Source organism: Rhipicephalus microplus, chromosome 7 (genome assembly GCF_043290135.1).
Source record: "Rhipicephalus microplus isolate Deutch F79 chromosome 7, USDA_Rmic, whole genome shotgun sequence".
Taxonomy (NCBI): Eukaryota; Metazoa; Arthropoda; class Arachnida; order Ixodida; family Ixodidae; genus Rhipicephalus; species Rhipicephalus microplus.
In genome coordinates this window covers 113,098,075-113,346,528 of record NC_134706.1, presented here as the reverse complement: position 1 = coordinate 113,346,528, position 248,454 = coordinate 113,098,075, and the positions used below count along the sequence as shown (strand labels likewise).

Genomic DNA, 248,454 nt, shown 5'->3' with positions numbered 1-248,454 from the left:
TTTAGTCGTCCCCCAAAACAGTACGAGAAGTCCGGTGTCTTTACCCGCTTTCCGTGTGGATACAGTTATCCTTACACCAACACACGGAAGATGCTGTCGCTTCACCTCGTCCTAGTGTGCGCAAAATGCTTGCGAGAAGCCACATAGTCGTGTGTAGATTCTTCGGTAGTGGTCTTGGCAAACCGTCTCTGCCTTTTTCTTAGTTATGCAAACCTTAGATAGCAAATGTGCATTGTGAAGTCATAAGAGTTTGCATTTCATTTTTTTAGTAATTTTTTGGTCAGCACTCGTGCTTTGATAGGGAATGTCACGGAGTGTTGAAAGAGGACGCATGTAGTAAGTCTCTCGACGAGATGGTTGACGACAAGGCTCGATTGCTTTAGTAGAATGATCAAGACGTGTTTGCCCCTGCTCCTTGTTACTCACATTCTCTCGAAAGAACAAGGAACGGAAAAATAAAGTAATCGAGGGAAGCACAAGTGAATGTCTTTCTTCTTACCGTGACCACCCAAATGTAAAAGCCGCCGTCACATATGCAAAGATTGACACAATGTTCGGCCAAATAGGGGTGTTGCATCTAAAACAGAAGCATTACATTATTGAACAAAATACCCACACAAAATGGTCGTCTCTTTAGAATGAAAGCCCTAGATGCCTCAGCTAACGTGAACTGAACAATGGGCACGCCGCGCGATTGGGGACGAGGTATGCAAAAAATCTTCCAGTGGCACACATAAATAGACATAAGTAAGGCACACATAAGTAATTCGATGGACCGTAGCGTCAATCAGGCTGCGCTGACAGTGCAACGCAATGCTGAAAAAGGCAAGTGTTTTCAACGCTTTGCTAAAACGATACGACAGTGGCACCTGCCCGTCCCTTTGCGTTCTACACCTTATTGCCTCCGAGACAGGCGCACATCCTTCTCTAGGGGTGCACACGCCTTTCTTCGTTTTCGAAGATAACTTCCAGATAGCGCTCGTGTCTAACGTGCCTGTGTGTGTGATTCTTAAAAGAGAGAAAACAAAATAAAAGTGAGCCCAGTAACTGTCTGCCTCATAGTGCGACACCTCAACAGTAGCTCACGAGGGATTGGGGTAAGGAGGGATTAAAAGGGATGGGGACAGAGATATATATGAGCAGAGACAGCGACACCAACATACAGAAGTAAGGAAAAGATAGGAAAGATTGACACGGTCGCAGGAGTCGGAGAACGGAGCCCCACTCAGCGAGAGCTTCACGGCGTCAGGAGGTGGCGGAGGGTGAGCCGGTCGGCCAGAGCTGCGCTGTGGTCGGAGATCACAGTGGCACAACTGGTCGGCACGGAATTCAACGAGCAAGTGTAACGTGCCTCGATGCGCTCGATCGCTTTCGCTGCATGGATCGAGACTCGCTAACGCAGCGCTTCCAGAATACAATTCACCAATTTTCACGAGCAGAACATCAAATAAACGTTCTGTTCACTCTCTCCACGCGCAAGACTATCGTCTTTCGACGACACTTGCAGAGAAACATGCGAATACGGGGCTAACGTTCTTATTGCGTGTACTGTAAGTTAGTGCACAAACTTAAGGGCGCAGGGAAGGCCTTATACCTCCCATGTATGATTATGTTTCTGTAGGACCCGTTTTCTCAGACACTACAATATCTAAATTGTTTGAAAATAAGTTCTGTGGAAACCAGCTAGGGTTCGGTAGAGTTAAAAAAGTGAAAGAGGATAACCATCCGTTTGTGGCGTGAAGGCACTTTTTTTTTGTAAATTGTTGAGCTCACTTCACTTTATTCCTCGGCGTCTATTCTTGCCATTGAAACAGAATTACACTAATATATAAAGTTTTGAAATTTTGGCAATTTGATAGCAAGGCAAGTCCAGTTTGTCAAGATTTGTCAAGCAGAACAGCAAAACAAAAAACTATCAGCATACTTACACCATTCCGCTTCAGTGCTTTTGAGTGAGGAAAAAGTTGGTTTCAAAATGTCGATGACGAAATAGGAGAGAACAGCTTATTTCATGCTTTGTTCTAAATTAAAATGTGTGGAACAATCAATATCAACGTGCCGTATGGTCATCGCGCAAATGAGCTTTTCGTTTCTTTTCTTGCTTTCTTGTTTTCCTGGCTTGTTCTGTCATTTCTTCTTTGTCTACATTGGCCAAACGCTGTCTATGGCAATCGATCTCACCCAACTATATCGCAGTGTTACCCCTCGATGATATGCCCAATGACGTTTAGATTGTTTACTTGGGTGAAATGGCTTTTTGAAAATTGAAACGGTACCCACTGGTCACGGGACGTAAGCGCAGCCGCGGCGGCCGCATTTTCGATGGAGGCGAAAACTCTGGAGGTCCATGTGCTTAACTTTAGGTGCACTCCAGATAGTGCAAATTGTTCGGTCCTTTCACTAAAGCGTTTATCATAATCTTGTATTGGTTCTCGGTTGTTAAACCAACAACAATATTATAATAGGACAGTTTAAAAATGGCGGTTCGGAGGATTTTAGTTCCAAGGAACACCCTCCGTCGTTTTCTCGATGGGTGCCATGATCTGTGCAAACGCAGTTACTCGTAATTACTGTCTGTGGAAGGTCCACCCAAGTCAAAGTGTAGCCACAGTCACTCGAGATAGCATTTGGACTTTGGGGCGACGCGCAAGGAGGACAAAGCTCACTTGCAGAAAGAATCGCACAAGTAATCTTGGTAGCGTTTGCGTTAGTAGCTGAAACGTGTCCATTTGCAATTATACTGCGCTTTCTAACAATGTCGTTGGTTTTTAAACACAAGATTACCTTTTTTCTGTCGCAATTAAACCAACGAAGGCGACCACCAAACTCGAAGTAATTGCACAGAAGCCGTCTATGTGCGGGTCTCACACGCACAAGGCAAGTGTACTTGGTGAAGGCCACGCATGTTTAGAAATACTACACTTTGTGCCTTTAAATAGTCATGATACTTCTTCATAAACCAGCCAAGCTTAGAGAAACTACTGCTATCAATTTTACAAAAAGTTTTCTTGAGGCAGAGAGATCAGGTAGCAAATGTAACATTACACGCAATGTCAGCTGCCTAGACAGCAGTGTGCGCCCGTTCTTCTTTGCGTGTCTCATTCTGGAGACTTAAAAATTGTCCGCGTGTCTGCGTGTTTCACTGCAAATGTCGCTGAATGATAATAGACTTCTGCACGATAGAGTTTTTTGCTAGACCAATGTATTACAGTTCTCGAGCTCGAAGAAACTAGCAGCAGCCATACAAGAGTGTTCGGAAGTAATTGCCTCTATGAACAGACTTTCCCGAGAATGAAGTTCGTTTGAACTAGGTGTTCATCGTGGGGTAGTTCGTCAGACTAACCTAGGAACAGCTCTAGCAACTTCAGTTTTAGTCCATCTTTTTTTTTTGCGTTAAGGGTTTCCCGAAGGAGACGTTATATCGGGGATGGGTTGATAATATTTCACGTGATTTATACAACAAAGAGTTTTACATTAACTATTTACACGCTGTTTTATTAAAGACGGGCAGGTAGTGGCGGCAATATTAACAGGAAGGCCAGTCCAGTCGTTCAGTCAGCGACATTGATGCAAATATTTGAAAGAGGGCTGAAAACTTGCTTTTTTGGGTTGAGCTTGTGGTGGTCTATGTTCGTAAATTGAAATTTTCTTAAATACGTGCTGAAAATATGTATGGCATATATTAGAGTTTTTTTTTACCTGTTATGAATTCACAGAGCATTTTCTGTATGTCCCCGAATCGCCTCCTTTTCCCGCCACTTTGACGTGCTGCCCTCGCCGTGTCTTTGTTTCATGGTACTTGGCTCTCCGCCTCAAGAGGTTGCCTGCGGCTCTCCTAGATAATGAAGGGCGGGTGATCTATTGGTGGGCTTAGATTGGATGAATTCTGGTGGGTGCAGCCAGACAGCTTGGTCAAAGCATGTTTAACCTACCGCTCATATTGCCAGATTGCCAGATTTGATACCCATGGGTGCATCATGTACGTATGTTGAATACAAGTTATTACATGGGGTGTACAGCTGCAAGGAATTCATTTCTACGACGAAAAGTGTACAACTGAGGACACCACCCCATGACACTGTAGTTTGCTAAAAAAATGTTACGAATAAAAACCTTTCCATTCAGACACAGAGTGCGTAACAGGACAAATGACTTTGTATTATGACCACTTCAACTCATGCACTCAAGTGTGAAAGTTTAAGAGGTGTCTCAGCACTCCAAGCTGTGATGTAGTATCGAAGTTATTTCCATGTCGACAAATGCCGAGAGAAAGAAGTGCGCGTAAAGAAATGCTTCATTATTTTGTGCTTCAATGTGTATCAGGTGATCAGTTTGGGCAGTTTGGGGCCAATCTGCTCAAAACGTGCACTGGGATAAGGGAACTACTTTGTTTCACGAAAGTTAGTACTCACCTATTTGTAGTCATTTTGAATGGTTCCACAGGCATGCGCCATTCGTCTGTTACTTCAAACAGAAGATGGGTCCTTACCGCGTTCCCAGACGGGCTTATTAATGGCCTCTTTCAACTTAAAGAGGCATCATACATTTAAACCATACTCCATTACGGAAATTTTTAAAGTTTTTTTTGGGCTTCAAAAACAGGTGCTTTGACATCCTAAGTAAGATACGGCAGACTCGCTGGCCTGCCAGAAAACGCTACAAAAAGTGAGACCTTGCTCTCAGTGGGCTTTAGATTTTCTTCGTATAGTGCGAGTGCACAGAAAGTGGACAATTAACAGTGTGATTTCTGTCTTATAAAAAATCTAAGACAGTGGTCGGCGACGTTGGACCCGACAGGCGTCATTATGAGGCTCCCGCAGTCCTCCTACTCCCATTGTCACTCTCTATAATTAGTGTATCTTTCCATCTCCTTAGCAAAGAAGCTCTTTCTGTATTTCAAATGTACGATTGCTCGTGTAGTGTAAATTTATGGAGTTTCTGTTTCAGTTATGTACATTATTTTCACATCACCGAATTTTCCTCCTTGCCTGCAAAGTTCTCACTACCTTTCCCGATCAACCCTAAGACCCTGCCATGTCTGCTGGATGCAACTATTAATGAGAACTCGTTATGACAATATGTACGAAGTAGACCGCCTTTTAACTCTTCTGGGCTTCATGCAACACTTGCCCCCCCCCCCCTCCCCCGCCCCCGGCTCTGAAAGTTGCCGACCTCTGCTCTAATAGGATTACGTTCATGTTTTAAAACATGATTGAAGCGCACCAAAAAGGCTTATCAGCCTCTTCTGTCCGTGTGCTTCCGATGCATTTCAACCACATTTTCAAACAAGTTCTAACACATTTATAATACCGATGGCTATAAACTATGCTATTACATATACACTGTAACAACACAAATGATTGCGCTGAGAAAGTGTACTACTCCATGTCAACTACTAGGTTATGAGAGCTGCCACAGACTGCCATTTTCGGACCCAGCATCATGCCAAGTTAACAGGCACCAAGCTTCTTACCCTGACCATGAGACCACTTGGACGTCGAAATAGTTTAATTTAAGCCACCAAGGCCTGGCGGGGGCGTTCGCCTCAGACGTCCACTGCCGAGGATTAACCTTTTTTGTGTTAGTGGCAATGAGAGGCAGCCGCCAAGTTCCCCGAACTAAAGTATGGGCCCCTGGATGCACCGGCTGCGAACCGAGGCACTAGCCCCTTCCCGCAGTAGAAGTAACATGCCGGTGAGATGTAAGTAATCACCTCACAACTTTGTCACCCTCACCCTGTGGAGAACATGTGCCACTTATGCAAAAGTGGCATGATAGTAATATTTTTGGCCGGAGTTTTAAACGATTTCACGCTGATTATTGGACCCATGTCGATGGTCCCCTTTTCTTCCAAGAAAAGAATGAGGGGCAGGAGGGAGATTTAAGCGCAGGATATTGCTCTGATGATCAGTCTAATTGCTTGTCAAACATGGGGTAGAACAAAATCATGGAGTATTTCTTCTATAGAAGTTGTCAGTTCGGCTTTGTATCGGCTGGCAGCCTGAACTTAACCGTTCGGATAGTTGAGATGCGTAATCAACTTGTGCCACGTAGACATCGAAAGTTGAACTCAGGTTGGCTCAACCAGCCTGCACACACCGTCAAGCCCCAGCTCCCGGAAACGTCAGCGTCGCAATGCCACCGACATCGCAGTCATGCAAGAACTCTCTGGGACTTTTAAAATGTTCCGAGGTTTCACAATAATTACAAATCTCAAATATTGCAATACAATCTACAAATGATTCTCAATAAATACAGTCACGTAAACAGTGTCTCATTAAAAGAACTACGATCTTTTCTTGTAAATATAGGCTAACTTTTGACGTTGTAAAATGTGCTGTCTGTACAATAGTACGATTTCATTTTTCTTTCAGTGTGTGCATCCATGGTGTACTGAATAGCTTATACGAAGTAAAATATATTGTGTCTGTATACATTGTGTCTGTATAATATAGTTTGTCTGACATGTGATTTACATTGTACGATGCCGGACATACACAAGAAGAAAATTTGTATATATATTACCTGCTATTTCATTATTATTCTTTATTTTTATTATTTAATTTTTGGCAATATTTGTGTCATGGTTATTGAATTTTTCTTTTTTTTTTGCTCGTGTTCATGTAATCTTCTGTGCTATGCTGATATCAGGATGTTTCGTAGAAATGTATATATATATTTTTCTTTCACTGTATCTGGTATTGTAATGTAGGCTTATGGCCCTTATTGTTATACACATTTTCGTCATTGTCCCACCTGCCTTGTATGAGATTCACTGGCCTCGTTAAGCTATCTATAAGCAGCTATTAGCAAGTGAACCTCTCTAGAACCTGTTTCTTTCTGGAAATAGATGATTTGATTTGATTTGATTCTGGCATCCAATCGTTGAGGACTCAACGCTGCCGATCATCGCACGTATGCCATCGCCTGTTAATACTTCTGAACCTTCCCATATTTAACCACTGCGTATTTGTTAAACTGTTTCTGTATTATTTAGTAGTTGTTAATATTTCTGGCTTGCAAGCTCATCTATTGTTTTTTACATGTATGTTTTAGTTATTTGAAGTATTCCATTTCTCTTGTCTCATAATAGTATATAAAATCCATTGTTCCGTTGTCCCGCATACGTCTCTGATCTCTTCACTGCTTTGCTTGTGTACGAAATGAGCTAACCTGCTGTCATTTTCGCCGCCGACTCACGCGCCGGCGACGCCAGAGTGGCAGCTTTTAACAACAGCCCTCTGTGCGCACTTCCCGATGTCGTCAGAGAGTACTCACTGGCGGCTGTCCAACCGTAATCTGCACGAATTTGCTCGATAAGAGGTAGTTTCAACACGCGTCAGCGTGGCACTCCGTTTGTCCCGTTCACGCGTCGTGCATGGCTTTACAATTTGGTGATGACGTTCACAGCTCTGCCTTCGACTCAAACAATGTGTGCTTTGACGGGAGCCGAAAGATGAGGTTGTTTCCGCACCCTCAACATACACAACATAGTTTATTGCAGCTAATTAAGGTTCTCATGAGAAAAAATTGCCAAGGAGAGTATGAAACCCTTGTATCTATAGAGTTCGAAGGGTGACCTAACATTTCTCTCGCACCTCATTGATGGAAGGTAGCACTCGCGTATTTTGTTTGTGACACAAACTCCAGCCTTGACGAGTGTAGGGCGAATCTATACGCGCGTTTTTGGAACCAGCAAATATGCTTGTCAAGCTCGTCGATGGCACTGGTATGATTCTTGTATTGCCCTGCATAGTCAGCTTCGTCTCAGTGCCCTTCCGTGCTTCTTTCTGGTAAATGACAGTGCATATGTCCTTGCACCGCGAAAATGGGGTTGGATTCGCTAGTGCAGGGAAAAAAAAAGTCCGTCGCAAAAATTGGCCAAATATAGAAAGATACATCAATTTTCAGACGTGGATCTTGATAGCGGCTTGCCTTGAAGCGATTTGTGAGATGAACTTTCTTGTGATAGAGTTATTTCAGCTATCCTAACACTCGCCGTTGATGCTCATAGGATCACAGTTGTGAGGTGAATCTGTCCTACACGGTTCGCTGCTTTCAGCAGGTTTCGATGGTGGCCTTGACGCTGCTCTCCGTCTGGACACAATTTTGAATGCCCAAACGCCCACGAAGAAAGCATTTAGAGCCGCCATTGAATGCAGCAGTCCACTGTAGTCACCACGTGAATCTCGGAAGTATCCTGAAAAGCAAAGAGAATATTCATTGCAAGACCACGCATGACACAAAAGGGCATAACAACTACAAAAAATTGGCAGATCCAACGTAGAGTCGGAATTGATTATGCGCGAAGCACCCATGAGAAAGGGTGATATGTCACTTTAAAATCAGCATAAAGTCGAAAGACGGAGGCAAATTATGCCATGCATGACTTCCATGTCATTATTATCATGTTTGCACGTTTCATTTACCTTCGTAATCTATTAACGTCACTTGATACCAACTTGGGTATATATGTAGCTAGCGAAACAGCCGCGCGCGTGCTACGAGAGTAGCATGCAGTCATGTTCTATATGAATTTTATAACATGATTGTCATATTTGAACGTGTCATTTACATTCATTGTCCCCTCTAACGTAATACCAAATTTGGTATATGTGGAACTAGTGAAACGGCCGCGAGAACGCTATGAGTGTAGCATGTAGTCACTTTTTACATGAAATGCGTATTATGAGTATCAAGATTGGACGTGTCATTTACCTTCGTCGTCTGTTCACTTCTCGTGATGCCAAATTTAGTGCATGTGGAACTAGCGTAACGGCGGCGAGCGCGTCATGAAGGGCCCAATATACTCCGACGCAACGTTGACGCACGCGTAGGCTGGGCGAAGCGACGCCACGCTAGAAAAACGCGAGCACTCTATAGTGTGACTCCAGGCGCGACCGGCGCGACCAGCGTCCGTCGGCGCGGCCCGTCGGCAACCGGCGCGAAAAGCGACATGCTGCATTTCGCGCTGATGACGTTACTTAGACAGCAACGCGTCTGCCTCTCTTCGTGACGGAGGGATGCCGTGTGCGCTCAAACGCGCATGCGTCAAAGCAACGCAGCGCGGCACGCGCCTGCGAGTATATGGCATGCAGATCCACAATGAAGGTCAGTGGGCAGATCCATTGATCTCTATTAGGGGGATACCGGCGCCTGGCGTGGCATTGACAGCCTGGCGCGATAAAACAAACGCCGGCGCGCCGGGCGCCGGCTCACGTCAAAGTGTATTGGTGCCTTGAGTGTGGTGTGAAATAATAGAAAGTTTTAGTATTGCGGAATGGTGCTACGTACTCATCACGCAAGCGTCTTGCGCTACGTGGCGTCGTTTGCCACTAATCGGCTTTTAGTACGCCGTAGTACCCGCGTACGTAACGAGCGTGAAGAGTGTTGCACCATCTGGTAGATCAAAATAGAAGTACCTGTTGTTGACTGCCGATGTGAGCCAATCCAAGTGTTGTAGCCAGATTATGGCCATATTTTAAGCCACAGAGCCGGTCGGTGCTTGCTTTCGATGCCGCCATTTCGCAAAACAAAGTCTCGCGCTGTCGCGAATTTGTTCGAGAGCGGCGCAATCACCTGATACGTACGCACGCACGCATCTCATGCGTGCGTACGTAGCAGCTGCGTACGTAACGCGATACGTGCGCGTTGCGGTCTGCGCATGCGCACTACGCAGAACGTGGCGTCCCTACGTACGCAACGCCGCCACGTACGCAGCGTACGCAGTACTAAAACTCTCTAACCTTCTTACATGACACGCATCTCATGATTATCATGTTCGACCCAGTCACCTATCTTCGTCATCCATTCACGTGACGTAATATCAAATTTTGGCATATGTGAAGGTAGAGAAACGGCCGCGAGCGCATCATGAGTCTGGGACGCAGTCATGTCGTTACATGGCACGCATTTCATGATTATCATGTTTGCACCAGTCACATACATTCGTCGTTCATTCACGTTCCGTAATACCGAATTTGGTAAATGCAAAGCTAGCTAAACGGTCCCGAGCGCCTCATGAGTGTGACATGCAGTCATCTTTTTACATGACACGCATGTCATAATTTCGATGTTAGGGCCGGTCGTTTGCGTTCACCATGCAGTCATGTCATACCATACCAGTATTGCAACATATCATGTGAATGAAACCACCGCAAGAGTAGCAAGACCATGACAAGTAAATAATGACATTTACGACATACATGTCATGATTTTCATGTTATGACTAATCAGTTATGTTCGTCATACAGTCATGGTATATCATACCAGGTTTGGGATCGATACCATTATCCAAACGACCAGGAGAGCTAAATGTCATAGGTGGCTAGATAGATGGATAAATAGATAGATAGATAGATAGATAGATAAATAGATAGATAGATAGATAGATAGATAGATACGCTCAAAGTCGCCGAAGTTCACCGAGAAATGCTTCGCATTTACTTGTATTAATGATAATATCGAATAATTACTTATTTAACGTGCCCAGGAACAGCCACGAAATCTTTGTGAACGCGCACGCGGAAATAGGTCCATAAAAATGATTGCAATACAGACAGTCTTCAGAAAAAGTAATCAAATGAAATTAGCGAATGCACACAGACAAAAAGATACCAACGGGAAATGGGAAGAATAAAAAAAGTCACAGCATATACACGGAAAGAATGATGATGAGTGGGGCGAATCATCCATCAGCCCGTCCGAGCTTCCGTACGTCCATTCGTTCTTGCTTCCGTGCGTCCGTGCAATTATCCATGCGTCCATCCATGCGTTCGTCCGTGAGTCCATCCATCCAACTGTCTGTCTGTCTGTCTCTCTGTCTGTCTGTTCGTGCGTCCATCTGTTCGTACGTTCACCCATCTATTCATCCATCCGTCCGTCTGCTAGTCTGCCTGCCCATCCGTACGTGCATGAGCTCATCTAGTGAACGCCCCAAGTACCTCCATCTCCCATCTCACATCCCCTGTGGCACATACTCACTCTAGAGCGGGTATTTGCCGCCGGTGGTTACGTACTGCTACATACATACAAGGAATGGACAGACCCACGCTTTAAGAAGCTTCGCCCCTAAAATACAAGACGAGAATAATAAAATGCGAGTAAAAAATTATGCGAAACGTGCACAGCTATGCGAAAGACTTCGTGAAAGACGTGAAAAGGAAGAATCTATACATTGTGAAAAACTACCTTAGGACAGTGCAAAGCTCAAATAAAAACAATGAATGTTGAACATGAAAAACATCAAGATAAAGAAAGTTAACAGTATAGAAACTCTAACTTGGGGAGGGTAAACTATTGGAGAAATTTGGCAGGTACAAGAAACAGTTGGCGCTCTCTGATTAGCTTACTTGGGATGGATGAATGGTTCGATGAAGTTTATTATGCCCTTCGGAACGCGCTTTAGCACGATGCGGGCCTCTCCGTCGTCAAAATTTGAAAATTAATACAACTGAGTAGTATAGACACAGACTTCATATGTTATAATGATAATAATAATAATAATAATAATAATAATAATAATAATAATAATAATAATAATAATAATATTAATAATAATAATAATAATAATAATAATAATAATAATAATAATAATAATAATAATAATAATAATAATAATAATAATAATAATAATAATAATAATAATAATAATAGGGATTTCAGGTGCTGGATCCACGGTATTTTTATAAGCCACGTCGCAGCGGTGAGATCGAGAATTTTCTACCAGTTGGCGTTTTTTAACGTGCGCCTTACCATGGCATTACCACGGTGATGAGGCACGTTGAGATCACTTCCCTGGTCGCCCTATCGGCATCTGTTGAGGGAATGAACGAAGTCTTCGAAGGCTGTTCAGAATGATTGTACGAGAACGGAGGGCCGGTGCAACACAGTGGTTTGCGCATGAAGGCACTGGTGGCTTCCGAAGGGTCGGTGATACCTATCGCATCGAGTCGCCACGTCTCTGTCGGGTCACTCATGAATGACGTAGATTAGCCGTGGCACTTACATAAAAGGAATAGAGCCGATGTGCTGTTTTCGAGATGCGAGCCGTTAGCAGTGTTTACTTAGTAAACGTCTTGCACCAGGCAACCAAAGATCGCTTCAACGGCGCACATGTACTCAGGCGTTTGATTCTCTCAGTCATTTTACGCCATTACAGCTTATAAGTAGCGTGAGAAAGACAGGGACAAGGAAGTGTACACCACAAGCGCTTACTCACGACTGGAATATTTAAAGCTTCAACCGAAAATATATAACACCTACACTTGGTGCTCGACTGCGCATGCGCATCGTGGCCGAAAGAAAAGGCAAAAAATCAAACCAAGAACACACCTCCTGCCGCCCCCTCCTCACCGGACTACTCCCTTTACTTGAGTAATGCGACTTCCTTGTCCAATAATGCCAAAGAAGGGTTGCTAACAAGCATATGAACCCTCGCGTTAATATAAAAAGCTTCGACATGTTCTGTAATGGATTAGTACCATCTCGCTCGCCTCTCTGTTTTGCTTCACTGTATGCCAATAGTTGTCTGATTATATAACAACTCTGATGATGTGAATTAGTCAATCTCTGAGTCACTGTTCATCGGCCACAGGCATCTTGCGTTCGAGCAACTTAATCAGCAGATCCTGCTGGAGTATTCACCGTGAAGAATTCTGGCACTTCCACAGCATCCACCGTGATTTCGCGTGCATCGAAATGACTCTGCAGCTCGAGTTGCACGGTTCGGTATCAGTAGGTGCAGGAACGTATAAAATCACCAAAGGTTAGCACAGCCAGGTTGGTGCCGAGGGAATGTACAGAGTCTCGTAAACAAGTCACGTTGTATAAATGTCCTTTGGCTGCCAGTGTCAAGCAGTGTACAAACGAGTACGGAATTGTGCCTTCCCGACGCCATTACTTTGGCCATTTGCATGAGAACCGCTGGCGATGGTGGCACAGAACTGCTTGCGGGTATACACTGGTGACCACTGGCACAGCGTCGGTTTTCGCTGCTGCTGGGATCCATGCGGTTTTCCAGTTTCCATACCTTGCAAAGAATAGAAAGGTGAGGCTTTGCGCAGTGCTTGCACTTAAGCCACGCTGCGTCGCGGCACTGTCGTGTGACATGTCGAGCGCCATAATTGTTTTTACCGGGAATTAAAAAGAGTATACTATGGTGTTCCCAAAGGAGATTTGGCAAAGGTATCTAACCTGCTCTGGTAATTGTTCTTCCTGTTTCTCCGTAGTCAGCAGTGACTCGGCTCAAGCCACACATTCCCCATCCTAGGCGTCTACCACATGCTGAGGCCCTTGACACGGAATCGCGCCTTCAGAGCGCTACAGCGAAAAAATATACCACCCCTACTTTGGGTATCTGAGTTCTTCTCGATTAGCTGCATCCGAATCTCGTTGGCCGTCGTGGTCGTCGGGCAGTCCTTTACAGTGTGCTCACGATGGCCGCATAGTACGCAGCAGGCATGGCCGTTCGTTGCAGATCCGGTGGCTCGCGCTATAGTGCTGAGGGTACCGGCGGTTGAAAGTGAAAATGACTTCGTTGGTGTCCAGCGGGGATGGATTTTCGTGGGCACCTTCAACGGGAGGCCTCTTTTCTGCTCTGAATATGGGTCTGAAGATTCTTCATCAGTTAACGTACCTTTTCTTGACGTGATTTTGGGGTATACCAGTCGTTCGCCTTGGTCTCCTTTATGCGTTGCCGGTACAGAACAGCGATGTCTTCGGGTAGCGATGGCATGAGCACACACTGAAGTAAAACCATGCGCTTCTATGCTCGAACTCCGACGCTATTTACACAGACGGAGCGAAAGCGTATTTCTTCGTAAAGTTCACACAGCCGCAATATGTTGGAGCAATGGCCCACTGTAGCAATGGCAAACAAGCCGTTGATGTGTTCGTTTACAAGGACTTTATCACGGTCAAATCTCTCTTGCCGCACCTTAACAGCTACCGCGTAGTTTGCTTGCTCGAGTAGAACACTCTCGATCACACGTTTAGCTGGTCCGGTTACATACGACCTCAAATAACTGAACTTCTCAATGTCCGAAAGTTCATGATTATTGGGAATCGTAACCTCAAATTGCTCCGAGAACCCCTGGTACTCGCGAGGTGCCCCAGAGAGAACGAGTACCTGTCACTTAGGTAGGGCAACTCGCAACGGTGATCGGGAACTTCCTTGAGCGCAGACTTCTTGGGGCTCGGTTGAGGTAATGACGACAGGTGCAGGGCTGTCAGCGGGCCTTGAAGCTGAGTTAAGAAGGTAGTGGATACGGCTCATAGTGTTCGTCATACTCGGCGTCATACTAATCGTCATACTCGTTGCCATACTCGTCGTCATACTCGGCGTCTTCAGTTGCGAGGACAGCAATCTTTTTGCTGAAACCTGCAAGTGTCGCGTATTTGTCATGCAGGTCATCCAACAGGACTTGCAGTTCGGCCAGAAAAGGATTCACCACTTGCAGAGCTTCGGTAGCGGACGTGATGAGCCTTGTAGCAGCGGCTCAAACTATTCCTCTGCTGCGTCGCTGGAGGTCCATCTTCAGGGAAGGACGTGAGTGTTCTCCCGGGTTTCATGACACCAAACTATGCAGAGAACATAGAGATTGACGTGTGTTCGGTAACTGCTTATTGATAGAACGCTACTTATTGCTTGTTCTCTTTTAGTGGCTCTGACTAAGCACGCGTCACACACGCCCTGCGCCACATAGTCCTATTAAGATTTTGGCACAAAATTTTCCCAACGTCTGCACGGCTTGGTGCCCTTTATAGTTTTGGCGTTCTTGGTTGCTACACCACGCTGCACCATATTGTATACCAAGGCTCCAGAACTAATAATTCCCTGGCTAGTTCGTAACTTGTTCCTCAATGACTTGGAGCAACCCACTGCAGCGGATTGGCTGTTATACGGGCGGTACCTCACTTTATGCAAAATATTGTTTAAATCCCAATATATTTAGCAATAAATTGTTCAAAAAGAAACGCTCTGACAGTTCAGGTTTTAAAAAATAAGCAATACAATAACAAGTAAGAAAATAACAAGCTAATAAGATGGAACAGTGAAATTGTCCCCACAGTTACCATTATATTCGTTTTGTCTCCCGAAAAAAAAAAAAAACGAACTCGGCTTCGGAACCATTCCTGTGGCTGAAAGACATTTCAGTTGCACCAAAGAGAAGCACCAACTCAAGGCATAAATTTAAGCCGCTTCTTCAAAGTGGGTAATCTAGCAATCGCTTACTTTGATTTGTGAACCGTCTGCCCGTTGGAAAGAGCTCATGCAGCGATTCGCTCTTTTTGAAGTGGAGGCATAAGAGTGCTGAAGCAGAATCGCGAGTTGGGCGAGTTGGTTGATGTTCATCGTAAAATATTTCACAGCGCAACGGGTTAGATACGGAAAGAGAAGGAACGCAACGCTGTGTCCCTTCTCTGTCCGTATCAAACCCGTCGCGCTGTAAAATATTCCACGATGGCCATAAGGGTGCCTGTACCATGCCACAACTGTGTAGGTAAATGTTTCGGGCGGGGAGGTGGGTGGGGGGTGAATTTAGCATCAGAGCATGATAATTATTTTTTCTGCCCTTCTAGTGGAGCGCCAACATTGTTTTTAACGGGAATTAAGAATAGGATACTCAGGTGTTCCCGAAGGAGATTTGGCAAAGGTATGCGACGTGCTCTGCTAATTGTTCTCCCTCTTTCTCCGTAGTCAGCAGTGACTCGGCACAAGCCACGCATTCCCCATCTTATAGGCCTTCGCCACTCGCTGAGGCACTTGACACGAAATCGCGCTACCAGAGCGCTACAGTGAAAAACTGTACTACCTGTAATACTTCACATAAAACCTGAACATATTACTATTTGCTCTCGAATACTGTGTCCGGGTGTCTAACATGCAGTTAGAGTCCTCTTTAGATAACTTAATAACTGAAGGCCGTGATTTATATACTGAATTTAGATTTTTCGTATTTCCAGCGCCATGAATTATTTCGAACATTTTTGCTCGATTTTATTTCGTTGTTATAATGTCGCCATAATAATCAGCTTTTGCTCCGTGGCGTCTTGGCATGTTTGGTGTCGCACTGTTTGGATTGAGAACGTGGGATTGGTTGCGCCCTATGAGGCCGCGTTTCGATAGGATGAAATTCAACAAGCACTCTCATGTATTTGTAGTAGCGCAATACAGAGCCCCAGACACGCAAACGCAATCAAGAGTACGTATTCAAGCCATATAGGTAGATCTTAGAGATGACCACAATAACGACAATTCACAAGCTGTCTGCGTAGCGCTATAATCAGGATTTATTTGGCCCAAAAATATTTCGTGCCTACTAGATGTGCCCATTATTTGACAACTACGCCAACTTACCGATAAGTGGTGGCTGAATCATCAGGGACACGCCGGTGCAGAATGAAAGTCCTCCCATCATCACAGGCAGAGTACTCATGCCGAAGTCCATGATCATGGCGGGTGCCTTCAGACACAATCTCGAACCGCTGGTGACGCCCAAGAAAACGGAAACGGCGATCATCGGTGCCAGTGTTCCGGCCCAAGCGAACCATTCAAAGGCCAGTCCTTGCAATGCAAAACCTATCAGCATCACAGACTCCAGGGACAAGGTGTGCGTATCGATGGCGAGGCCCACGACGGCTCTGCAAGCGATGTCCGCGATGGAAAAAGCCTGGAGCACAAACACAGAGTCCGAGGGTTTCATCCCCCTGTCTCTGGCCAGGTCGGCTGGTATCATACAGAACACGTTCGCCGTAAGGGTGACGGTTGCGAAAGAGAGTCCGTGAATGAGGAACGTTAACGTTAGAAACTGCCTCGCTGTAGAGCCACAGTAGACACGCCGGGGCACCCTACCGATTTCAAGCTTTTTGAGTGACCCGCTGGTTTTCTGATGAAGAGCAGTTGACTCATTTTGCTGGGATTGATATGCGGGCCCTGTCGGGTGATCACTGGTTGAAGAGCCATCATGTAGGTCAGATTCGTCATGCGCCAACCTCGCTGTTCTGACGTGCTCTTCAGCTTCACCAATCAGCACACATGTCGCTTTTGTTTGGTCCTTCTCGGCCCCATATGGTGCATTTGTCGTTTTTCTCATCGGTTTCAAAAGCCAAACCGGGCTCCTCAGGATGATGACGGAGGGTATGGCGTGTAGCATAACAGCACCGTACAGGAGAAACGCTGCCCGGATGCCGTACTCAGTACGAAAATATTCGACGAGAGGAGGAATGATGACCGTGTTGAGTCCGCACACCGTAAGAACAAGGCTAATGGCCGTCGCTCGTCGCTTCTCAAAATGCTGAGCCAACAATACGGTGGAGGCAACGTACAATCCGCAGAGAGCGCATCCTGAAAAAAAAAGGCGGTTGAGCGTCAGAAAAGCGTAATGTCACGGAAAGCATTTATTAAATGAACAACAGAGGACAATGCCTTTAATATCAACGTCATGTTTGCGCCTTGTTGTTATATTGGAGCTCGCTTATAGCAAAGGTCCTTTAAGATGCCATTACTCCCCTCTGTTATTTACTGTGAACGCACGCATATATCATTCACAGAGCGAATAGGAAATTCATTATCGTATTCTGAGAACTCCACTTATCCTGCTTGCTTATAGTCGCCCGTCAGTGATGTTAGCGATTCAACTGTATTGATAAGTTTTAATAAGATATACTAATGTATCAGGACTTGCCTAGTACACAAATAATTGCATTGCTGGGCTTGTCGGTTCATAACCTCAGAACTTCGAAGAGCACAATTGACGAGGACAGGAAAAAACACAGATACACAGGACAGAGTGCTCTGTCCTGCCTATTTGTGTCTTTCTGGTCCTGATCTATTTCACGCTTGCAGGTATAAAGTTGCCGAACACTTTAAACGTTATGCAGCTGGTCTAAGTTTTCGAAGCCCTCCACTACGGCACTTCTTGATGTTTTTGGGACGTTAAACCACACATACCAATCAATAGCTTTACACGCTGTCGTTTAGGACAGCGCTTTCTAAGTGTATGGAAGCGTCTTGGACGTGCAAAGTAACATACATCTGCCGTGCCGAGCTTTTGTGGGGTAGTAATTGTGCGTATTCCTCTGCATTTCACCATGCCAATTAACATGCACAAGTCTACACGCACGCTGGAAGTTCATTAGCCTTACATAAAATTATGATGTTGTTTTTCAAACTGCAGCATAAGCATGCATATTACGCCGGGGGCCTACAGTGAAACTTTGTAGGTCAACCGTTAGTGAGCAAAAAAAAAAAACTATCTCCACCATGAGCATTCGCAAGCGCCTTCGTCTCCATCTTTCTGTCAGTGTCCTGCTACACTCCCAGAATATTTGCGCCAATTGGTCTAGCGTGGGATGCAATAAATCTGACAAGCGAGAGAATGAGGCAGAGCGAGAGAGATATAAAGAGATAGAAAGAAAAGAGAAGAAAGAAGATAAGAAAGTAAAGAAAAGGCAGAGAGCCAAATAGACATAAAGAGAACAATATACGTAGGAACAGAGATAAAGAAAGAAATGAAAAAAAAATATCGAGCTCCGAAGGTAATTTTGGAGCTGGATATATCGGAGCCCAGGCGTGCCAAAAAAAAAAATTTCCAACTGAAACTGTGTACAAACACTACTGCCTATGGTTTTTTCCAATATAAACATGTGAACTCACCACAGCCAGTAAAAAGTTAATCATTAAATTTTAATTGATTGGGCTGCTGATACAGATAATTATAATATAGCTTTCTGTCCACCAGGCTGCATAACTTATTTGCACAAGTAGTTCTCACGTGCCTTCAAGCGTCTAATTTACAAAAAAATAATAAACTTAACTTTCATATAAAACACATGTGTCTCTGCAGCATGTATCTGTGTGCAGAACATTAATGCAGATCCAGCCCATGAAGAAACCAGTGTAGTTCCGATTCCTCTATCGAGGAATGATGCAGCAAGACAACTGTACCTGCTGGCTCGAGATCTCACACGCACGTTCTGGTCGTCTACCAGCTTCCAAAGGTGTCAATTTTATGAACTGGATCCTTCGCTCAAGCTAAAGCTACCATCACAACTTTCCCGCTCCGATGCGACACTGTTATGCCGCCTTTGGTTGGGTGTTGCATTTACAAAGGTGTACTCCTTTCGCATTGGTATGGCAGACACTCCTACATGCGACTACTGCGGAGCTGAAGCGACCATCGAACACGTCCTGTGCAGCTGCGCTTGCTACGACACACAGCGATGCCAGCTCCGGATGGCTTTGAATCGACTTGACCCCGGACCATTTTGTGTGCAGAAGATACTAGGACCTTGGGCATCTGCCTCAGTTGCGCAGAAAGCAACTAAAGCACTGCTACTTTACCTTAAGTCCACAAACCTGAGCGACCGCCTGTAGACTGTGTGTGCTCCCCGAGTGTGCTCGTGATTGTGTGTACCTTCTCATCTTTCTGCAACCTCTTTTCTCCCCTTTATCCCTTCCCCAGTGCAGGGTAGCAAACCGGATGTGCGTCTGGTTAACCTCCCTGCCTTTCCTTGCATCTTTATCTCTCTCTCTTTGACGTCTTTTTGTAAAGTTTTCTCAATTACCACACAGTCACCTTTCTTCAGCGCGCTTCACATAACGTCGATCTGCAATGTACATAAGATCTGCGGAATTTTTATTTTTAATTTATGCATACAGTTACAGCATGTGGTCAAAACCAAATGTTCGTAGACTTCATGCAATGACAAAACAGTGATGCGTATCATATGGAGAAAGCCTATTATGAACAGCATTGAATTGCAGTTATCTCAAGAGCACGACTGTCCGACGCATTGCAGTTGAAAGTGTCATGTAAAACTGATTAGAAAGTCACGTAATTTTTGTGGACACAGTCAGAAAACTAATGCCTGTTTCACAAAGCCGTCAAATGTCTCACTGTGAGACTGTCCCGGCACCATTTCGTTTCATGGGAACGAATTCAGTAATTTTCGGCTAAAAAAGAGGTTGTCGACGATGTAGAGCGGTGCTTTACGCTGTCGTCGCGGGTACAGTGATGGAGCTTCGTCTCTATTTAATGCTTCAATTGGATGTATTGACTCCGTACAATGCGGGCACATGTTCCACAATGACATTTGGTGCGAAGCACCTTAGGGGTTGGGCTTGTCGGTGTCTCCTGTCGTCAGGGTGTCTTGCAGTCATGGCGGGCCATAAAAACGGGTATGCCCAACGATGGGTAAATTGCACCACTCGCAGCGAGCTTACTAATTATGAAGAGGGCAATAGTTAGACAGCCAAATAACAGACGACGTTTGTGGAGCAGAAACAACTTTTCCTTTGTGCCGTAGGGGAACTTAAGGCGGCATGTAGGGAAGAAGAAGAAACACTTTAAAGTAACTTTTAGTCCAGCGCTGTTTTCTGAAGACTTTGGTGGAGCACAAGCATATTTCCCTACATTCCAAATTTCTGGCTTGGCACTAGTGGCCCACCAAGAAATTATTTTGTAACACTGCATTCTTCGCCACTCCCAAGGTTTCCTCTTAGTGGTGATGAAACATCCTCCCATACATGACTCGCCCATCTCGAGCTTTTTTTTTTCTTTGTTGCCGTCTTCATGAGGCTGTCACTCTCAAGATTGAAGGACATTGTAATCATCATAGACCGGTCAGCATTTTGAAAACAGACACGGGAGTTGTGATGACTAAAAAAACAACACCAATGTTCGAGCACGCGAAAGCGAGGTACAAGAGAAATACGAAAGGGAGTAGAACAGCCGACCCGTAGCAATTATTTTCTTTTTGTCTTATTCCTATAAAATGACGCAGTCTAGAGCCTGAGAACGATAAGTGCGTCTCCGTGGGTCTTCGCTGCCGTTGGCTTGAACTTCTAACGGAAGCTTCTTATGACACCGTGATCGTGGACCCGAATGACCCTCCTGCAGCCGCGCGCACCTATAATGCTACCATTCGAGGACGGCATCCAGGCATTCTCGATGACTCACGGCCTGGCTTTCCGCGGCCCCAGCAAGACAGTGCATTGCCCACCATTGTCCGCGAACGCTATTCACGCTACCTGCTGTGACAACGCCTCGCTCAGTACTCCATCGGTCCCTCAGTCGCTTAGGCGTGCTGTCCAAGCTCCCTCGGCCAATGATACCATAAGAGTGAATACGCCAACTGAGGACTACTCTTTGTCTTTGAACGTCATCACTGGCTATGCATGCGGATCGCCTGTAGGTGCCGCCAAGCTTTCCCGCATCATCGCGCGATTGCGCCTCATGGTAAACGCTTTGACAGCGTCGACCTCTACGCTCTTTCCTGCGGCATTGCCAGAACTTTAGATGATCCTTGCCGCAGTGGCCACGTCTGCTACCCAAGACTATGAACAAACCTTACCAGAGAGCCACAAAAAGTTTCAGTATACCCTCACAGAGCTTTCATACAAAGTCAGCTTGCTTGCGTCGACGTGCTCTGGCGTTGCAGCAGCCGTATCCTAATCACTCGCGGCCTTCGAACTCACACACTTTCGCTGATTGCAGGAAGACGCCGACAATTGGGTAGCTACTAGCAACGCTCTCGTAACTCTTAAGGCATGGAATTTTATAAAAAGCAAAAATGGTGCATGGCCTTACACCACCTCCGGAATGCTGCCGTGGCGTGGCGCGTGAATGAACGCGCGAAGCAGCAGTGCTGGGCAGACCGGAAAACTAAGGTCATCACTGCCTTTGGACAAATTGACACGACCCCACTGCCACCGTGTATTCTTCGCTGCTCCTGAAGACAGGGCTCTAGAGAAGCACCATCTCGAGGCTGTCACTGCATAGTGTAGCTTATTAACGAAAACCTTTTCAATCCTACGAACAGTGGGCTCGAGTAGTGCTTTGACACTGCTCTGATGTCCGACGTACGTCCAACAAGGCAAGAAGCCGGGGCTTTATTTACTTTACAGGAGTTGCTACTGCATGCTCCGAGCGCATCTTTTCTTGCTGACCTTGACGTGAACGCCGGCTCCCTTCATACTCGGCACGCTGTCCCTCTAGACGCCGGTCAAAGCCGTAACCACGCTTATAAGCGACAACCATGTGAAAGATGCTGGTACACACTTGTCTGTGTTAGTGAAAGCTGTTTTTATGAACGCAAAAGAACCACAGTACTTAACGGCTGACCATCAACGCTCTTCGGATGAACGAATGAACCAGAAAGGGTATTGTGTGTCTCACGCTCAGGAGTTCGGCGAAAAGGCTTTCTTGTACAAGGACAAGAGCCTTTTCGCTATTTCCTTTTCCTGGTGACTGAATAGCGATCGAAAGGAAAGTTGTGCTGGGATTTGCAACACCGGCTGTCCGAGAGTCAGATAGACCGCTTCGAGAACCATCAGGCTTCGAGAACCATCAGGCTTCGAAGAAAACGAAGGGAGTGAGCGCACCATTGATAGTGTGAGCTGGACTGCAGAAAAAAAATCAGTTTCCCCAAATCTGCGGAAGGCTCCTCATGAATGTGCTGACCGTCTTTTTGGTGCTGACAATCATATGGGTTAAATCGGAAAGAACAGAGAGCTTGCCGACCATGGTGACTTCTCGGATGCTGTTCCGGCATCCTCACTTGAGCGTGCAGCATCCGCTGTTGCCCACGCGACAAAGCCAAAGACGGCCGCCAGAACCATGTGTCGCAGCTCATCAGAAATCGCCGTGTGGCCGACACCGATCACTGCAATTTAGCCAGGGTCGCACTCACCCAGCAGATCCACTTACGGCAGGTTCATCAGCCAATTCGCAGCGTGGCCTAGAACGACCACCACGATGCAGAAAAAGCCGCCTACCAGAGAACTTAACGACGTGAAGTCATAACCAAATGTGACGGCTCCGGAAAACGCAGATGTTCGGGCTTGCGGGCAAGTAGAACGAGATGGAAGAAAAAGACGAAGCAGAATAGAACAGCCAGCCCACAGCAAGGGTGCTGCTTCTGTCTCTTTCGTTTACGGAGCCAACGTGAAAAGTATACTTAATTTTGGTCTGTCAGAATAAAAGCAACACTACGTTGATAACTGCACAGTTTATTCGTAGTTTACGCAAAAATTGCACAGAAAAGAAGTCATTCAACTTGTTTATTTCATAATACGGGTTTTGTATTTGTAGGTTATTTAGAACATGGGTGCGGTGAGTCAGCAGGGCAAAAACACGTGTAGCGGTCGTTGCTACTACCACTATCGCCTTTTCAATAATCCGTTCGTTGTTCATGCTATAAAATTTAAAGTCGAAGTTCCTCTTAGTCTAACCTTGTCATGCACGTAACCGAGAAAAGAAGAGGCAAGGAACAAAAGAATTATCTCCTGAACAGTATAACAGATGACGCTGTCTCATAGAAGTACATAGAAACTCCAGTTGGTGGGGATATTCTAGGTGGCGCTGTACTGCTACTCTACGTACATTGGCCGTTGCGCGGGCCGTGCCTGGGTACGTGGAGAACGAGTGCCTCTCTAAGTTTCTCAGATAGTTACTGTACGTGGCGGATCGTTGGTGGGGCATGGACAAACAAGGGTGGCAGGCGTATTGAAGACGCTTGCACTCGGCTTCCTTGGCTTGCATCTCGTCGGTGTTACCCACGCGCCGTCTGCATTCTCAAACGCGATCGCACACATGAACGCATGCACGGACGAACAGGCACATGGACGGATGGATAGATAATCGCTTCACCTCACTTGTCATGCACTCACTTCGTGGATAAAAGCAATTTTTTTGTTGTTTTTTTGACGTGGTGGTGTCGAGACAAAACATTTGCTGTCTGTGTGAATGAAGCTTTAGACAACGACTGCCATTCAGCATCTTCGCGTTGTTAAAATAGTTTGAACAGTCACAACACACTTGTTATTCATTCGAAACAAAACGTTGCATTGTGGCATAAGGGGGCAAAAAAAAAAAACAAGATGGCATATGAAGAATGTCCAAAGTACTGATTTAACATTCTGTGAACACAAAAGAGCAAATAATGAAAAAGGAAATGGTTGAGGCTAAACTTTTCTAAATAAAGACTTCAATTGTTAGACTGCGCAACTAGTTTCTGAATATTTTGTACAATTTCAAATCCGTACTATGAATTGTTAATGTTTACCTTGTACGACACCGAAGGAAATGGTTATGAAGATGAGGTCTCCCGCCAGGTAACACAAGCCGGCTCCTATTCCTGCCAGCGATGAGCAGGTTAGCAGAACGGCTCTGCAGGAATAACGGTCGCACAGCTTGCCAGCTATCGGACCTGTGTCACAAGAAAGAAAGGACGTGCTGTAAGTGTGCCGGTTGAATCATTGGGCCACTTTACCTTAGTTTGCTTAAGTTTTAGGTTTAATTGTGAATTAGTTGCGCACATACGCTGTAAGAAAAGATCGGGAGTATGGTGCTCGCTGTTTGCGAGCTGCAACGTTGCAACGAATGCGGATCCATGGCGTTGATGCTCAGGGTGTCGCATAGAGAGGTGTCCAGAAAGATGGAGCCATAACGCAGCGGCACAAGGTTGCAGCAGGCTAAATAAGTAATATGACAAGCCAAACGTGCCAGGCGCTCGAGCCTGTCCCACCGTAGCTGCTTCGTAAACATCGGCACGGATGCATTGAAGCAACGCAAGCGGCACCCATGGAGCTGACGTTTGTCTATGAGCTTCATTACCATGCCAGTCAAATGGACAGTGCCATCCTTTATGCAAGGGAACTCGCGAGCGCGTAGCCTTCATCTCCCTTTGGGAGACTGGAACGAGAGCGTAATATAGAAGCGCTTGTCCCACAGACATGGCTCATTACCCTGTTTACAAATGAATGATGCCAAAAGCAGGCATGGTTTGGTTCATGGCACTGTAAATAGACGCCGTGCAGCGCGGGCCGCGCGTTCCTGTGTTCTGTTCCGTAAAGCATGAAGAGGACATGAGTGGCCACCTGATATGGCGGGACCCGCATGCGTAGCGCTGCTTCAGCGGTGCCGTTTCTCGATATCACGGTTCGCGTTAGCAGACGACGCGTCCGTGAATTCTGCCACGCAGTCCTGTGGTCCCTGTAGTTTCGATCGCACCTACACATTCGCGTAAAGAGAGTATGTTGGAGTTTGTGACTACATTTGAAAAAATAAAAGGGCGCACATAGGGCATTTGTCCGCACCACCGCAATAACCGTCATCTATACCACATGCCTTCTTTGCGTTGTCTTGATCCTTCCCGTACTATCTCGTAAAGAATGGTGTTGACTCTATCGACGCCGCTTGACTATATTTGTACAAACTCTTTTTCAGTTCCTAAATAAATGCGGGCTATATACATGAAACCAGACAAAAAATGTCTGGTTTCCTGGATAGTACTCTAGGCGTGAAGGAATTAAGGGTGCAGGAAAGTAGCGACTGCATTTTATGGAAGGTATACAGGAAACTCAAGCACAGAGATGGTGATTACAGCTGCTTAACTGAAACACAACCGACGTCATGCAAACAGTTTCTGGAATGTAGATGGAGTACTCACCGTATAAGTAAAGCGCAATATAGTAACGATGACGGTTGAAGTTCAACGTCCCGAAACAACTATATGATAATGAGGGACGCTGTAGAGGAGGGTCACGAAAATTTAGACCTTTTGGGCTTCTCTAAAGTGCACGTAAATGTGTACACGGGCTTACAGCGTTTCCCTTCACTTTAAAATGCGCCGCGGCGACGGGTACCCAGTCTTGCAACATTCGGGTCTGCAGAGAATTCGTAGTTTTGTACATCGCGTAACGGTAACGCGAATGTTATGGATGTGAGGGTCTATATACACGTGCAGCTACCATTTTCAAGTACGCTATTGGTGAATAACCCGTAAACGAGTACAGAAAGCATAGGTCAATACTCACCTGCTAACGCCATTAACGTGGATGCCAGGGACACCGGCCACGAAGCTTCTTCTCTCGTGACCATGAAAGTCTCAACGATGCCATAGAAAAAGATTCCCGCCACGCGGGGCGTCGCCAGCGCTAGAAATAGTACGCAGCAGCAGGCGAAGGCGCTGATCCAGCTCCAACGGGAGTCGGCTCCAAAGCGTGGATCGTCCTTCAGAGTACGCGCACTTACCATGGCTATGGGCAAAACGACTAAGCACCGCTATTTTGAATAAAAAACTGTCTTCGAGTTTGACGTCTTTCAGTCAGCCCCACAGACAGTCCGAAGAGTACGGTGTCACTGTCCGACATCCACGTGGACACAGTCATCCTAACACGAAGTCGTCCTAACACGCTGCAGCTCCGCTGTGTCCAAGCGTGTGCAAAAACTTTGCGAAAGTGCACTCAGTTGTTCTTGCTGAGTTTATCACTTTTGTTGCGACCTGCGGACAATGCTCACAACCTTTTCCGCAGCCCTGCAAAACATAGATAGCCGGCTTGTATAGTGAGGTCATATATGTTTGTAGTTTACTTCTTGGGCTGCACTGAAGTGAGTGTAAGGACGGGGACGCACATGCAAAATCTGCTCGACCAGTCGGTGGACGATAAGGCGGGCACACTCTCACAAAATGTCGACGGGGATGTTACGCCCTCTTTTCGTTGGTTGCTTCTTTGAAAAAAAAAAGGATTATTCGGCACAATAATAATCAAGACAAAAGAAGTGAACGCCGATGACCTTACCGGGCCAAACGATTCAGGGAAGTCAATATTACGCATAAAAAAAAACTAGCGCATACTCATGCATCATCGTTTTGATATGTGGGGTTTAACGCCCCAAAACTACCATAAGATTGTGAGAGACGCCGTAGTGGAGGGTTCCGAAAATTCCGACTACCTGGGGCTCTTTAACGTGCACCGAAATCTGAACACACCACACGGGCCTACAGCATTTTCGCCTCCATCAAAAATGCAGTCGCCGTCGCCGGGATTCGATCCCGCGACGTGCTGGTTAGCATCCGAGTGACTTAGCCACTAGACCACTGTGACAGAGCCCGCATCATCGTTTGAATTGAAGGGACATCTATACTATTTATTACGGACTCTTGTATTAAGTTACAAACGCAAGACAAAAATTCTAAAACAATTGTCTTATTTGTAGTTGTATTTCTTGTAAGTTTTGGCGCATGATAGTGATATATATATATATATATATATATATATATATATATATATATATATATATATATATATATATATATATATATATATATATATATATGTTATAAGGGAAAGAAGTGTATATATATATATATATATATATATATATATATCAATATATATATATATATCAATATATATATATATATATATATATATATATATATATATATATATATATATATATATATATATATATATATATAATGAGACTGAGTTTAAGGCATTGATGTATGTTAACTAGATGAAAATTTCCGATTTGCTACCCTGCACTGGGGAAAGAGAAATGGGTATGCAAAGAATCATATTTTCCATTCTCCTAGGTACAGCGTAGACTATACCAGTTACTATAATTTAAACAACTGTCAACCAATACAGACAAGAGTGAAGGATTGCTTGTCACTACGCCCTGAAAAAATGATTCCGAACTGAGGCCGTGGAACAACGAGGCAAAGGGCAACCTCTAAATGAATCCAGTGTCTAGGTGGTTCGAACGCTTGCGCTCGACTTCTTATCTGACAACATCCTGAATGACTTTTGATCTGGAGTCCGAGCTCAGCTTTTTGGGCCTGAAATCTTCAGTCTCTCGCAGCTCGATGCATGCGCTCGTGAAACCTCCTTGACCAGGAAATATTCACGATGTGCGTTGTGTCGTATTCGGTCGCTTCGCTTTTACTACGTTTCGTTTACCCCATACCCTCGGGCACGTGGTGGCGACTACATGATTACCACATCCTTGAACGTTCATTTCACGTGACATGTAGCTCTGCATCGCTCACTTGTGGCTGTTTCTCCGAGCCACGCATGGAAATCGGTAATAAATTTTGGACGTGACGCACAATTACTTCCCGAAGGTATCACGTGCTGGGCACTATATCACCTTTACACGCACGCGACCTTGTTGTCCTGGCCATTGATGTGGCACGGCCGGCTTAAGGTGACACTCGACAATCTGTCTCACTTTATAACCCGTTCGATGGTATGATTGCCTCGAACATGTCTTCTCCTGAAATCCAGGACACACGTCTTTTGTTGGCGTCATACCACGATGTTTTCGATTGGACTTTGCCTCAGCTTGGCCAAACACTTCTGGTTAACCACGGTATCAATACGGGGATGCAAAACCAATTCGTCGACGTCCTTTCCGTGTCACAGCGACTGAGCAGAGTGTGGGTTAAATGGAAGTTGACAAGATGCGCGCTAAAGATATCACCAGTCATCTTTTAATCCTTGGGAAACGTTGTACTTCCCGTAAAGAAAAAAAAGACAACAAGTGATTTCACGGCGATTGTGAAGAATATCAGCAAAAAAGACGTTTAACCTTTGCTGCCATAAATGAAGCCATTGGTTATTTTCCAGGCGCACGGTACTTGTCTTTCATAGACTTTCGTATTGGTTATCAGTCCATTGCTGTCGATTAAAGCAATATCTTTATTGAGTCCATGTATTCACACAATTTTTTGACATGGATGTGGTAAAAAATGCCTTTAAGGCGAAAGAGACTGTCGAGCTTTACGCTGGCCACACAAAATAAATGTTTTCCAGTTCAAAAAACCTGCAGCTGTCATAACAACCCTTAAGCAGTAAACGTTTCCAAAAAGACTTTTTTTTTTCGAGAATGAAGTCTATGAAAGCAACCTCGTACTACGTGCACAGTTGTTGATCGGACCAAACAATAAACATCTGCACGAGCTTCAGAGTATGTGGGTGAACAGTACTGATGTAGATATTCACGAGTCGATCAAAAATGTTTAGCACTCAAAATCTTCATAATGGAGTTTGTTTTGTATTTCGATGTAACCTGGGCATTTCTAAATTGCCACCTCGTCACATGCGAGGCGGAAAACGGTTATAAAACAAATTCCAGGCTTGTTCATTGTTGCGAATTCACGGAACGTGCTCTGTTTAGCTGTGAAGAGAAAACAATTTCTCTCTAAATTCATTGCCTCCTGCTTTACTTTGCGGTCCCCGACATGTTGGCTTCATAAAATGTGGACCTCCGCCTTGAAATTTCACCGTACCTTGTTCTAGAGACTGAAGCACAAATGAGTTTTGGTCAGTTTAGGCTGAATACTTTCTTGTTTACTCACTTGAGCACCTTATTTAAAGCAAGCCAAACATACCACTCCCACAATGCTGGATTAGAAGAATTGAAACATATCTACACATAATACATATACCTATAATGGAAACTATTACGTGGTATACAAAGATGCAAGGAGTTCATTTTGATAATGAAAAAAGTAAAACTGCATGGGGAAACAACCCTAGGAGCAAATGTTTGGGACAAACCATTTCTCACTAGGACACAGAATGCGCTATTGGACCAATTACTTTCGAATATGGTCAACACACCACTCGTGCATATAAGCCTGAAACGCGTATGAGCAAGTACTTCAAAGTGCCATGTTACATAGCAGGCTCTTTCCATGTCAGAAAAATAACAACAGAAAAGACCACAAATGGAGAAATATATCACAAATTTGTGCTTCAATCAGACTTTGTGGCGTATTCGGGTCAACCACCAGAAATATGCTCTGATAGGGGGGAAGGGGTTTGCTTCTGTCAGGAAAGTGTGGCAGCCACCTGTTTATCAACTTTTTGAATATATTGCAGACACATAGTGTTTGCACTAACGCCTGTAACCTAAAACGGAACATGGGTTCTTGAACTCTGTCAGCATTGGTATAATGACGGCCTCTTTCTAAGCTGTGGAGATCTCACTTGGACGCGATATTGTCACATGCGTTTCTGATAGTCACTTTTGTTTCATCTGGCTTTCGCTTACAAAGCCTGTCAAAAATGCACCACGCAAGCTGCGCCTCATTGTTAGAGAAGGTTTGCAATTATTGTAGATCGCTCTGTTCAAATTCCGCGCAAGACGAGAACACTCAAGGTTACTCGAGAGCTGGCGCGGCAATCAGGTATAAGACTCGAATATTCCACGGCAGATGTATGAATGCCAACGCGCTTAGCCGCTCGTCAGTTGATCGACGACCGTTTCTGTTCGCCGCTATCAGTGCCGGTGTGTATCACTGTAATCTGACTTCCGGTTTTCTGGCCACATGTTCGGCGTAATAAACAGTTTTATCTAGGACACACAGCCCGCCGCCTTCGTCTACTACACGACCCCATGACATTTGGTGGGTGTGGAGGTGCTGCCCAGTTCATGTACCTTACGCCCCCTTCAAGCCTTGAGCCAAGCCCACATTGCGAAGACGATACATACATCCTGAATGACAGCCTAGCGAGTCGTGAACTAAAAGGAGTACCCTGCCCCGTTGCACCCCCCCCCCCCAATACGGACAGCAACCGGGCAACCTAAAGGTCACGGTGACCACAACAGGCACGATGACCAATGCTGAGTCCCTGGTAGCGATAGTAATGCAGCGGCCAACGGAGCCGCCGATATTTTTTGGTTCACCATGCAGAGATCCTGAAACATGGATTGAGACGTTTTAAACGGTCTTAACGGTTAGCAACTGGAACTTCGAGGACAAGCTACGTCACGTGTACTTCTAGCTTGGACAAGCAGTTAGGACGTGGATCAAGTATAGGGAGTCCACTCTTTAGCCTCGGGACCTCTTTCGAAGCAAATTCCTTTAGACGTTCGCAAGCGTCATCCGAAAGGAAAATGCAGTGACATTGCTAGTGAAGAGGGTACACCTCCCGAACAAAAATATGAACATTTTCGGGGAAGTAATGACACCACTGTGCCGCCATTCAGTCCCTGACATACCTAAGGAGAAGAAATCCCGCTCTTTTATGCAAGGGGTCAAGCAGGAACTCTTCGCTGGATTGATGCGAAACCCCCTAATGACCGTCCATGAATTCCTGTCGCAAGCAACAGCGATCGAGAAGACACTGCAAATTGGCGAAAGATGCAAGGCAGACTGGCTATTCATGCTCTCGGCTCCGAAGACCTGCGCAAAACGATTCGAGTGATCGTGCGGGAGGCGCTTCGTAAGCTGTTACCCTCATCACAGTCGCAAGTTGACTTGAGATTCGACATCATTCGCAAGAAAAAAATCTAGTAGTCGATCTGCACCCCTGAATATCCACAACCCCAGCTATAGCTGCAAGCAATGAGCTACGCTGCTGTTGGCCGACGCTGCGCTACCCCTCCATACCGACGTCAAGAGTCTGCACCATCGCAGTTCTGCCGCCAGACACTACCGGCGCCACCACCATACCGTCCACCCGTCCGCCAGCATAATGCTCGAACAAGTGACGTGTGGCGTACCCCCGGCCACCGACCTCTTTGCTACCACTGCAGAGAAGCTGGCCACACCTGCCGCCGCTGCCAGTACTGGCATATGGGGCTACGCGGTTTCGACATGAACGCGCCGTGTCCAAACGGGGTGAACAACATCAAGCTATCGCTGACTACCTCACAGGAACGCAGCAGATACTCCAACTAACTTACCGTTCACTGTCATCATGCCGCTAAATGTCACCGCAACACAAGTACACGGACCCTACTCGGGGCCGTTACCGAAACCCATGCAGATTCGGAAAACTAAGGGCAGCAACCGATGGAGGTGTGGTTGCTGTAGGACGAACTAGTGAAGATCTTTTGCCACCGACGACGATGACGCTGCAACGATATAAAAACCACCCGGTACAAGACGAAAGGGGTCTTGAAGTCCAAACTTCGCAACTCGAAGAAGACCTCACGACGCAACGTGGAAGCAATGAAATAAATCGACGTAGCCGTGATCCAACGCTACAACCCAACCTCAACTCACGACAAGGAATAAGGGACCTCGACGTAATATTTGACGGTAACCACGTCACTGCTCTCATTGACACCAGAGTCGTAAGTGGGCCTGTTGTGACGAAGTTGACGAAAGTGAAGATTTTATGGCAAGACCCCGAAATGCGGAACACTGAAGGTCATTTAATAACGCTGGCTGGAGTCTGTAGAGCAAGAGTCACCATCAATAACCGGGCTTATTCTGCGAGCATTGTATTCCTACTACATTGCTACAAGGATGTGATACTTGGAATGAACTTCCTAAGTCACCCGGAACTGTCTTCAATCTGAGATCTGAATCAATAGCACTAACGTCAGAAAACACGCTACCGAACCTCCCAATGCCAAGGAATTACGCACTCAATGTGCTGGAAGATGAAGTCACCACTCCGCCTCACTGAAGTGCCATCGTTTTCGTCGGCATTAAAACGCCCACAGTTTGTGCAGGCATCGTCGAAGGCAAGAAGCAGCTGTTTCTTAGCTGTCATATTTGTGTTGCAAAAGGCGTCGTAGGGCTGAGTCACTGGAAAGCGGAAAAAATAGTTACTAACTTCGGCCAAGAACTCAGGCACCTCAACATTAGTACTATGATCACCTGCACGAAAGAATTAGTTGACATCAGTGATTATTTTGCCCTCTCTGATACTTTCAAACCTCTCTCGGCGAAGAGACGTTCCCAACTCATTTTTGACGTAAACACGAAACTTCCTAAGCACAAGCAAGACCAGCTCAAGACTCTGCTCCAGAAATTCAAGAACTGCTTCTCGTCATCGTCAAGACTTCGACAGATACAAGTCGCGAAACATGTTATTTTAACAGAAGAAAGTGCCAGACCGATTTGCCAGCGTCATTATCGAGTTTCGACGCGAGAATGAGAAGCTGCAAAGAAACAAATTGACGAATTGCTACGCGACGCCATAATCCAGCCGAAGAAGAATCCTTGGGCGTCTTTCGTGGTGTTGGTGAAGAAGAAGGACGAAACCCTACGTTTCGGCGTCGGCTATCGATGCCTAAACAAAGACACGTAGAAAGCCACGTATTCTTTCTCACGGATAGATGACGCCCAGAACCGACTCAAGAACGTTAAATACTTTTCATCGATGGACGTCCAGGCAGGGTACTGGTAAATCGGGGTTGAAGAGAGAGCCTGAAAAAGACTCTTTATAACACCAGATGACCAATATAGTTCAAGGTCATGCCTTTCGGTCTTCGCTCGGCCTCCGAAAGCTTCGAACGCGTTAGTGATAGAGTGCTGGCCGGCTTGAAGTGACAGACTTACCATGTGCACCTGGACAACCTCGTTGTGTTTTCCTCAAACTTTGACCAACACCTCCAGTGCATTGGAGCGGCCCTAAAAGCAATTAAGATCTCCTCCCTCATCTTGAAGCCAGAGAAGTGCCGCTTCACACATGAGGAGCCCTTGCTCCTGGGCCATGTCATCAGGAAGTCCACAGCTTTCCTCGCCCAACATAAAAAGGTTCCGTAGCCATATTTCCGCCGCCCACCGACAATAAAGCCATATGTTGGTTTCTTGGTCTATGCCGTTCGTCGAAAAATTTGCCAACTTTACCGAGCCACTATCTTACCCTACTGACGTCGAGTTCATGTGAGAAACGCCATAGGAGGAAGTATTTCACAAACTATAACGACGCCTGCAGAAGTCTCCGCTCCTTGCGCATTTCTACGAATTCGCTGAGCCAGAAACACACACAGACGCAATCAGTATAGGACTTCGCGCCGTTCTTGTGCAGAGGACTAATGGATTGAAAACTGTCATCAGTTAGGCTAGCCGGTTGCTATTGATGGCACATGCCAACTATTTCACAACAGAAAAGGAGGCCTTGCCATCATCTGTGCGATATCAAAGTCCAGCCATACCTTTATGACGGCCTCTTAAAATTTGCGAGCGAGTGCGACGCTTTGTGTTAGCTAGCTAACTTGAAAGACCCTTCGGCTTCTCTAGCACAGTGGAGCCTGACACTTCAGTAATTTGACGATACTGTTGTTTACAAGTTTGGAAAAAAAACGCTGGTGCCCCCATCGAAGGACGACCCGACTGATAACTGCCTCTTGGGAACCATAAGTGCCGACGACTTCCCCGAGCTATACAACGAGCTGACACGGATATCAGGAATGCATCGAATACACGTGGAATACCTCGAGGGTAACAGCGCCACGGTCCGAAAGTATTCAAGAGAGGACAGGTATCGTTCTTCCTGCGAAATGAATTTCTTCTAAAGAACTTCTCGCCCCTTCGAGCCAAAAAATTATTCTGGTTTCCTAAGCTGTGAGACCAGAAGTCCTCAACGCCTTACACGACGACCTGATGGCTGGACACCTCGGTGTTTCCCGCACGCTTGTAAAAATATATGGAAAGTACTACTGGCCATGATTTGTCGCTAAGCTCATTCGCTACGTCGGGACATGACGATAATGTCAGTGACGAAACACACCCCCGACAAAAGCAGCCGGTTTTCTTCAGCCGATCGAACCACCTCACCAACCATTCCGTAATCGATATGGACCTTCTAGGACCATTTCTTACGTTGACTTGCCGAAATAAATGGACCGTTGTCACCACGAACTACCTCCCCCAATACGTCAAAACAAGGGCCCTACCCAGAAGGAGTGCCGCTGATGTAGCGAAGTTCTTCGTTGAAGACATTGTCCTGAGTCGTGGAGAGCCAGAGGTCCTCATCACTGACTGAGGTACGGCGTTCACTGCGGATTTAATTGAGGCTATCTTGGCATACAGCCAGGCAAGCTACTTCTGGAGGTCAGCATACCACTCACGACGAACGGCCTCACCGAGCAAATAAACAAGACAATCATCGACATGCCGGCCATGTGCGTCGGCGTTGAACGCAAAACGTGGGACGCCTCCCGTACGTGACCTTCGCATACAACACGGCCATGCGGGAGACGACGCAGATGTTGCCATACAAGTTGATCGCTCTATGGAAGGAGCCCATCCACAAAGCTTGATGCCATGCAGCCCAACGTCGCTGAGAAAAAAAGACCTCGACGTCAGCATCCAGCTTTTGCGCCCTCAAGAGGCTCAACTCGCCCACCTGCGCACGAAAAATCAGCAGACGGCTGACCGCCGCCGTCAAAATCTTCGACGAAGCTTCATCGAATACCACTCTGGCTGCCTCGTTTAAGAACGGACGCCAATACACCGACGTGGCCTCAGTGAAAAACTTTTGCAACGGTACTTCAGACCCTACAGGGTACTTTGACGTCTCGGCACGCTCGACTACGAAGTGGTTCCCGACAACATCACAAACTCTCAACGACGGCAAGCGTGACCTGAAGTCGTTCATGTCATGGTCTTCCATCCGTTCTATGCGCGTTAATAATCGTAGAGACTGCATTTTCGTGGCTGTTTCTTTACTATTGTACTTTATGACTGATATTTTTTTGACTTTGTTGTTTTTCCATTGTTCGTGCATTTGTATCCCGTGTTAAGTTTCAAGTATCGGGACGATGCTTTTCAGATAAGGGCAATGCCATGCGCGTTTCTTATTTTCACATTAATTTCATTCGGTTTTCGCCCATAAAGCTTGTCAGGAATGCTCAGCGGAAAGTTCGCCTCATTGTTCCAGAAGGTTTGCCGTTATCGTTGATCGCTCGTTGAAATTGCGCGCGAGACGTGAAAACTCGTGATGAAGGTCCAACGGAATCCACGATTGTCTTGCGACAGCGACACAGGGCAGTGACGAACAACAGGATTTGTTGTCGCCGAGGCCTATTTGTAGCCATTGCTTGTCGCGTCATGCATTTCCTAAATTGAGAAAATATCGCTTGCTACCCGGAGGCCAGCGTGATAAGTTCCGGCAACATAGCTGTGCTCCTGCTCGTCGCTACGGTTTCAGTCTGCTGTCAATGCTTCCTATCCACGCGCACCTCTAGGAATGTCAGGTAGAGACCACCTTTTTAGGGGCGAAGCTCTTTATGGCGTGGCTTGCGCGTCCCTGGTTGTATCGTTTAACCAGTGGTGGCACATACCCGAAAGAGCAGTCATTAAAGTGTCTGCTGGATGGCAGCACTTTTATATAATGAATACGTGAATAAAATATGTGAGATGGCTGTACTTGGAGTGTTCACTAGATAGATAGACAGATGGACGGATGGACTGACAGTCGGACAGACGGACAGAGGGGCTGATGCACGGATGGACGAAAGGACAGACAGAGGGACGGCCGCACGAACAGATGAACGGACAGACAGACGTACAGGCAAGCGAGCGGACAGGCGGAAGAATGGACGTACAGATGGACGCAAGGACAGACGCATGGATGGACGCCATGACGATCAAAAGCAAGAACGAATGAACAGACGGAAGCACGGATCGACTGAAGAACGTTTCGCCCCCAATCATAATTCGCTCTGTGGATATGCTGTATGTTTTTACATTCCCATCTCACGTGGGGAGGCAGAAGACGGCCGTATTTTCTCGTAAATCTTGTTATCAAAGAATTGTTTTGATGTTTTGATAGCAGCTTGTGACAATTGCGTTTGCTTGGTGCTACGTAGAATCATCATGCCAAGTGCGTAGTAGCCGTCGTATCATACGCTTTTGGGCACTTTGTCGTGGTTAAAACCAAGATGGCAAAAAAAAAGGTCGTGAAATAGTTCGGCGGATTCCTCATCACACACAAGACAGTAATGTATTTATCATGTTGTCAGTGACTTACTTTCACACTTCACCATTTACGGGTATGCACGCGATATTGTTCAATATATTAACATAAACACTTTGTTCTCGAAACGTGGTTGCCGGCGTCGCAACGCGATGGCGCGACGAAACAAGTTTGTAGCTGTCGCTCATCGCTATCGTTGAAAAATTGTGTGCATATGGTAGGGCCTTTTTTCCAGAGCTTGCGCGCTGACCTGTAATAAGGCTGGAGTATCTAATGGCACATGTATAAATGCTGACGCACTTCGCAACTTGTCAGTTGATCGACGGTCGAAGCTGTGTTCGCCGCTATCAGTGCCAGGGTATATCGCTGTAATCTGACTTTCCCTTACACGGCCACAAGATAAGCGCAATAAACAGTGTCATCTCGAACCTACAGTCTCCTTCTTTCGTCCCCATCACGATTCCGTGAAAATATTGCATTGTAGGAAAAAAAGCAGTTTTGTGGTGAGTCAGCGGGATAAGCGTTTTATTATCTGATGTAAGACATGGTCCAAGCCAGCAACAGAATTGCTTGTCTTTCAGAAAACACTTCACATGGCCAATCGTGACCCGCATTCAGCTTAGAAATTTCTTCCTATTGGGTTAGCGCGTGGAAAGTGGTCAAGGTACAGTGCTTTCACTTCTTAAAATTCTAAGATCTTGTCAAAAAACGCAACCTATGAACTAAGCTATTTAATGTACATTGTTGATTGATTGATGTGTAGGGTTTAACGTCCCGAAACCACCATATGATTATGAGAGACGCCGTAGTGAAGGGCGCCAGAAATTTCGACCACTTGGGGTTCTTTAACGTGCACCCAAATCTGAGCACACGGGCCTACAACATTTCCGTCTCCATCGGAAATGCAGCCGGCACAGCCGGGATTTGATCGCACGACCTGCGGGTCAGCAGCCAAGTACCTTAGCCACTAGACCACCACGGTGGGGCAAGCGCATCCTCTGTACTGATATGTTTCTAGCATTATCCTGCACAATCAGCTTTGCCTCAAAACTTTTCCGTGCTCTGGGTAGGTAGCAGTACATATTCCTTGGCACCGCGAAAGACAGGATGAATTAGGTAGTGCAGGATGGTGCGAAGAGAATGAAACGTGTTGTGAAATTGGCCAACTACGAAAAAAATACCAACTTCTATATCGATTCCCGATGACAGCGTGGCATAGAATTTGTTAACTTACACTAATGTGCGAGACTGGCTCACTTCTGCTTACTTTGTCCATGCGTGCTAACACTTTCCATTGCTGCTGATAGGATCACAATTGCGAGGTGAATCTGTCTTGCTTGGTTTGCTGCTCTGTGCAGATTTAGATGGTAGCCTTGACGCAGCTGTTCTCCTGGATACAACCTTGAACGCCCAGACGCAAACGAAGAAAGCATTGAGAGCCGCCATTGAATGCAGCAATCCGCTGTAGTCGCCACGGGAATCTCGGAAGTATCCTGAAAAGTAAAGGGGATATTCATTGAAAGAGCCCGCGTAGTACAGCATAGCGTAATAATGATACCTGGAGTTTAATCGGTTTATTCTGAGTTTATTCGAAGTTTAATGGAGTTTAATCGGAGTATAATCGAAGTTTAACATGCACCTAAACGTAAGCACATGGGCCTTGTGTATTTTCGCCTCCTTAGAATATGCGGCCACCATGGTCGGGATTCAACCCCACTACCTGTGGTTCAGCAGCCGAGTGCCTCAGCCACTGGACCGCCATGGAGGAAGGTTTCACATCATTAGGATGATGCGCAGGACGCGAATGGTCAAGTTTATTCGAAAGCTTATGCGCACACCAGTGATAACGTTATAGGTTCACTGACTTCATGAAAGACGCCGTTTTTCGCTTATGATTGCATTATCAATGGCCAACATGGTTGAACACTATCAGTGTACAGCGTGTGTTGCTTGTAGTTTAGCTTTCCGTAACCCTGGCACAAGATAGACCAAATAAAAAGTGTCGTCTCGAACCGGGCGACAGCAGCACTCCTCAACAGCATTGCGGTTTCGAAACTTAAAACCCCTACAACTATAGCTCCTTCAGACGCTATACATAATAAAATTTTATAACAAGTACTTGATTAAATTTTCTGAACTGCAATATAAGCCCTTTTTCAATAATATCAGAAAACCAATGCTGTGGTATATAAAGCCTAGTTATGCTCATGCATTTCCGATATCACGAGTGTGAACAAACATCCTTTCCAACTGTCATCCCAACCTTATCAAATGGCACGAAAACTCAGCCGTTGCCCTGTCGTATCTTGGAATTGATGGTGTCATCCTGCTTAGCTCAAACTTGCAGGTTTGATTACGGCCCACGAAGGCGCATACAATCCACGGAGGCGCAATCGGATCAAATACAAATACGAAAGCCTGTCGAGCACACTTATTTAGACGCAAGTTGAGAAGCTTCTGATGGTTCAAATGTATTGAAAAGTACTCAATGTTATTTCACATAGGTAGGTACTGATGATGACACTAATAGGCAAGATTTAGTTGAGTTGCCAAGCTGTGCCGACAGTGTTTCACGCGTACTCTATCACCCCTCTAGCACAACTACACCAGCTTACCAATAAGTGGTGGTAGGAGCAGCATGGAAACACCGGAGCAGAAAGAAAGTCCTCCCATCATCACAGGCAGAGTGCTTATGCCGAAGTCCATGATCAAGGCGGGTGCCTGCAAACACATTCTCGAGCCGCTCGTAGTGCCCAAGAAAACAGCAGCGGCGATCATCAACTCTAGCGTCCCCGCCCAGGCGAGCCATTCAAACGCCAGTCCTTGCAATACAAAGCCTATCAACATCACTGACTCCAGCGACAAGGTACGCGAATCGATAACGAGACCCACGACGGCCCTAAAAGCGACGTCGCCGATGGAAAACGCCTGCAGAACATACACCGAGTCAGAGGGGTCTATTCCCCGGTCTCTGGCCAAGTCGGCTGGTATCATAGAGAAGACGTTCGTTGTGAAGATGACAGTTGCGAAAGAAAGTCCGTGAATGAGGAACGTTAACGTTAGAAACTGCCTCGCTGTAGAGCTACAGTATGAATATCGCGTAATTTTATTTGTTTCAATTTCGTTCAGTGATGTGCTGGCTTGGAAATGAAGTGCAGTTGACCCGTTTTGGTGAGGTTTCAGTGGGTTTCTATCCGTGTGATAACAGATTGAAGACTCATGCTGTAGGCCAGATTCATCTTGAATATCCCTCGCTGCACTGACGTGTTCGTCAGTTTCACTAATAAGCACACACGTTGCATTTGCTCGGTCCTTCTCTGCCACATGTGTTGCCTCTTTCGTTGCCCTCTTTGGTTTTACCAGCCAAACCGGGCTCCTTAGGATAATAACGGAGGGTATGGCGTGTAACATAACAGCGCCATATAGGAGGAATGCTCCACGGATGCCGTACTCAGTACGGAAATATTCGATGAGAGGAGGAATGACGACAGTATTCAGTCCACACACTGTAAGCACTACGCTAATGGCCGTCGCTCGTCGCTTCTCAAAATGCTGAGCCAACAATACGGTGGAGGAAACGTACAGTCCGCAGAGAGCGCATCCTGCAGAAAAACGTTCAAACGTCACAAAAACTAGAAGTCGTTACAAGTAGAATCGCTGAACGGAAATTTGAAATTGTATTTCTAAGCTATGTCCAGCATGCTTTTTGTCGTTAAACCAATATGAGTCAAGGAAGTTTCAACGCATTACTGCTCCCTGTTCTTAATCGTACGCACCACATCACTCGTATTATTATATTCTGACTCATACAGTTCTTGAATAACTCAAGATGGTATCTCTACTACTCAATTAATCCAGCTGGGTTGTCACAAATAAGTCACAACATCAATATTAATGGTTAACAAAATATGGACCACAAATGGTGATTGCTTTGAAGTCAAATTTAATATTGTGGTAGATCAGCAGTGGTACTATGTGCTGAATACTTTTTTTTACAATTCTGATCATTTGCTAGCACGTTGAATAAAACCAAAATGGTTGTAACTAAATTTTTCTGGCTGTAAGGTAATGTGAATAATTGATAGCGAAATAGATACTGTAATATCAATAACTGATAAAATAGAAGTGTGTGCTTAAGAAATATAGGCTTTCAAGCGGCAACTATCCAGCGGGAATACTTACCTTGTATGACACCGAAGGAAATCGTGATGAAAATAAGATCTCCTGCCAGGTAACACAAGCTGGTGCCGATTCCGGCCAGAGATGAGGACGTTAGCAGAACGGCCCGTATAGAATAACGCTCGCATAGGTTGCCAACTATGGGGCCTGCGTGTACAGAGAAAAGAAGGTATTAGATGACTACAACACGCGAGGGCGAATGCGATAGTCGGTTCTGTTGAATACTGGGAAACACTGTTCTGGCAGAGAAGGCTGTTGACAGGACAATTATAATATTCGGGGTTTCACGTCCCCAAACCACGGGATGAATATGAGAGACGCGATAGTGGAGGGCTCCCGTTATTTCGACCATCTGGTGTTCTGAAACGTGCACTGACATATCTCACAGTAATCGGGCGTCTACAATTCGGCTTACATTATAATGGGACAACCGCAGCAGGGATCTAATCCGATGTTGACAGGAGAAGAAGACACATGCAACGCTAGCTGCATCGACGAAGAGACAGAGAGAGAGAGAACACAAGGAGACAGGCAGGGAGGTTAACCAGGGCTGAGCCCCGGTAGGCTACCGTGCACTGGGGAAGGGGAGGGGGGAAGGAAGGCTATTGAGCAGGAGAGAAAAGATCACTGACTGGGCCGACGCGTAGCAGTTTCACCATCACAAACGATGAAACAGGTCGGCGTCTTTGAGAAAATGCAACAGTGCTTTCGTTGCCTTTCGGAAATTGGATGGGCAGTGCCATGGTCCCAATACTTTCTCGATAGTGAAATCACTTATCTCCAGTTGATTTAAAACACTGCGCAGGTGAAGCCTTTCATTTGTGTATGCCAGGCAGTAACATAAGATCTGTTCAATAGTGTCATCGACGGCGCAGTCATTGCACTACGTGCTGTCGGCCATACCTATCTTAAACGAGTAGGCATTGGTGAAGGCTACACCCAGACTCAGACGGCACAACACTGTACCTTCATCTCTAGAAAGACCAGTGGGTAGCCGTAGTCGTAAAGATGGACCAAGAGAATACAGTCGATGATGTGCGAAGTGTGAATACTGCCACTTCTGGAGTACCATGTCCTGTGCCAGCTTACTTAGTTATCTAGCCGAGTCAATCCTAGATAAAGGTACGGACACAAGGTTTGTTTTTACGTGTGCATTTCCGGCTGCTTCATCAGCGAGGTCATTGCCGGAGAAACCGCAATGACTTGGTATCTATTGGAACTCAACGTCGTGTCCTTGTTCGCTCGCATAGTGCAGCATTTCTCTGATCTCCCACACCAGTTGTTCGTACGACCGGCGACAAAGTGCCGACGAAAGGCATTGTAGTGCCGCCTTGGAGTCACAGAATAATGCCCATCGACTAGCCGGTTGTTGCTTGTTATAATCGGTGGCACCTCGCAGGGCAACGATTTCCGAACCAGTCGATGTGCTCACGTGACAAAGGTTGTAAGTGATGTTGATGTGTCGCGATGGGAAGACGGTGGTGCCGGTGGAGCTAGTCTGGGTTGTAGATTCATCCGCGCATACGTGGATTCTGTCAGCGTAGAAAGTGTGTAAACAGTCCGGAGTCGCTTGCTTCAAGGCCAAGGCAGAAAGGATTTTTTTATTTCTTATTCCTGGGATGAATAGGCGCACGTAGGGTTGTCGTGGGCTCCACACGACAGACGGTGAACGCACCAAGGGTATGAAACCGGATGGTAGAAAAGCGCGGTGGGAGCTGATGACCATAGAGAACGGCGCCTGTGGTCGTTGTTCTGGCAGAAATGTCAAATGGCTCGATACCATACGTGAATTGTGCTGAATATGCGCTCTCAGCAAGTTGGTTGTGACGTAGGTCGTAACCGGATGATCCCGAGCCAATATAACTGTTCCAGCAGTTGAGGTAGTTCGTGGTAGGCCGAGACTAACACGTAGTGCCTGTGCTTGCACGCTATGAAGTGCTCGAATGTTTTTCTTGCAAGTTTTAGTAAGCAGAGGAGAACTGTAGTTCAGTACACCGATAAAATGTGCTTGTTAAAGCTGTAGCAAGGAACTCAATGACGGGCCCCATCTTGTTCCAGTGATCACTTTCAGGACGTAGGCAATAGATACCAGTTTCGCTTTCAAGCTAGTTACGTGAGGGCTCCAGGAGAGGTCACGGTCAACAATGACACCTAGACAACGATGGCTACGCTTGTAAGAGATGGGCTGGCCATTAATGCTTATCGGGTAACTTGTCAACACCTCGCGCATGAAGGCCATCAGTGCGCACCTTTCTGTTGATTGAGATTGTTACGCCTTGCGCGCGAAGATAGTGAGATGCTCGCGACGCTGCTCTCTGTATCCTTGCTCGAACTTGTTGGCATGTGAATGCAGATGACCGGACACAGGTGTCATCAGCGTATAATAAATCAACTGACTGTTTCAGAAAGTGCTTCTGCCAGGCCAAGCGAGGCAATATTGAAAAGAATTGGGCTTAAAACACCACCTTGCGGGACGCCCCGGCACGTGTAGTGGTCCGAGTGTGGGCCATCTTCAGTATATACAAAAAAAGATCTTCGTGTCAGGTAGCTTCAGATATATCGCAACATTCGCCCTCCCAGTTCAATTAACAGCAGTGTGTCTAGTACAGCTCGATGGGAAATGTTTTCATATGCCCCTTTCACATCAAGAAAGAGCGCAAGTGCTAGTCGTTTTATAACTTTCTGCTGTTCTGCTGATGACACTAAATTTATGACGTTGTCAATCAATGAACGGCCTCGTCGAAATACCGTCATGGAGTCGGGGTAAATGTTGTGTCGTTCGAGGAACCATTCCAGGTGCGTGAGAATCATGCGCTCCATGAGTTTCCCAACGCAGCTGGCGAGAGCTACAGGCCGGTATGATGTCAGCACCAGAGGAGAATTCCCTGCTTTTAGAAGTGGCACAAGACAGCTCCGTTGCCATTCTTGAGGTAAGATGTCATCTTCCAATGAGTGATTAAACAAATTTAATAGTTGCCGTCTAGCTGCTCGGCCTAAATGACACAGAGCCGTATACGTTATCCCATCGGGCCTTCGTGAAGAAGAATGCCTACACAGTGCCAGTGCAGCTTATAGCTCTTCTTTAGAAAATGAAGCATCCATACTTATATCTCGTGGACCGGGGATATCGCGTGAACGCACTTTAGAGAATATGACTGTACCGCCGGTGATCTTCGTGCAAAAATTCCCTGCAACGTCGATTTCACGGTGGTTGAGACGAAGAGCGGGAGCCTTGAAGGGATGACGTTGCATGGCGCCTGAGCGAAGACCCTGTAGAGTTCTCCATGCATGAGACAATGAATTGCGTGGGTCTGATGACTCACAAAAGCTTTTCCATATTTTATTCTGCAGCTTGTCTATTTAGGGTTGTATACTTTTCTGCATACCCCTTGCTACTTTGAGATCAAGAATCGACTTGGTACGCCTGTATCTTCTCTCAGCACGTCTACGTAACGCCCAAAGCCTTTCTAATTCGATTTGAAGCTTCGTGCGCTTCTGTGAGCGTGTGAAGCGGTGCGTACAATTTTTCATTGCATTTGCAATTACTTCTTCTAAGCCACACGAGGAATCATTTTTGCACGTGTCCTCCACTTGATTTTCATAAAGTGTCCAGTCTATATACCGATTGACAGGCGAGGATGCAGTCTCTTGGCCATCAATGCTGACATAAGTCGGAATGTTGTGGCTACCATGGGTTTCGATAACTCTAAACCACCGCATTTTTGAACTTGGGCAAGACGACACCAGTGTCAGGTCGAGGCAGCTGCTGTACGTCGTTCCTCGCAGGTATGTCGGGCTACCATCACTCAGAAGGCGCAGATTGTGGTCTGACAAAAACGATATTAGTGAGTGCCCCTTTGAGTTTGTCCTCAAGCTTCCCCATATCGGATGATGTGCATTGAAATCGCCTGTTATAATGCAAGGGCCTGGAATAGCTGCCATAATGTCTGTTAATCTCTTACAATCAAATGAACTTGCGGGGGATATATATACGCCAATAGGTCCAAAAACAACCGCTTCTTCTTCAGAGTAATGAACACATACTGGTTCTCGTCATCTGGCGGTATAGCATGGGCGAAATATGTAAGGTGCTTGCGAATGTAAACAATAACTTAGCTGCTACTTCCATTCGTGGTTGAGGCGAAAGACTGGTATCCTGATATTCTTAAAGTCGATGAGTTCGGCTCACAGATTACCATTATCGGGAAGCGGTTTTTAAATATGAACTGCCGGAAATTCGATATCCGGAACCTCAGGCCTCTCACATTCCGTTGAAATATGAAGGCGTTTCGAATATCATCTGCAAACGATAGCTGTTTCCGTCGATGAGCCATGGTTCTGCTGTTAATATTCTTAAGTAATCGACTTTTGAAGGCTTACTAAAATCGGGCTGATGGTATCCAGCAGCTGCAATGTGCTTAGTGCTATTGGTGTTTGCACCCTCTCTACGAACACACGAATGGTACTCACGAGGGAGCTGACCATGGCGACTATTTGTTTATCCTACTCTGTTGGTTTAGAGAATTCGGTCGAAGAGTGCTTCACTGCTGAAGTCTGATGCGGCTCTCTAGTGGCGTGTAGTCGAGGGAGTTCCGGCCAGGCGTCAGCTGTGTCTCTATTGGCGGCTTCTTTATCCTTCGACCCAACTGCGCTTGTTCTGGGAGACAGTGGTGGAGGCGACTTTAGTGCGGTTCACGAGACAACGGCGTCTTGGATGTCTTGGAGCACCGCCGATGACGCGATCATCGTCGTCTAATAGATGCGGCGGCTTGCCGGTCAGACGAGTGATCCCGAACCATTTTCTTCAGCACTGCCATTTCTCTTCAAATAATCGAACAGTCCTTCAAAGATGCATCGTGAGGCCCATCACAATTCGAACATTTCCGAGTATTGGATTGACATGTGCTAGTGGCGTGAGGTTCAGTGCATCGGGCACCAACGGTGGTATTCTTGCACATGCAGCTCACGTGACCCAATTTTGTACATTTTCTGCACTGAAGTGGCTTCGGTACGAAGGGACAAACAGTGTGCCGAAAGTGTCCCACCTTCACGTGTGATGAGTGGGTTTCACCCTTTAATAGAATCTTCACGCAACGTGTCGGACCGAGACGAAAAACACTTGTTATGATGGTGCCTTCTGTAGCGGGCTTGATCCGGATTGGCAAGTCTGTGTTGACAATGGTCTCGTCAACATAATAAATTACTCCAGTGATGACTTATTTGACGAGCAGTATGTGAGAGAGGACTGCCATGCTATTGAGCTCTGTGACCTTGCGCAATATACAGCACAGCCACGTAGTTTACGTCAATGGCTAGAACATTCTTGCGCGTGTTCACTCTGATGTCTTTGATTTCCTTTGGCACCAGTGCCTCCAGTTATGCAGACACGGCTCGCCTGTTGAGGCGCCTCATATTGTCCATGGCGAGAACTGGCATGAACAGGACTGTGAATGCCTCGATACTACGCGAAGGTCTTATGACGGATGCACTCGAATCAGATGGCGTGCTTAGAAACCGTCTCTTTGCCTTTCGGCTCCTCGCCAGCTCGAAGGTGTCGTCACCAGACTCTTCACTGCTGACATAATAATTCATGGTATCGTCACTGCCAGTGTCACTCTCGGCACCGTTGCACTTTCTGGAGGCGGGTTCCACGGGATTCGTGGAGTCTGGCGGACGCGTGTGCGACTCCATCTCCATCGCACGCCGGCAAGAACTCGCACTTGGCTGCTGAAAACAATGTTATTCACAAAAAAAATAGAAAAACTGAGGGACTCGGCGTTCTGTCAGAGATACACTTCATCTTCCTTCCCTGCATCGACGAGGCTTTCACATGCATACAAAGAAGATGTACATGCCCAAAATTACTAGAAAGTACGAAATAGGTTCCGTTGATGAAAAGACTGATATAAATTTGACTCTACTGAACCCGTTTTGCGCAGACTGGGCATTGAATATAGTACTCTTTTGTTACGCTGCACTTACATCCGAATCATTTGTAATTGCATTTAGGTATGGTCTGTGGAACAGGTCACCTCATTATTGCGAGTCTATTCCCTTTAATGATTATTTACTAGTGAAAAAGCAAGCTAAACAATTACATACGATAATGAGAAAGTTTAAATAAGTAAGCGGTATACAGCGTATAAATTAGCATGACAGCGCTTGTGCAATACTTTTAAGCTTTGAAAAAAGTGACATGTACATGGTCACGGGGTCGTGACGAGGGTAGGCAAAGAGAGGAGTCGACGTCTTCAAGATGAAACTGTTTATTTGGCCGAGCTTGTGACCGTTAGATGGTAAGTTAGATTGCCGCAATACGCACTGGCACTGATAGCGGTGAACAGAGCGTGGGCCGTCGAAAAAGGTGACCAACCGTGGAGCGCGTCACTATGTATACATGCACCGTCGAATATTCCAGCGTTGTCGCAAACAGCGACGCAAGTTCTAGAACAAACTGAAATATTCACACTGTGCGCGCAATTGCATCGGGAGGTTCTAAGATTACCTCAATAGTTTTTGGTCAACCGGCACGGTTAGTGCAAGGCCGCACTTACAATGAGACGGGGCCATAACAAAACTTTAAGGATGGAATGTGGCAATACAAAGCGTCTCTCTGAACCACAACTAAAATCGTAACAAATATGGCGTGCCTTTCTGACCGCTTTCGTTCTGTTTGCCAGATTTTCACGTCACCAGTGGCGAGTGCATTTTCCGTACCGCGTGACATTGCTGATAATAATGCAGTGATGCAGAATGCAGAAAAAAGAAACAAGATTACGTAAGGTAATGATAATAATTCTTAGGGTGTAACGTCACGACACAATAACGGGATATGATGAATGCCGTAACAAAGTAAATTTGGACCCCTCAAAATTTTTCAACGTACACCTGAGTCGAAGGGCAAGCGCTTGAAGAATATGCACGTATACCTAAGATGAGACCAACAAGTCCTCTGGTACTAGACTCGAGCCCCACAAACTCTAGACCGCATTCGGTGTCAGCTAAATATAACTCAGTTAATTATGATGCTCAATAACTTGTTGGCAAACGACCACAGCCGGGGTCAATACGCACCTGGTAACACCATCAGCGTGGCTGCCAGGGACACCGGCCACGAAGCGTCTTCTCTCGTGACCATGAAAGTCTCAATGATGCCATAGAAAAAGATTCCGACAATTCGCGGCGTTGCCAGTGCAAGGAAGAGCACACAGCAGCAGGCAAAGGCACTGATCCAGCTCCAACGGGAGTCGGCTCCAAAGCGTGGGTCGTCCTTCAGAGTACGCGCACTCGCCATGACTAAACAAACAATTGACTGACCACCTATAGGACTGCAATAAAGAGGCAGCCTTCACAGTCGATGTCCTTCAGTCAGCTCCGATACTGTCCTGCAAGTATGCTGTCGTTGCCTGTTGTCGAGGTTAACACATTCATCGTAACTCGAACAACACGGAAGATGCTGAAGCTTCGTTCTTCCCGAGTGTGCGAAAGAGCTCTGAGAAGGACGACCAAGTCGTGTTCTTTGAAGTACACACTGTTGCAAGCACCTTTCGACACTGTCGGTGCCTTTTCCTAAGCTCTGCGAAAACTTAGGTAGCCTGCGTCCACTATGAGGCCATATATTATTGTGTTTTATTTTTCTCGACACCGCTCTTGTGATGTAAGAAAAAGTCGGGGAGTGTTGAGAGGGGACGCACGTGCCAAGTTTACTAGACGGGATGGGGGACGATAAGCTATCCAGGCTTTAGCGAATTACCACGGGGCGATAGATGACTCTCCTTATCACTGACATTCGCTTGAATCATAGAAAAAATATAATGGAAGTAAAGAACGAAACGTCCATGATCTTACCGTGACTGATCACAGAGAAAAGTGAACGTTACATATTGAAAGAATTAGACATAATTTTAAAGAACGAGACGTCTTTGACCTTACCGTGACTGCTCGCACAGGACAGGCAACGTTACTTATCTAAAGAATGACATTATTCTCAAAAAGGGAAGGGACACTTATATGTAACTTTCATGCATTGAATTATAGAAGCGACCAGGGTATATATACAAAATAACCGTCTTATGTGTCGTAAGGTGTCACGCAGACATACTGACTAGTAGTTTCGAGCATCGTTTTCACCGCTCTCAAATGTATACAGCGTATACTATACCTGTTACTTCAATATAATAACACTTTTTACGTTTTTTAGTTTTACGTCTGAAAATTACAACAAGCTTACGAGAAACGCCGTGGTGGAGGGCTGCGGCCTATTACGAGCATCTGGTGTTCTTTAACGTGCGTATACATTACATAGTACACGAACCTGTAGCATTTAGGCTTTACCGAAATGTGACTGCAGCAGCCGGGATCGAACCCACAACCTCCGAGCCGGAAGCCAAGTACCGTAGCCACTGATCCACCGCGGCGGGCTGTTACATAGGTGCGTAGAAGGTGTGTCCTGCTGAAACTACTATGCCCTAAAGCCGTAGCACACCATGACAAGCGGAATCCTCAGAATCAATTCAGCGTATATGCGGTTTGGGTGCTTGCTCTTGGCTTCTAATGTGACAAGTTCCCGAGTAAATCTAGGCCTGATGCATCGCATCGGCTTTCGGTGCCTGAACTGCAGGGTATGGCGTACCTCAACACATGCACTGAGAAAAACATATCTGTCGAGAAATTATTTGATTGATTGATATGTGGGGTTTAACGTCCCAAAACAACCATGATTATGAGAGATGCCGTAGTGGAGGGCTCCGGAAATTTCGACCACCTGGGGTTCTTTAACGTGCACCCAAATCTGAGCACACGGGCCTACAACATTTCCGCTTCCATCGAAAATGCAGCCGCCGCCACCGGGATTCGATCCCGCGACCTGCGGGTCAGCAGCCGAGTACCTTAGCCACTAGACCACCGCGGCGGGGCTCTCGAGAAATTATCCACGATGTGCGTAGAAGCATGTCGATTCGCTTCGCTTCTTCTACTGCACTGGCAGTTTTCTCGCGCGTGTACAAGGATGCTTCCCCGTGCATGTGGTAATAAATGTACAAATTTTTTGAGATACTGGCCATGCGTTTGACTTGTCCGATTTTCACGATATTTTTCTTTTTCTGTTCAATGTCAGTTGTTGTTTCTCGTTTTCTGCTTTGTAGCTGCTCGCTGGCCGTATTGGGCTAAAGTGACGGGGGCTAAAGTATGACATTCATGACTGGCGGCAAACATCCGTGGTAGAAGAGCCAATCATTCGGAGTCGAAGTGAGCGTTTATTTTCGCTACACTCCTGCGTGTTTTCCGCGAATGTTCTACCATTACAAAAATGAACACATATTACTTCCTTACTTATTTACACCGTGTACACTGTATATGTTACAAATAAGGGCGCTTGCTCAGCAAGGAACAGTTGTATTGTGCTGTTTCTAATCCTTTGGTGTCAATCTCGCGTTTTTTTTCCGACTACAATCAATCGTTACATCAGCGAGTAGCAGCAGGCGCACATGGAACCTTTCAAGGGAGCATGAGTGACTGCTCCTACGCTTATCAGAATTCATCGAATGGGGGTTCAGAAGGCAGCGGTGTGTTGCGCAAGATTTCGTTGGCTCTATATATTCGCAAGAAGAGGAATTGTACGACATGCTAGCGATACCGCCAGTGCGAATGGGACTCTTATCTCGATAGCCCCCTTGAGGCAGGAGACCTGGCCATCTTGAGTGGTTCGACGAGCTTAAAAAAGGAACTGCCATTAGAAGCAGTGTGCCAAGGAAGCGTCCTGTTTTACAAACTGTGTTGCGTACATGATGGGTATCTCGGTTTGCTCAAAATCACTGACGCATTCACTTCGCATATGTTCCGCGTTCAGTATACCAACCAATGTGTCAGCGTCTACGGAGGATTAGAATATCTTTGAATACTTGAACACAAGGGTGTCACGGAAGGAACCGTTTCGACAACTGGTATTGTTACGAAAGTGAATCAGCAATCAGCCAGACTATGCAGTTCAAGACAGAAGACGTGGCCATCTGTGGAAGTGACGTTTCCAATGACACCCCTTGTTGGAGATTTCCTTCATCGCTTCAAAATTTAAGTTTTGTACAAGTAAAGTTATACTTTTTGCAGACCTCCCAGGGCAAAAAACATTAGGTTGTCCGCAGATAATTGCGTCATCTACCGCAATATTAAATCTACTGACGATCATTCCGCTCTCCAAAATGACTTTAATCTAACCTACAGGTGGTGCGAAGCATGGCAGATGTCCCTTAACGCCTCTAAATGCAAGTTAATCTCGTTCACTAGAAAGCGTAGTAACTCATGTTTTCTGCCCCGCCGCGGTGGTCTAGTGGCTAAGGTACTCGGCTACTGACCCGCAGGGCGTGGGTTCGAATCCCGGCTGTGGCGGCTGCATTTCCGATGGAGGCGGAAATGTTGTAGGCCCGTGTGCTCAGATTTGGGTGCACGTTAAAGAACCCCAGGTGGTCAAAATTTCCGGAGCCCTCCACTACGGCGTCTCTCATAATCATATAGTGGTTTTGGGACGTTAGAGCCCACATATCAATCATAACTCACGTTTTCTCTATACTGTTGATAATACCGTTGTTTCAGCCACACAATCATATAAATCATTTCATATAATCATTTCATCACACTTATCTTGGAACACGCACATAACTGCTGTCTCTTCAAAAGCCCCCCCCCCCCCAGTCTCTGGCTATCTGCGCAGAAAGTTACGCAACGCTTCTTCTAACGTACGTGCATTATATCTAACTTATGTTCGTCCACAATTAGAGTATGCATCATCCACATGGTCACCGCATCAAGATTACCTAGTCCGTACGTCGGAAGCCATCAAGAATAGGGCAGCGTGATTCAGCGCAGGTAACTACGACTATCATTAAAGCATCGCCCTAATAAAAGAAGACCTTGCTCTAGCGTCATTAGATAAACGCCGCCTGATCGCCCTTTTATATTTATTTTATAGGTATATATACAGTATTAAATGCCACTGTCTGTCACTTCATGTTCCTTTGACCATATTTCGATGCATTGACAACGCACGTTGTTTCATGCTCATTCATGGTCACACACTGGCAATTGAATCATCACCATTACCTTGAGCCATAGCACATTTAAACAGTCTTCCAGATCACATCGTATCCATCGCTAACCGTGAATATTTTCATAATAACCTGATTTTGTAGCATATTCTATTGTATAACTTTGTTCACCTTGCTGGTTTTCATTTGTTTGCTTCTTGTTTTTATCCTTGTTCTTTTTACCTTTTTGTCTATACAGGTTCGCAATGTATTTACTGATGCCCTCCTTACTTAATACCCTTTCAATGGCCTGTAAAAGATTTGGATAAATAAATAAATAAGAAATAAATAAATAAATAAATAAAGTGCAATATCGTAATTGGGTCTCACGCACATCATCCTCTTCGCTGCTAGCCCATTTCACTTGTCGGTGCATGGCTCAACCAAATCTTACAGAAACGAACGACTGTGTGCGTAACACTGGTCATTTTAAAGTATCATAGAATGCCTACAGGAAAAACAGAAGTGAAATATCCACTTCACGTTTATTATTCCTTTCGTGAATGAACAAAGGCACAGTGTCCGTACGGCAACACGCTAACCTACGCAGCTATTCACATTGTTAATGCTTCTCCTGCTGATGATGACAAATTATGCGACAGGGCTTTATAAGGGTTTGGCCTTTGAAACACCCACTCGTCGGGAAATTTACATGTTTTTCGAAGCACTTTAAAGAAATCGCGGGTCTCTGGGCTTCAACACCTGCTTGCCACGCAGACGTCCTGTGCGTAGTCCTTACTAAGGCTTGAAATTTTTTTTATTTATTTTATTCACCTTGTTAATATATTGCGATTATTAACGTTATTGTTTGTTTTATTTGCGAGCTTGGTTTGTTTACTTAGACATCATAAGTGTCTCCACAAGGCTTTCTTTAGTTTTCCGAAAAACATTACGACCCACCACAGGGGTGTAGTGTTGATGGTGTTTGACTGCTGACAATGAAAACTTAGGGATGAAGTCCCGGCTGTAGTAGCCAAATACTCGATAGAGGAAGAAATGCTTTGTTACTTTGACGAGGCCATGCTTCCGATTCGAAATACCACAGTTACAGATCCTCCAGTAGCGGCATTTTTTCTCCGCATTATTAGGGCAGGGTGAGATAAAATGCATCAAAAATCCTAAAAAGTGAGTACGCATTTTATTCCGTTCTTTACAAATAATCATCGCTGCAGAAACTTTCCTTTGGGCAGAAGGTATGCGCTACATAAATATTGCCATGGTGTGAAGGAAGACGAAGTGATTATCTTGTGGAACTCATATTGCGGTATGTGCTGTATTTTCTGTGTTCCACAGCACAACAGCGGGGTCTCCAGCCCCCTACATCACGGTCATGGATGTAACAATCCCCGGAGATCCCGCCTAGTACCGGTTCATCCGCGGGCATTGCTTCAAGAAAGCGTGGTAATCCATCTAGTGAGAGCGAGGACACCGAGCTCTACTCTGCATCAGACTACGAGTCCTCGGAAGACGGCTTCGAACCTGTGCTCTACCGCAAGGCCAAACGAAGAATCATGAACGCATCATCGGCGTCAAGTACAGCCACTTTGAGGACAGCTCCTCAGCGATGGCCTCACTCCATTCTGTTTGTGCCACAGACTACTACTGCCAATCTACGCTTCCTCAACAGGCAAGCACTGTCATGGTACCTTGAAAACATTGTGCCTAACGAGATTAAGGACATCAGGATAAACACGAGGTAGAATATTTTGGCAATCGACGTGAGGACCCCGAGTGCACTGAACACGCTACAGCATGTGTCGGAGCTGGGAAACATCAAAGTCCGATCCATCATACCAGCGAATGGTGACACTGTAACAGGAGTTATCTATGACATGGACACTGAAATCACCAATGAAGATTTTCCGGTACTGATAAAACCAGTGAGTGAAAACAACGTCATTGTGCATGCTGGTCGCCTAGGGAACTCTCGTTGTGTACGAATAACATTCAAAGATGTCTGTCTTCCCTCTTACGTGAAGGTTGGTCATTTCCGTCACCAGGTTAGCCCATTTATTCCGAAGCCTATGCAGTGTTTCAAGTGCCAGAAGATTGGCCACGTGAAGGGCGTTTGCAGAAATTCCGCAGTGTGCCCCCGATGCGCTAAACACCACTCAGAAGACGACTGTAATGCAACTACGTTGAAATGCCCTAACTGGCAAGGAGCTCACAGTGCTTCCTCCAAGGACTGTCCTCAGATTAAGAAAGAGATTTATATTCTGAGGCTAATGGTGCGAGACAACTCGACTCGCAGAGAAGCTGCGCAAAAAGTAAGGCGAAGGCGCCGCCATCGTCGAAGGTCCTCACGAAGGACAGTGCAAAATGTGACGAGAAAGTCAGAAACTCAAGTGAAATCGACAGGCGCGGCTCCTAGCACGGCAAACATCTGCGCTAAAAGAGAAGATGCTTGAAGATCTCTCTCTCTCTAAAGGAATGGCCACCCCTTCAGCCTAGACGATCTGTTGAGTCTCAACAAAAGTCGCCTACACGACCTGTTGAGCCTCAGCAGAAGCCGCCTCAAGAACAAGCACAAAATGCGGCAATGGGCGGGAAACCAGATCATCGCGTGATGGTGATGCTAATTTCATTAGTGGACACCATTCGCACGTTGTTAAGCGACATCAATACACCGTCAGCCAAAAGTGCCCTTCAAGTACTGGACGCGCTCAGTCCAGTGCTAGCAGCCCTAGAGTAGACCATGGCTAACCCACCACTGTCTTTCAGGGATGAGGTTCGTAAAGCAGCAATACTGCAGTGGAATGCCAGGGGACTGAGATCGCGCATTGGTGAATTTCGTCGATTTGTGTACCGTAATCGTTTCCCGTAATCGTCATCTGTGAGCCAAACTTATCGACAATACGACTCTCGGGATACAAACCTTTTATGTCGTCTACTGTTACTGAAAGCAGCAAGGTTCTGGTGTACATTCGCCGAGACCTCACTTAGATCCTTGAACCTGTACCACCTCATGACGGAAACCAATACGTATGCTTAAGAGCAAAAAAGAGGAGGCTGAACTTCACTGTGGTTGGCGCATGCCTATTACCATCAAGGCGTTTCGATCAAAAAAGACTACGAGACATCGTAGCGTTACCTCCTGACCCGTGTGTTATCATTGCGGATTTTAACGCTCATCATACATTATGGGGAAGTCAGAATACCAACATGAAGGGCAGAAGCTTGGTGTCTTTTTCCTCCGACAACCAACTTTGGTTACTGAACGATGGCAGTCCTACGTTTTTACGTGGCTCCACATACAGTAGCTGTCTCGACTTGGCTTTTGTTTCGCGAAGCCTAGTGAAACATACTAAATGGTTCACGAATATAGAAACGCACAGGAGTGATCACATTCCAACATACGTCAAGATCAGAGGATTGTCGCGTCCTAAAGTGCGCGACATGGTTAAAAGAGTGGACTGGAAAAAATTTCAGTCTCGTATGGAAGACCAATGCCAAGAATACATATCAGATTTACAAGAGGCCATCAAGAGCACTGTAAAAGAGACTGTGTGTACGATCCCATGCCCTGTATGAATCATGGACATCGACATAGAGCTGGAGCGGCTTCGAGCCTTGCGACGACGAGGTGAAGGAAGGTACCGGCGCACGAAGGACATAGAAGATTTACGGACTGCTAGACGTATGCAGAAGAAGATCAAACGTTGGTTGGACAAGCTAGAATTCCAACGCTGGATTACTTTCTGCGAGTCACTCAACCCTCTTAAGCCTTTATCGCAGATATAGAGGATGGTTAGAGGTTTGCGGTCATCGCCCATTCAGAAGTCACCATTCAAGGCCTTAGCCCTTCACCAAAATCGACCAGATGTGGAGGTTGCTGAAGAGTTCTGTGCCGGAGTATCAGGGCAAACTACAGCCATCAGCAGCTCACCACTTTTGAGCAGTTGTCCGCCACCACGTGATTCCTGTATGGACTTCCTGTTCACCATTCAGGAGCTCAAAGCAGCACTCGCTTCATGCAAACGTACCTCCACCCCAGGACCTGACGGAATCTCGTACAGAGCCCTGTGTCATCAGGGTGAGCGCGCGAGAATAGCTCTACTTCAGCTATATAAAGATTGTTGGCTAGAGGGCACTGTCCCCTGAGGTTGGAAAACTCGTCGTCTAGTACTATTACTTAAAACCTGGCAAATCACCATTGAAACTCTCCTCCTATCGCCCGATCGCATTGGCTAGTTGCGTGGGTAAAGTGATGGAGGGAATTATTCTCGGCCGACTCGAGTGGTACTTGGAGTATCATGAGATCTACGCAAATGCTATGGCTGGCTTTCGACGTGGTCGTTCATCGATCGATAGCGTCATCGACCTAATCACGTACGTTGAACACGAGAAAGGCCATAAGCGTCTTTGCGCCTCTCTGTTCATTGACGTCAAAGGAGCCTATGATAACGTTACACATGGAGCCGTCCTTACCGCACTAGAAGAGATTGGAGTGGGTGGCCGAATGTTTAAGTGGATACACAGTTATCTCCAAATGCGATCCTATTTTGTGAGTACAGAGACAGGGAACACGTCTACGCATTTCAGTTGTCGTAGCGTCCCTCAGGGTGGTGTACTGATCCCCGTGCTATTCAATATAACACTAATCGCTCTCCATACGCACCTACCAAACAATATTTATCTATCAACGTACGCTGATGACATCTGCATCTGGACATCTATGGTAACTAGCCTGCAGTTACGAGCGAGAATACAGAGAGCTGCTACTGCAACTGCTTTGTATCTACGCAATCGAGGCCTGAAAGTTCCTCCGGAAAGTGCGCTCTTCTGGCATTTACGCGCAAACCCATGTCGAATTACAGAGTGTCAATTAACGGTCGATATATACCATATCGTCGATCTCACAAATTTCTGGGTGTCATAGTCGACAAAGACGTATCATGGAGCCCTCATGTGTCGTATTTGAAAAAGCGATTGACAGGCATATGCCATTTTTTCAAGTTTCTCGCTGGAAAAACTTGGGGAACGCAGCCTAATGCTATGTCACGACTGTACAGGGTCCTTTTCCTTGGATTTTTACGATACAATCTGCCTGCATTATCAAACGCCAGCAAAACAAGTCGACGCATGATACAAAGCGTTCAGGCACAGGTGCTTCGAATATGTCTAGGTCTGCCTCAGGGTGCCTCAACAATGGCTACTATAGCTATAGCCAAAGACCACCTCGTGCAGACCCATATTGAAATTGAAGCTTTGAGGACACACATAAGGCATGTGGGCCGGACTCCCCATCACCACCTAGCCTCTCTACCAGTGGATAGACCTCATACTTCCTTTTGTCGAACAATAACTACACATGGTGACTCCCTACCAACTGGTTTTACGCCCGCGGCGAGACCTTCAATTTCTCCATGGAGCCTCAAACAGCCAGTAATCAACCTGACAATACCAGACATCCAGAAAAAACGAGATTTCTCAATACCGGCCCTCAAGCAGCTCGCCTTACTTCTGGTGTAAGAGAAGTACCAAGACTGCACCCACGTCTACACCGATGGCTCCGTCCTGCCAAACAGCTCAACTGCGGCGGTCGTTATTCCAATGCACGCCACAACCATCAAAGGACAGCTCATGCAACCACAACAACGGCAACAAAGCTTGCAGCGCTTTGCGCTGCGCTGCGTTTCATTAACGACCAAAACACGCAATGGTGGACGATTTTCTGCGACTGCAAGGCGGCACTGCAGTCACTTCTTTCAAATCTACGCCGTGGTCCACACGAGCAGTTGCTATTTGAAACAGCAGAAATGCTACACCATATAACAGAGAATGGGCACCACGTTATATTTCAGTGTTTGCCAAGCCACTGTGGAATTATCGGTAACGAACGAGCTGATCAAGCTGCCCGTTCAGCCCATACAGAAGACAACGACGAGTCAATACCTCTCTCTAGGACGGACGCTGCTAGGAGGCTCCGCATGCTTGCTTGCCAACGCTTCATGGCTCTTTAGAATGAGCCTCTCTTTACGTATGCAAGATTACGATCCCTTGATCCAACGTTAAGCATGCAGCTTCCAACGAAAATTCGACGAGGCGACGCTTCTGCTCTGTGCAGACTATGGTTGGGAGTCGCGTTTACGTTCCGCATAGGTATGGCCGACACCGCCGACTGTGCACACTGCGAAGATGAAGAAACGATTCGACATATCCTGTGTGACTGCCCGAAATACAACCTGGAAAGACAACACCTTTCTAATAAACTAAACAGGTTAGATGACCAGCCGCTGTCAGAAGAAAGTATACTGCGCCATCGTCATGACACATCGTCACAGAAGAAAGCCGTGCAAGCGCTACTGGGCTTCTTACGAACTACTGGCCTGTCGGAACGCCTCTGAGTGAACTGATTTTGTGTGTGCGTGTGTGTCGGTGTTTTTCTGTTATTTATTTTTTAACTCTCTCTTTTCTTTCAACCCCATATTCCCCAACCCCAGTGTAGGGTAGCATACCGGATACTAGCATCTGGTTAACCTCCCTGCCTTCCTTTTTTCTCGTTTCTCTCTATTTTGCCATGGTGTAACCATTCAAAACAGCATTTAAAAATAAATGAAAGAAATGCTCCAGCTCTTCTATTTTGACCAACCTGCGAGACAAAGTGAGGCGCCACGTGGGGCAATTTGAAACAGTGTGAAAAAAATCATTCCTTCAGTGTTTGCTGCCGAAATACTTGAAAATAGCTCTGCTGATTCATACGCAGTCTGAAAGAAGCCACTCCTTATACCCCACACATGGAATCTAGACTGAATGCGGTGTTGTATAGCTCCAAAACTCCTTGCCGATCAAAGAACGCTAGTCTTTCAATGGGCTGATATTGTTTCTTTGGGCTGATGAGGCAGGAGGACACAATCTCCCCAATGCTATTTACCGCGTGCTTACAGGAGGTTTTGAGAAGCCTAGAATGGGAACAGTTAGGGATAAAAGTTAATGGAGAATACCTTAGTAACCTGCGCTTCGCCGATGACATTGCATTGCTGAGTAACTCAAGGGACGAATTGCAACTCATGATTACGGAGTTACACAGGGAGAGCAGAAAGGTGGGTCTTAAAATTAATCTGCAGAAAACGAAAGTAATGTACAACAACCTCGGAAAGGAACAGCGCTTCGAGATAGGTAATAGTGCACTTGAAGTTGTAAAAGACTATGTCTACTTAGGGCAGGTAATAACCGCAGAGCCTAACCACGAGATTGAAGTAACTAGAAGAATAAGAATGGGGTGGAGCACATTTGGCAAGCACTCTCAAATTATGACAGGTAGATTGCCATTATGCCTGAAGAGGAAGGTATATAACAGCTGTATCTTGCCGGTACTTAGCTACGGAGCAGAAACCTGGAGACTCACAAAGAGGGTTCAGCTTAAATTGAGGACGATGCAGCAAGCAATAGAAAGAAAAATGATAGGTGTAGCCTTGAGAGACAAGAAGAGAGCGGAGTGGACTAGGGGACAAACGGGGGTTAAGGATATCATAGTTGAAATAAAGAAGAGGAAATGAACATGGGCCGGGCATGTAGCGCGTAGACAGGATAACCGCTGGTCATTAAGAGTAATTAACTGGATTTCTAGAGAAGGAAACCGGGTTAGGGGGAGACAGAAGGTTAGGTGGGCAGATGAAATTAAGAAGTTTGCGGGTATAAATTGGCAGCAGCAAGCACAGGACCGGGTTAACTGGCAGAACATGGGAGAGGCCTTTGTCCTGCAGTGGACGTAGCCAGGCTGATGATGATGATGTTTCGTTAAACGGCTGAACTTCATTAGATTACTGAAAAATTAAAATCGATTTGAAATGTGGGTTTAACATCCCAAAACCACCATATGATTATGAGAAACACCGAAGTGGAGGGCTCCGGAAATTTCGACCTCCGGGGGTTCGTTAACCTGTGCCCAAATCTGAGTACACGGGCCTACAACAGTTCTGCCTCCATCGGAAATGCAGCCGCCGCACCTGCGATTCGATCCCGCGACCTGCGGGTCAGAAGCCGAGTACCTTAGCCACTAGACCCCCGCGGCGGGGCGAAGAATTGGGAGGCTATAGATAGGTCGTCACGTATTTTCTTCACCTCTTTCTGCCGCTTTACTTCAGAACTACTCAAGCACTTGACGGCTTTTAACTTCGTCCACTGCGTTTTGCAGGGCGATGTATTTAAAACGGTGTAAGATTCAGATTTTCTAGCGCATGTTTTTTTTTTATTCAGAGTATGGAAGAATCGTCGTTAAATATCGTCCCAAGACGTGTTTGTGGATTTTTTGTTTGCGCCTCTTGACAACGCTCTTAGGGATACAGAAAAAAAATCTCTATGCAGCGAGAATATGGGAAGCCATGTCTTAAACGAAAAAGAGTGCTTTTTCAAGTCGTTTTCCTCCAAGGCAGCTTTATAATATATTATCTTGTATGTCAGAACCCTCATAACAAAGAAACATAATACATGAGTGTAATGTAATGGTTCAATAAATAAGACTCTCTCTAAAGCGATTGAATGCCTTTTTGTCGCTTTTTGGCTTTCTCATATGCTAGAATTTAATAAAAAAGCTCCGCTTTATATTCGGGGACCAGACAAACTAAACGTTTGTTGTTTAATAGCTAGTAGCCTAAAGTAACAAAATGTGTATTGACATTGCTGTGCTGACGCAGGAGTAGCTTTATGCACGGATTCAAAAATTTGGCAGAGCAGCATTTTGCCCTTTTGCCAAGTTGCCAGTTCTAAAGCGGGACGTAGTAGTCCCGATATTTTCTAGGCGAGGTGGGCAGCCACTCTGCGGAGCTCCAAACTCCCCTAACAACTCGGGGCAGTGCAGCAGGCCCGTCAAGCGGTGGAGAGGCAAGGCCCTGACGTCCCGACATGGGAGATTTTAGTCCGGGCCATTATTCTGCTGGGCCATTGAAAGTTTCTGGCACTACTTTTCTGGCGCTACATTTATCAGTAAATATCAATGTGAAGGATGACCCCCCTCGTTGACACGGGCCACAGGGGCCTATAAACGTAATCACTGCCCGTCAATAAATCCGCCATGATTTCGAAGGTGTGGAGCTTTCGTTAGGCTCTCGGATGTCGTTTTAAAAATGTCCAAATGTGATATCAGTAAGAATGGTAGTGGCAACGTTAAGCAGACGTATTCAAATGATCATGTCGCTTTTTTTTACACTGCTCCTCACACCATTGTCGAAACTACCTTGTTTATCGCCCGTTGAACATAACTAGTGATGAGTACATATATCGAATGCTATGCTCGAGTCACTAGTAGAGTAGCCATTATAAACGAAAAAAAAAGTGAGCTCGGAACACCAAATGATGTACTATCGACGTCATCTAATTAGCAAAAAGCGGCAAGCACTAGCAATGTTATAGTTAGCACCGCCCAATTATCACCCCGGACAGACACACGCACATTCTCAGCGCTGGCAAACCAAATGTGCATGCCTGACAATAGTAATGAGCGTTGTGCACAGCATCGTTAATGCTTTACGCTGTTCACTTTCCATATGACACTGATAGCACCTAGTTTAGCTATCTGTACATGTGCAACATGGTTACAAAATGCATGAAGAGAAGGAAAAGAAGCAAAAGAAGAACAGGGAGGTTTACAAAATACAGACACATGAAAAAATCATTTCCGGTCATACAAAATCAACGTGTCCAATGAAACAGTCAAAAACTGAAGTCATTGTCAATTGTACAGTAGCATGCCAATTGTACAATGGTACAATTATTTTGTTAATATATTGACTTGTTCAGGTGATGTTAGCGGCTGTACATGTCGCCAGCTACTCCTCGTCACAGATAATTGAAATCATTGAAGTCACGGCGAAGAAAAGGTAAAAGCCCTTCAAGTGAGTTTGCATGCAATACCTAGATATGTACAAAATATCAAAGAATAAAATGTACAAACAGGAAATGACAAAAAAAGCGCTCTTTCATGCAAGGTAATGCGAATATAAAGACCTCAGTTGGGCTACGTGTAGAACATAATGATAACGGCATAAGTAAGTTGCTGATCACATTCACGAGTCACCCATTTCTCCGCTATGGCACTAAGTACAAAGTCCTGTGAACGAACACGCACATAGTTGTCATCTAAGTGAAATAGAATGAAGCAAGTCCGCAAATGTGGCACTTTGTGACGTGTGTCCAGTTCATGCGAATGTGGTGATGCTGTCGTGAGTTAAGTCCGAGAGTATAATTTCACTCAGCTTGGAGCTCAAACTCACTAAATTGTGGGAACTAACGTCCCATGCCGAGTCTCTTCTAAGCAGTCCTTGTTATTGTTGGCACAAAAATGGTCAGTTGCTCAGTGCGCCGCTATAAGAAGTGACTTCCGCATTTCTATTCATGTTCTTTCGGCCAATCGCTCCTTCTGTGTCATTGATTCCAATCTCTTTCTCTTCAGCAGCTTCATAGTCCAGACAATCAACAAGAAACCATTGACGGCTGCTGTGCAGTGGAGGAGACCATTGTAGGATCCGTGCTTGTCTCGAAAGTAGCCTGTAAATAGGAAATACATGTAAGCATGTGGGAAGTGGAGCAGCAGGAAATGCTAAGTTTCTAAAAGTAGCGTTCTTTTGAGTTGAATGAAGTATATAAATATTAGGTACTACAGAAGGTACGTTTGCTGAGTTTAGTCGCAGTACACTCGAAAGTTGATTGCCGTTGAAAAGCATTCCTGTTTATTTTCCCTACCTCTATGGAATGTATCATAAAGCCATGCTGATTGTTGGGCAGACCTTGTGTGTAACAGAGAACAACCGCATAAAAGAACGCTAAATATCACAAAACAAATTTCTGTAAAAATAAACGTGCCGTTGGCCACATATAATAGAACAAAAATCGCAAATATAAATACTGGCTGGATGAGAACTGAGGGAAAACGTACGTCTATTTTGGGGACTCGGACGCAGAAAAAAAAGCCGTGAACACAGTTACACAAATCTGATGAAAGTTTGCTGAGGCCACTTCAATAAACAGTGCATCTAGGCCTGTTAATTGCAAATATGTCCTTACTATCTTCCAAATCAGAATCACGTGGTATTGCCACATGACAACACTTGGTCATGCGATCGCGGAATTTATTTTTTCCTGGCTACATATTTGTACCTGGTGTCGTAATCACCTTGTCATTCGCTTTAACTAGAAAAAGCAAGGACATCTTCCAATAAAAGGAGCCATGAGTAGCATGCGATGCAGCGCATGGGTCGACATAAAGTTCCGTTCATCACGGAAACCTTGCCCGATGTCAACGCGTCCTTGCAGGTGGAGCACACCAAGAGTTCACTTATTTTCTGTTGCTGCTAGTCGTCCGTAACTCTTGTTGGAGCAAGCCACGCGGGTTCATCGCCGCGCCACGCGAAAACACGTGGGTTAAGCGCGCGTCTGCAGAATCTCGTTCCCATGTGACTGATAAAGTGTAAAAGGGAGAGGCCATAGCCTCCTATACAGCCAATTACCGAGGCTCGAATGCACTAGCGCGTGCCAACGAGTGCTTACAACCTCATGGTTCTGACTATACCCTGTTCCACTACCGTGGTTCAGCACTACCAGACCTACGAAGTGTAAAAGTCGCCCGCTGGAGCAGCAAAACGTAGTCCCAGGTAAAGAAGGCATCTGTAAGCTATAGTATATGTATATGACCGCCTAGAAAGGTGGAGAATGGTCCAGTCATCAACATGTCCGAACTGCTCCCTACGGGAAACAAATCAGCATGTGTTAAGGCAATGTGTCGTTGTTTGTGTTTTCTGGAGGGCTGTGCATGCAGGATTTCGTGGCCTCGGAGTAAACCGCTTTGTTTCTTCTGGACATTGTTCTCGAGGCCGCTTTGCTTGCCTTCTTATTGTTGCTGGTGCCTACTGTCTTTGGCGTAACCGTTGTGAAGCTGTTGCAGCAGGTCGTCGCCGCCGTGCTCTCTTCCCGATTTTGGAGCGACTGTACAAAGAAATACTATCTGTGTTGTCGGAGGAACTCTTCTTTCTGCGTGAGGAGGAATTCCTTCGACACTGGTCCTGCCGTTTTGTGTTCGTCTGTGAGAGACGTGTAAGGCTTGTTTTCAGGCCTGCCTGGTATTGGTAGGTTAATCTTTGTTTAGTGCTCATACAAATACCTTGTATATACTATGTAAATATCTGACATATAGATCTCTACATTTTATTTGTGTGTTCTTCGTTTACCATGTATTGTGCATATGTAGACATTGTTTTTGTAACAATTCCTGTGTAGTTGGGTAAGTTGTGTATGTTGTGTTCCGTTTACATATGTACACATATCTTTTTGTTACAACTTTTGGTGTGTCTGTGGATGTTGTGTTCTGTCGCAATGTTCTGTTGGATTGTAATTGATGTTCACTGTCTATGAGAACAAATTTCTCTAAACACTGTATATGTAAGATATATCCGAAATTAAAATTCTTTTAAACGGGATATTAGAGCAATGATGTCTTTCTTTCAACGCAGTGACGTTTGTCGTGGTACATAGATATGCCGAAGTGTATGTGCCCATTACTGGAATGTTATAAAACTTTAGTTTTTTGTACATATTGTAAATAATCTTTTTATAAACAGGCATCGGATGCGCTTCAAATCACTCGAACACTGACTATGTAATATAGGCCCACGGGAAAGCTATATGCTCTCCTATAGTAGAGTATGAAGTACTCAAGTCGTTAACACCTCTTTCTAAACTGAGTTTCAATAAACTAACGTGATGGGACTCGGGCACTGCGATCGTTCCGCGAGTATGCGAATAATGCGTAGTACATGGATTTGTCTACACTCCATACTTACGAATGGTGAATCGTACTCGTGGCTTCGTTTATCGCTGTGTTTCGGTTTTGTTATGAAGAAGAAAGCGAATCCTTTTTGAACTTCTTGACTAGATTTGAAGCCTAAAATTGGTAAGCCTATAATGGGTAGATTGGTAAGCGTAATATAATAAGGTGGTGAAACGCAAGCACGGTACAATCACCAATTTTTGTATTGTGGCAGAACAGTTCCAAGCCACACGAACACACACGAATCCATATTTACAAAGATTAGACAAATCCGCGTACTACCCGTCATCCCCATGCTCGCTGAAGCACAGTGTGTTTCAGCTTCCATATACACTAGTTCTAGGGTTCGCTCTAGTGCATGTGTGGTAACTATGATAGAAGGGAACTCGGGCGGGAACTCAGGCTTGGTATGATTAAATGGCCGCGGGACTGCTTTATGGTACCCATAGCAGAGTACCTAGTGGTCTAAAGTGTTACCCATTTTTCTAAATACAGGTGCCTGGAGGGTCAGTTTTTTTCAGGCGGACAGCCTGGAGTGTCAGTTTCTTCGGGCGGACAGCCCAGAAGAAGCTTATTTGAACAACTCGCACTTTATACGACACGATGATCGTCTTGTAGCGTCGGCGCTGTATAGCCGAAGCACGCCGATGACCCCCAAGAAGCCGCATACCCAGCGTTACAAAATATTAGAATGGTCATGATTTCGTACCTCAGCGAACAGACAGAAACGCAGGGTGCAAAATCTTTCCTCAGAAGTTGGCATAAATACACGATCTCTTTTTCGAGTGTGGAATGGGAATATTGAATCTACTTTACTTCACCTTTAAAACTCACTGAAAAAGAGAGAAAAAAAATCTTCATTCTCGTCCCAAATAATATGTGATCCTGTTCTAACGTAGTACTTTTTGTGTTGCCTTTTCTTTTTGTTTCCTTCAGTTTCAGTGACTCGTAATCTGTGAAAGTATACCAGAGGTGTAAGTTGCATCGTGTCTATGTGGTCTTGTTTGTAATACGTGCCAGTGAAGCGATTTTGTTAAACCAGACGCGTGTACTCACCTGAAGTGCTGTTACTAGTATGAAATAAACTTTCCATTCCTTGAATTTCACGCTTCTAAAAAAATGTATCAGAAGGACGCACTTTGAGCACTATTTGACCAGAAAGAGTTGCCACGTTAAACTCGCTGAGCGTAACTTTCTTGTTTTAGCAGGGTTTAGTGAGGGTTTGGCCACAGTGCCATGAATATAGTTAACTAGAATATAGCCATGAACTGGAGGAGGTGAAAGGTGGGAAGTAGACACGAAGCGCTGGCCGCAAGAAAGTGCGCCAGTGCCACCTCTCGTTCAGCATTTGGAATGTCAACTGGATGGCGGGACTTCTATATGCTGAATATTACACATTGGTATGAGACTTTTGTTGAAGTGGAGGAGAGGAAAAAGAAGGGACTGTGTTCTGTGTCAGGCAACCATCGCAACCATCAATCATCCCTTCTGTACAATAAACATCTCTCACCGTAACATAATTGATGGAGAGTGCTGGGTAACACCTTGGAGCACCGGAAAAGTATGACGGAAAACACATGCCTGGTGTTCCGTTGGAGCCGCAGACTCGCAGGACTTCCGCAGCTACCAGTCGTCATGAACCCTGAGACGGCGAAATCCAACCAGCTGCGCCTAACACCTATCTATGGACACTATTACAGGGAACCGCACCCGTTCTCTGAGAAACCTGGAGAGCCTCGGACGTCGATAAATGGCACAAGCACTAATCTGTATAACGACTGCGACACTACCGTCCAGTGCAACTACGTGCCTCTTTTTCTTGAGGAAATCGCGTTGATGTGGTACGAGAACCACGAGGAGAATTTAACTACGTGGGCGAACTTCGAGGACGAAATCAAGAAGTGTTCTGGAGATCCGACCATGATAGAGAAGCGTGCTGAGCAGACCCTGAGCCGACGTGCTCAAGTACTTGGGAAGTCGTGTATGATGTATGTTGAAGAAGTTCTCAAGCTTTCCAAGAGTGTGGACGCACTGATGATTGATGAGGATAGGGTCGGACATCTCCTTAAGGGCATTGTGGAGAATATCTAAACCTAGCTTATAGCCAAGGATGACTTGCAGTCGGCGAATGACATCATCTCACATTGCCGAACATCTGAGGCCCTTAAAAATTGGCGCATTTCGGCAAAGTTTGGTAGACTCACCAACGTCAAAATGGTGCCCAGCATCGACGTGGTCTCTCCACCCAGCGATCTGGCGTCAACAATACGACAAATAGTACGAGAAGAGCTTGATCGGCAGGACGCTGCTATGCCGCAGATAGCACATGGCCACGGATATTTTACGCTATGCGGCCCCCCACCTGCGTTCATCAACGCTGCGGGCTTCGTCGACTCAAGGACGCCGATACAGTCACGTCGTCTTGCCTATATGTCTGATCCGTGAAACGACTCCATGCAAAGGTCACCCCCCGATATGGCAGTGTGGCAAGATTATTCCGCTAGCCATCTTCAACAGCTAGTGGGACGTGAACCACCTGTGTGCTTTTACTGCGGCGTTCGTGGACATATAGCCCGCTTCTGCACAGAGCGGCGGCGGTCACCTCTGCCGCAGTATCAACGACCCCCGGCATTTTCACATGGTGCGCAAGTACTCGGAGCGACTGTCACTGGCCACAGAACGACTACCGAATCAACTTCCAACAGAACTTCCGCAGCAATTAGCCGGCTTCTGCGCACAGTGTCATGCCGCCAGCCTCTTCCCGCCAGCGTCAGTCACCAGCACCAGGTCGTCAGCGTCTCACTTCTCCTCCTCCGCCGGGAAACTAGACGCCGCGGCCAATGGAGGTGATGTCTCTGGACATTTTTCACTGCGTACAGTAAGCCTCCGCCAGTTTGCATGCTGCAAAACAGGGTCAGTGTTCCTATAGATGGTGACCCACGTCAGCGTTAGCCGACACGGGAGCAACTGTCTCCGTGATGAGCAGCAATTTTAAGACTCGTCTTGGCAAGAAAGTGATGTTCTCTTGGAAAAGCCAGACAACGTTTCGTGCAATGAGTGGAGAAACGTTGCGCCCTATCGGAGTGTGTACTGCAACTGTTACTTTCGGCGCTAAACTGTTTAAGGCAGATTTTTCAGTTCTTCGGAATTCTACTCTTGCCGTTGTCCTGGGGATAGACTTTCTGAAAGAATGTGGAACCACTGTGGATGGCGCAGCTGGTGAAGTTATACTGTCTGGTGTTTGATAAGAGCTCACGCGATGCCAACAGACTATCGCAGTCGTTGATCACATAATTTTGCCGGCCCAGTCAATAGTTCAAGTGCCTGTTGATGTGTTTGTGGTATCACAGCAGATAACGCTGACGTCATAGTTCACCCAATCCAGCTGAGCTGTGCGAATGAGGATGTTGTTGTACCGGATCGCACGGCTTCTGCCATTAGTGGAAAGCTTTGGTGAGGGTGGTGAGCTCTTCTTTGTAGCCGATTGTACTGTCTGGCGGAATGAGTCTGGCTGTGCTTGAATTCGACGTCAGGAGCAACGTTAACGTTGCAGTCATTAGCAACGACAGGAAAAAATGAAAATGCGTCTGACGTGGCTCGTCCTAGTGATGACATACTCATGGGTATGGTGAATAAGACGCTATTACCAGAGAAGAGACAATTGTTAGTTCAGATCCTCTCCAACAACGCATCTGTTCTTAATTTCGCACTCTTTAGCCACAGAATTTTTGCACCACCTTTACGCACTTGTCATGCTATAGATACTGGTTTCACTCATCCCATTCGTCAGAGACCATACATAGTATCTCCGTCTGAAAGTAAAGTTATTGCTGAGCAGGTGCTGAACTGAAATACTTCCAAGAAAGTTATCAGGAGTCGTCTAGCCCCGGAGCAGCACCAGTTATACTTGTAAAGAAGGATGGGTCCTGGCGATTCTGTGTAGATTACCGGCGGCTCAACTCAGTTACAAAAAGAAAGACGCATATCCGCTTTCCCGCATCAACGGTGTTATCGATTGTTTACACTCTGCTTCGTACTTTTTTCCGTATACCTAAGATCTGGGTATTAGCAATCCCTATGCATTCTGCCGATAAAAAAAGGCATTTATAAATCCAGACGGTTTATTTGAATTTAGCGTCGTGTCGTTTGGTCTATGTAACACTCTAGCCACGTTTGAGCGCTTTATGGACACAGTTCTCCGCGGCTTAAGATGAAAATAATGTCTTCCCTATCTTGATGACGACGTAATCTTTTGCGCACGTTTCAAGAACACAATCGCCGACTTGATGTCGTTCTCACGTGCCTTGAGAAAGCAGCACTTAGCTTGAATTCCAAAAAGTGCCATTTTGGTGATCGTAAAACTATAGTTCTTGGCCATCTCGTAGACAAACACGGCGCTTGGCCCGATTCCCACAAAATCACCACAGTCAGCACTTTCTCTCGACCACGCCCGCTGGGAGAACTCCAAAGCTTCCTTCGCCAGTGTTCGTATTTCCAGCGTTTTGTTCCTAGCTTCGCCGATGTTGCTGAGCCTCTTACTCATCTACTCAACAAAGATGTACCCTTCATGTGGAAGAAAGAGTGCGAGTTATTTTCTCAGATGAAGCTTCTACTCACTTCTAGGCCTATTCTTCGTTATTACGACGCATCAGACCCAACCGAGGCGCACAGTGACGCCAGCGGAATTGGTATCAGTGCAGTATTAGTTGAGCGTCATGGTGCCGCCGAACATGTTATTGCCTACGCGAGACGTTCTTTGCGTAAAGCCGAGCACAATTACACTCTTACAGAGCAAGAATGTCTGGCAGCTGCCTTCGCCGTGCACAAGTTTTACCCGTACATCTATGGCCGCCGATTCTCCATCGTCACAGACCACCACACACTTTGTTGGCTCACTGATCTACGAGATACAGCCAGCCATCTTGCACGATGAGCGCTCCGTTTGCAAGATTATGACATTGATGTTTGCTTCAAGAGTGGTTGCCGTCTAGCGGACGCTGACTACTTATCGTGACTTCCCCTTCCCATGACTGAATGCTACGCTGACAATTTAGACGACTGTCTGGCCGCTCTTGACTCGCGGTTTTCATATATAAAAACGTTCCAAACAGAACAACGTCAAGACAGTAGTCTGACATCTTTTTTCTCATCTTCCGTCAAAAAGCTTCATCAGAGCTCATTCGTCAAGCAGAATGGCATTCTTTACAAGCGAAATTTTGCTGCGAATGGGGCCCGCCTACTTTTGGTTGTCCTCAAATCTTTGCGACCCAACGAGCTGCAAGCTCTATGCACAACGATCCAACATCTGGGTATATAGGGTTTGCCAAGACCTATCACCACACACTGAAACGTTTCTGCTGGCCCCGCATGCGTCAGGCTACAGCTAAATACGTGACCAGCTGTGAGCATTGTCAACAGCACAAGAGTCCAACAAGTGCGCCGCTAGGATTTCTCCATCCCATACCGCTTTCATGTTTTTCCTTTGAGGTCGTTGGTATTGACTTGATTGGCCCTTTTCCACGATATATCACTGGGAACCACTGGACTATAGTCTGTGTAGACCAGCTCACTCGGTATGCCGAAACCGCAGCAATCTCTGCCGCAACAGCCGATCACGTTTGTGACTTCCTGCTACGCTACATCATCCTGCGGCATGGGCACCTTCGTGCCATTATCAGTGACCGTTGCCGGCAGTTTATAGCCAACGTCGTGGAAGAGTTGCTTCGTCGGTATGCTTCCCAGTTTCGTCACGCCACTTTTTATTATCCTTGGACCAACGGTCTGACTTAGCGTGTAAACAGGACGCTCATTAACATGCTCACTAAGTATGTTGATTCCAAACATAAAAACTGGGACGAAGTTTTACCGTTTATGACCTGCGCCTACAACATTGTGCTACAAGATACCATCGGCTTTAGCCCGTTTTAACTTCTATACATCCGTGAACCACGTACTATTCTTGACAAATTCTTTCATTTTCAGAGTAATAAAACCCGTCCCTTGCAGTGAAACTCTGTCGCGCAGAGGAGGCACGACGCATCGCGCTTCTCCAGACTTTCGCCGCCCAAGACCGTTCAAAAGCTCGATACAATAAGCGACATCGACATGTGTCGTTCAGCGAAGGAGATATGATGAGGCTCTAGACTCCATACCGCAAGTGTTGCGTGGCTTGTATCAAATGTTTCTCGCCCACTATACAGGTGTTTTTGTCGTTTTGTCGCGCCATAGTGACGTTACATACGTGATATCACGCCTCAAATCTTGTGACCCTCGTTTCAGGAAAACTGACATTGTACATGGCTCCCGGTTTAAGCCATACCACGCGCGACACTGACTAATTCACCAAGAGGGGCATCGTCTGCATTGAGGGAAATGATACGGGACTTTTGTTGAAGAGGAGCAAAAGAAAAAGAACTGACTGTGTTCTGTCCAAGGCCTTCCATCTGCAAGCATCCATCATCCCTCCTGTAAAATAAACATCTGTCACCGTAACAATATGATGAAAAGATGGGAGATGGCGGTAATTGGAGTGTTCACTAGATGGACGGACGAATGGACGGATGCTTAGCTAGATGGACGGACGAATGGACGAATGCTTAGCTAGATGGACGGACGAATGGACTGATGCTTAGCTAGATGGACGGACGAATGGACGAATGCTTAGCTAGATGGACGGACGAATGGATGGATGCTTAGCTAGATGGACGGACGAATGGACGGACGAACAAAGACACAGACGTACAGATGGATGCAGGGACGTACGGACGAAAAGACGGACGAACAAAGAGACAGACGTACAGATGAATGCAGGTACAGACGGATGAATAGACGGAAAAACAAAGGGACAGACGCGCAGATGAATGCAGGTACAGACGGACGAATAGACGGACAAACAAAGGGACAAACGCGCAGATGAATGCAGGTACAGACGGACGAATAGATGGACGAACGAAGAGACAGACGCGCAGATGAATGCAGGTACAGACGGACGAATAGACGGACGAACGAAGAGACAGACGCGCAGATGGATGCAGGGACAGACGGACGAATAGACGGACGAACGAAGAGACAGACGCGCAGATGGATGCAGGGACAGACGGACGAATAGACGGACGAACGAAGAGACAGACGCGCCGATGGATGCAGGGACAAGACGGACGAATAGACGGACGAACGAAGAGACAGACGCGCAGATGAATGCAGGGACAGACGGACGAAGAGACGGACGAACGAAGAGACAGACGCGCAGATGGATGCAGGGACAGACGGACGAATAGACGGACGAACGAAGAGACAGACGCGCAGATGGATGCAGGGACAGACGGACGAATAGACGGACGAACGAAGAGACAGACGCGCAGATGGATGCAGGGACAGACGGACGAATGAAAGTACCTTTAATAAATAAATAAATAAATAGACGGACGAACGAAGAGACAGACGCGCCGATGGATGCTGGGACAGACGGACGAATAGACGGACGAACGAAGAGACAGACGCGCCGATGGATGCAGGGACAGACGGACGAATAGACGGACGAACGAAGAGGCAGACGCGCCGATGGATGCAGGGACAGACGGACGAATAGACGGACGAACGAAGAGACAGACGCGCCGATGGATGCAGGGACAGACGGACGAATAGACGGACGAACGAAGAGACAGACGCGCCGATGGATGCAGGGACAGACGGACGAATAGACGGACGAACAAAGAGACCGACGCGCCGATGGATGCAGGGACAGACGGACGAATAGACGGACGAACGAAGAGACAGACGCGCCGATGGATGCAGGGACAGACGGACGAATAGACGGACGAACGAAGAGACCGACGCGCCGATGGATGCAGGGACAGACGGACGAATAGACGGACGAACGAAGAGACCGACGCGCCGATGGATGCAGGGACAGACGGACGAATAGACGGACGAACGAAGAGACCGACGCGCCGATGGATGCAGGGACAGACGGACGAATAGACGGACGAACGAAGAGACCGACGCGCCGATGGATGCAGGGACAGACGGACGAATAGACGGACGAACGAAGAGACCGACGCGCCGATGGATGCAGGGACAGACGGACGAATAGACGGACGAACGAAGAGACCGACGCGCCGATGGATGCAGGGACAGACGGACGAAAGAAGAGACCGACGCGCCGATGGATGCAGGGACAGACGGACGAACGAAGAGACCGACGCGCCGATGGATGCAGGGATAGACGGACGAACGAAGAGACCGACGCGCCGATGGATGCAGGGACAGACGGACGAACGAAGAGACCGACGCGCCGATGGATGCAGGGACAGACGGACGAATAGACGGACGAACGAAGAGACCGACGCACAGATGGATGCAGGGACAGACGGATGAACAGACGGACGAACAAAGAGACCGACGCACAGATGGATGCAGGGACAGACGGACGAACAGACGGACGAACAAAGAGACAGACGCACAGATGGATGCAGCGACAGACGGACGAACAGACGGACGAACAAAGAGACAGACGCACAGATGGATGCAGCGACAGACGGACGAACAGACGGACGAACAAAGAGACAGACACACAGATGGATGCAATGACAGACGGACGAACAAAGAGACAGACGCACAGATGGATGCAGCGACAGACGGACGAACAGACGGACGAACAAAGAGACAGACGCACAGATGGATGCAGCGACAGACGGACGAACAGACGGACGAACAAAGAGACAGACGCACAGATGGATGCAGCGACAGACGGACGAACAGACGGACGAACAAAGAGACAGACGCACAGATGGATGCAGCGACAGACGGACGAACAGACGGACGAACAAAGAGACAGACGCACAGATGGATGCAGCGACAGACGGACGAACAGACGGACGAACAAAGAGACAGACGCACAGATGGATGCAGCGACAGACGGACGAACAAAGAGACAGACGCACAGATGGATGCAGCGACAGACGGACGAACAGACGGACGAACAAAGAGACAGACGCACAGATGGATGCAGCGACAGACGGACGAACAAAGAGACAGACGCACAGATGGATGCAGCGACATACGGACGAACAAAGAGACAGACGCACAGATGGATGCAGCGACATACGGACGAACAGACGGACGAACAAAGAGACAGACGCACAGATGAATGCAGCGACATACGGACGAACAGACGGACGAACAAAGAGACAGACGCAGAGATGAATGCAGCGACATACGGACGAACAGACGGACGAACAAAGAGACAGACGCAGAGATGAATGCAGCGACATACGGACGAACAGACGGACGAACAAAGAGACAGACGCAGAGGTGAATGCAGCGACATACGGACGAACAGACGGACGAACAAAGAGACAGACGCAGAGATGAATGCAGCGACATACGGACGAACAGACGGACGAACAAAGAGACAGACGCAGAGGTGAATGCAGCGACATACGGACGAACAGACGGACGAACAACGAGACAGACGCAGAGATGAATGCAGCGACATACGGACGAACAGACGGACGAACAAAGAGACAGACGCAGAGATGAATGCAGCGACATACGGACGAACAGACGGACGAACAAAGAGACAGACGCAGAGATGAATGCAGCGACATACGGACGAACAGACGGACGAGCAAAGAGACAGACGCAGAGATGAATGCAGCGACATACGGACGAACAGACGGACGAGCAAAGAGACAGACGCAGAGATGAATGCAGCGACATACGGACGAACAGACGGACGAACAAAGAGACAGACGCAGAGATGAGTGCAGCGACATACGGACGAACAGACGGACGAACAAAGAGACAGACGCAGAGATGAGTGCAGCGACATACGGACGAACAGACGGACGAACAAAGAGACAGACGCAGAGATGAATGCAGCGACATACGGACGAACAGACGGACGAACAACGAACAAAGAGACAGACGCAGAGATGAATGCAGCGACATACGGACGAACAGACGGACGAACAAAGAGACAGACGCAGAGATGAATGCAGCGACATACGGACGAACAGACGGACGAACAAAGAGACAGACGCAGAGATGAATGCAGCGACATACGGACGAACAGACGGACGAACAAAGAGACAGACGCAGAGATGAATGCAGCGACATACGGACGAACAGACGGACGAACAAAGAGACAGACGCAGAGATGAATGCAGCGACATACGGACGAACAGACGGACGAACAAAGAGACAGACGCAGAGATGAATGCAGCGACATACGGACGAACAGACGGACGAACAAAGAGACAGACGCAGAGATGAATGCAGCGACATACGGACGAATAGACGGACGAACAAAGAGACAGACGCAGAGATGAATGCAGCGACATACGGACGAATAGACGGACGAACAAGGAGACAGACGCAGAGATGAATGCAGCGACATACGGACGAATAGACGGACGAACAAGGAGACAGACGCAGAGATGAATGTAGCGATAGACGGATGCATGAATGGACGGATGCACGAATGGACGGACGGACGAATGGACGGACGGACGAATGAACGGACGGACGCACACGGGTGAACGGACGGACGCACACGGGTGAACGGACGGACGCACATGGGTGAACGGACGGACGCACACGGGTGAACGGATGGACGCACACGGGTGAACGGATGGACGCACACGGGTGAACGGATGGACGCACACGGGTGAACGGATGCAAGAACAAATCGACGGACAGACGCTTCACCCCACTCATCATCATGCACAGCCGGGATATGATCCCGTGACTGGCGGGTCAGCAGTCGAGTACCTTGGTGGGGCAAAAAGACCTCCTGTATGCATGTGGTAAATAGAAAGAGATTGTGTCTCATTGCTTTACATCCTTCTTGATCGGAATTCTGTTGCTTTCGTTATGAATCACTATGGTAGCAGTTGATCCCCAGTATATTTCTTCTAGGATGTTTATATATACTTGGTCGACGCCCTGATTCCACAGCGTCTGCATGAATGCTGATATATCTACTGAATGAAACACCTTCCCGTAATCTATGAAGGCTCTTGTATGGTGGTTGGCCGCATTCTGAGCATTTCTCTATTACATGAATAATAGTATGAATGTGGTCTATTGTTGAGTAGCCTGTTCAAAATCCTGCTTGTTCCTTTGGTTGATTGAAGTCTAATGTTTTCTTAGTTCTGTTAGTTATTAACTTTGTAAATAGCTTGTATACGACGGAGAGCAAGGTGATCGGCCTGTATATCTTCAAGTCCTTGTCATCTCCTTTATGTATTAGGATAATGTTAGCATTCTTCTAAGATTCTGGCTCTTTTCCCGTCAGGAGATACCTTGTATACAGGGTGGCTAGTTTTATTTCTTAGCAAACTTTGGCGACTTTGAGCGCGTCCATTCGTCCATTCGTTCACCCATCCATCCATCCATCCATCCATCCATCCATCCATCCATCCATCCATCCATCCATCCATCCATCCATCCATCCATATGCATTCATATTCATCCCTCCCGAAAGTTGGGGTGCACCAAAATTAGCGAAGGAGGGTAAGATTCTTTGACGAATACGAATGGCTAGTCGTGGTATGAAGTATATCACAATCTCGTTGGGTACGTCGTCACTTTTAGCGAAACAATGACAGATACCTGCGAATGAGTACTATGTGTGCCCCTGGGGTGCGAGTTTGTGCCACATGTGATTTACACTTCATATCTACGCAGAAACGATGAGAACGCACATGGGGAAGTTTAATGCGTGAGCGTCCAGAAAAAGCAGACATTCGGGGCGTTGACACGACGAATGCGAAGAAAAATTGGTTCCAGCAGAACTCGAACTCCGGAATTCAGCGGGGCAACCAAAAATTCTGCAACAGAGTCACGCCAGGTCTTGGGACTGCTTTTAAAGTACACGGTAATGTTTGTTTAGCATCAATTAGAATGCAGTGATGGCTCTTCAATTTTTCAAACATTACGTGTATTCTTACAATACAGCCAGCACGTAGGGTTGAGAACAACTGTAGTTGAGGGCATAGCACTGAATTTGATCGACAGTTTTTATCAACAAAGTAACGGCGTGAACAGACAGTGGTGATTTCAAATCAATAGCGTTGAGAAAATCAGTCCATCTCCATGAAGTGAATGACGATGAGAGGACAACGCTATAGGTGTTAAGGTCTCTAATGTCGACGTTGAAGTCGCCCACTGTTATAATGGTGAGACCGATATACTGAACGACGCACGGATGAATTCATGCACGGAAGGATGTATGCACAGACCAACGAACTTGTGGATGTACGAACCTACGAACGGACGCATGGATAGACAGACGAGCAGATGGATAGACACGCGGATGGATGAACGGACGGGCTGATGCATGAACGCATGGATAGACGGATGACGTGGGCGGTTATGCATGGTACGGTCGTATAGTTGATTACGCATAAAGTCAGTAAAGGGCCGCCATCCTCGCTGGCACAAGCTCTAATTATAAGCTTACCGCTTCTGTTGTTGCTAATATCCATGTTGCTGTGGACATCGTTACGCAACCCTAAACATGCGACTGTTTATGCATGTATGTGCTTAAAACTTTTGAACATATCTTTAGCTTCATTTAATGATGTTTTGCTTAATAAAAAATTACAACATGGTCATCTTTCCTCCTCATGCATTCGCAGAACATCGATTCCTACAGTACGTGGGATCTGCCGAGTTTTATGTTATTCGCCCCCCCTTGGTCTTCAGGGAAAAATCACAAGGAAGGGTCTTGCTTCTACCCCCGTATCTCGAGTTTGGCATTTTTACAACCAATATTTTCTGGTGGTTATGGTTCTACATTATGTCAAACGGATGGTTTTTATTCCACTAACACTATATGCACTGACGCCCATGTAAAGGGTGTTGCTTTTTCATATGCAGTTCGCACTGCGAGTACCACATGTTCAATTTGTCTATGTACACTCTTAAAAAAAATGGAGTGACGTTCTCTCCATTTAGGGAGAAACGGCGATGTCCCCAACGTTCGTCTTTAAATAGAGAAACGTTGCTTTCTTATCCACGGAGAAACACGTTCCTCCTTATGAAAATCAACATGGATGTCCCCCGGCGAAGCGAGTAGGCTTAGCAAATGCAACGATTCTCGACTGATAAGGAGTACACGGCACTGAAAGTTACAAAAAACGGTCCCGCTGAGCTTGATATTGCACGAAATGATTATAAAAACAAGCAGACGAACCTGTGGCGGTGAACACATCGCGAAAAAGAACGACGGAGCAAGTACGTTTCGTTCGGTCAGCGAAGCCACGTTCACTCCGATAGACACTGATATATACTGCAGAGCCCTCACCTGAAGAGTGCATGCTAGGCTTGCTGTATTTATTTCTCGCAGATTCACATTGTTTAGCGATGTTATCCATGCGTTTACGGGTCCACAGGTCACGAGATGTGCCTCCAAACCGTAGACTCGATCGCTGCGAAACCATTCCGACTCAGTATCGCAGCTTTGATAGACAGATTCAACGTTATACAAGTAGCTGGAGGTGTGAGAGCGTCATAACCGTGAAGTAAGTGGTAGCTGGCGCCATCTAGAAGGACTGAACAAAACCGAAAAAAAAAGTTGCCTGCCGTGACGTACATTGTCATACCCACTTTCGCGCTCCCTTGCAGATTGTTCACGCCTCAGCCCATTCATAATTATTTACGTCACAGCCCATTGAGGATTACTGTCACTGACACCGGAAGTCAAATATGCGCTGGTGCAATGCACATAACTACACATGCACACATGGGCACATAATGCACATGTTGTACGCAACAAGTGTACGCTAATATATACGCTAACAAGTACGCAACAAGAGCACAATCAACCACTCACAGCAACGAATCACACTACGACGTGTTTATTCACACCATACTATAAAAGTGCGCCAGCTTATATAGCGATGAATTTCGACTGACCATAGTGGCACAGGTTACAAGTAGGTTTTCTTACACTTTTTTTTACGTTTCGTATTAATACCACAACATGCGCACACGTAAATATATTGTATCTGATGCTAAGACAAACGCGAGTTTATCAATGGTCGCACAATAATGAACGGAATAATTACTAGAGCTTATCAGGTTTTCACGAAGGCGGATACCCCCAAGCCTTGCATAGTTGCCCACGGCATTCCGAACGCTCCTCCATCTGTTGACTACTGCCACAGTTTTTTTCTTGAAGCCTTCGAGAGTGCACACACTTGCCGCGCGTTAGCCATTTCAGAGGTCACGTTTCTTTTTCTTCTTGTTACTTTGAGAGGGCGCAGCATGCAGACCAAACTTTGTCTCCATCGTGGTAGGTGTTCTGTGGTCACGTCGACCTCGTTTAGTTGCTTCGTCTTAACGTTTGCTTATATTCTTTTTACATGCGTACCACAAGTGTGACCGTTAGCCATGGATACAGTACACCACTAGCCCTTCAATGATAAGGTTTTTGATGCGGTAACGACCGTCCTAGCAGTGTATACATACGTTACAACGGGGGTCTTGCGAGAGAAATAAGCGATGACCTCGCATGACGGTATTTTTTCGTGAGCTATGACAGTGGCTGTTGGCGCCACGGCAGCTCTAATACTTGAGTGGAGGAACTATCGCTGCAGTGCGCAAGCTTACTATAACTTTATATAATGTTGTGTCTGCGTACATTTCGGCTTCAGATGCCTCTCGCGATTCAACTCGTGAGTCAACTGGCAATCATAGTGCGTGCCACAATTTTGTTGTTAGCGCTGCGGCTGTGGTGGTTATTACTCTGGATTCGGAGTACTCTTTTCACAAAGGTGAGTGAGCTTTAGTACTTACTTGCTGTGCACAGCTGTTACTAGAAGTGTATTTTGTGTTGAGTTTCTCACGACAAAGGAGAATCATGGACGAGAAAGGCATACTACACGCGTGCATAATTCCTTCCTACTTCTCAGTGCTGGCATGGGCAATTCAAAACGAATGCGATTCAGAATTTGGTTTAACCTACAGAAGTCATTGGTTCACTTTCACAAAAGTTTAGTTATGATGATGTTTAAAAAGTTTCTGATGGTTGTAACCTAGCCTGGCGAATAAACACTCGGTGAAACTTCGCAGCCTGTTTTCCTTTGTGCTTTCACCTGCCGTGGTAGCGTAGCCTTATTGGGTGTCGTGTGACTATGCTGGAGGACGCAGGTTCGACTTCCGGCCACGGCGGCTGTATTCGAATGGGGGTAAACTGCAAAGAACATCCATATGCCGGTAGTGGCACGTATAACTCTATCAATTGTATATGATCGTACTTTCACGCATGGAGTGTACAGTGGTATCAGGTTTCCTAGAATGATGAAAAATTAAGTGTGATGCTTTTTTACGCGCCTCGTTGAATGCACGAGTGCTGTTGGTGCCGTGCGAAACTAAAAACGCGTGGGCTTCCCAAGTACGTCGACACCGAAAAAAATCATTATTTTTTTTACACTCTAAGGTAATTGATAAAGCAACACTGCTTGGGAAGCCGAGCTCCTTGTATTCGTGACGAATTGGTAGTATGATACAACACGAGACACACATGGAAGTGTGCGGAGCATCGTGCGAGTGGCTGACGATAAAAAAAGAGAAGATTTTACTCTACACTAATAAAACAAAAGAAAACGTCACTCCTGCATTGCTTACAACAATCTTAGGTAAAAGCAATCGCTCGCGACTGGCCGCGGCCGGCTATAGGCTTGGCGTGTGCATACGCGCGAGCAAGACCCCCGTGATTGAGGAGAAACTTGAACGCTGAAGGAGGAACGTTGCTCCTTTGGTCCTTGCCGTGAGAGGGCGCGACGGGTAAAGCGCCCGAAAGGGAGGAAGTCGCTGCGCCGAAGGAGGAACGGAGCCCGTTTCTCCATTTTCGCTCCCTTTTTTTTAGAGTGTATGCCAGCCTTCTGCAGTCATGAGTGTTTAGCCAAGTTCTTCATTTTAAAAGCCACATTGAGTTGGACACTTTAGCTCCCCCAAAGTTTACTCGGTCAGGGGGCTCGCGACACCCCCCCCCCCCCCCCCAGTTGATACGCCTATGAGCGTGATAAGCTACAAACTCTTCATTAAAAAAATTTAGGACTTTTCGTATTACACTAGCCAAACAATCGCGGAAATCAGGAGATGCTCACTTTCTGCAAACATTTTCGTCTTGCATGGGCGACTCAAATAAACTGTGGAACTGTTTATTTGATCTAAAAGTACTTTGGCTTGGGCGAGCAAGCTGGTACATAAGTGAATGGGCTTCAGAATGGGCTTCAGCACAATTTAGACGAAGACAATTGGAGACGCACAGAACACAGACGAGCGCTGTACGTCCTCTGTGTGTATCCAATTGTCTTCGTCTAAATTGCGCTGAAACCTATCCAATTCATTTGAGTCGGCCAATATTTGTGTCAACTAATATTTATGTCCACTGTAGAAAGAAAAAGACATTGCCCATTCATGTTCATTTACACAGCCTTGTGCATGATCTGTTCATGTCGTTCCACTAAAAGCTAAAACTTCATTGCAACATTTATCGTTTATACTCCCTTGGCTGTTTTTCTAATCGCTTTGTAAGCACTCTGCTAACGAAGCGATCTTTGTGACGATTAGCGGGCAATCAGTTTTAAAAATCTTATTTGGGAAACGCTGCTGAATGTGCAAACTTACCGACAATTGGTGGGCGGAGGAGCAACGCAACTCCAATGCAGAAGTACACCGCTCCCATAACGACAGGCAGCTGCTTGAGTCCAAAGTCTTTGGCGATCACTGGGGCTTGAAGGGCTATCCTAGCACCACACGTGAGACCCATGAGTGCCGAGGCAGTGAACATCATGTGGAAGGATCCGAACCACGCGAGTAGTTCGAACGCGGCGCCTTGCATGAGATATCCAAGAAGCATCACGGACTCGAGGGAAATAATTTTCGAGTCTATGATGATACCACTGAGAGCTCTGAAGATGATGTCACTGACGGAGAATGCTTGGAGGAGGTAAACAGCACTAGAAGGTTCGATTCCATGGTCACTGGCCAGATCTGTTGACAGGAGGACGTACAACGCCATTCCAAAGTTCACTGCCGTGAAGGACAAAGCGCTCACTAAAAAGCTCAGTGTCACGAATGGTGCCAGCTCGCTTTTCATACACCTAACAATGTTTCTTCCTTTTCGCTTTTCTGAAGGACGGAAGGTGGCGAACTCGACACTAGCACTAGCACTTGATTGAGTTTCTTGAACGTCATTTTTCTCCAAGAATACATGCGTTTCGTCGCTGCAATTGACACCATTTTGTTTGTGGAGTTCTTCAGATTCGGAATTCCAAAACGCAGGCTTGCATGAGCTGTTCGCGGCATCCAACGCTGTCCCATTTTTCTGACTGACTGGTTTCGGTTTGTTTATCCACGGAGGACTTCTCAGGGCAATACAGCACGGGAATGCGTTCATCAGTATGGCGCCGTAGAGCAAGAATGCTTCGTGGATACCGTAACGTGAATAGAAATATTCAATTAGTGGAGGGAAGACAACAGTGTTGAGTCCACCAGCTGTGAACATGAAGCTGCAAGCAGTCGTTCTTCGCTTCTCAAAATGCTGAGCCACGAGCACGTTCGAAGCAACGTAGAGCCCCGATAGTGTGGTTCCTGCGTGTGTAAGATTAACAAATAGCATTTTTTCAAACTCAGGAATTGTGTGCCGCTTGCACTAGTTGCGCAAGGCTAAAACCTACAGCAGAGCTCTTGTTCAATTCAGCTTCTAAATTTTTTGCTAGTAATGCCAAGCTTTTGCCAGAGAAGCGCATTTTTCCCAAGTAGTACTGAACATGAGTAGGCTTGGCCATTATTTTACCGATTTTGGTCAGTTACCTACACTATACGCACAATCTGTATGGTTGTAACGAATACATGTCAGGCACCTTGCTATTACGTGACATGATTTCAGTGACCGGAGCAGATGTTGATAAGTTTTTGGCGGGAACATGTCAATGTACTAGTTGCGCGAGTTTAGTCACATTGCTAGTTGTTAGTTGAAGTTGCGAATTCCAGTCATGTGACTAGATTTTACCGGATTTTACGTAAATTTGGTTCGTGACTAGATTTGTTCTTTTTGTCACGAGGTTTATAATCACCTTCCTAGACATTCTGTTGTTTTATAGTGTTAGTCGCATGACTAGTGATGTGATGCTAAATGGTGCTTAGTCACGTTACTTTATACGGGACGGTACATTCAGTCACTTCACTAGTTTCGTGATGTTACGTGGTTTTTGTCGAATAATTTGTTGTTACGGGATGTTACGCGATTCACAGTCGCCTGATTATATATGTAATTTTAGTCACACAATTAGAAGCTACGTGATTTTCAGTCATGCATGTGACAAGTTGTTACATGACATAACGTTGTTTCAGCCGTATGACTAGTTACGGGGTGATACCCAATTCTATTTACGGGACTAGATATTACGTGCTGTTACGAGACTTTAATGACCTGACTATACAGTACGTGATTTTCATCACCTGATTAGTTGTGTGTGTTACGAAGGCTTTTAGTCATGGGTTCTGATGTTGCGTGACGTTATGTGAACTTTAGTGACGTGACTAGACGGAACATGCTTTCAGGGACAAAAGAAGATGCGTGATGTTATGAGAATTTAGTCACGTGACTAGAGTTGAACGCCTAGGTGACCCTGATAATTATTGCGGCAGCGTGGACCACTGATTTGGCCGCAGTCCTTCAGAACTGCTTCGAGCACGCTAGGTTGCCTTGCTAGAGACGGAAGCAGGTGTTTCTCGCTGATCGCTGACCGGCTGCCACTTGCTAAAGCATAGCAGGCACTTCTTGGTGTTGGTTGAGCTATACCAGACATGTCGGAAGCTCAAGGCCTTTTGTGCACTCCGGCTGACCCCAACGGGCAAGAAGTGTATTCTTAGAATACGAAAAGGTGGAAAGCTACAAAAACTATGGCTTCCCATTTATGAGTGGAACAATGTAGCACTACCATGTCGCTAGTGCCTACTTAAACAACTTATTGCACACTTTGCATTGCATCATATTACTCGAGAACTTCACCTTGTGAATTAGTGCAACGTGTTGTCTATATTGGGTTGTGTCAGTACAGCTTTCGTATATGTCGGCATTCTGTGTAAAGTTCGGGTAGCATGATTTCAATCACGATCGGTTATGTGCGTGAAACGTTTATGAATTTGATATGCAGCCACTCCGTGGTCAAGGTATTGTGTGCAGTAACTTGCGTGCCTTTTGTAAGAGGCGGCAGGCTTTCAACCATGAAGCCGTTATGAGATATACATGTTCTAGGGCCCAATGACAACGCTAGCTTGTACCACGCAATATTACTGCGATAACACATGTTCTAGCGCCCAATGACAACGCGGGCTTGTACTACGCAATATTACTGTGATAATACATGTTCTACTGTGACACTTGTATAAAGGACGTGTGTGTTTGTGAGGCGCTGAAATTACTTTCTCTGAATTTCCAAGCAGAGGGAGTACATATTTGCGCATTGCAGACATTTTGGTCCGTCCGTCCATCCGTCCGTCTGCCGATCCTGATCACCCTCTTAGCTTTAGGTGAATGAAAATTAGTCTGGTAGGGTAAGATGGTGTGAATAATAACACATAGCCGCGGGCGGGTATATGTGCTATAGGTGACAGCGCCTTTATCTACCTCGGAATGGCGAGAACAGCCATCGAAAATCTTATCTCGTGAACTGCGAGCGAAAGCTGGCGCCGAGACGACCCCACGAATGCCCCCCCAAAAAAATGTCATGGCGCAAGCAGGAGTCGAACCCAAGACTTCCGCGCTGCAGTCAAGTATCCTATAACAGAGCCACGCCACATCTCGAAATTTCTTATCAAATAAACCCTCGTGTTCATGAAATCTCGTTTGTGGTTGTGGTGCTCGCTATCCAATTATAAAAACATTACATATGTACTCCTATGATACAGTCGTCACGTCTACTTAACGTCAATCGTAGTTAAGCGCTATCCGCATAAGTTTATTTACGTAGCAGTGTGCAGTGCTACCATACTCGCGAGCACAAGCCCTTTATACCAGCTGACCACTTTGATGCGTGTAATATGTGTTCGTTGGCGTCTGTGCGTGCATTTTACATATATTTAGCGTGACTTCATCACCTTTAACACAATAAGGAAATTACGACACTACCATCATTTATCCGAACGTGTCGCATAAGGTAAGGAAAAAGAGAGAGGAATGCGCATGAGCAATGGTGGTTTAAACGCCACTGGGAGGGACGCCTAGAGGAGAGAGAAGGGGAAGTGAGCGTTGGCCAGCAGACACTGCCCGCGTTGTCGTTGCGAAGCGAGAGGAGGGAGCGTATGAGAGGATAGAAAGGGAGGGGATGTGCATGCGTTATAAGGGTCGTGTTGCTGCACACCAAATAAACAAATAAAGTGAAACATCTTCGAGCACACATTAACAGTATTTATGCTACCATGGGGTTTTTCTGCTAGTAAAAACATAAAGTAGTGGTCATGCCCCCCTCTCCGATGTTACTTAAGACGATCCCCCTCCCCCCTAAAATGAGTGCTGGCATTAGCTCCTGGGCTGTGGCGGGATATACGTAGCGTGAGCTGGTTCAGCTGATAATTCTTAGCTTTGCTTGTTGTCTAGGATGAGCTTATGTTTACTGCTGGACGGATGCAGGGACGCACAATTAACAGGTGTTAAGTGCCTGCTGAGTGAACCTTTGCTTGGTCAGCTGTTGTGTTTCGTGTGGATTGTCTGGCCGTAGGAATATGTGTTCCGTAAACATTTGTGCTGGTTGACGATTTCATTCGTATCAAAGTACTGGGTCTGAGCGCGGGAGTGTTCATCCTGTTTGTACAGTTGGGCCACTTTACTCTACGAAAAAAGCCATAATTCAAGAAGAAGAGAGGAACTGGTGCCGCACATACACAAAAACCTTTCCAAGAAAGGTATTCAAAGTGATGTGAATAGCAAGATTGAGAAAAACGTAGCAGTGAAAATGTTAACACTTACGCAAGTGCATATTCGCAGAAAAATATTTTTTCAGTTTTCACAATAATCTAGGCTATTTTGAAAGTTCTGAAGTTATATAACGGTATACGATGAAACCATGGAAGTAGGCCTTTTTGTATCGCACCTTCTTAACATCTTATCTTAATCTTGTGTACGCCATGCTCGTAAGGAACTAGCCGGAACTGACGAATGAGCTGTCCCAAAAAGGCGTATCGCTTCCCGGAGAATAAGGTTCTTTGGGTAGAGGGGCTGAAAGAGGTGGGTAGGACATTTAAGTAGGAAGGCCTTCATGTATTACGCCAACCCTCTCTGGAGTTGGGTGTCTGCAGCATAAGGCTACAAGCTACCAGAACACTAACCTGATCTGGCCAGCACAGCATTTCGCTACAAAAGAATGAATTCTACGTTATTACCCGTTACTATACCAAATAAACACATTCAAGAGTATTATGAATAAATAAGAGTGAACAAATACTTAGGTTCGTTGAGGTATTCTCTGCGTTGAGAAACGGTGCGAAGGGTTTCCCGCAGGGTTGCTATATGGATAATAAGATTGCGCCACTCTATGCTTTCTCTTTTTATCTCGTTGCGACTATTCGACGGTCGCACATGGTTCTGCATTCGTAATGTGTCTTCGACCGTAGACCCGATCTACTTTATGCACGAATATATTGAAATAATACTGCGTCCTGCATTGCAACAGTTCTCATACACTCAGGCGTACGACCTTTTCTATGTTTATGCTTGCCACGTGACCAGTTTCAAGAAATACCTAAGTGATTGAATAAATGACTGAGCAGACATTTCTGAGACGCACCTCTGCACTGTGCTGACTGGCGGCGGACGGAAAGGGTGCACTAAAGATGAGAACCCATGCACAACTGAGAACAACCGCAAGTCACAGGATCGATTCCCCACCGTGACGGCAGCATTTTCGACGGGCGAGAAAAAATTCACGATAGTCTAGTACCCATTTCAGGTGCTCGATAAAGAGCACCCGGTGGTAAAGTTTCCTGAGCTCTCCACTGAGGTGTGTCTCAGATTCATATCGTGGTATGGGAGCATTGTGGGTGGGGGGTATGAACCCGATTTGTTAATATTTATTGTAAGAGAGCAGACCATTCGGGGTATTTCTGTAATAATTACATCAAAGATATGAGTGCCCAACTTCTTTAGGTGTTCATCCGAGTGCACCGTATTGAATGCGCTCCTTTGCGCCTCATGCCACCACCGCTGTAGTTTTTAAGCCAAATTTCATGGCGCCAAAGATGCACGTTTGCATAACTTCTATAGTCTCATCGTGGCGGCTGTTGTCATTGAGACTTGTCGCTTCGTGACCATACAGAGATTACACGTGCTGCCCTTGACGTGTTTTTGCAATCCCTCTTCTTTCCGACATGTGAGCCAGCAACAAAATTTTGTTCAGTATTTTCATCGGCAAAGTAGAGAGAAACAGCTTTACTAATAGCTGCACCTCTCTTATCCGTCCTCGCGTTTTGTTATCCGAAACTACGGAAACTGTGCGAAAAAAAAGAGACAAGAACAGAGAAAGCTCACGCACAAACGCTTGTGCATGTGCCTTCAGTGTTCTTGTCTTTTGTTTGTGCAGTTTCCGTAGTTATAGATTACCAACTATAGCCCAGCAGTCTTTTTTTTTTGTTCATGTGTGTGAGCGGCATGGCAGCAAGCGCGCTCTTTGCAGAGCTAATGCTAACAGAACTTCCCAACTAACTCTGCCGCACAAAACACCTAGTAGGACATGGTTGTGGCAGCTTACGAAAGGCTGTAATTTTTCAAAAATCAGTTGGTCTAGATCAGTGACATCAAACATGTGGCCCACTTTTGGCATGTGACCCATATCTCCTCAAACGAAGTTTCTTCTAAATATTAGCCACATTATATATACGCCTAATACGAGGAATAGCCCTATGGTTCGGCAAGTTACAGGGACACATATCTGCTGTCACGTTTTTTTCATTTATCATTTTTCGCCACACACCACAGAGGGTCACTACGAGTTTATGTTTGAAAATCGCACTAAAGAAAAAAGAAAGATTGAGTAAAAAGGGCGTCCTTTTGTCCCACAACAATAATCGTAATCTATTTTGAGAGGAGTGACGACCAACTCTTTCGCTAGTGGAGGGGGTCGGGGGCTACCTACCACACTGGTCAGCCGGTATATATATATATATATATATATATATATATATATATATATATATATATATATATATATTACGAGAGAGAGAGAGAGAGACAACTTCTTCAACGTGTTCACAGTTTCATGTAATTTTTTCATACACACAGGCCTTGTCCAATAGCGTAGAAAAAAGAGCGTCAGTTCAACCAGCATGCACTTGGACCACACGTATATGTTTGTCATGCATGATGCGTGCAATAATATTACACGCGACGCTCTTTATGCATTACCTCTCAACTTTCTGCATGAATATTATTACGTTAATGGCGGCCTCCTCAACAGTAGATATTTTACGATTGATTGAAATACATAGTGACTAAAACAGCTCACAAAGAATTCAGTTTTTAAATGTCAAGCACTTCTTGAAAAACAAAAGGTATCTTTAGCATTTCTATCCACTTATTTTAGCTTCCCACGGAGCTCGAGTCCACTGCTTTGTTCGTCGCCGCTTTGCGAGCTGCTTTTATTGCTCCAAGTTGCCTTAAGCGAGGCTAATCAGATATATCGAAGATTAACACGCAAACCTTTCTTGGCTCTTCCAGTTAGGCAAAACTAAAATATTTAAAGTGATTAGTCGCAATCATTTGCTGACAGCCGCTTCGACAAGGCAGCGGCGATGGTAATCATTTTCGACTACAGAATGATTTTTCTGAAGCAGCAAATGCTTTGACCGGTCCATAAAAAGTTCGCCCATTCCCATCTATACTTGCAACGGCCAGTCGCAGCAGAATAAAAACATGAACAAGTGATGTAATATATAGGGCCCCTGTTCAGCGTTAGCCTGCACTGCAGTGCTACTGCACAGGGCGGAAAGCATTCCTAAGAGCCTTCAAAGAAAATTGTCAATGCTGAAATGCAGGAAAAATACCTCTACATTGTAACTTTGCCTTGTAATATTTTCTTTTTCTCATAACAATATAATTAAGTATTTACAGTAACAAAAAGATTTTGCCTTAGTTGTTTTCCCCAGCATGCAGTCCACTATCGAAAGGGGGATGGGGGGCTCAACCTTTTCAACTTTTCTCAGGGGGGGGGGGGAGACTTGCGCTCCCTTTGCCCCCCCCCCCCCCCTGGCTGGTACGCGTATGTATCTTAGGTTTCTTTCCTTGCACTATCACCACGTGCACGAGAGTTACAGGTCACGAACGACTAGCGCATTCTCAGTGTCATCCAGCTCCTTGATAGAAGAGTGGCCTGCACCGAGTTTTCAAGAAAGGAAGCAGAAGCAAGCCGGATGAGGACTATTGTTGGGGGACAAAGAGACATCCTCTTTAGTAGATTTTCTTTTTCTGCGTCGAGATTTTGTTCATAGGGGAAATCAGAATTGACATGTTTTTCGAAACCTGGCACAAAGATGGATAGTATATGATCTTAGATGTGGGCCCATGGAAGGTGACGGAGGTTATGAACTCGTATCCCCCAGTTAATTTCTACGCAATCATATTGTTAAATTATCTTGTGAATAAAAGCAGCAGGGGGATCACAAATGTAAACGCTTGGAAGTATGATATCCGTATGTGTGTATGAGTAGTGTAAACTTTTTAATTCATTGTCTCTTGTGCGTTAGCATCTCTAAATAAACATGACACACTTGTTCAGACTATCACATAGTTTGTCATGGTCTGTACTGACATTAACATAGCGTAGCTGGTGAATGATTGGTGCACACGTACGGATGAAAATAATTGATAAACAAGACTTCTTCCATACTGCGTAGGGGACACCTCTTGTTTCCCAGCTATGCAAGTGCTTACAAGACAGGACGAACCGACGTTCTCGAGATTTAGCGTCTTGCTCTTGGTTGTTCTAGTGTAACTCGGTTTCTCACCGTGAACGATGCCGAAGAACACAACGATGAAATGTGTGCTCTCCGTGAAGTAACACAGGCTCACAGCGACACCCGTGAAGAAAGAACAAACGAGCAGCACTTTTCTGCACGAAAAGCGAGAGCATAGCACGCCCGTCAGGGGACCTGCATGAGAAGGGCGCACGTCATTGGGTATTAGTGAAGCGGGATTACCTGGCGGTTGCATAAAATGATGCCATAAATTGGCCCTGAATATCACGGCAGGTACCCAAAAACATACAAGCAAGCCGTCATCGCAACGTATACACTGTGAGACTACAGTCTCTGAAAATTGAGTTTCCGCAGTATTAGAGGTCGGACGACTCACTACCTGTCTCTTAGCAAGTCACAGCAGCACGAAGTTCTTATGATGTGTCGGTTCATGTCCGCACAGTGGTTTCAGCATGAATAAACTAGAAGATGATTCATTGGAATGTCAGCAGTACTTGCTGAATTTAAATAAACATAGCAGCCCATTTGCATAAACATATGATGAAAGATTACTGTTTCGTAAGTACCGAAAATATTTGGGAATCTAGCGTGCCACGTGCTAAGTATGAAAACATCATACCAGCTCTTTAAATAGGAAACATTTACTTTGTTTATCGCTCGAGCACCAAAAGAGTAAAATTGCAGTATATAGGATAGGGTGGGGTGAAATGTGACGATAGTTCAAAATAGTAAAATTTCATTTGTATTTCACCATACATAATTAAAAATCAATGTAGAAACTTTTCTTTTGGTACAAGGTATGTGTTACATTAATATTGCCATGTTAGTATCAATCTAAACAGTATTTTAAAAATAATTGAAGAATGCTTGAGACGCCTCGTTTTACCCCAACCTGCGGGGACAAACAAAACGCTGCGTGGAGAAAAGCGAGACAGAGTGATATATATTCATTCCTTTAGTTTTGTTTTCAGTAGAAAAACTTACAATTCACTCTGTGGGCCCTTACACAGTCTTTAGGAGCCCAATCCTTGAACTCCACGAATTGATTTTAGACAGAACTTGGAGGGTGCTGTGTTGCTCATAAACTCCATGCAGATCAAGCACCACCAGTCTTTCTTGTGCTGATGTTTTCTTTTGTTGAATCCTTTGACGTCATTGCATTGTTAGACAATTAGAGGCCATATATGTTTTGACGTATCATCTCCGGCTCTTTTTGTCGTTTTAATGCTGAACTGCTCAAGCTTTTTATGGCTGTTAACTTCGTCAGCCATTATTTGTGAGGCTATAAATTTAGAGCTGTGTGAGATTAAGATTTTTCTAGCGCTTGTTTTGCTTATTTAAAGTACTGGAGAAACGTCGTTAAAACGCAATCTCAAGACGTGTTTGTGAACAACTTCACTAGGAGATTCTGCCAATTTTATGCGTCTTTGAGGGCATTCTTGAGATTGGGGAAATACCTAAATACAGCATAAATATAGGGAATCATGTATTGAACGGCAATCAGTTTTTTATGTCGTTTTTCTCCCAGGAGGGCCCACAAGATCATCTCTTTTACGTACGAACCCTCCTAAAAAAGGTTATGGTATATATTAAAAGTAAGTTGACGATTCAAGACACTCTCTTAAGGCGACCGGATGCTTTTTTTGTAGCGTTTTTCTCTATCGCTTGCCAGAATGCAAAAACGTTTTCGCTTTGTCTCCAGGCACCAAACGAACTAAACTTTTATTGTTATGTAGCTCGTAGTCTACAATAACCAAATAAGTATTTACGTTGCTGTGCAAGCGCAGGAGTAGCTTCATGCGAAAATTGGGAAATTCGGCCGAGCGGAATTCTACCCATTTTTCACCCGTTCCGAACACATGGCCCCAGCCGCGTAATTTTTTTTTTGCGCGAACGCTATGAGCAATCATCAACTTTTGCACATAAAAAGGTAGACAAGGACAAGTACTTATTGAGCATTAGGACAAGCACCGAGTTTTTGTGTTAGCTACAGAGGCCAGCAAAGTCAAAATATCGCTTCTTGCTACTTACTCTATAAAAAGAAAACATGTAGTTTAGGAAATGTTAAAGAAACCTAAGCAATCAGTTGTGGCATATGAAAAAAGATTCACAACGAGCAAAGCATGCTACCAAAATGAAGCAAAAAAAAGGAAGAAATCAAACAGGATTGAAGAAGATATTAGCAGCTTAAACCAATTATCTCTAAACATATCATAACGCAGCGCCGAGGTGTCGTCGTACTGACAGGATTCTTTGCCTTTATTCTTAACGCGTAAAAAGTTGCACTATGTTAAAGATTAAGGACTGTAGAAGCGAAGGACACTAGCGCTGTGAACTAAAATTCTCTCGCAAGAAAAATAATAGAAAAATAATTGTAGGCACATGATAATTAGCTAGCGTAACCTTGAACCTTTGTCACGGAACGGAAATGTCTTCAGTGGTATTCTTTGTTTAATAGCGGGATCTAAATGCAAATATTGTTTAATCTCTGTGATAGGATTCAGAAATCATTATGGCACGCTGATCGACATGTCCGTACTTTTTTTGACAGATCGTTTCATTGAAACTAGACCCACAGAGATACAGGTTTGTGTGGACAGAATTTAATTCACAAATAATAAATATCAAACAAAAATGCCATTTCTGCTGTACAATAATATTGCAGGCTACCGAATAAAAATAGTCAGTAAGACAAGTGTCAAATGTAAAGTTTGAAGAATAAAAGTAAAGAAATGAAAAAGACATGTAGAGAGCACCATCCCATTGCCAACCACATCAATTGGAACGAGCGAAGACTCAGCTATATATTGTACAAAACTATCTGACCTAATACAAAGATGTTTAAACTGAGTCTTGACTTACAAATACTTGCCTAACAAGTAAATGTTTTTTGCTCGTTTTTTTTCTTTTATGCTCTTGGCTTCAATCTTTTACCTTTTATTCTGAATTCTCCGTATTCATTGTCCTTCCTTTTAATGTTCTTTTCTCCACTCTCTTGTGTATCACAGTTCGGGTCTGGCATCAATTGGCTTGGGCCTCCTGCTTTCTTGAGTTCACTATTGGTTCGTTTTTTTTTTCGTATATACGTTACCCTTCTCTCGTCTTCTTCCATACTGACCCCCGAGATTTTCACTATAAATGTATACACTTACAGAAAATACACATACACATATATACCTATATATGTTCTTATATGCGTGTCAACATGTACATAAGAATTCAAATACATTTTGTATGCCTACTTATACCTATTGTACCGTAACATTATTCCAAATTTCTTCTCTATTTCGCTTTTTTTTTGCAGAAGGACTTTTGTATTTATGTATGCTTTCTGCCTTTTACTCAGTTTTCATATTTTTTCACTTTTTTGTTCTTGTTTTATTTAGCTTCCTTTTCATTCACTCATATCTTTGTTTGTTCTGTTTTTTCGTCCTTCCTTCTTTTTGTTTCCGATTGTTCGCTCTTTTTGGTGTTTGTTATTCATTTTTTTCGCCAATGTTGATAAGTAAAATAGGTGCAATGATCGGACAAAGCAATCATGGCGCCAAGGTCATTAAGTAAATTTAGTGCATATAATGTCTGTTGCTTTTGTGCGCAAGATATGCTTATTCTATAATCTTTATATCAATCCAAGTCTTTCGTAAGTTACGACGCACAAACACGATCTGCAATGAGGGGCAAAACAAAGCAGAGGAAGACCTAAAAAAAGACAACTTACAGACATGTAGGCGTCCGTTTAGGCAACGCCCATTTTGCCCAGCGTATTTAGTGACGTAGTGAAATAAGGGCGTGTACCACGTCAACTTGGAAAGGTAAAGTTGATTGATAAGTGGGGTTTAACGTCCCAAAACCACCATATGATTATGAGAGACGCCGTAGTGGAGGGCTCTGGAAATTTCGACCCCCTGGGATTCTTTAACGTGCACGCAAATCTGAGCACATGGGTCTACAACATTTCCACCTCCATCGCAAATGCAGCCGCAGCAGCCGGGATTTGAACCCGTGACCTGCGGGTCAGCAGCCGAGTACCTTAGGCACTAGACCACCACGAAGGGGCTTGGAAAGGTAAAGTATCGTCAACAATTAGACGTAGCACAAGCACTTGTCTCGAGTACTTTCTTGGGTTTTTTTCACAGCAAAAGCTGTTATGAGATTACAACTCGGGTCACGCGCAGTTGTCGGCCGCTGCCGCTGCCCGTAACCACATTGTGCGAAATTAGAAAAAAAAACTATAGCATTAATGACACAGTGGTGCTCGAACCCAGGTCCGCTGAGTGCCAGCCCAGTATTCTACCACTGAGATGTGCCGGTTCTTGCGATTTGTTGGCAAACTTGCCTTAGGCACGCTTGATGTCGGGAAAGCAATCGTGTTAGTACAACTTATAAAGCGTTTTAAAACAGCGAAAGAACAACCAGTCGTCGCACATTGCAAATAGCGTAACGAGGGGGCCATCCAGTGCTCCAACACATTATGAAAGCTTGTTCTTGTTCCCCTATTAACTGTGGCGCACACCCAATTCAGCCATAATTCCTTATCGTCGTCAGCCACTGCATAAACAATTGGCACAAAATTCCTCGTGAGTGCTTAGCGGATACCAGGCTTCCAAGACGAATGACGAAAATTAGCATAGCGAATGGCAGCCTATACTACTCAAATAAATTTAATAATAACGACCCAGTGGGTATAAAGCAAGTGTGATTGCAGTAGTTACACAATGAGCGCTTTGAAGAGGCTCTGCTTTCGCTGTGACTACATGTAATGCGCCTTCCTCGCAGGCCTCACGTTTTTTTTTGTTCTTTTTTTTTGCGCTGGTTGTGATGCGCATGTTTCAACTAGCCGAGTTCTCTACTTCAGGGAAACTCCAGACGTGCGGCTTTTCTGTTCCTTTTCTGTCCTGGGCTTTGGCGCTGTTTTCCCGCAATACTATGTGTTCTAGATGCATACCTCAACGAACGAATGCTTGCGTAACACTGGCCGACTGAAACTATTCATTCCTAGCCACCTGTGTATAGGTGCTAACAGTCGTATTCTTTTTAACTTGGCGCAAACGAAAATTAGTGTGAAAAATAAATACGGCAAGTAAAGCAATGGCCGAAGTGAAAAGCCCTTGGCGCACGGCGTAGAACCCTCATGCGTCGTTTACCCCTGTGGCACATTGCCGTGTACCACGGACAACGATATGCGGGTAGGAAGACACCATATGTCATTGGCAGTTTATATAGACCCACACTTTTTAAAAAAGGTGGTAGAAAGGTAGAAACCCCAAGCAAATAGGTAGTAACTGCGGTGGTTACTACGACTACTTTTCTTGGGTCGTTACTACCCGTTTGCTACCTGTTTACTACCTATCTTATTAAACAATTACTAGCTTCAACCGTTACTAACTTTTTCAGACCTGAAAACTACCTACGCTAGTAAACAGTTAGTAACTGCAATGAAAATTGTAGTAACTGCAGCCGTTACTAAATTTCTTGCCCCGTTTTACCTTTTTGCTACCAATCTGTTCACTATCTAAGCCAAAATAATGTGCGATTCCGATTCTGATAATTTATGGGAGGAATCATCTCGATCTACCATCATTAAACAGAAAAATGACGCAGAAGATAATCGTACATCAAGAAAATACGATTTGTTTTAAATTACGCAACCACGATATGTAGCCGTCATTCTGATTTTGTCGAAACGGAGAAGTATAAGTTAACGAACCATAAGAAAGTGCTACACGCATTGTAATAGACATTACAACAATATTGGTAAAAACAGCCAATTAACAAGACCGGTAGATCAAAATAACCAGTCGGTCACAATTATTCCACTGCAGCGTGTCTCCAAATTTTATCATTGTTTTGATGCATCAAACTCCAAGAACGATTATTGCCTTTTCACCGCTGACGTACTATGCTTGTGAAGCGTTGAAATGCACTGAGAATGAGTTCGGTACCTTCTTTCGGCCACTGTACATATAATGTTTCATAACTAAGGCTGTTTGCAATATTGTGCTGCGTCCCCAATCACACCTAACCAGGTAGTATATTATAAAGCTATAGGTTCACATTTCTTATAATCCATCCTAAAACACAAGTGCTTCCTTGTGCCAGACATGCACCTGCAAAGTAAGGGCTATATATACCTCACGGTTGCTTCATAGCGTATGCGTTTTTCGCGATCATGACACACCACGCCACAAAATCCAAAGTTGTGTAGTAACGAAAAATTGACTGACTAGCACTAGCAATGGAGAAACACATGTTAAAATAAATGAACAGGGTAGTATCGCGATCATAGCACACCACGCTACATAACCCAAAGTTGTGTAGTAGCGAAACATGGATTGACCAGCATTATCATTAGAGAAATATATGCCAAAATGAATGAACAGGGTAGTATTGATCACTATTTCTTTTCTTTAAACCTTTAAATGTTACTACCTATAATAGATGGTAACGGCTACGGCAGTAACAGTTACTAAATCGTGGTAGTAACACCAAAAGTAGTAACTGTTACCGCCCTGAACGTTACTAACAGCGCTTACTACCTGAGTTGTAACCTATGTGACAAACCATTACTATCCCAAAGTTAGCAAGTACTACTACCTTTTTTTGTAAGAGTGAAGAAATGGTGACAAGAGACACTGATAACCTAATTTCAAGAGCGTTAACAAGAACCGACATCGGCTGTGTGGACTATGGGACGGCAAAGAATAATCATGATTTCAAATCGAACCTGAGCATTCTCTATGGCAATTATTTATTCTACCACAGAGCCCCGCCAGGTTTCCAAACTTCTGGGAAAAGACGCTATGCAGGTGTAATGGTTGTGAGACGTCAATCTAGGGTGCAGCGCTGATTATTCAATATAAAAACATCACGTATGTACTCCTATAATGGAATAGTCACGTTGGGTTAACGTCAATTATGTACTCAAGCGCCATTCACTGAAGTTTGTCTGCGTGTCTCTAGCCACCATCGCAAGCACAAGCGCTACATATCGGCTTACCGCTTTCGTAGTTAGTAAAATCAAGTGGCTGTTAGAATTTTTACGCAAGAGTAAAAAAACTCGGCATTTACTACATACGCAATTGTTTAACACCGGTCTGTGCGTACGGCTGGATAGCCTCCAACATTTTTATTATTATCGTGCGAGCGTCGACCCCACGCACTATCAGCGCCATACAACGGTGAGAATGCGTGGTAGCAGTACGCGCAGGCGTACGATGCTGCGCTAGCGCAACCGCCGTCTGCCAGACCGTTCCTTTCAGGACGAAATTCTCCCTTTGTTAAAAGCGCCCGGAGTACGCACAATTGCAGATAGAAACGTCACGAACGTCTTGCTTTTTTTTTTAATTCCACGTCTTCATTCAACATCATGCGCTCCTGCCACCTTTAGGTGGAATAAACTGACAAAGACCTTGCGGTAAAAATAATGTATCTTTGCGCATGGTTTCGTTCTATCGGCAAGCTGTGCGGATGAGTTCGTTCACACTACTTTTGTTTTCATTTTTTTTGCCTAAGGAGACATATTTATGCGGTAGGACGTGAATCATCCTTAAAGGAACAACGTGGCAGACACAGCTTGCACTAGCGCCGATTTGTGCGCCTGCGGGTACTGTTGCCGGTCTCGCACATTATCGCCGTTGTAGGGCGCTGATAGTGCGTGCGGTCGACGCTCACGTGATAATAAAGATGATGTAGGCTGTACATATATTTATCGTCATTCGATGATGTTTCGAAAAAAACTTACCACAGTCACCTTCCTTTCACACGTTCCGCATAGCCAAAATTGGCCCCGTATCTGCATCTTAAACTGCAAATGTCGTCGAAAGACGATACTCTTGCGTGTGGAGAGTGAACATTACGTTTATGTGATGTTCAGCGCAAGAAAATCAGTGAATGGTATTCTGGAGGCGCTGCGTTAGAATGCTTCGAGTAGCCCCGCCGCGGTGGTCTAGTGGCTAAGGTACACTAAAAAAATATCGAGTAAAAAGGGTGTCTTTTTGCCCCACAACAATAATCGTCATCAGGCTTCCGTGCGCTTCCTTTCTTGAAAACTCGGCGCTGGCCGCTTTCCTGTCGAGAATGCAATGTAACCCTGATAATGGGCATATCGATCGTGACCGGAATGTACCGGGCGCTGGGCGATAGCGCAAGGATGGAACGCAATATAGATGACGATTATTGTTGTGGGACAAAAAGACACCCTTATTACTCGCTCTTTTTTTAAACTGTACTCAGTTGCTGCCCCGCAGGTTGTGAGATCGAATCCCGGCTGCATTTCAGATGGAGGCTGGAATGTAACTTGTGTGCTAAGATTTGGGTGCACGTTGAAAAACCCAAGGTGGTCAAAATTTCCGGAGCCCTCCACTACGGCGTCTCTCGAAATCGTATGATGGTTTCGAGACGTTAAACAGCACATACTTATCTAGAGTGCCTCTAGGGTGCAACGGAGCCGAACGAGTGCATAACGTCACGTGTGACGTGAGACATAAATGCTATCTGGCAGTTATCTTGGAAAACGAAGTGCGCGCACCCTGCGCGCCATTCTCGTAGGTGATAAGGTGTAGAACACAACACGACGGGTAGGTGCCACCCCCGTGTCGTCTGAGCAAAACGTTGGAAACATTTGTCTTTTTTATTTTTGAGCATCGCGTTGCACTTTGAGCGAAACGTAATAAACGCTATGGTCCTCATAATTACTTTATTATTTAATTAATTTATTTATTTATTACAAGTACCTACATCGCCCATTGGGCATTGTTGTAGGGGGGTTACAGTAGAAAATAGAATACAAAACAGCAAAATTAAAAGCAAATAAATCGTGCATTACAGTACACAGGAGAAATCAACACTTGTAGTACAGCATTAGAACAAAAGTACAAAACACAGGATTATACAACGAAAGCAGTAATTATACATATAAAAAATCAACAACCAAGAGAAGTACAAAGCCAACGTTAAATATATGGGTTATTTCAGCAGCTCAAAATGCTGTTTCAATGGCTGTTAGGAAATTAGAATCAGAGAATATTGGTATTTTTAGCGCATTCCAGTCACTAATAGAATTTGGAAAGAAAGAGTATTTAAGGACATTCAATCGACAGGTATATTCTCTAACTTTATATAAGTGATCTTTCCGTTCGGACATATAACTAGGCGTCTTTAAATACCGCTCTTTGTTTAGCCCAGTCTTACCGTGATATATATTATAGAGAAATTTAAGTCTTTCCATCGTGCACAAAGGGGTTCCCATCCCAAGGCCTGAAGAATTCCAGAAGACCTTATTCTAAAATCGTAGTTTCCTGTAACAAATCTAGCAGCCCTTTTTTGCACCCTCTCCAACTTTTGTTTTAGTACATTCGTGAAAGGGTCCCAAGAAACACAAGCATACTCTAAAATTGGGCGCACGTTTGTAATATACAAGGTTTCCTTGAGTGTTTGCGGCGTGTCGCTGAAGTTTCTTTGAAAAAAATGAATTAAGCGCGAAGCCTTGGCTGTGATTAGATCTACGTGACTGGTCCAATCTAGTGTTGCCGTGAATGTAACGCCGAGATACTTAACTTGATCTACCTTTTGTAATGCGCAGGAATTTGAGTAATAATAAACAATTGTATCGGGCCAGTTGGCGAGGATCCATCTTGCTAGGAAGCGCAGCCACTATTACAAAGAACACACAACACAAGCGCTTAACTTCAACTAAACTTCAACTTTTTTGTTGTTTACCATTTTTTATGTTTTCCTTTTTTCACCTCCTTTATAAATTCTGACGTTTGCAATAAACGTTTAGTTGAAGTTAAGCGCTTGTGTTGTGTGTTCTTTGTAATAGTGGCTGCGCTTCCTAGCAAGATTGAGTAATAAGACCTGGATACTACCTTTTTGTTATTAAATTGCACATGAAAACATTTAGTTAGGTTCAAACTCATTTGCCACTCAGCACACCAAGACACAATCTTATCAAGGTCAGACTGAAGTACTGTGGTGTCATCAAAACACTTGACTGGGCAATACAAAACACAATCATCAGCATAAAGCCTCCCTGTTGATTTCAAACCCAGTGGAAAATCATTGATAAAAATCAAAAACAGAAGCGGCCTCAGGACCGACCCCTGTGGCACCCCGGACAGTACATCAGCTGTTGATGAAGACACACCATTTATCACAACACATTGCTTGCGGCCGCTGAGATAATCCTTAATCCAGTCTATGAGGGTTTTAGGAATACCAAGAAACGACAACTTATGAAGCAAAAGACTGTGGGGGACGACATGAAAAGCTTTTTTGAAGTACAAAAAAACAGCCTCCAATTGAATGCCCAGGTCGAATGATGAAGCGATGTCATGTACGAATTCGGTTAGCTGTGTAACACACGAAAGGCCTGCGCGAAAACCATGTTGAGACGGAGTGAAAAAATTATCTTGAAGGTGTTTTATAAGGCAAGAATAGATTATGTGTTCCAGTGTCTTGCAACAAAGGGGGGTTGCGATACAGGTCTATAGTTAGATGCATTATCACGGACGCCGGATTTGTGCAAAGGCGTGATATTGGCTAACTTCCACTCTCGTGGCAATTTTTCACACCTTATCGATACTTCATACAAAGCAGCTAGAAATGGAGCTATATGATCAGCACATCGTTTTAGTATGTGGTTTGAAATACCGTCGGGACCATGCGCAAACTAGGGATTCAGCCTATTCAAATGTTTTCTTATACCTGATTCAGTTATTATGATATCATTCATAGTTGGTAACAATCTGAGTGTCGTAACGGGAGATATCGGGCTTGGCGGAGAAAAAACGGATTGAAAATATGCATTGAAGCATTCTGCTCTACTCATATCATCTCTAAGTAGTTCGTCATTGTGCGTGATAAAGGGAAATCCACTGATGTCTTTTTTGTTACCTTTACGTAACGACAGACTTCCTTTAGATTTGTTTTGATTTTGCTATTAAGGGACGACCCCAGCCTTACGTATGCTTTTTCTAGTATGCTTTTTCTACTTACGTATGCATACGTAAGCATATGTAAGCATACGTAAGCATACGTGAGCATACGTAAGCATACTTACGTATGCTTTTTCTAGTAAGAGATACACCTAGAGGATATTGACGTATTATTATGGTGCCTCAGATATGCGCAATAATTGGTTTTTAATTGACAATCACACAACTATGAACGCTGAACCTTGAGCAATATTGGTGGGTGCGGCGGCTGGGGTCAGCCATTTGGAGTATCATTTGGTCACTTTGGTGCTGTTTAAGGTACCGTTAAGGGCGGACAAACAAACAAATGTACCAACAGACCAAAATTTCTGCGTCGAAGGTCCCAAAGAAAGACTATCGTCTTTAAAATAATAAGTGGCATTTTACGTGCCATAATCACGATATGGTTTAGGAGACGCCGTAGAGGAGGGCCCCGGAAATTTTCTCCGTATGATGTTCTTTATCGTGCACTGACATCACAAAGTACATGGGCCTCTACGATTTCGCCTCCATGTAATGTGACCGCCACAACTAGGATAGAGCCACCGAATTTCGGGTCACCAGTAGAGCCAGCCCCCCCGCGACTTGTGCACCGAAGCGGACGTCGCTCCGCATAATATCGAGTCACAAGGTACGCGGAATCTGCTAACTTTTTCAATAAGATTTCGCTTTCATATGTATCCTTTTTTCGGCCACGGACAGGATGACTTGTTCGCTCAGAACCAATGACGCCACCACCACTTATGCCGTCGCCTGAATTTCCGCTAAATAAGCTGTTTAACGCTATCCCGTTTAAACTTGCATGCGTGCTCGTTCCAGAGCACATTGCGAGGAGTACCTTTGTAGAGACGATGCTAAATGTGATATCATACGAAGCAGCGTCCATCAAACATATCATAACCTACTACGATCTCGAATTGGAAGACGTGTCATAGCTGCCTTACCTGCCAGAGGCAGCACGCTGCCGCTAAGCGTGACGGGCCAGGACGCCTGCTCCCTGTTCACTCCGAAGGCTTCGACGACGCCGTAGAAGAACACGCCGCTCACGCTTATGGTGGACAAGGCCAGGAACAGCAGAGCACCGCAGAACGATGCAGTGATCCAGCTTTGTCGGGAGTCCAGTCCGAACACGGGGTCTCTCTTGAGCTGCTCTTCAGTCGGCATCACTGGCGGCTATGTTGCCGCTCACCCGCAGCACGGAAAGCCGCAGCTGCGCTTGTTTGCACGTATATATAAAGCCCCTGTACGTGATATATATAGGCACGTGTTTGTCGACGACGGAGGGTTGGTCCCTCGGCGCCTATGTACAAATCTGTCGTTAGTGTCTTTAACGCTTGTTTGCCTGCCACAGTTTCACGAAAGAAGGTAAGCACTTCACTTTCGCGGAGCGATAACGTTGCTGTAAGATAAAGTAGTACACTGTCTCGTGTCTGGCGTTTAAGCGTACGCGTTGACACTCCTAAGGGGGCCATTTCTAAGGTTTGTTATGAAGGTGATATACAGATAATGCCAAGATATACCATAAAATGTTGAGAGGATGCATATAAACAATCGAGGGAACAACCATGACATGGACATGGACGTTGCTGGCTGGCGAAACGCAGTGGTGTTCACACTCCTGCCAGAGCCACTTCTTTAGTATTCGAACACGATGATATGTTACAACACAGAGATTGCAGAAGCCCTTCTGATAATAATAAAAAAGTGAGGCATGTGTCATACAAACTCCAATGAATGTGCTGCATAGCGATTGCAATTCCCTGTGACGTATCACGTGTCAGCTCAATTCTGTGACGTCACAGTTTATTGCTTTTTCAAGTGTCTTCGCAAGTGCGCGGACATGTGTACCAGTCTAACTGTGTTTTGACGCACTTTTTTGCAGTTAAGCCAGCGTGCAGCGTTCACATTTTCTATCCTGTTGATGTGCACATTCATCAGCGCTGTGTAGTTATTATATCATGCCTTACGAACTCACCCGAGGATCAACGGTTCTAGTATTCGCAGGTGCCCCGAAAGACCGATTAATTTCCAGCAAGCGCAACGTTCTCGGGCATTGTAAACAAACAATAATAATGTTACGTTTCCGCCAGCAATGTTGTGAATGTTTCGGTGAGCGCCCGCAGAAAACAAAATTTTATAAGCTGAAGAGCATTCAAAAATTCAATGTCTTTTGAGGTAAACGCATTCTATAGAGTTGTTTACGCTGGAGTTTTGCAACAGCCTTGAAATCGTCGACGGAAACTTGAAAGATGTACAGTTGATTGATAATCAAGACGTATTCTGGTAAGCTTCAAAACTAGCTTCATATATATCACTTAGAAGAAGTTAGATGTGATAATAAAAAAAAGAACACTCGGGTTGACTTTGGCAAGCATTCGTTCTTTGACAGATAAGAGCTATTTAGGCTACCGGTAAAGCATATAAATATTGAAAATATTCCTGAAGGCTGCTCATTGTCAGCGAGATTTCTTTCATACGTGGAGTTGAAACATTTGCGTGCTAACTAATTCAGGAAAGGGCAATCTATAAAACACAGGTATCACGTCCTAAATGAAGTCTCAAGGAAATGAATTTCACTATTGTATATTACCACAGACATGTCAGTTTTACATTTTTTCCCCCTTTTCTTGATATGAAATGGCTCTACAAATTGAGGTTCTGTTTTGTGACGGCTATAACAGATCTCGCTGAGTTAACCGTTGCACATAAGCAGCATATGATTGTGCCAGGTAGCATTTAGAACTATAAAAATAACTAGCAGCTTTCTTTTTTTCTTCGTAAAGAAATCACAATTGGACACAATAAAGCGACGTTTCGTTAGCCAGCCGTTGTCTTTGCCGCATGTAAGTGTGATCTCATATACGAAGTTCCTTTCACTTGACATGTCCGCCGCTTTCAGTACGCGCCGCAGAAGCCTTACGTTGACACTACGAGAGCTGAGGCACATTTTGTTCACTGAATGGACATATCATCGAATTTTGTGTAACACCTATAGGTTTTCAAAAAGTGTCCAACTCACGGTTTATTAATAATTCAGGGATGACACTGCGCCTCACGGCGCCGCCAGATCATGTTTGGCACTCTTAGTTTCCTCGTCCCAGCACTACCATCCTCCTTTCCATTTAGGTGCGGCCGCCTCACACGCGAGAAAAATGTATACATTGTGCGTTATCTCTGTGTATATTTCTGTAAACGGCCGCGTTGCACAATGGGCCAGCGATACCGCTATCTGCCGTGCTGCGTTCATACTTCTCATTGGGCCCGCCACGCAAGCTCAAATCGTAAAGTGACTTCATTTCTCATTGCCTTGACATCGATGCGACGAAAATTTTGAGCGCGTATGACCCCTGAGATACCTTCACTTTTGTGAATAGCGTCAGCTGCAAGGCTGACTGCGTGCTTTGCGGCGAAGCAGTCGTAGAAACAAATACAGAATGCGGCAGGAGGTCCCAATCATTTTCTTTCTTAAAACACAAAAATAATTGATTAAACTTTCTTCGTTGTTAGCAAGTCTTCCATGAAACATCGTAGCATAAATATTTCTTCTTGTACCACATCATTACGAGAAATAGGGTGGAACATGCGATGAATTGCATGTTTGTTCTGGTTTCACTATACTTGTTTTCGGAAAGATCTGAAGTATACTTCATTCGTAAACACTGGTCAACAAAAATGCACTTCTCATAAAACTACACTAACCTTAACATTGCCTCGGAAGAGGTCGAGTAAGCTTAAGGCTGGTTCCTAAGGGCTGATTCATGTCACCCCATCCATCGTCGCCGTGGTTTGATTGGAGTCCGCTATGAGTGCGGAGGTGCCAAACGCTCGCTCCCACCGCTCGCTCTTTCTTCTTTTGGCCGTGAATCGATAAAACCACACCCGCTTTGGAGGACCGAGAAAATAAGAGCATATTAACTACTCAAATACAAGCGAAGCTGAGGCCTCGTAAAGCTGCCGCGGTATGGCGACATAGGCAAGTGGACCTGGGGACGGCGATAGCACGGGAAGTGGCGGCAAAACGCGGGAAGTGTTCGCTACCTGCAGTCGGTGGCGCCGATGATCGGTTCAAGCGCGTTTTCCTTGACCGGAGTTTCGGGCACAGCTGCAAGTTACGTGATCACCTTTGTTTTCGCAAAAATTGGACGAAAATCACCAACATCTAAAGCGAACAGTCTCGGTCTAACGTCGTTGCTGTGCTGCAGCAAATCTTCCGGCGATGATGAACTTTGTTTGCTCACTGCATATGTATATATATATATATATATATATATATATATATATATATATATATATATATATATATATATATATATATATATATATGGGTTATTGGCAGAAGAGACAGCTTACGCGCGACTTCTTCTCGAACAAATTGCTTGACTTGGTCGAGAAATGCGTCGGAGGAGGCAGCGATCCGTTAGTCAGTGCTGAAAGCGTGCTTCACGATACGAGATCCCGCCACGTAGAGGCGTTGCTTCCGCGGTTCCCCATAGCTCTGGCAAAAAGTCGATGTTTTGTTCACCGTATGAGGGTTTTTCGCTAAAAGCATTTGGAAGGCATCAACCTCTATGGCTTTCATAATGTTCTTCATCTTTTCCTCTTCGGTCATATTGGTGTTAATGTGACTGCAAAAGTCAGCTACATTTTTAACGTACCTGATGAAGTTTTCACATCTCTGTGGAGCACTGGAGCGAAGCTGCTGCTCTGCCCGAAAATGAAGGACGGTAGAACATCCGAATATATCTCGGAGTCTAGTCTTGACTCTTGAGAAAACCTTAGGTAGAAAACACTGATTCATGAATGAGAAGTCAAGTATTGTTTACTCCGGAGAAGTACAAACCCGCGTAGCTGTGCTTTTCTGCGTCATTTCACCTATCGGCCGCGCTAACATTTTCGTACAATGATAATCGACTGCCGACGTCATAATCTTTGATTCGACTGAAAATCGGAGGGTTTTGCTGGTGGGGCGTAGCTGAGCACACGACCGCAGGTGATTGACTGATTTATATGTGGAGTTTAACGTCCCCAAACCACCATACGATTATGAAAGACATCGTAGTGGAGGGCTCCGGAAATTTCGACCACCTGGGGTTCGTTAACGTGCACCCAAATCTGAGCACACGCGCCTACATCATTTACGCCTCCATCAAAAATGCAGCCGCCACAGCCGAGATTCAATCCCGCGACCCGCGGGTCAGCAGCCGCGTACCTTAGCCACAAGACCACCACTGCAGGGCAGACCGCAGGTAATGCCTGGGGAGGGTGGGTTTCAACACCTACAAACTTTTCAGACAGCGGACCGGGAAATGCTTGATGAAACGAGCTTCGGGCCATTATTCTAAACAAATTTCGTTTTGCAAAAAAAAAAAAAACACGTACCGACAAAACAAGCACCCGAAGAATGCCTAACCTTAGTGTTCTAGGTAAATAAAGCGTTGTGGTAATATATATCTGCGTGCCCAATACACACTCACAAAAAAAAAAGATCCACTCGAAATGGGCGACTTTTTTGTCCCACAACAATGACCGTCATATGTGTTCTGTTCATTTCCTCTCGCTATTGCGGCAGGGCCGGCACTTTTAGGTCATGAACTCCATGCACTTTATCAGCGGGATACAGCTTTCTTGATAAGAAAGTAGCCAGCGTCGAGTTTTGAAGAGAGAAAGCGCGAGCAAGCCAGATGATGATTGTTGTTGTGTGACGAAAGGACGCCCTTTTTACTCGATCTTTTTTTTTTTTTTGGAGTGAATGCCCACTGTTATCAGGCTGCACAATCTATTTACAACCCACGTGGAGTTGTTTTCGGTGCTAAATACATCGATGTCACCGCCCACAAAAGCGATCAGTTTCGTGATAACGCTTATCATACGTCTTTGGTAGCAATTACAACACACTATGATCACAGCACTCAACTTTTTGTTTCACTTTAGGCCCACCATTACGCGTATGTTGAGCAAAATATAACGCAGTGACAGCGCGTAAAATTCGTGAGCCTGCTACATTGCTGACTGGCTTACTGATGCCGCTGCGCCTTCAGGCTACCGCCTCATTTTGTGGTGATTTGTAGCATGAGTTCCTGTACTAGCAGCAGCGGGAAAGAGAGGTTGCATACCTGGTGTAACAATCGTCAGATTGAGTGGGCGTTGTGTGCTTGTAGCGCAGAGGTGTTACGGGTCAGCTGTCTACGCTTACTGCTTCTTCGCGCTCGACTTACCATTGACGCAGTGTGTCTCGCATAACGTCGTCTTCGGCTCCTCACCGATATTGCCGCTATCCCCAGTGCGGAGAAAGTTGGCAACGCTTAAAAGCGACGACGAGAAAAAGACACACGAAGTACGTCAGGGTTTCAGAAGTAAGTCACGGCGAGCGCGATCAATCATTCACGTCGATTGTCTTCATTGTTCGTGGCTACGAACCTGCACACGCTCGTATGCGGAGGAGAGCCGCTGCAAATATCGCTGCAGCTGGAAACGCAACCAATATTTTGAGTATTTTGGGTTTCGAAATTGTTGGCGTATATTCACAACTTGCCCCGAAATTGTTCTTTGCGACCAGTGATTTAGCCTTTTCTATGAGCGAGCGTGTCTGCCCAGTCTGAGCTTCTTCACGCTTGACGAGCCTGCATCGATCATTGAATAACGTAGATGTCAGGGTTAGGTATACTAGTTCTTGAGTTTGTAAAAATATACATGGCTTGATCGCACATGACTTGCGAATGGGGGCTATGACATTGGACTAAATTTTCATCTGTCATTTGATTTCGATGACGAATCTTCTTTGCGAGTACGTTTGTGTTCGTGTGTTCTAAGACTTTTCTTTTCTAGGTTTAAAAAGCAGCGACTTGAACGCAGATAAACTGCCGTTTCTTGATTCTCAAGGATTTTCTGTGGCAGCAGAGGGAGGCAACTCTTCGCTTCCAAGCACCGTCACCCAAACCTTTCACACTAATTGCATGTTCATTTGCACAAATTATTCTATATTTCAGGATACTGTGAGCGGATGGCTTGGCTCCGAAGAAAGAAGAGCTACAACAATACATAATAGAATATAACACAATACATGATGACCATACAGACGACATATACAGAACGCGTCTATTTTAACGCATTATTTTCAAAGATTACAGGAGTTGTAGAGTGGAGAAGTATGACCCGAAATACACCTCTGAAGAAGACAGTCCAAAATTTTTTATATTCGGAAATATAGCACATGTAGACCTAAAGCTGATCAATTTTTTCAGACTGATTATTTTGTTTGAATAAATAATGAAGATAATAAAACAGCTCTAATGAACAAGTGGGTTCACTTTCCGGCGTTTAAAAATTAACTCGATTCCTTCTTCAGAGGGGGTGGGAAGACAATGGATGTGCCCAGGTGCTTCCGCACTCTCACATGTGACTGAAAAATGAGTAATAAGTAAAACTTGCAATTACATCATTTACACTGCTATTGACTACAGTACCCTTTGTAGCACGCCTTGATAATGGACAAATGCATGTCGAATCTGTCTTTGCATGTCATCCATAAACGACTTAAACACTGAAGGCGACCAAGAAAGTGCTCAGGTTTTTTCGGAAAATGGACCTGGACAAGCGGCTGCGATAGTCATGCCGCTTTGCATACCAGGTCGATGGACATTTACTGACTAGGTGATAGTGCACGTGCTGTGCGATGTGCTATTTTTCTGTTTTTCTCTCCTCTTCTTCTTACAATGTCCCCCATCCAGTTCACACGTGTAGGGTATCAAACCGGTTATCCCGAATTGGTGAACCTCCTTACCTTTCATTCTGTACCATTTGTTCGCTCAGAATTGTAACTGAGCGAGTCGGTACAAAAATGTAATGGCCTACTTTTGCATAACGTTCCTCAAAAATTTTGCATTGTCGTGGGACCTCATGAACAACTAGTGCTGGAAAGTAGAGAGCTGCTTCACCACCTCGTCGACGAAGGACATGAAATCACGTTTGAGTGGCTTCCAAGTCACTGCGGTATACTAGGCAACGAACATTCCGATGCAGCTGCCCGATCAGCACACGAAGATGGTGAAGAATCTAAACCATTTTCAAAGACTGGTGCTGCAAGGAAAATCTGCAAAAATCGCTAATGAAGAAGTAACATCCCTGTGGAACGCTGAGTACTCACAGTACACACGACTTCATAAGCTGGACACGTCGCGTCGACTTCAGCCTCCACTCGGACTCTCTCCACTTGAGACAACGGTGCTTTGCCGGCTGTGTCTTGGTGTCGCGTTCACCAAAGTTTTCGCCTTCCGAATCGGCATGGAAGACAGTGCTGCTTGTGGTCATAGCGGTAGCGGTGAAACGATAGAGCACGTTTTCTGTCACTGCCCTCGTTACAGCGTGCAAAGACTGCAGCTAGCTGCTGCGTTAGCTCGCCTGGACGACAGACCTCTGTCAGAACAATCAGTGCTTGAAAGGCGTCATGATCTGTCTTCACACAGAAAATCAGTGAAGGCCTTATTGAACTATTTGCGTGGTAGTGGCCTATTGTATAGGCTATAGCACCCCAGCTCACTTTTTTTCCTTTTCGCGCGTCTGTTTTGCTCTCCACTTTCTTTCCCATCCTTCTACCCCATTTTCTCTTCCTTTATGCCTAGTTCACACTGAAACATCCACTTTCTACAGCGACCGAAATTCCCCTGCCGCACAAACACAGCGTCGTTCGCACTGGACGCGCCCCGCGTCTCCGAATATGCCATTTACTACGGTACGAACGCGAGATGGATGCGCTGTCACCCAGTTGTTGTCGCGGCTCAAAAACGCTATTCCGCTATCGAGTGGTGTATACTTCGACGATTACCCTACGCAAGAAGCAAAAAAAGACAGTACTGCTTACTTTGCTGGCAAGTGGCTGTCTTGTAATGCACCAAGAGCAGAAAAACCACCGACACCAGCGGCGTTGGTTGGTTCGTTTTGCTTTGCAAGACCGCAACAAGCTTGGTCACCTCTTTCACGAAATACGGAGGCGAAGTAGGCACAGAGTAGGTTAAACTCCCGTTGGTTTCAACATTCAGTTACGTGCACTGCAGCATAACAAGTGAGTAGGGCTTGGCCGCCATTTTTCAAAATTCCTTGAGTAGCGCTCATATTGGTCCGCGGTGACCGATTTGGTGGCAGACGCCACAAAAATCGGCCCGAGAGCGATCAGCGCGGAGAGGGCGCTTTCGGCGGATCTCGCCGCCGCCGAACCGGATTTGGAGCACTTTCGGCGGCCGGAATGCTCAATGTGAACGCGGCTTTAGTGCTGGGTAGCGAACCGGATGCTCCAATTGCTGGTTAACCTTCCTGCCTTTTCGTCATTTTATTCTCTCTCTCTGTCTCTCTATTAGCATTGCCCCGCCGCGGTTGGCAAGTGGCTAAGGTACTCGGCTGCTGACCCGCAAGTCGCGAGATCGAATCTCGGCTGCGGCGGCTGCATTTCCGATGAAGGCGGAAATGTGGTAGGCTCATGTGCTCAGATGTGGGTGCAGGTTAAAGAACCTCAGGCGCTCGAAATTTCCGGAGTCTTACACTACGGCGTCTCTCATAATCTTATGGTGGTTTTAGGACATTAAATTTCACATATCAATCAAATCTGTTTCCATTGTCGTAATGGAATAAAGTAAGTTTACTAAAACTGTAACAACTACCGTGGTAGAGAGGAAGGCTGAAATTTGCCTGAAAGCTGGGAGGTTTACTGTGGGTACTTGTGATATAGTGTCACACTTTATTATTTCCACAGACGTCTTCCTTAATAAATCAAGAATACTATATATTATAAGAAAAGAATAAAAGTACAAAGAATATTTGAATCGATAGCCTTAGGTGGTTAGTGACTGCTCCAATACAATGTGCATGGAGAATCTGCAGCTCAGCTTTGAAGAGAGAAACAGAAACAGGCAGCACACGTATAGATTTTCTCTTGCGAACATTCGAACATATGAGATTACAACTAGGTTGCAACTGTACCAAGCACTTATTAGAAGAAAAAACACATTGAAATTCCAATCACAGACATACCTACAGGCGTACATATCTTGTCTCTATAAAACATGACTTGCGTGCTAGACCAAATTACGTGCAACTTTAATCTCAAGTGGAATTGCGTTCCATACGTTTCTTCCAATGAATCCTAACAGCCTTTTTCCATAATTGTTGCACCATATGGCCGATCGCAATCGCTATTAGGAGTATGTCGTGTATTGCGTTTAAGAATTGAGAAATTATCAGCAGACAAACGTAAATTTCTATTAAATCTAATATTTATCGAAACATCAATTTTGTAGTCACGCAATATGACAGCGGAGAGAAAGCGATGTGATTAGAAAATGTTGCGTGCTGGTAAACCTTAGTTTATGACTTTCAATGTACGCTTTTGAATTTGTTCAGGGGTTTCTCGATAACCCTTGTGCGTAACACCCAACGACTCCAAGCAGTAAGTCATATGCCAGAGGCACAATAAAAAGTAGAGTGTATGAAGTATGGCTTGCGGAAAATCTTACCGAGCTTTTATTGGAGTGTAGCAACCTTTGCGCACACACTCTGTACTTGCTCGTACCGATGTCAATTCTCATCGCATTGGTATGGCTGACTCCCCTAACTCCGATAACTACCATTTCGTAGAAACTCTCGACCATGTCCTGTGTTTTTAGAGACTATAGTTTCTTTTGCGGTAATTCAATGTCAATATTTGTGTCTGTCTTTCTGTTGGTCAGTCTAACATGATTAACCACCCGGTGAGAGTTATGCACTTCTTCAACGCTCAGCCACCTTCATCTGCTCCTTCGCCGCGGAGGTCTAGTGGCTAAGGCAGTCGGCTGCTGACCACCAGGTAGCGGGAACGAACCCCGGCTGCGGTGGCTGCATTTTTGGTGGAAGCAAACTGCTGTAGTCTCGTTTGCTCAGATTTGGGTGCACGTTGAAGAGCCTGCAGGTGGCCGTATTTCTGTAGTCCTTCGCTACTTTTTCGTAGGAAGCGCACAACTTTCCCACGGGAACATAATACAGAAGCGCTTATCTTGTTATAAGTGCTTGTGTCTTGTGTTACTGTGTAAGAGATGTGCGCTTCCTACCAAGATTGACTCATACCAGCTGGCCTAATATATTTGTTTATCCTCCACTACGGTGTCTTTCATAATCATGTGGTGCTTTGGAGATGTTAGACACAATGCATATGTCAATAATGTTGTCTTTTTATGTTTTTAGTCTCCCTTCAAAACCAATTGTCAAACCACCGATGTCACTTCCACCTTCAGCGACACCTCCTCTCTGCATGTGGTACGGTGAAGGGTAGTCTGTACTTTATTCTTATTAGACTGCGCCATTTTAGGCGTAGGGTAATATGTAGTGTAATAACGTTGTTAATAGTATAGGAAGATAATATACACCATGGGGGTATTTCTCAGACATTGGTTGGCAACACTGTGTCCTCTAATCTGTCTTGTTCATCTGCAGTTGAAGATCAGTAAGAGTGAGAATATGTAGCAGCAATTTCATGCTAAAATCACTCCCAGAAAGGTATTTCAAGGAAGGGAAATATGTATAATTTGTACTTTAACATTTAAAGAGCAACGTACCCTTTCAAAACATCAATGGGAATTCATCGGTAACTTCGTAACGAACAACACACGTAAGACAGAGATTGCCCTTGTGAATTGAGACCAACTTGTTCAGCGATTCCTTCAGAGAAGGATATCACAGTTTATTTTGGAGTTCTTCTAATGGTGTGTAGCCTAGGAGATGTTAACGCTTTTGTATAGCACTGGCTATAGCCCCTGCTACATCATTTCACAAATAATGTACTTTTTCAAAACCACAACAATCAAGATAAAAGGCCATCAAATGACTTTTGATAGAAGACCCGGAGGCCCTAAAATATCGATGAAAAAATACAAATAAAAACTTGTTGACTACAAATGGTGTTGTGTTACTTAGCATAAATACAATGATCTGGGCTGCACTACATGTAAAACTTAGCGAGAGACGTACTGTGCTGATTGCTTTCTTCAGCGACCATTTTTCACACGTTTCCAGTTGTGGTATTGCGCACCAACTTGCACAAACAAGCACGCACACAGGGGTTGTCAAAGTAAAATGTGACAAGATGCAAGTTCACAACTACCGGTACACTGAGCCGTGCGACCAGCTTTACGCAAACGGGGGACTGTTGAGGAGAATAAAGTTCACGAGGTGTTAATTTTGCTCAAGAGAGAGCTCGACTTCTCGTATGTTCACGCTCTGAAATATTAGATCGAGTCTTCTCTATGCAGCCCATTGAATTGTTGGCACAGCAATCATCATTTGCTCTGCCTACAAGTATAAGAAGCTCTTTCCTCCTTTCTCTTCATATTTTTTCTGATAATCGCTCCTTCTTTAATGCTGATTCCTGCCTTTTGCTCTTCATCAGCTTCATAGTCCAGACAAACAACAAAAAACCATTGACGGCTGCTGTGCAGTGAAGGAGACCGTTGTAGGATCCATGCCTGTCTCGGAAGTAGCCTGCATATAGAAAGCACACCTAAGTATATCTGCAGTAATCGAGTCAATGCATAGTTCTCGAAAAAAGCGATTATATTGAATTAACGCATGGAAACACATCATTAGAAACTTTCGGAATGCGCTCTGGCATGTAGGGGGCGCTTTCACGTGGAAGCAAAAAGACAACGTCTCTACTGGGTCGCGGGCCTGTTGAGCTGCCTCTATGTTGCTTTTCTTCGAGCCGGAGCTAATAGCAGCCTCTCACTTGGGCGGTGTGGTTGCTTTGCCGCCGTGAAGCGCGCAACATCACCAAAACACAAATCAAGAGTTGGCCTTATCCCGGCACAACGAAGATGCATCAGTTAGCTATCACTCCGGAGAAATCCTTAGTGACAGCGCCGAAATAACCTACGCCCCGACCTGAAGCAGCCTGAGTGTCAGAAGCTCTGGTCTTCTTAATTTCGATTTCCTGCGTGGCACAGGATATACTCACTGGGCCAGGCAAAATAGTTTTCAGAGTTACATAAGTCGGGGTAGCGGGTTCTCTAAAACAGCAGAAGATAATTTTGAATGAAACGAAATGCAAAAATATTAGATGCAAAACAGAGTACTGATTTCAGTAGAAACAAATTCGTATGCTGAAAGTCATGGGAGTCATGAAAGTCACGTTGTTTTGGTCAGGTTTTCATGAAACAGCTTCTAATTCAATGCTCATTGTTACGCAATGCTCATGTGTAACAAGTCCAGAACTTCTGATACAAAGGGATTATGGAGTAATAAAGGATGAAGATAGAGTTACTGCAACAAACAAGTGTAAAAAACGAGCAAAAAGGAGAAACAAAGAAGATTAACAAAAACAGTAACAAACAGTTCTTGTAGCAATCATTTACTGCAATAAACAGTCACGACACAGTTAAAGAGTAAGAAACAAGTTAATGCAAAAAAATATGCGACTGTTCACTGCAAAGGAAAAGGGCGAATCAGCAACTTCAGGCTAGGGAAAAGGCTATAGCGAGTGGGGGACCCCCTCCTCCCTCCCCCACACACAATTTGGCGCGTGGGTTTCTGACAGGCTAAGAGCAGTGACGCATAGACGTTTTGCACGTTTCGATGCCTGCAGCCTATATATTGTTTGTGCCAATGATGTTAACATTGTCTGAATAAGTGCAAGCGCTGAATAAGTGTTGAATAAGCGCTGAATATGCGCTGAATTAATGCAAGATCGTTTTTATATAAAGTTCAGATCGTGAAAGAATTTCATATACGACAATAATGCGCACAGTGCACATTGTGAAATGCTGAATTATTTGTCATCATCAACCTACACTTATGCTCATTGAAGGCAAATCGCTTTCTATAGGCAAGCTTGATTTACTCTGTTATAGAGATGTAATTCATGGTCATAGCTTTTGTTCAACTCAAATACATGTCCAGCTATTTTGTCACACAAATTGGCAATTCGCTATCCGTGGCTCTTTTTCCAATCGCTTCATAAACTCGTTTAATCAACTCATAGCTTTTCTTGGCAACGCTTTAGCTGACCACGGGTTGAAGCAACCTGAAGAAACTCCTAAGGAAGCTGACACTTACCGACAATCGGTGGGCGGAGAAGCAACGCAACGCCAATGCAGAAGTACACGGCTCCCATAATGACAGGAAGCTGCTTGAGTCCAAAGTCTTTGGCAATCAAGGGTGCTTGAAGGGCTATCCTGGCACCGCAGGTGAGACCCATCAGAGCCGAGGCAGTGAGCATCATGTGGAAGGACCCGAACCAGGCGAGTAGCTCGAACGCGGCGCCTTGCACAAGATAACCAAGGAGCATCACAGATTCTAGGGAGAGAATCTTGGAGTCTATGACAATGCCGCCGAGAGCTCTGAAGATGATGTCACTGACGGAGAAGGCTTGGAGAAAGTAAACAGCGCTGGAAGGTTCAATTCCATGGTCACTGGCAAGATCTGTTGACAGGAGGACGTACAACGCCATCCCAAAGTTCACGGCCGTGAAGGACAAAGCGCTCACTAAAAAGGTCAGTGTCATGAATGGTGCCAGCTCGTGTTTGATACACCTAACAATGCTGCTTCTTTCCGCCTTTCCTGGAGGACTGGGTGAGGCGAATTCGGCACTATTAGTGCCACCTGATGAAGTTTCTTGTACGTCATTTTTCTGCAGGAATACATGCGTTTCATCGGTGCATAGGTTACTATTTTGTTTGCGGAGTTTTTCAGAACCAGAATTACAAAACGCACGCCTGCTTGAGTTGCTGACTTCATTGAATGCTGTCCCCTTTTTCTGGCTGACTGATTTTGGCTTGTCGAACCATGGTGGACTTCTCAGAGCTATACAACATGGGAATGCGTTCATCAATATTGCCCCGTAGAGCAAGAATGCGGCGTGGATACCGAAACACGAGTAGAACCATTCAATGAGTGGAGGAAAGACAACAGTGTTTAGTCCACCAGCTGCGAACATAAAGCTGCAAGCTGTTGCTCTTCGTTTCTCAAAATGCTGAGCCACAAGGACGTTGGCAGCCATGAAGAGCCCCGAAAGTGTGGTTCCTGCAAGTGTAAAAAAAAAAACGAAAGGCACATTTATAACTCACAGTGTGGACAGTAGCCACAGCGATAGCTCAGTCGGTACAGAATTCGAAGGTCGCAGGTTTTGTCGCTCTCCATCACAAGTCATCTTTTCGCTCAATTTTCTTTCTGCGAAATTCATTACAATTACTGCTACTTATGTCCCCTACACTTTCATTGCCTTTGTTGTGAAAGAAAGAAGAAACGGCGTGATTTTAGATGTGGGTCTATGGCAGGTGACGGAGATTATGGACTCATAACCCTTCGTAATTTCTACGCAACATAAAAGCAGCATAGATATCGCGAAAGTAAATAGTTGTAAGTAGGGCTATACCATGCGTATGTATGAGTAGTTGTATCTATAAACGTTTTCGTCTATCGTCTCTTGTGCGTCGCCATGTCTCAATAAAGATCACCCATTTGTTCAGACTACCACATAGTTGATCATGGCCTCTGCTGCCGTTAACATAGCAAAGCTGGTAAAATATTGCTGCACACGTACGAGGGAAAATTAATTCCTATACAAGCCTTCTGCCTCGCTGCGTAGGTGTTACCTCTTGTTTCCTAGCTATGCAAGCGTTTTAAAGCCTGCACAAACCAACATTCTTGACAGTTGGAGTTTTTCTCGCTGATGTTTTTCTCTCCAACATTACTCTGTGGCTTACCGTGAATGATGCCAAAGAACACAACGATGAAGTGTGTGCTTTCAGCGAAGTAACACAGGCTCACAGCGATACCAGTGAAGAAGGAACAAACGAGCAGCACTTTTCTGCAGGAAAAGCGAGAGCATAGCATGCCAGTCAGGGGACCTGCGCGAGAACGGTGCACGTCCTTGGTGATTAGGGAAAGAGCAGCACTGTTTGGGGGCGTGAAATAACTTCCCCACATATAAACTGTCAATAAAGAAGTCACAGTTTCGGAACATGCCCACGAAGCAATAACTGCGATGGCAACACATCGGCCTGTTATACGCAGTAAAGCTAGGAGATTTAGGAACCAAACGAAACTTAGCGAACATGGTCAATTGTGTTTGAATTGACAGTAATACAGTAGCCATAATATCTAAACAGGTGTTGTTGTGAATAGTTGACTGCGTGAGGTCCGGCAAAAGGCCAAGTTTAAGTTCTGCAAACAAGCCACCTGTTTTGAGGTGGACGTACGTGCAATAATCTTAAAGACTCCGCTGACTATCATGAATAAATCCTGTTTGCACAATGCTTGGAAGTTGTGCAACAAGAAGTTCATGACGTCAGTCCGCAAGCTTTCTGATGAGATGTACATTGTCGCTACGGCGAAGCCACGTGATGTTTTAATGATACAATTGTCCCCATAATTCATCAGGGGCAGCGAGACTAGCTTTTCCGTATAAAAGGACAGTGGCCATGTGCCTTTTCATGAGAACCGAATTTACAGGCATAATAGGACCAGCCCCTTCCCGAATAGTCCTGCACTTACCACGAACAATTTTTCCTGTTGCTTCAGATTGAAAGTGGAGCGAGAGATATTTTGGAATGGCCCTTTGATCCAACTGTATGCGCTTCAGCGTACCCACCCCTCCATTCATCACAACACCGCACACGTCAATGTTTAGGGAAAACATGTATGGCTTGGTCAAAACAAAGTACATGCTTTGTTCAAGAATATTTCCGTTAAGCAATGGTGGCAGTAAGCCAGTGGAAAACGGTGCATATACATAGCTCGCCGTTAGTGCGATGAAGAGTGTATATAAGCGGCATGGCCTAGTTAGTTAATACAGCGCGCTGAGAAGCGAGGCGTCACTACTTCTAATATTCGGTGGGTGCCTTGAAGTTTTTTCTTCTCAACGATTTTTCTTTGTGCCTTTTTTAAATACGTACTTACATATACATATCCGGAACATGACGTTGACGGGTCTTTGCGGGCCATCGACTCTTCGGTGTCTCCGGTCTAGTTTTCCTGTTTCGGCTCAGAGCCATGGTCCAGTCGGGACAATTTGCTTCTTCGGTGTCGATCTCGGCTCCTTCCACCAGTTCAACTTTGGGCATTTCACCCCACCAGGACAAGCAGGCCTGCAGGCCTATCACGGCCACTGCGTCAACGAAGTCTAACAAATTGTCGAAAAGTGCACCTACCAAACAAAGTCTAATATTAGCTGGTTCCTTGCAACCAACGGCGTAGAATGGTGTGCAAGTTTCTAGTAATTAATCAAAGGTTCACCCAAATCAACTGAAGAAGCAGGAACCGATGTTAGCGTGTCCGCACTACTCGGTCCTTTTCGGCTCTTCGGCGTAACTGGCAATGTCGGATATCCGACTGTATTTACAGGCGCCAAGTGCGTAAGGAAGCATGGTGTCTAGTATGAATGATGGCTCACATCCGTATAAAAGAAACAACGGTGAGTATCCCGTGGTATCTCGGATTGCAGTGCTGTACACATATCTAACGAAAGGGAGGACGGAGTCCCAGTTTGCGTGGTCGAATGTGGTGTACACTGAGAGTACACTGAGAGTACGGTTAAATTGTTCGGTTCAGCTATTGATCTGCAGATGATATGTGGTCGTCTTGCAATGGACAATGTTTCACTGAAAGAGCAATGCTTCGATGGTTTCGGACAAAAAAACACGTCCTCTGGTGCTCAGAAGTTAGCGGGGGAAGCCATGACGCGGGATGACGTTGTGCAGTATGAAAAACACAACTTCTATCTATGTTGCTGCGGTCAAAGCAGCCGTTTCTGTATAACGCGTAAGGTGGTCTATGCGGTCGATGACCTAGAAGTGGTCATGTGAGAAGCAAGCCATATAAATCAATGCCGACGTGGCGAAGTGAACACACTGAACACGGGAGAGGTTGAATTGCACCGGCGGCTCATTGAGCGGGAACCCTTTTGTCACTGGCAGGAAAAACAAGCGCTGATATCTTTGCACGCATATGTATACATACTGCGCTGACAGAATATCTGACACAAGTGGTCATAGGTCTTGAGAACGCCAGCGTGATCGCTTTGCCAGACAGTGTGGAAAGCAGCACGCATTTGCGTGCGCATGTGGCGAAGTATCACAAGCAGCCACCTCCAGCCGTCAGATGCGTCATTCTGCTGATAGAAGAAACCATATCGAGTCACGAAATGACGTGCTTGATGGCGTAGTTCTGGAAGCGGAGTAAGTTGATGAATCCGCCAGAAAGTCGAGCAGGTGGCAAACTGACGTATCCTTGCGTTGCTTCACTTATATGTTAGTGACGTCGGTAGACGCTGTCAGGCCTGATCGGTCGACAACATGAACATCATACTTTTGCTGCCTGAGCACCCAGCGACCGGGTCGTCCCGATGGATCTTTAGCGACCCTACACCGGAGAAGGCGAATGGGGAGGAAAGAAATAGAGACGGTAAGAATGAGGGAGAGTTATAAATTAATACCATTGCACGCACACAACTTTTCATCAGTGTGGTGCATAGGGTCACCACGCTGATGAGCTTTTGTGCACTACGAACAAGGTGTGCCATAAAACGTTGCATTCGTGTTATCGCTGGGGTATCCCATTTTCCCACAAATGTCTATTAACTCATAGAGTACGACTTAAAAAGCCAGAAAAGCCCTCGTATACGCTGCCGAAGTCGATCGAAGTGCACGAACGTTCGTGAGCTAACGGCGTACGTGTGTTCTCTTTCCGCGTATTTGCACTAACTCTCTAGTTGTTATGTTTCCTACATTTTCTTTCCTTGTTTTCCACATGCATAAGTCACCTTTGTAGGAGCAAAGCTCTTTAGACTCGAGCAATGTCCACTGTTCGTTGGCGTGACACGCTTGGCACAAACCCGCTCTAGAGTGGGTATGTGCCAAAAGGTGCGAGATGACAAGAAATGCGAGATGACGATATCGACCTTTTTTACGGAGAGGAGGATTTCCTTCTTTCTGGGCTGTTGCACGAGAGTACGAACGCCAACGTCACAGCTTCGACAGTGCATTTCTGTGGGGGGGGGGGGGGGGGGTCACGCGCGTTAAAAACAGCCCAGAGAGGACTGTGGCGGCACCCAGAACGCCTTGAGTGAAAATGTCACTAGATGGACGCTCAGACAAACAGGCGGGTGGATGGCCAGACAGACTGGGAGACGGATGGACGGATGCGCGGACGGACGGATGGATAGAAGCATGAACGGACGGACAGACATATGGCCGTACGCACGGACGGACGGGTTTACGGACAGACGCTCGGATGGTCGCGTGGACGGACGGAAGCAAGAACGAACGGACAGACAGGCTGAAGGCCGCTTCGCCCCGCTCATCCTCATTCACTCCGTGGACGTTCTGTGATCCCCTCCTGGTGCAGGGTAGCTACCAAGAGTATCAGGTTGCATTTGATGGTCATGCATAACTGATCATGTGGCGCAGTAGTATGGCAAAGGTCAAGGAAAGGACGAAGACGGGCACTTGCTTCCGATAATGTTTATTTCAAAGAGCGTGCACACACTGACATACTGTTTTTCTTGAGAATGTAAGATTTTCGCGCATGGCAGTTGTGAGCTTCTTCGTCGATTTTTTTTCGCAATTCGAGAGTATGTGTGTACGCTCCTCGAAATAAATAGTGTTTGAAGAAAGCTATTTACTGTTACGTTATTGCGCACTGCTTAAAGGACCTCTGACAGTGAAACTTTTTTGTGCGAGTTTTTTACTGTTATTTGTGGCTTTGCGTCTGGTGATGCCGAAATTATAACGTAAGTGCTCCGACAAATCGTATAATTATTGTTAGTGGTGATTTTGCGTAAGAACGATTTTGCGTCAGTTCGAAATGCCTGCCTAAATACCATAAAAAACTAGCGCCCTACAGCGGAGCAGCACCTGAGACTGTTTCCAAATTGGGGGACACACATGTGGTAACGATTGAAACGATGTGGGTGCATTGAGCGTGTTTCCCTCAGAAAAAAAGAAAAGCATTCCTGGTGTAAGCAGCCTAAATCACCTTGAGAGCGTGTACTCTAAGGCAAAACTACCCGAAAAAGGATTAAGGAGCCCAAAAGGCTCGCGCGATGAACGAATAGACCGTTGAGGAGCAACCAGAGAGGGAAGCGTGCCGCGTGCAAACCACTTAGTCTCCAGACACGCTACAAAGGGATGAACCACCCGGGAATTGCGGGCAGCGCGAAAAGCGTTGCCAAGGTCACTAGCCATCCGCCTCCTCCCCTGGCTCAGTCTTTCCTGTATTTTGCTGGTGACGGTTCGCGTTGCGTCGCGCTCGGAGTGCTCGACCACTGCCACCTGTATTCGACGATCTAGGAATTACGACGTGGTGGTTGTGTGTACGCTTGGATGAGCGTGGGCTGCTGCTTTTACGTTTCGCTGCACCCATGAAGTCCGGAGCAAGTCTCGACACTTCACCACGCCACGCTGTATATCTCTGGCTTCAAGATAATCACGACCAACACACGACATCGATAGTTGGGAAGGCCAACATGGTGGCCGAGAAGACAGCAGGCCTATCGGATATATACTTCAGTCCGACTCAGGGCAGAGATCAGCGCTGCATTCTTTCGCAAGTAGGTTATCAGTCTTTATTCTACTCGTCGCGTGTGTGATACGGATCGCGCTTTCCGGCAACGGGCTCGGTCGTGTTGTATATCACACGCACGAAATGCACCGCGAAGGTCAGATTGGACGTCTGCAGTTCGTCTGTGCTTGGCGACCGCCTGGAAGAGGGCCGCCATTGCCATCGGCCTCCCGTACGCACGCTCATCGAGTGCTCACCTTTGTGCGCCGCCACGATGAGCTCCGGGCTGACGATATTGTGCTGAGACCTCGTATGTGTGTTGGAGTCGTCGAAAACACGTTGCGGGTTCTCGTAACGAGCTTGGTTGTAGCATGTCGCGCTTCAAGTGCACCAGCACGGGCTGGCGGGCCTTCCGTTAGCGTCAGAACTCGGTGAAAATTGGTCACCATTGCAGTTGGCTTTCCCGTCCGTCGATCACAAGCAGCTCGGCGCCGTTCGTTGGACACGGCGGCGGACTCGCGTTTGCGCGCTGCACTCGCGCTCGAGTTTGTGAAAAATGGCCGCATTGCGGTCGATTTCTTCGGCGCTACCTCCAAACAAGCTCGACGCTGTTCGTGGCGGTGGCCAAGCGTACGCTCGCTCTCCTGTTCAAAGTTCGCTGGCGGCAGACACTCCGTGTGCAGCGCCGTGTTTGGTCTCGCGTTCGCTTGTTCGAAATGAACGACGTCGCTCGCTTAGAACTCGCCGACTTGTTGGCGGCATGGTGGTTCGCGGAGTTGTGGCTGCGGCTGCCGCTCCTAAGCTGTTGCGCTACGGGGACCGAAATGAGTATTCAACGATGTGTGACATTACGGTGAAATTTTTAGCATGGCATATCTCACGTATATTTTTATTTCAACTTGCACGTATCTCTCATATGCATTCGTATTCATTTTCTGTCATTGCTGATTCACTATTTTACATACTTATTGTGCAGCCGTGGGCTCACACCGTGCTGAAGACTGTGCGCTGGCGTCTGCGATGCCCGTCATCCATCTCTTTCGTCAGATCAGCTTCAGAAAGACTGTGCGAGATGTGAAGGTAAAGTTATTTGCGTGTCATACCTTAATGCTTGTTGTTATATTAACGTGCACGTACTTGTCATATGCGTGCATCTTCATCTTCTGTGACGTGTGCCTAGCTATTTTCACTATATTATTGTACGTGCAGCCGTGGGAACACAACAGGCACAAGGCGGCGTGTGCTGGCGTCTGCAATGCCTGTCATCTATCACTTCCATCGGAAGAGCTCCTCAAAGAGTGAACAAGATTTGAAAACGAGACTGGACTTGTACACTTCACCATAAATTCCCTTAAAAGAAGGGGGAAACTTCATGTGTATGTAGAAAAATAAAAGATTTCTATGTCTCACTTTTGTCTTTCGTTGTTGCCGTGATTGTGAAATCAGCTACACATAGGTGGCTAACTACTTTTTTCGCGTGTTCTTTTCTGCCTTATTTGTAGCTCACTGCGCAGAAAAACAGGCGAAAAAGTGTTAGGCCTGGCGCAAAATAGATAAAAAACAATGTATGAACTGGGTATAAAAAGTTCATCCGATTGGAGTATTTGAGTGGATTGACCGTTCGTCCCGCGAGGTGCAACTGTGAGGACTGACAGTTGCCTGGTAAGGTGCAAGTTTGGGTGTTAACAGTTACCCTATAAAGCGCAAATGCGAGGACTAAATGTTAGTCGTTTGAGGTGAATTGTGGGACTAACGGTTACTCACTAAGGTGTAAATGTCAGGAATAAATGGTTATCCCTCGAGCTCGTCTATGCGGTCTAATTATTAAAACCGTTACCGTTAGTCCTTAAAGAGATTAATGGTAGCGGCTGCCCCATTAGTCCCCAAAAGGACGAACCACACACTTTTTTAACACCCTTTTGCCTTAGAGTGCAGCCCGACAACAAAGCTAGAGGGGTGTCGAACAAAAGCTCTCGCAGGGCATCAGTCGGGGTATTTTGCGCGTCCCACAAGTGTCGATCCTGCAACTTCACAAGGGGAGTCCCGGTCTACGTTAAACCACGAAAAATGTCGATTGCACTGGAATACTTGGAAGAGCATGCACCCTTACTTTAAAACAATATCGAAATATCTTCTAGGCTACGCTCACCACTAATAGTTGGTCAGAGCTGTCCCCGCATGCAAGACTATCGAACAACACAAGCATCTTCAGTTTCCTAATTTTTCAGGGGTCCTTTACAAAACGAACACGTGAGCTGAAGGACTGTGGCTGTCTAGTCCTTCATTTCAAGTGTTCGTCTTTTGAGCAGTGCGCAATAATCTAACAATGAATAGCTACGGACCCTTCCCATCAAGCATAACCTTGGAAATAAGCGTTGGACATCGTCCCTTCTCTTGTCTTTCGCCAAATTTTCGCGCTAGTTGATCACTTAGGTAACAGAGCACGCGCATAGTTAGCTGTGTTAATTACGCCCCCCGCTTCTCTTTGTTTGCTAAAGTAAGTGTAAACTTCATGAGTGCTTTGCGTTTCGCCTTTACGCGGCTGTACTGAGCCATTAAAACCATCGCTAAAGGCAAGCTAAACTAGGCGCGTCATCATCACAATTACTCCTCCGTCTTCTGTTTGTTCATTTACCAATGCCACTAAGCTATGGTGACTCAAACTGACCCGGTAATACAGAAGTGAAATAAGCAAGTAGCGTGGACGGAGAAATGAATAGGACAACCCGAGAACGGGCACTGGCTGAAAGAAACCGATTATATATATATATATATATATATATATATATATATATATATATATATATATATATATATATATATATATATACTTGCTTTGAGATCGGTAAGATCACCTGAGGTTAGGAACCTGAATACATATCACATATGATGGTGAATCGGCTGGGACTGGTCACTTTTTACTCAGTCGCTTTAGTGCGCACCTTCGTCGCTGTGGGGCACTTTGTGCTTGTCTGACGTCGCTTCACGTTCGGCACCTATCACGCGCTTGCGTGTAACTCACGCGGGCTCGTTCATTTTCTGCGCTATACAACTACTGAACTACCGTTGTTGTTTGCCATGCCATCACGCCATTTATGTCATAAGTACCTACCATTGATATGCAGTTTGAGTTCATCAACAGTGATGTCTCGCAATCTTTCCGCTCTCCTTGTCTAATTAGTTTTGCTTGTGAATCATTGTTTACGTCAACTCTTTCGAGTTCCTTCTGTACTCTGTCAAACTGTGCGCATCGCTGCATTCGTGCACTTCTGTAGTCACTTTTTTTGAGAGTATTAGCCACAGAATTACTCTTCTGAACTAGATAGAAAATATGTGTAAGTGCAGTACTGATAGTTTACTGGGCTTCAGCGTGTGAGAGGATTTTATGCAGGACTAGTAGGACTTAGCCGGAGGAATATAAACTTTGAGCAAACACTCCTTCACTTCATGACACCAGCACAGCCCTACGTAGACGTCATGCGTGCATATTGTTTTCTGAAGTTCGTTTCCCAGATTTTTATTATCTCCGTCACTGAGAAGAAGAAACGTAGGTTTCCTGGAAAAGGGGAATCGCTGGTTCAGATAAAGCGGCTATCGCCGCCGATAGCAAGTTTTTTGTGGAGGAGAGAAAACATTGTGACAATTAGTGACGGGAAGTTGTATCAAGGTTCCTACGCCACCACTTAGGCGAGAAAGGAGAGAAGAGTTGTACGTTGTGCCGGAATCTTTCTTGATGTCTGTGTCATCTTTTTTTTTGTTCATATGTGCCACACTAATACAATATAAGTACTAACCATGAACCTTTTTATCTTGAATGAATTATAAACTGAACCTAACTGAACGAATAGCCGACGATGTTAGTGGTGCTGAAACAACTTTCCAGTGTACCGTATAACTTGATTTGGACTTGTAGATAAGAGGAAGATGTAAAATACGTTCAGGTGAGCTGCACTCCCACGCAGATATCTTACGACGTTAGCGGAGTGGAAACACGCTTTTCTACATGCCCGTTATCAGACTGGGTACCACCACAGCGCCATAAAAGCAATCTGTCTCAAAACTTCCCGTGCTTCGAACATCCCCAGGTTTCATGTGAGGGGAGGTGAGACACAGTTCCGTACATGATTTTTTCCCCCTATTTTTTACCTTAAATGCGCCCCTCAGCATGCTGCTGGGCGCATATTCTGCAGCAGATGAATAACATAAAAACGTGTATACCCATATTAAAAGAACCTCGATTGTAACCGACATAATCTGCAGTATCCACAACGTGGAAAGCTTGATTGATTGATTTGTGGAGTTTAACGTCCCAAAACCACCATATGATTATGATAGACGCCGTAGTGGAGGGCTCCGGAAATTTCGACCACCTGGGGTTCTTTAACGTGCACCCAAATCTGAGCACATGGGCCTACGACATTTCCGCCTCCATCGGAAATGCAGCTGCCGCAGCCGGGATTTGAATCCGCGACCTGCGGGGTCAGAAGCCGAGTACCTTAGCCACTAGACCAACGCGGCGGGGACAACGTGGAAAGCTACAGAGGAGAAAGTGCTTTTTTACAGCCTCGTATAGTCAAGCGCCAGGCATCGTGTCATGTAAGCTGCGAGGTTTGTGGCAACTCTACAAATGTCGAACAATACGCGTTGTTATGGAACAACTCATCTTCTTCCATGTTATGAGCCATGGCAACAGGGGCTTTTTAATAAACTGGCGACATAGGTATAGACAAGCGTCAAGTTGCGTAACTATTCATTCATAGTGACGCCAGATCAACTCTCTTACCCGGGTGTATATTAGAGTGGCCCAATCACTAAGAACACTTATGTCGACTTAGGCTATAATCGTAGCAATAGCATCAACGACCGATACTCACTATCACCTGCGAAGTCACACATTCAAATATGTGTCTGAGTGGCAAATGCATTGAATAGCATGAAATGTCAAGCCATAGAAAAAAATCTAATTAAAAACGTTGTGTGCTCAAGCCAACGTTTCGAACTTCTTCAAGGCTAGAACCAAAAACAAAAAAAAAACATCTTGGTAAAAAGCGCTTGTGTTGTGTGTTCCGTGTAATAGTTGCTGCGCTTCCTACCAAGATGTATTCATACTAATTGGCCTGATACAATTTCTTACAAAACCAAAAATAACGGGGGACTAAGCTAGATTTGATTTTCTTAGCCCTAGCGTATATCTGTTTTGCAAAATTTTCTTTGCATTCACAGAGCACCTGCAGGTCAGGTCCATATTGATCACAATATTTTTTTTGGAAAGTTGCACACGTGTCTCCAGGATTGTAGCGGCACCTTCTTTGCGGACGAAGCTTCTTGAATGTGCGTAAAAGCGCCGTCTGAAAGGGGTGTCAGGTTTGCACTGCATATTCTAGGTTCTGGAAGCACGTATTCGCGGCGTTTCCTGAATAGAAGTAGACGTGGTGAAGTTTTTCCTCACAGTCAATGCTGTTGAACGCGGTGACTCGTTCGAACCTTTCAAGCAACTTTCCGGGTCTTCGATGGCGAACCACGACAAGTTCGCGGCTCCTAAGGTTGCTGGAGCAGGATCGGTGCACGTCGCACAGGCTCGCTCATTGTAGCCGTGGTCGACGTCAAGGTCTTGTCAGGTATAGAAACCCGTCCTCTGGTGGTAGACCTTTTTGTCTATGACTAACTCGCTACTCGTGGCTGGCGTCGGCATCTTCTATGCGAGGTGGGCTGGGTTGATGGCTTGACCAGGACATCCGGTGCATGAAAAAAGCAGCACCTCCACAAGATATCATGGGCTCGAGCTGCTAACATGGCAGTGACGGATTGTCCAAAACAAAACCGTTTATTTGACTGAATTCGTCGCCCGTGAACCTAAAGCCAGATTACAGCGATACCCACTGGTATTGGCGAAGAAGGCTTAGGGGAGTCGATCAGCTGGTTATCGTGGAGATAACCTTTTATACATCACGCGCTGATCTTTCCAGGCTTATTACTGGTGATAGCACAATCTCTGGAGTGATCTTGAGCGTTCGGGTCCCGTGCACGATCTTAACAAAATCATGTACAATGAACGCGAAGGTTTTTGAACACAAAGGTGTGATCTACGCCGATTATTGCTCCCAATTTTTCGTTTCAACCAAGCACATCAATATAACAGTCATTTCATTATGAATTCGTTTCACACATAGCACAAAAAACGTAGAAAGACCACAATATCTATTCAGACTTCACTGATGTTTGTATTAGCGCATTAAACGTCTTCTGGCGGAAATGATGTGGAGCCGACATTGAAGACTGTACAAATGAGTGAAATGTTTCCTTTGAGAAACTTTTGATGCCAAGCTAGCATTTTCGTAGGCCTCCTGAGGTGGCAATTCCATGTTTGTATTAACATGTGAGAGTGTTTACACTCTGGTGGACGTTTTGAGCCTTTCTTGCTTGGCGGCTATAACTTAGATTCTAACAACACTTCAAGGTCGGAATGCGCGGTTTAATGTCGACGTGGCCTCATCAAGTGTGAGGCTCACAGGACGGCTTTAAGCTCTCCTGTAGTAAAGTACAAAGTACTCAAAATTCTTATTCATTTTTTTCTAAACCCGCTCTACCAATGTTTATTACTTTATGTACCCAGATAAAATTGCGAACAAGTGAAGTCGGCCGTCTCACCTGCCAGAGGCAACATGCTCCCACTCAGTGTGACGGGCCAAGACGCCTGCTCTCTGTTCACGCCGAAGGTTTCCGCGATGCGGTAGAAAAACACTCCGCTCACCCTCGACGACGACAAGGCGAGAAAAAGGAGTGCCCCGCAGAAGGTGGCTGTAATCCAGCTTCGCCGGGAATCCACTCCGAAAATGGGATCGTTCTTAAAATGATCTTTAGACGACATCGTTTGCATTGTGTTGGTTGAGCCGAACTGACTGAACTTTACTGCGCTGCCAGTGGATGGTAGAAAGCTGCCAAAGTGTCCGTGTATAGGATGTACTTGGGCACAAATGCTGCCAGTTGGCTGAGCTCAGGAATTTGTGTCATTTTGGAAAGCGGCTGTCCCATTTTCTTTGTTCCCTTTTTTTTATTTCAGCTCTCTCATCACTCAAGGTCATAAACGCGATAACGCTAGCGGGAGATAAAGTAGTTCAGTGTCACGTATGGCATGTCGATGACAGGAAAGGGAAAGCATGGTGGCGTGTTTCTGCGGCAATCTTCTCGCAATTATTTCTGGGGGCGGGAACTCCTGTACCTCTCGTGAATTCGCTCTCGGCAGCGGCATGCAGCGACGCTTTTACCACTGGTAGTTGCCGAGCATCCACCTATAAATAAATTACGAACTATAAGGGGGTTTATTGAATAAAACCAACTGCCTGGTTCAAGTGGCGTCAGTCACTGTCACGAGCTCAGCTCTGCGTCGTAGTCGTCTTTCAGGTGCTCCAACTAGATACTGTCTCTCTCCCTCTTCCCCACTACATTTGCCACGGTGGTGAAGAGGGGCCATCCTGGCGACTCACGGTGAAGCAAGCACAAGGGGATCATAGTAAGGTTTTAAGCGGCTGATGTGGACGGTCTCATGACCACGGCATCGTCTGTCCTCGGCAGGTGTCACTGGTTCAACGACGTAGTTGACCGGTGACGTGCATTGAACGATGCGGTACAAACCATTGTACTTGGGTGCAAACTTTCGGGAGAGGCCGGGGGACTGGAATGGAACTGAAAGCCATACAAATGAGCCTATGGGGAAGCTGTGAGCAGGCTTGTCTTGGTCAAGTCGTTCTTTTTGGAGACCTTGTGCGACGGACGTAAATGAACGCGCTAATTGGCGGCACTCTTCGGCACACTGAACAAGTTCGGAGGCTGGGCGGTATTCTGAAGTATCTGGGCGGTAAGTAAGTATCGTGTCAAGCCTAGAAGAGGGCTCACGCACGTACAGTAGAGAAAAAAGTGAAAACCCAGTAGTTGCTTGCGTGGCCGCATTATACGCATACGTCACGAAAGGGAGCACCAAGTCCCAATTAGAAAGGTCGGAGGATATGTACATGGAAAGCATATCACCGAGCGTGCGGTTAAAGCGCTCTGTCAAACCGTTTGTCTGTGGGGGATAGCTTGTAGTGGTGCGATGAATAATATTGCACTCACTGAGAAGCTCCTGGACGACTTGCGATAGAAACGCACGCCCACGGTCGCTAAGCAGCTCACGTGGCGCGCCATGGCGAAGGACAAAGCTACGCAAGATGAACCAGACGACATCACGAGCAGCAGCGGCTGGCAAAGCGGCGGTTTCAGCGTAACGGGTTAGGTGGTCAACGGCCACCATAATCCAGCGATTTCCCGCAGGAGTACAAGGTAGTGGGCCGTAGAGGTCGATGCCGATTCTATCAAACGGCTGAGCTAGACACGGCAATGGTTGTAATTCGCCAGAGGCATGACAAGTTGTTTTCCGTCGCTGAGTGCAGGAGCGTATGTACTTGCGAACGTACGACTACATTCCACGCCAGAAAAATCGCTGACGAAGCCGGTCGTATGTTTTCAAAATGCCAGCGTGCGCGTTTTAAAGGTCTGCGTGGAAGTACGCGCGCATGTTGGAGCGCAAACGGCGAGGTATAACAAGAAGCCATTTCCTACCATGCAGCTGATAGTTGCGACGGTACAACATGGCATCCCGTATTGCATAATGGGGAATTCGCTGACGTAGTGCACGAGGTAGACGCTGGCTTCGAAGACGAGGAGAGAACGTCGATGAGCGAGGCTATCCAAGGGTCCTTGCGTTGTTCCGAAGGCATGTCAGCGATATCGATGCTGCCGATGGTAGCTTCGGCGAAGGAAACAGGTGCAATGGCTGAGGGAAGAGGTGAACGAAAAAGAGCATCTTCGTCGGTGTGCTTGTGGCCTGAGCGGTAAATGACGTGAATATCAAATTCCTATAAACGTAGTGCCCAACGTCCAAGCCGGCCCGAAGAATCCTTCAATGAAGCGAGCCAACAGAGTGAATGGTGATCATTAACTACATCTAATGGGCGTCCATATAAGTAAGAACGAAATTTTTGTAATGCCCAAACAGTGGCCAAACATTCCTTTTCGGAAACTGAGTATTTGTGCTCTGCCTTGGTTAGGGTGCGACTGGCATACGCAACTACATACTCCGAGAAGCCAGGTTTGCGTTGAGCAAGGACAGCGCCAAGTCCTATGCCACTGGCATCCGTGTGCACCTCGGTTGGAGCAGTAGGGTCGAAGTGCCGTAAAATAGGTGGGGAAGTAAGGAGATGGCGTAGTGTTGCAAAAGCATCATCGCATGCTGGCGACCAATCAGAGAGGTGTCCATCGGCAGAGATCAGCTGTGTCAGTGGTGCGATTATTGAAGCAAAGTTCTTCACAAAGCGGTGAAAGTAAGAGCATAGTCCGACAAAGCTGCGAAGCACTTTCACAGTCGTAGGCTTCGGGAACTCAGCGAGCACGAAGCTTCTCTGGGTCTGAGAGGATGCCCTGTTTCGAGACAACGTGACCAAGTATTGTGAGCTTCCGAGCTCCACAGTGGCAATTCTTGATGTTTAGTTGAAGGCCTGCGCTCGTGAGGCAGCTCAAGACTCCGCTGAGACGTTGCAGATGGCTGTCGAAATCACGGGAGAAAACAACGACATCATCCAAGTAGCATAGGCATGTCTTTCATTTTAGCCCACGCAAGACGCTATCCATCATCCTTTCGAATGTGGCTGGCGTATTACAAAGGCCGAAGGGCATTACATTAAATTCGTATAGCCCATCGGGCGCCACAAAAGCAGTTTTTGGACGATCTGATGGTGCCATGTGGACCTGCCAATAACCGGACCGTAGGTCTAGTGGTGAGAAGAATTCAGCGCCTTGCAAGCAGTCCAGGGCATTATCGATGCGCGGCAAAGGGTCTTTGATTGTGACTTTGTTTAAACGGCTGTAATTGACGCAAAAGCGAATCGAGCCGTCTTTTTTCCTCACAAGTACCACAGGTGAAGACCAGGGACTGCTGGACGGCCGAATGAAGCCATGTTGAAGCATGTAGGCCACTTGTTCGGTGATTACACGACGCTCCACAGGAGATACACGGTAGGAACGCTGTCGCAGAGGCACTTGGGAGCCGGTAGTAATGTGATGCACAACGGTGTGCGTTCGGCCTAAGGACGTCTGCTGGCTATCGAACGAGCCGCGAAACTGGTGAAGAAGTTCTAGAAGCTTTTCGCGGTGTGGTTCTTCAAGTTCGCCATCAATTGAGGGACCAAACAAATCATTATTTTCGTAGACAATTGAATGGGCAGATGGCGTCAATGCATTAAGCTGCAAATCACTTTCACCGTCAAGGTCGAAGATGGAGGAAACGTCTAAATCTTGGAATGTTCCAATACATTCTCCGCGATGCAAGGTTGTGGGAGACGGCAAGGTATTTGTGACAAACAAATTGGTAGCACCCGCCGAAATATCTAGCACTGCAAACGGCAACGCGAGGCTCTTGCGACTTTGGAATGTTCGGGAAGGCGTAAACAACACTGCAGGCTTAGACACATCGGCACAAGATACGGGAACAAAGGATGCGCTAGTCGGTGGTATGTCGATGTCATCAGCGACGAACAGCTTGTTCAACGGAAATTCCGGAGACAAGGCACACAACGCAGAGAAGGCCAGTTCAGCACGAGCACAGTCGATAACCGCTTGATTACGAGACAGAAAATCCCAGACAAGGAATCATGATTGAAAACATCATGAGAACACACCTGTAGCACAAGAAATTCAACGGTATACAAAACATCTTGGATGTTTTGTATACCTCAGCTGCCTGTACGCGGGCGGTACAGGCAGCTGATGGTCAAGTATGGTGAGCACTGGCAGTACGGAGAGACAACCCCTTTGGCATCATGGTAACCTTGCGAAGCAGGCGGCAAAGTTTTAAATCAATTACTGAAACGGCAGCACCAGTGTCCACAAGCGCAAGGGTACGGTAACCATCCACAAAAACGTCGATGAGGTTTGTCGGAGAAATGCGAGGACTTGATTCTTTCGACGACGACGCAGTTCGTGCCTCCGGGACTGCGTCATCTAGTTTTCCGCGTCTGAAAGGCAGGGTCGACGGCGCATAGGCGACAGGGAGCGACGTCGGGGAGATGGAGATCGGTGACTGACTGAGGGAGGGCGGTCGGGTGAAGAGGATCCTTGTTGACGTGCCGTGTTGTTAAAGCGCAGAGAGTCGTGCGATAATCTTTGCAAGTTGTTGCTCTGAACGAGAGGGCGGCGGCGGCAGAAGCGAGCCACATGTTCTGCGTAACCGCAAGAATAGCAAATCGGGCGGTTGTCTGTGGTGCGCCACGGATTCAGAAACGCTGCAATCGGCCGGCTGAACGGAACTGGTGATGGCCGAACAGGGATCGGTGAGGTAGCATAAGCGGGCTGTCGAGGTGCTCTGGCTGCAACGACTTGCGCATACGTCAAGGGTGCGGCCTCCAGAGGTGGTGAACGAGCGAAAGCCAAAGCGTCCGCTACCTCATCTTGTATAACGTGCCTTATGGCCGGGGCCAGATGATCTGTGGCCAAAGAATGCGTTTGCGCTGGCTCGGGCGCGCTCGATAAAAGGGAGAGCTGCCGAGCGGCCTCCTCACGCACGAAGTGCTTTATGCGAGCCAACATGTCGTTCTGGTCTCCGAGAGTCAAGGCCGCGATCGAATCACGTTGTTTCAGAGAGCGCCGTGTTTGGGCGCGTTGCTTGCGCAATTTGTCAAAACTCTGGCACAAGCTGACGAGTTCGGCAATGGTTTTTGGGTCCTTGACTAACAACATTTGAAATGCGTGATCGCATATGCCCTTGAGAATTTGTTCGATTTTGTCGGCTTCGAGCATCGCTGGGTTTACCCGCTTGCACAAGTCAACAACGTCTTCAATGTAGCTGGTAAAGGTCTCTCCTGGCTGTTGAGCGTGCTCACAAAGTCGTTGTTCTGCGCGGAGTTTTCGCACAGCAGGGCGGTCGAAGACTTGCGAAAAGGAGGCCTTGAATGAATCCCAGCTGGCAATGTCGGCTTCGTGATTGCGCAACCAGAGACTCGCGACGCCGGACAAGTAAAAGCTTACATAGGTCAGCTTAGCCGCATCGTCCCACTTGTTCGCTGCGCTCACCTTGTGGTAAGTAGCCAGCCACTCCTCAACGTCTTGGCCGTCTGGCCGTCAGTGCCGCTGAAGATTGGTGGGTGACGCAGTGGGCACACGCCGGGACATGTAGAGGCGGGAACTTGCGAGGTACCTTGGGTGGGGGGTTCTTCCGGCATTGCTGGCACTGCAGGTAAGGTGCGACTTCGTAGTTCCAGCTTCGAAGACTACCCAGCACCTCCACCAAATTATAAGGGGGTTTATTGAATAAAACCAACTGCCTGGTTCAAGAGGCGTCAGTCACTGTCACGAGCTCTGCTCTTCGTCGTAGTCGTCTTTCAGGTGCTCCAACTAGATACTGTCTCTCTCCTTCTTTCCCACTACAGAACAGAAGAAATCTTTCATGACGTTACTAGTGACGTCCAAAAAGAGAGCGAAAGTGCGAAAAACTCATAAGAGGGAGGTTGCCGAGGAAGCCCTTTCTTCCCCACTTTGCATGCAAGTGGAATGCGCTCGTGCCTTTTTGCTGCAGAAATAGGCGCCTTCTTCTTCTAACCACTCCCACTACCAGGTCCGCTGGCCGCTTGGCTGATGCGGCCATTCGTAAATTTTTGTTAATATTTTTCTTAACTTTGTTCGTGTTTTCTGAAGAAGCGGAAGTTAAGTTGACTGATTTCTCAGTAAGACGCAACTTGTTCGGCACAAACAAAAGTAATTTTTATTGCACGTTTTTTATAAAGAAGAGACATACACGATGTGTTAAAGTGTCATTCTATAAAAGCAGCTTTAACTTACAACTGACATATGCCCATAATGGACATATGTCTCACAAAGTTTCAAACCACGGCTACAATAATTTCATGAGCAGGAAGAAGCCTATAAAATACCTGACATCCTTTGAACGGCACGCTAAAAGTAAAGAAAACCAGAACTACGTAGCCGAGCAAACTCGAATTCAAACCTTTCAATGAACGCATTTTCCCGATAAGAATTTCTCTGCATTCTTCCCAAATTAGTCAAGCGACACTGCACTTTTTGCAGTCCAATCAGGCTTGCAGAGAACTGGGTTTACTCATGTATTCATGCAAAATCAATACCTGTTCAAATAATGGGTCCAAATTTTTCTGCTCCCACGTTGCTTTTAGAAAGCACTGAAGAACCTTCGCAGAACTATGAATCCTCAGGTTAGCACAGCGCAGAGCCACGGAAAAGGTATGTTGCCCGATTAAGCTATCTTCGATGAATCCATGGTTGACATGTTTGGCGTAGCTCACTGCGGCTTCCATTCTCTGCCCGCCACAACGTGCTGTCTTTATCTCCTCCGTAGCGAACACGCCAACCGAGCGAGATAGTTCTGCGCTATCTAAATTCTAATATTGCTCCGCGATGGGCGATAAGGAGTGGAGGCAAGCGACATACGAACGTGAGTTAATCACTTTGCGTGATTCTTTTGATTCGAAATTCACGAAATAAGGAATAAGAAAAGACATAAACAAACAAGAAACTGTTTACAGGGGTATCGAACTTTTTTTGTATGTAAACACTTGTGAAAGCCAATAAATGCGAACATTCACATCAACCTCACTCCATTCAACCGGGTCTTAGAATGCCCGGCAAGCACTACGAGTGTGCATGTTCCTCGAAACCGAAACTAGCGATGCGTTTTCGGGCCTGGTTATTTCTGCTAGACAGAATGAATGTCAAATGTTAATGGTTCTGTAGTGGAAGGCATAGAAGTAGTTCGCATGACAACAGTAAAACCTGAACGCAAACCCGGCCGTGGCGGCAGCGTTTCAAAAGATGGCGAAAATACTTGAGGTCCTCGTGCTGGCCTATAGGTGCACGTTAAAGTACCCCAGCTGTTCGCAATTTCCAAAGCCTTCCACTGCGGCGTCTCTCAAGTATATACTAAAGAGCATTTTCTTTTCATATCTTCATGCTGCAGTGTATTCTTCGCATGCCCCGTCGCGGTGGTCAAGTGGCTGAGGTACTCGGCTGCTGACCCGCAAGTCGCAAGAACAAATCCAGGCTGCAGCCGCCATAGGCGGGAGATGAAGGCGGGAATGCTGTAGGCCCATGTGCTGAGATTTGGGCACACTTTCAAGGACCTCATGTGGTTGAAACTTCCTGTGCCTTCCACTACGGCGTCTCTCATAATCATATGGTAATTTTGAAACGTTAAACATCACATATCAATCAACGATCAATCGTGTTATAGCATGACATAGGCCTACTTTAATTCTACTATTTGATTCTACTATCTGTTGATGATGAAGTTCACTAATTTACTTCCTTAATAGCTGTCTCGAACAACATCGTCCGCAAGCTTACGAGGTCAGTCGCTACAGGCCCCGCCGCGGTGTTCTAGTGGCTAAGGTAGTCGGCTGCTGACCCGCAGGTCGCGGGTTCAATTCCTGGCTGCGGCGGCTGCATTTCCGATGGAGGCGGAAATGTTGTAGGCCCGTGTGCCCAAATCTGGACGCACGTTAAAGAACCCCAGGTGGTCGAAATTTCCGGAGCCCTCCACAACGACGTCTCTCATAATCATATGGTGGTTTCGGGACGTCAAACCTCACAAATCAATCAATCAGTCGCTACAGGAAAATCACCTGTGATTACATTAAAAAAATCACGTTTCTCTTACTATCAAGTAATCTGGTCAAATTTTTTGGAATACACGGTATAAACTGATCAATATGTTTGTATTCTAAAATGCTTTTACGCTGTTGGCTATACTTTAATTGCCAGGAAAATAGAACTATCTCTTTTTACGAAGAGGGAGGTCTTCGCATTTGAGGGTGTCGTGTGCCCTATATATGCAATTCGTGCCCTTTCCACCTAGGCTATGTTGATCAGGTCGCGCACCGGTAATCCGGCTCTCCCAGTGCTCCTTGGCTTTATGTGCGTTGCGGGAATTTTGTATACACATGCACACTCCAACATATTATGGGAAACGTGACTCACAGATGCCACGTATTCCAAAGCTTCGCAAGAATTGGATTGAGAATCCCTAAATAAAGACGCAACGATCGTACAAAAGCTACTAGTTCTTTGTTGAAGGTAATTCCGCCATGCAGAGTGTTTGAAGAACTCTTTTTCAGAAAAACAGCGTTGGCGTAACGTGGCAAGCATGGGACTTGAATACGCCTAAACGCGACTACAGAGACAGTGTTGCGGGCATCGCCTGCTATAATTGTGAGTTGGGCAAAATTTTCTCACCAGCAACATAAAGGTGCGAAACGGTATGGTCGACCTACAATACAATTTAGTCACTTACGCACCAGGTGACAAGGTATGGGTCTGGATCCGAAGAAGTGGACGCGGACTTTCATAGACATTGCTAATACAATACTTCGGTCCCTACCGAGTGACCCGACGCAAAATTACGTCAACTACGAAGTCATTCCCGCCGGTGATTATGGTTCCAGCCACCAAAAGCATTCACCCGAAATCGCGAATGTCATCCGGATGGATCACTACCTGGAACTTAGTTGTTTGTCATTTGGCGGCCAGGTCATATGTGTACATTTTTATAGGTAGGTTAAAGGTAGGCTGCGCATCGATACGATGCCTTTTTCGGAGGGAGAAAAGTGCCACTGGCGTGCTGATAAAAGACGAAGACGATAGCTCGGACGCGCATCTGCACGCTGAATGCCGAATGCTGTGACTAAAAAGAAAAGGCGTGCTCTGGCCAGCGGAAAATTGAAGAAAGACTGAGCTGCTGCTGCTTTTTCTACATGTTCAATACGACTGCTGTCGTTACATCGCGATTATACATTTGGTAGCACACTACTTAAGAGGTTAAACACACCTATATACGCAACTTCTCGAGTTTGTAGGTGTACAACGGTGGAGGGTCTTAAGAGGTTCTCAGATAGTCAACTGGCGTCAGACAGACACGGGAGATCGAGGCGAAGTACCCTAGGAAAGCAACTTCCTATAGGACTATGTTTGTCTAAAGAAAGTCAAGGCCAAGTCTAAGCTCATGGGGGCAGCGGGCAAGGACGATAAAAAGGACAATGTTTCGACGGCTGGCCACGTGTAACGCGGGCAGTGAAATTTCTTATCATTTCAGCCGTACCGTCATCGGCAACATGTATTATCTGGGTCGTAGACGGTGTCATAAACTACTATGTATTATGGCGTAGACGGACGCTCATAATAAACTGCTACACGCCAGTATTATAGAGGGTGCGGTTATAAGCATGATTGACGTTTACTTCATGGAGGTTGTGGTGCGTGGGGTGTATCAGAAGCGGATGTGCAGGTGACGATTGTAATGCAGCTTTACCTCCATACAGTGCAATATCTAGTTTTCCGTTTCTGAGTGTCCATAGAAGTTCTCTTGGTGTAATACCATGGTTACACTGGCAAATTTAGTGTTATTTTAAAGAAGTGTACCTATGCTGCCATAGTGTCGTTTCAGCAACGCGACATGGGGAAGCGTACTTTGGAATTGATGGTAATTGCGATGGATAATTCATTAGCGTAGCCGATATTTCTAATTTAAAGCAACGTTACTTAAGTAATAACGGACCACAGCTGTAAGCGACCCTCAAAATAAACAATGCGTACAAACGCGGTGGCGGTGGTCATAGCAGGGTGTGTGATCGGCACACCCCTGGAGGTCATGGCTAAAAGCTGCCTGAGAGCAACAGTATACCAGACTCGTATTCCACTTTGTAATGGTTCAGAATATTCATAGTGACGACAACGATAGTTTAGGAAATTATAAAAAAACATTTTCGGATAGTAGCTCATTTACTCTTGAACCACTCTTATCAAGGTGAGACGCTGCGTCACAGCGAAGTGAGTTTGACGAACGCTGTGCATAGCCGTTGCGTGGTTCGAATCCCGGGGTGCGCCAGGCTGTGCAGCAAGTAAAAAAAGCTGCAACGGAGGTTCGAGGGGACGAACGGTTGGGCCCTGCCTGTAGACATGTCACAGCATACGAATCCTGTGGGTTCTGCTAACCATTGCAGCTTCAAGGCGCTGGTTGAAGACGTCAGTAGGCGCTTCCATTCCCCATCACTGCGTTGAGCCATCGTAAGTGTGGTGAAGTCCACACCGCTCGGCAGGCTGTCAGCATTCACTGAACCGCGCGAAAGAGCGTCGGCACCAGCATTATCCGTGCCACTAACATGGTGTACAGCAGTCGGTAATTCTGTGATGTATGACATTTGGCGGAGCTCCCGTGCCACGTGCGCACCCGAATCAGAGATGCACGCAATGAGTAAGTGAGTGGCTTGTAATCCGTGAGCACAAAAAGTTCTTGTCCTTCCACATAATCCCGGATAGTCGCTTATATGGCCAGGAGTTCCTTGCCAAAGGTGCTGTACCTTCGTTCGGACGGGCTCAATTTTCTGGAGAAGGAAATTGGTCGCCACACTCCACTCACCCTCTGCTTCAACACGGCTCCAATCGCTACAACGGAGGCGTCCACCATGACGCATTCAGGAACACCCAGCTGTGGGTACGTGAGCATGGTAGCATTTGCGAGAGCTTCCTTAATCAGCCGAAATGCTTGTGTGGATTGCTTGTTCCACTGAATGACAGTTGCCTTAGATGCAGATGCCGCAAGTAGGCTGTGGAGAGTTCGAAGGATGTTGGCGCATCTCGGGATAAATCTACGGTAAAAATTCACGAGTCCCAGGAACTCTTGAAGCTGGCGGAGGTTTTTCGGCTGTGGAAACTTCCGTGCTGCTTCCACCTTGTTCTTCTGGGGCTGTACTCCAGTACTTGAAATGATGTGGCCCAAAAAAGGATAGTGTTGGTACCCCAAGCGCGCACTTTGCCGTATTTATAACATGGCGTTCTCTGTCAGTCACTGAAGTACGCAGCGCAGATGCCACTCGTGCTCTTCAGGAGCACTCCTAGCAATCAGAAGATCATCGAGGTAAACCTAACAGAAGTCGAGGCCATGGACAACGCCATCCGCAAACCGTCGAAAAGTTTGGCCAGCGTTGCATAAGCCGAAAGGCATGCGTAGGAACTCGAACATTCCGAACGGCGTTGTTATTGCGGTCTTGGGAATATCCTCTGGTGCTACAGCTATCTGCTGATATGCTCGCACTAGATCAATTTTAGAGAAAATGGTAGCACCATGCAGGAAGAAGGTCATGTAAAGAATGTGCGGGACTCGGTCTGGTACGGTTACCCGGTTCAGCGCTCGATAGTCCCCGCAAGGGCACCAATCACTGTCGATTATGGGACCATGTGAAGTGGTGACGCATATGGGCTGGATGAAGGACGTACTATCCTGAGTTCCATCATGTGGGCAAACGCCTGTCGAGCCAACCACAGCTTCTCTGGTGACAGGCGCCGTGGGCACGCATAGACCGGTGAGCCTGCGGTTTCGATGTGATGCAGGACGCCATGATTTACTTATGAAACTGCCTGTGGCTCTCGCGTCAGCTCTGGGAACTCTTGCAGTGAAGTATTGCGGCAAAGTACGCTTCTCCAGCCGGACTAAGCAAGGCCGGGATAGGGAGGTGCCAACACCGCGTGCCTTGTACCGCTCCTTGAGAAACAGTATCTTGAAGCCGTTTGTTGCAGACGTTGACCAACAGACCGAAGAACTGGAGAACGTCTGCGCCTAGTATGGCGAATTCGCCATCAGCAGCTATGAACACCCAGCTAAACGTTCTGCCAAAACCGAAGTTCAGCGACAATGAACGATGACCATAGGTTGTTATCACCGTGTTATTGACAGCTTGCAAGGGCGATGCACCAGGTTTTTTTCTTTACAGATTGTGATGCCGGTATAACGCTCACCTTGGCGCCTGTGTCAACTAAGAAACGTATTCCGTTGTTGCGGACAGTAATAAAGAATACCTAAGGACAACCTGGAGGCAACGTAGTAGCACTGGCCACCCTCAGTGATTGCCGCGGATGTTTCCCGCGTGCACGCACGGTGGGACACATTAGGGAGTTTTAGAACACCGTTTGCAATCGCTGCGGGCGTGGCGGGTGTAGCGGGCGCCATTTAAGCTTTAGAATAGCGTTTGCCCTGCTGTTAATCGCAACGCACGATCACAGTGACACTGTAGCCTCGAAACCAGCGCTTGCGGGCCACATGCGGGCCGCCAATACCGCACGCTATTTCGGATTTTTTGCGTGCGGTCCGCGAACGCGAACGCCGACTCACGTTACGACGCATGCGCAGTGGCACGACCGCACCGCAAGGGCTCGCGGTCCGTTATTCTAAAGCTCCCTATTTACGCGCACTACATCCGAACCTTCGATGATACCAGCAGATATGCTCGTGCTGCTTTTGCGATAGCGGCGTGTTAGGTTCGGTTATCGTTTGCGCCCTCCTGCTTGTGTGCAAAGCTGATACTGTTTCGGCAAGTCGAGAAATCTCCCCACGCATCTCTTGAAGTTAGTTTCGAGGTTGTTGCGCTTGCACGGCAGCCGGGTGTGGGCGCAGTCATTGCTACCAGTTTGTCAGCAAGTTCGGCGGCTGCGGTTAAATCCTTGTGCTCTGAGGCCACGACGACCATGTGGACGCCTGAAGGGAACTTTTGCAAAAAAGTTCTCGGAGCAACGCTTCATCTGTCGTGGTTGATCTCTCGCCGAGCAACTGTTGCATGTGCCGCAAAAGCTGGCAAAAGCGGCGACCGTAGGTGTACGGTCGCCGAGTTCTGTGCCGAGAAGCAATTGCTGCAGTCATTGTGGTTCGTCGGGCGTAACTCGGTGAACAAGAGTTTTTTTTTCAAGCTTTGCATACGCGTTTTCGACAGGTGGTGCGAGCAACATATCCCTAATTTCACTGGCTATGGCGGGCAGCAGACTGACGACTACGTAGTGGTATTTCATGAGGTTTGCGAAGATTCGTCTGGCTGCGAACTGAGATACCACTTGTATGAACCAAAGTGCGGGGTCCACAGTCCAAAACGGGGGCAGCTTGCTATTGACTGAGGAGACTGTCGGAGGGGCGTCGGTCGTGGACGTTGAATCCATATTGCGGCTGGTTCGACATTCCGGTCGCTGTGCCTGTATTCCAGGTCACCAATGTTGAGACGCGGCGCTCGGCAGAGCTGCGCAAGTGAACAACTCGCGCCCCAAACAACAACTGACTTTTACTATTACCCTTCGTCTCGAAGATTTGCGTGTGCCGTTCTTGAGTATGTGTGTGTCATTTGGAACCCCTCAACAGTATGCGACCCAGAAAAACTTGAAAGGGTGCCAATTTGAAACAGTACCAATTTGATAATAGGCTAATGTACTACCATCATCTACGCAAAGATTCTAAGATTCACTTTGGCCCGTCTCAACAATGATCTCAGAACTTGCACTAGTATGAACATCAGCGTTAATAAATTTAATAACCAGCTTGATTACATTGTTCCCGTGTTATTTCTCAATGCTGGACCCCTTGTGGGCCCTCGTGTTTTTTAACAAGTGTTGCCCCACGTATGAATTGTGGTTGCTTCTGCTGGCGACTGGCCTAGTAGGTGGAGATGCGTGCCATGACGTAGCAAAACTGCAAGGTCTCTCCACGCAGCACTCCAATGTGTCAAACCAGCAATTCTTGTTCAAAGAAAAAAATGTGTGCAACGGAATTCAACGTGAAATCAGCAAACTGTCAACAAAGACTATCTGAGTTCGAGGTTTTCGCGGTTCATGACCTCTGAAAACTCTCTCGCGTTTAAAATTACTACCTGGTGTTGGACATGACATACTTCTACCACCACCTCTGAGGCACGTAGTAAAAGGATGTCAAAATCAAGTTTTACCTCGTGGGGAGCTTTCTATCATTTGATTTTTAACCTGCGTTTCAGAGTTTATTATAACATGACTGCTAGCTGCAGCTGCTTCGGCGGCTTTTTTTCCCATACCCCACTAGTGACGCTCTCAGTAAATCGTGAAGGTATGCGAGGACTACAGATTTTTTTTCAATGTTTGGTATTGCATCGTCACGCCTCATGACTTCCCTCGAGTCAACGCACTTTCGCTGGAACTGGGAGCAGCTTAAGCACAACGAGCGAGGAAAGAATTCTGTGAACAAAAAAAAGGCCTGCTCCACGAAAAAAAGATGCCAGCATATCGACGGAGTGAATGATGTAGAGTGGAGCGAATCATCCGCCCGTCCATTCGTTCTTGCTTCCGCCCGTCCATGCGTCCGTCTGTGTGACCGTCCGTGCATTCATTTGCCCGTCCGTACGTGCATCTGTTCGTGCGTCCGCACGTCCATCTGTGCGTTCGTCCATGCATCCGCCCATGCGTCCATCTATGCGTCCATCCGTCGGTGCAGCCACCCGTGAGTCCATCCATGCATCTGCCTGTGTGTCCGTTCTTCCATCTAGTCAACACTCAAAGTACCAATATCTTGCATCTTTTCATCATATTGTCGCAGTTCAACGCAAGCAGTGCACCGAGACGTTGAGTCCGAGAACCGACGGCGTGTGTTTTTTATGCAGGAGCCAAGAGCAGGCGAGCAAAAACAAAAGCACGTCGTCTTCTTCAGTCCCCCTTTTTACGAGGCTGTTGGCGCGCACATTGTCTTCGTTCTTTGTTTCGGGCGCGGCATTTGCCTCCCCTTAAAACAGCATCGCCCCGATGCTATAGCTGAGACAGTAATTTGCGCAAGAAGTCACTTTGTAGAAGCGACGGTGCCTCGCAGAGTCACTCGCTGACGTAGGGCTTAATGCGCACTACGTGCACAAGCTCGGGTCGGTGCTGGCGACGCCTTGAACAGTTTGGGCTATCCGGGACGACTTCATAGGTAACGTCACTTAGTCGTCGCAGAACTCGGTAAGGTCCGAAGTACCTTCTGAGCAATTTTTCGGATAGTCCCCGTCTTCGTACAGGCGTCCACACCCATACCCTGTCCCCGGTTTCGTACGTTACAGGCGTATGACGTTGGTTATAGCGGCCTCCGTCGTACTCTTGCTGTTTGTATATTCGCAGACGTGCGAGCTGTCTGGCTTCCTCTGCGCGTTGAGTAAACGCGTCAGCACTCGTTTCGTTGTCATCGCATTCGTGTGGCAGCATCGCGTCTAACACCGTTCTTACTTCTCGTCCGTAAACAAGGCTGAACGGGGTCATCCGTGTGGTTTCTTGTTTCGCAGTATTGTATGCGAACGTTATGTAAGGAAGAATCTCGTCCCAGTTTTTGTGTTCGAAGTCCACATACATTGAAAGCATGTCTTTCAGAGTTTTGTTAGGTCACTCGGTCAACCCGTTGGTTTGTGGATGGTAAGCGGTCGACTTGCGATGAATAGTACCGCTGAGCACCAACACAAGATCTAAAAGCGCGGCCGTGAATGCGGTTCCGCGATCTGTTATAACGATCGATGGCGCACCGTGTCTCAGCACAAAGTTCTCTATGAAGAACCGGGCTACCTCCTCTGCTGTGCCTCTCTGGATGGCTTTTGTCTCGGCGTAGCGAGTAAGGTAGTCGGTCGCCACTATAACCCAACGGTTACCAACACTAGAGGTGGGAAGTGGGCCCAAAAGGTCCATTCCGATCTGGTCAAACGGAGTTGTCGGGATCTGGACAGGGTTTAGCAAACCGGCTCGCTTCGTTGGAGGTGACTTTCCCCGCTGGCAATCGAGGCAGGTCCGAACATGATGCTTCACGGTAGCGGTGAGTCTAGGCCAGTAATATCTCCCTCGAACTCGGCTCAGTGTGCGCGTGTAGCCTAAATGTCCAGATGTTACCTCGTTGTGGCACGCTTGCAACACCTCAGATCGAAGAGTGGTAGGGACGACAAGCAGGTAGGTGGACCCGTCTGACGAGAAGTTCATTTTGTAAAGGACATTGTTTCGCAGACAGAACGACGATAGTCCTCTTGTAAAGGCTTTGGGTGCATTCTGGCTTCGTCCTTCTAAATAATTAATCAAGCCAAGTAGCTCAGGATCGTCATGCTGGTGATCTGCGATGATTGACGTGTCGAAAATTCCGACGAACGCTGTCTCTTCATCAAAAGCAGCAGCCGACTCTATTGGTGATCGAGATAGGCAGTCGGCGTCCGTGTGTCGTTTTCCCGACTTATACACCATCGTTATATCAAACTCCTGTAGTCTGAGACTCCAGCGTGCCAATCGCCCGGAAGGATCTTTTAGACTTGTTAACCAACACAACGAATGGTGGTCACTGATAACCTTGAATGGGCGGCCGTACAGGTATGGGCGAAATTTTATAATTGCCCACACCACGGCGAGGCATTCCTTTTCAGTGGTCGAGTAATTTGCTTCTGTGCGTGACAGAGTTCTGCTTGCGTAAGCGATCAATCTTTCCTCGTCATCCTGGCGCTGTACAGGCACAGCTCCGAGGCCAACATTGCTGGCGTCAGTATGGAGCACTGTAGGGGCTGTGTCATCAAAATGGGCAAGTACGGGGGTCGTCTGTAGACGTTGCCGCAAGTCATTGAAAGCATCCTCCTGTTCGTCGCCCCAAACAAATGCAGCGTCATCCCTCGTGAGACGAGTTAAAGGTGACGCAATGCGTGCAAAATCTGGAATTAATCGCCGATAATATGCACAGAGATCCAGAAAACGCCTCACTGCCTTTTTATCTGATGGTGTTGGAAACTGTGTGACGGCGGCAACTTTTTCGGGGTCTGGACGAACTCCTGCATAACTGACGACATGACCGAGAATCTGCAGTTCTTCAAAGCAGAAGTGACATTTTTCCGGCTTGAGCGTCAGGCCTGCGGCCCGTATGGCCTGCAAAACCATTTGCAATCGTTCAAGGTGTTCGTCAAATGTTGTAGAAAACACAATGACGTCGTCAAGGTATACTAGGCAGGTTCTCCATTTAAGGCCAGAGAGAACGGTATCCATGAGACGCTGGAAAGCAGCAGGAGTGAAGCACGAGCCAAATGGTAAAACCTTAAATTCGTAGAGTCCGTCTGGCGTCACGAAAGCGGTTTTTTCACGATTCCTGGGGTCTACTTAAATTTGCCAATATCCGCTCTTTAAGTCCATGGAAGAGAAGTAACGCGCGTTTCGAAGCCTGTCAATCGAATCATCTATGCGCGGAAGCGGGTACACGTCCTTTTTTGTAACCTGATTTAGCTTTCGATAGTCCACACAGAAACGCAGGCTGCCGTCCTTCTTTTTCACTAGAACAACAGGTGATGCCCAGGGGCTTTTCGACGGTTGAATGACGTCGTCTTCAAGCATTTTTGTTACCTGCTGTTCTATCGCTTCTCACTCTTTTGAAGCCACACGGTACGGATTTTGATGAATTGGTCTAGCCGTGTCCTCTGTGATGATTCGGTGCTTGGTCAAGGACGTCCGGCCAACTTTCGAGGTCGACGCAAAACAGTCGTGGAACTCGTCTAGCAGCACAAGCAGGCGTTCCCGCTGTTGCTGAGTTAAAGTAGGGCTGACGTCAAGGTTAGGTGCTAGGTCACGTGGGTCTTGTGCAGGTGTTGCTTCGAGTGCTGAAAAGCAGTCATGAACATCTGCGATCTCGTCGAAATGTGCCAAAGTTGTGCCTTTTGGAAGGTGCCGTCGCTCGGAGGTGAAATTGGTCAACAGCAAGTTCGTTCGGCCGTCGGTGACATTGACTATTCCTCGTGCTACGGAAATCCCGTGAGTGAAAAGCAGCGAGGTTAGTTGGTCGGCGACTCCTTCACCGTCGAACGGTACGTCACATGCTACTAAAACGAGGATACATGATCGAGGCGGCACGACTATATTGTGGTCTTTGAGACGAAAGGATTTGTGCTCTGGTGATGTAGGATCAGTCAGACGAGCACTCTCGTAAAATGAAACGACGCGGTCCGGGATGTTGATTATTGCGCCATGCTCCCTGAGAAAGTCCGTTCCTATAATTAAATCTTTGCAGCACTCTGGGAGAACAATGAAAGTCACGACGAAATAAGAGTCCCCTATGCTGATTCTTGCTGTGCATCTTTCAGTAGGGAGCAGCAATTGACCACCCGCTGTTCTTACATGTGGTCCTGTCCATGGCGTTTTTACTTTTCTAAGATGATCAGCCAGCTTGCGACTTATTATGGAAAAATCAGCACCCCTATCGACTAAGGCCGTCACTTGCTCTCCGTCAATATTTACATTGAGGTTGGCGCTGACCATTTCATCGTTGTTAATATTCATCGGCGTCAAGTAGTTCTGTCGCGGCAGTACTGGGGACTTTTTATCGTCTTGTGGTCGGGCTGCGACCTTACCCCAAGAGGTCGCCGCCTTTAGTTTCCCCGGTAAGGGCTGGGCGACCTTGTTCCCCGAAGGTCAGCAAAAGTAGGTCGATTCGGTGATGATGTCTGAGCAGGGGATGGAGAGCGTGACTTGTGGGCGGAATTGGGCTGGCGATGAGGAGGGGACTCGTGATAGGGAGACCACGTTGTTGAAGGTCCTCGAAAACCGAGGTCGTCATGGCGAACAATGTAGTCGTCATTGGCACGGCGACCGTCGCACCCTGGCCGAGACGGGCGAAGGGATGTGTCGCGGTACCAACAATAGCGAGCTATATGGCCGGCACCACCACAGTTGAAGCAGAGAGGGCGCCGATCGACGGTGCGCCAAGCGTCCGTTCTGCGAAATTGTGGGCGTCTTATGTCCTCTCGTGGTGGTGAGTAAGGCGCGGCAAGTGGTGGCTGGTGGCATGGAGACATCGGAGACATGGGCTGACGTCTGAAAGCCTCCTGCAATGGCTGCGACGAAGGTGCGGCTGTAGCTGGCTGGTAGTATGATGTAATGGGCGGGACGGGTGGTGGTCGGCGGACAGCGTCGGCGTAACTCAGTTGACGCTGATCGCGATCGAGATCAGCTGCTGAAAAGGCGTGCCTAAGTTTGTCACGAACGACCACGGCAACGGCGGTCACTGGTGTATCCACTGGAATAGTCCAGAGCTTCTGCATTTCTTCGCGCACAATATCTTTGATAAGGTCACGTAGGGAGCCCTGATTGTCCAGAGTCACTGAAGCGGCGTTGATTGGGGTGTTAGTGGACGAGCGATCATATTGCCTCGATCTTTGGTGCAGAGCACGCTCAATGGCAGTGGCTTCTCTTATAAAATCGGCCACGGTAGTTAGGGCATTGCGCACAAGTCCAGCGAACAGTTGTTCTTTCACGCCACGCATAAGGTAGCGCAACTTCTCCTCGGACATGTTGGGATCAACCCAACGACATAGGTGCGTCACGTCTTCAGCAAACATTGCCACAGTTTCGTTAGGTTTTTGAAGCCTTAACTCGAGCAACTGCTGAGCCCGCTCTCGATGGTCGACGCTAGCAAAGGTGTCAATCAGCTGCTGACGAAAGTCATCCCATGTGGATATACGGCCTTCTCGATTCTCAAGCCACGTGTGAGCGCCGTCATCGAGAGTGAAGTACGTGCGAGCGAGCTTTTGTTGAGCATTCCACTGGTTGATGTCGGCAACGCGTTCGTAATGCTCAAGCCAATCTTCAACATCTTCATGTGGAGCACCAGTGAAGCGATCAGGCACAAGTGGCTGAATAAGTGTTACCTGTGCTGGATTGGAAACGGGGCTGCCTTGTATCCCTTCGACCAACTGTGGGTGGCTAGCGGAGGTTATTGGTAGAGGTACGTAATGCCTCGTAGAATGTTCGTCGAAGGAGGTCAGCTCAGGAGATAGGCCTAGCAACCGCCGACTGAAGCGGTGCACTGGTGTCGTAACAGATGGCTGCGTGTCGGGACTTGATGAACGGCTCCCAGATGGGTAGTTGAGCATCGGCAGGCTTGTAACCCAGCGCCTCCACCAGTGTCGCAGTTCAACGTAAGCAGTGCATCGAGACGTTGAGCCCGCGAACCGATGGCGTGTGTTTTTTATGCAGGAGCCAAGAGCAGGCGAGCAAAAACAAAAGCACGTCGTCTTCTTCAGTCCCCCTTTTTACGAGGCTTGCTTGCTTGCTTGTTCCTTTCTTTTGTGGCTCTCACCCACTAAGGGGGATTGGCCAAGAAGCTGGTGGTTAATGCAAGTAAATACCTATAGATTTTCTAGATTAGGGGAATATGAATACTGTGTTTTGACTGTGAAATTAATTTGGCGCAATGTTTAAAAAAAAGGGGGGGGGGGGAATAATAGAATTTGTTAAATATCTGTGGTGGAATCGTTATATGAAATTCTCCTGAAAGTTGAATCATTGCAGTGTATCAGCTAAATAGTAAGTGGTAGTGTGACTAGTAAAATTCGAGAGCTGATGGCTGACTCAGCAAGGTAATCTTCTTGTGTTATATATGAAATCGCAGAGAGCCCCGCAGATGTTCCTGTCGCTATGTCCCAATGAAATGGCCCCAAAAGACAAAATATTGGGAGTATTAAGTGATATTCCTAAGTTTCCGAATAAAATTTCGAAGCAGTTTTTTCTTTGATTTTTGAATCGGTGACATGTGATAAGAAAATGGTCGATATGTTCAGGTTCGTTACAGCTTGAGCACAGAGGGGATGGCACCAGACCAGACCTGTTTAAGTAGAAATTAAGAGGTGGTACACGGCAACGTAATTTTGTTACCAAGACTTCCAATTTACGCGTGGGACACCATTTATTATTCCATGTGAAGTGCAGGTGCGAGAAATCTGGATTCGGTATCATGGTTTTTGATGAGTCTTCAAGAAGGGAAAGTTTTCTAAACCTCGCTGCTGTTACATAAGCTGTAGGAGGCATGATTGGCACAATCGGAAGATCAAGAGATGTTCGCGCAAGTTTGTCAGCCATCTCGTTTATCAATATACTACGATGGCCTGGCACCCATATCATTCGCACTAGACGGATGTTTGCTGGGATTAATGATTTAAAAGTCTCTAGTACTGCTGATGTCGACGACGATGATAAGAAAGAACACACAGAATACGAGTCAGTCACTATCACAGCTGTCGAATGAGTCACAGGAAGTTTACGAATAGCTAGTATAACGGCCGTTAATTCCGCTTCAAATATTGGTGTATAATCTGGGAGGCGTAATGAAAATGACCAGAATAATGAGAGACAAAAAATACCCACACCTGCCTTCTCGCCACTCATAGATGCATCTGTTGCAATTACTGTATTAGTACCTAATTGAGACAGGTGTTGTTCTAATAAACCAATCAAATATTTAGAGGGCAAGTGTTTAGCGTTCATGGGAAAGATATCGTCAAATTCTATTTGCACTTGGCAGATTGGTTTGACAGATGGTGTGATCTCGAATATATTAACATTTAAAGCATCTAGAAGTGTTTGAACAAATAGCACTTGGGGTTTATATAAACGGGACCAATGCTCATTGAAAAAGACACCAGGCTCGGCAAAGAATACAAATTGTCGCCTTCTTAAAGTGGATTCAGAAAATTTTAAATAGGTGTTTACTGTTAAAATACGAAATCTGCAAGCAAGGGTGGGTATCCGAGCTTCTTGATACAAAACATTGTTAGCTGTGAATTTTGGCACACCTAAACAACTACGTAGGGCTTCCCGCTCTAAGAGAATGAGGGGGTTTATTTTGTATGCTGGTCCACCAGAGAATAGTACACATCCAAATTCAAGAATCGGACGAACGTACATGCGATAAATCATGATCATCGTATCTCTGCGAAGACCGGAACGGAGGCGGCCAAGCCTACTTACCATTCCAACAGCGCGTGTAGCCTTAATTTTAATATATTCAATGTGGTCACGCCAGCTCAGTTTTTGATCGTACAGTACTCCCAGATATTTAATACAATTAACCTGGGGTATTATTTCTTGATGGTACTGAAGAGAAATAGTAACTGGTGCGTCCAACGGAAAAACTATTATAGCGCTTTTAGTTACGTTCAGGTTCATATGAATTTTCTGAAACCAGGTTTCTAATGTTGCCAAATAACACTGTAAAGTCGAATGTAGTGAATAAATATCGTTGTCAGATGCAAAGAACGCGATATCATCTGCATATACATATACGTGTACCTTATCACTCTGTGGTATTGAACTTAACAAAATGTTAAATAGCACAGGCGATAGAACAGAGCCTTGAGGAACACCTCTAGTTTGGCTATACTTCGGCGTGGAAATACCTCGTTGGAAGCAATAAAATTTTCTGTCTTTTAAAAATTCGTATATCCAATTTGTTATGTACTGCGGGAACGTAAGCTCTTTTAGGACATTGATAAGAATAGCATGTTCAACACTGTCATAAGCCTTGGCTAAATCAAGGGTAACTAGGGCCGCATATTGTCATCTGTGCCGAGCAAGCTTTATACGAGCCTCTAAATCAACATGCGCCCACCATATAGAGTAACCTGGTCTAAATCCAATCTGGCACGCACTGAGTATCGCATTATCTGTTATGAACTTCGTAACTCTAATGTAGAGTATTCTTTCTATTAACTTAACTACGTGTGATGTTAAAGCGATTGGCCTAATGTTATCTATCTGCATTCCTAGTCCCTGTTTTTTAAGAAGCGGTATTATTTTTGCAAGTCTCCAGTCAGGAGGTATCCAACTATTTTCAAGTGAATAGTTGACAACGTTAAGGAGGTCTTCAGGAGAGATGTCGAATAATATTTTTAACATTTCCGAAGTGACGCCATCTGGTCCAGGACCTGTGTTTGGCAGAATACGAACGACCTGCGCAAGTTCATCCCTACTTACTTCAATAAAATCATTTTCAAATGACGGTTTTGCACACTTTATTTTGATTTGTGATGTAAATCTCTTCTCCAATTCTATTGCAATTTCCGTTAATGTATTTTCCAAATCAGTTGGAGAAAAAGTAACTGAGTCAATATTTACGTGTGCTGTAATAGCTTTACGATTACGGAGAAATCTGAATAGAGCTTTCTTGTTGCCACTCTTGAATAAGTAGCTGTACCGTTTTTCTTCATAGTCGTCTTTCGCTAATGAAACTGTTCTCCTAAAGGTAGCTTTAGCAAATAAATAATTTCTCCAATTAGTCGGACATTGGTTGGTGAGGAGTTTTTTCCATGCAGCGTTGCGGCGTCTATAATCTCTGGCGCAATCCGCATTCCACCAGGCAGATATGAATTTTCCCTTTGTTGAAGATATAGTGAACTGTGATTTTTTAATTGTACACTTTAGGGTGGAACAAAGGCTCATAGCTTTCATATTTGTTTCCATATTGGGCAAGGAAGACAGCGTTGACTGTAAGTTCTTTTTAAATTTAGAGTAGTTTACAAAACTTTGCACCTGGCGATCCACCGTCACTAAAGGGATGCTGGCTTCAAATACCAGGGGGCAGTGATCACTACTTGTAGCAGTATCAAGAACAGTCCAAGACAATATTGTCACACTTGAGCTAGCAAATGTCAAGTCTAAGACGGACCTCGAATTACATCGAACGAATGTCGGAACTCTGGAGTTCCAACAAATAAGGTTATTCTGGTTAGTCCAGTCCCACAATCGTTTTCCTGATGAATCAGTGCGGAATCCCCATGAAACGTGATGGGAATTGAAGTCTCCCACAAATAGCATACTGTTTCTGCAAAAACTTGCAGTCACGTCAAGGGCTCTTTCATCTTGTATTCCAGCCGGAAAGTAGTTGTTGACTATAGATAGTGGCGCGCATCCGGGAAAGTGAATTTCCAGAACCAATACTTCGTAATCGTGTGATATTTGTTGGTAAACTAAGTGTGCTTTATGGCAAATTTTGGATGAAATGAAAAACATTAATCCTCCACCACGTGAGTCTCGGTCCAGTCGAAAGCACTGATAGTCTTTTAGATAGAAGTTTTGATCAGAAGACAGCCAAGTTTCTTGTAAAATTATGACGTCTGGAGATTGTTGAGAAATTAGATATAATAAGTCTGTAGTTGCAGAGAGAATTGAATGGCAGTTCCACTGAAGTACTCTAAGGTACCCTATGATGATAAGCAAGCAGTAGCAACTGCTTGATCTAAGATACTATCTTTTAAGAAGTCCGCTTTAGTCCTAGGTTCCTTCACACTCTTTTTTGTTTTCGGATGAGAAGAATTATTAAGTTTGCTAGTGGGTGATCTGGTGCGTTTCAAAAGGCGAGCATCCATATCTACATCTCGATTAATTACTGATTCTGAATCAGATATACCTTCCTGCTCAGTTGTGTTAGGACTGGAAAGCATTGCCTCATTATCGATAGAGACATCTGACTGATGTTCGGCAGGTTTACTAATTGAGGCACTAGGAGGTTGGATACGCTTAGTTATTCGATCAGATGTACCCGACATCTGTGAATCCATAATACTATTGAGTGAGTCGGACAGATTGAGTAAAAATTTTTCTAATACTTTTTCTACGGCCTTTTCTACCATAGCAGAAATGGACTGAGAAAGTGATGCATCCATAGAAAGAGGTGAACGAGCTGCTATACCGGCATAACCCTGACTCCTGCTTTGAATTTCTGCAATTGCTTCTCTACGAGAGCATCGTCTCCTTTCAATGATTTCAATCACCTGGAGTTCCTTTGATCTTGCAGGGCAGTTAGGATCGTCTGCAGCGTGATTTGCCTTGCACAAACAGCATGTCTTATTGTCTGATTGACACTCAGCAGTACTATGACCAGCCCCGTATATGGCTCCGCATATGCGGCATCGAGTCTCCGATCGGCAACCTTTAGTACTGTGTCCAAAGCGCCAACATTTAGCACATTGCAGCGGACGGGGAGCCAAAGCTTCGACCTTATAAATAAGCGGCCATGCCTTGATCTCCGAAGGGCGATCTGTTCCAGCGAATGTGGCAATTACAGTTTCAGTGGGAACTTTCTGTTGGTTTTCCTGTCTGGTACAGCGGTAAACAGAAATAACACCTGCTGGGGAAAAGATGTCCAAGACTTCTGCTGGGCTTAGACTTGCGTCTACCCCCCGAACCAATCCTTTGCAGCAAGCTAGATGAGGTGGGATAAAAGAGCTCACCGGATGTGATGCAAAAGTAGTGCACTTCAGAAGGTCTTGGATGCAGGCCTTGTCTGGTGAGCAGCATAGTATCCCCCCGCGTCCAAACTGACGAACCTCTGTTATCAGTAGAGAGTGGGGAGTGATCGCACGAAGTTCCGTTTGGATTGTCTTGGGGTTTTTCATGCGGATGAACCCACCGGTGGTCGGCACCAAAGCGACAGGAACGCTACGGGTTCCATTGCGGAGAAACAACTCCAGAGGAAGATCTTGAGGGGGAACAGAGGCTGACCAGAGGGCAGGCCTCTGGCCCGGAGAAGAAACAGACATGAAATAAGAAGTTACACTTATCAATGCACTAAAACAGTTGCGGAACAAGAGGTAGATCTAATAAAATAAAATAAAAGTAACCGCCGGCTACTTGACCGCAACCCTGAGGATGGAACAAGGAACGCAGCCGCAGGCACGAACAAGGAACGCAGCCCTGGCCAGCGTTGTTCTAGAACGCAGCTCGCTGGACAGGCCAACACTGCGAGGAAAGCTCTACAAAATGAAGACGCCCACGTTCCAATTTTTTTTTTTTGTTGTTGTTTTTGCTGTTGGTGCGCACATCGTCTTCGTTCTTTGTTTCGGGCGCGGCATTATTGTTACGAGTGACTGTGTTTATTTACAGATGAGGTGAAATGACGTTGTGAAATAGCAGCGTACTTCTGAGACAGGCCTAGAACGCTTCTACTTAACCACACAGTCCAGGTGCCGCTCCACTACTCTTCTTCTTCTTCCGCGCCCCGTAGGCTTGCGCATCTTCGTTTCATTCTTCGCATCTTCGTTTCACGAAATCCACAGAATTTTCTAGACACTCTATTACCTTTCTCGCATCAGGAAGATCTGTCCATCGCTCAGACGTTGTGTCGCGCTGAAGAAGCACGTCAACTAGCGCGCCTTCGAACATTGTCTTCGCAAGAACACAGCAAGAGTCGCTACGATGCCAAGCATATCCCCGTAGAGTTTTCTCCTGGTGACTACGTGTGGCTGTGGACTCCTGTCCGTAAAAAAGGATTGTACCGGAAGTTTCTAGCAAACTATTCCGGCCCATTCGTGATAGTCACTCGTCTCAGTGACGTGAATTACGTTGTCGCCCGAGTCACCGCCAATAACCGGCGTTTGCGCACTACGCAAATTGTTCACGTAGCCCGCCTCAAGCAGTACCATCATAGGCCTGTTTAACTCGCTCAGCGAGTTTCGTCTGCCGCCGGGGGAAATGAAACGAAGATGCGCATGCCTACGGGGCGCGGAAGAAGAAGAAGAGTAGTGGAGCGGCACCTGGACTGTGTGGTTAGGTGGAAGCGTTCTAGGCCTGTCTCAGAAGTACGCTGCTATTTCACAACGCCATTTCACCTCATCTGTAAATAAAGACAGTCACTCGTAACAATATATTCCGCATATGCACTGCCATCCAGCGGACATTCTAAGGACTAAACGAGAGGTGGCACACGCACACTTTCTTACGGCTTGCGCTTCGTGTCCAATTCTCACTTTTAACCACCTCAAGTTCATGGTATATACTAGTTCACTGTATTCATGACACTGTGGCCCAACGCTCGCTAAACCTTTCTAAAACCGAAGAGGTTATGCCCACCGAGTATAACCTAGCAACCCTTTCTTGTCAAATAGTGCTTAATGTACATGCCAATGGCTGCTAAGGGGGAATGAGAGACAGCAGAATTCGTCTTTTAGTTAACGCACACGCTGCGAATTTTTTATTGTTCAACAACGCACAGAAGAAATCTCTCAACGGCACCACCTTGGAGGTCAAAATGTAAGACTGGTTACACACTACGACGACTACTATGACTACGATGGACGAACGGGTGCAGCTATAAGAAGCTTCGCCCCCCCCCCCCCAAAAAAAAAAAACTTCCCGGAAAGTTGTGCATATTTTCGCAAATCGTTAGCTTTTGACAGACGGGGTGAGAAGCTAGAAATTCATGTGTCTGGTTGATTTGATAGATCTCACATGATTCTACATCATCAAGCGCCTGAACGCTTCCGAGCGCGATCCTCCGAACCTGTGCGTTGGGTATACCACGCTTTCGTGCTGAATCGCGTTGAGCGGCCGGCGGTAACAAAATTAAGCTGGTGCAATAGTCCGTGGTTGCTTCCTGGAGAAGCGATAGGCAAAACGCTTTGCTAGTCGTCGGCACCGAGCCGACCAGTGGTCACTGTGGGGCATCGCCGGGGCAGGTGAAAGGAGCATCGCATACATTATTCCACAGAAGACAATGGCTGCTGGAGTGAAGTGCAGCCCTAATTGGCCGCCCCATGCGCCAACTGTTGTCAAACATGCAGCGCGAAGGCGAGAGCCAATGCGAGGTAGACGGAACCTACAAATGGCTGCCGGTGAGCACGAAGAATACCAGGATGGTAGTCCGCCGCTTTCGTTGGAAGTACATACATCGCCCCGTCCCCTTAAGACTCCACAGATAGCGGACACGTGTCTGAATTCGTGTCTGAATTTGTGTCTGAATCAACGACAACATTCGCACAGGAGATGTATTCTGTGACCACCAGCTGTCTTTCATCGCACAGCCGTGCTCCTCTAAAGCATTGAGTTTCCCACAATACTTACTAGAGGGAACTCTGGCGCTAGTGTCTATGGGAGTTGCAACACACGGCGCTTCAGGGAGCATGGGAATGATGGGTAGAAGACAAATTTATCTAAACTTCGGACTTCTGGCCTGCTTCTGGCTCCGTGTGTGTTCGTGTGGCTTGGAGCTCTTTTTTCACGAAAACATAAATTAGCAAATCTTCACCGTTTGTGCTTCACAACCTTATTCTTTTAAGCTTACTATTTCGAATCAAGTTCCTATGTTCAGAAGGGTTTGTTTTTTCTTTGAAAACAAAACTGTAACCTGTAATAAATAAAGCCGCAAGTACGATTCGCCGCCCGCAAGTACGAGACTAGGCAAATGTGTGTACTACCCATCATTCCCATGGTCGCTAAACAATCGTAGCGCCAGATTGCCCTCTCGTTAATTTTGGTAAACTCTATGCTCGAAAGGGCCTAGTACGCTGTCGGTACTGGAAACACGCCACGAAAATGCGGTGGTGCTGTTGTCGGGCGTTTGGTTTCGCTTGGTAAGCGAAAACAGCGGCGCCTACCGCATTTTCTGCTGTGTTTTCGCTGGCGCATGCGCTGTTTGTGGCCTTGCAAAGAAGAAAGAATGTTGTTCCGGCAAATTTTCACGGTGATTTGCACGGGAAGGCACAAGAAACATGGGCCAGGTCTTTTTTATTTTATGTTTTTTTCAGTTTTCTGTTGCCGAAAACCATCACCGATCAGCCGCAGCTGTGAAACGCGAGAACTGGTCTTCGACGCCGCTTCACCAGTTCTGTTTTAAAGCGGTTAAGCCATAAAAAGTGATCAGCTCTCTCAAGCGTTGGAATAAGTCATGGAAATATGCTTTTTTTAAAAAGCCGTGGAAGAGCATCGTACGTTTACCTCAAAGCACTATAATGTTCTGGATAACATTGCCATATGGGAAGCATTTTTCATGATGGCCATTGTTGATATAACCGCAAAAGTCTTTGACACGCCAAAATGATATCGGCACACTGGCGTGAACTAAAAGTGTCACTCGGTCATCGAGCCAACGATCGAGCATGTGTTTCTTTCTGCGTGGGTACGGTTTATTAAAGTAACATCGAACGAAATGATGACTTAGACTATGCTTTTTTCTGATTATTTACGGCTGTGATGACACACCTGAGACAAGTGTATCGGAGAGGGCTGTCCTGGCTCTGGTGCGCTTTATTTTATTTTCACGACTGTGAGAATTCACCGAAAAGCATCACGCGCGAAACTTGCTCTGTCGTCCGCATTTCGCGGCATCGGCTTGAGCGTACGAATTGAGCCGCGGACCTTACGAGTACGTAACCGTATTGTCACGGCGTCGTGACGTGGCCGAAGACAGGAGATTTCGTGTTGGGATTTAACTGTTTATTTGGGCGAACCTGTGCCCGGTAAACGGAAAGTCCAATTACAGCAGCAGTCTCGCACAGATAGCAGTCTCGTACTGATAGCGGCGAACGGAGCGTCGGCCTTCGATCAACAACTGACAAGCGGCGAAGCGCGTCGGCATTTGTACTCTTGCCGTCGAATGTTCTAGCGTTATCGCTGGCGGTGGCGTAGGTTCCAGAACAATCTGTACCGTTCGCACAGTGGGCGTGATCTTATCGAAATGATCTACTACAGTCCGGAACCTTCTCGAAAACTGCAGGCGTGGTTTGCGCTGAGAATCGTGTGGTGTTTCGGGACGATAACAAAAACATGGGAAATGGAACGTGGCAGTATTGTCCACAGCATGTTGTTGAAGCATTATCGCAAGCGTGTTGCGGATGAAAGTACCGCCGAGGTCGCTCTGGTAATTTGCATGGATAACTTCTCCGGTATATAATTATATGCGAGGATTTACCGCAACTATTCATTTCCACGTATTTTTACTTCGCGCATTTGCATATTGTACTCTGGAGCATCTTGCTGAACTGGGTCTGTCCTTGCATTAGGACAAATAAAGTGTGCATGTGTGATGTAGGCTGCAGCAACGACGATGACATTTCGCAAATGAGCTACATTGCCGCAGTTGAGATATCTCATATGCTTTGACGAGGTTGTCAAAGCTAGAGACACACGTCAACATAGCTCATATGTTCATTTCAGAACCCCTCTACAGCCACTGCAACTTCCTCTGTGTCGGCCACCGCTTGTAAACATGCGAGAGGTGTCTCGGCGTGCTGTTCTCGAAGGCAGCTTGCGCACCTGCTGCGCTCGTCGTCACGTGTTCATAGAGGCTGATGTGCTTTCAGCTGGGGTGACTGGGTGGAGCCAACGCGCCGTGACGTCACTCGGCGCCTGCAATGCTTACAAACATGAAATAGATCTATACAGGCCTGCAACGCTCTTCTGCGCCCATTGTCATGAATACGTGCTGCTAGTGTGCTGCACCATCGCTCAATGAAATTCATTGAGCTGCCGTGGTTTGTGTGTACTTAGGTATATTTTATGGACTTGTGCATCAGCAGTGCTAACACGCGTGGGGTCAACAGCCCGGTGTGCCAAGTAATTATTGGAGAGTCAAAAAGGTGAAATCGGATATATTTATGATAAAAGGTCGGTGTGACTTTTAGCGACCTGCAGCCCCCCTTACGTTTACGCTTCCAACTGTAACCGTTCTTGTTAATCGATAAGAAAATACAGCTCTCTTACCAGCATTACACGGCAGTTCAAAAAGTCGTGCCAATATACACCGGATTGTCGAAGTACTGTTGAGTAACGTGTACAGTCTGTTCAAGTGTTCTTTTGTCCTGCATTTGTTGTGTGTGCGTGTTTGTCTGTATGATAATCTATATGTCATCAATCCTGCCATCATTTGATATTTAGTAAATTTGTGGACTCTTTGTGCCAATTCATTTCCATTAACTTTTATTTTCTAAATGCGAAGTATTTCTTAGCGAACATCGGCGACATTTAGCGTATCTATCTATCTATCTATCTATCTATCTATCTATCTATCTATCTATCTATCTATCTATCTATCTATCTATCTATCTATCTATCTATCTATCTATCTATCAATCTATCTATCTATCTGTCTATCCATCTATCTATCTATCTATCTATCTATCTATCTATCTATCTATCTATCTATCTATCTATCTATCTATCTATCTATCTATCTATCTATCTATATATCTATATATCTATCTATTTGTAGCCGCTTATGACTTTTAGCTCTCCTGGCCGTTTCGATAATGGCATTGATGCCAAAATTGGTATGGCATGACATGAGTGTCTGAAGTACATATTTGACTAGTCTTGACATGAAAATCATGATACGTATATCATGAATATCATGACTTACATTTCATGGTCCTGCAGTTCTTGCAATGGTTTCTTTCTCATGGCTTGTTGCAAAACTGGTATGGTATGACATGATTGAAGGGTGAACACAAGCGACAGACCATAAATTAATATCATGACATTCGTATCATGTGACATTCGTACCAAGACATTCGTACCAAGACATTCGTACCAAGACATTTGTACCAACTACACGCCACGCTCATGATGCACTCGCGTCCATTTCGCTAGCGTCATATATACGAAGTTTGGTATAACTTTACGTGAATGGTTTACAAAGGTATGTGAGTAGTGCAAACATGATAATAATTAAATGCGTGTCATGTAACAACATGACTACATGCCACGCTCATGACGCGCTGGTGGCCGTTTCGCTAGCTTCTCTTATACCAAATTTGTTATTAGGGAAATTGTTACTCGCGGCCGTTTCGCTAGCTTCATGTATGCTAAATTTGGTATTACGTGACGTCAACGGATGACGAAGGTATGTGACTGGTGCAAACATGATAAACATGAGATGCGTGTCATGTGAAAATATGACTACAGGCTCCAGTCAAGGCACGAATACATTTCGACGTGACGCGGTGCGCGTGCTCGCCGGCGTTGCCACGCCAGGCACCGGTCCTACCATATACTGGCAGGCACGGGCCGCGCTGCGTTGCTTTGCTTTGACTCATGCGCGTTTCAGCGTGTCCAGCGTCCCTCCGTCACGAAAAGAGGGAGACGCAGTGTTGTCTCAGTAACGCATCGGCACAAATTTCGCGCCATTGCCGTCGGGCGGCGCCGACGGAGGCTGGTCGCGCCTGGCTTGAGACTATATAGTGCTCGCGTTTTGATAACGTAGCGTCGCTGTGTCCAGCGTGCGCGTGCGTCAACGCTACATTGTAATATAGAATTAGGTCCTATAAATTGACATATCAACCTTTGTTTTTTGTGTTTCGCAAATTATCGATTACCACTGCACGTGGGATCTGCCAATTTTATACCACCTAAAATGACTCCCAGAAATCACTGCGAATTCTTGTGAAGGCAGTAAAAATTTACTCTCCCTATACTCGCTCAAAACCTCAGTGTGGTAAATAATCACTACCCTTCCTACGTTCAAAAACTCCGTTACCTCGAGAGTAAATTTTTACTTCGACTGGTAGGGGGTTAAAAACAGCAGAAAAGGTAAGGCACTTGAGGACAAGTGGTTTACCCCATTTTTGAAATTATTTAGGGTTATTTTTGTTTAGTGCGTAGTAAATGCAGAGCAATGACACACCTGTCGTATAAACCATAGAGAGCTCAGCAAAAGCGCGACACACGAGAAGGAACAGACGAGAACAGGCTCACACTATTAGGTGACATATTAAAGAAATAATCACACCTTTGTACATCAACACGCTGCTCAGGGGCACCCTCACAACAAACAAAATAATTCGAAGTAGGCCCGAAAGAAATGGAAGTTCACCATTTCACAGTGCAATGGAAGTCTCGCGCTCACGCGCTTGTTACCTGCTTTTTATTAAAATATGGTTCTACTCTTTCGCTAGTGGTTTTCCTCCACTTCTGCTTAGATTTTTCGCAACTTGGAATTGCGGCTCAGAATAAGAGTGCACGAAACAGTTGTCATGAAGTTCACTTCTCTTCTTATTATGCAGATTTTTTTCATGTTCCCCGATATGGTCATTGAGGCAGCGCCTCATGTGGCCGATGTAGACTTTGCCGGAAGGCAGGTGAATCTTGTACACTTGACAGAACTTTTTCTATGGTTTAGGCAGCGCCCTTTTTGCTGCACACAGGAAGTGTGCCCACCCAGCTGAGCGGGCTCCTTCGGGACCGACAAAAGCAATGGCACGTTGAACTGATTAGACACATTTATTTCAGCCTTTGTGTAACGTTGTGCATGTAGGGGACCACAGCTGGCTTCTGCCTGTCCACAAGGGATTTAACGTCGCATTTTAAGTCACCGTGTTTCGTCTTCTCAAGCAATCAACCAACTTCTTTATTTTCACACTAAAAGCAGGCAGGATTAAAAGCTAACAGAGATTGACAGGTGTCCTGCTTCTTTTACAAATAACAACAACCCGTAGCGGCGGTGGTCTAGTGGCTAAGGTACTCGGCTACTGATCGCAGGTCGGGGGATGGAATTTCGGCTGCGGTTGCTGCATTTTTGATAGAGGCAAAAATTATGTAGGCCCGACTTCATCTTTACTGCATTTTTTAAAGTTACCTATTGTAAACATTGTCATGACAATGCCATCATTAATCTTTAAAAGTGATACACAGACGTATGACGAATTAAATTCCTGAAATCTGAAGTTTATTTTTTTAAGAATTGCTTTATGTATGTATTGTAGTAGAATTTTGTATTGCTTAGGAAGCAATTACATTTTCAAATATGATGTAATTTTGAAATTGTACTGAACTTTAAGTGAGCTTCATAGTCTGTGTAGTTAATGTGTGGTGAAGTCAAGAGTTGGGGTTACATGAATTGTAGGGCGAAGATGCAATCAATCATCTTCACTTATCCCAAGGTTGGGCTTCGTAATGGCGAAATGAGCCTTAAGTTTGAGTGCTCTTCACGCCATGCTATAAAGATGTTTGTTTGTTCAAATCAATAAGGTTGCCAGTAAATCATCAGAAAAAGACTGGCCGAGCTTTCACCTAACTGATACTTTTCTTTTACCTGCAAGGAATGTTCGTACCTGCAGTGTGTGATCGGCCAGGAGAAAGATCGCATTGATCACATTGGTACTCAAACGCACAGTACAATCTGGCTATTCTGAATGGTCAGGCATAACATATATCTGCGATTGTATGTCTCGTTGTCGTCTTACGGACCTTGTCAAAACTGACGCCATAGAAGTTTAGCCGTTGTCGTCTAAGATGGGTTCATTGACGCATCTATAGAAATGATTATGCACAATGGTTTTGTCTATATTCATTAGTACCGTGCACGCACACGTCATTTATATCTGCCATGCTTGAAACTCGAGGCTTCCAGTTTGCACTGCGTAGTAATGAAGGCCGCGTGTCATCTGATATTGCTATATTATTGAGTTGATAAATGCGAAGACAGTTGCTCGAAAATGTTTTGACAACGATCTTTCGGTGAACTGGTTCGCGTAACTACCGCATCGTATTGATCCATTTATAACAGCAAACACTTATGTGGAAGTCCTTAAACTCTGCGTGCTACGCAACACATTTCTTCTATTGGCCAAGCCCTAAACTATTCCCGAGCAATGACCAAGTGGATAGTAGGCTCCGTTTCTAAATACACCTTACCTAACTGGTGCACTACCAAATTACAGGGGAGAAATGCAGGGTATAGTAGGTTTATTTACGCTCTGCCAATGACACATTTTCTTTTTCTCACTTTCAGAACACACACACAACACGCAGCATTAATGCCAACTGGGAACTCTATAAAAGCATTTTGACGACCCTAAAAAATAAATATGTGCCTACAATTCTTGTAAAAAGTGACAACAAAGTTCTGTGGTTTAACAAAGATCTCAAAACTCTCCTGAATAGAAGAAAGCGCCGGTACAAAATGGCCACACAAACCTATCCCCCGAATAATGGGACCGTTACTACCAGTATGAAAAACTGTATCTCAAAGATTTAGACGAAGCGAAAACTTTTTTTTTCTTCCGATTCGCTCACAATACTGCGTACTAACAACAGAAAATTTTGGAGCACCTTCTCGGCCAAAGCTCTACAAAACCACATTCAGCTCATTACAGATGTTGATGACCCTATCAAATCCTACCATTGGGCAACCACCCTTAATAATTATTTCTCCTCTGTTTTCACTGTCGCTTCCATGTATAGCGGTAAACGCATAGCTTACTCTTGTTGAACAGTTGTGCTCGATGTCCAGATAACCACGGATGACACGTGCAAACTGATAAACAGCCTTAAAATAGCTTCATCAGCAGGCTGCGACGACATTATTAGTAAGATTCTTAAAAATACCATCGCAGTCATCAGTAAATTACTTAGCTTGATATTCAACAAATCTGCAAGATTCGGTCGCTCCCAACAATTGCAAAATAGGCGAAGTTGACCCAATTTTGAAATCTGGAAAAAACATTTTCCCCCAATTACAGACATATTTCTCTTACTAGTATCCCAGTATCTTACTAGTATCCCTAACATATCTTATCTTTCAATTTATTGGCACATCTTGAATCAGTAAATTTTTTCTACCCCCAACAGCATGCATGGTTTTCGGAAGAACCGTTTCTGTGAAACTCAATTGGCAGAATTTACGCATGATTTTGTACTTCACTGTATGAACAGGCTCCTTCAAATAGACGCAATATTTCAGATTTGTTTCGGAAGCATTCGAGCGGGCTCCTCATACACATTTACTCATAAAGCTCGCTTCTCTAGGTATTGGTCAAAACTTAATTCGTTGGCTGGAACACTTTCTGAAAAGTCGTAATCAGTTCACTACCGCCAATAACAGTAACTCTCGATTCATGAGCGGAAGATCAGGCGTTCTACAAAATGCAGGGTTATCCACATTTCTGTTTCTAATCTATATCAATGACCTTCCCGCTAACATAAAATTAAAACTACGCCTTTTTGCTCATGAATTCATTCTTTATAACCTTACACACAGCTCGGATGACATCATTACTCTGCAACATGACTTAGACATTAATGCTACATGGTTTAAAGAGTGATGTATGCCTTTCAACTTATCGAAATAAAAACTATATTCTCACGAAAACTCACTACCATAAACCATACATACCACATAAATTCACGTACAATTGGCTCAGCCGAAAATTACTACTAAGGAGTGTACCTAACACAATCATTTTATTGTGTATTACATATCCAAACAATCTATTTTCAGGCATCACGTACACCTGGTTATTCGCGCCGAAATCAGAAATCTGCATCCGCTGACATCAAGAAACTGGCTCACCTTACATATGTGCGACCGAAGCTCGAGTACATGTCTTTCATTTGGCACGCTTCGCAATCTCATATCTTACAAAAGAAATCAAAGCAGTGCGAACCCCGCAGGGCGTTTTCTATCATCTCAATACCCACCATACATTATAAAGCGCCTAAAATCCACTCTATCACTTCCAGCCCTTGAATCACGTCGCATAAATTCTCGTCTTTGCTTGCTCCATTGCTTCTTTTATCAGTCACCCACAAGACATACGCTTCTTATTCCACCTTTCCGAACATCATCGAGATTGGCTTACACATGTTCCATTGCACACATTAATGATCGCACAACAAAGATTAATCACTCTTTTTTCCCACACGCTATCACCTTATGGAACACGCTACCAAACGTCATTGCTTACAGTTTAGATCGAGAAAAACTTCGCGAAAAACTAACCTGTCATTTTGTCCAACAATAGATGCATACCATTGCATGATGAATTGTCTTGTGCACGCAATGCTGAATTGGTTTCTCTTCTTTGTTTTTGTCACTAATAACGTTTATTTACTTTTGCAAAACCTGCATATCTCATGTTTTTGCAAAGATGCTCCTACAAAAAGATGTTGAATATTTCCTTGTGTATATTCCCGATGCTACATTTATTTGTTCTCTTCATTTCTGTTTGGTTTGATGCTTTACCAATTATTGTATTATACTGTTTAGAAACCTGTGTATGCCACCCCTCCTCCTTATGTAACGCCTTCGGGTCCTTAAGGTGTAATAAATGAAATGAAGTTAAATATAACTTTTCGCCATGAGGTGACCTGGAGGTGGAAAAATGTTTAAGTACCAGTGACGCCGGTGGTGGCGGGATTTATCTTCAAACTAAACATCAAATGCTAAGGATTTCTTTGCCCATGGCAGGCACTTTTCGGCGCTATCTATCTATCTATCTATCTATCTATCTATCTATCTATCTATCTATCTATCTATCTATCTATCTATCTATCTATCTATCTATCTATCTATCTATCTATCTATCTATCTATCTATCTATCTATCTATCTATCTATCTATCTATCTATCTCACCAGCTACGTCTGGGTGCCCTGGTGATCATCCTCTTAACTGGGGTGAACTAAAATCGGTAGGGAGGGGTAAGATGGTTTGACTATTAAGGCCTGCTGTTCATAAAATCAATAATGTCACAATCTCGTCGCGTGCATAATCGAACACATTCCGCTAAACAGTGGCATACCCATGGGCGTGTATGTGCCATTGTTGTTTAGGTATGTTACACAAGTGATTGACCGTTGACATGTGCCCAGGAAGGGGGACCACAGACATTAGTAATGTAATGCGTGATCGTTAAGAAAAACAGAAATCGGCAACGCTGAACCGAGAAACATAAGGGTCTGAGCAGGTATTGAACGCAACCATTTTGCGTGACAGTCAAATATTCTACCACAGAGTCACGACACGTTTTCCTACTGCTTCGGAAAATCTCACTATTCAGGTGCAACGTTGGTGGAACGTCAATTGTGGTTGCAATGCTGGCTATCCAATTTTATAAGACATTTCACGCGTACTCCTATGATACAGCTGTTTCATCGAGTAACGTCAGTTGTGTTTAAATGCCACCCACCTAAGTTCCTTTATGTAGCAGTGGGCAGGGCTGACATGCTCGCGAGCACAAGCGTTACATATTAGCTTGCCGCTTCTCGTGTTGCAAATACTAATGTTGCTGCTGGCATCGTTGCGCATGTGTAAACAACAGGTTATACAAAACATGTGTGACTGGTTAACATATGTTTGGGCATACAAGATTTATACACACATTAAGCATCTTTGCTTACGAGTCACTCTATAATCAAAATTACAGCACGGTGAAATTCCCGCCGAATGTTTTGCACGACAAGCATCGATTCCCAAGATACGTGGACTCTCCCGATTTTTTTATAGTTGATTAGCAAACGGACGTAAAGTAGAAAAATGATTTTTAAAACAGTTTGTGACTGTCGCATGGGAAAAAATAGCGGCAAAGTGGCTCACCAATCCATCAATTCACTTGTGCTCATGCGTTTGGCTCGGTCATGCGTTCACTGTGGTTGTGGGCGCAGCAATAGAATTCTTGGGGATAATCAAAATACCGGCGGCATTTCTCCCTGCATTGTAAGTCTTGTTCTCTTTAATTTCTACCGCACAGTGCCAGGGCGTTCACGAGTGACTGTCAAGATTCTTCTCTTGTTCACGCATTGAGGTGCCACTCCAGATGCCTAGTAACAAATGACCTAACCCGACACAACTGGGCACTGCTTGCCTCACGCACCATGAAATCGTACCTGCACCCACAGTTATGCCTCTTCTATCGGTGCTTTTCATATGGTTTGTAGAAATCGTGCATGCTAAAGCCAAATACAGCTTTGTGTTTCCATTTTTTTCTAAGTGCTTACACATGTTTACTCTTTTCCTTCCTAAAAGGAAGGTTCGAGTGCAGTTTTGTGAAAGCAGTAAACAGGTTCTGAGGGACCTCTTGATTGTTTGATAACGTTCAATTGTTTCATCGTTCAGTTACGTCATAAGAGTGCAACGGGTGTAGAGTTGTGTGATTTAGTAGTCCTTCCCCGCCACTTTGTAACCAACTTTACCGCCCAAACGCAGACAAAGACTGCGTTGAGGGCCGTCATCAAATGAAGCAGTCCGGTGTAGTCACCGTGGTTGTCCCTGTAGTAGCCTGCAAGTAAAAAAAAAGAGTGCAACATCAGCGCCATTAATAACAGCATAGGCTCTAATTATTGCTATCAAAAATAAACGATAAGTAGAAGCACGTTAGAAGAAGTATGAATGACTATGGTTCCTTGCGTTGTTAACTATGAGGCAATTTGAGTGTAATTTGAATTAACATGCGTCCTGACAAGCCAGGATTCACCTTTTTTGGCATTTATTGCAGTCACTTGAGCAGGGGTGTACAAACCAATTGTTTAGATGCTAGCTGGGCTTGGCACATAGCACAAAATAGAAAGAAATAAGAGCGATTTCGACGCCAAGACAACCATCGAATAGCAAAGCTGTCACTTTCTTACTCATGCGCGAGGCTTTAAGCAGCGATGCTAGAGGATTATAGACTCCAGATCGGTGGAGCTAGGTTGTTTGTGTGTAGCTTTTAGGTTGTTGCTAAGCTATAGGTAAATGGAGCTTGGATGGTGCCTGGTTGCTTCTCAGTGCAGAAACGTTCGAGTAAAGCCATAGGCAGCCACAGATAGGACACAGATGTCTAAGCTCTGGGGGGGGGGGGGGGGGAAGCCCACACGTGAAATTGTGGTATGTGCATTTGCACATGCGATATATTTACGGGCAAGCTACCAATCGTGCCGCGCACCCATCACTCCAGATTCCTCTCGAAGCCCCCGTTGCCGTTCCAGTTCCCAAGTATTCTGTCATTGTACGTGCTGTTCAAGCACTTTATGGAGATGCTTCAGCGAAGATTAAGCGTACAGAGACGATGTTCATTACTGTTTTAACCCCGATGGTTCAGTAAAGCGTTTCCCAAGTGCTGAATACATCGGTCAAGAAGTTTCAAGCGTAGTTTGCCGCTTGCCTGTTACCTTCCTAATTTTTAGTGGACCTGTGGTTAGCAGAGGGATTCGCGCAATTTCCGACACACATAACCATTTATCTTGATGACAGCTTTTATATACACATCTGTAGGCACCAACATTTTCGACGTCAACATTTAAGCAGCTTCTCTGAAAAATCAACAGAGAATGTTCATAGAGGTCTATAGTAGATAAAATATCTTTCTCGCAGGGTCTTGTCACCACCTCCTCGGCTCGTTGTATGACTTGAAGCTCGAAGGTGCGAAAGTTAACTGGCCCACTAAGTCTGCCGGAAATTTCAGCTTGCTGACAGCCGTCGAAATTGCCATATTATTCTGTTCGGACTAGTAAGGTTTTAAGATATTAGCAGAATACTGTGTAGTTTTTTTTTACAGCAAAAGCAAGTGTGCTTGAAGTAGTTACCCTATGAGTGTTTTGAAAGGGCTCTGAAAGGCTGCTCTTCTAGCTTTCGCGCAGGCCTGGAGGTTTTTTTTTTTTTGTTCAGAGATTTCCGACATGAAGTCCGTAACCACATCGCACAAAATTAGAAAAAAAACAAGTACAAATGACACAGTGCTTGGGGCTCTAACCCGGATCCATTGGGTGCCAGCTCACTATTATACCACTGAGCCATGCACGCCGTGGCTTGGGAATTGTTGGCAAACTTGATTTAGGTAGGCTTGATGTCGGGAAAGCAATCGCCTTTATACGACTTATAAAGTGTTTTAAAACAGCGAAAAAAACAACCAGTCGTCGCACAATGCGCATAGCGTAACGAGTGCGTCGTCGAATACTCCAAGCTGTTAGAAAAGCTTGTTCTTGTTCAGTTATTAATTGTGACGCATACCCACTTCAAGCATATTTTCTCATCGCCATCAGCCACAACATGAACAATTGGTACAAAATTCCTTGCAGGTGTTCAGCGGGTACCACGCTACTTAAAGAATGACGAAAAATAGCATAGCGACGGCCAGCCTACTACCCTAAAGTTTTTATTAATACTGTCGTAGTGGGTATCAAGCAAATGTGCTTGCAGCAATTACCCAATGAGTGTTTAGAAAAGTCTCTGAAAGGCCGCTCTTCTAGCTTTCGCTGTGACTATGCTGCGCCTTCCACGCAGGCCTGGCGTTTTTTCTTTTTTTTTGTTCAGAAATTTCCGACATGAAGTCATTAGCATACTATAAGGTAGTCTGGAATTCACTTAGGTATATGCAGTACTTATTCACGTTTTTATTGACTAGTTTATGTGCGAAAATAATAACAAATAAAGTATCAATACAGTTTGCAGCCCCATCTCTGATGATTGCACTCCACACGCTCTTCATACCACGTAATTGGCTTCTGTACATTTAAGCACAAACTGATATGCACAATTTCCTTTACCATGACATGAGGTTACTACAGCCCCATAGGAATAATATCGTCATTGCTCTTCTATTACCAGAAATCCACATCAAGCCGGTACGAATAATTGCACTTGCGATAGAATAAGAAAATTAGACCACTTCTCTGGGCGGCGCCAAAGAAGCGTTAGGAGAGTTTCAAGTATGTCAAGCAACTGACTGAGATTGTTGAAAAAAGCCATTAGCTGAACTTGTTACATTACACACAAATGGAACACAATATTCGAAGGATATGAGTGTGAGCATTTAAGCGCAATAAATAAACGAAACATGTTGGTGCTAATAACAATGCTACAGTACAGTCGATGACACTAACCATCCAAAACGGGTGAATCAGCGCCTGTGTTCTTTCATTCTTTTCGTGTTCTGTTTAAGTGTTTTTTTTAATTACGTACACGTGCCAGCAAGCCCGCTGAAACACAATTTTAAGCTGTCGGTAACCTATGTATCAGCCCCATTATATCACAAAGCGTGGTCGAAACACTAATGCAGATTAAAACCATTTAAACTTAACAGAGGTACAACCAAACTTAACAGAGGTAAAATAATTAAACTTAACAGGGTCTTCACAGAGGTAGCTGAGCATTTATTGTGCATTGTTTGGCCACAAGGCCCTAGGAATGACTGTGCAGCAACAAACTACAAAGTCACGCGAAGAACGGCAAGCATCTCGAAACTCGCAGCGCGCACATAAAGAAGACAGCCCGCACCAATTGAACACACACAGGCCGTCCGCGAACCTGCAACTGCCACAGGCACTTAAGGCGCGCTGTTCGAAGCGAAAGAAAGACGCACAGAACTAATGCACAAGTATACACAAGAAAAGCGTGAGCTTCTGTCACAATTCTCGCTTATTGGTTTGTAAGCAGCGTGCTCCTATTGGGAAAGTGGCAGCAAGCGATTGACCTTCATGTTCTCCCGAATCAGAATTGGGATAAGCGCGCGCGCAGAGCGGTCTACGCTCCGTGGAGGCGGCGCTCATTAAAACGCTAGAGGCGACAACCTTTAGAGCGCACCCAAGGCGAGACGATAGCGCCGTCTCGCTACTGATGACCAACACGCAATGAAGGCGCGGAGCTTTGACGACCACCAAACAGTATATGGTGTACATAAATAGCTTGCCGTTTGCAATTTTGGCAACATATGCTTTGTGGCCTAGATGCTAGAGCCGCAGCTTTTAGATTGAGAGGCTGCTATTTCGACTCCCCGCCACACAATATTTCCTACTCGTTCTTTTTTTGAAATCTGTCAGTGAATGTTTCACAACGTCATATCCGTGACAAAAATGCGTCAGCCAAACCGTGGTGGACACTGGCACGAAACTATTCCGCGTAAAATGAGGAACAGGAATTGGAACTTGCTGAAAACATGAGCGTTCAAATCGTAAGTACAAATCTATACGCATTTTAAAAAATGCAAATATGAAAAGAGATCAAAAGGGAATGACCAATGCATGCGTCTCCACACCTACATGAATATGCAATGTTCAGAGGCGGAGATAGTCTCCATGTCGGTCTGCACGATCCTGGGCGTGCTTGCAGACGAGGGCCCCATTCAATAAAATGTGAATTTTTCATAGATTTCACGTGCGCGGTCGTCAGTACAGCTGCAAAAGTTGCACGACTTTCCAAAATTAAAAATGCAGGCACTCGGCGCAATGAACTGCCAGATTGCTCCTGTTTTGGTGGTGAGATAGATCATCTTGCTTGCGAGTGCGAAGTTCTGCCTACCTTTTCCCGTTTACCCACACTGTTTCCTGTTATGACGCCCCATTTCCCTAAGGGGTGCCAGACGCACCCCTTAGGGAAATGAGTTTCACAGAGTTTCATAGCAGTCTTGCACGGAATGTCGACCCAGAGAGGACGAAAAATGCATACAACAATATTTTATTTATTTATTTATTTATTTATTTATGCGAATACCCTAAGGGCCTCAAGAGGGCAATACATAAGGGCGTGGGGTGCAAACGAGGGTACAAAAATGAGGTGTGTACATATAAGGGTAAAAAATGAACACAAAAAACCGCGAAATAAATAAGAAACTATCTTTCGAGGTAAACAGTATATGCTATCATCACTCTCACAAGTTATGAATACAGATAGAACACAATTCAGAGGAAGTAACAGGAAAGTCTGGAATAAAAATACACAAGGCAAAGTACAACACTAATGGCCCTGTTGCGTTATAAAAGTTTTAGCGTGGGTGATGTTTTCTTTTTACTTTGCAAGATATACGTATATATTTAGGCTAAGGAGGGTTTCTTTCCAGAAACACAGTTAGGGCAGCTTGAAATAGAGTTGATGATGTAAGTGACATGATAGATGAGGGCGAGGAGTTCCATTCTGTAATCGATAATACTAACGGGAAATTTTGATATACGTTCGTCCGAGCAAATATTGGTTTTATTTTATGAACATGGTCTCGCCGAGTAGCATTGGGAGCAGGCAGAAGGTTAGCTTGAGCAAATGGGGTGTTACCATGATAAAGATTATGAAAGAATACCAACGTTGCGAATTTTCTGCGCGAGTTAAGACTGAGAAGTTTTAGCATTTTCTTCAAGGCAGATACACTTACGTAATGAGAATATGAAGACATGATAAATAGGGCTGCTTTATTTTGGACTCTTTCAAGTAGGTTGGAAGTAAGCGTAATGTGGGAACCAAGTGATGGAGGCCTATTCCAAAGAAGGCCTGATGAGTGCATTATACACACAAAGCCTTGTATCAGTGTTTGCGACTTGTAAGTGTAGTTTAAAGTATACTAATTTTTTTGCATGCTTTGGAGGTGACGTGTTCAATGTGCGCATTCCAGCTTGTTTGACGTAAAAAGTAAACCGAGGTATTTTTAGCACCACGTATTTTATACTGGTTAGCGTTCGGGCGAAGAGTTGAAGCGAAATAGGACGCTCTTTCTCAAATGTTTTACCTGCCGAGAGAACTACTTAGAGGGGTTCATTATCGTGCAACAGCTTCTATCTAGGCCAAACAGCCCATCGAAATAAGTATCAAGTGCAAAAATAAGTATCAAGTGTATCAAAAGTGTAAGTATCAAGTGCAAAATAAGTATCAAGTGCAGCTGAGCACCATAACCACTGCTTTACCACGGAGGGCTTATAAATGCAACTTCGTAATATAGCGATAGACGATGATACTGGTAATAAGTGATTGTGCCACACGTATGCTCTTTTCTCCTGTTTATTTCTGCTTGTAATGCACAACCAGAGTGCAATATGAAGAACATTTTGAGCATCTTGTTCATCTGTGCCTAGTGACTGAAAGCACATTTGTGCAAATAAAGTAGACAAAAAATTTTATTTGCGTGCTAACTCGATTGTTCAATTGAATGAAAACCTAATTGGTTTTCCGGGCAATCTACCAACTCACGCTCTCTTGCCTTATAAAACGGGCTGATTTGTAAGTGTGTAGGTACATACAGAAATTAGCAGTGGCTTAGTTCAGCAATACCAGGCTATACGTAGCGTGAGCTATGGATGAACTACAGATGGACAGACGGATGAACGGCTGACTAGCGAGCGAGCGATCTTACACGAGCCAAGCGCGAGCCCACAAGCGACACGTCACTCTGGGAGCTCCCGGACCTTCTTCGGCGCTAGCTGTACGCCATGTGACGTCACTGCTCCTCGCGCCTGCGCGGAATCGCTTGCCGTAAGCCACGCAAGACCGCTCAATCTCGGCTGATGTAGCTTACGCTAAGAAAACATGCTTGATTCCTCCAACAGAGTAATCGATATTAAATCACAGTAAAACGTATTCTTTCAGAAGTAGCTTAGTGCTTACTGTAGATTGACATAAAGAGCTTATACAATATGTGTTGGCATTGGAGAACTAAAGCACCGTTTAACGTGGGTGCATCCAAGTTAACGCTTAGTGATACACTTTGCTCCTGACGACTAGCATTCATGAATGTTGATTAAGAGAGAGAGAGAAGCGAAGCAGAAAGCCAGGTAGGTTAGCCAAGCTAGGCTTGGTTGGCTACCCTATACGGGGGGGGGGGGGGGGTACTTGATCATGAGAGTGGAACCAAAGAAAGTGGTGTGACAGGCAGAAAAGTGTAACTGATTGCACGCCATACTTGGGGACAGGTCGCCTACTCACCGAATGGTAGTTATTGAATGCCACTAACGGATTAGAGAGAAACGCAAGGCGTGTTGTGTTTTCTTTGTATGCCAGCCATGATTTTTCGTGGGGTGAGCGTAACTGGGGAAAACGTAGTTACATTTAGGCAAACCAGGTGCCTTGTTGGGGTTGCGAAGCTATTTTCGCAGTAGATGGATGCTGTGAGAGCCGAAGTTTCGGTTTAGTTCACTAACTGCTCGTTCGTGAGGTGTCAAAAAAACTGCATATCAATTTAAAACGGCGTTATTAGGACGGACGCCAAGAATTGACGCGCCGAAGACACTATTCGTAGTTGTCACGGTGATGATGCCTCATTTTACTTCACCCAAAAACGCTCTCAAAGGACGTCTTTAAATATAAAAGGCGTGTTTTTGAAGCCTACGCGGTGTGTGATCGTGGCAAATTGGATACTGCCTTCGGCATTTGATGTCATCGAGCCAATTGTCGTAGGTCGGACTCTCGTTGGCTGTACCTTCTGTCGTCTGATGATGTGTATTACTTTAACGACATTTCCGTGACAGAAATACGTCACTGAAATATGGACGTACTGCAGCATAAAACAGTTTCGTGTTAAATAAAAGAAAGCACATAAAGTGCATGGCGCCCTGTAGGGTTAAACGTGCTTTTTTATTAACGCGATAGCGTTAGAGAGCTCGTGTGGCAGAAATTCCGCCGCCGGCGTCGGCACTGTTGGTTGTGGGCGAAAAATCGTCCATGAGCGAAATATCGAGAAAGAAGCAAAAAAATGAAGACTACCATTTTTGGTCTCATTAATGATTGAACTCCAACCGTTCGCGTGGCAAGCAGGTGTGCTACCGAAAATCCACGATGTTACATGCAGCTGCTCCGGGAAAAAACTACAGAAAACCCCGTGTAGTAGAAGGAGTCTCCTTAACGAAATTTGTTCGGATGCTGTCACGACGCCAACGAGTCCGTTCGGCGATATGCCGGCGCCTTTGGGAGGCCAATAAAATATGTCGAAAAAGGCCAGGATAGTGCAGCTATCGCCGCTAAATACACACAGGAACTTTCAAACAGCTTCTAAAATGGACAACTATGTCCATCTAGCGGAAAAAAATATCATGCCTTTCCAGAGGCGTTGATCAAGCAAAAAGCAAATGCTAGACAATGTGCTGCCATCTGTGAGGTATTGTGAGACTCTTTATGGCTCCGTGATAGCAAGCGCGCGGCGTGTATTTCTGATGGCCATGCCAATCATGCTTTAGATAAAAAATCTGCATGTACCATTCAAGCGCGCGCAATGGCACATTCTACTGTGTGTGTGTGTGTGTGTGTGTGTGTGTGTGTGCGTGCGTGTGCGTGTGCGTGCGTGCGTGCGTGCGTGCGTGTGTGTGTGTGTGTGTGTGTGTGTGTGTGCGTGTGTGTGTGTGTGTGTGTGTGTGTGTAACAAAACATAATAATAAGTATGCACTTAGTGGTTGAAGGGTGCACTAGGGGCCGCATTTCGCTATCGCGTTCAACTCTTAAAGGCGAAGCTTAAGGGTCCCCAATTTTTAATCGACTTATATAAGTCAGACGACATTTGATACAACTGAAGTGATGTTATGATGGGGGCATTTGTAAGAACCATATGAATTCCGTCAATGCGCTGTACCTCACACTAATATGAATTTCGGCTTTCAGAAAATAAAACAAGTCTACGCGCCAGCAAACCACAGCAGAAGAGTAGAAAAAGCACGAAGATGATGCTTCAGGCAGAAAACAGTCCAAGCTCACCCAAAACTGTGTTACTGAATGCCAGTGCCATAAAAATATTAAATTACTGCTTATTATAAACGTGATAGGAAGTCAATATCGCGGAACGCAGGAGTGTCATGTCAAAATTTTACTGCACTTAGCGTGCTTATACACATAGAAACAGTGATTTCAAACACTGGTGTGTTTTTTAAAATCGCTCCAGCGAAGTGTAAGATGCACCCGTGCATGAAATTCGTGTGACACAAACTATATCACGGAAAAGCCCCTACGGCTCGTTAAACTGCCTTCCATAAACGATGCGTGTGTCTGTACCAGTAAAATAAAGATGACTTCATAAAAATTGGCATATCCCACGTACTCTGGAAATCGATGATATGCGAAGCACTAATGACGAAGGCTGATATGTCATTATAACATCACCACCATGTTACAAGGTGCATGGGTGTAGTAAACAGTAAACACAAGTGAAAATGTTACGCGCACTCAGGTATCTGGGTAAGATGGAAATGTGTTCTGTATAGTCGCGTAACGACGGCACCACTAACTTTACTATGCCAGCCCCAGCAGTAGTAGGCATGTAAATTATGCCGTGCATGAGTTCCATGTCTTGAGTGCCATGTTTGCGCCTGGCATATGTGTCAGTCCTTCATTCACGATATGTCATACCAAATTTGGTATATGTGAAGCTAGCCAAATGGCCACGAGCGCGTTATGAGCATAGCATGTGATCAAAATTTACATGACACATATATGATGATTATCTTGTAAGGACGCGTCATTTCAATGATCATCCGCTTGCGTCACGTAGTACCAAATTTGGTGTATGTGATGCTAGCGATAAGGCCACGAGCACATCAAAAGCGTAGTATGTTACATGACGCGCATGTCATGATTATCATATTTGGACATCTCATTTACCTTTGTCATCCATTTTCACCACGTAATACCAAATTTCCTAGTGATGCTAGCGAAATGGCCACTAGCGCATCATGAGCGTGGCATATGTAGAGATATTGTTACGTGACACGCATGTTATGATTATCGTGTTTGCGCCAGTCATATACCTTCGTCATTCATTTCCGTCACGTAATACCAAATTTGTTGTATGTGAAGCTAGCAAAACGACCACGAGACATCCATGAGTGTGTGGCGTGCATTTATGACCTACATAACATGCAAGTCATGATTTTCACGTTAGGACGTGCCACTTATGTTCGCCAAGCAGTCATGTCATATCATATCAGTTTTGCAATATGTCATGTGAATGAAACCACCGCAAGAGCAGCAAGATCAAGCAATGTATATAATGACATTCATAGCATGCAAGTCATAATTTTCATGTTGTGACTAGTAAGCTATGCTCACCATACAGTCATTTTATGCCATACCAATTTTGGTATTCATACCATTATCGAAGCGGCCTGGAGAGCTAATAGTCATAGGCGGTAACATAGAAAGAAAGAAAGATAGATATAAATATAGATAGATAGATAGATAGATAGATAGATAGATAGATAGATAGATAGATAGATAGATAGATAGATAGATAGATACGCTCAATGTCATATAAATTCGCTAAGTAATGCTTGGCATTTAATAATTAGAGCAGAAATGCTTACCGATAAGGACAGGACGCAGGAGGAGAGATACACCAGTGCAGAAGAATACGCCACCTATAATCACTGGCAACGTGGCGATGCCGAAGTCCTTGACCAAAGAGGGCGCTAGCAGACACGACCTTGAGCCATACGTGGCGCCCACGCACGCCGACGCGACAATCAGTTGTGGCAACGTATTCATCCAGACCATCCACTCGTAAGTGAGTCCTTGAACTAAGAAGCCTAGTAGCATGATAGACTCATGGGACAACACTCGCGAATCTACGGCAATGCCCACCACGGATCTGAAGCCAATGTCCGCTGCAGAGAAGGCTTGCAGGAAATACACAGCGTTTGAAGGACTTAGGCCATGGTCACGGGCAAGATCGGCTGGAATGAGGATGAAGACGCCAACTGTGAAGACTACGGCGGCATAAGAGAGCGCGTGTACAAGAAAGGTCAACGTTAAAAATTGTTTTGCGGTCTTTGGAATACTGAAATTCAGTAGAGATTTTCTCACTACCTTCGGCTTGATAGAGCGTTCTCTTGAAAACACGCCGGGATGCTTGGTTTCCTTCTCCCCTTCAGTAGAACAATGTGCTCCTTGGTGCCCGTTCAAGTGTGGACGTGGGCCTTGGGATCTGTTTTGCATTAATGTTATTTCACCGGTATCTCCATCAACGTTGGCTTTTTGAACTAAAACAACCTCTACACATGCATCGTCCTCTTTTTGAGAATGTACAAGTTTTTTCGCCCCTTTTGCCTCAATCAGCCAAGGTGGGCTTCTGAGAACAATGACGGCCGGCATCGCATGTAGAAGAATCGCCCCGTAGAGAAGGAATGCACCACGCACACCGTACGTTGTTCGAAAGAACTCGAGCAGCGGTGTGAGCACAATGGAGTTGATGCCGAATACTGTGAACACTACGCTGCTGGCTGTTGCTCTCCGCTTCTCGAAATGCTGGGCCAAGAGAACGTTGCAGGCAACGAACATGCCACACAGCGCCCCACCTGCGAAAGCAACAAGAAACAAGAAATATTCAAATTTGACGTGCATATTTTGTTGAGTGTTGCAGCGCCGCTAAGATATGATTCAACGCGAGTGAACACACAGCGCGAATGGTTTATATTGTTGTGATGGTTCCAGTGTACGAAAACTGCACCGAAGAAGTTTAGAAGTCGCAGTGATTTTGGCGGAATCAGATTATTCGCTAAATTTTGTATATCCTAGTTTTTTACGTAACATGCGACAATTCACCATTCAGTGATGTTTATGGTATACAAAAACGTTTTTTTTATTCAGAGGGATACTGCAGTTACACGGTTGCTTTCATTATATTGTAGCACCAATTATAATCAAACGAAATTCCATCAAAATCGGGAGCAGTATTATACATGGTTTTGTAAGAGGGGAACGGTTTCGGGCATACCGTTCAAATCAGCTTTTTATTCGCTTTTGAAACTTCACGACCGGAGGTACGCCTGAAACATGCTCTGAAGAAACAAGTGTTCCAGTGCGTGGCTTTTTTAGAGTGCTGAAGTTTCTGAGAGCATCTACTACAAGTGCACGTGTGAAGTACCAAATACGCTTCATTTTACCACTCGGGAATGTAGCGAAATGCTCACTAGGCGCACTACGTATATCAGTAAGAACACTGACATAGATGCGTTCATTCTTGATGCTGTGGCAGCTTTTGTGGTTCCCAATGATGATGACTGAGCCTTTGAAACTATTTTACAGCGCTAAATCACCTATTTGTTACGCGATTCACGTGGTATGACACCAGCAACGCGTTTGCACCTTTGACGCTGAATATTACTTTCGTTATCCGGCCTGGTCAGCCAAAGTAACGTCTGTGTAGTACTTTTTTTTAAAGCACTTGTAAACGCTGTACGCAGTCCAATAATAAGACACTAGACTGTCCCATTAAATAAAGGTAGTTTATCATCAGCTGAAACCATCATTTTAACTTTTTTTTTTCGTGTTCGCTATAAATATTCAGTGATAGTCAAGATTGCTTGCAAAAGAATAAATTTATATAAAGATGAACGGGAGTAATTTCGCTCACACTAGCACTTAGGCAATTGAAAATTGAGTTGATGAATGACCAGAGGTAGTAGCCGTAGCTTGGACAGCTCTGCGAAAGCGTGCTATATATATATAATGTTCATGTACTTATTTGCCACCCGTTAATTTGTTCTAATGTGTTTTCCCCGTCATTCGTCGCTGTCTTCTGTTCCTCTTCGCACAGTTTTCTCGAGAAACGTAGAGGATGCCAATTTTTTTCCTATGTTCACTTACGCACAACGCCGCCGACACCGAGACCACATTTTCGGTAAAACAGATTCCTTAAATAAATGGCGTTAATATGACATAGATTTTGAATAAGGAATACTACGACCACGTGTGGACGATGTATAATTGTAGTAAAATAGCTCGACGCAAGAGGGTCTGTTGGCTACGACCCTTGAAGTGCCCACGTCTTCATCAATTGACAGCCATACAACATTCGAAGGACAAAAGGAAGTTCCTGCCACTTTGCGCTGGACTTCCTTTGTTGTTAAAGTGCATGCTAGCTCCTACCTGGATATTTACACGTATCACAAGAAAGGGGCGCAATCATCTCCAGAGAGAGCTAATGCGCGTCTTTAAAAAGAAATATGTTAGGCAAGTGAGGAATCACACACAGAGAGAAAAAAAATAGCAGGAAGGCCTGCCCGGAGCGTTCAGCACAGTCACAACGAAAGCTGGAAGAGCTACAGCCATTTTTAAACGCGGTTGGAGTAGCAACTGATGATGCACATTCACAGTACTCAATATGCCATAAATCAGTATTTCAATGTAGGAGGGAAGCGTCAACAGTGCCATTATTTGTCATTTTTTGGAAAAGCGTGGTACCCGCTACTTACTTGTAAGGCTTTGATGCACTTTCTTCATGCTGTGTCTGACGATGGTCAAAAATTAAGCAGGAGAATTTTGTATTGAAAAATTTAGCGACTCACTCGGTACGCTCTTTCAAATATGTGACGCCTGGTTGTTAAATTACTGTTCTCAAACTACAGTAGATATGAACACCGGCGGTGGCGGTTGACAACTACGGTACCAGAATCAACTTTTGTAGTTCTTTGAAAGCCGCTTTTGCTGCAAAAGCGCCAAATAACTCTTTATTTTCCTGAGAATGTAAATCAAGGTAAGCTCCCTTACAAATGTGTGCGAATGACGCACATTTGCGATCACAAATCTAAATTTGGGTTCAAAGTGTTTTCTTTTTCCATTGCCAGCAACATCATTGTTGATGCGAAGGAGAAAAGAGTTGCGTTACATTGCAATGGATTATGTGCCCAGACAGGGTAGAGCGTAATCACTGAGTGAAAAAATATTACAAGAGAAATACGTATTTTCGTACCTTTCGTTGCAAAACTAATCATAACCTACTGGAAAGCAGGGTAGGTATAGAAACGCAGGTTTTCCACTTCCCATTCAGCTGACACGTAAAGTTTGTTTACTCCATCAACCAGCAAAATAAGAAGGTAAGAAGACCTCGATCACCGTTGTGGAACAGTTCAGCAGTACCCAATGCCCTATTGTATAGAGGATATATCTTTATAGTGCTATATCAAATAATAAAGGTGATTACCATGAACAAATCCAAACGATATTGTGATAAATAGCAGAGAATTCGCCAGGTAGCAAAGGCTGGCACCGATTCCTGCCAGAGCAGAGCAGGCCAAGAGGACACCCCGGCACGAGAAACGTTGGCAGAGGTAGCCAGCTATAGGACCTGCGTTCCGAATAGAGAGCACACAAATCATGCTTGTTTAGTGAGAACAATGCACAGCGACTTTACACACCTATTTCCTACAGTGAATAAAAAACAACAGATTACAATTTCAATGAGCATGCAACTGAACGACATTTGGGGTTATGAAAGTTGTGCTCCTGCGCGTTTGTCAAAAGAGTACCCTCGTAAGAAGTGGTAAAAGGCGTCAAGATGCGTATAGGCATCGGCACGCTACTTCTCGCAAACTTTTCAAAGCCCTCGAATACGGCAACTCAATTATTATGACATTCCTCACAATCATATCGTGGTTTCGGGACGTTAAAGCCCAATAATATTTATTACAGTAGCTTGGGACACGAAGCTGTCAGAGGGTTACAGTTGGCCGTTCACTTGTAGAAGTTGCTTCGAACCTATTACAACCAATTGCAGGCGAAAATCGTCATTTGACTTTAACCTAGCTTACAGATATATTTATTCCGAAAAATGCAGTCAGCTTTCTTTGCAGAGGTAAAAGCCTATTTGAGACCATGAGGAGGCATTGAAGTAATTAGTAAGAACCAAAGTCTAGTTCGTGAAACTTTCAGGCGCATTGAGATAATTTCAAAAAAAGGCACAGCCACTAGGAATGATGTTTGCCAATATGCACCACCTACCTCCCATAACGGTGAACGTACCCGCAAGAGACAATGGCCAGGAAGCTTCAGCGCGGGTTGCTCCGAACGTTTCCACGATTCCATAAAAGAAGATGCCCGCTAAACGGGGCGTCGCCATGGTGAGAAACAGAACCCAGGCGCAGAAGAATGCGCTGATCCAGCTCCATCGAGAGTCGACTCCAAACTGCGGGTCATCCTTTAATCGGCACGCGTTCACCATGACGCTTGGCACGGGTATTGTCAGTACTGGAAGACCTGGGCGAGCATGGACTACTCGTCGTTTGGCTCCGGTTCGTTTGAAGGTGGTCAATGTGGTCAACGTTCTTGGTTGAGTTTACTCCATTTGCGTAACAATGAACCATTACACTCGTACTTCATCGCTGAACCACGTCATACAGGGCTGCCAGATTTCAGCGCGCTCAAGTGTTGCGCTACGCGGCACTGGAGCCGCAAGCAAGCGGACTAAGTTCACGCTCCTTGTGCGTGAGTGAGTAGCACAGAAATACCAAACAGTCGCTTACACTCTATCTGGTTGACCCGAGATAGCTTTTTTTCTAGCAGACGTGCTTGGGTGTCTTCGGTGTTATCGCAGCTCTTATCCGGCAAAACATTCGCCCGAGGGAGAAAAATAGAAAAAAAATATGCGTATCCCGCAAAAAGATAAGCACGCTAATGGTGGTTATCGCCAAGGGTACGCCGACGAAGATCTACTCAGCGTGCTTCTGCAGAACAGTTGGAGTGTTTCGTTTGCAAGTATAATACGTCAGAAACGAAAGCCCGCCATAGGCTTCAACCCTAACAACTGATGTTTTTTGTCCCAAAACCACGATATGATTATCAGAGACGCCGTGGGGGAGGGCCTCGAACATTTGGACTACCTGGTGTTTTTGAACGTGCACTCACATTGCAGCACAACACATGGTCATATTCCGGTTTGTCGGCACCAAAGTAGAAATGTGTTCTTCTTGTACAGTCATGTTACTTATCATTCACCCAATCGTCAGTGTTGTTGTGACACTCCCATTATTCACACCGCTATTCGAACGGCGTAGTGGTATAACTTGTCCTTCATTTGTCGGGAAAGTTGATTAGCGTACAAGATGAGGCACCACGTTTGCTCTGATATCAATGCAAGATTGAGTTAACCTGAGGCTCCACATCTGCACACTGTCCGTCTTTTGGCAATGTACATCTCACATCCCTTACAAAATACTAAAATGCTAGTAACAGGTAATATATATATATATATATATATATATATATATATATACATATATATATATATATATATATATATATATATATATATATATATATATATATATATATGGGAAAGAAGTGTATACCTAAGGGCTCGTTTTTCCGTGTTTTGAAACAATAATAATAATATCTAACACACAATAATGCGAAGGGATGTATGGGGAAGTTATTAGAACGAATGTAATGTAAATAAGAAAAAAAAAGTGGGTCAAAGATAACTCGCCGTGAGCAGGAATCAAACCTACGACCTTCGAATAACGCGTTCGATGCTCTGACCACTGAGCTATCACGGCAGCCTCCCCCCCCCCCCCCGTACTTTTTTTTGGGTTTATATGTGAATTTAAACGTGGGAGTGTCAGTCAGCGCCATCTATAGCCAAGCGGCGAGTGTGGAACACCCTGCTACGAGCCTGTGTGGCGTCACGTAGCACGTGAACTTATTACGAGCGGGCAGCTGACCAATAGTTTCTCGTATACAACCTAACAGCACCACGTCTGCCAGTACGAGACCCTCGTTAATGAATAAGGGAAAGAAGTGTATACCTACGAGCTTGTTTTTCCGTGCTTTGACACAATATTAATGATATCTAACCGACAATAATGCGAAGGAATGTATAGGGGAAGTTATTAGAACGAATTTAATGTAAATAAGAAAGAAAGGTGGGAGAAAAAATAGGTTGCAGATATATATATATATATATATATATATATATATATATATATATATATATATCGCCTGTTCGGGAGCAAAGCAGTCAGCTTTTTTGCTCTTCCAGGCTGCCATGCTTGTTGGGTCAATTGAGTGGACCCCAACCAATAGCTTTTCAACGGACTGCCTGGTTCTGACAATGATACCACCTGATAATCGGTCACAATCGTCTATTTATTTATTTAATTATTTATTTATTTATTTATTTATTTATTTGTACCCTCAAGGCCTACAGGCATTTCAGAGGGGAGTGGGTTACAAGGTTATACAAAAAACTAAAAAGCAGCAACAAAAGTAGTAAGCAGATAAGTACAAACATACATGGGCCCTAATCATACAATGTTAGCTAGTGCTGCACGAAACTGATGGTTGTCTTCGATTGCGGCGGTCAGTCCGGGAAGGCGGTTCCAATCTTGTGACGTCCGAGGAATAAATGACTGAAAGAAGGCATTGGTGTTGCATGATATTGTTCCTACTTTGTGTCGGTGATCCATACGAGAAGAAATATATGAAGGAGGAGTAATTAACTCACTGAATAGGGGCGAATTATGGTAGTAAATTTTGTGAAAGAGACAGAGGCGAGAGTGTTTGCGGCGCGAAGGTAGAGTGGGTAATTGAAGCAAGTTTTTCATGGACGTGACACTTGCCGCACGAGTGAAATTACCGAGAATGAAACGTGCTGCGTTGTTCTGCACGAGCTCAAGTGATGTCACCAGATAGTCATGGCTCGGGTCCCAAATGGATGATGCATATTCGAGTTTAGAACGAACCAATGATTTATACAAAAGTGTTTTTAAAGAGGTAGGCGCAGAAAAAAAGTTGCGGCGAAGGTAGCCAAGCAGGCGATTAGCATTATTAATAACGGTATTAATATGAAGCGACCAGGTAAGATCAGTTGTTATGTGAATTCCCAGGTATCGGTACGACGTCACAGGTTCAAGAAGTGTGTTGTTAAGGTAATAGGAACCCGTCGAAAGGGCTGTTCTTGAAATGCGTAAGACTTTGCATTTAGTTGTATTAAGTTCCATTAACCATTGCTCACACCAGTTAGAAATTGCATTAATGTCCGATTGCAGTGCCGTAACGTCGTTATCGTTGTTAATTTCTCGAAAAATAACACAGTCATCTGCAAACAAGTGAATATTAGAGAGAACACAGCTAGGTAGGTCATTAATGTATATCAAAAACAAAAGTGGTCCCAAGACAGAGCCCTGGGGAACGCCGGAATGAACAGAACTGGGTGAAGAGTCATAGTTATTGGCTGTGACGAACTGGAAACGATTAGAAAGGAAATACTCAATCCATGGAAACAACTTAGGATCTAGATTTAACTTGCTTAGATTGTAAAGGAGTAGTTTGTGAGACACTTTGTCAAAAGCCTTGGAGAAGTCGAGGAAGATACAATCAGCGGATGAACGGCGATCTAAAATTGAGTGTAGCTTGTGGGTTAATGAAAGCAATTGGGTCTCGCACGAGAACTTCTTTCGAAAACCATGTTGCGCGGGTGAGAAGAAAGAGTTAAATTCAAGAAATTTGACCAGATGGGAAAAAATTACATGTTCGAGAATTTTGCATGGAATGCTTGTTAGTGATATGGGTCGGAAATTGTTAGGCGTATGTTTGTTACCGGACTTATGGAGTGGCACCACCTTCCCGACTTCCCAATCCACCGGCAGGATGCTCGTGTCGAGGGTCTGCTGGAATATTTTGCACAAAATAATAGAGGAATACACAACAGTACTCTTTAAGAACTTCGTATTAATAAGGTCAACACCGGGGCTCGATGAGGGTTTCAGTGACTGGATTATTTTACTTACACCACCTGGGTCAGGAACAATGGGGTCCATGGAGAGATAATTACAGTTCTGAAGTTCAGGTATTGAGGGGTTAGAAGAAACAACAAAGTTCTGGCAAAAAACTGCATTGAGTAGGGAAGAACATTCGCTACTGGGTATAATGGAACCATCTGGCCCAGTTAATGTAATACTATTCGTTTTAGAAGGAGTGATCACACGCCAAAATTTTTTAGGGTCGTTAATAAGCATAGAAGGAAGGGTGCGCTGAAGAAAGTGTGATTTGGCAAGTTTTACTGCTGCAATGTATGCTTTGTTGGCGGTTGTGTATGCGTTCCATCGGTAATCACTCGGGGATTTTTTAACCAGACGATAGCAGCGCTTTTTTCGATTAGACAGCCTGTTTAACTGCTTGTTGTACCAAGGCGCCTCCGTGTTAGAATTTATTGTGCGCAGAGGGATGTATTTATCAGTTAGTTCGTGAACTTTATTTTTAAATAGGTTCCAGTTTTCTTGAACGGTACGCGTATGAAAATGCAACAAGAAAATGTCCAGAAAGCAAGCTAGTTCGTTGTTAATAGTTTCAAAGTCTGCTCTTGAGTAGTCGCGAATTTGCTTAGTTGAGGTCGTAGCCTTGCTTAGTGGAACGTTTATATTAAATGAAAGGAGCGAGTGGTCGCTCAGACCGGGTAAGTATGAAATCGGGGAAGCAAAATTAGCGTGCGTAGTTAATATCAAATCTAGTATGTTCGCGGTCTCTTGCGTGGTTCTAGTCGGTTCAGAAACGAGCTGGGAAAAAGAAAATAATGAACAAAGATTGAGAAATTCTGTTGTTTGAGATGAAGGTGGTTTGGATACGGGGGTTTCCGAGGACCAAGAAATATGTGGGAAGTTAAAATCACCCATAAGGAATATAGGAGCAGTGGGGTGTCGTGTAGAAACAATATTCAGCGCATCGTGTAGTTCAGACACAAACGTTGGGGGATATGAAGGTGGACGGTAACAAACGCCCATAACAAATTTCCAGTGCCCAATGTCAACGCAAGACCATACAGATTCTAAATCAGTGTGAACGTGAATTAAGTGAGATGGATAAGACTTTTTGACAGCAAGTAATACGCCACCGCCTTGACGCAAGGTGCGATCGCAGCGATAAATGTTAAAACAGGACACGTCGAAGATTTCACTATCATGAATGTGTGTGTGCAACCATGTTTCAGCGAGTGCTACGATGTCTGCGCTAACGGTGTTATTGACAGAGTTAAGGGATTCCTGTTTGCGTGTTACACTGCGAGTATTTGCTAGAATTACGGAGACACATGGCATCGGTGCTCTAGCTCCCCTCGCGTGTTCCTAGCTGGTAGGCCTGCCGGACAACGCAGACGCACTCGCCAAAAGCGAGTGCGGCGGACGTGGCATTGGGAAGTGGCGCAGTCGGTGGCGCCCGTTTTATTTCTTTTACGCTGTCAGACACGGTATCGTACATGAAGCACCGGTCATCTATTATTAGTTTGTTATAGCGCAATTGGAATTTGGGAGAGTGGGGTTGGCCTTTGCCGAATTCCACAAGTTTCTTTCTAGCCTGCCTAGTTGCGACTGAGTAATCTTCCGATACCGCAATGTCTTTAGTTTTTAAAACAGCGCGGTCGGAAAGAATCGCTTCCTTCATCTTGAAGCTGCGAAATTTAATGATGACCGGACGAGTTTTGGAGCTGGAAAAGGTGCCTATGTGGTGAACGCGATCGACATCGTTTCCAGTAATGGCTTTTCCTGTCGCACTTGATAGTGCAGCTAGCGTCTTCTCCTCTGTGTCTTGCCACGATTCCCGCGAGTCCGGAATGCCACCATGAACGAGCAGGTTACTTCTCCGTGACCTGTCCTCTAGGTCGTCCAGGCGAGATTGCAAGACGCCCTGCTGCGACATCAAGCGTTCTGCAGCGTCGCTGACAGCCGCCAAGTCACCACTCATCTGCTCTATCACTTCCGACTTTAATTCTAAGCATTCAAGGCGGCCGAAAATGTCAACAAGCTTTGTTTCTATTGCCCGCTGGCCGGACTTGATTTCTCTGATATCTGTTTGAAGATCCGCTTGCCCCTTAGTTAATGCGATTGTCCGTTCGTTGATGTCGTTGAGTATCTGAAGCATTGTGTTCATTTGCTCCGAGTTCGCATCCTGAGGTTCGTCGGGAGCTGTGGATTGGTTTCGGGGTTTAGAAGGACCAGGGTTAGTCTCTATGTTACCTGACAGAAGCAGCAACAGCGCGACATCAACGCAATCGAGCAATGTTTCACAAAGCACTTGTGGGCATGGGAGCAGTATCAAAAAACGATTGTTAGATCGCTGTGCGAAAAGTGAGAATTGATTACGCACCTGCGGGGCGTAGAGAAGAATTTTCGGCATGGTTTCACGAACGCTGCTCCCATGCCCACTAAAGGCAACTGTGCTGCGTGGCTTGTTTATATCCGTGCGCCACAGTGCTGCCGCCGTCACTTTGGCCGTGTTCCGGGTGAACGTCGAGTTGCTTAGTCGAAGGTTGATACCGTCGCAGCCACGATTGTAGATATCCAGCACGTCATCGCCAGTTGAAGCTTGAAAGGCCTGCCCAGGATCGATGCGCGTAGGACGAAATGGCCAGACAAAAAAGACGGTCAGCAAAACCTGCGGGGCGTAGAGAAGAATTTTCGGCATGGTTTCACGAACGCTGCTCCCATGCCCACTAAAGGCAAGTGTGCTGCGTGGCTTGTTTGTATCCGTGCGCCACAGTGCTGCCGCCGTCACTTTGGCCGTGTTCCGGGTGAACGTCGAGTTGCTTAGTCGAAGGTTGATACCGTCGCAGCCACGATTGTAGATATCCAGCACGTCATCGCCAGTTGAAGCTTGAAAGGCCTGCCCAGGATCGATGCGCGTAGGACGAAAGGGCCAGACGAAAAAGACGGTCAGCAAAACCTGCGGGGCGTAGAGAAGAATTTTCGGCATGGTTTCACGAACGCTGCTCCCATGCCCACCGAGAACGCCCCTTCAACTTCCGGGCAAGACAACAAACTTCGGTGGGCAATGACGCATGTGTACCCTCGCCTCCAGGGCATTATCCGACGCCGTGTATTATGTGCGCCAAGACGGCATTTGTTTCGGCTATGACACGACACCTGTTCTAGAATGGAGAACTCACTGTTCTTGCACTTCCAGGTTGGTTAATTTAATTACACTCACTGCATTAGAAACAGTAACCGTTCCTTGTGTCATGCCCCGAAGTGTTGTGAACAGTGCCCAGTATTTGTTGTGAAATAACCGCGCATTTTGGTACTGAAATGCGTCGGTTATCATCCAACGATGCGCAGGAAAATGTCGGCCCTATGATAACGATGTCCTGGCTACTGCTCTTGCCACAGCTAAGGGAATACAGACCACTCGAAAAAAAATTCGAAGTCCACTTAATGACCTTAAGCATTGGCAGGTGTCCGCTGATGTAGAACTGGACCAGCTACTGGCCAGAATTTGTAGTTTTGGGACAGACATTACAGAACTAAGATGCACCCAGCCTTCCGTCTCAGACTGCTCCAGCGGGTTAGTATGAGAAACATTCGAGATAAACTGACAGCAATAGACTTTCATACTGAAGCTTTAGCGCACAGACACGAGGACACAGACGAAAGGGACATAAAGATCAACACTGCGCTGGACTGCGCTGGTCCCTGTGCCTCTTTTCTCTGTGTTCTCGTGTATGTGCGCTAAAGCTTCAGTATGCAGCAAAAACCAACTAGTCCGTCCTTCTGTAATAAATAAAATATCGTTGCTACGACGCAGAAAACTGTATGTAATGGTCAAATTTGCTCTATTTTAGCATACAGGAGGATCCATCAGATACATGGTGAATGCCGAAAATAAAATGCTTGAAATGGGCTCGCAAACTCTTAGCGTAAACATAGACTAGGCCAGGATAGAATGAGCACATCGCTTGAAAAAGTACGGTAGCGGGAAATGTCGGCCAATTTTTGTGAAATTCACGTTCTCTAAAGAGAAGCAGCAGATGCTGGAGGAAGGTCACAAAGTGAAAGGCACCCTTTTCGCAGTGTAAAAAGGTTTTTTCGCTCAAATAAGGTTAGGCCGTAAAAAAAAAAAACTTTCGAAAATGACAAACATGTCGTTTAGGCTAAGCATTGACAAATTGCGAATAGATAGCTATTATGAATAGCCCTTATTTGTACGATGACACAGCCAACTATATCAAGCAGTACACAAAATAGCTAGTGCGCAACGAACCCACAAGCGTTTTCGCTAATCCCTCTTTTTTGGTTGAAAACGCAAATTACTTCTCCGTGCTATTACTCTCCTTCACTAGCCTACGCGTAGTATATTTTTTAAAGCACAGAACTCTCCTCATGCCCCGCCGCGGTGGCTAAGGCTCTCGACTGCCGACCCGCAGGTCGGGGACCGAGTCCCGGCTGTGGAAGCTGCAGTTCCGATGGAGGCGTAAATGTTGTAGGCCCGTGTGCTCAGATTCGGGTGCAGGTTGAAGAACCACAGGTGGTCGAAATTTCTGGAGCCCTCCACTACGGCGTCTCTCATAACTATATGGTGGCTTTGGGATGTTAAACTCCACGTATATTCATCATTATCTCGTCGTATTCAATATCATCGAAGCTTGGAACACCTGTTAAGTCGACCAAAAGCCTTCAATTCATCAGCTTCAACTCGTGCCATGAAATATTGAAACAATCATATAGACAAAACTATTGGTATACGTGACTTTGAAGCGTTCAAAAATGACCTGCACATGATGTTTTCATAGTTTCTTTTTATTGTTTCTGTTCTTTTTGTACGAGCCTCAACTTTCGGCTCGTGCAAAGGATACCTGTGCTTCTTTGATTCGTATAGCCGAGTCAAGTGTCTATTACTGCTCATTTCGTACGTCGCCTTCAGCTTTATTGCTACTAATACGATCAGTGTATTGAAAGTTTTGCATTTAGTGTTCACTTTGTACAACTACTTTCTGTATTCACTGAGTTACAATCTGTGCTGTTTGAATCATGATGAATGACCCCTTTCACAAAATGTTTGAAGTGAGAATCTGTGAAGCGCTTGAATAAAAACTCAAAGCAAGTAATGAAAATATGAGTCGCACGCCATGAGATGTCAAGCATATAATTTTTTTTTTCTGACTTGAAGGAATACCTTACGCAACTAAATTCTCATGTTACCGACGTCCACTGGGTCATCATGTTTCGACACTAGTCTGCTGATATATCCCGCCTCTTTGCGCATCCGCTACCATCTCATTGAGATGGTAGCGAATACAATAAGTGACCGAGTGGACTTAAGCAAGCCCGTTATTTTGACTAGCGGCAGTCTTGTCCCGAGTAGTGATCTAGCACGTGTTGGGCGTCGTGCATCTCTCTTCAAAAGTGCGGAAGCGCTCTCGAGGTAAAAAAAAAAGCACAAAGCGTAACGACTGTGTGATTTTACAGAGAAAGCTGTCAGGAGATCACAACAGTGGCCGACTCGGCGCCGTAGTTGCCCGCCGCCGCCGGTATCCGTGACGACAAACATGCGAAATAAAAAAAAGCTAAACAACCTAAAAGCACCTTCTACAGAATGGAAATGAACCTATAGGCCAGCTGCATCACAGCCCAGGACTCCCTCTCTGAGCAACGCCATAGCTGTATTTGTTTTTAATGCACGTAATATTTTGAAGCACCGTTGCTTAACTCCCTGGGCAGGCTTCATGTGGCGAAAGGAATCACGTTAACATGTGTGATAAAACGTTTTGAAAGAGTAAAGTGCCAACCAAGCGTCGCAAAATGTTAAGTGTTTTAGAGTCGGTCCCTGAATGCTACAACACAATCGTGGTAAGCCACATCATCAACACAGTGCACATAATTTCTTGCACTTTTGTAGCGGGTTCCGATTTTTTTCAGAAAACGGTGAATGATTACATAGTAGACGCTCATACATTGTGGAAAATATATAACATATTGTGTAATGGGTACCATGCGAGTGTGCTCGTAGTAGCCGCAGCAGTGTTTAAGAAAGCTATAGAAAAGCCCCTCTTCCAGCTTTCGCTGTGTGATCGCTGTGCGCTGTGGCCAAGCCAGGCCCGTCGCATGTTGCGAGCTCCGCGTCCACGCCGTGAGGTGTCGCCACCAACGAAACGACGACAACGCACCGCCGGTGACGGCAAACGAAACGCCATCTAAGCCCTTTTTTTTTCTTTTAGACCATTTTATTTGTAAGACTTAAAAATTGTATGCATAAAAAATGCTTCATACTTAATTTTAAGCGTTTATAAGCACAAATAGTGCGAACGCGTGGAAGTTCGGAAAGTGGCCCACTTTAGCTGGCAGCGCGAACCCGAAAACAAACATTCGGGCCGCACTGCTCGTGAAAGGCAGGCGGACACGTTGATATTATTTACAGAAGGTTTGCGGAATACTGTTAATGAGTTGTTACGACATCTTCACCTACAGAAGTGCAGGAACATTAGTGGTACACCGTTACTTACTGCAGTGAAGTTTTCGTGGAGTGCGATGAACATATCAGAGAGTGCTGAACAGCTTCTGTGCTCCGGGCGTGTGAGTTGGGGCTATGCGTAGTACGTAAGTACCCGCTATGTCACGCATGCATATTGTTCACTGTTGTACATGTTGAAACGTTACTTACGTGACCTTTACTTCATGTAAAAAAAAAAACGATTGACTTGCAATAAACCAATTTATTTCCGCAAGTTTGTGTGATCAGCATTGTCGTTTCGCTCTGCCTGTTTGCGGCATCACTCACTAAAGTAAGTATGCAAGATACTTGTGAGCTTCTAGTAAGTTGTTTACTGCATTGCACTATATGCAAGCGAGATAAATTGAAACAGGGAGCTGCTCCAATGAGCGGGGGGCAGCCATGACGCAGAAGCAGACGACGGCCCTGTCGTCTGCTATGCGAACGGCCAGCCCTCATTATGAAAACGCCCTGGCGCTTTAAAAGCCATTTCATTTTAAACGCACTATAAATTATACAAACAATAGTCTTAGTTATTATTTGTTTGAAAAAAATTATTTCAGTGCAGAAAATACTAAAAAACTTTTGAGTTGTCAGTAAAACAGTAATTTTCCAATCCTTGTACAACTGCCACCATAATTTAGACAGCGCTATCATCACGTTTAATTTTCGTCCACATTGGCTGTGTTTGAGTTCTTAGACAGCACGAAGACAGTCTACGCAGACTGCTTAGAAGGCAGCACCGAGCCCATACTGTCCGAGAATTGGAACACTTCTAGACGGCTTTGTACGTGACGATGCGTCACCTCGCGTCGAAAAGAAAAAGCTAAAATAAACAAACGTAACAGTTATATTTTATGGCCTGTTTTGTGTTGAAATCAGGAACAAATAAACGTTACTCCCATTGAGCATCTGGGAAAGCGTCTGTTTGTGTGCAGATGGTCATTCTGGTGAGATTTGATCTATCTCAGCGATTCACTGAGCCGACATCTTGTTTAGACAGCAAAGTAGCTTGCATTGTATTTGTCTACGATGCGGTCTTCTCGAAGCTGTCTACTTTGCCAGCTACGTGAGAATTAGGATGGGACTTAAGATGGCCGCCGTCCATTTTGCTGTCTATTTAGCCGTCTACAGTGAGTATCGGAACACAGCCTATGGCTCTATGGACATGTCAATCCACTGCCCAAGCCATGCGGGCGTTCCTTTGTTTTTGTTTTTTTTTTTTCACAACGAAGGTATCGGTGAATTGGATTGGCTAAACAAGTGTGTCCGGGTTGTTGGCGAAAACTCGTGGCGTAACTGCGTCTTTCTCTGGCAAAGGTCGTCGAAAGACGATGGTCACTTGTCTGGAGAGAGAGAATAACACGTTTATTGGAAGTTCAGCACGAGGAAATCGGTGCGTCAGTGGTGCGTGAGATATAGACGCCATCTAGCAGTAATTTGAAAGTACGAAGTACACCTGTTCTCAGGCCATAGCACCGCATTGGCAGCGCCGCGTAATAAGCACTGCGGTCTTTAAAATTACGTATTACGTAGTTTAAAAATAATGTAACACACTACCTAATGACATCGTGCTGACGGGGCACCAAAGTATGCGTACTATTTGTTTTTCAATTGACAATGTCTGCACGTTTGAAAGCGAGCACACACACACGCACACACACACACACACACACACACACACACACACACACACACACGCACGCACACACACACGCAAACACCCCCCCCCCCCCCACACACACACACACGTACGGACCAAAATTTCTGCGTGAAAGTATCCCAAGAAAGACTATCGTCTTTAAAACAGAGCATTCTTTTGGGCTTACTACGCCACGTGTCGATGTAGAGCACCAGCGGCCACGGAAACGTGAGTGCATTCGGAGCCACCAAGCTAAAATGAGTGACAATGATAAAGCCAACGAAGCAAACGCGATGACATTCTCCATCAAGAGACTTAGTATCGTGAAGCCGATAGAGCCCGTCGGCGATTTGATTACAACCCAGGCGACTACTTCTCGGAAACCTCGGCAAGATTTCGATGTGGAGCAGCCGAGAATCAAACCAAGGCACACGGGGGCGAGCGTGATCGTCTGCAGTTCGCCGGACAACGTTGCGCCGTCTGCGCCGTGAGCAGACATGTGCAACGGGAATATGAGGCGGCGAAGATTTGGCAGTAGGGGGCCATCGGACGACACCGAGCAAGAGCTGGTGTGCCGCTAATCGTTGCTTAAGAAAGTTATGTTCCTGTTCAGTACCACTAACGTAGCCGCATACATCTCCTTTTATCCCACCTTGTACCGGAGTACCTCTAAAAATAAATGTAGACGAAAAGTTGTTGTCACTACTCTTTTCGTACATGGGCTTACGTTTCTTCAACCTCGCAAGTGAGCTGTATGATATTAAATAATGACTGATGGCGTGTCTAAGGATATGGCAACGTCGACACATAAGTAGACCGCAACGAAGTAAACAACTTTGTTGGTGTTCAACCTTCACATTCTGTAAGGGCTCAAACGTTTTCTCTTGATGAATAATGCTTATATACAAACCATACACATGACCATGTGACCTAGATCCTAATATCAATGAATACGTTTCTACCAAAAATGCATTCAATTCGATCATGTTGCAGAAAAATTTCAAAACCTATTCCAGCTGACTTGGTCATGCTTCTTACATGGTGGTATCTCTCGATGCTACTTTGTGAAGTACGCCAATGGGAAACCGAAATGGCAAATAGCCGGCCTTACTTTAAGATAATAGAAAGGAAGCAAAAGAAGTAGGTGTCAACATAATAAAAATGAAACAACAAAAATCACACGAAATTTTAACACAATGTTACGAAATTACTCTGCATAAAATTTTTGCTGCAGCAAATTTACACCTAAACAAAGGCATTGTCGCGCTGAGCATTCATCCATATTGGCACGCTAATTAGGTGGCAGTCTTTGAGTGTAAACTCTGCCTAGAAATCACAGGGTGACTGTAAGAAATTAGTTATATTCAGGAATGTATCAAGGATCTACCTCTCACGCTTATCAATTCTTGGTCACATGGCGAAATTTTGCCAGAAAAGCAAATTTGGTCTCTTTTTTTAAACAGACCTCTCTGACGCCCGCGCGCGCCTATCACAAACAGCGAAGGAAGCCATTTGTAGTCTTTTTATTGCCAAAAATGAATCCTTTGAGCAAGCTGTAAAATTTTTGTTAGTGCCAACTTTTTGAAGCCAAGTTATGCGCGTCAGAACGAACCAGCTTAGATAAACCACGGCATCCGCAATACTTAATACCGGAAAGATGAGCTCAGCTCGTCTTTCGGAGGCGCGCTACGAAGCACGCGGACGTGAGCTCACTCTTGGTTGAGAAGGAGTTAAGCCTGTGGAAGTGGCATCTATTGGTGCAATAAACGTAATGATAAGTGGGCCATTTCGGCGGTTCACTCAGCCTTAAGAGCTATTGCTTTTAATTAAGGGGCTTACCTGACAGTGTATATGGGGGCCTCACATCATCGTTAACGCCTGGCAGTTTTAACAGCCATTATCGCGTCCTGAAACGCTGGAGGTCAAGTTATCAGAAAGAATGGCAAAGAAAGTGTAGTCTGTGTATATTACGATGGCCAGAAGCTGCGCGCATTAAGACCGGCTGTTAGCGAGGGCGCGTTCATGTTACGCCGCTCATTAAGAGACGAAATGGACGAATAGGTCAGTCGACAGGGAATATCTGTCAATAAGGAACATAATTCAGAGCGATTTCAACAGAAGCATAATCACCAGGCGAAAATTGAACATACTTGAAAAAACAATAAATTTATTTTTTTTCTGAAGGATTTGTCTGTGGTGGTAATTGTTGTGACAATGTTTGAAAGAAAAACCCACTCCTTGCTCAGTTTTATGTTGTGCCACAGAACTATAAATGTATAAATGACGTGCGTTGTAATATCGCTAGGAAAATCGTCTGTAGACTTTCAGTCAGCGCCATTTTGATTCAGGCACACTAATCTTTCGTATAAATGCTTATCGGTTGTGCCGTCGGATATTTGCAGAAAGATCACACGACCACAAAAATTTGTATCAAGTTTGGTTTTTTTTTTTAGAAATACGATTGCATACAAATACCACCACAATATGCGGTGCACTAGCCTTCGCGCTACAGAAATTATCTCCGTGAACCACAATAAAATATTGCATTTGCGGGCCTTTAGCGCAATTAGCTATATTTTACTATCTTCATATTAGCTCGCTTTTATACAGTTTTTCCGTGGATATATTGCTTCATTTCAAACAAGATTACATTTTTCAGTGGTTTTTACTCCATAACTGCTAGCTATACCCGTTTCGTTTCTGGAACACATAGATACATGGATGATGATTTAGTGATTATTACAATGTATAACTCAGGCAATCACCGAAGCCCACTTTCTTCGTGCTAGTCCCTTCAAGCGAAGGTAACTCTAGTTGAGATTGTCACTACCTTTCCGAAAATATAATTGAACCACATTTTTTTTTATTATATACGATGAAAATCTTTGAAATACGTCATAGAGAATAAATACGGAGACACTTAGCAACATCTATTAAGGTCCGACACATTATATTTAGACGAATGCAATAATTCTCACTATTACAGCACATGCCATTGATTCACATTGATACGCAGGTGCACACTATTGATAACGATAACACGGATTAACTTGCGCGCACCACCTGATGTTCAGAATAGATAAAGATGCTCGACTCACCATGACTGGTGGAACATTGTGAGAAGCGAAAACGTTTCAGGCCAAAAAAAAGTCAATAATTGAAGCCAAGACATAGTCACCCTCAGGAAAAGGAAGACAAGAGCACAAGGTCACATACGTAACAGCTTGAGGCGCTAGGCGAACGCACTGAACACAAGCGGGGTTGAAGTGCTTCGAGAGCGTCAGGAAAACACGGCAAGTCGCGCTGAAGTAAGACAGTTCCACTGTCGGTAAGGACAGAGTCGGCAGATAGAATTACCATGCCGAGAATGAGGTCATGGTAGCACTTTTGTAGCAGGGAAAAAAACTGTTGTGGTAGAAGGCACCTTTGCAGGACCACGTTGCTGCCGTGTTAGGAAGTCGGGTGAATTGATGGAAAATATTGTAGCTTTTGGTGGTCTTGAAACGCTGGCACTGATAGATGATGGCTTCTATTGTGCCTCATTCATTGCATATCAGTAGGTTGAATGCATCATTCGCTATGCATTTCAAGATATGCACCTCTTTTTAATAACACCTCCATGCTGTCCAACACTTTGCATCAATGGGCGAACAAGTTTGTACATAAGACTGGTAGGACTTTATCGATGCCTGAGCAAGAGAGGTCAGCTCCTTCTCGGCTGCTGTCTTTCTACCAGTCGATTTGTCGAATAAGGCACACAGCTTTTTTTTTTTGCATGCATGCCAGCTGCTCATTTTTGCTTCATGGTTCTCGAACAACCCTTTGGCTCTCCCTTTCAGGTAGAAGAAAATATTCATTCACTTCCATGTGCGCGTTGTCCAAGTGATAACTCTTACTGGTGCGTTCGTACATTGCCATTCATTATCCGATGTCGACAATGTCTGTGTAACAGAACGTGCCTAGGTCTTTCAGCTGTGGAAGCACAAGTGACGTCGTTACGATCACCGCTGCAGGAGGTGAACCTATTTTTATCATCATGGGTTCTTTCAAATGTCAGCCGCTGTGGAGCTCAGTTATAATATATCGGTACCTGGCACCTCCACCATATTTCATAAGAGTGATGATATCCAAAAAAAAAAGGAGAGAAGATATGTATTGACAATGTTCGCAGGGAGTCCTTCAGTCGAGATATCAGCACACAAACTACAACTAGTCGAGTGCTATTGGAATCATCGTCTTCATCGCCTCAATGGAGCATTCCTGCTTCCTCGTCGCCATTTGTAACAATATGGCCCATCACAAAGTTTGCCGAGCTCCATGCAGCCTGCGTCACATACTGGTGGTTGGGTATGGAAAACGCAGAAGAAAAAAAATAACTAAATGGTTTGCTCTACCAAGCTTCAAGCTTCGTTCTAGCAAACATTTTCTTCGTGCGAGTGCGTCGTTTTTAAAAGCATGGATTGCCTCGTGAGGCTGGAATACCACCAGCATGCCTAATGAATATCCCACATATTTTTACATGTAGGCTATTTGATAACTTCAATCCAGATATGATTAACTTCACCATAACTTTTGTAACCAGATACAAAGCAAGAAGGGCGGTGGCTTGGGTTACTTGGTCGGACAATATGGTTACAGTGCGAACTCAAAACAAGGGCAGAAGCGTTCGTTTTTGCGTGTCTTTTTCCTTTGTATTCAGTTTGACCTATATTATAGCAATAATGATGAAGCCTGACATGTCAGAGTGGTCGTATTGTTACACACCTCAAAATGAGATGTTTCAAATTGTGAAGAGCGTGCCCGTGTTGCGAAAAAAAAACAACACAATGAAATTGATAGTTGAAACACTCCTCAATGCTTAATGTTAGCGCACTGCATAGGTGTTTTCATTTTGGGATATAATGAGGAACAAATAATTTTCCGAACCGCGCATGTAGTACATCAACATTTAGTTGTTTCTTAAGCGTGCATACTGGAATCTTTTTGCTAGTGACAACCTATCATTTGCTTCAGCGGTGCGCAATTTGGATTTTCAAAGTCACCACCAATCACCTTGTACACGGGCACCAAGGGGTATTTAGCAGTAGAGGCAGCAGTGGGATCAGTAGGCGTGTCTAGCAGCTACCGTAGAGGAACCGATTGTGTAATTCAATCTTGAGCAAAAACTGGCAACAACACCCTGAAAATATCGAGTGAACGTCTGCTTCAGCAGCAAAATCTGTTGATTTCTCTCGATTCGTCAAATGTTGTATGAAGAATGTCATACGGTCGAATATGTATTCGCCTGAGGGAACTTTGAAGCGAAACCCACTTTTCTCGCTATCTTCTTCTTTGTCGATTGTATTGTTTCGTCCAAGGTTCCTCGAAACGTTTCAGCACTTGAAATACCATTGCAATGCAACCAAGATCAGAGCCATGGAAGCTCTTGGTGCCTTACGTGGCTTTACCACTCTGCTACTTCGATCAACTAACGTTACAACAAGTCTATAGGCCGTGTAATGAGGTCGTCCTATGATGTCACGAATGTCTGTAACCTGTTTTATCGCTTTTTGATTTTAGTTAAATTCATTTCCTGGTAAGTTTTCGTTTTTCACGAGGCAACCAAACTGCCTCATAACTTTACGCTAACATTTTCGTTGTCGCGTATGAAAGCTGGTTTGTGGCCGTGAGAAAACCCAGTGGGCCTCGGCGTAAGAAGAGTGTGTTGGTAGTGGAAAACATTCATTTATCTATTTACACTGAGATGTACGGTTGCAGCGATTTTGAAGCGACCGTTTCTCTCAAACACTAGGAGGAGTCCCAAGGACAGGATTCCTGTAGCTTTCGCGGCTCCTCGCCCTCTAGCCATCTACGCCTGTTGGGCTTGCGTTGCGATGCCCGAGGTGTGCGGGATACGCGAGTATGGTGAGGGTGCCGACAAGGCACAAAAATGCATGTATATAACGTGAAATCTTTCCCTGTCTCGCCTCCTGAGGCTCCTCATTTGATCTGATAAGACAACTTCGTTGTAAAAAAATGAAGACCTTAGACAGTTGGATGAAAAGACTGGCTTCTAATGTACTCGGCATATACATGCTCATAAACTGAGAAAAATTCTCACTCGTCTTTTATACTTTCAGTTAAAATGGCTTGAAAGCGAAAGCCTGCTTATTCTTTTTTTAGTGAATATTCTTATCCCACCTCGCGATTGTTCAAGAGCTGTGTTCATCTAGCATGATTTTGTGTTGCCTCCAAGATTGAAGGCACCTCGCCTCGTTTTGCATAGTCTCTGTGGACCATCGTTGTCCAAGTTACAGTGTCATGAGATGACGTCAGCATGTGACGTAACGTGTCGCCGTGTATGATCGCAAATTTCGGTAGCCTGCGACATCATCGTGTCGTCAGAATGGGAAGACATCATGGTATGATGATTTCTTGCACCACTCGTCCCCAACGCTGCGGAACACCGATGGTCTAACTCCACCTTTGATGGGAAACGTAAGGTATCACCTTAAAAATCTCAGCATTTTTATTAAGTCGTGCAGAGCTTAAGCACATAGGTAGTCGGTCCTCATCCTGTGCATGCTTGACTAGGTCGTCTAACCATCACGTTTTGATGCTCACGGTGTTCACCAGAGAACATCGTGGATCACTAGCATTGGCTAGGCAACGAACGAGTATGATTGGCTGTCTATATTTCAGTCTATTTGAGGCTTTTCCTCTCTAATACTTTCTACTTTTTGTTCTATTTGTTCCCTTCATTCCTCTGTAGTTCCTTTCATTTTGCTCATCATACACTTTTATCTGTCTTTTTTTACTGTTTTCGCATCTTTTTGATTGTGTATTTCTCTGTTTTCTATTACATCTCTTCCCTTTTCCGTCACTCTATTTTTATCGTTTTCTTTCCGTCTATTTTCTTCCTGAATACCCTGTGTTCGTGCTCTCAGCCGTCCAACTTTTTGCATCCCATGTCGAACGAATTGGCACACATGTTCACCACTCCAGGCGCGCATGTTCGAGCAGTGTAGCAGAAGATGAAGGGAGCGCTCACTGGCCCAGCAGGGCTAGTTCCTTGTGAAAACCACGATTCCGACAAACAGTGTGTATCACAGCACTTCAGTATAAAAATATAGTTTTATACTGGACTGCATATTGGTAGATGATAACTTGTATTTACTATGCGAGGTTTCTAGGCCTGCACATCACACTGGCCGTACGTATGTTGTTCAGTTCAGCTTCATCAAAATTTGTTATGCCTGGCTAGAAGTTCAAACCGCTTCTTTGAGCTTAATTATTCACTTAAGGTTTACAAAAGCCATATAGTGCACTACTTATGATCTCAAATTTGATAGTGCCACAAAAAGAGGCAAAAGAAGAAGAAAATATTTTACAGATAAGGTGAATACCTGAGTGCACTTTTGTAATTTGGAACCGTCGTGAAAAGTGCTTTGCTGGAACAATATAAAGGTCTCAATACAAAGCAGCACGATTAGTGAACAACAACTATAATGTATTTTTCCGTACTTTGATATATATGCATTATTAGGTTGGCGAAGGGATTAACCTAAAGCATGGACAATTGAGTTGAAATTACTGCAAAGTATATAATTTATATTGCATGAGCAAACACAACAGAACACTCACTGGTACCAAAGTACCGATATCAATATTTTCAAGGGAGACATTAAATGCGACATTTTCACTTAAACAACACATCCTTTGACATATTTTTAAAAGCATCTAGAAAACAGAGTGACCTCTCTGAAGGCACCGTGAAGATAACTCATTTAAGCCAATACGTCGGAAAAAATATGACATGTGCATTTTATTTTCTTATCTGTTCGACATTTGCACATTGCGCTGAATGTGGTATGATAGACTATTATTGGTGTTATTTCATTGATATATGGGGTTTAACATCCTAAACCCACTATACGATTATGACAGACGCCGTAGTGAAGGGCGCCGGAAGTATCTCGCAATTCGGGTTCTTTAATGTGCATCCAAATCTGAGCACACGCGCCCACAGCATTTCCGCCTCCATCGAAAATGCAGCTGCCGCAGTTGGAATTCTATCCCGCCACCTGTGGGCCCGCAAACCTCAGTCACTAGACCACCACGGCGGGGCAGTCATGTGTTTTATTATTGTGGTATTTTCCTTGCTGCAAAGAGCCATAAACATGTAAATATACAATGTCGACATTGTATACGCATGCCCGTCCAGGTATGTGTCCCCCCCCCCCCCCGGAATTGCTGGAATATCAAAAATGAGAGTCATAAGTTCGCAGAGAGTCTAGCAACTGTACAGTTTAAATGCCATGCTCAAACACAAAAATGCCACGTGAAAAAAGGCACGAGTAAACATGAAAGAATTGCGAACCAACCTCTCTAATAGTCGTTATTTTGAGCACCACCTGTCTCTACACGTTTATACTTTTCTTCAGTCCTGTTTGTTTGAGCAGTGCCGAATATGCCCATCAAACTGGCCCTTACCAGCCACCTAATTTTTTTTACGAAACGGCCTACCCTACTACGTTGCCGTTTTTCTGCTTTGTGCTCTTAACTGAGAACACATCTTGTCCAGTCTTGGAGGTCACCGTCGTCTTTGCTCTCCTTTTAGCGATCAGCTTGACTGTCCAAATGCACACGAAGAAAATATTGACAACTGCTAAACAATGCAGTAGTCCGGTGTAGTCACCGTACGTGTCTCTGAAGTATCCTGCATAATAATAAAAAAACAAAAAGAGGAAAAAGATAAGCATCGTGCACAATAACCTCTGCGTGATGTGAAGCGTCCGATATAGACAATAACATTCGACCCAGCCGCAAGGGCATAGGTCAAATATGACATATGAAATAGCTATATTTTGAACAATGAGAAAGCAGCTAAAATGACTATTTACAGCGTAGAGCACTGGCCTGGGCTCTGGCAAGTGCTTATTCTCTTTGCCTTTTCTTGCGTGCTTTTCTAAGTTATTCCATGATTATGTGTTATTCTGTCTAAAGTATGATGCTGGGAATAAAAAAAAACAGCAAAGAGACCTACATGTTTGGCAGTGTAGGGTGAAGTTAAATATATTTTATGTTTTTTTTTGTCGGTAGATTACAGCAGCCATAAGGAGAACAGGTCTTCAAAAGATGCCCAGCCCCTCTGCAAGCAATGGGCTACCCGGCTAATTCATTGCAGCGTTTTATTTCCAAAAAGCTTTTGAGCACCGCGTGAATACGACTATTTCAAAACTCGCATAAACTTAACGTATCACTCACTTCATACCTTTAGTTATTTGCATAATCCAGCGTGATTTCAGCCACTAATTGAGGGCAGTATGATGAAAAGGCTGCACGTGTAATAACAAATATAGAAAGGGAAAGAACAACAGTGACTATAAAAATTGGCAATCATAGTGTTGTTTAAGATTGTTCTAATGGTAAGGCAGTGGAGGGCTAAGTTAGACGTACTTTATGCAGACCGTGTATGTGAGCTCGTTCCACAACTGTCTTTGAGTCTGCCTATACTGTAACTGCACTGCATAGTGATGTGTGCGTAATTAGCGGTGAAAATTTTTCCTGAAGATGAAAAAACTCAGTACAGAATAGAGGGACTCCACCCAAAAGTGTGTTTGGTCGCCATACTGAGCAACAACGTTTTTTGGTATTGAAGCGAAGGCTACAGGGCAAACTCGAGTGCACACTACCGCCAGTTAGAGTACACCTGCCATAGCACCCGTTTCTCTAACGTGAAATATGAAAGTTTCTTTGTTTTTCACGTGGAGCTATTTGTGATAGGAGGCACTTCACAACAGTAATATATTCATACTTCTTTTACTTTATTCGTTGTGACTTCGCGTTTCTGAACGCGCGAAAAAGGAGAGTTTAAGTTTGGCGTTGTTACGCTCCAATCAGCAGCTATGCGGAACGGCACCGCAAGTGCGCATGGGCGCTAAGCGGTCTAGCGAAGCGAAGGCGCGAAAAAAAATCATTCCGTTCGCTCAAATCACTACGTTCGCAACCGCCCCTAATGGTGGTTTCGTTTCACATGGACCGCAAACGGTGCGCAATTTTCGGTCTGCGACTGGAGTGGCGAGCAACGTTTCTCGCCACCGTTCATGGCAGGCAATATAATTTTACAATTTTACAAATATAACGTAACAATCTGTGCGTCATGATAATATGAAGTTTCCATGAACAGTAACAAAGAGAAATCGTCTTTCGTCATTTAAGAGCACTTCCCTATCTTACTACACTTTAAAATGTGCAACAGTGACCGTTACCAAAAGAAACATGTCGACGAAAGGCCGACAGCTTGGCCAGCCCGACCCTATTTTGATAGGTCCCCAACAGACATCACTCCCGCTGCTGTGATCAGAGCGAAAATTTCCAACATGGTGGTAGCCCACCGTAGACTACTGCGGCGGGAGCGAACTGCTCTTTTTTTTTTTTGCTGCGAGGAAATTCCCAGACTGAAAATTGCTACTTTTTGCGTCACGTGAAACGGCCATAGTAAACTAAAGCCCTTAGAATTTTGTTGGAAGAAAGACGCAGCGAGCGCCCTCTCTCGTGCTGTGTAAGGCGACTTCTATGATTATCGCACGGATATATCTTCAAGTCGACACTCCAGTTTTTTTTTTTCCATGAAATGAGCTGGTAACGCATCGCAAGAACAAGCCTGAATAATTCTTCCACAATTGAGGTATAGATTTTGAGGCACGGCTTTATTCTAGTCGAGCTCAGGCTCACACACGTTGATGATATATACAGGTGAGGAAGTTGTACACATGATAACGGTATTTCCAAGTGACAAAGGATAGTCAACAAATGCGCTCAAAGTAATCTTGTTTTACTTTGTAAAAGCGGCACTACTTTATAAAAACGGTCTGCAATTTAGCTAGGTTTAACTTGACCAGAGGGCGCTGTAACTGTGAAAGTACCACCCCGGAACGGAAAAAGCGTACCTAAAATGGCAAAATCGCTACCTCACTGCTGCAGCTTCGCGAACCAACTCGGAGTGGAGCGGGCTCTAAAAACGTCAAACTAGAACTGTCGAAAGTCCCACCTTCTTACGTGTACATAGAACGCAAGGTAGCGTCTGCTTCTATACTAAACACTGATGGTGCTCCCGCGCCACTTTCCACGGCGTTACGAGACGGGCGCCACATCAGACTATGTACTTCGCATAGTACATGTGCACACGTGCACAAGCTCTGACCTCATACCTTGCCCTTCAGTGCCAAGAAGCCCATGTGCACAAGCTCTGCCTTCATAACTTGCCCTTCAGTGCCAAGAATCGTTGTCACTGAGCATAGTGTGTGCAGGTGTGCATATATATATCTTCACGCAGCCAAGTTGCTAAGACGGCGGGAGTAAGCGCATGCCCACAAAATGCGTCCAGCTGGGCTACAGTGTTCTAGTACACTCTAGCTGCGCCGTCTGCAGACCACAGTGACGCATTTAAGGAGAACCGTATTTTTGGCTTATCACGTTAATGGGGTTATATTTTTTAACGAAATTTTTGGAAGACGACAGTCTTGTTTGGGATACTTCATAGCAAAATTTTCGGTCTGTCTGTCTGTCTTTCGACGTGTCTGTATATACTCCAAAACAATTTACCTATATTGCCAAAGTTCAACCACTTCCTCAAAGCCCACCAATCTTGACCTGGTGTCTTCGTTCGTACTTGTGCACATTCTCGATTAAAACGAAACTCTTACGCATATCTGATGTGCAATATGAACACGTGAATATTTTGTAGTCTGTTTTTTTAACGAAAAGGCATATATGAGTAATTTTAAAGACCGAGCGTTTATAACGCTGCGCTGACAATGCGACACTAAACACAAAAAGGTGGGTGTTTCCCAAGGAGGATTTATCAAAAATTTCATCCTCCTTGGTAAACCTACACTTTGCTAAGACGCTACGGTGCTGCCACCTACCCGTAGCTTTGCATTCTGCAAATGATAACCTCTGACATGGCGCGCGCACGTCGCGCGCTCGTTACATCAGAAACCATGTACAGCTCCCTGTATTTTCCAAGATTTTTTTCACATGGCGCTCGTGTCTCACGCAGCGCCTCCAAAGTTTCATTTCCCGATTTTCTCGCGCAGAACATCAAATGAATGTTTTATTCACTCTCTGCAGACGGAAGACTTTTGTTCTTCGATGACATTTGCCGTAAGTCCTGCTGGTACGCAGCGAATCTCATTTTTTTTCTTTGAATGCCTACCACAAAAGTTACCTCTGAAACATGAAATACTCCCTAAATCATTCGCCTCCCTACGCAGCCTCCTTGTCTAAAGAGCACGTATATGGGTTTAAGTCCTTCATAAGGGAGTGCGCTGCTGTGAAAATAGTTTATTATTGCAGGAATAAAGATATAAAACTAGGCATGCAGATGTCATTTATTGTACTGATAGCATAACTGAAATATGTTTGGATCTATCTAATGCAGTTTCCAAGTTACAACTCTTCATAGATTCTCAATTTCTTTCCAAAGATAATGGAATAATTAGACAAAAATATGTTAAAACTTTTGCATAAGGATATTCATGAGTGGTCTATTCTATGCCGTGATGGTATTTGTTATTTTTAATAATAAATAAGCACACTAACTTTTTGCCAATCATGCAGGGCTTATTTTCTTGGTAGAAATTTCGACAAAAAACAATAGTAAAACTTTGTATGATGTATACGCACAGATGTGGACAGCCTTGCAGCAATCACCAATATCTCAGCATCTTGCGCATAAACTGGAACGGCTATATATTAGTTTGTTGCCAAAGGCGCAGGTATGACAAACAGCAACTGCTCAAAAAGTTAAAGTTGAGAAAATGGGTGTCGAAAAATTGCAGGTAGAAGCTAAGAAAGTGGGAATCAGAAGAGAGCTAGCCTAATTTTTTATTGTAGGAAAACGGATTTGTGGGTATTTTGAGCCTCAATCCATTTTCTTTACGATGATATCAATATTGTGGCACTATGCCAAGAGAGCGCTGCAGATTTGCATTTACCGCTATAGCGTTTAACCGCTTATGTTGCAGAAATTCCGGCGTTGGTGGTTGTAACAATAGAATCAAGTATTTTCGAGTGACCAAAAAATTGACAAGTGTCCAACGAAGATAAATAAAAAAGACATTCTAGGTTTGAGTGAGGAAAAACCCCGGGTAATTTGCGTGAGAAGCGGGTGCTCTGCCACAGAACCACGCGTCTGCTTGCGAATGTGGCGAAAATAACTATTTCTGCATGGACTCACAGAAAAGTAACTTTCATGCTAAAGAAACCCACGAGTTCTGTGTACAAGCTTCACAAAAACACATTACATATTGCCGTAATATTGCGTGGTTCAAGCTTATATTTTCATCAGGCTTTAGAACATGAAAATATGCTAATGAACTGATAGTTTGAAAGAAGTCACCCACTACTAAAGCTTCACATTCTACTTCTCGCTTAAGGTCACGTAGTGGGTTCATAACAAGTTGGAAAATATTTCATGCAGAATGAATTTGAAGTACGCTCTAGGAATCGAATATCGCTATCGCGTTCAACTCAAAGTTGTAGCTTGAGTGTACCCCATTTTTTTCTAACGCCTAAATTTCTCAACAATTTCGACGACATTTCAGCAGTGAAAGGCTTTTACATAAACTTAATACTTATTTCGGTGTAATGTATCACCACGATGTGAAACATGGTCTCAGGACCGCAGAAAAATGAACGGTGAAATTTAGCATTTTGACGAAATTTAACATTCCCATCACCAGCTCCCCCCTTAAAGCGGACCACGAGTGTGGGTGTGTGCACTTTGTGGGCAAACGCTTACTCTCACCAAGTTATCAGCTTCGCTCCATCACTTGACGCTTGCACAGAAAGCTTGCAGCCTACTACGCACTCTATAGTTTAGCATTTGGGCGGCTTTTAAAGGGGCCCTGCCCCACTTTTTGAGCATGGTCAGAAAACGATGCCAATCGGTAGTAGAAGCTCCCGTCAACACGTGATTCAAATATTTTAGCGCAACACGCAGCCTGGAATTCACATATATTATCAAATTCAGCTGAAACTTGCTTTCTTTTGTCTTGACAAATGACGGAAGACGCTCAAAAATCACTCGTAGAAAGCCTATCTATCAGTCATTAGCTGATTTGAACGTGGCACGCTCGGTCATGACAGAGATCGCCGTGGGAGCCCACGACTTCTTCACGCATGCGTGCGCGATCGCACTAGAAAAAGCCGCACATTTGAAAAAAAAAGTGCTCAAGGTCATGATGTGCGTATGACGTTTTTCTTTGCGCTTGCTATCCCTCCCTGCTTAGCTTCCAGCGCTTTCATCACGACGAGAGAACGGAGAATGCAATTGCAGCATGCGACCAATATTTGTAACTCCACTCGCACTGGACGGATTCTTAAAACTTTTGCGGCGTTGAATTCGTCAGACAGTAAGTTCTTCCAGTTAAATAATTTCCAGGGGACTTCATAAAGTGCTTCAAAGCCCCCTTAAGGAAAACCCTTAAGCAGGAACGTTGTGAGATCTAACGAGACTTACCGATTACTAGTGGAGTGAGAAGGAGAACCACGCCGGTGGCGAAAAACACGCCTCCCATAACCACTGGCAGTGCGGCGATGCCAAAGTCCTTCACCAATATGGATCCCTGTAGACACGTTCGTGAGCCGTACGTGGCGCCCGTGAAGATGGATGCGACAACTAACTGGGGAAATGCATTCACCCAGACCAGCCACTCGTATGCGAGACCATGCGCTACATATCCAATCAGCATGACCAATTCATGCGATAACGTGTGTGAATCAACCATGACACCAGCTACAGCTCTGAAGGCGATATCTGCTGCCGAGAAAGCTTGTAGCAAATACACCGCGTCTGAAGGAGTCATACCGCGATCTGCGGCGAGGTCGGCTGTAATCATGGTGAAGATGTTTGCACTGAAAATTATGGCTGCGAAAGAGAGAGCTTGGGTGCAAAACGTCAGCGTAAAAAATGGTCTCGCCGCTGTGAGAAGTGTAACTTTTAGGATACATTCTTTAGCATAATTTAGCTTCAGTGACCTCTTGTTCAAAACCAAACAAGAATGGGGCGGCATTTTCTGGTTTCTCGCACGCAACATTTCTGGTTTCTCACAGTCCAAGTGCTGAATTGGGCAAGAAAACTGACTTTCAGATTCTTGGACTTCAGTGCGCTCTCCGTTCACCGGTTCAATCAGAAAAGAGGCGTGAACAACTTCGTAATCCTCAGCTTGCGTCTTCCTTCCTGCAATTTTCGGCTTTGTTAGCCATGATGGACTTCTGAGAACAATGACACCTGGAATAATGTTGAGAAGAATTCCTCCGTAGAGAAGAAATGCGCCCCGAATTCCGTATGTTGTTCGGAAGAAGTCAATCAGTGGTGTAAGAAAGATAGAGTTGAAACCAAAAGCGGCAAATACGAAACTGCTGGCCGTCGCCCTTCGCTTCTCAAAGTGTTCCGCCAGCAAAACATTAGAAGCGACGTACAGGCCGCACAATGCAGTACCTGCAAGTGAAAGAACAAACATGTTGGGGAACATGTACCACTTCTTGCATCCTGTCATGAGCAGTAGTGTAACGAGAAAAAGATTAAATCCGTGACTTAAGCTACTCAATCAAATCAGCGTCGACAGATTTGTCGAATAAATTGTGACCGCTACAACTTAACAGAAGCTAGAGAGTATCATCCTTGCTACGATGGCTTACGTAAAACTTGCCGTGTAGTAATCATTATAATCTCTTTAATACATAGGAGCTTTGATATCGGCAATATTTGAATGCGGTTGGGAAATAGCGAAATATCATATATACAACGTCACATTTCGAATACAAAGGCCAAACGGCATGTTAGTTTTGTACACTCCTCTGAAACCATAAAAAATGCATATACTATTCGTTTTCACAATTGTTTATTGCATTATAAAAAAATGCATTCTACATGAAAACTCGGAACACGATGGGAGCTTGCAGTGATGAGAGGTTGTCGAATAGGAAATGTTGCCGCAGCCATTGTACCTTCATACGAACGTATCCTCATCAGCGCATGAACTTCTAGAGGCGCTGGCTTCAGAAATATTTCCTGTATGACGATCACTCAATACATCGAAGTATCATCTGTGGTAGGAAGTCGACATCAGACATCGCTATGACAGCCAGTCGCCTAAGCCTGCCCGGCCTGTTCAATTACAAAAGAAAAAGGCGCAACGCACAAGATAGAACATACTAGTATAATAGATGTCAACGTTCTAACTGCACCTACTGCATCACAAAGGATTATTCTATGTTCCGCCATTCGAACAGGTACTGGCCATAATATAACCACAAACTTCTCAATCTCATCTGCCCACCTCATTTTCTCTCTCCCCCTCACGCATTTGCCTCCTCTTGGAATATGATCTGTCCGACATCTTATCGACCAGCGGTCACATCGCCTATTGCGCTGCACGCCCTGCCCTTGCGCATTTCTTGCTTTCGACTAAAATGTTGTTAGCTTGTTCCTTGAGGCTACTTGTTTCATTATTCTTTTTATTGCTGCCTGCATTGCACTGAGTTTAAAGGCCAACTCACTATATTATTTTATTTGTGGGGTTTAACGTCCAAAAACCACCACATGATTATGAGAGACGCCGTAGTGGTGGTCTCCGGAAATTTTGACCACCTGGGGTTCTTTAACGTGCACCCAAATCTGAGCACATGGGCCTACGACATTTCCGCCTCCATCGGAAATGCAGCCGCCGCAGCCGGGATTTGAACCCGCGACCTGCGGGTCAGCAGCCGAGTACCTTAGCCACTAGACCACCGCGGTGAGGCTTAAAGGCCAACTCCGGCGATTTTTAGAGGTCAATTGATCTCAATGCAATACGCTGGGTACGTTCCTTCGCACATTTTTGTCATTTATGCCAAAACACAGACTTGGGAGATAATCTGATTGCTTGGAAATAAAATTTAAAGATTACCTAGATAGCTCACCTCACTGGAAGAAATTGGCAACACTGTCTGTGTGACGTCGAGTTTGGCATGACGTCACAGTGACGCAGCCGATGGCATCGCTGCTTTAGCCGCTACAGCGTTTATTGTGCTAGCCACAAGGTGGCTGTGGTGGTGTTTGGCACGGGAAAGCTTTCCTCCTTCTTCTGTGCTGCTTGGCCGGCATTTCGTTGGCCTGGCTTTCACAGTTTTCATACTCCGCACCGGCGGGACAAGTATACGGCCTCCGGTTATTACCAAACGGTACGTCATACACAAACAGTGTGCCCGGTTGGGTTTCAGTTTTGGTATTGAACCTTTTTGCCTATTAAATTTATTCAAATTTCCTGAGCATTTCAGCTATTAGGCTCGTCACAAGAGTGTCTCAGGAACATAGAAACACCATTACCTTGACGTGGTCGAAAAATCGCCGGAGTTGGCCTTTAAGTTTGACCCCATATCTAAGCCTACAGATTTCTGCTCCGATGGTAAGTACCGGCAATACCGGTAACACGCAGCTGTTATACACTTTCCTGATAAGCGGTAGTGGTAAACTACCTTTATAATTTGTGAATTTTTACCAAACATGCACCAATACTTCCATTCTGATTCTTCTAGCCTCATCAATTAGTCACTTTAAAATTTAATCAAACCGATTAAACAAGCGGGATCTCGCACAGGTGACTCGGCAATTAACAACTGCTACTCGGTCATAGTGCAACCCTTGTAAATTACCGGAAGCCGTTTGATCTGCTCAAATAATCAGCTGTGATTCGGTCATATAATTAACGCTCTGACAAACTATATATAAAGTTACTGCAAAAAATAGAGGAACGTTTATTCGGGGAAATGAAGTGGATTAAAAAGTTTGATTGAAGGGGCTTCATGTGCAAGGCTCTCCCGACTTGCGTGGCTAGCTAGATGTGGTCCAGAAGCGCTAGTTGAGCCCCTATGTCTGACCTAAGCAGGAGTGCCTCCTACGGCTCCAAAGAGTTTCCTATTCTATACTTGCGGTGTAAGCGATTGAGTTTACTTGGCGTTTTAATGCTACTACACGAAATATAACAGACGATCAGTGGCGAGTCGTGATACTGCGCACAATCGCTCCCACATCAAGTAGAATAAATTATGTGGAATCACAATAAACAGTGATAAACTGTTTTTTGAATTTTGTGGGGCCTATGGCGTTTTCTCTTTCAGGTATCCGTGGCGGGTGCCGCATTTTCGCCGCGTGCATCACTAATGACCAAAAGCTCTCGAGGTGCAGGTTCCATAGCCACCACAGAGCTCCGTATAGGGTAAGCAGGTAAACTTAAATAAAATAGGGTGCAAGGTAGAGGGAGAAAATTATCGCAATGCTTTTCACAGCGCGCTTACTGGAGATTTCCGGAACCATAAAATAGGAACGGTTATGGACGGGTGTTGACGCAGAGTACCTTAGTAAACTACAATTTCCTGATATTGCCTTGATAGGTTAAAAAAATGACTAACTTCGTATCACGATCACTGAATTGGGGGAAGATAGCAAAGAATAGGTGTGATATCCCTAAAACTTAAGTATTGTGCAATAGTTTCAGAAGAAAAGAACGCTTTGCGATAGGCAGCCAGCCACTGAAGCTGTTGAAGAAAGAATTCAGTCTAGGTAAACATATGCCTAGCAATATTTCTTACTTCATTTCTTATCAAGACAGATTAAGCTTTATTGCGTGTTGAAACTAGGAGTATTATGGTTCTTACTTCTTTTATTTATAAAGGAGAAATCACATGACCGGGTTGATTGGCTAAACATGGCCGCTGCCCCCTGTAGTCGGCGTAGTCAGGCTATGGCTGCTGCTGCAGATGATGAAAGTAAGCGATGCTTCTTCCACTTGTGAATAACACGTAATTCTCAAAGCGTCACCAGCGCATTTGTTTCATCCTAATCGGAAACATATCATGTTTGAGAATAACTCACAAAGTTGTTTATCAAATTTCAGGAGGCATACCGAAAGCATTAGATGAGATATTTATGACGGTCAAATTAATCTAAAGGGACTTCACCAAGAATGTCAAAACCGACAAATACTAAGTATTGCAATTCCTGTGTTTCTCTTCGGCTTTCTCTTAATCTTCCGGTATTTCTTTTATGTTCCCTCTTTTATTTTTATATGTCCTTTTTTTCTCCTTTTCTATTTCTACCTTTTTACTATTGTTAACTATATTTTCTCTCTTTCTATTTCTGGCTTGTTTTCAGGGGCAAAGTTCCTTAAGGCATGGGTCTCTACATGCTCCGGTGTGTGTTGTAGAAGTAATAGGTAGCCCCCGGTGGCACATACGCGCTATAGAGCGGGTATGTGCCACAGGGGGTGCGAGATGGGAGATGGTTGCACTTGTAGTGTTCACTAGATGAATGAATGGACGGACGCAAGGGCGGACGGACAAACAGACTAGCAGACGGACAGACGGATTGATGGACGCGTGGATGTACGGATGGATGGACGCACGAACGGACAGACAGACGGATTGGACGTACAAAGAGATCGACGCACGGGCAGACGGACGGACGCATAGATGGACGCGCATATGGTCGCGCGGACGGATGGAAGCAAGAACGAACGGATGGACGGAAGCATGGACGGGCTGACGGACGCTTTGCCACACTTGTCATTATTCATTCTGAGAATATGCGTTGATTTTTTTTTCTCTTTTTCCACGGCATTGCGCCTGCATTACGCCAAGTGAGGACAGCTTATGACAGCGTCGAACACGTCATTGCCAGAAACTGCCCCGCACTTGAAAAATCATTGCCTTCCGTGTAACATAATTTAATAAAGAAACAACATATTGAAAATGAATGCACCGCTTACATGCAATATCATACAACTTTATGTTGACGTAGGATGATTTATTACACCTACTTTATTTTTATGTAATTGCCAGTGAGATTATAGGCTGGTAATTAGTATCACTATTTTGTCTGGGTGTTAAGCAATCCCTAGCTGCTCAATATTCAGAAATCAAGTAGCAGGCATACATCAGTATGAAAACGGCTAGCTTACCGTGAATAATTCCAAAAGAAATCGTAATAAATTCCAGCCTTCTTGCTAGGAAGCAGATGCTGGCTCCTATACCAGCCAGAGGCGAGCATGTAAGCAGGACGGCACGGCAAGAAAATCGGTGACACAGGTAGCCAGCTATAGGGCCTGCAATAAGTACATTGCCAACTTATTGTCACTGCTACTTATGAATACCTTTGAGTATTATAATAATCCTAGAACGCATATTAGTTACCGAGTAAGGATTTTTTTCGCCAGCGATGCATAGAAACTTCATATTGAGGTCAAAATATTCAGTATCCTTGAAAGCTATAGGTTTACCACGGGGACAAAAGAGACAGCACGAGTGAAATAGTCATATTGACTTTGTACCTGACTACGCTTCCTGTTATCGGCTTCAGATGATATTTCTAAAATTGTTGTTGTGTTGACTGCGTACAAACGCCGATTGTACGCTGTCGCCTTCGCAAGGTTTTTGGTGAGAAATCATGAAAAGGATAATCGTAGGTAATATTTGGTGGGCACAATCTTCACAGTGGAAATGTTTTCAAGTTATAATTTGAACGAAAATTCACTATCATTTCTATAAATGATTCAATGGCCACATCTTTGTCCAAAACATTATCATAACGCATTCAAACTAATCTGATGTACACAATAGCAGAAGAAGTACAGTTTGACCGTAACTATACTTGGGCTTGTTCAACGAGGTAATAAAGTGGAAGATCAGAAACATCGTGGCCCATTGCATTGTTTTACCATTACCATCAGGATTAACTGAACGCTCTTAATTTAATTTTTTTATCTTCTTTATCGTTTGTAGATCGTGCCATCGATCATTGGTTCCTCCGTAAAGGCAGTGAAGGTGCGACCACTAGTTGCATACTTAAGAATGCGCGGAAGGTTCGAATAACGTTATTGAGCTTGAAACCAAAAAACATTCTGCATGGCTTTTTTTTGTGTGTGGCGCACGATTCAAGCAAGGTAAAAAAGTGGGTGACCTGGCTTAACGCTGTATCTTAGAAAACGCGCAGGTGTGCGTATAAACCACATAAATTCACTTTCAAGGTTAGTGACATGCAACGATGAATGCATCTGGCCGGTGCAGGGGCCTTTACCGTGGCGAGAATTGCTGAAATCAGTGGGCATAATAAATGAAGCTCTCGAAGACCTTGCACTATTGGCTCCAAGAAAAAAAAGTGCACCGTTTAAGCTTTGTAGTGAGACTGAAAGAAGACATATGTACCACGATGTAGCGACGAAAATGGAGAGGAAAATGAGAACTTGAAATTACAAATATTCTCAAAGCACGGCGTGCATGCAGTCTTGATGGAGCCAGAGCCACCAGTACTAGAAGCATTGATGGGATTTGTTGTCTAAAGCAGTTTACAGTTACGAGAAATGCCAAATAGTGGAGAATCGCGGAATATTCGCTGATCTAACACTGTTCGTTTATCTACAACCCCATCTAAGCTAGCTTCAGCTAATTTTATTCGGAAAGTGTTCATGCTGTTGGTAATGTTAGGTTTTCTATCATTCACATTGAAGATCCAGGAAATTGCGCCAAAAACAAGTCTAAGCTACGTGTATAAGATGGGGCACCTCTCAGGATTTTACAGTAAGCTATTTCAAACAGGCTTACTGACTTGGCCTGAAGTTCCTAGCGTTTGATTGTCATGAAACAGGAAAGAAATGCTCACTGTTGATTACGTACCTCCTAATACCATCAACGTGCCGGCCAGGGATACGGGCCACGATGCCTCGGCTCGGGTCACTCCGAACGCCTCGACTATTCCATAAAAGAAGATGCCGGACATACGGACTGTCGCCATGGTAAGGAACAGCACCCATGCACAGAAGAAGGCGGTGATCCAGCTCCAGCGAGAGTCAACTCCAAAACGTGAGTCATCCTTCATACCACGGTTACTGACCATGACGCACACTGCGGTAGATACTCGCAACCGAAAGTGTTCCTAAACCTTACGAATGTAGGTGTCTTTATAATTCAGCAACCCTCCACAGCAGATGAATGGGTGCTCTTTCCGAGCCGTATTGACCGTTTTCTTGTAATCATTGCTTTAACGAAATGTTTGTTCTACGTGCTGCGTAGACCGAGCTTGTATTTCGAGTGGGTTGGATGTTTTATCGCTTGTGTGCATTGCGAGTAGCGCGTTTCGCAAAAGTACTGCCAGATTGTGAGCGTATTAAGGCGCCGACACCGTTGTTGGGGGCAGAAGCAGCCGACGAGTGATAAAATGCTCTTCAGTGGGTGCTTAACGTTGGATCTCCCTTATCGCGGTCATTCGGGGGTGAAACTCTTTCTAGAAGGAACAAAATACAAGAAAAGTAGGTATTTCGACCCTGCTTTGTAGATTGACATATGATGCCATGTGAAGTAGTAATAATGAATAGCGTACAAAGTTGTTTGTACGTAATGCATTAGAAGTTATCGACTTGCAATTAGCACCATTTTCATATGAATTTCTCATATAATGCGTTCTTTCAAGAGTGGAACGTTGTGAACATTCAATAACATTTTCTTTTAACTAGTTGCCGGTAATCACTTTGTCTTTTCAAATCAAGCTATTGTCAATCTTCTGCAGCACTTGTGCTCTCAGATCATCTGGCCCCGCTCTGTAGGAACTAGAGTCGCACTGTTCCTTTTTCCTTAGTCGTACAAGCATATCCTAACCTGAGTATCAGCAACGCCTTCCTAGTGCGATGATGAAAGCTCTTGCAGTTTTAATAAACGTGCTACCACACCACCTTTGTAACGACCATAATCGCTATACTGTTAGAAAGTGCTAGTATGTGTGAGATGGATGTACTACCGGCCGTAAAACTTCAAGTACAGAAATTTTTTGCAAGAAAAGGCGTTCGTCTTACACAGGCATACCAATCGTCTCTGCACATGGGATGGCCAAAATAAATAAAATATTGCTACATCCACGGCATTGTTCTTTACAAGTTTCGGTGCTTCAGCACAAGGTTCGCGACTGGGAATTGGTGAGGCGCGAGAAGTTGCATTGTCTGATCGAAGCGATCATAGGCTCTCTTCATGTTATCACCCTTGTGCACTTATAACTTTGTTTTTTGTCGGAAACAACGAACGGGAATCATCCCTTGAAGGATACCAAAACATTAAGGGAACGCAAACACTTTTAAAAGGAACAAGGTTATGGTGTCATGATACGTAATTTTGCAGGCTGAACACGGAAATCAAGTAAAAAACTGCATAAACCTACCCAAGTAACATTATTTTGCCGAAAACGAGCAGCAGGTGCCGCGGCCGCCATCGCGAATCTCTCCGCCGATGTGATTGGTCGAAGAGCTCCATGACATCAGTGTCAAAAAGGTGAGGACAGCTGACTGCGCTCACCGGCAGGCGATGCTGGGTTTTCAAGGTAAAAATCATTGGTAGCGAAAGTTCTATAGAAGCACATACGTTCAGGAAATGGCGGTTGATCAGCTGCTCATGGGGCTAAGCGCCCTCTCTGTGAGGAAGGAACACTGCCAGTGAAATAAAAAAAATAAATAAAATAAAGCAGATGTTATACAATAACTAATAAACAAGTGACGTCATTTTGGTGGCTCAAGTGCAAATTTGATGTCAAAAAACTTTTCACGGGCCCCTGATTGCTAAGGAATCAGGCAAAGGCGATCACCGTTGAGTCATCCACGAGTGCGCTTTAAGCCAACGGCCAGCTTATCTAATATTAACTCATGACTACATAGTCATGTTTAAGGGTACTACCATTCAGTTTGCTTTGGTTGTAACACAAAACTTATTCTTGGAGCTTGCAATTGGCGTTCATGGCATCTTTCGCTGATGGATTAAAGCAGCCAACAGCGTACCTGTCAGTGCAGTGTTGCTTATTTGCTTCGCGCATGTGCAGGTTCTCTAACGTAAGCAATGCTTGTGTTCTTCACTCACAACAGAAAGAAATGACGTCAAGTCACACCAAAATTGTGAGATTTAGGTTTTATTCAGTGGCTACAATTACTAAAGTTTATTGATTTGACTGATATGTGGGGTTTAACGTCCCAAAACTACCATATGATTATGAGAGACGCCGTAGTGGAGGGCTCCGGAAATTTAGACCACCTGGGGTTCTTTAACGTGCACCCAAATCTGAGCACACGGGCCTACAACATTTCCGCCTCCATCGAAAAGCAGCCACCGCAGCCGGGATATGAACCCGCGACCTGTGGGTCAGCTGCCGATTACCTTAGCCACTAGAGCACCTTGGCGGGCTACTAAAGTTTATTACACAGCACAAAATGGTACTCAGAACAAGAAGCCGGCGGATACTTCATGCGCAAAATTTTGCATTATTCTTCGATAAATTACCATTACGTCTGTGAGTGCAGGAATACGAAGTGTAGCACTAAAGATAACTTGGCGATCTGCTCACCAATAACACAAGAACACGCAGGCACTGCGTGTTCAAGAAAGAAACCGGGCCGCAGGCATACTGATGCATAAAAGTTCAGCGAGCTCAGTATTCCAAACCACAGCCCTTGTTTCTTATGTAGAAAACATGAGTTGCCAGACACACGTTTGTTGCTAGTGCATCTTTGCACAGCACATCGTTTCCGCAGGTACCGATGCAAGCACTCAGCATTAAACGTAATTCACATCGTTCCGCTGCCCGGTGAACACGGCACGCAAGACGTTCAGCAATGAGAAAACGCACCTCACAACTTCCCGCGCAGCCAAAAACGCAAGCAAGTGCGGAAAACTAAAACACGTGATGGGGTGTGTCATCGCAGATAAATTTTTGGAGCATGTCTTTCTATCAAGGGCTGCATTCAGAAATAACGCGAGGGCAGAGGGCGCTAGAAAAAAAAACTCCTAATAATAAAGACTGTCACAAATTCATTGCTATACACTCACATAATGTTGTTTTGGGAAAAAAACGTCATTTGTCAAACATATCGACTGCTTTGCTTTGATTAAAACTTGGTTATTCAGTATTAGTGTTTGTTTCTTGCACACATAGTCGCGCTACAATCTCAGCACCCTTAATTTCATGTGATGATATTGCTCGCAATAGCTGCTGAACAGCTTTTCGCCTGAACCTTCACGACCTATTTCAATATACCTTGGGGGTTATCTGTAGAAATGTGGCAGATTTCTTTAGTATATGGCGAGCTGTGAAGTCGTAACGCGTTCGCTGTATACATCTGTACATGTTCGAGCCAGTCGCCTACGTAAGAGCGACGACCGAAGACGATGTCAGCGCACAGAATGATGCCGCACTAGACACCTTCGCCCACGTCGAAAACATAGACTGGTACGTATAAGATGCGTGCTTGTGCCTAACTTCAATGTAGTAAACTGATAAAATTGATACGTTGAACTATAAATAATAAATATAATAAGAAACAGCGAAGTATCCCTTCTCACTTTTAGCCGCATGTCGGCATGGTCCACGCTACGTGCCCGCATCGTGCTCTGCTCGTTGATTTAACTGCTTGGAGTGCAACGCTGTGATGCTGTCAGTAGAGAGTTTTAGTGCTGGGTACCCAAGCTCTTGGGCCGCTTCGTGCTTGGGGGCGTGCGGTGTTGCGTACCCAACCCATACCCAACTGGAATGCCATAGAGGCGCACACGCAAACGGAAGCCGCACGAAGCTCCCACGCGCTTGCAGCGCCATAGAATCTTGGCGCGTAAGTATTATTTAATTATTTTTACAATTTAAAAAGTTAAAAAGTAACATACATAGCAACGGGAAGTAAACTAATTTCTATAAATCATTATTTCAATAATAAGACAGCTATGAACACTAAACAAAACAAAAGCTTTTTCGTATGTGCCAAACGTGCGACTGAAGCCGGCACAGTCGATGCCAAGCTATCCAGACGGACGGTCGTAGTCCGACAAGCGCGACGACAGAGCAACGGTGTAACGTGCAACTCTGCGTAACTTTTAGCCTGTATATATACTTTTTTACGTTAACGTGTTACCGGATACCAGTTTGCGTTTACCGTCTCACCGAAACGCGCCTCTTCCAACGTTTTGAGTACCTCATACGTAAACATGTATGCATTTACGTTTTCGCTAACCATAAATGGTGATGCTAACTGCATTCAAACTGCATTTAACTTACATAAGAATGAATCACCGTTGCGGCAAAATCACGAGACTTTTTTATCGTGTACAGTATCCTGGTATACGCAAAAAAGTGGAAAATACAAGGTTGCGGTAACGATAGTGTCGACATCTTGTGACACTTCGTGCAACCACAGTCATGAACATGTTGGCTTACGCGTAATGTTTTTGGGGTGAAAATGAATAAAAAGGTTACTAATTTGTAATAACGCCACTGCGTGGTTTTCGCACCAGACGTACAATGTCCAATGTTTCTGCCATAACAATGTTGTGATTGTGTGGTTCATTATGGCAATGCTAGATGGCGCCACCTATTTAGTTAGTCGGGGGCTGGCATATTTTTAGTTTCTATGTTCCAGGTCATTCTAGCTTTGGTATTCTGACTGAAACAATGTAATCGCTATTGGTTCTCACACTTTGCTTGATTTTAACTCGACGGCTAGAGTATCCGCAGTGCGGATACCGTTAGTTCCTGTGGAGGTGGACCTTACGAGACGGCCGATGCATGCTGTCCGAGATTTTGCGACTATGTGCACTCTATTTGTATAATGACTAGCCACTCTAATATTTGCGCTTAAAACTTATTAGTCAAAGTGGTGGCTCTGGCCAGCCTCGGCTTTATTTATTTATTTAGCGATACTGCTAGCCCCAACATGGGGTCATAGCAGAGTGGGTGTACATAGTACAACAAAATCAACAGTACAATACTGCAGTCAACACAAAACACAGCACTTCAAACAACATAAAAAATGTTTCACGTAAAAAAAATAGCTAGTCAGATATAAATTTTTCAAATGCCTCGATACTGGCTGTTTCAATAATTTTGCTGTCAAGCTCATTCCATTCTTTTGCAGTGCGTTGAAAAAAGGAATACTTGAAAGTATTATTATTGGGCTGGAAAAGAACGACAGTGTGTTTGTGACGTTGTCTGGTAGAGTAACCGGAAGAGAACTTTAAGTATTCGCCTGTGGTACTATTTATTCGACCATTAACTATCTTAAAGAAGAACAACAAACGGGAAATTCTATTTCTTTCTGAAGTCCGTTTGAATCCCGCTTTGGCAACTAATTCAGAGACTGACGTTGGGCCGTATTTCTTGAAAATAAATCGGACAGCCTTGTTTTGGATTCTATCTAGTTTATGGATATTGACATTGGTGTAAGGATTCCAGATAATGTTTCCATAATCAAAAATGGGTTGGATAAGAGATTTGTACGCCAGAATTTTAGTGTCGTATGATGAATAGCGAAGAGAACGTCTCAAAAAATGTAATTTCATCATTGCCTTATTAGATATGTAGTTGATATGTCGATCTCAGCGGAGGTTGCTACATATATGCAAGCCTAGATACTTGTACTCTGTTACTCGATTTAGGATATTTCCATCAGCTGTGTAATTGTAAACAAGGGGACACTTCTTATTTGTTATCAACATGGCCACACTTTTTTGATAATTTACACACATTTGCCAAGAATTACACCACTTCATCAGTTTCTCCATTTCTGTGTTAAGCTTTACTTGGTCTTCAACTGTGTGAATAAGAGAATACAACGCACAACCCTCAGCATATAATCGTATTTTAACACTGCAATTATCAACAATATCATCAATGAATACTAAAAACAACAACGGGCCGAGCACAGAGTCCTGGAGAACCCCTGAGCCAACAGGTAACATGTTTGAGGGAGTGTCTTTAAAAACAACGTATTGCTGCCGGGATGTTAAGATACGATTTAATCCAGCTACACAGTTTCCTGTTTTTTAATAATGTGTTCAGTTTAATGAGCAATTTAGAATGGTAAATCTTGTCAAATGCTTTAGCAAAATTTAGAGAAGTCAGGAAAATGAGATACGTTAACGACGGGTTTCTGCAGTAATGAAGAGAACTGTATTAAAACACATTTATGGTCGGAAATTCCCTCAACTATTTCACATTTAGAATCACCACGAATACTTGAACTAACAAAAAGAAGGTCAAGCACAGATTTACTAGTTCCGTGAACACGTGTGAAGTCTTTAACTAGTTGGGGTAAACCAAATTAAAATGCAATATCAATTAATGCTTCATTATTATTTGCGTCGCTTCTGTCAGCCGAAAGAGTGTTCCAGTTATAGCCGGGGAGGTTAAAATCACCACACAAAATAAATTTAGTGTTATCAGTTGTATTGCAATCAATGTACTTTCTAAGATTCTTTAGTACTTCTCAATCACTCGCTGGTGATCGGTATACAACACCAACGATCACATTTTGGCCCTCATGAAACAGCTTACAGAAGAGTGCTTCAACGTCTGTAGCATCAGACATTCTGGCCACGTTCAAATTTTTCTTGAAGAGAAGGGCAACTCCCCCACCACGAGAGTTGCGATCACGACGATAAACATAACAATTTGGGGGAGTGAATTTGTTATCATAAACACCACTGTGCAGCCAGGTTTCAGTAAGCGTGATAACATCAGGCTCATGAATTGCCACCAAGTGTTCAAGATCATGACCCTTATTCACTATGCTTCGATAGTTCACATTAAGCAGCTTTAAAGAATTGCAACCGGTTGTTCGTCATGTATAATGGCGTTTAGGAACACGAACAATAGAACTGCTGGTTTCGTCCCACATGTAAATAACATCATTAATGGACACTTTGTCAAAGATAAGCCTCACTCGCTGTTTATTTTTTCTGTATTCTGCGGTATTTTTCTCGCCATGAAGGTAACATGATGCGCCAGGGCAGTTTATCTGCGCTAGGAGGCCAGTAGTGGCATCCCTACCAGCAAAATTTTCTTGGGCCAAACATGATAAATCATCAGTAGCCAAGCTGTCCATGCTTGGAAAGTTATTGGAGGCCAAGGAGTATGCGCTTGGGAAGTGTGGCAAGCCTACCATTGGCCAAGCAAAGGAAGGCAGTGTTTGGAAAATTATTGGAAACACCCCTTTCCATGGTTGGCACTGCGTTGGAATACCATGCAGTAGCCAAGCATGTTCCTGGCATGGGAGCCAATCATTTCGGCATATGCAATTTCTGGCTCATTTATTTTTTGTTTATGCTACAATTGGATGCCGCGGCTACTTTTTTCTTTATTTTTCATGCCCCCTTCCTCCCCCCACGAGAAGTAACAAGACCATTTCTTTCATTTTTAGAGCTTCAGGTTTATTTTACACGTAAAATATAGAATGCAATATGCCATTTTTCCATTTCTCAAACTTTTGTGATCCTGAAGTGTTGCTGGGGCTTCTCTTGAAGTCGTCCATCGTAGCAGCATGCTTTCTCGCATAGGTGCACCTCCTTGATCTGAAGCAAACATGAGCCATCCTTTTGTTACGTCCGGAACAGCTGCGTCAGTTTTATGAACAGAGTATGTCTCATCTGGAAAATTGGAGAAAATAAGATGAGGTCCTCTTCTTTAATAACCCATCTTTTAAGCAACTGCTTTGACCAATTTTCAACAAACCACACACTGTAGGAACATTTGTTGGAAAACTAATAGGTTATGCATGATTACGAAGATGACAACACCTGCACAGACGGGAAGAATATATTGTTAGACTACATGATGCATTTTTAATCAAAGACAATTTAAGAAATCCATTTATTTTTGAACATTCACAACATATAACCTCTCAATTAGAAAAAAGCTAATTTTTTACTGATAGCATTCTGGAAGCAGCATTGGCGCAGAAGCACTGTTTAGTGTCCCTGTTTCTTTCTCGTATGTACGTACCTTAATATTTAAAAACATTACTGCGGTGGTCAATGCACCTTTATTTACGAAGGTTATTTTTGTCGTGTAGCTTTGTTGTCAATGCTTTATTTTATTTTAATGCTCATTATTGAGCAGTCCTGCTGCTTAGTCGTGCAGCTGACTGTGATGAAATTGGTTATGTTCTCAGGCTCCCAGCTCCCACAAATCGGCAAGCTGATAGAACATTAAATAAGATTATATAACATTTTAGTGGTGAATATGGTGGCAGTGAAACTGTTTCAATGCTCAATCTTGCTCGAGATTGCAGAAGTTGGCTTTTTTCAGGAGGGCAGCATATATGAACTGAAAAAATATTGTATTGGTAGGTCAAGTTTTCAAACAAGCATTCCTGATGCAGTATGTGCAATACCATGGTCCTGGTGAAACACTTTGTAAATAACAGCAATCAAAATATCACAGCATTGACATAACAAAAAGTCATAAGGATGTTGCCAATAAAAGGCAAAGCAACACCATTTTATTTGTTTTCTGTTGATGCTCACCAAGCAGAAGCAGCAGCACATTTGCAGGCTTTTCAGTAGAAAATTCTTTTCAGTGGTCCAGCAGTACTTCTTTGGGACTACATTAGTAAAATATGATGGAACTTTTTGTGCACACCATATTCAACACTGCTGACATTCTGCAGGAACAAATAGCTGACCTGTTAGAAAGCAATAGCTAAGTTAGAAAGTTCCAAAATGTAACACATCTTTAGAAGCTTTGAAAAAGTCTACTATATGCAGTGGTTGTGGTGCCAACAGAAGGATAATCTTGCTAAAACAAAATGGCATCAATTCATCAAAATATTTATTGGACATTCTACTAAGTACTTGGACTGGCAAAAGTATGCTTTCGTTGTAGAAAATTGTGAGTAAAAATCACAGAACCCAGTAAGTATTTAGGCCCATTTTTTAAACAGTACTTTTTGGTGTAAATTTTCTAAAGATTCTGTGGGACAACTAGAAGAATCATGTGTTTTTGTGTAATTTATAAAAAGTCTGACAAGCGGCACTCACTCCATGCAAGAAAATAGAACAGATATATGAACTGTGAAGAAGAAGATGTGCCTGCAGTGAGCAGCATCGCCAACGCCAGTCTCTCTCGGCTCGTGCTTCATTTCGCTGCTGTGCCGGTCTCTGGTGGACGGTTCATCACGCTGTCTTGCCGTTGTCGTTAACGACTAATAAACCTCTTCACATTTGGTGGAGGGTGCTGTTTATCCTGGAGCACCCTGGAGCAGCGAAGCCGCACGCTACCGCCCGTCATGACTGACAACGCCAACCCATCGGCGTCGTCGCTCCGTTCAACTGTCCCGGCCATCCTAGGCTACGAGACCCGAAGGTCTTCAGCGGTTCGGATGGGACCGACGTGGAAGACTGGCTCGAGCTTTACGAGCTGGTGAGCGCCAATAACAAGTGGGATGAAGCCGACAAGCTGGCCCACGTCATCTTTTATCTCAATGGCGTCGCAGAATTGTGGTTTAACAACCATAAACACAACATTCCCACATGGAGCGTCTTCAAGACGTCATGTGCTGAAGTGTTCGGTCGGCCGGCTGTCCGCAAGCAGCGGGCAGAACAGCGCTTGTGCATCCGCTCTCAGCAGACTGGAGAAAATTTTACCAGCTATATTGAGGATGTCGTCGACCTTTGTCGACGCGCGAATGACACCATGCCCGAGTCGGACAAGGTAAACCACATCCTGAAGGGCATCGACGATTGCTATTTTCAAATTCTCTTTTCTAGGAATTCAAGCACAGTTTCTGAAGTCGTCAGCTCGTGTCAGAGCTACGACGAGTTGAAGAAGCAACGCACTCTGACTCAGCAGCCTCAGCCTGGTGGTGAGTCGCTGTCCAGTTTCGACTTCATGCCTGACAATTCACCATTGCTTCAGCAAGTCCGAGCCTTCGTCCGTGAGGAAGTAGCCCGCCAACTTTCCCTAGTGCCGTTTACTCATGAGACCACCACCCGTCTACCTGCCCCGCTTCGCACTGCTATATTGGAAGAGGTTGCACAAGCTGTTCTCCTTGCGCACTATGAGCATCTAGCCGTGGTCACTGCCCGGGTGTCGCACAGCCGGTAGGCGCTCCTTTCGCCTATCCGCAAGCCGTTCAGCCTGTGGCCGTGCCCCTAACCTATGCAGCGCAGCCTGTGCCGTGATGCTCACATATGCAGACGCTGTACGTAGGCTCCCGCAACCACCCTACACCACGCGCTCACAGCCTGCACACCCGGCTGCTTATACTGCACCTTGGGCGGCAGCTACAGTCGCCAATCCTTGGAGGACGCCCGATAACCGACCAATTTGCTACGCCTGCTTCACTCCCGGACACGTCGCCCGCTACTGCCGCCGTCAACCTCAGACGTTCGGCAACTATGCCTGGTCGTCGGAACCCGGCAGCCAACCCTTCGCCCAATACGGGCCGGTCTTGTCACCTCGCTATGCCCCCACTGACCACCATGACTTCCAGCCGCAACGCGCAACCTCTCCTTGTCGTCGATCGCCTTACCCCATGCGTTGCCGGCCCAGACCCTCCGACCGGGAAAACTAAGCACCGCAGTTCAAGAGGCAAGAACTGCGCCGTTTTTGAACTGTCTAAGCCCTCGCTCCTCTCCTGCTAACGTGGTCACAGTAACTGTTGAAGGATATTGTACTTTCGCCCTTGTGGACACCGGCGCCGCTGTTTCTGTTATTGCCGCTAATCTCTGCCGTTTATTACACAAAGTGACGACGCCGCTTTTGGGACTGTCGCTTCACACCGCAAGTGCGCAGCAAGTAACGCTTCTCTCAGCCTGCACTGCAAGAGTGTCCATCAAAGGCATTCTTTACATCGTGGAGTTTATTGTTCTCACTGTCTGTTCGCATGACGTCATCCTCGGGCGGGACTTCCTATCCAGCCATAATGCCGTCATAGACTGCGCACGCGCTGAAGTTGAGTTTTCACAATTGTGTGACGTCCCGTTAATGGACGCTCTTCATCAGCCGCCGAAGTTGCTCGTTCATGAAGATACCGATATTCCGCCTGGAAATTTCGCACTTGTTCCTGTTTCATGCAACGTCTACGCTGACGCTAGAGTCCTTTTTATGCTTTCCGATATTTTAAATGTCGTCGAGCTTTGCCGATGTCTTTCGCAACAATTAACCTTGCCGCCGGAAGCAGCAACATGTTTGTAGCAATCCGCTTTCCACACCTGTAACTTTGCTTCCGGGGGAATGTCTCGGCTGCGTGCAGGATCTCGACACTTCGTCTTTGGTTGATGTCCCAGATGACTACTGCGACCACCCAAAAGTACTGTCGGCACTCGGGGAGTCATCCAATGATACGTTTTCCAGCGCCATCGCCGATACTCTCACTCTCACCGAACATGCCGACCGTTGGATCTTCTGCATGAGTTCAGGAGTTCTTTCGATGTGTCGCAACCTCAACTGGGCCGCGCGTCACAAGTCAAACATCATGTTGACACCGGCGTACACCAGCCACTGCGTCGAAGACCCTACCGTGTCTCCACTGAAGAACGCAGCGGGATCAACGATTAAGTCGAAGATATGCTTCGTAGAGACGTCATTCGACCATCTCACAATCCCTGGGCGTCTCCAGTCGTCCTGGTACGTAAGACAGATCTATCCGATTTTGCGTGGACTATCGCCGTTTGAATAAGATAACTCGCAAGGACGTCTATCCTTTGCCACACATCGATGACGCCATTGACACCCTTCACGGAGCGGAATTCTTCCCGTCGCTAGATTTACGGTCTGTCTACTGGCAGGTCCCAATAGCTGACTTGTCTTTGACTTGTCTTACCTACGCTGGCCTGCAGCTTAACTTGAAAAAATGCCGCTTCGCTGCACGCGAGCTCCTCGTCCTAGGCCACATCGAGTCCAAGCACGGCGTATTACCTGACCCAGCAAAACTTCGAGCAGTCGCAGAATTCCCCAAGCCGATGACCATGAAAGAACTTCGCAGTTTTGTAGGCCTATGCTCCTATTTCCGGCACGTTGTTCGCAATTTTGCATCTATCATGTCACCGTTAACCCAGCTTCTTCGCGGTGACGTGAACCTCTCCTCCTGGTCCCCTGCATGTGACGTTGCCTTCGCTACTCTGCGCCGTCTGCTCACCTCCCCACCTATTCTTCGCCACTTCGACCAGACAGCTCCTACCGAAGTGCACACCGACGCCAGCGGCGTCCGGCTAGGCGCTGTCCTCGCTCAACAAAAGCCCGGCTATTCAGAATACGTTGTAGCCTACGCTAGCCGCACTCTGACGAAAGCCGAAACTAATTACAGCATGACAGAAAAAGAGTGTTTGGCTCTGCAGTGTGGGCGCTTGGAAAGTTCAGGCCATACTTATACGGCCGCTCGTTGGATCTAGTAACTGATCACCACGCACTCTGCTGGCTATCCACGTTGAAAGACCCTTCTGGCCGCCTTGCGCGATGGGCACTCCGCATACAGGAGTACGACATTCGCGTCGTATACCGCTGCGGACGCAAATATTCTGACGCTGATGCCCTGTCCCACTCACTTTTACCACCAGATCCTACGTGCGGAAACACTTGCCTCCAGACCTTGTCATCACTAAATCTCGACTCGATTGCCACCGAACAACGTCGTGACACGTGGATCGCCTCTCTTATCGAATATTTATCTGGCACGCCCAACCTTCCAATATTTGGATCCCTCCGCCAGCAAGCTTTTAATTTCGCCATCCGCGATCAACTTCTTCGTCGACGCAACTACGCTCCCAATGGCCGCTGGTGGCTACTGGTCATTCCACGCACTTCGCAAGTGTGTGCCTCTCTTCACGACGATCCGCAATGTGGCCACGCCAGGGTGTTCAAAACATATAAACGCCTTCAACATCACTATTACTGGCGCGGCATGTACAATTTTGTTCGCAAATTCGTGCAATGCTGTCCGGACTGCCAGCGATGCAAATCAACACCACCACGTGCGACTTCCATGCCCACTTCCATGCCCTGCCACGCCATTTGATTGCGACGGCGTTGACTTCTACGGCCCCCTTCCATTGACACCAGATGGTAATCGATGGATTATAGTGGCGGTTGACTACCTGACACGCTACGCCGAAACAGCCGCATTGCCGAGCACTACAGCTTAGGATGTCGCCTCTTTCATTTCACAACGCTTTATCCTTCTACATGGTGCACCTCGAGAGCTCCTTAGTGACAGTGGCCGCGCTTTCCTCTCCGAGGTCATCGAAGCTCTGCTTTCGGAATGCCACGTTATTCATCAGAAACGACAGCATACCACCCGCAGACTAACGGGCTAACGGAACGGTTCAACCGCACGCTGGGTGATATGCTCTCAATGTACGTGGCATGTGATCATAGCAACTGGGACCGTGTTCTCCCATACGTCACGTTCGCATATAACACCGCAACACAAACCACCAAGAAATTCTCACCTTTCTTTCTTCTTTACGGACGCGAGCCTTCCCATACAATTGATACCCTACTTCCCTACCGTCCTGATGCTTCCGAGTGTCCGCCCATCTCCGATGCTGCTCGACAAGCAAAAGAGTGCCGCCAGCTTGCCCGTGCGTTCACCTCGGAAGAGCAACAACGCCAGAAAGAAAACCGTAGCACCTCTCTTCCAGATCCCAGCTATGCCCCAGGGTCTCTGGTGTGGCTTGCCATCCCATACCAAACTCCGGGACTCTCCTCGAAACGTTTACCCCGGTACGATGGGCCTTACACCGTTTCGGAGAAAACCTCTCCGGTTAATTTTCTAATTTAACCAGTTTCCCGATCGGACGACATGCGCCGGCGTGCACGTGACATCGTTCATGTTTCCCGACTGAAACCGTACCATGAGCCACTGCCTAAAACTTCTTAGGTCGCCAGGATGGCTCCTTTTTCAGCGGGGGTGATTGTAAAGAAGAAAATGTGCCTGCAGCGAGCAGCATCGCCAACGCCAGTCTCTGACGGCTCGTGCTTCAGTTCACTGCTGTGCCGGTCTCTGCTGGATAGTTCATCACGCTGTCTAGCCGTTGTTGTTAACGACTGATAAACCTCTTTACAGGACTAATAATACAATTAGCTGATGATAGATCATCGTCAGCCGGATTATGTCCAATGCAGGACAAAGGCCTCTGCCATGTTCCGCCTGTTAACTCGGTCCTGAGCTTGCTGCTGCCAATTTACACCAGCAAACTTCTTAATCTCATTTGCCCACCTAACCTTCCGTCTCTCCCCAACCCGCTTACCTTCTCACAGAATCCAGTTAGTTACCCTTAATGACCAACAGTTATCCTGTCTACGCGCTACATGTCCGACCAATGTCCACTTCCTCTTCTTCATTTCAACTATGATATCCTTACCCCCGTTTGTTCCCTAATCCACTCTGCTCTCTCATTGTACCTTAAGGTTACACCTACCATTTTTCTTTCCATCGCTCGCTGCGTCGTCCCCAATTTAAGCTAAACCCTCTTGGTGAGTTTCCGCTCCGTAGCTAAGTACCCGCAAGATACAGCCGTTATAAACCTTCCATTGATGTATAGTGGCAATCTACCTGTCATAATTCGAGAGTGCTTGCCAAATGTGCTCCACTTTATTCTTATTCTTCTAGTTACTTCAGTCTCGTGGTTCGGCTCTGCGGTTATTACCTGCCCTAAGTAGACATAGTTGTCCCCGTTACTTTTACAACTTGAAGTGCACTAATACCTATCTCGAAGCGTTGCTCTCTTCCGAGGTTGTTGTATATTACTTTCGTTTTCTGTAGATTAATTTTAAGACCCACCTTTCTGCTCTCCTTGTCTAATTCCTTAATCATGAGTTGCAATTAGTCCCCCGAGTTACTCAGCAATGAAATGTCATCGGCGAAACGCCGGTTGCTAAGGTACTTTCCATTAACTCTGATGCCTAACTGTTCTCATTTTATGCGTCTGAAAACCTCCTGTAAGCACGCGGTAAATAGCATTGAGGAGATTGTATCCATCTGCCTTACACCCTTCTTTATTGGTATTCTGTTGCTGTCTTGACGAAACACAATGGTAGCAGTTGATCCCCTGTATATTTCTTCCAGGATGTTTATATATGCTTCATCGACACCCTGATTCTGCAGCGTCTGCATGACTGCTGATATTTCCATAGAATCAAACGCCTTCTCGTAATCAATGAAGGCTATGTATAGTGCTTGGCTGTATGTTGAGCCTTTCTCTATTACCAGATTGGTAGTATGAATGTGGTCGATCGTTGAGTAGCCTGTTCAAAGTCCTGCTTGCTCCTTTGGTTGATTGAATTCCAATGTTTTCTTAACTCTGTTAGCAATTACTTTTGTAAATAGCTTGTATACTATTGAGAGGAAGCTGATTGGTCTGTAATTCTTCAAGTCCTTGTCATATCCTTTCTTATGTATTAAGATGATGTTAGCATTCTTCCAAGACCCTGGTACTCTTACCGTCAGGAGACTCCTCGTAAACAGAGTAGCTAGTTCACAATCTGTCCTCCATCTTTCAGAAGATCTGATGCTACCTAATCCTCACCAGCAGCTTTGCCCTTTTACATGCTCTCCAAGGCTTTTCTGACTTCTTCTGACATTAATTAATTTCTTATATTGTTTTGGGATGTTAAAGCCCACATATCAATCAGTTCTTATATTGGTAGGGTCGTGGTTGTCCCCGTTACTGTACAGATCTCTGTAAAACTTCTTCGCTATTTTAGCTATCCTATCCATATTGCTAGTTATTTTGCCTTGTTTGTTCCTTAGTGTATACATACAATTTTTGCATTTTCCAAGTTTTCTTTTCCCTGCTGTGACGCTTTCTCCATTTTTCAGAGCCAATTCTCTCCATGTTATACCTTCTTACATGAAATTTCTTAGACTTATTAATCAACTTCGAAAGCTCTGCCAGGTATATTTTGTCTGTTGTACTTGAGACTTTCATGCTGTGATGCTTCCTAATGAGATTCTTCGTTTTCTGGGAAGCTTGCTAGTGTCCTGTCTAACTACCGTGCCTCCAACTTCCACTGCAAACTCCGTAATGATACTCGTTAGATTAACATTCATTGTATCTACGCTAAGGTTTATTTCCACAATAAGAGCCGAGTACCTGTTCTGAAGCGACTCTGAATGCCTGTACTTTCCCTCTCAGAGCTAGTTCAACGATCGACTTCTTGCGTATGAGTTCCTGTCGTTCCTTCTTCAAGTCTAGGTGAATCCGAGACCGTACCAACCTATGGTCCCTGCATCGTACCTTGCCAACCACTTCCACATCCTGCACGATGCCTGGATCTGCACTCAGTATAAAGTCTATTTCGTTCTTATTTTCTCCATTAGGGCTCCTCCATGTCCACTTGTGGTTTTCTCGTTTTCGGTAGAAGGTATTAAAAATTCGTAAATTATTGCATTCTGCGAATTCTACTATTAGCTCTCCTCTGGCATTTCTAGTACCGATGCCATAATCCACTACTGCCTTGTTTCCAGCCTGCTTCTTCCCTACCTTTGCATTAAAGTCTCACGTCAGTACAGTATACTGTGTTTTACCTTACTCATTGCTGATTCCACGTCTTCATAGAAGCTTTCAACTGAAGTGTCATTATGACTGGATGTAGGGGCGTAAGCCTGTAGCACCTTTATCTTGTATCTCTTATTGAGATTAATTACGATAACTACCCTTTTTCATTATTGCTAGAGTATTCCTCTATGTTGCCAACCATGCTTCTGTGAATTAGGAACCCCACTTCCAGTTCTCTTCTGTCAGCCAAGCTCCTATAGCAAGGAATGTGCCCATTCTATAGCACCGTATAAGCCTCAGCTGTTCTCCTAACCTCACTGCGCCCTGTTATATTCCATTTAACACCCTCTACCTCTTCGAATAGTACAGCTAGACTTGCCTCACCAGATAAGCTTTCAGCGTCAAGCGTTGCCAAGTTCAGGTTCCATTGGCAGCCTGTTCGGATCCAGAGATTCTTAGTGCCCCCTGCTGCGTTGCAGATCTGACCGCCGCCATGGTCAGTTGCTTCGCAGCTGCTAGGGACTGAAGGCCGTGAGTTGATTGACGTATGCATGTGGGAGGGAGTGGCTAGATACTGCAATGATAGATCATTTACGACATATTACACAATTAAAATTCTTAATAAATTTATCACATTCAGAATAGCATTGCTCGCCAACGTTGCGTACTTATCGACTAACCAAAAGTTTCAAACTGTGCCGTCATCAAAAATGACAACTGTCTCAATATCAAAAAATGAAATGTCGAAGTCGCTGAAGCTAAAATTTTTTCATAACATTTTTTTCCAAAAGTATAATTCCACTAAAGTAGACCCAACAATACCGAGGTACCTTATTGCGTGAAGCATTACGTAAAAGAAAAAATAATACAGGCGCGGCTGAATTTAGATGGTAGATGACCCATGACTTTCTCGCATTTTGCACCAGCCGTCATATCTATTTTACGTTTTAAGTATGACCGCACGAGTAAGTTTATAATTTCGAATTAACTAACAAAGCACTGGCGTCAACCCTAAATCGCTTGGCGCATTAAGGCCATTTCACATGACACGAAAAGTAGCGATTTTCAGTGCGTGAATTCGCTCGCAGTGAAAGAAAGGCCAGTTCGCTCACGCCCCACCAGTCTGCGGCGAACTTCCAAGATGTTTGAAATTTTTGCTCTGGTGGCAACGGCGGGAGCGATTTTTGGTCGGGACCCGTCTAAATGGGGCCGGGCCGGCTAAGCCATCGAAATAGCGTCAATGGCCGATGCTGTGAATTTCAAAATTAATTTAGATTAAGGAGTGTTCCTAAACGTCGAAACACGTGGGCCCTTCGTTACCACTTATAGAAACATTATGATATAATAATGCCCAAATCATTACATTACGTTCGAAAAATTCTGCGGTGTCTGCCAGAAAAAAGAGTGGCAAGAACTCGCCGCTCCAGTCGCAGAGCGAAAATCACAGACCGTTCGCGGTCCATGTGAAACGAAACCACCATTAGCAGCGGTTGCAAACAGAGCGAATGGAGTTGATGATTGATAGATTAATATGTGGGGTTTAACGTCCCAAAACCACTATATGATTATGAGAGACGCCGTAGTGGAGGGCTCCGGAAATTTAGACCACCTGGGGTTCTTTAATGTGCACCCAAATCTGAGCACACGGGCCTACAACATTTCCACCTCCATCGGAAATGCAGCCGCCGCAGCCGGGATCCGAACCCGCGCCCTGCGGGTCAGTAGCCGAGTACCTTTGCCAATAGACCACCGCGGCGGGGCGAGCGAATGGAGTGAACAGAACGATTTTTTTTTTTCGCTGTGATCGCGGCATGTGAAACAGCCTTTAGCGAAATGCACTCGTCGTCAGCGGCGGGCAGTCCCGCCAGAAGCGAACAAGAAATGGCCGCGTACCACGCGTCCACATACACAACCAGCAGCTGGGCGCCTGTCCTTAGGAACTGGGTCGTTTCAGTTAATTTCAAGTTTTCCCCGAAAAGAGTGCATCGTTAATTTAAATAAATACTACGAAATGAAAACAAATTGAAAAACTCGCAGAACCTACGTACGTGGAAATCGACGTTATGCGAAGCATGGGGAGGGAAGGTGACCTAATCACAGTTTTTTTTATTGAGCGACACGTCATGAAATGGCAGTTAGTATATGTACAAATGTTGCACGCGCAGACATATGTTGAAGAGTTGCATATGTTTATATAACCAGTTGTATGCACTTGCGCAACGATGTCAACTGGAACATGCGTATTAGCAACACCAGTAGCTGATATGAAGCGCTGATGCTCGCGAAGATGCTGACCCTGGATACTGCTGCATAAATCAACTTCAGTGCATGGCACCTAACGACAATTGGCGTTAACCGAACGTGACGGCTGTATCAAAGGAGTACATATGCAAAAATTATAAAATTTGGTAGGCAGTACTGCAGTCACTGTTAACGTTTTACGATGATTAGCATCTATTTTAAAAGTAGTTCCGAGACCTGGCGTAGCTCTGTGGCAAAATGCTTCATTGACACGCAGAATGCTTGGGTTTGATTCCAGCTGGGACCATGACATTTATTCTTCGCATTCGTTGAGCTCACGCTACCGATTTTGGTTATTTCTTAACACTCGCACCTTAACATTGCCTATGTGTGTTCTCGTCGTTACTGGGTAGATACTATAAGTGTCAATGCACCTGTGGCACATACCCGCTTCCCAGCGGCACATATACGCCCGTCGGTATGTGCCGCTGTCGGACGAGAAGTGTTTGACGACGTACGTGACTGGATTGTGAGATTATTATTGTCTTGACCAGCACGTCATGTTCTTCGAACCATCTTGCCCTCCCATGCTAATTTTTGTTCACGCCAAGTAAAAGGGATGACTAAGAGAGCACGCAAACGTAAGCGTCTAGATACACAGATAGATACACTCAAAGTTGCCGAAGTTCACTAAGAAATGCTTCGCATTTAAAAATACGCTGGATTGAATCGGTGCTTGAACACTGTACCGAAGAATGTTTCCAATATGTCCGGTTTTTACTTGTCACAAGAGACAGTAACTACGCCATGTGTAATCCGCCGAGACGAGGTAGGACTACAGCTAGGACTGCGCAGCACCCACTTCTTAACACATGCGCTATTTTCGCCGCCCTTAACCTGACCGCCAATTCGCATATTGGCACTGAGAGAACAAGGGCAAATACAAGTACTCCTGATAGCTACCCACCTCCTATTTCAACTTGAATGAACAGCTCGTTGCTGCGGCCGTGACATCCATCCGACGTGCGAACGAGGTGAAGAAGGCATGCAGTCAAACACGTAACACGCGGTGGAATGTGGAAGCGAGCATGAACGGTGCATTCGTTTATAATGACCTAAAGCTAAATTATTCGCAATATTTTTGATGAATTTTGTACTATTACGTAGGTGCTTTACAGCCGTTCCAGTCTGTGGGCTTCTGAAAATTGCCTATCTTTGGTGAGCTTTGGTGAACTATTTTTCTTAAGCGCAGTAGGGCTGTGCATGGGCCAAACGGCGTGCGTGCAGTGAAAAGCATGCAGTTTAAATGCCACAGTGTGAACTTGCTGGTACACGTTGGTCCTTTGGATGAAAAGAAACAAAAAAGAGGTATTGCGTAGAGAAGCCAGTGCGAACTGAATTAGTAACCGGAACGAATTAGCGTCCGTGGCTAATTGGTAGCTGTTTGTCTGACTTCACGTTGAAGTGACCAAAGAAATGGACGCATCCGCTCTAACCGCTCTACTTTATTTACCGCTTGTACGTGCTCGCAAGCCTCGAATTTCTGTCGAATAGAATATAATCCACGAAAGTAAGTAAGCTTGATGAACAGGCAAATTCTGTGAGGATTGGCCAGCAACCACGGTATGTGTCAAGAATGTCCTTGGCCTCCATGTTAAATAACACAGATATTTTCCAAAACTTTTGCTTCGTTTTAATTAATGAGAAGGGCAAACAACTAAGAGAAACGCGCACTTAAAAAAAGATTTGAGGCTTTCGCTACCACCTCGCCCATATTTTGCTTGTAGGCCATGCCCTTTTCTGTCGCACTGTCCGGGCATCGGCCAATGAAAGCGGAAGCCGATGGGAATCCAAGCTGTTTCCAATCATCGGTCATCGACCACTGCTGGTAGGGAGAGTTGTTTATGGCCGCGTGGACGCAGTGCCCCAGCGATCTTGCAACGCATCTGTTTGGGGTTTCGTGCATAATACCGCCGCCCCAACGTCCTGGGTACGCAAGTCGCTTGGATACCCAGCACTAAAACTCCCTAGTACCGCCCTTCGCCGCAGGCATGCATGCAATAAGTCAGCGTGCTACCATGTCGCTATACGCGGGCAGCTACAGAAGCACTGCTACGCGGACAGCTTGGACTACGATTATGCTTCATGTAACGGCATTCAGCGGTAATCGAATGTAACGGTAGCGAGTAACTGTTGTTTGGATCATCCTATGAGCGATTATCGCATCAGTTCACCGATCATACTGAATTCTTATAGAAAAATTTTACCCGAGCTGGATTCGAAAAAAAAAAACTTCCAGCTTATACACGCAGTGAATGATTATGAATGGGGCGATGTGCTGGAGGGTTTCATCGCGAAACAGTGAACGATCTGTAAATATCGCCCACTACCTCATCAAAGCCGTGACAAACACTGCGTATATGTACACGAAAAATTTATTTGATTATTTTAAGTGGATGCTATAAGGTCCTTTCATTCCCCTTCCATTATAACGGCTTTGTGATCCGTGAAGTGGTGGATTGGTGATGGCGCGTAGTGGGAGGTTTGCAAGGACAAAGTAGTAAGCAGTTTGCAAAGGTGGAACTACAGGTGGTCACGTAAAAACAAGGAATGGACACAGCGGTAAAATCTGTAGTTCTTTAACGCGCATGTTATTACAAGTACACGGCCATCTTATTTTGCATTTTATATTGGCTACTTAACAGCATTTGCTTCATGGTCGGTGAAGGGCTGGATTGGTGATGGGGCGTGGTGAGATGTTTTAAAGGACGATGTAGTGGGCAGTTGGCAAAGGTGGATTTTTAGGTGGTCATATACATAAGAGGGATGGACAGACCCACGCCTTTAAGAGCTTCGCCCTGAAGCACCCTTGTTATACCCCTGTCACACGGGCACCCGTGAAGACCATTTAACTCCCTCGTCTTTACGACAACGAAGATGCGGTTGGTGTCACACAGCCACCCTTACGCAAACGAAGGTGAACGGAGCATTTCGCAAAGGACGTTCAACGATCTCCCTTCGCAGCGGAACGAGGTACTCCCGTCCTCAGAAGTCTAGAGGTCAGTTAAAAATTTCGAGCACTAAGTGGCCGCAGTGCAATATTAAACGTTCTTTGTTGTAGTACTCATTCACAACGCGTGTTTGTTTACAATGTTTACGCCCGCCAGAGTTCACTTACTCTCAACACCGATGCCCTACACACCGTGCCTCGCGAGTCGGGCCGGCCGGCGCCAGCCGATGAACGTCATTACCAGCGCAATATCGCACCACTTTCTCACGTCGTCCGCTGTGTCGCTCATGGCTGAAGAACACAAAATGTGCGCTCACTAGGCAAGGAAGCATAAGAACTTTCGTGCCGGGCATGTACGCAGGCAACAAAACAACTAAAAGCACAATGTGGCCAGCGTCACTAGCGGCATCGCTACAGTTAGCAAATGCGTTTTTATTTGAAATTATTTTAATGGTTTTTTAGTCGCATACCTTCTTTATAGTGCTTTTTTGTAAAAACCGCATAACGAGGATTCACAAAAAAATCAATAGCGATCAAATTAGAATATTTTTCCGAAAATCAAACAGCGCCAGCTGAGCCCCCTCGCGGCAACTATTACAACCTTCTCATTGCCGTGTGACACTGCCGCAACTCCTTCTCCGTCGAACCACCTAGGGGAGATTTACGTTGACGGTGTTCAACGGAGTTTAGTGGTGGCCGTGTGACAGGGGTATTACACGGTCTCTTTCGTTGGCTATCAAGGCTGGCTCTGATAAACATCTTTTTAAAGGCGCGATCGCGAGCTGTAGCTACAACAAGGAGATCGCGACCTACTCGGTGCCTAATTGAGCAAAACTACGATAAAAAGTGTCCACGTAACGGATCGCAATCTGCACTTTCCAAGCGAGACAGCAAAGTGAGATAATCTTAAGTGTGGTAAGCGCGTGGTCACCAGCTCCGCACTGGTATAACGCATAGGCTGCCTTACATCCTTGCCTCCGTTTCAAAGACGATAGCTTTTCTAAGGACACGTCAACGCAAAAATATTGGTTTGTCTGTTTGTCATACGAAACGGCACATCCGAAGCACCCACCAATGTTGCTCTAGCTTCTGCGCTTACATTTATGCGATTGTCGGTTAAAAAGCAAATATTGCGCATATCTCAGACACAATATCAGCCCATGAATGTACTGTGTAGTATTTATTCATACTAGAAAAAGCATATTCAAGTAATTCTAGAAACTTCGGCGCTTATTACGCGGCGCTTACAATGCGACGCTTTGCACAAAAAGGCGTTTCCTATGCTTCGCTAAAATATATTACGTTGCTGCCACCTATCTTAAAATATACGAAATATGACCTCCGAAACATGGCCTCCGAGACGACAAGCGCCCTCAATCTCGGAGAACATGTCCCGCGAGATCGAGTAGAGTCGCTGCTTTGCGGCAACTGGCCGATAGTGTGAAATGTGGATTGCTTCTTGCGTCGTCTGCTAGCCACGTCGTGTTTCCATGTGTGCGTACGCCAAGCAGGTTCTCAAAGTGTGTTTTGTACGGTCATGTCAGCGCGAGCGTAACTACGCACAAAAGCAATGGGTCTTGCTCGGCTGCTAATGCATCGCAGTAAGATCGGCTAGTGCAACTTTCGAGAGTGCTGTTTATTGTCGTCGTATAACCTTCGTTCACCAAAATGATTTCGGAGTGTGTGCTGCTTTCTGTTTCAAGCACATCGAAAAATGCTTTTGGCATCCTCCCAAACATGAGGACTATTGAATGCTGTGTGAATGCAGCATTTTATAACGATTCAGTTGAAAAAAAAAGAAAACAGGCTCTAGGTCACGCACTTGCGCGTTTTTGGTAGGTGTACAGCTACGTCACTGTAGTTTATCGCGAGAAGACTTAGTTGTGTATACCTGGCCGAGGTACAAGTACACTGAAATATCACCATCACATAAGGAGTGACACATCGATACTTCAACTGTACTAAGAACAGAGTTGCCTTGCACAACCATGTGCTTAAATTCAAGAATGCTTTAAAGAGCGCGACGCTGAAAATATGTATAATGCCTTATAGGTAATGTCGTTTATTCTCACTGACAATTTCATCTTTTTTGCATTGTTTGGAGCGTTTGTGTGGCATTCTTAGTGACTGACAAAAGGCAGCGGTAATTTTTTGTATGAAAAAAAAAACATGCGTCGCTCATCAACCGGGCCTTTGCTGTAGCACCGTCATGGTGTCATTGATGAAAGCTTTCCACTAAGCTTTTAAATAAGATTTTTACTGGTGGTAATAAAATGTGCATACACGTGGTAGACGCAGTGTAGCGCAAAGCGCGGTCAGCCACGAAGCTTTCTTGATCATGCTTATCGAGTGCCCCACATTTCATGGTGAACATACGGAGAGGGAAAAAATCATATGCGTATAGGGTGAGAGTGGTGGTACTGAACGAATCACACAGATATGCGGGCTTTCTATAATATTTGTTTCTCTTTTTTTGTAGTGTGTAGATGACAAAGATTTAAATAAGTAGTTCGGTCGCACTATACAGCAGGAGGCAGCAGGTGGAACACAAGATAACCACGTACAAACAACACAGCAAAGGCGTCATTTATTGCGAAAGCATAAAAAAGTCTCTCAGGGTGAGCATCTCTATAAAAGGCAAAAAGCGCTTTGCTCGCATGTAATGTTAACGTTGGATAGGTGTCGTGAACCGATTCAGAAGAGCGTACATATTAGGAAGGCTCATAAGCTCCAAAGCAAGTCAGATTTAAACTTTTTGTGTTCGTAGATGGCAGCACTTACACACCATTAAAAGGTGGGAAGTTCCAGCACGCTCCAGGCGTCTAAATTTCCCCAGGACACCGAAATTTCACTCCGCGTTTAAAAGTAGCGCTGCTGAAAATTTGCCCGGGACTATTTGATAACGCGGTGACCACATTGTCTGAAAACGTTTCAAGTTTTTCTGCTTCAACCGTAGTGAATGATACTATGGGGTCAAATCTATTTACGGCCTAGCGATCCTCTAACTTCTCGCTTTTGTCACACCACACCTGTAGCTTCAACAATGATAAATGTACCTTGACAGCTGTCTTCTGCTTATTGTGAGAGGCTTTCGCAAATTTTCAGCAGCTCTTTAAAGGAGATGCAAGCAGGTGCTATTTGCTTCCTCGGTCTATGGAGACAAGTATCAGCACCTTCAGCTGTGGTATGCAGAATGCATGCTGGACAAAATCACTGCTCAGAACACCCTTCGTTCTTTCAATTCACCCCGACGGGGGACTGGTATTTGTTGCTGAACTGCCAGAGCAGTATTGTAAACACGAAGCGACTGATTCTACCGGTAAATTTTGTTTACACTCGAATAGATGGCACACGACCGGCGTGGCTTTCTGAAGTTCGTGGTTAGAGTGCGTGGTTAGAATTCAGTGTGCCGCAAAAATGAGCATCTGTACGAGGCACTGAACACAACTAGTGTTCATGCCCGTTTACAACTGTGCTGTGCAATTGAGTTACTGGGTCATACACGCCCGAGAAATTACTATAGTGCAGTCGACTTCCTTTTTTTTCACTAAAAATAAGCTATATACAGTGTGGCGTGGAGCCAACTTACACAATTCAAATTGTTGATTGAATCACTGATGGCGATGGTAAATGACACAATTGGTCATATGTTACAATGACACAATTGGACACCAAAGTTTTCCCTGCTTTCATATATAATATATGCCTACTTAAAATGTTACTTCAATGAAAACGAGCAGGTGAAGCAGAGGAATGTAGAATAGGCTTGAATTCTACAGCTGTCCTTGTATTGCAGTCATCGAAATTCAAATGTGAAAACAGTAAACTGGGTGACAAAAGAAATGAGTAAACATATTTTAAAATTCGTCTTGCTGTTTTTTACAAAAGGAAAACTTTTTAATGGCGTTTTCGTACATTATACGTTTTCTCACGTATACACTACAACGCCGTTAAAACAGTATGATTTACATCCTCTGTATCTTCCGTGACTTATTATCCGTCGGTTTTCATTATTGTTGTATAAACAAAATAAATCAGATTGATTGATATGTGGGGTTTAACGTCCCAAAAGAACGAAAGAAATCTCATATATGTTAGTTGACTACGTACGTACCATCCCGTATTTAGGCTACTGCCGTTATTCTGTATCATAGAGGATGCACTATTGAAAGGCGTGTACACAGATGCCGAGTTTGTGTTGTACGGTGTTATATCTTGCCTATTTGGGCAGTGCCGATGGAAATGCACAGCAGCAGCAGATGCGACAAGGATATTTAGCAAATATATTTTATGAGAAACAGCTCAATACTGTCTCTTAGAATAAATGTAGCCATTATGATTTCCTGTCCTGTTTTCTTTCGTCTTCCTTCGCGGTTCTTAGTTACACCAGAAACATTTCGTCATGCAAAAGCACTTCGCCAAAAAGAAGACGATGTCGTTTGCTAGCGTCCCTATCAAAACGCCGAAAATCAAGACACCGAATTATTAGAAGGCCAAACGTCAGAACGACAAAAAAATGAAATGCTGAGAACTCAAGTTGCCGAAAACTTAAAATACCAAAAAAATCAAAACACCTAAACGTTAAAATGGCGAAACATGCAGACTCCATCGCTTAGATATGGTAGAAAATGAAGTATATTGGCAACATAAAGGTTCCGTCACCCTCTTTTCTAATTACCCTATTCTCTTGGCGATTAATCTTCGCAAAAGTGACGAAACATCAGTTGGCCACGATCGTTTGGCAGCTGCGCTGCCCAATAGGGAAACTGTGGACGTTCTAAGTTTCCTGCGAGACAGTGCACTCAATTTATTTATATGAAATCAAATGAACAAGGCAACATATTTTTCTTTCTTTCGAAGGCTGGACCCTTAAGCGAAGGGAACTCATGGCTATCAGAAAAGAGGTCGAAAGCGAGCGCGAAAGCACGCCGGCCAGCAGATGCTCGATCGCGACTAGACACTATCTTGTACTATATCAAGGTGCTGGTATTTTCGTAGTTTTGATGTTTCGGTGTTTAACTTTTCAGCATTGAAATTTTTTTGCATTTATATTTTTCGACATTTCACTTTTTCGTCGTTCTATCATTTGGACTTGTAATAATTCGGCCTCTTGTTTTTTCAGCGTTTTCGATGCCACCCCGTCTGCTATCAGACATTTCCCATCTCCCACAATGCAGGAATAGAAGGAGCCCTCAATCAGGCGGATCTTCTTGGAATGCCTCGCGTGCCATGACACCCACAGAAACACGTGCAGCGCGCGTCCAAACGAAGTCTTTTTCAAGGCAGCTTGAATAGGACAGCTGAGGTGTCAACAGTCGAACAACGAGTTTTCTCACAACATTAAATGAAAGCGCCCGGCACCGCAGCGCCATTGTAGGCGTGGGTCCGACGTCATTCCGACATATTCTGCTATCACGGTTCCGAAATATGCTGCTACGTGCGAGACCATCTTCAAAGTCGTCACCTGCCGACATCTTTAGGGCTCAGCGCGGCGAACCGGTCCACAATAAGATGCACGGTTTGCTGCACATGCACACCAAGCTCAAGAACCTAGGCCGCGACCTTCATTAAAATATTGTCATCACCACCAACTTCGCTGAACCAACCATTGGCTCGCACTTTCTGGGACATCACAACCTCCTCCCGGACTGTCGCCACGACGGTCTCCTCGACGGCACAACCTGACCCTCAACAGAAGGCCGGCCAAAAACTGCCGAACAGCCAAGCATCAAGGTGTACTCACTGTTGACAATCATTCACCGTATTACGCCATCCTTTTCAGCCAACCTACAACGGACCCTACCTAGTCGTCCATCACGACCACACGAACTCCACTCTACGCATGACAGAAAACGACGTCAGCGTCTCGACTGACCGGCTCAAGTCCGCATACTTCGCTGCGAACGAACCGGGCAGTGCCACTCCTTCCACAGGCATCTATCCATAGCAGCCGAAATCGCAGCCCGCTGCTTTCTCCTACAAGCTCTGGACGTCTAGTACGCCTCCCAGACTTCTACAGGCCCTGCGAGCTCTGCACTTCGGGGGGGGGGGGGGGGTGATGTGGCGGCCACTGTGCACAAACTTGCGCAGCCTCCGTCTCATCACTATCTAGCCCAACGTGACACGGCCCCTTGCTGCAACACACCGATGGATGGATGAATGGATGGATGGATGGATGGATGGATGGATGGATGGATGGATGGATGGATGGATGGATGGATGGATGGATGGATGGATGGATGGATGGATGGATGGATGGATGGATGGATGGATGGACGCACGGACGGAAGGACGGACGGAAGGATAGATGGATGGATGGATGGATGGATGGATGGATGGATGGATGGATGGATGGATGGATGGATGGATGGATGGACGGATGGATGGATGGATGAATGGATGTGGCTGCACCCTTTAGATCAGGTGGTGGCTAGCACCACCAAGCCGTAATACATAATGAACCAAAAACTAGATTTTTTTTCTTTAAATAGTGAGGTTGATTATTCGTACTCTGCAGTGAAGGGTTTAATTTCCACTCGTGCCTTGACTTCAACCACCAATCAGATAACCTCCTTCTAGTTAATTCTACCCGCTTAAAGTCTATATTGCCCTCCCTGTCCCTAAACCCCAGTCCTTTGAAAACCTCTGCGCCATCATCCTGAACTATAGGGTGAAGCCCTTTAGAGAACATTATCAAGTGTTCGGCAGTTTCTTCTTCCTCTCCACACGCACTGCATACCGTGTCTACCCTTTCGTATTTGGCCCGATATGTCTTCGTTCGCAATACTCCCGTCCTGGCCTCAAACAGTAGAGAACTATCTCGAGTATTATCATAGATCCTTTCCTTGGCAATTTTCTGCTTAAAAGTTCGATAGATCTCTAGTGCGGACTTTTAATCATGCCAATTCTCCACCTATCGGTCTCAGCTTCCTTCACCTTCTTAACCGATAATTCTTTTTGGTTTGGCCCCCTGCTGTTTTCTATGTATTTACCAGTCAATTTTCTGGTTCGCTTCCTTCATTTTGTATTGATATTCTTCATGTACAAGTAGCTGAATACCTTCCTAGCCCAACGCTCCTCCCTCATTTCTCTTAATAGCTTCTCAAATTTTATCTTGCTGCTAGCTTCCCTGCCCTCAAATGATGTCCATGCCATATAACCTTGTACTCCCTGATTTGGTATATTCCCGTGAGCTCCCAAGGCAAGCCTACTTATTCCACGTTGCTTATTTCTAATCTAGCTTGAACTTCTGAACTCATGCACAAGACCGCATTGCCGAACGTCAGACCAGGAACCATGACCCCTTTCCATATTCCTCTCACAACATCATACCTATTGTAATTCCACAGTGCCCTGTTTTTCATTACCGCGGCATTCCTGTTACTTTTAGTCGACACGTATATTTTGTGTTCCCTTAGGTACTCGGCCCCATCGCTTATCCATACGCCCAGATATTTGTATTTATCTGTTATCTTTAGCGTGACTTCCTGTATTCTAAGCTCACTAGCTTCATTGTCATTAAAAATCATGACTGCTGATTTTTCCTTACTGAATCTCAAATCTAACCTATCTCTCTCATTACCACAGATGTCCAACAATCTCTGAAAATCTTCCTTGTTGTCGGACATTAGCACTATATCATCTGCGTACATCAATGCTGGTAGTGCCTGTTCAATGAGTTTTCTTTGTTTGACGAAAGAGAGGTTGAAGCCCAGTCCACTTCCCTCTAATTTGGCCTCTAATCCTTGTAGGTACATCATGAATAATAAGGGTGACAGGGGTGTTCCCTGTCACCCTGACAGGGAACACCCCTGTCTAGGCCCCCGTTTTACTTCTGCAGGCTTGGATACCTGTTTTTTCCACTTTATAATTGATATTCTTTATAAGTTACCTTTATAGATATCCTCACCTCCGACAAAGAACAGCGCCACCGCAGTGCCACCAGAGGCCTACATCACCACTGGTGGCTATAAACCAAAGCTGCCAAGCTGGGAAGTTATCATTGTACTCAAATCGTTCGAGCACGGCTTCGGCATGCTAGCAATGCCACTGCTACTACGCTAATAAACAGTTGTGTTTTACGTTGGAATGCGTCCTTCCATTGACACGGCATTCCAAAATCGTATTTACAACCTATTATTATTTGTAGACGGAATCACCTTACCACGATCAACAGCTGAATATGCCGTCAAAAGCAGCTTTTCTAAAAAAGATAGCGTGTGCTTCGGGCACGGCTTTCATTGTTTAATCTCTGTAATCCTGTGATTTGCTTCGTCGCTATATAGACAACTTAGTCACATATATGGAATGGCAACTTTAAAAAAATACCTTTCTAAGATGATTCGAACATACGAGAGAAACGTGCGTTGCTCTTTGTGGACGAGAAACGAATTCGTAGTAACAATATATATATATATATATATATATATATATATATATATATATATATATATATATATATATATATATATATATATATATATATATATATATATATACATGAGATCTAACAGAAAATAATGCCAAGGAAGGTATAGGGGAAGTTATTAGGCCAATTGTAATGTAAATGACAAGAAAGAAAAGTGGGTGAAAAGATAACTTGCCGTGGGCACGATCCAAACCTGAAACCTGCGACCTCCGAATAACGCGTTCGATGCTCTACCACTGAGCTACCACGACAACTATCCCCCCAACAACTTTATTTGATGTCTATGTCAATTTTAAACGTGGTAGTGTCAGTCAGCGCCACTAGTAGCCATGACGGCGAGTGTGGCACACTCTTTATGAGCCTGTTTGGGGTAACGTAGCACGTGAACTTATTACTAACTGGCAGCTGACCAATAGTCCCTCGTATACAACCTAAAGGCACCAAGTCTGCCAGTACGAGACCCTCGTTAATGAATAAGGAAAACAAGTGTATACTTAAGGGCTCGTTTTTCATGTTCTACACATTGTTAATGAGATCTAACAGACAATAATGCCAAGGAAGGTATAGGGGAAGTTATTAGGGCAATTGTAATGTAAATGAGAAAAAAGAAAAGTGGGTGAATAGATAACTTGCAGTGGGCGAAACCTGCCCACGGCAAGTATATATATATATATATATATATATATATATATATATATATATATATATATATATATATATATATATATATATATATATATATATATATATATATATATATATATATATATATATATATATATATATATATATATATATATATAGAGAGAGAGAGAGAGAGAGAGAGAGAGAGAGAGATAAATAAGGGAAAGAAGTGTATACCTAAGGGTTCGTTTTTCCGTGTTTTAACACAATATTAATGCGATCTAACAGACAGTATTGCCAAGGAATGTACAGGGGAGTTATTAGAACCAATGGAATGTAAATAAAAAGACAGAAAAGTGGATGAAAAATAACCAGCCATGAGCAGGAATCGAACCCAGAACCTTCGAATAACGCGTTCGATGCTTTGGTTCGTAGAGCATCGAACGCGTTATTCGAAGGTCGTAGGTTCGATTCCTGCTCACGGCTGGTTATTTTTTCATCCACTTTCCTTTCTTCTTATTTACATTCCATTGGTTCTAATAACTTCCCCTGTACATTCATTGCCATTACTGTCTGTTAGATCTCTTATATATATATATATGTATATATATATATATAGATATATATATATATATATATATATATATATTTATATATATATATATATATATATATATATATATATATATTCCCCTAATTTGCTTTTTCTTATGGAGTTTATAAACAGTCATGATGTCACGCTTTTCCATGAATCTGCGTCATTCCGATCGTCCAAAGGAAGCAAACGTGGACAAGTCTGTCTGCTGAAGCCAGGGCTGTTATTTTTGCCACCACAGCAAGCTCCTGTGCCGCTGAATACGATGATTAGGCACGGTCAGGGAATAACTACTTTGATAACAATGATCTCTGAACACCAATATTTCTGGACAACCTACTAGAGTGACTTTGCTTTGAAAAATAGTTCATCCAAACGCTCCTTTGTGTTCGGGGTGCACACAGTGCATTCCTCTTCATTATCGCGTGGCGCACTCTCACCAAATGGCATGAAAGTACAAAAACGAGAAGACAGAAACTATCAAAACCCTCCCGCCTTTTCCGTCTCACGAAAAAGAAAAACTTTCAAGCGCCGGGGGACCGCAAAGGGGTGCCGACCAGTGCGGACGCGCTGATTTCGGCTCCTGCTTTTTTCAATGTTTTGGTTGGTTTCTTTCGTCGAAACCGTGTACATTATGTGTTAAACGACGCAGCGCGTTGCGAGGACTTGGCCAACACCGGCCTTTCTGCGGTGGGTGACTTTTTCCCATTTATGAGTGTGTGCAGTTCCGACCACGCCACGGCACAGCTAACCCTAACGCGGTAAGCCTAACTTCGGTGAGGCAGCGCAGGTAGGCCTTGGCCTAACCCTGCGACCGCGGGCGCCTTAGCCCAAGATGGAGTTTGTTGAGGGAGAAGAAATCTCTCAGGACAAAGCAAGCAGCCCCGGCTGGATGACGGCATATGGCCGCAAGAACAGCAAGGGAATGAGGATGACGACTACTACCCGCGAACGCACCCCAACGCGTGGCGGACGAAAGGGCGGTGGCCGCACCGCCGCCCCACGAAACGCGTACTAACGCATCATCGCCACCTCGAGGCTCCCTCAACTTTCGAGGAACACGTATCGCATCATCGTAAGACCGAGGGACGGTCTGAATGTCACCAAGGTCAGTCAAATACGTTTCGAGCAAGCCCTGGCCATGGCGGCGGCCCTGGCTCTAGCCGAAATCGAAGAAGACACCATTTGTCCCAATGGCACTCAAAACATTTATATGAAGTGTACTCCTCATGAGAAAAATGCGTGCGCGTACGTAAAGGCGCAGCAAGTCCGATATGGCGATTGCACGTACCGGGTCTCTGTGTACACGGTTCCCCCCGATGACACGTGCAAAGGTGTCGTAAGGGGTGTCGACGTCAATACAAGTGAGGCTCAGCTCCGAGCACGAATTGTGAACCACCGCAACCCAGGAGCCATCAAGGTCAAAAAAATTAAGAACACCACAGCTGTGATAGTATTGTTCAAGGGTATGAAGGGGCCCAATTATGTGTCCTGTGGCATGAGCATGTTTCGCTGCACACTATACAGGAGACACACGGAGGTCTGCTACGGCTGCGGAGGTTTGGGACACCGTGCTGACGTTTGCTCTAATCCAAACAGCAAGTGGTGCCGCACGTGCGGACAGAAATCACCAACGGAGGATCATCGTTGCACTCCAAAGTGTTCGCTATGCGGAGGTTCACATCCCACTGCATACAGAGCATGCAAAGACAGATTTCAAGTCCCCTACATCGTCAGAAGCAGACGACGCCAACGCCACCGGCGCTCCGAGAAGACGCAGATGGCCCTAGGCATGCAGTCTCGTGACTTCAGCGTCTCACCTAGCGTCTCCGGCACACCCAGGAGAGGCCGCTCCGTCACGCCAGCTGCGCAGTGGCGCAGGAGCCGCTCGCGTTCCAGAGGGCGTTCGGCGTCTAGAAGGAGAATCCAGGAGGAACTCACATGGGCGGATCGAGTCAAGGAGAAGAAGCACAAGCCCAAAAAGGTAACGTGGTCGGCATCGCCAGAGCATGATGAAAAGAGTGAGATTGAACAGTTACGTCAGGAGATTGTTAGTCTCAAAGCAGAGCTACGCAAGCAGACAGCCGCGCAAGCCATTTCCAGCAGAGTCGAGGGCGCGAACGTGGCGGATAACGCCGTGCATAAAAGCACGAAGGAACCCAAAGTCGAGGTCAACAAGGCCAAGCGTAAGGCTCCACCTCCAAAGGATGAGAGTGACTCGGAGATGCAAGTGGAAAGCTCGCAAAACAAGATGCTAGAATAGTTACTTAGGATTTCCAAAGAAAATCAGTTAAGCATTAATCAACTCGCGCTGCCCATGGCAGCACTTGAGAGTAAAGTAGGAGCCATAGAAAATAAGGTAGTCACACTTGAGAATGAAATGGCCATTAAGATCAGGCCAAAGGTTCGTACACAAGCTGCAGTTAATGATGATGCGGGGGCGACCCCGCAGGGTCAATAAAATGAAAACTAGCAAAATGGTGGGTGCTCAAAATAATCTAGTAATTTGGCATTGCAATTGCGCTGGCTTTCAAAGGCGCAAGGCCTCACTGCAACAGTACGTTTCGGCTCAGGCAGAAAGGCCCCAGGTAATTTTGCTACAGGAAACACTGTGCGACACACCCAACTTCACTGGTTACAAATCGGTGGCGGCAAGGGGAGAGTCCAAGAGAGGTATAGCTACGCTGGTGAGCAAAAAGCTCGCATACGTTGTACATGACATTCAGCCAGGTCGTGGCAGAATGGAGGCGCTTTTCATTGAGGTTATTCCTAACAGGTGGCTTAAACAAAGCGTGTTCATTCTAAATGTTTACAGCCCACCATCCGATCAGAGACAGTCTTTCCACTCCCTG

At 45.2% G+C, this 248,454-nt stretch overlaps 6 protein-coding genes across 12 annotated transcripts; all 6 read right to left on the bottom strand.

Annotated features, from left to right (window-relative positions):
- Positions 1 to 7,476: 7,476 nt before the first annotated feature.
- On the bottom strand, positions 7,477 to 26,193 carry LOC119179518 (monocarboxylate transporter 13). The gene is made up of 4 exons (XM_037430611.2): positions 25,823 to 26,193; positions 24,070 to 24,213; positions 16,361 to 17,347; positions 7,477 to 8,200 (listed from the first exon to the last, which is right to left on the bottom strand). The coding sequence occupies exons 1-4, from the start codon at positions 26,040 to 26,042 to the stop codon at positions 7,989 to 7,991; spliced, it is 1,563 nt and encodes a 520-aa protein (XP_037286508.2). The 5' UTR covers positions 26,043 to 26,193; the 3' UTR covers positions 7,477 to 7,988.
- Positions 26,194 to 36,959: 10,766 nt separating this feature from the next.
- Positions 36,960 to 48,191, bottom strand: LOC142761746 (monocarboxylate transporter 13-like). The gene is made up of 4 exons (XM_075869584.1): positions 47,717 to 48,191; positions 40,646 to 40,789; positions 39,079 to 40,065; positions 36,960 to 37,956 (listed from the first exon to the last, which is right to left on the bottom strand). Exons 1-4 carry the CDS (start codon positions 47,934 to 47,936, stop codon positions 37,745 to 37,747), a joined length of 1,563 nt encoding a protein of 520 aa, XP_075725699.1. The 5' UTR covers positions 47,937 to 48,191; the 3' UTR covers positions 36,960 to 37,744.
- A 4,644-nt stretch (positions 48,192 to 52,835) lies between these two features.
- LOC119179724 (monocarboxylate transporter 9) lies at positions 52,836 to 106,732 on the bottom strand. 5 transcript variants are annotated; one of them, XM_037430844.2, is made up of 5 exons: positions 106,653 to 106,732; positions 101,382 to 101,647; positions 89,495 to 89,638; positions 81,122 to 82,087; positions 52,836 to 62,205 (listed from the first exon to the last, which is right to left on the bottom strand). In XM_037430844.2, exons 2-5 carry the CDS (start codon positions 101,599 to 101,601, stop codon positions 62,051 to 62,053), a joined length of 1,485 nt encoding a protein of 494 aa, XP_037286741.2. In that variant the 5' UTR covers positions 101,602 to 101,647; positions 106,653 to 106,732; the 3' UTR covers positions 52,836 to 62,050. The 5 variants fall into 5 exon arrangements, with proteins under 5 accessions (XP_037286741.2, XP_075725695.1, XP_075725696.1 ...); XM_075869580.1 differs by having other exon boundaries at positions 101,382 to 101,678; positions 106,653 to 106,729; XM_075869581.1 differs by having other exon boundaries at positions 106,551 to 106,665.
- A 5,364-nt stretch (positions 106,733 to 112,096) lies between these two features.
- On the bottom strand, positions 112,097 to 127,935 carry LOC119179647 (monocarboxylate transporter 12). The gene is made up of 4 exons (XM_037430764.2): positions 127,597 to 127,935; positions 116,154 to 116,297; positions 114,505 to 115,470; positions 112,097 to 112,935 (listed from the first exon to the last, which is right to left on the bottom strand). The coding sequence occupies exons 1-4, from the start codon at positions 127,823 to 127,825 to the stop codon at positions 112,781 to 112,783; spliced, it is 1,494 nt and encodes a 497-aa protein (XP_037286661.2). The 5' UTR covers positions 127,826 to 127,935; the 3' UTR covers positions 112,097 to 112,780.
- A 32,618-nt stretch (positions 127,936 to 160,553) lies between these two features.
- Positions 160,554 to 181,007, bottom strand: LOC119179699 (monocarboxylate transporter 3). 2 transcript variants are annotated; one of them, XM_037430816.2, is made up of 4 exons: positions 180,523 to 181,007; positions 179,705 to 179,848; positions 176,088 to 177,077; positions 160,554 to 166,348 (listed from the first exon to the last, which is right to left on the bottom strand). In XM_037430816.2, exons 1-4 carry the CDS (start codon positions 180,719 to 180,721, stop codon positions 166,191 to 166,193), a joined length of 1,491 nt encoding a protein of 496 aa, XP_037286713.2. In that variant the 5' UTR covers positions 180,722 to 181,007; the 3' UTR covers positions 160,554 to 166,190. The 2 variants fall into 2 exon arrangements, with proteins under 2 accessions (XP_037286713.2, XP_037286712.2); XM_037430815.2 differs by having other exon boundaries at positions 180,502 to 181,006.
- Positions 181,008 to 200,170: 19,163 nt separating this feature from the next.
- Positions 200,171 to 214,524, bottom strand: LOC119179956 (monocarboxylate transporter 13). Of its 2 annotated transcripts, XM_075869578.1 has the most exons (4): positions 214,088 to 214,512; positions 212,377 to 212,520; positions 206,898 to 207,878; positions 200,171 to 201,089 (listed from the first exon to the last, which is right to left on the bottom strand). In XM_075869578.1, the coding sequence occupies exons 1-4, from the start codon at positions 214,305 to 214,307 to the stop codon at positions 200,893 to 200,895; spliced, it is 1,542 nt and encodes a 513-aa protein (XP_075725693.1). In that variant the 5' UTR covers positions 214,308 to 214,512; the 3' UTR covers positions 200,171 to 200,892. The 2 variants fall into 2 exon arrangements, with proteins under 2 accessions (XP_075725693.1, XP_075725694.1); XM_075869579.1 differs by lacking the exon at positions 206,898 to 207,878 and having other exon boundaries at positions 214,088 to 214,524.
- Positions 214,525 to 248,454: the final 33,930 nt, after the last annotated feature.

Coding starts and splice junctions, on each gene's coding strand:
- LOC119179518 (XM_037430611.2), bottom strand. CDS start 26,042: ATGGTAAGTGCGCGTACTCTGAAGGACGATCCACGCTTTGGAGCCGAC. Junction 24,214..25,822: donor CACGTTAATGGCGTTAGCAG/GTGAGTATTGAC, acceptor CTTGTGACACAG/GTCCGATAGCTGGCAAGCTG. Junction 17,348..24,069: donor TTCCTTCGGTGTCGTACAAG/GTAAACATTAAC, acceptor TTTTTTTTTCAG/GATGCGCTCTCTGCGGATTG.
- LOC142761746 (XM_075869584.1), bottom strand. CDS start 47,936: ATGGCGAGTGCGCGTACTCTGAAGGACGACCCACGCTTTGGAGCCGAC. Junction 40,790..47,716: donor CACGCTGATGGTGTTACCAG/GTGCGTATTGAC, acceptor CTGTACACGCAG/GCCCCATAGTTGGCAACCTA. Junction 40,066..40,645: donor TTCCTTCGGTGTCATACAAG/GTAAGTATTCCC, acceptor GTTTTTCTGCAG/GATGCGCTCTCTGCGGACTG.
- LOC119179724 (XM_037430844.2), bottom strand. CDS start 101,601: ATGCCGACTGAAGAGCAGCTCAAGAGAGACCCCGTGTTCGGACTGGAC. Junction 89,639..101,381: donor CAGCGTGCTGCCTCTGGCAG/GTAAGGCAGCTA, acceptor CTTCTCATGCAG/GTCCCCTGACGGGCGTGCTA. Junction 82,088..89,494: donor GTTCTTCGGCATCGTTCACG/GTGAGAAACCGA, acceptor TTACACACGCAG/GAACCACACTATCGGGGCTC.
- LOC119179647 (XM_037430764.2), bottom strand. CDS start 127,825: ATGCAAACGATGTCGTCTAAAGATCATTTTAAGAACGATCCCATTTTC. Junction 116,298..127,596: donor GAGCATGTTGCCTCTGGCAG/GTGAGACGGCCG, acceptor GTTCTCGCGCAG/GTCCCCTGACTGGCATGCTA. Junction 112,936..114,504: donor TCTCCGCCCACCGATTGTCG/GTAAGTGTCAGC, acceptor TTCTATATGCAG/GCTACTTCCGAGACAGGCAT.
- LOC119179699 (XM_037430815.2), bottom strand. CDS start 180,721: ATGGTGAACGCGTGCCGATTAAAGGATGACCCGCAGTTTGGAGTCGAC. Junction 179,849..180,501: donor TACGTTCACCGTTATGGGAG/GTAGGTGGTGCA, acceptor TTCGGAACGCAG/GTCCTATAGCTGGCTACCTC. Junction 166,349..176,087: donor CCTGCGTCCTGTCCTTATCG/GTAAGCATTTCT, acceptor TTTTACTTGCAG/GCTACTACAGGGACAACCAC.
- LOC119179956 (XM_075869578.1), bottom strand. CDS start 214,307: ATGGTCAGTAACCGTGGTATGAAGGATGACTCACGTTTTGGAGTTGAC. Junction 212,521..214,087: donor CACGTTGATGGTATTAGGAG/GTACGTAATCAA, acceptor TACTTATTGCAG/GCCCTATAGCTGGCTACCTG. Junction 201,090..206,897: donor TCTCACTCCACTAGTAATCG/GTAAGTCTCGTT, acceptor ATTATTATGCAG/GATACTTCAGAGACACGTAC.